Source organism: Zosterops lateralis, assembly GCF_965231275.1.
Source record: "Zosterops lateralis genome assembly, chromosome: 13".
Classification (NCBI taxonomy): domain Eukaryota; kingdom Metazoa; phylum Chordata; class Aves; order Passeriformes; family Zosteropidae; genus Zosterops; species Zosterops lateralis.
In genome coordinates, this window is record NC_139773.1 from 5,404,648 (window position 1) to 5,693,005 (window position 288,358).

Genomic DNA, 288,358 nt, shown 5'->3' on the forward strand with positions numbered 1-288,358 from the left:
GTACACACTGAATCCCACATTTTTAAACGTTAGGGGTGGATCTATGTATTATTTGCACAAGGACATAGAAGTCACGATTTGTTCTCATAAATCTGGCCGAATGATGGAACCTGACCGAGTCCAGTGCTGTCCCTGCTGTGATGTGCAAACTTTCGGTGTTTGGGTTTTTGTTGCACCGGAGCACCTGAAGCAGCAGGGAAAGGTGAGTCATTACCTAGCAGGATTCCATGGCATTCGGGAGTATAATCCGCAGAGAGATGCTGTGGGGACTCACAGAGAACACCCTCAGCTCCGGCCCTGGGCCACAGCCAGTCCCCGGGGACCCGGAGCGGCCCTGCCGGGTGTCCCAGCGGGATGCGGCGTCCAGCGAACACCGCTGTGGGCAGCGGCTGCTCCAGGGGCTCGGGAGGAGCTGGGGCCGCGTCCTGCTGTTCCCAGGGCCACCATCCCCGGTCACGGAGCTGTCCGGGCCGGGAGGCTCCGGGTCACCGGAGACGCGTCCAGGTGGGCTCGGAATGTCCCCAGAGGGGGACACGCCACACCCTCCCCGGGCAGCCCTTCCAGTGCTCTGCCACCCTCAATGAGAGGAAGTTCTCCCTCATGCTGAGGTGAAACTTGTGTTTCAGTTTATGGCCATTGCTCCTCGTCCTGTCGCTGGGCACCCCCGAGGAGTGTGGCACGGCGGGGTGGCACGGAGCCCGGCCCCCGCTCCGGAGCGGATAGCGGACGGGTCAGTGCGGGCCCCGCTCTGTGGGGCCGGGCCGCCCCCGCTCCGGAGCGGATAGCGGACAGGTCAGCGCGGGCCCCGCTCTGTGGGGCCGGGCCGCCCCCGCTCCGGAGCGGATAGCGGACAGGTCAGCGCGGGCCCCGCTCTGTGGGGCCGGGGCGGGCCGTGAGGCGGGCGCTATGCGCCATGCAGGTTCCCGGGCGGGCGGGCGCTGGCGCAGGCAGGTTCCCGGGCGGGCCCGCCGCGGTGTGCGGCGCTCGGCGGCCACACAAAAGAGCGGCTGCGGCTGCGGCTGCCCCGCTGCCCGGACCGGCCCCGCCGCGGCACCGCGGTAAGGACCGGGGGCGCAGGGCGGGGGGCTGACCGACCGACCCACCGACCGACTGACTGACCGGGGTCGTGGCGGGCAGCGGCGGCTCGGTCGGGGGTGGGGCGGCAGCATCCCGCGGGTCCCCTCAGGGGAGCGGGGAGCCCCGGGCGCGCCCTCACCCCGCACCAGCACGGACGGGGCTCCCCTCGGACCGGGGCTGGGGCTGCTCTCCCCGCGAGTGGCTGCCCCCAGCCCCATCCCATACTCATCTTCATCCCCATCCTCATCCCTGTCCTCATCCCCATCCCTATCCCCATCCTCTGGCAGCCGAGCTGCCCGCAGGCGGCCGGGAGCGGGGCTGCCGGGGCTGCCCTGCGGCATGGCGGAGCTCGGCGCTGCCGCGATCCGGGTGCTCCGGGGGCTGCCGCCGGTCCCCGCTGTACCCGGAGAGGCGCCGCCACCGCCCCGCGCCAGGCCAGGGAGAACCGGGCGATCCCCGGGCCGGGCTGCGGCTCCCCCCGGCTCCCCGGGCCGGGCTGCGGCTCCCCCCGGCTCCCCGGGCCGGGCTGCGGCTCCCCCCGGCTCCCCGCACGGTGCGAGCCCCCAGCCGGCCCGGGCGCCTCAGCCCCGCCGTGTGCCGGACGGCGCTCCGGGTAACGCGGGACCGGCCGTGCGGCATCCGCATCGTGCCGGCGGTCTGTGCGAGGGCGGGAGCCTTAAGTCCGTTTGTCTTAATAAGAGTGAAAAGAAATGCGAGAGCAGCCCTCCTGTAATGCGAGCCCTCCGCTCGGAGTTTGTATGTGGTTCTGATTTCATGCCTCCGCTGTGGCAAAGGGATGGAGCCTTTGATCTGCTCTTTTCCCGTTCCCTTCAGCGTGAGATCTGGAGGGAAAAGGGTGCTCAATTAGCAATACCTGATTTTTTGTTGGGATAAACAGCATGAGATATTATAGCATGGTCTGTTTGCCTCTTATTGAACAGTTTTTTTGAATATGTGTGTGTGGTGCCTTGTATTGCCATAACAAAAGGGATGGGGGTGGGGGAAAGGAAGGGAATACTGCATTTAGAGCTGCATCTTGGAAAGTCAAAGGCTGCCTTATTTTGCCTCAAGTAGCAATCCGTGCTTTCAGATTTACATACTTTGCATCCTCAGTGTCGTTTTGGTGGTTGTTGCATGTTAGTGAGGACATAGAAGAAAAGAAATTTAAATAAAGACAAGAGATCATACAACGTGCATAGTACAGAGATAATGTGCATTGCAGTGATGTTTAAGAAAAGTCTGAAATTATTGTGACCAGTTTGAAAAATGCAAGTAGTGTTTTCAGTTGCATTACCTGGCCAAGGCCACCGTATAATCTCCCAGGAGGAGCTGGGAAATCTGTTTGCAGAAAAGGTATTTATCTGTTATGCCTGTAGCCCAAGGCTCCCTCATTACTTGATGAGTAGAACTGGAAAAGAGAAACAACTACTGTCATAGTTTTTTTGTGGTTCTGTGTAAGCCACAGTGTTTCCAATATAACATAACTTTAAAGGGGAGGAATTCTAGTTTAAGTCCTTATTGTCACGTAAGATAAAATACAGTATGTGCAGGTTATGTGTTTGAGAAGCAAAAGATTGACATTTATGTTAAAGCTTAAGATGGCAATTTATCATTGTATCGTCACGGTTCTTCTCCATATGGGACAGACAAGAGGAAAGAGCTTTTCTTTGATATGTTGTTCTGCAAGAGCAGAACTGCTAAAGTCGAATCCACTGTCCTTAGTCCACTTGGGGCTCACAGGATTCATGCTGCAGAGCTGTCCTTAGAAACCGTGATTGTCAGAGTTTCTAAATTCTCTGATAGTTTAGCCCTTATCTGCGCTTGGAAATATCTGAAGCTATTTTTAAAAAATGTATCAGCAGCTACATTATTGCTCCCTCTTGATCCTCTGATAGTAAAGGAAAAGTGTTCTTGCAAATGCCATAGATGCTCAGCTCTTTTGGTCAAAGTATTACAGTTCTAAGGAGAAATCTCAAAAAGCGTGTTTTGTGCAGTTACTTGATTAATTCCAGTTCATGCTGGGGACTGGACATGAATTTAAATGAGCTAGGTCTTTAAAAAGTGACCTTTGCTTAAGGCTGTGAACACGAGAAACCACTTCAAGAAGCATAATTTTACCATCTCTCCAGCTGTTCTGATAAGAATATTTGCTAAGAAATAATTTGTGAAAATACCATGGTTTAACCATCTTTCAGTTAATATTCCTGTGCTGAGGGTGGAAAAATTAGAGAAAGTGACCTGTTCCAAGCTCACAGAGAGATATATGGAGGATTCTGGTTTTGTTCAGAACAAATCTTAATTGTAGCCTTTGAACACATCTGGGTTTAGGTGCTTCTGGAGACTTTTTACATCTGTTTTCCTTGTAATCTGTGTTTAAATAAACAAGGCAATTATTTCATGCTTTAAACACTGCAGTGGTAGAGGCTGAGGAGCAGCCCTGCCAAAAAAGCCCAGAGGTCCTGGTGAACAGCAAACTGGCCATGAACCAGCCACATCCCCTGGCAACAAAGATAGCCAGGAGCATCCTGGTCTGTGTGAACAGCAGTGCAGCCAGGACATTGAGGGAAGGGATAATTCCCTTCTGCTCAGCACCCAGGAGGTCACATTTATAACTCTGTGTCCAGTTTTGGTCTCCCCAGTTGAAGGAAGTTATTAAAGACCCGGGGTTCTGCAAGGCCACTGAAGTGGTTGGGGCTGGAGGCCGAGCTCTGAGCAGGGGCTGAGGGAGTGGGGCTTGCTCAGCCTGCAGAAAGGGAGGCCATGGGGGGACCTAAAGCAGCCTTCCAGTCCTTAGAGAGAGTTCCCCAGGGAACTGGAGCCGGATTCAACACAGTGGCATGTCCCAAAGAATGAGAGACAAAAGGCATATGTTGAAACAAGGGTTCAGACTGCATAGGAGCAAAATACTTTGCCCCACAAGGACAACCATACATGGAGACAGGTAGCCCAGAGAGATTGTTTGGTCTCTGTTCTTGACGGTTTTAAAGGCCAGACTGGATAATTCCCTCAGCAAACTGATCAGGGCTGACTGATGACCTTGGCTTGAGCAGAATGTTGGACAAGAGATCTCTGACATTCTTAACAACCTGAAGTGTTATAATCTTGTTAGTGCTTATCTGTACATGACACAAGAAGCAGACATGTTTCCAGATGTCAGATTTTTTTAAGCAAGATTTAGAGTTTTCATTCTAGGAGTAATCCACGCATCTCAGCAAAGATGGAATACAGTATCAGTATGATACATTAACCTCTATTACCTGTGAAACAGTACATTACATTAATACAAACTAATAACTTATTATAAACCTCCCAAAGAAGAGATACTTGCTTGAAATAAACCGAAAGAAATGCATACTACTTGCAAGCCAGAGCTTTTACTAGGACTTATCTTTTGGCACTACTATAAGGCAATTAAAGCCTTGCAACGTTTGTGCAAGAGATGTAATGGTAGTTGTTACATCTAGAGAAAATAAAGCACTGCAGTCACATGAGCTTCACAAGTTCAGAGGAAGCACTGAAAGCAGAATCAGAATGCATTGGTTTTTAGACACAAAATTTGCAGTTGCTCAGTCAAATGCTCATTATTGCAAATGCTTTTAGTCTACTGGTAAGAGTATTACATGCATGATTTTTTTTTTCCTGAGGACCCATGAGAGCTGCATGAAAAGCAGCTCAAGATAGCACCATGTGATTGGGGAAGTGTGTAGTGCTTTAGGCTTTTGCTGTCTGCAGGAGCTGAACATGCACCACTTAAGCTTTGTCGTGGGATCCATGAGAAGAGGACTTCCATTTGAATTCTCAGTTTTGTCTGAACTTAGGTCTTATCTTGGCTAACAATACTATATTTTGGAAGGAAGGCCTTGCACAACTGGTAAAAAATGTATGGATTGAGCTGTTTGTTTCTGATGCTGGTAGGTAAATGCACTGTCACTTGAGTACATGACATTCCTTTCCGTTTTTGTTGCAGTACTTACTGTGTTCATTCATATGCTGCAACAGAGGAAGGTGATTTTGGGCTTCAAGAGGAGTAAGTTAGAGCTGAGCAAAGACTGGTATGGAGAACTCTGGGATTAATAGGTACTTCCACCTAAATTAAAGAGGAAGAACTAGAAGCCCTGTAGGTAGGGATGACAAGGAAAAAAATGTCATTGTTCTCAGATAACAAGGTTATGTGAAATACTGCTGGAGATGCATACTCTGAAGTATACTGATGCATGAAGGGACCATTTTCTTTTGAAACAGAAGGAAATGAAGAGGAAAGGAAAGTTGGCAAAAAGGTATCCAAAAACTGTCAGTTATAACCAATATGAGGTTTGCAGTCTAGATGAGGATTTTCAAATAGTATTTCTGCAATGCAGACATCCACTGATACCAAACCAGGCTTCCAGTGGAAGTTTCATCAGGAGTATCTTGGGATAGTTGTCTGGTTTGAATTATTAAGATGAAGTTTCCTTCAGAAAATAGTCCTCCTAGTTACAGGCTTGATAATGAAGATTCAGCCACATAGAAATTTGTTATTGATTTATTACTTAAAAGGCAGATTGAATATTTCCATTCTATTAATTGAATGGAGTTTTTGAACTTTGTTTTGTGCATTGACATTAGGAATATTTTTGAGCATATCACCAATTTGCATTATTTCCAGATTGCTGACATTCCCTTTACTTTCTGAGAGATCCTCTGCACAGATGCACTTCTCAGCTACAGCCTTTGCCTAAGCTCCTCTTCCCAAGTCAATTGTTCAGAAACTCTGATCATTTTTGAGGAGTGAAATCCTTTTTATTTCTGAAGTATTCTCCAAGAGAGGCCTGACCTAGCAAGCTTTTCTTGTGTATGTATTCTACCTTTGTGTTAAGGGTTCACAGGATCTGACCCTTGAAGATTTAGTGTAAGATTTATTTTATTTATTAATTTAAAGAAGATTAAGTGTAAGACAGAAAGATTTAGAAGTCTTTCACCTGAATACAGAGGTCAGATTTAGCTAAGAATACATAATGTGGTCATAGGAGGCACGTTTACTTCTTTCTATCTCAAATATACAAAACCAGCAGCAAACAGCTCCCAAGCCAACTAACAGTTTTGTAACACTGGCCATGAGGGTTCTGGTGGGGGTGAAGGCTTAGATTTGACCACTGGAGTCCCAAATGCCAAGGGATGCAATGTAACATGGGAACATGTTCCATAGGGACAGCCCTGATCTAAGCAGGATTGTAAGAACCTCCCAGAAGGAGTGGCTGTGTTTGGCACTCAGTGTTCAGGTTCAGTGAAGTAGCTGATCTTTAGGTGAAGAATAATAAAGGAAATAATATTCCCACAATGCCATCCACATCTTTACTGCCTTCATCCACTATCCAGAATCAAAGGTGCTTGGGTGGACACTCTGTCACCCAGTGTGTCCTTCAAGATCAGAAGTGTTAGTTTACTTTGCCTTTCCCTGCTCCAGCAACATGGTAATATATGCCTGAGTTATTGGATGGACTGAGGAGAATGAGTGTTGCACAGACCAGATTCTGTTCTAGAATGACATAGGATTTTAATTTTTTTATCCCAATTGCCAAGAGTGAAATGGCATTAATAAATTGATGTTACTCTCAGGAATCACTGATACAAGCTATCACAAAAAATTATTTCAGTGCAAGGGCAAGTGCACCCTTTTTGGTTTCGTCAAATCTTAAAATAGGTCTCAAAACTCATACTCTGAAAGCTGAGAGATGCCTTTTCAACACATCAGGGGGAGTGAATGGAGATGGAATTGCTTGTTTCTCATGCAGAAGCAAGATTGGTTCAGAGCTTCAGAGCTGCTATTCTCCTCAAATCCATACCAAATCTCTCTCCTGGGAATGAAACCTTGCATTAAGCACTGTTACTAAACATATCTTTTCTTTTTTTCCTTTTTTTTTTTTTTTTTTTTTTTTTTTTTCTGTTGTTCTTCTAATCTGCAGCTTTTGTGTCTGGTAAGGATGCACATTCTGACTGGTGCCAGGTTTCACAGGGTTGCTGTGCTATCTTGAGTTTCAAAGACCACTACAGCTACTAAAAGATGAAAAATCATGCAGGCAGTTAAACAAAGAACAGAAATATTTCTGCTCTTATAAAATGATCCAGTATAGGAAAGAAGCAGACTTGCATGGTTCCAGATTCTTACTATGCAGCATAGCACGTTGTTGCCATGCTACCAGATTGCTTGCCTTGATATTTAAATTTGCCCTTAGATTTGTATTTTAAAAGAATGAACTGTTAACAGTATGTTAAAATATAAAATAACCTGACAAGACATAAGCCTCATCACCAATTTGTTCATGGTCTTTTGGCCTCTACATGTTTTAATTTTCTTTCCAAAAATAAAGCACCACCATCACAACAAATCTAAGATATGCATGAACCAATGAAATATGGAAAAATTTTGTTTGGGAGTGTGATAAAGGTTTATATCAAAGGAGGAATATTGATTATAGTTTCCATACTGAAAAAAACATGCATCTTGCCTGCCTTACTAAGTGCCTCTGGCCATCTTCTGTCCTCTCCAATTTAACATGACAAAGGGAAATCAGAGTATGATGATGTTTTCTTGTTATTGATGTATTATGGAGGAAAAAGGAACATTATTCCTATATATGTGTGAGTGCAGATATATATAAAATGTCCTTTAGGCACAAAATCTTGTGCTACTGGAAGACAACTCTTGATTAGAGATAATGCAGCTTTAAAAAGAAACTTATCCCTGTGATATTCTTAGCCAGTCAATCAGTGTGGCTTTAATTATGTAGAAGTATTTGACATGTTATGGCCCAGGAGATAAGAGCTGTTGCATACTAGATGAATGAAAGGGAAGGAATTCTGTTGGTGACTAGAAATTCCATGCTCAGTGCTGCATTAGGGACATAAAATGAGCACTGGAAGGGAATGCTTCCTAGTTAATAGTGATCCGCATTGTATTGCTGATTCCAGGATTATGAAGGTTGTTGGTGGCAGAATTTTTCATTTCTGGTTAATGACTACTTGCTTTATTGATGGAAGAGTTGCCATGAAAATGTGTAGTTTCAGGAATCTGCCTTTAAGTCAGTTGTGTTGGTGGGAATTGTTTTGTTTGCTTGGGGTTTAGTTTGGTTGTTTGGCTTTTGTGTGGTTTTTAAAAAATAATTAAGGGGTTTTCTTTATATTTTCAGTGGTAGGTGGAAATCTCAGTTTTCAACAAGTAAAAAGTATCTGTCGTGATACTGGTTGTTTTCAGTACTTGGGAAGAGACCACCTTGAAGTTTTTCCACATTGATTCCACACCTATCTGCAGTGATAATAAGAGATCTGTCCAGCATGTGTTTAATTTGGTATTTGTCCTCCATTTATTATTCAATTTGTATGCATTATAACTGACCCACCAACTAACAGATAATGATTTGGAGGGAAAATGGAGGGGAATTATATATTACAGCACTACTATACCTTTGCAACAGTATTATTTTCCTTCCTGTGTGTATGTCTATATTTGTTTTTTAAACTTTTTAGTCACAATTCAGTAAAATGCCTGTCTTATTCTTGAGCCAACATTGATTAAACTTAAATCTGTTAACATTTTTTTAGTGTCAGGACTCTTATGATATTTCATGGTTTAGTTTAGGCTCCAGCTGTTGGTGTGTGAGAATCACAGCTTTGAGCTTATCCTCAGACAGGCTCCTGGAGTGAAGAAACTATGAGTGTGTACTTTAAACATTTGTGGACTATATGACACCTTTAATTCAGGAGTTCTTGTGATTTGCAGTGCTACAGCAATTGTAGTAGAAACAAGTTCTTTAATATTAACCAGCATCTGTTTGAATGAACTAAGCTCAAGTTACCAGTTTTCTTTCTGGTACTTAACATTGTTATAACCACTCATGATAAATACAAACAAGCCAAATGTCATCCAGAATTTCTGAACCAGCTGTTTTATCAGTGAACAGTCCATGGTGTTACATACTTTCCTCTAGTCAATGATATTCCTATTTAAAGTAGTAATTAAGTAGTGTAGTAACCTGCTACAGTATTGGTAAATCCCACTGGAAGGTTAGGAGGCAAAAGCTGTTTATTACTGCTCCAAGTTTCCCACCCTCCCCATGCCTTGGCACAGTGAGTCTTGTTCCTTGCCAGGGTGAAATCCACATTGTCTTTAAGGCGTTGTCTCTGTCCTCAGCAGGTAAAGTCATGACTAACTGTGGCTGCCAGCTGAGGCTGACCCTCACTGAGTGGTTGTTGCAGCACGTTGATGACACTGACACACTGACTGTCACCTCCCCAGGCTGACCCTGTGGCAGTCCTTGCCCCTCCTTCCTCCAGCCTGGGAGGCTCAGCAGGATGATTCCTGTGCCTGAGCTGCATGCCAGGCTCCTTGTCCAGGGTCATCCCGAGGGACCCTCAAGCATTGTAAGGACAAGAAATAGGGGAAATTCAAACAGACATTCCTAAATAGTAAAGTTTGAAGTTTACCATACATGTGGAACTTAACCAAACACCATAGTAGCATCCTGAATGAAATGGAGGTGATTGGAAAATAAAGATAAAAATCTGTTGTAGTGGAGCCTAGTCCTAGTGTCTAGGACCCCTTGGTGGAAGGCATTTAGAAGACAGCAATAGACTGTCTTTGCTCAAAAGACTGACCTGTCTAAATAGACTTCCCAGTTTGGTGTCTTCTGTTTAAATTAATCTGACAGAGGAAAAGAATAGTGTCAAAAAGTGGTACCAGGCCAATATGACCTTATATTATGGTAGTAAAAGATTGTGAAACACTGGATTTAATCAATAACACACAGGCCAAACATTTACTGAAAACCTGAATTATAGGTGTCTGTAATTATCAGCGAATATAACTTAAATGTACCTAACTGGAAAAATCTTAATTTGGTGCTGCTATTTAGTTGAAATTTGCTGTTAACCTTCTTTCTGGGTTAAACTATAGAGATAAAAATAATTACCTTTGTAGATTAACATAGTAAGTATTTTCCCTATGTAAATATGAATAGCATGTGGATAAAAAGTTCTCTGCTCTGGAGACTATAAAAGGATGGCTTTGCAGTTATTACACAATTTTCATTGCTGTTTTCTTTACTAGTACTGTGTCACTGGGGGTGGGAGTGGGGGTGTGTTTGATTTTTAAGCAAACTCCCCAAAGTCTGCTTTATTCATTTTTGCTTTATTCAGCTGCAGACTTACGGATTTTTAAGCTCTTTGTGTCAGGAATGTCTGCAGAATACTTAACATGATGAAATCTTGGTTAATGGACTTTTCCACAATACACATAATTTAGGATTTATTTGCCCCCAGTTTAAAGTTGTTGCTGTAGCAAATACAAGATGAAGAATTAAATGGAAAAGAATATATAATGTGGCTGTTCAGGGTTTGCATCTGGTAACTGGGCTGATATCAGGAGGCACAAAAGTTGATTATACCCTTGCAATGCTAGACTACATAGGATGGTACAAATTTGGATCCTGCAGGGAAGCCTTCTAGGAGCCTGTCAATCCATGGGGAGAGCCCAGGAGAGGTGCACACAGTGTTAGGTAGTTGTTATTTTACAGTGTGGACAATTTCTGTTATTAAGGCACTGTGACATATCTTTAAGTGGCTGGAGGTTGACCTTTGATTTGAACTGGGTGCAGCTCAAGCATCTTTCAGGACTTCAGTTTCAGTAGGAGCTGGAGCCTTCCCTGCAGTGCTCCTGTCCCTGGGAATGTCCCACAGCCCCAGCAGGACTGTGGCTGCCTTTGCTGCAACACGGGAACTTCTGCTTGCCACCAGGACACTGCCATGGCGTGGTTGTTCAGTTAATTCCGTTGTTGTTGATGATAATTAAGCTCAGAAAGGTGGAACAGAGTTGACCTAATAATAGAAAAATAGAATTAGTCTATGTTTGAATTTCCCAATGAGCACAACAGTTCTATAATTAATAGTTTCTAAGGATCGTATTCTGCCAGCCATTACACTTTGTCATATTACCTATGTATTTATGCAACTGTAGACATTACTTTAAACCAGATATCAAAATTTATATACCTATTGCCTTGAGCATCAGTTGAAGACAAACCAGTCTATTTATGAACAATGAAATTACTGAATAAATCAGCAAGACTTGTACTGCCATTTACATCTTGCCTCAGTAGCTACTTAGTGCGTGTTTAGTGATGAGAGAGGCAGAGTTCTGAATTGGAAAATTCATGGATAACTACAAAATAGACTGGACCACAATGTACCAATGTGATGCCTCAGTGATTTTTCAACTGTTTCATCTTTAAAGGAAAAATGTTAATTCTTGAAAGTCTTAGCCAAGTGTATAGGTACATTTACTGAGGACCTAGGAAATGCATGTTTATTTAAATACATTATGCAAAATTTTCTCTTATAACAAATGAAATAAAATGCTGGGGAAATTCTTGTTTTCACACTAGCTTTTTAATATATCTATTTCTAAAGATATTAGAACATTAGAGAATATTATTTCATTAATATTCCCCTAGTCTTTTGCTAGTCAATGTGTCAGGTGTGGAGCATGAGGCTTCTTGTGTGTAGTGTCTTCCATACTGCTGCCCAGCTATAACCTTGGGCTACAGCAACCTTGCACTGCAGGATTAGTGCCTTTTCTCCAACAGATCTGCTCCATAGAGGTTTTTTTTCTGTGTAATGCCATTATTTTACATGCTGCAGTTAAGCCAGCTGCAGTCAAAACTTAATCTCTTGTTTAGGCCAAATGTAGATCTAATTAACCCTGCTGACACTGCATCTTGTTCAATCACAGAGTACACTCCCTCCAAGAGAATGGCTGAAGTTGTATTAATAATTTTTAGAATATTGTCTAACACTGAGTTTTCCGTGTTCTCCCAGTTCTGTGCTGCACTTTTGTCTGCTTAGTCTGTCAGTTACTGATAGGGAAACTCTATGTACCTGTGTGTGAAGAAAAGGGAAAAAAATCAGCTCCAAATGCATGCCAAGCTCTCCACATGGTTGGGATTTTGACAGGCCACTAGAACTCTCAATGTTCCCATCTCTGGCAGAGCACAGGATGGCAGAGAAGACAAAGAAGAGATAGGCAGCTATCATCTCCTGTGCTTTCATGAAGTTAATGAGCATGGAGGAGTGACATGCACACAGTCCAAGATTATTCAAGGGACTAAAAAAATACAAATAGCATAGGATCAGCTGCCAAAAGCTCGTGCCCATCTCTTTTATCATTTCTGCTGGAATATTTCTGTTTACTCTAATTTTCATAATGACAATATTTCAGCTTTATCAGACACATGTAGAGAGTAGCATCTCCTGTCTTATTTAAAACAGTTGTTCTTCCCTGTAATGACTTGGCAAAAATGAGATGAACATTCAGTTACCATCATGAAGGTCCAATGGAAAATGAATGCTTCCTAAGACCTTCAGCAGGCTGATATGCAAGGGAAATTATGCTCAGAAGTGATTAATTTATGGGGTATCATCTCCCAGAATCAGGCTTGTATCCTACAGATTCTGTTGGGGTTACAAAATCACATAAAATCAAGATGCTTTTTTCCCAAATGTGGTCAGAGACTTTAAGAAATTTTCAGTCCCTTGATTTTGTTACCAGACCCACTCAAGATAGGGAATAAACTTAAGGGGTGAACAAAGGGATTGCTTTGTTCCCCTGCTTTGTCTGGTGAAGCTCAGTTCTTCAGTTTTCAACAACTTCTCCAACTAGACAAGATCCACACGCCTCTCTTCTCCTTTACAAGCCATTAGGATCTAATGGGATAAGACTTGTGCATCAGAGCCTAGGCAGCTAATGATGCCTCACTTCCTGGCTGAAGTGGAGCTCCATTAAAGTGGAGCAATTTAAACAACACAGTTAATACCTAAGCACAGAAAAGTCTGTTAAATCAAGAATTTCACTTGAATTTTGCCTGCAGATTTCTTGAAAAGGGTTTTTCCACCTTTACTGAAAAACTTTTTCAAAGTAGAGGGTAGACAGTTGAGATAGCCAAAGTCACATTTTTTTCAAAGAATCCTTTAGCTGCTAGCTAATTGCATATTTTATTTAATCTCAGATGAATGTTGTTTGTACTTTATGTAGCATCAGAAAAGAAATGAAACTTTGAAATCTTCTGTTTAGGCAATGAAGATATTGAGGGGGAAAAGAAGGAAAAAAATCAGCTCAGTTCTCCAAAATAAAAGGACACTGTCTTTGGTATTGCAATTTCACAGATAGAAATCTGCATAGACTAGTCTGTTTATCTGCTCAAAGCTCTTTACATAACTGGCACTTTGTCATCTTCTGTCTATAAATTATAGGCAGTCATTGCTGGAGTGTCTGAGTAACCAAGCATAGGGTTTGCTGCTTTGCATATAAATGGAGCTACAGTCCTGGATCTGTGTGAACATAAATCCAGACATGAAGACATTCTTGCTCTTCAACTGGATACCAGAAAACCCCCACCCTTAATGCCACACGTCTGTGGGTGCAGATAACCTCTTTGGTTCCTTTAAAATGGAAGGATGGAAATTGATTTGGGAGAAAGATGTGAGTGCATAAATCACATCAAACCAAATAGGGATTGTTACATGAAATGGGCAAATCAAGTAACAAATTTTATGTCAAGTGTTTTTCACTGACCTGGTGAAGAGAAGACTTTTTTCAAATGTTATTCTTTGCATTAGTAATACAATAGTAAAGACAGTTTAACATCTCAGAAAACTCAGTCTGGATCAACCCAATTTACATCTTTCCTGGCATGACACTACAGTAACATCTGGAAATGATCCTTAAATAGAACAGGAAATAGGTTTTATCTAAATACTCACCTTACTAATTAACTCTTCCTGATAGAGTTATAAGATCCTAATCTTTCAGTATACAGAGCATGTTACAGCTGGAAGATTTAAACATCTGTGTAAGGCTTGGTACTTTTTTGGAAAACAAAATATCTGTCTGTACAACCAAAAAACCAAGCTGCAGAGAACAAGACTTCAAAGGAATCACATAATTCTAAATGTAAAACTCCACCTACCCCAACTGAGGATAAACAATGATATCATTACTTAAATTATACTGGTTACTGTGGATGATCCATCCATAGCTGATTGCTTCTTTTTAAATTAAATAATTTGCATTGCAAACTGTAGGATGGTAGGCTATTTTTTTCAACCAAATCAGGTCAATTCCACCCAGGTCCTCTATATCCAACAATCCGATAGTGAAGAGCATTTTGAATACCCTGTTTTTTATCTTTTGTTTGCTTAAATTATTTTCTATTGAGCATAAAGGACAGATATTTTTGTAAGTTCACTGTTGGGTTTCACAGATGTATGTTTAAGGAGATTATTTATGCTTTAGGATTTAGCATCTACCAACATGCTGTTCATTTGCCTGATATCATTGGGGACTAGTTCTTTCATTTGCAATTTATAAATCCTCATCTTCAGACTTTGGTTTTCAGATTGCTGGATGTTTGGAACATCCAGCAGTTTTTAATTTAATGAATTTTATCTCAAATGAACTAACAATGTTTATTCAACCGACATGATATATAGTAGTTCCAGGATTTTGTTTTGAAATTTAAGTAGAATAGGTAATGCTAACCTGGTACATTGTTGGGGAGTCACCTTGGGAGCCCTCCCTTAGTTTGATGCATGTTTGATGAAGAATGCTGTTTTCTTGTGTCCTTTACTGATAAATTTGGTGATTAACTTTCCAAAAGGACAACAGCAGAAGCTCAAAGCCCATATCCTATGTTTTTTTCCTTCCAAAACCATTGCATCTGGAATAAAGAAGTCAAACTTTTGCTCTGTGTGCCTTATAAGACCCTCGGTCTTTGCAAAGGTGGTAAACAAAGATGTGGCTGAGTCTCATGTCAGGTTTGTCTCATGATACCTCAGACAAATGCCTGTAAATGTGTCTGCAGTGGCTCATATAGAGTCTTACACTCCATGCAGACCAACTATTCATATTCCTGCAGGAGCAGCTCCATACACTATGTTTGATAAATAAGTCCTTTATTCCCAATAGAAGTCTAGATCTTGAGATTGTACCAGTTTCCAATCCTGTTGTACCAGGGACAGAACTGCTGGGTCCAGGGAGAGCAGGAGCTCTCGGGCATTTGCTGTGCAGTAAATGATAACCTGCTCATAAAGCAGGATGCTTGAAACATTAAAATGTGAGAACAGAAGGTGACATCAAAATGAGAGCCTTGCTCGAAATGCCTGAGTTAGCTGAATCTCTATGCTGCTTTCCAATATGTTGCCTATTCTTTTATAATTAAAGCTTGAAATTATTTTTATATGGTGCAGTGATTGACTTCAGAATGAGGAATTTAAAAAATCCCTATGAGAGAAAGCTTCATAATAATTAATATTATTATGCTAGAAATTTGAAAATAATCCTTTTTCTTTCTCAGTGGTTTTCATCCTGTTCTTGGCAAGCATTTTCCTATGCTGTGTTTCTTTTGCTATGAGAGCCATTCTGGATTGCTGGTAGGCTCACAACTCAGGCAGTTTGTGTTCAAATGACCAAATGCCTTGATTTGATAATTCTGAGCTGGGATGCTGTGAGCTTTCAAAATGCAGTCTAGCATTTTACAGAGGCCTGCAGGCCCCACTATAGTCTTACCAAGAGCTCATCCTGTATTCAGTTTTCTTTGGACTGTGTAAAACCAACAGAGGACAGAATTTCCCCATTGAACTTTTATTATGTTTTTAGAGCTACTAAATAAAAACTGAATATCCAGTTATACTGTAATTTTGTAATATAATGCATCTTAAGCATGTTTTGGTACTACTAAGTACCACCAGATTATTAGTACTTTATGGAACTTTCTTCTGCCATTTAAAAATTAATACTTTGTCTTCTCTGATATTCAAAGACTAGAAAAAATGCAGATAAACCAGGAAGAAGACTATGGAAGAGGCAAACAGTTGTGTATCAATTCCGCACCTGTGCAAAGGTCATTTTCATGCACTAGAAAGCTGAAAAGCCCTGCAAGATAAAGCCTGCAGCATGTAAGGAATGTTGAAACAGGAAAGGCCAGAAGCAGAACCTCTGGATCCATCTGCTGTCCTCATGCGTGTAAGGGGAAGCTTGAGCAGATAATGCAGAGTAACTGGGGAAAAAATCACTTCACTTCCAGAACTGGCAAATTTCCCCATTACACAACACACGTACAGTGCTATACTCTGACAACATCATCTGACCTTCAAAAAGTCAGTGTTCTTCACAAACCCCCAAAAAGTCTTCTTTGCATGGAAAGGATCTTGATTTTTTTTCATTTAAAACAATAATTCATTATTCCATGCAATGTCCATGTTTAATTTTTTATATCTCAGTGGTGTTTGCTACAATTGCTGATGCAGATTTCTATTGTTTTCATATAGTTGCAGCTGATTCTGACTAGATTTACTCTTGTTTTGTTTCATACTAAAGCTTTCAATGGGATCTGTTCATGAGGCATCTTGTACTACACACAGAAGTACCCCAGGGCATTGTATAAATTAATATTCCAGCCATGAATGTAGCTAGTAGTTAATTTATCATTTGGCAGTGAGAAACAAGAGACTGGATTACTGATTAATTGTAATGAAGCTGAACAGGATGCTCACGTGTATGCTGAAGCAGACTATTATTGTGCTAGTGACAGCCTTTGCAACAGGCAACCTGTTTTAGTAGTGTTAAGTCTAGCAGTTTAAGAAATAAATAAGAACAGTGGTAAAGAGTAGCAGTATTTTTAGTTTAGCTAATTAAAATTTTATGACTGGCCTAGAGGATTTGAGTTTATGGTGTCTTCAGATTTGGCGTGGGGAAATAAGAGAATTCTCAAGAGTTGACTTCTGCTATAACCTGTCATATCTTATTATGCTGTTTCCAACTCTGTCTGATTTAAAACAGACTTAATATTTATTATTCACTAAAAAGAAGAGAAAAGAGAGCCCAGTCACTGCAGCCAGGAAGTACATCTGAAATAATGCTGTGGCTGCCGTGGCTGTGAGGAGCAATTGCATCCAATGATCATCCTACGAATTATTGTGTCTTGCCTCCTAGGAAGAAGCTTCAGAAAAATACCATGGGGAAATATTCATGGATTTCAATAATTACCTGATATGTAGTTATCATATGCAGTCTAGATAAACACAAGAATGTGCTCTCTTAAGCACACAGACAAAAAATGAATGTGCTCTCCTGTTGGAGAGCGTGTGTGTGTGTTCCATGGGAAGAGAGACTCTTGAGCCTTTTCACCTGGGTTTCAAACATCTCTGCCCCAACTGGAATATCTCCAGTTGGGTTTGTGAAAACATGGCTGCTCTGTATTAAAACTCCTTTAAGTTTTAGATTTTATTTTAAACCAATCATAATTTTAAAATAAAAATATAAGACTTTCCTTCCTAATGAATTCTTGTGCAGTGTCACAGGGCCATACATAGCCTGGTGTAAATGTGTCATCCTTAATTGATGTCTGCAGCAAAGACATACAGTTGTGTGAAGGACAGTGTGGCTTAGGACTGACTCTTAGCTTTGGGATGATGCATGGACATGGCCAGTAGTTAATTCTGTAAACCTCTGTCAGACATTGTGGATCTAATAGAGATGATGGCAGAAAAAACCTGACAGTCCTTTAATCCAGTTTCACTACCACCATCTTTAGCCAAGACTGTTCTTGGGGTTTTCTATCTGTGGGAGAAATATGATGAAAAATAGTGATAAAAACAGTGTATCAAATGATTTATGAATTCAGTGATTTAGGACTACTAAAGTGTAACCCTATCCAGATCAGTGCTTGGGAAAGGAGGCAGCTCTGGGCATGCACCCTGTAATCTCAGAAGGGATAAAATGCCACAGTTGATTCACAAAGCACTGTGCACATTTGGCTTATGTTTTGTCATTGTTCCACCAGTTGAGATTTACTGTGTTGATGAGTGGATTCAGACAAGGTAATTCTGCAGCCTTTAGTGTTGCTACTGCAGAAGCACCTTTGCATTTAAATGGAAAAAGTCCTTTAATGCTTCTCAGAGAGATGAGACTGGACTCCCCTGCATGACTTTGCATCTTCCTTTAAATAAACAGCTCATATATCTTTGGAGCAGGAACATTATCCATGAAGGAGTGACCATATGTCACTTCCTGCTCTTCTGACTAGCTTTCATTTACTGTAGTTTCATAGAAGACACTATTAATTACAGATTTCCTTAATGTACACTTGGATTTTACAGTAAGAATAGGAGTTAGGTACCTGCAGTGTGTGCTCCTGCTTTGGAACTTTTTTCATTTGATTTGCACATTGGTACTTTGTACTGCTGTCTTTTTGTATCCTATAATTTTCTAGTCAGTCATCCTCCTATATTAGCTTCCTAATTCCACAAAAAAAAAAAAAAAAAAAAAAAAAAAAAAAAAAAAAAAAAAAAAAAAAAAAAAGCTTTCAGACCTTAATTGACCTGTTACAAATAGATTTTAAAGACATAGCCACCTGTGTTGCTTGTTCCTGATATGGTGCTTTATACATATGCTCCATTTCTGCCTCTCTGTATTGAATTGCTCTGAGCCTCCTTCCTTAACTTCACTCAGACCTCAGCACTCCTGACAGGTGTAAAATACAGCAGTCATGTTGAGTAGAGCCTTTACCGGGTTGTTCAGCTAATTCCTCTGCATCATGTCATCATTTCAGTGCTAAAGAATTTTGAGGAAAAGGCTTAAATTCACCTGAGCTTAAATGAAAGGTGAAGAAGCACAGAAAAACAAATCTCAGATCAGGCTTGTCCTGAACAAACAAAATATGCTGCCTTGGGGCTGCAGGAGTGCAGTTGTAGTCTATCAGGCTGCCTGAAATTGGAAATAGCATTCGCATTTGCCATGCACTATAATCAAATTGGATGCAGATTTGCAGACCTGGACAACAATGACTGGATCTCATCGGTTATTTTTTCACTGCATGGAGTGTAAACAGTAGTGGTTTGGGGTATAATGCAGTGGATTTTTGCCAGTCTTTCCTTTATTATCTCTAACTAGTGACAGGCAGTGATTTTCTATGCAGAGCAGCTGCTGGTTTATTTTCTTCTAACTGCTTGCCATACCTGTGTTTCTGGATGCAAAGAAAATATTTCTCAAGATGGCAACTAGCAATTCAAGAATAGAAAATATTGGTTTTGATAGTCTGAAACCTACCTAGGTGGTAATCATCAGCCCTTTGAGCAACTTTAGAGCCTTCAAGTTTCACTGCTCATGTAGTAAAGGTGACACTATTGATACAATTAAGGGCTTTTTTTTATTACTGAAGCACTAGCATTTATTTTAAATAAGATGCTCTAGTCCTTTTTTGCAGACCTGTGAACTGTTTGTTCCCCAGACTCCTGCTTCACAGTTTATGGTGATGTATTTGGGCTGCAGCTGGAGCTGAACAGGAAGATGGAAATAAATAAGAATAGATGGCTTGTCACTATGCTTTGAAGTTGAACTGATGAAACTGAATTATCTTTGTCTAGCTTTTTAAAATTTGCAGTGACCACAGTAATATGTATCAGAGGCGAATCAGAACTTTGGAAGGGATTTTGAGAGACATCTCATAATCCTAACAGGCTAAAAAGAACTGATGATTTATGAAAATTACAGGTATTTGAGATGCTCCAGTTTAATATCTGTTCTTCTACCTAATGTTCACAGGCATCATTTACTTACTAATACTTTCATGTTGTATAGGAAGGTTTATTTCTTATTTCAGTTTATTTCTAAGAGCCCTTTGGATCACTTTGAATCCATACCCCCGGCATCACTGATATAATTGACTTTTGGAAAATATTAAGAAGACTAATTAATCTATTTTTGAATTTAATCTAAGATTAATTATATGTTGACTTTAAGTATTCTTTTCTGTACAAATTTGTGTGTGTTTTCAGCAATTCTGTTCTAAAACTGATGATGAAGGATGGATGAATTGCCCTAGGAAAAATGAATCAGGAGATCTCTAGTGCAGACAAGGCTTTGTCCACTAGACTGCTGCACTAACTCTAGGGAGGTGGAGTCCACGATTTTGAATGAAAAATACTAAGGTGAGAGTAGAATAAAGCTGGCAGGAAGTGTGACTAGCTCACTAAATGTGATGCCTAAAGAGTTAGAATAATACTGTATGTTCCAACTATGTCACTTTTAACTTCAGAGTATTTTGATTCTAAAATTAGAAATGTTCAAGTAAGAAAAGAGTTAATGGCAAAATACATACTCACCCAAATGTTTTTATGCTACTGGTATTTTTATGAATCCTCCTAGCTAATATAATAGTTATGTTATTATAAAAGCATGATATTCTTGAGAGCTTCCAGAGATTGTCTTAATGTTTTGTGTAGTGGAAAATAGCAGCTCTGTTGAGGAAATGCAACTCACTACTAGATGTGTTCTCCAGCAGTGTAACAAATATTCAAGTGTAGTAATCAGAGAAAGTAAGAGATTGATCAGGATTTGTGTACAGTTAAAAATATACATTAATTTACCATTTAGAATGGACTAAGTCAAATCAGACATTGATTTTCCTAACAATGGGCAGAATACCTATTAGGTGTTAGGAAAAGATTATTATCCCCAGCATATAATCTAGTAGACAATGTTTACTAGGGTATACAGTGTCTGCTATGGTAAAGTTCATTTCTGTTTCTTTTGTTCCTGTGTGTGTCTTACTTGGCCATACAGTGTTTTATGGCTGAGTCCCTGCTGAAATGTATCTCAAAATAATCATGGTGAAATTAAAGAAAAGACCCAACTAGGAACTGAAATTCATAAGATCTTAAAAGTATACTTTGTTTTTGTGCTCCATCTTTCAACTCCAGCAGAGTAACTGATCAAAATGAAATGTCTGCTCCTTCTGTAGGATAACTAAACGATGAGTTATCTCTTCCTGAAGCCCTCTGCTCCCCAAATTAATCATGCTAATAAACCCGTAATTTATTACCCATGATCAAATCGAGATATATTTGCACATGTGTGAGTTCCAGGTTACTCAGGACAGCTGTATAACCTCTGAAGGTGTTGGATGGTTTTTAAAGAACAATTACCACATCTTCATTATCGTTATTATCCAGTAGGCAGAGGTTTTTTTAGTCTTTTTGAGGAGTATATCCTTTGTGCATCATCTCAGCATGGCAGCATCTGTTTGTCCACTATTAATCTCCTGTTTGTAGGAGTATTTGTCCTCTGGTTTGTGGTTCCTTCGTAACTTCATGCCTCAACATGAGGATGAACAGTTCTGCCAAAATAGAGTATGGCACAGGCCCTTCTTATTCCAAAAAGGAAGTTACTCCCACCTTGACCTTTAAAATACATACTTGCTAAAGCTTTACTTGACTGTAAATGTGTGGGGTTGTTCCTCAGATCAGACCTGCTGGGAAGCCTGAAGTATTTCTGTAAATGCTTGCGTTGGAAGGCTGCTTATTCATTCAGAGTGCATCCATGGGTTTGTGGGTTAGCCTAGGAAAATTGCTGCAGTGTGGTGCAGTGGTACAGCAGCTCACTGCCACCTCTTGGCATTAATCCCAAGGGTTGACTCTTATCACAGCCAAGTTTTGCAGCACTTTTAAGCCCTACTGTGTGAAGGTCTTGAGAAAATTAACTGATCTCTAACTGTAGGTCTCAAGGACATTATAATAAAATAATGTAATAATATAAAAATGTACAGTGAAGTATAAATGGCAGCTTGTATAATTCCTATTGTACAAGAAATGCATCCCAATAAGCAGACAGAATGTGTTTGGAATGCTATGGAACCAAGTTATCACAACAAGATCAATTAGAGGTGATTGAACTCAGAAGCCCATTTAAATTACTTTAGTAATATCTTGAGTACAGCTTCTAGGAAATGTGCTTTATTAGCTGTAACTTTCTTTCACAGACTTCTAATAACTGAACAGATAATTTACTGTGTTATAAAAGACTGCATATCTTAAAGCAAAATAATTAAATAGAATATTAACTGTTGAAAAAATTCCATTTTTAACACAGCACTAGAAATTCTTTCATGTCTAACCCAAGCCACTTCTTCTTAAATTTTTAGAAGACTTCAATTTCTTATTTTAGTTGCTTAAAAACTCTTTATTTGCATGACTGCAGCAGCAATTGTAGAAGAACAGGAGGGAGACCAATATTACAAAACTTGCTGATAGATATAACTGACTTACTGAAATACAAAGAACTTTTCTTTCCTTGCTTGCTGCTGCAATAATTTCAGCTATTTTTGTCATAGAAAGTTCAGAGTTAACATCAAGTTTCTTGTAGTGTGTGATAAGAGAGAGAAGTATTTTGCTTGTAGGTGTCCTACATAACACCTTTGTAGCCCAGTTTCACCATTTTTTGAGGAGTTCTACCTCTTTGCAAGACTAGCAAGGGAAGAAAAAGAAAGAAAGAAAAAGTGTGGGTTTTTTCTCTGCAGAGATGAAGGGTTAAACAGAGCTACAAAACAAGTTGGAAAAGTTTTCTGGTCATTAGTGAGAATTTCCATCTCAGCCACGTAGGCTTGGGGCAAGTCACCTCAGACACGTTCAAACACACCTGCAGGTCCTGAAAAGTGGCTGTGACTACACCCTGTCACTGCTCAGTCCCTTCTAGCCAGGCAAGGCAGCACCCAAACACTGAAACAGCTTCAGCTCAGCATCCCTCAAGGCTGGGAGGAATCCCAGCTGGAGGTTCTGGAAGCACTCTGTGCACTGCTGTACCTCAGGGCTGGGAGGAACCCCAACAGGGAGTTCTGAAAGCACTCTGTGCACTGCTGTACCTCAGGGCTGGGAGGAATCCCAGCAGAGAGTTCTGGAGGCACTCTGTGCACTGCTGTACCTCAGGGTTGGGAGGAACCCCAGCAGGGAGTTCTGGAGGCACTCTGTCCCTCTGTGCACTGCTGTACCTCCAGCCCTGGAGCAGCTCAGAGGGTGCAGGAGGCCTGGCCAAGCTGAGATTCTGAGAACCCACTTGTGTCACTGTGGAGAGCTCCACACGGGGAGGTTATTAAACAATGGCATGGTGGTAGTTGCATGATTATTCACAAAGCACTTAGAATTTTAATGATGTCACTTACTGCAGGTGAAGTTTCTTCATGATCTTATCCAGCTTGTGCAGAAATATTTTCTGTGTTCCCCGGAACTGCGGTGCTTCCACCACCCCTCAGCAGAGATATTTTAAGAGTCTGGACTAAATCCTAAAAAAGAGGGGAAAAAATATCCAAATTGTGACATAATTCCTGATATAAGATATTAAGCTGCTAACCAAAAAGGGAACTATGCATGGAAAACTTAGATTAAAAGTACCTAATTTAATCTGCCAAAACACTTTGTCACATCAGTTTATTTTTTGTGTCATGGGGCTTTGAGCAGCCTGTTCTAGTGGAAGGTGTCCTTGTCAATGGCAGTGGGGTTGGAACAAGATGATCTTTAAAGTCCCTTCCAACCCAGGTCTATTCCTCTCTTCTTTGAGCTATGAGACCAAAATGCAGTCTTCAGATGACAGTGCTTTAGAACTGCTTTTTGATTTGAGACTTTTCATTCTGGTGGTCAAAGATCAAAACCATTGCTCTGTTCTCAAGGGTCTTTGACACTGCCAGCATGATTTTCTTCTTGAAATTGTGCTCTCTGCTCTCAGTCTTTCATGGCTGTATTGTCTTCTATGGTCCTGAATATTTTTTCAAGATGCTTTCCCAAGGAGTCTTTCTTTTCCTGTAGAAGTCTGTACAACAATGTCCATTGTTCTGTCTTATTTCCATCCATACCCTTTGTCTCAGTAATCTCATATTTAGTTGAGGGATGATTTATACTTGCACCTCTATTCCAGACATTGCCTTTGTTCAGGATTTTAGATGTTCTCTCAGTGTTCCTAAAACTGAAATATCTGACCAATACAGCTCTAAACCAGAAGTCTTTATACCCTATTTATATCCTTTCACAGCCATTGTACAAAAGAACATTTTTTTTGCCTGTCCTTCAGGCCTGCAATTAGCATCTACCTTTTCATATGCCTTCTTAAGAGTAACATACTTTTCTGTATCATATCCAAGGAAGTAATTTTCTTTTACAATTCTAATTAAGTTTTGTCTAATTTCTGTAATGCTTTCTCTGACCTTAGTGAATGCAATGTCTCTTTTCTTCTAGCCACTCAGGCTACCACTACAAAGATCATATTCTTACACCTCTCGTGTGACCACATCATCAAAGCACTGCATCCTTTTCCATTAACAGTAGTAGTAATAATAATAAATTTAAAAATGTGGTTTTTAAAGTGAAAACCTCAAAAGTTCTTTGTCTCCTATTTTATTTATTATCCAGCAACCAGCTAGAGATACAGGACTTTCATCATCCATTTTTTATTGTATCTAGTAAGCAGGTTAGGCCTCTTCCCATGCTGGTTCTTGCATGTAGGAGAAGGTGTTAAGAAACTCTCTATATCCTTCATATAAATTCAGGAAATTTTATTTTCCTCTACTACCTACCCACCCCCTGCCCCTCAAAATAAAAAGGAAAAGGCAACTGAAGTGCTAATACTGGTGCTCATTGGATTGACCTTGTATCAGTGTCTTAATGTTCTCCTTTGCAGCGGAGGCTGTTTGGCTTTTACTTGGGAGCTGAACCAAGAGCTTGGCCATGGCAAACCTGACTGTTCTGTGTTTGACTCTCCACTGCAGCTATTCTGTCTTGTACTGCATAATATGAATAGTAAACCATAGTAGACTCAGCTAATTTCCTCTGACTTGGCAAACTACCAGCACAGGGAGGAGGAATGCATAGATTCCCTATCCTTCTCTTGAGAGAGAAGAGAAGGAAGTATGATATAGCTCTTCAAATCTGGTTCAGGTCATTCTTCTCAGTTCTTATTATACTAATAATTTCTTTTGTCCAATGCAATAATGTCATTAAAACTAAATTTCTATCTTTCTCCAGTAGGAATTAGTAAAAATATTTATGGAGTATAGGAAATGATCCCACTTTCTCTAGAAGCAGCACAAATTAATTACTTTCAGGTAATACCATAGAAAAGCTATGAAATAAAAAATATATTAAAAGCAGATTCTACTCAAATTTTCAGCTTCTGTATGTACATCACGTCCATTGCCTTAAACTATTTAAATTACTTTGGAGGTATGACTGTAAGGTCTCTAGGGAGATGAATGAGAACTTCAGGAGTTAGTTAAGGCTTTTATTAGAAACATGGAAAAGAAGTAAGTTGGGCATAGAGAGTACCCGTGTTTCCTGGTGCAGGATACCCTGCTTGTTTGAAGTTTTAACACCACTGGAGAGCAGGTGAGATATCCTGAAACTGTTCTAAACTCCCAAGCAGTTTTACTACCTTCTTTCCTCCTTTCTAATTTTCCCCCCTTGAAGAGTTCAAATTTTCCCCCATATATTACTCCAAAATTATTTATTACATTCCCATCTACCTTGCTTATAGGCCTAAGTGATTTCTTGCCATTGCTCAGAAAAGGTAAGTTTCTGCTTCTATAGGGCTTCAATATAAGGACTTCAGTGTATTCACCAGTGACACAGCCATGTCAAAAGTGAGCAATTTAATATCAAATTACAAGAATTTTGTATTGTCTGTACTTGAACAGATGGTGCCCTTACTCATTTTGTGAGCATGATTTACTACCAAGCTTAAAATCATTTATTCACTCTTAGAACTGCAGCCAATATCTTACTATCTAGCTACAAGAGTTTTCACATCCATCAGCTCAACCAGTGATCCAGCTCTTGGAACATTATGTTCCTTTTGTGATGCTCCTGGGAGGACTTAAGGCCTCAGAACCAATGGATGAGTACACATTTCTTTCATTTGTGAAATAATACTATAGAGAATCATCTTAGAAAAACTCCAGGCATGATTCAACACATTAAAATGGAGCTACGTTGTAAAAAAACAGTGTAATAGAAATTACTTAAGGCCCCTTCCTATGTATATTGTAATTTCAAGTTATGTCTTCCTAGTTTATGGTTTTCTGTGATGGTGAAGTTCCTGTAAAGCTTTGGGGACATTTGAAGGAAATTACTGTGTACTTGGGGTTTTCCTGTTCTTGGGTACATTTTGTGCTCAGCTGTTTGGTCAAATTTCAGCTGAGGTGTGAAAACAAAGTTGAAGAATGAGAAAACACTGTCGAAGAATGACTGTAAAATAATACTAAAGCCTTTAAAATCTTACAGGTGGGGATTTGATAAGCATACAGTGAGAGAGGTGCCCTGAGGCAAATACATAGACAAGAGAGGCATGAAAAGTCAGCAGCTACTAATTCTACAAGCCCTGTGAATGAAGCAGGATGCTGATACTGTCTTGCACCCTCTCCCTTGCCTATACTGGCTTATCCCAATACACTCATTTTCTTTAGGATAAGGGGGCCAAAGCTGGTGGACAGGACATGCAAGTGACAGAGCACATTTCTGAAATATATCAATTTACCACTTTTAAGATACTGTAGATTCATAGAGGCCTGCAATTCAGAAGCTGTCATGATTTCTGAAGTAGATTTCGCTGTCCCAGAGAAAGTAATAGTAGCTTAAGCACTGCACTGATGTTTTTTGGTTTTTTTTGAGACACAGAACTGAAAAACTGAACTTGATTCAAAATACCTGCTTGGTTTTCATTTATTAGTTGTATTCACCTTAAAATTGTTGTGGATTTGTTTGGTTGATTATTTTGGTTTGGTCTTTTTAAGTATTTCACCTTAAAGGACTTATTACTAGCATTTCACTTTTGTTGAAATTCAAAGACATGGAAAACAGTATCATACTTCTCTATAACTCTTCTGAAAGGTTCGGGTCCTGCTTAAACAGAGGGATCTGAGAACATTTTCTTGTCTCATTTTCTGCCTGCTTGCAGTGCATCTTCCCAAAGCACATATCCTGTTGCCTTTATCTGAAATACGAGCATAGAATGGAAGCAGTTAGATACTGTTATGTTAATAGGTTGATGGAGAAGGGGAAGGATATTCTTCTTAATAAATGCTGCTTTATGAAATATGCTGAGATTAAAATTTGCCACACTAATTGGCTTGCTTTGTGAACCCATGCTTTTCTCTAATTAAGTAATGGTTTCCCAGCTGCAGTGGCTGCTTGGGGATACCAAACTGATGGGAATTTCACTGTCTGCAGTGAAATGTTGTACTACTGAAAAAAATTTGTTTGCATAGTGTAATACTGCAGCCTAGAACCGAAGCTAAAGCAGCATGGATACTTTGATCTGCAGCTATGAGATTCATTCAAATTTTATTGTGCAGAAATTTTTACTGAAGTAACACTTTGAATAAGTGTCTTTACCTCTGAGTGATCCTACTGAAGGGCCTTGTACTGAAGTTGTTTATAATTGTGGGATAATGTATAATACAAATATAGTTCTGGCTTCCCACTGCTCCTTTCTCCTCCCACCTCTGTGAAAAGGGTTCAATTTGTGGTACTTCTGCCTTGGTTTCTCTGTTGCAGTTTTCCACTTAGCAGTATTATAAAAATTAATGGGCCTATCAAAGAGATAGTAAAAACTTTATCAAGATCCACCTTCCTGTGCTATTTCACATAAATTTGTATAAAACTGCTTGCTCTTTTTTTGAAAAGCACTACCTCTGTATATCTGAAGAGTATTAATAGGCAGACTTGGTCAAGAGTGTAAAGGAAGTCTACGCTGGAGAGGAAAGCTGAGTCCTTTTCAGTTTGGTGTCCAAGATAGAGCCCTTAAGTACTAAAATGTTCTTAATCTTTAAAGCAACACCAAAAGATGCACGAACTCTCATCACGTGCAGTGCTAATGGACTATATCCCCTCTTCTCACTCTTACAGATAATGTGCTCTCATTTTCCCATTTTCCCCATTAGTATCATTTCATCTCCCAGAGTCAACAGTAGATTAAATTTTGAAATTCCAACTTCCTAGTAAAAGTCACACTGTCTACCTGTTGTTGCCTTATTGAAGAATTTGCTTTGAATAAAAATTTTAATAAGGCTTAACAACAAGGTTTGATAAAGAGTTTTGAAAGGTGTTACAGTTTCTAATTAGTTGATTTTTTGCCCCCTAACAGAGAAATCTCTTTGGAGTCCATTTTGCAGTGATGGAGCTATGAGGGAAATTCTATGGAGATTCTAGTACAAAAAAGGGTTGTTGCTCATAAAAATCAAATAGCTGCTCTTGAGGATTTTATTCCAATGCTTCTGATGGCACAGAGTCTTTCCAAATGCAACCACTTTGTTTTGTTTTGTTTTTATTTAGAATGGTTTATTTACTCTTTTTATTATATATCTAGCTATGGTGTTTCAGTTTTGAATATGTAATATAATTTAGTGAGGTTTAGTTCATTTTTTTAAATGTATCCTAAGATATTCATATGATGTCTATAGAAGTATTTTCCCTAGTTGATCTTTTTGGGAAAGGTTATTTTAGAATGTAGTTAGCAGTGATGGCTTCTATTAATGCAAGGAGTGAACTAATCTGCACTTCACAAAGCAGAATCTTTTATCAGGCACAACACAGGCATGCAAAGAGATAAGAGGAGCAGCAGGTCTCCAGGCAGAAAGAAGGTACAGATGGCAAAGACTGAGGGAAGGTTTTTAATGGTAGAAATGGCAGTTGACACATCTAATGTCATATATGCATTTAAAGTGAACCCCATCTTCTCTAAATCTGACATGCCTGCTGTTTATATTCCACATAACAGAAACCCACCAAAAATAAAATTACAGATTTTTTTCCAAAGATATGGGAGTCAGCTTGAAGAATGGTGTTAATGATCCTGTGGTGAAGCTTTGCTAATTTGTGACTTTCACACTTTTATTCTACTTTTAGAAGTTTCTCCTAATCTGTGACTGTCCACTCATCTTACCTAAAAGGTTCTGTTGAAAATCAAGAATGAATCAAATGTAGTAGCAATGTCTCTTTCCTTAAGCCTCCTCTCCTTGCCCTGTTTGGTGCAGGGGCAGCAAAACAGGAGGTGCTGCAGCTTAGCTGTCCCTGGATCCCACTGCTCAGGGGAGCCCTGAGCTTGGCAATTAAGTGGCTTTCCAGCTGCCAGGCACCAACTGGCTCAGGTTTCAAAGCCATTTCCACTCCCTACTTGTTTCTTACTTGTCAAATATTTAATTGCATATCCCAACAGTGCTCTAAACTCTTAAAAGGTATTTCCAGATACAGAAAGGAGTTAGTTGCATCCTCATATTCTGATATTGCTCTCATTTTATTTCCGAATATTATCTAAAAATACTCTAAATAATACAGCATGTGCTTATTTTATATAACCTCTTGTTGGTTTTTGATGAATAAGTAAATATATTTTAGATCTTGCAAATAGTGGCCTAGACAATGCACGTGCTGTACCTCAGAGATGCAACTCAGCAGTACATAAAACAGACCTTGGGTTTTACTGATCATTTAAAGAGGGAAAACAAAGGAACATGCACTGTTTCCAAGCCTTTGACATGCTGAAAGTGAGAGAGTAAGGAGAATGCAACTAGGCCTTCTTTTAGTGAGGAACAGGATTGTAAGGGAGGGAGGAGAAAATTAAATCAGAGTTCTCTCATTTAAAAGTGTTGTTAGTCTTAGACAGAATTCCCCATCAAATTTCTTTTTGTCCCCCCCCCTTCTGCTGCAGTTACAATACAAAACATTCTCCAGCATATGCACAGGAACCATTCCAAGGAGAACAAAAAATACCAATCTGAAATAGCCAACCCAATCAAAGTTTTATAGACTAAGGAAACACTGGCAACATAATTTATTTTAATGGACATATTAAGCTTTCACCATCTGTTCTGCCCCTAATTATGAATGCCAAAAGAACATATTTCACAGTTAAATCAGTAAGATGTTATTCATGCACTTATATGTTACTTCTACACTAACACTTCTGCAGTGTTCTCGTGCTGCCTACGCAATTCAGAGCAAGCTGCTCACATCTGAAATTGAATTTCTTGGTTAAAAGTATTTTTCAATAACTGTTTCAGTGGGAGAGTACTTAGTGTAAAGCATATTTTTAAAGAATAATTGGGAGAATCAAAGCCTTTTGTTTTGGTAATGACTTGCTAAAAATTTAAGACTGTGGACAAGTCTGTTTTTCTCTGCTTTCTTGCATTTTATTCCCTTTTGTCTGTCTCGATGCTGTGCATGCTGTATGTGTGTACAGTGCTTGCTGCAACTCTTGTTCCAAGCAGTGTATCCTCACTGGAGAAGGTAAAAGGGAGCAGCTATTTTTGAGAAAGAAAAAAAAAAATTGAGTAATTTATAATGCTCACACAGTCAAGTCAAAGATCACCTAAAACAACAACAACAAAAAAATACTACAAGTGACACTTATTAGTGTTTATGTAGGAGAAGCAAAGGATGAGTTGAGTGTGCAGTACAACAAAACCCCTGAATTCTTCTCCCTGCATGAGACATCTCTGTTCCTTCCTTGGTCAGCTGCAAGGCTGTGCCAGCTGGAGCTGTGTCCAACACATGAGATGAGTGTTAGCATTAACTGCTCTGGTACCACCTGCCATTTAGCGGTGCAGTCTGTACCATCCTTTAGCCTGCCCTTAAGGAAAATAAAGTAGATAAGTACTCTCTTTTACTCGCCATACACCATGTCTTATTTTGATTTAGCAATTTAGCCCTTAAGATTTGCTTGGCCTTGGAAGTGATGAGTGTGGTCGTTGTGTGATGCAGAAGAATCTTACTGTGAAAGAGGGGAATCATCAGAGTGTTAGTCTTGGGTCCAAGGAGCACAGCTATCATCCAAGTAGTCTGAAAAGTACAGGATATCTTTAGCACAGAAAATAATTTTAGTACAGAAAGATAGAGAGATATTTTAGTACTGAAAACAGTAAAATGGAGTGGAAAAAATGTAATTGATATTATATGGTTTGCTGAGGCTGAACAAGAACCAAACTTGGCAGAGCACTGGAGTCTTACAAAGAAGGATCTGAATTTTCTGCTGCAATATTGCTTATGTTCCTGTAAAGGGTCACCATTTTCACTTGTTTCTTTTGCAACAATTCAACTGGTTACAGACTTTTTTTTTAATGCAACTGTGTGGAGATTGACCCTGTACTAGCAACCACTAGCTAATTTTTTGTAACAGTATAAAATTTATAGGACAAACTAATCAAGATATGTAGATTATGAAGTGCTGCCTAGAGACAGGAAGAATCAAAGGGATTACCAGCCTTTTAGAGAATTTTCTAAATGAAAGGAGGTAGGAGATACCAAGAAGTAGATTTTTTTAATAGAATCAGAAAGGGAACAGAAATCCTTTGTTATTCTGACCTGGGGGAGAATTCTTCCTTTATCTGCACAGGCATAAAAATAGAATGCCCCAATATCCCTTAGAAACATCAGCTTGACAGAAAATGTCAGGATATGTCCTTAAAAATAATTCTGATTTAAAATAAATGCACCTATTTGTCTCTGCAAATGGTTAGAATTTAGTTCTGCTACAATCTGACATGACATCCTAACATGCTGAAGTTTTAGTTTACTTTCATTCTAGAATTCCATTTTGCAGACTCAGTTTTTTAAATTGTGGTCCTTGAGCTGATTGAATGTAATTTTTTTTTTCTTTTTGTTGAATCCAGAGCTATTCAGAAGCTGAAACTTCATGTCCTATAGCTGTCGACAATGGACATACGCTCACTAAAAAGAAAGGATAAAGCACGCATTCATTTTTCACTTTCACTTATGCTTATGCATGGATATATGTGTGTAGGGACTTTGTCTCTGTGGACATATAGGAGACTATCCAAAAGGGCTCCTATGTATGTGAGGACATCTGACAGTAAAAAGTGTGATGGCAAAGGAATCCAGTGTCAATTGAAGGTATTTTCTTAAAACACCATTTAAAATATCCTTGTTTCAAAAGAAAAAGTTTCTTTTTATCCTTAGAGTCACTAGGTATTAATTACATTAAATTCTATCCATTTCTTATTTTTAAAAAGGGGAAAAGAGATTGGTAGATGAAAAGTAGAAGAAGAAATTTAAAGGTAAAATTTTGTGCACGGTCTGAAGTTTTTAAATAGAGACCATGTTTGTTCATTTATGCGAGTACATGTGGAAATATGTCCTTGAGCCATTGATACAAAATTACAGGAATGCTGAGAAAATGAATAATATTCACTTTTCTGAAGTATGTTTCAATTTATACTGGCAATTAGGAAACTGTGTGAGACCTGTAATATAAAGGCTTGGAGAAAATACATATTTAAATATATCCAGTACAACTATGAAGCAAAATCCCTCCTAATACGAGACAATACTCGGAACATCTTTAATTTCCAGCTTTTAATTTACCTCAGTGATCTGGAGCTCCTTAATACTCTTGGAGTCCCTGTGCAGTATCCTTTCTTGTACAGACTCCTTTAATTACAGCAGCCAGCAGCAGCAAGGCAGTGCTGGTGTTCTGTGTTAGCAGGTCACCCTGGCAGGCTCCTGATACCAAACTGAGGGTTGTTCACACATACCCTGATCCACACTGTGTGCTTGTGTCCCTGCCTCAGCTCATAACACTGAAGTTGTGTGATGCAGATTGTTAGTGAAGATAAAAACATTGTGCTGAGAAGGAGGCCTTTTGTGCCTTCATTACCTTGGAATAATCAATAAGGACAGGCTTTTCCTTGGTGTGTTTTTATGATGCATGTCTGAAGTCAAGGATAGCACATTCTGTCGTGCCTCCTGAAGATATGGCAGAGGTTTTCAGGCAGCAGGTGATGTGGAGATGCTCTGTTTGCTGTTCCTCAGGTTATTCAGGACAGCTTGTTACTGACAGCAAATCTGCAGGCATTCAAAGCCCGCATTACTTGGGTTTGTCTGAGACACAGACAGCATTGATTACTGTAGCATGTTGTCAGCTTTGCTGTGTCAGCAGGAAAAAATTCTTTTGATGTGGAAAAATAGAAATAGAAGGCATTCAGTGTGTGCTTAGCTCCATTTGTGACTGCAACATTAAAGTGATACCATGCCAGCCTACAAATGGAAGAAAATATTTTTCCCTTTTCTCCTCCAAAGAATATTTTCTCAGTAGGACTATACAATATTTATGGATTACTGCATTAAATAGAGTAAAAAAAAACTTCAGTTTTTTTTAAAGCCAAAGGTTCTCTTTTAACAAGTTCTTGATTGTCAGCATGCATTTGTGTAGTTTGTATTAACCAGCCCCACAGATGCAACTTCATGAGCTAGATGAGAACGAGTCCTTTCTCCTACCTGCTACACTGGGAACATTCATCTCCAATTCTGCTTGCACTTGTTCTTTGCAAGAAGCCCTTGCAAATAATTAAAATTTAAAAACTGCTACTCTCAGAAATAACTGTGGCTGCTAGCCAGCATGTGCAAGACCAAGGGTCATGACTACAGGTGGTTTAAACTGGCCAGGAAGAATGGCAGAATCTTCTATTAGAACACATATGGATTAGTAAAGTGCCTTCTTCCTACCTGTCAATGTTGTCTCTGGGTTGGCATTGCAGAATTAAGACTCAATTAAGCCACGTACTAATTGCAAATACTACCAAAGCTTTTAAAGATCTTACTCATGATCTTAAAATAATAAAATGTTTGTGCTTTGGAGATGGATAAATTAATTTTCACCAGCCCTTTCAGTGATTATTCAAGGAGGGTCACAGTAGTAGTCTGTTCTTACGGATATATTCTATACCCAAAAACATGGAAATTTGCTTCGGTGGCAAAAATTTCAAACTGAAAATTTGGTTGAATTATAACTAATTTTTTCCAATTTTATATGTATTTCCAACTTCTTTTTAGTCCACTTTTTTAGATGTGTATGTGAATTTCATTCAGCAGTACCTGCTCTGAGAGTATTTCCATGTATTGTGTTTAGCTAGTGAAATTTTAATCTTTCCTCAGCAGATGTTTAGTGTTTGACTGAGCAGGACTGACATTCTGAACAAGGTTACTACTGAAAGTAGATTTAGAAAATTTTGGATACATGTTTGAAAAATATTTAGAAAAACAGTAAAACGAAAAAGCTTGATAGTGAATTAAAAAAATTAAAATAACCTGAAAGCTACCAAATTGATTGTTACTTTCCTCTGTCAGTCTCGTAGTTTTGAACACGCAACTGCCTCCCCACCACCTCCAGTGATACTCTGCTCTTAACGACTCTAGGAAAGGCCAAGCAGAAATTGCATGTGCTTTGGAAATAATAAAATTGAATAGACCCAAGGCTGCGAAGATAAACCAAACACACTGGAGAAGTAATTTTTGTCAATCCATTTTGGTGACAATATTCTTACAGGGTGGCACTTGTAATAGCCACAAAATTGAGGGGTTTTATTTAACTGAAATCCTTCTAAATAGCATGATAAAAATAAAGACAGCTCTTTGGTAAAAGGTGAATTGTACCATCTCTTTCAGACATCCCTATCTCTCAGCAGCAGACAGCATACCCTAAACACATTTGCTGCTTTGCCACTTCATATGCATGAATTAGTAAACACATATTTAAGTGAGTCAGGAAGAAATTTTATCCATTGGTACAACATTCTAAACATTTATAGATGCATTCTAGATTAATGGTTTTGATCCCTAAAGTTAAGTATCCAGGCACAAAATTGTCAAGATATGCAACAGCTATGATTTACTTTGAGCCAGAAAATCTCATTATCTTTGTGTTACCAAATGTTAAATCACTGCCTTGAGGCCTGTTTTGAATAGCTTAATCATGTGAAAAGGAAAAAAAAATGATGGTCCTTACTTTGGAGATAGTACTTACGTTTGGAGACAGAGACATAACTTTAAACAATTTGAAATTATAAAAAACAGAAGTAGAGAAAAAGAAAACATAATAGAATAAGATGTGAAAATCTAAAATCTGAAAGTGAAAAACATGTAGTCCATAATTTAGATTATCAGCAGGTACTCTTATGCAAGAAAACTGTGATACAATATTCATAATGCAAACATTCACAATTCAACACAATTCAGAGTTCAATTATTTTACAGTAAGACCCACTTTACATGGCATGATAATGAATTTGACATTGAGAGGAATGTAATGAAGGATGGAAGAGGATTCAAATATGCCAGTAAAAAACCCAATATAGATGTGGCACTCACTTTTTATCTTTACAAAGTGAAATCAAAATACTCCCTTTTCCAGTCACTAATTCAGAGTAGAAATTATGAATATGAGAAAGGATTTGCACTGAACTTGATTAGATTTGGGTATCATCTGCTGATGGAATGGAATTGCAGAGCTTTTGGAAGGCTCCTGGTGCAGTATCTGGAGACTGAAATACTCAGACATCCACAACAGATTCAGTACAAGGACTTGAAATAAGCCTTTATCTTTTAGACAGTCTTCATACACAATCTTCGTAAGTCTTTATCTTTTAGCAGTGTTCATACACAGAGATAATTGTTTGAAGGTGCAAGACAACTGTATGGTCATTGTGTGGCAATCCAACAGTCTCTAGGTTTTCTTCAGAAACTTTCTTCAAAGATTCCTAATCACTCCTACATACCAATGAAATTGCTCCAGACATGAAATTAGGTCTCTGGAAGCTGGCAAATGGTACTTCTGGGAAACTCTTGAAAAGTAAGTTTGGTTTTTTAAAAAAGTTAAATCTGCTTATTTTTCTGGTTACGTAGTCAATCCTAGTTAGAAAGGAAAAGATGGTTTAGCTGTAACTATGGTAGTAGATGCAGGACTTCTCCCTGAGAAGCATTTAATTTGTCCTTGGTAAGTGTTTCTTGGAGAGAAGGCATGTTAATGAAATACCTCTTGTGAAAAGGGACATGAGATCCCAAATCAGTATTAAGATCTCTCCTGTGTTGTGCTTTATTGAGCAATAACAAAGAGTTGCTGTAGCTGATGTTACCTTCTGTGGGGCCTTAATATTTGGTAACCAGATCCCACAGTACTCTGCAATTGCAGTGCAACACTGCATTCAGTGTTTTTTCCTAAGGTACTAATGTAGAGAGAACACTACTTTAACCTGTTTTAAGAAACTAAATTGCATTTCAGAAAGATTTCTTTCAGTGGCTTGGCTCTGTGAACACCTATTACATGTCTCTTTAGAGATATCAGAATTTTGTGGAATGTTTCTTTGCTCAGAAGTGCCTCAGGTTAAGAATTTTGTCTTTGATTACTAATTTTCATCTCAATAATTTGACCTTCTGACAGATGAGGTGATTTTCTGCAGTGAGTTTGTCTGGTATGCCCTAATGACAGCAGTAAAAGTTTTGATATTTGCTTTTTTTAAAATTTTAACAAATATTTTGAGTGATAATTAACTATCCTCCATGGGCAAAATTCTTTTTAGTCTAAATTGCCTATCTCTGCAGATAAGAGAATAGACTGTCTTGTAGTGTTGATTAAAAGGGGGGGTTTTGACCTAGATGTTTAGAAAACTAGTATGCATTAATTTTATATAAATTAAAATTCAAATTTATACAAATAATTATTAAAAATAGTCCTGGTAATAATTCTTGAATTTTTGTGAATAAAAATAGAAAGTTAGAATAAATACCTGCCTCCACATGTATCAGCTTACTTGGAAGGGTAGGAACTATCTTAGAGCTATTCACTGGCAGAATTTGAGTTAGGTGAAATGCTGTGCTGGCTTAGAGGAAAAATGATCATCAGGCCCAGAATCCCGTCTCTCAGTGTGGCCAAAAGCTGATGTGGGAAGGTAAGAACAGAGTAATAGCTAGTGAGGCTTCTCCAGAACTGTCAGCCAGTCTTTTTTGAATGTAAGTGTTCTGCCTAAGACTTTTTTTTTTCCCTGAGGAAAGGGGCACTGCTATCAAATTCTTCACTTTTAAAATATTTTAATTGAGCCTCAGAAGTAAACGAGATGTTTTTGTAAGAAGAAAGATGCAATTATATTTGGTTTGTCAGGGACATTTTGAAGCCAGGTGTTGCTCACCCAGTATACTCTGCCTCCCTTAAGGTCAAGTCTGGTCTGCATTTTTAGATGTTTACTAACCTAATGGAAAGAGGATGTTTGTGGCTAAAGTGCTGATTTGGGAATTGGGAAATAGAGGAGCAGTTCACACAGTTTGGGTACTTTAGTCTGGGTCCTCAGTGGGTGGTAAATATGCACTTATGAGATCAGACACGTGGCTCCATATTACAAGGATATGGGGTTTGCACACCGATGAGCTGCTCCCATGCTCAAAGCTAAATGATTCTGCAGCTTCTTTGCTGTCCAGCACCTGAAACAGCCTTTCAGACCAGCTGTGCTGTACAGATACAAGGCTTAGTTCTGCCAGATCCACCAGTGTGGCTGTGCATGCTGCTTCTTGGGCAGGCTTCAAAGCAATGAGTGTGGGATTTGATTTAATATTGGCCTTATAGGTGGCCCTGCTGGACCTGTAGTAACTTAGTGAAAATCAATTCAAGTACAGATGCTGAAGCATCATTTGTTTTCCCTTTATGCAGCACGTCCTAGTCCCCATAGCCATGGGGAACAGCAGACAACAGGAAGGACCAATAATCCATTTGTCAATACCCATTGAAACTGCAGACTGAGTTCAGAGCACATCCTTCACTGCTCACATGGCATTGAGCACAGACAGCATCCTCTGTCAGGTCACTGCGTGGCTCTAATACCAAATAAAGGTTTAAGGCATTGTGGTTAGTGCTTTGTTTTCAGTGACTATTTACATGTTAACCTGTAAGTGTGTCATTCAGAGCACAGTTAAATAACTTTGCATTCAGAATTCTTATTTAGAAGGAAAGGTCTCATTTCCATAAGGTATATATATACAAATCAGAGCTGGTGGGTGTAAGGTTTCAAGCCATCCTGAGGATCTGCTACAGTGATTGACAGGGTCTTTATCTTCTACCCAGTTTTTTATAAATTGGAGAGGATTTTACTGATGTGCAATTTGTGCCTTAGAAACTGAGAGGAAAAATCTTTCTAATCTTGCTTTTCAAATGAGGTGATCATCTACTAAGGAGCAGTGTGCCTGAAATACAAACAGCTGCAAGCTACAGATATTTTTCAAAGGTGGAAAATGCAAAATCCCACAATAGAATTCACAGTTAAAGTCTCTGATTATCTTCATTATCTACTACTCTTTATATAAAATCTTTATTTTTTAAAAGGTCTCATAAATTAACCCTGCAATTTGCTAATTCTGCTGAACAAAGGCAGATATTTTGTCTTGAAAAGACCTAACATAATAGTCTTTACCCTCGTTTTATTCTTTCAAAAGATTTTTTTTATTTATTTACTAAATCTACTAAGTATTTGTGTGAGTTTAAAAACTACAATGTTCTGTTAAGGAGTAAAATGCAACCTAATCCTCTTATACTAATTAAATGGGAAGAGTGTTAATTGAGGGACATGTCAATTGTCAATGCCTGAAAAATCTAATTAGATTGACTCATTAAAATGATGCTGTCAGTCCTTTTCCTATAACATTTAAAGAAAATATCATTTTTTCCCTGTGGTTATCATACGTGAGTCCCTGAAACCATTCACACGACTTCAAGGTCAATAGTGATAAAAGGAAACCTTTCTGAGGAGTTATTACACTCAGGATCAAGAAGCTGTAAAATTTGAGTGTAAATGGTTGGGTGTGAACCTCTAACCCAGCACTTAAACCCTGAGTTATGGGAAAGTTAAGCATCTCCATTTTCTGCTATAAATGAGGCCTTTGCAGTGACCTCCCTCCACAGCTCTTCTGAATTGCCCATCTCAGTATTCCACCCGCCCTCCTCCAGCCCTCTTACCATTCACTCAGTGGATGCTCCTGGAGAAGGGTTGAAAATTTATGCCTTAAATGGTACAGTTTGAAATGTTTTCTTGAATATCCAGGCTTTATTTAAGGTGACCTATACTTCATTATTCCCTTCTGCATTATTATTCAAATGGTATACATAATTTACCTCTACCTAAACTGAAATTAGTATTTATTGAAGGAAAGCCATATTTTTTTTTTTCCTCACAAGGCTGGAGAAGCACATACATGAAATCATTTCACAATGATTAATTAATTGCCTGTGGTAAGCATTTCCAATTTTATTGTGTTAAAATTTTGAACAGATGCATAAAAACAAACAAAAAACCCCCCAAAGGATCTTTTCTTGGTAAATGGTAAACTGAAGTATAAAATAAGTAACTTTTGAAATGTTAATTGCTTGTACACCATGCATTTTTAAGTAAGTATCAAGTTTAAGAATTTCTTCTTCTTTTGAATGGAAAAAAATGACAAAATTTTAAAATAATGGCATTCTAAAATATACCTTTTTTTCCAGTGCCATTATGCTTTACTTTGATATGACATCACCTCTTTGCATGAAGGGATACTCTAAAATACAGACTTTGCTGATGACATTTATTTCAATGGACAAATTTGATGGCAGTAAAAGCTAACAGTTAAAAATGTATTAAAAAGCATAATTCTATAGTATTAAAATAATAAAGCAGCCTCTCTGTAAATTAAATTGAGCTAGGATGAGAGTTGGCAGTATTTCTGTGAAACCACAACAAAGAATAATGGGACTAGAATAGAGCTGTATTGGTGAGAATAATGTTTTGTGGAGTTCAGGTGCACCGAGTCTGTGTGGTTTCCTTGTGTGTGTGGAAATACAAATGAGAGATCTTAAAACCCATATGCCTGGCTTTCAAAAGATAGGAAGATGATAAAAAGGGTTGTCAGAAATGCTTTTGGGATATTTGCATCCACCTTGAAGGGCTAATTCTTAAACAGCCATAGCTTTCTGAAAAAACTGATTTGAAAACCACAAATAAGAAGAATATATGAGGTCGCTGAATTTTAGGTGGAACTGGATGTGACCAAAGTGCAGCATTTTCATGATGTCTATTTAATGGTGATGTTGAATTAAATAACTCTGCCTTATAGTTATCTGATATTGCTAATGGATAAATTTATCCCATGATATAAATCCTCAAAGTATTTAAACGATGATGTTTAAATGGCAAGATCACTGTCCCAACCCATATTATTGTCTTGGCATTCCTCAAATATTCTTTGATTAGCTAACTCATCTTTCAGACTTATTTTAATATTAGAATAGCACCATAACTTTTCTAGAGAGATTCCTGGGTTTTTTTTCATGGGGGAAGGAACTGAAGGAGATGAAGTTATAGATTTACTACTTGTACCTATTATATGTAGTTATTATATTATTCTTATGTAAATGTCTATAAGGGATATACTTGCTTGTGTATTTGTTGTGTAACATGCATGACCTGCTAGAGAAGCCTTACTTCCATCTGCACCAAGTGGGAGTGTGTGTGTCTGACACACAGCTCCAAAAATTAAAGGTTTCAAATTCGTGATGAGCTAAAATTATTCTTGCGTGTGTGTAACCCTATTTAGCCAACACCCATCGAGTGTTTTTATAGCTGTGTGATAGCAACAGAGTGCAAAGCTTGCTCAAACAGCTTAAATTTAACCAATTTCCCTTCCCTTCTAACTGCATGTCAGGTTCAATAAAACCTGTTTTTGTTGTAGCCAGCAATAATCTCAGGTGCAGCCTCGGATTGCTGAGGCTCACAGCAGTCACAGTGTGGCTGCACCACAGCAACAGGGACTCTTCTGCTAAAGGGAAATTTACAGCTTAGACTTGTATTTTTGTGGAAGAGAATCTCAAGGAAACAAGAGATGTTATATTTCTTCTTACTGTGAAGATATTTTTATTGCAGTTTTATTTTTTTCCTCTAGTAGCATTGAAATTTGGATTTTGCACATTTTGTCAAAAGTACCGATCCCTCACCTTGGATGAAGTCCCCAAATCCTGCCTCACCTCTCACCTCTACCCCCAAGTCACCCATCACTGTATAAATTTGGTGGCTTGAAAGGCTCTTCTAGGAATTTGCAGACTATTATTTTTTCCATAGTCTAGACAAGGTAGATTTTGTTGGACTCTTATAGAACATTTCTGATTGCACAATACACTTGACAGTCAAAATTCAAAACACTGAATTATTATAGACAAAAAGGAATAATTCCATATATTGTCATTTTAGGTGGAATCAGTTTTATTCCTAAAATAGTATTTAAATTGACATTAGTGGGCAAATACATAAGTTTGTCTTTAGTGGTTTTCCAGTGAATAATCTTTTCCAAAGTATACCAGTAAATAGAGATAAGAAGGAAATTTATTTCAGTTGGCTGTTTTTTATGAACATTTTGACCAAAAAAAATGCTGTGTTAGACTTGGAGAACTTGCAGTAGGTGATGGTTTTGCATGTCAGTCATGCAAGGCCAGGTTGTGCTGATACAGCTGTGACCTCAGGAGGTTTCCCACAGCTGCCTCCAGCTGCAGTGTCTGTTCCATTGTTGAGTTGCAGCCACATGGCTCCCCATTGTTACACCAGCCTCATGTTATGCTTAGAGGGATCTGTTATCATTTAGTGCAAGTCAGTATAGAAACCAGCCTTGTTATAGAGATAGAAGTGTTACTCAGGAAGTGGCAAGATGACAAGAAGCATACAAATTAGCAAGAGATGAAAAGATCTTAAGACTTCAGAGTAGCCTCCACAGTTAGCAGAAACTTAGTCTGCAAAGCATTGGAAAAACTTTGTATAATCCATTCTAAGACAGACTGAAAATTCTACCAGAATGGATTGCAGATTGTCTCAGAGTGGCTGAATGTGTTTTAATTGAATGGTATGTATTATTTATACATTATAACATTATATATAAATAGAATATACTTTTCCCTTACGCGTGTGTCTCCTTCCCTTATTCCTATACATCCTATACTTCTCGCTTGTTCCCAGTAAAGTAGGAGATACAATAATCATAAGATACTAAAATTTGTATTTATTATGGAATAAAATTCAAAGTTGATGCCTCTGCATAGCTATCACTGTAACTTTGTGTGCTTGAGGGGTACTTTTTCATTATTTGAAACTGATTTCTTGGAGCACAGCAGTCACAAGAATAAGCCATAAAATCTCATTGCCTTAATTTCGGAGTCTCATCTTATTCTGTTGAATATAAATATTCTGCTTCTGTGCTTCCCTGTTTATGGGGCCTTAAATAAGGTTCTGCTTTTGGTGGCTTTTTCTCTATAGCAGGCTCAACATTGCAAAACTGGTATTTATCCTAACTCTCACAACTGTATGGATACAGCTCTTTGAGCTGGGGAATTAAACCCTAAAGAATGATTAAACCACATCCACAATAAATGATAATTAAATATGTGATCACACATTTTTATTGCTGCTGCAGGAAATAGCTAATCTTTTTAACTATAAAAGCTACACTCAGCTGGGATATATGCTCAAGAATACCATCTCTGCAGTGCCATTGAATTTTGCACTGTCTTTAGCATTTCTTTGTCTGTTCTACTTTTAATTTCTATTGGTGGGTGCCAGTTATAGAGCATTTTTAGAATGGCTTTTACAAGGTAATTATTGAATTTAAAAACTTATTAGATTAAACTGAACAGAACAAATACTATATAACATGAAAAGAAATGCAAGAACGCAATTCAAAATGTAAAATCTTTTAAAAAGAGGAAAAAATAGTTAAATCATCTGAAAAAACTCTCAATATCACCTGGTGAATAGCACAAAAAAGATTTTCAAACTCATGGAAAAGTGATTTTAAAGATTTCACTCTCAGGTGGGGTAATCAAGCATCTTAAATGTTCTTGTTCATGTTGACGTGGTTTAACAGATGCCATTGCCCATCATCTCCTGTCTGTTGGTGGTTCCAGGGTGAGGAAAGGTGTGTTGGGTATGGCTGGTCAATAGATGCTGTTCATGTCTTCAGCGCATTCACAGTTCATATTCTACTGAGAATGCAACCTGCACACTGAACATTTTGTTATGGCTCAGTGGTAACTCAGGACAAGCTGCTCCATTTTAAAAGCATTGCCTGTGGATACAGGGATGTGGATTTGCAGTATCTAATTCACTGCAGCCATTGTGGCTTTAGGCAGAATTTCTGCAAAACTGCAAATGAAACAAACCTGACATACAGAAATGAGCATTTGTTATCTCACAACTTTAATTTCTCAGTCTGCTGTCAGTTGTTAAACTAATAAAATAAGCATAATGATGATTAATAATGGACATAATATTTTCTTTGTTTGCCTATTCAATGTGGGGTTTTTTTGGGGTTTTTTTGGGGGTTTTTTTGGTAACTACCTCAAGTTCACAGTAGACACATTAGAGGAAACAGAGGATGATGAGAGAATTTTTTTTTTTTTGTCTTAGCTACACAGGAAGACCCTAGTGGCTACTCTTGAGATAACTGGCAAGTCATGTATTTTAATGCCATCTATTTTTAGATGCTGCTCGTTTTCACTTCCCCCACACATTTCCCTCACTTCTTTAAGAATTATTCTTGCTCTGCTTCCCATGCAAATCTCTTGCTGTTTTCTAAGTCTCTATTTCAATTATGTTAAGCACATTGAAATAATATTTAGATGATTAATTGAAGCTCTGAAACAGTGAGGAGCACCAAATCTGGAGTTGTCTTTAGATATTTTCTCCTGGCCTATCCCAACAGTGTTTTTAAAAAATCAGAGGTAGGTGGTATAAAATAATGTGTAGTCAAAAAATTGTAACACAGATGTACACTGTGTGAGAAGGGGGAGTTTAGGTTAAAAGGAAGATCATGAATCTGGACTTTACCATGTTGTTGCTACAATTAACAAATCTAAATAACTTCTATTGATAATTTAAATTTGTAACTTCTGGCTTTGTTTTTGCCCTTACTGAAAACAAGGGATGTGTACAACCAGACACAGGGTCAGAGTTAGATGAACCCCAGCTGCTCTGCAGGTGAGCTATAAACCTCACAGCATTCACTGTGTGAGCCAGAGGCGCTGGGGGAACACAGAGCATCTCTTTCTTCCCTCCTCAAATCACAGAAGGTGTGTTTGGTGGTTTTCTGTTTTGGCTATTCAGAGTGTGTAAAGTGCTGTGTTTTCTTTTGGACCTGAGGCGGCCCCAGCCTGGCACCAGCCCAGCAGGGAGATGGGAAAGTGGGTCTTGGTAGAAGACACTAAGAAAATAAAGAAATACTGAAAGGCATCTAACTACAGTGTTGATTTTATAAAGTTTTTTGACAAATTGTCATCATTTTCTAAAGTCACTCATGGAAAAGAGAAAGTCAGATTAAAACAGGCTAATTTTGAATGGAGTTTAACAGGACAAAAAAAAATGCATTTCTGAATCCCAAGAGGTTTCTGCCTGGTGCAGAGAACAGTGTTTTAAAATGTATTTCGTTACTTGTTTTTGGTTGGATTTGAATGAAGGAAATGTGAAGGAAAAATGAAAGATAAACATGGAAATCCTAGATCACAAGTTGCTGTTAATTCTATCCACATTTTATGTTTGCTATTCTTATTTTTATAACGCTATCCAGAAGAGGTCAAGTACGTGAGTGTAGAAATACCTAAAACAAATAGCAAGAGAGCTCATTTAAGACTTGTCTTCTCTCAGCCCTCTAATTCTTGTTGCGGGTTGAGAAGAAAATTCTCTTGGATGAAAGAAGAAATGAAAGGATTATTTAGATCATTTTGCAAGAACCAAGACAAACTAGAAGTTCCTAGTTTTAAAGTTAAGCTTTAAACTTCCTGGAAATGTCCTGAGTTAGCAGCAGCCAGACAGAACACTTCAGGTTGATTTAATACATAATATCTATTTGTCAAAGCTAATTTTCTAAATGGCTTCTGACTATTTTCAGTCCCTTCCCACAAAAATTAAACTTAGCAACTTAAAAGTTCTTCATCAAATGTATGGTTTCTGCACAAAAAAATCATAGAAAGAATCATAGTCCCCATAAATTCAGTGTCCTCTCTAATTCTCTTTGAGTTTGCCTGTTTGGTTTTTTTTTCAGTGTCAATGGCACCACTGAAATGTCATCTATGTGCACAGCTGCTTTAGTGTGGCTTACCTAAATACTTATTGTATTCATGCAGGTTTTAGTAAAGCATGTAGGAAGCTTTCTGAGCAAAGATAACTCCCATACATTGTAAAAGGCAGAATTGGCATTCCCAAGACCAACTCCACTGCTGTCTGTACTCATACTTGAGTTCTGCACACAAGGAAAACCTAGACCTTAGCCCAGTTTTCAGGCTCAAGTTTCACAGTAAAAAAATCAGATCTCAGCAGCCAACTTTTCTACTCAGGCATTTACTTCAAAATATTCTTTATGGTATATTTTTATAAATAGGTGAATAAAGCTATTTTATAATTTTATAAATATCAAACCATCTCCAGGTGAGGCATCAAATCACAAAGGCTGGAGTTTAGTGCTACCATTGTCTGGATTTCTCAGGTGTCCTTTCCAGTTTTTCCCCCTGCTCCTTAAAGGATTTTTGAAGGGAACTTAGGAAATTGGCCATCTCTGAGACCTGCAGTTCAAGCAGCACCCTTGAATTGTATATGGCCACAGAAATCCCGAAGAAACAGTTGTTTTGGGCTATGCTGGACCTGCTGAGCTTGCATTGAGGAAGAGATATGCATACAGGTGACTGTGTTTGTAGGTATTTACTGCCATGCAGATCTAACATCCTGGACATGAAAGGACCGGTTTAATTATGTCCTAATAACAAGTTACTGTTCTAGGCCTTTTCCCTCTCTGAAACAATGTGTTAGTGTTTCATAGAGTGTTTTTGTTTCAAATTTAAAAACCTCAGAGAAAAGCAATAGGCATTTTTAACAGGCCTGGCTAATAAGTCCTATGTCAGGCTGTGCCAGCCTGAGTGAGAGAACTTCAGTAACATTGAGATGGCACTTGGAGGGTCATGACATGACCCTGATTTAATTATGTTGTGGTAGTCCTCATTGTGGGAGACTCCTTCCATCCCCAGCACTGAAATGTCAGTGTTACCCAGGCTCACTCTGTGCAAGGAGGACCAGCATGCCCCTTCCTCCTGTGCTGTGTCCCCACCTCCCTTCCCTTTGTTAGAGACTGTGCTCCTTCCAAAATCCCATGTCACACGCTCCGTCTGCTGTCACTGACACTGCCAGATTAGGGCTCCAGGGAGAGTCAGGATCTCAGTTCCACCTGCTTTTAGAGGAGCTGGCAGTCACGCTGCACTCTGCTTCTGGAGCTCTGCAGAATCAATTCTCGTGGTCTGGAGAGTCAGCACCACTGAAAAATGAAGTTAATGCAGGGTGGCCTTGGGGAATCAAATGGCTGCAGACTCTGACAGAGTCACAGCAGGCTCATGCTCTGTTATCAGCTTATTAAAAATTCCAGTTCTCAGTATAGGATCAGTCATAATTCCTCTGGACCAATTTAGCAGATGGGAGCCTATTAAGTCTTCTGTAATGAAAGCCTACTGAGAAATGCTATTAGTTTAATATTAAAAATTGTTTTGAATGAAGTTCGATTCTTTTCCACTTTAACTTATCTCTTTATTGAAGAAGAGACTGGTATAATTAGCATAAAGCCCTGCAATCATGAATTTTCTGATGCAGTTCTGTTGAAAAATACTGTTATCTCAGTTACAGATGCATTAAGTAAGTGGATGAATGTAGCAGATCTAAACATATGTCCGTGTTGAGAGAGGGTTGGGTGTTGTTTTTTCTTTTTTGCAGCATTTCTGGAATATGAATGTATAGGGCTAACATATGGAATAGCTTCAGTGAGCAGCATCCACAGCACAGCTCAGCAGAGAGAAGCAGGGCTGTGAGCTGTGTGTGCTGTGGGCTTGCCTGGCAGTAAATTGTGTGGCAGTGCTTATAACTTACGTCTGAAGATGGCTTATAAAGAGTAGAACCAGTTTAATAGCAGTGAGATTGCAGAGGATGTCTGCGGAAAATAGGAGGTATTGAACAATTCCAGGGAAGCAAAACTTGAGCGTCAATTTTGTCAAAACTGACAAAGGGTGCAGATATCTGAAGTGTGGGAGAAAGACTGAGGAGTAGATGGAAAAACAAACCTGAGGAGGAGAAGGCACAGGAAAGAGGCCTTGCAAAATAAAGTGAAGATATCAAATTCAGGCCAGTAAAATTCTTAGGTTCACCTGTAAATTGCAACAGTAGAGCTCAAAAATAATTTGGCTGTAGATATAAGCATACATCAGAATATTTGTTGCCAAAAGAACCTAACAGTGCTCCTCTGCCCCCTCAGATCACTGTGCATGTTAAATGTAAATAACTTGTTTTGCTCCCACTAAAGTGCTATTCAGTTTGTGAATCAAGTATAGATGCAATGCAATTCTTTAACCACAGCCAGCAGTATGATAGTGGCTATTTCACCCCGTTTATAATTGTGTACCATTTCCCACTTTCAATGCTAATTTAATTGGTCTCTTTTACTGTGAAGACAGTAAAGAGATCTTTCTACACAGGTGAAAAGATGTAGAAGTGTTAAGGTTGATAAACCCCACACTACAGCTGTCTGGAATTAGGTGCAGCAAACTCAGGAGAAAGCTAATGAGTATAATGAGCACTGATTAGAATGAATTCCAGCTGTAACCCAGTAGTCCTGTTTCTGGGAGCAGAAGAAATTGGTTCCTCTATGCATATTCCTTTTTACTCTCACATGGAAATGCAGCATGTGTTTCCTGGAGATTGATTTTCCTTTCAACATTGAGCTGAGCCAGGGAAAATTAAGAAAAATAAAGTAAAACCATTATTGAAAGAAAAGCATTTTTACTGAGAACCTTGTGTAACTGGTCCCTTATTCACTGATGCTGACAACACTGATGGAGAGTCAGCGATGCACTGTACAACTGAAGTCGGGGTTTGATTGTCTCAGCAAGATAAAATTACTGAATCCACAGGAAGGTAAACAGGGAACCAGCACTGATCCATGTTCCCAGCAACTCTTCATCCCAACTGCAGCCAGAAGTGGAAAAATGTGCTTGGAGTGATGCAGGAGTTTGACCTAACTCTGCTGTCAAGGAGGGAGGTGAGATATAAGTAGGAGGCAGTCTTACACCAAGCAGAGGAAGTGATCTGTAGGCTCAACTGGAGCTTTTATTGAACAAGTGCCTCTGGATCCAGCAAATCATTACTCCTCTCTTCAACATTGAGTAATATAAGATAGAAATCCAGGATTTTCTCCAATTTCTAATTTTCTCAAGATACCTGTGATGTTAGAAGGTTACAGTAACTGGTGTGAATATTAGCTAAAGTACTAATCCATGCAGGCAGGGACTCAGAAGGCTTTGTGCAGTTGTCTGAATTCTGATTTTTTACTTTTAAAACTTGGAAGATTAACATCTCTATAAGTGAGAAGACAGAAGAGTTCAGACCTGTGGCCCTCATGTGTGACATGAAACAGCTTAAAATATTCAGGGTATGCTAAACCTAATCACTGACTAAAGCATTTTGCTAGGAAGCTTGAGAGATATTTTGATAGAGGGAAGGAAAACTAGGCTGCTCTGACTGTTTTAATATTTGAGTTAAAATACAGCTGTGTGTTTCCTTGACAGCAATATATGTACAGCACCACAGAGCAGTTCTCAGACTGGTGTTTGAAAACTTAGCTCAATAATTCTGATGTGTTGGTACAGTTGGAGAAGTTACATTTTGTACTTGAAGATGCTGTAATCAGCGCACATTCAGTCTGCAGTTCATGGGCTGAAAATAATAAATTCTGCCTTTTTATTTCAGTACTTTGCTACCTTAAGAGTAGTGCCTGAGAAGATTGCAAAGGAGGCCAGCTAGAATTGTAATGGTGCAGAAATTGCTTTGTAACTTCAGTTCCCATAGCATTAAGATCAGCATTGCCTCTCACCAAAAAATCCGGCTTATTTTGCCTCAATTCCAGCATACAGGGGTAAAGCACTGTCCTCAATCATTGCTCAGGCTGAATTAACTGAAAACCCATTTCCCATGTCCCAGTGCATCAGTGCTAGACGTGCTTGAGAGGAATTATTTTCTCTATTTCTTAGCACCTATGCTGTAAAAAACTTCCAGTCTGCCACTGTTTTCTTGGAAGTTCTTCCCAGCACAGTGCAGGTGCTGCACATTAACAGGCCCCTGGTGGGGCAGGGCTGCAGTGCCCAGCTGAGAACCCTGACCCTGGCAGTTCCCCACAGCTGATGGAGATCCACTCATCAGCCACCCCACCTTCCCTCGGCTCCTCCCCTGCCTTTTGGCTCTCAGATCACATTCAGGTGCCTCCCTGCAATCTGTTCTAGAATATCTAGATTGCACTGGGTTTTCCTGCAGGTAAGTAACATCTTTGAGCTTTCACTACTGGAATTTATAAAAGGCTATCACTGCAGAGATACCACTTATGGCAGTTTTAGGGCCTGGATACTAAATGAAGAGTCTTAGATGTGGGTGGAAAAACTCCATTACAGTGGCTAAAAAAAGGGTTCTCATCTCCATATGCTTTAGGAAAATCTGAGTCATGGGTTTCAAACTGTGCTTGTTACAGGCTCTGTGTTCTGTATCTTCAGCTACACTGTAGTGACTTATGTGCGGGGTCAACTGCACTGTAAATATTTAAGTATTGTTTAATATGGATAATGTTTCCACGAGAAGATTGAGGCCATTGTGGATGAGAACTTTTCTTTCAATAAGAGGTACTTAATTTGTTCTGCTGTCGACAAAAAAAATCCCCTTGGTTAAACCTGATGGTATTTCTGTAGTTTTCTTGCAATGCCATTCAAAATTATTATAGCACTCCATCTTAACTCATTTTAGACATGCTTCTGTAGTCAGGTGCTCATACCTGAAATAGTCATACAAGCAATTTGTCTTGCTTGTTGGCAGTTTTTTGCAGCCTGTGCAGAGCATTGCAGTGTTGTGATTTACATTACTAATTTAATCCAATGTAAAATAAATTTTGCTTCTACTGCAGTCCCAGTATAGAAACACCCTTAGTTTGCAGTAAGAGCTGACTAAATCAGAGGTAACCCTAGTGGATGGATGGCTTGGTGTTCTGAATTTCTTATAACTGACTCCAAAGTAGAAAAGCATCATTACTAAAGGGTTAGTGGGCATACAGGTTGCATTGAGAAAACCTTCCAAGTCTGCTAGTTCTTCTAATAGTAAGAAGGGGCAAGTAATCATTCAAAGTTTTGCCTTCTTTGATCTTCTGCTCTAAAACTTCACTTCAGATATGCTAATTACTTTAATGCTTTATTCTGTCAAGACTAATTCTGCAAGGTAACAATAACTAAAAAAGGCTCCATGTGCTGGGTTCCTTTCATACCTCCTCCTGTGAACAACATCATTTGTACCTCAGAATCTAGAACCCATGTTTCAGGGTTAGATTTGCCACATGGTATCTTTGCAATAATCCAGAGACACATCAGATCTCTGGATTTGTCATAAACTAAGGATTGGGTGTTTTCTTGTGGTATCCGAAGTTCTACAGGGATATCTATAAGGTTTTTGGTGACAGAATTTTTTTTCCCTAAGTTCATAAGGCTTAAGAAATGACTCCCTGTATAGCTCCTCTAATCCTCTAGCTCCATGGTAGTGTTATTGCTCAGGCCTTGGGAAACGGGTTAAATCAAAATGTTCTTGCAGTTGTGTGGTGCAGTTGAGGAGCCTGAGCTCACTTCACACCAATGAAATAACTGCACAGGTCAAGTTTATCCTAAGGATACAATGATGAAATATAGAGAAACACAGATTCTAAAAGTATATTATTTCTCCCTTCCAAATGCTGCCGATCACACTTGTCAAGCCAGTCTAGAATTAGCTATTTTCTTTAACTATTTTTATAAAGTTCATATAACCCCTGCTTAGATTTAGAATCCATTATTTATTAAAAAAAAAAAAAAGGTAATTTAAAGTAGCATGAGTGTTTAGAAGGAAGAATTAGTGAGCTTTTACCGTAAATAAATACGTCTTTTACCTGGAATATAGATTAGACTTTGAAAAACAGGGGGATCTGTTGCAGAGGGATCTGGATAGATTGGGGCATTGGGCCATGATTAATTTAATAAGTTTAAATTCCTGGTGCTGGTCCAGGGCACTGGTTGACAGTTCAGGAATCAGCAATGTGCTCTGGCAGCCCAGAGGGCAAGGCATGTCCTGGGCTTTGTCAAATGCTGTGACCAGCTGCTCAGAAGAGAGGATTATCCTGCTGCATTCTGCACTCATGCCTCCTCACCTGGCTGGTGTGTGCACTTCTGGACCCCATCATTTAAGAAAGGTCCTTGTATGTGTGCACAGAAAGGCAGCAGAGCTGGTGAAAGGCCTGGAAAGAGGTGTCCTCTGAGGGGTGGCGAAGGGCTTTGGATTTGTCTGGTTTGTAGAAAGGAGGCTGAGGTGACCTCATTGCCCTCTACAGCATCCTCCAGAGGGGACATGGGCAGGGAGGTGCTGAAGTTCTCCCCAGAGAAGGTGTCTAGGGACAAGATCCTTGGGAATGGTTCAAAGCTGTATCACAATGAGTTCAGATTGGACATTAGGAAGCATTTCTTTACCAGGAGCATGGTCAGCACAGGCTTCCAGTGGCAGTCAATGCCCAAGCCTGTCAGTGTTTTAAGAGGCATTTGGACCAAGCCCTTAAAGCATGCTTTACCTTGGTCAGCATTGGGTGATTGTTGTAGGTCCCTTCCAACTGAAATAATCTATTCTAAAAGCAATATTTGGTTCAACAATAGGAGATACTTCACAGCATCCAGCTAGAAAGGGCTAATAAACCAGCAAGTGCTTTTTTAAAAATAACGCTTTCAATATCAATGCATTATCTTTTAGTGCACTATGTGACTGCCAAGTTAATAGAATTATTTTCCTTTAGTTTTGGTGAGAGCAGGTCAGATTCTAAATGTTTGCTTTCAGTACACGTTAAAGAAATGCCTAAGCTGAAAATTGAAAAGAGGCCCCGTTTACTGCATAGCGATCAAAGCATGACCCCTTACTGGCAAGAAAGAGAAATTGAAAACTAATTTCAAGGTTCAGGATTAATTCTCTGTCAAATTGACAGAAGAGAGCCTACACTAGAATACATTTAGCATAAATGTAGAACCTTCTTTTTATCTGTTCCTTTCAGAGTGCAACTTATTACTTTGATTTCATGGTTCCACAGCATAAGCATTTTAAAAGTTAGCTGTCTGAATTTGGTCAAATATCTACAAACACAGGCTTTTTACCAAATGAATCTATCATTTTGCTTCCTATTAACATCACTGTTCTCTGCTGATGACCTTTTCCTGAATGTGTGTTTCTCCATCTTCCCTGCAGTAATTGCTGGAAATGATTGTCATGTAAGGAGCTGGCTATGGCAAACAGGAAACATCAAAGCACTACAGCCAGCATGCTGGATCACAGAGCCAGAGCTTGCCCGACTTCATCTCACAACAGGGAGCCTGAAAATGAAGAAAGTGACCTTCCCATTGAAGATTATGCAGCAAAGGAGGCAGAACTAGCAGCTGTCAGACCAGGCAGTCCTACCCCTGTGGAACATGAGTGCAATGACCATAGTGGAGATGGTGACTCCAGCTCTGACTATGTAAACAACACTTCTGAGGAGGAGGACTACGATGAAGGCTTGCCAGAGGAAGAGGAGGGGATCACATACTACATCAGATACTGTCCAGAGGATGACAGTTATCTGGAAGGAATGGACTGCAATGGGGAGGAGTATGCTCCCCATGAGGAACACCATGTTGAAACAGATGAATGTCAGGAAGCTGTAGAAGAATGGGCTGAAGGTAAAATTCAGCACCAAGATGAAAATGAGGTGATGGACAGGCAAGAATGGCAGGAAGGTCAAGATAATGGCATTCAGATTTTGGAGGATGAAGCATCATCTTTGGAGATCCAAGACCAAGAAGAAAACATCCAGTACTGTCCAAGTGAAGGTGACTATCCGGACTATTACCCAGCAGAGGCTAATGGAAATTCACAGGGAATATCACCATACCATTCTAGAAAAGAGGATGCAGAGCTGGAAGAGCAGGAAGAGGACATTGACCAGATTGTAGCAGAAATCAAAATGAGTATGAGCATGAGCAGTATTAACAGTACAACAGAAATGAGTCCAGAGCACACTGGGACTGAAAACATGGCACATGACTACAAAGAGACTTGTTCAAAGGGAGAAGCTGTTCACAGTGCTAACAGGCATGAGGGGAGGCCCAAATCACTGAATATCCCATCTGCCTCTAAGCACAGTGGAGATGTGCATCGAGGTTTTAAAGCAAAGTCAAGATCCCCAGAGGACAGACAGAAGTGGCCACAGGAGCAGGTATGAGGTGCCTTTTTTAACCAGACTGTCAGAGGCATTATGCAAGTGTTATGTTAGTTATTCCGAACAAAATTAGCAATATCTTAACATGTATTAATATGTAAATGTATTAGCAATACTTTAAATCTTACTGTAACTCACATAATCACATAATGCTAAATGTAATCAGCATATGTAGAGATCTAGCAAAGAGGTATTGCACAGAGAAGAGACACAAATTCAAAGAAAGATATTCCAGTTGCATGGGGCAAAACCAGTTTCTTTACACTATTTTCATTCTGCAGTGACAGTCTGGAGAAACTTAAAACTGGGGTTTGCATTGAAATAGTTAAATTTTTTTTCCATTAATGGCTCCTGTACCGTTGACTTAGTGGTTGACAAATTTCTGGTTTTGCTAGAATGTATGTTGAATCTTGATACTGTATATGTTGAAAAAGCCTTTAAGACGTGCCTGCATATTGCTGTGGTTTTTTTATTAGCTGGACATATCTTGACCTTGACAAAGAGTCAGAAATAGAAGCTTTAGTCTTACCAAAAATGCTGTTAAGCAGTTTTATCACAAGAATGATGTAGAAGTTAATTTAAACTGTGCATGATCTTTTCTTATTCTAATGCTGAGTGCCAGAAGAAGAGTCTAAGAACAAACCTCAAGCTTTTCTAAAGGAAAAGACGTGTGACTCTTTTCCCTGACGTTTCCAATTGAATGTGGTTACTTCTTAGAGAGACATACCTCATTCCCTAATGTCAATTTAAAGCCTTGACTTGGCAGCTCTAAAATTATATGCAGTTGAATATTAGTTATCTTCTGCAATGAACAGATCTACCTAAAAGTTAAAACATAACATGTGCTTGGATAACAAACTAGTAACGATAAATGAATTATTCTGCCTTATCTTTAACTTAAATGTTTTATTAAACTTCGCATGCATAAGTTTCCTGTTTCAGCTTTATCAACTCTGTAAATAGGATTTTCTATAATTAAGTGCCCAACAGTTAAACAATTTAGTCTAGGTGATTCCATTAAAATACATTAATTCCTCTGAAAAACACTAAAAGGAAATCAAATGTTTAAGTATATGCTGATGAAACAGGTCGACCTTCATTATAATTGTGAACAAAAAGAAGTCTTAGGGGGATGTTTTCAGATTTCCCATATCTGCAGCAGTTTTTTAATATTCATTACTACATCCTATTTCCAGAAATATAATTAGAACCAAATTGTGCAACTTACAATATTCAGTGCCCTACTGCCAGCATGAAAGTCCCTTAGTGAATAAGTTTGCTGATGTTGAGAGGTTTGAGCAGCTACTAGGTGTTGGCTGGGAGCACAGAGGTTGAGGTACCGTGTTTTAGACTTTAGTGATGGTCTTTCTCCCAGCAGCTGCTACTGGGAATGTTGTTCCTTGCAAGTTCTTAAAATATTTGCAGAACAAAAGACAAGAGGGTTTCCTGAATAAGAAATAAGAAATTCCTTAATGCTTGACTAAATAATTGTTGGGGTTCCCCCTCACCCCACTGAATGATTACCCATTCAAAACAATATTTGAAACAGACTTTTATTTCAACAACTTTTTGTTGTTTTGAAGTTTATTTATCAGAAGCTGAGCTGAACTGCGCTGAACCTTTGTCATTCTTAAAGACTCCTTACAGCTGAGGGTTGTGTAACACCTGGGTATTGGTATAACTGCCCCAGTGTGAAAAAACCAAAAGCACCTAAGGATTCCTGAACTGCCTGTCTGAGGCTTTGTTTGTTATTTCCTGTCAGTCTTGGACCAATGCCTTCATCTTATTTAATAATGAGGAAGCACTACTGTGATGGGTAACCCCAGGCTGGATGAAGCCTGAGCTTAGACCATCACTTTTAATAGCAACCACAAGCTCCTGTCTTAATGAATAGAGAGCACTGGACAGTACACAGTGTTTCATTCCTTCAAACATAGAGACAGGGAATTAGAGATACAGCAGTACAGGTATCTGCTCCAGATCAGGCTAAACAAACTGGGAGACAAGGCAGACATTTCATTTAGAAGAAAGGTGACAAGGCACAGCTGCTGTGGGCACTTCACTGAAGAGAAGAACACAAAGCTCCAAGGCAAAAAGCTGGGAAGTGGTATTTGAGGCTCTCAGTTGGAGACAGGAGGTAATTCTCCCTCTACCCACCCAAGCCTTCAGTGGTGTAAAAGAAAGAGTGAAAACCAAGTTCAATAACTTTTGGCAAGCATTACTTGAATGTGTGTCATGGCAAGACTGGTCTTACCTTGCTGTGTTCTTACCTACTGCGGGTCATCATTCTCAGCTTTACCCAAAATCAGGCTCATGGTGAGGGCGTTACAATGAGTTCAGTACCCATTTCTGCCCAACTTTACTTAATAGCTCCTTAAAAGTCCTTAGCACAAGGTGTGGTTGGATGTTTAGCATTAATATTGGACCTCATAGAATTTAGATAAAGTGCAGAGGATTTTGTTTTTCTTTTGGGACATTCAATTCTTTTAATATTTACTATGAACCATCAAAGGGATGGATGGAATTAGAGTATTGCCTAAATGAATCTGTGTCTCATTTGTGAAACCAAGACAGCCATAATTTTAACTACAATATTTAAATCAAATACAATAATTCAATTTCTTCCATAGTGAAAGGGAAATAACCCAAGGCTAGAGTACATTTGCATTCTAAACTTACTGTTTGCAGAGAAACTGCTTAGAAGAGCCTTGGTTTTGTCACCTTGCTAAAAGATTTGTTATTATAAGTGTGCATCTCACAGTACAAAATATCAGGCTGAAAGGGATGACAGAGGCAGACATATTGCATATAGAGCAGTTTTTTTGCCTCAGTTATCTTTAGATAAATGTAGATTTGAATGCTTCTAGGTTAAATCAAGATATACTATGTCTATGTCAGTTTTTGTAAACAATGAGCAAGCAGGAAGGTGCATTTGTTATTTTATGCACATAGTATGCTCCCCTTAGCTTTTTCACGTTTATTTATTTCCTTCTCTCAGCATGGGGACAGTGCTCTGCTGCTGCAGAGTCCAAATCCAGGAGCCTTTTGTCTGTAAAGGATTTCATCTTTAGAACAGTGTGAAGAAACTAAGATAATAGTTTAGAAAATGTGTATTCTTAGGAATGTCTTGCTGGAAGTCAGTCTGCATATTATGGGATGCATTTGAGACCAGATTGTAGAAAACACAAATGGGTATAAATGAAGACTATTAAAGAAGGTTTCTGCATTCTCCTGTGTGTTCTAGGCAGCTGTGGGGCAGAACTAATAAACAGCTGTTACCAAGTGACAGTTCCCAAACTTACCAAATACTTACTAGAAAGTGCTAAACAGTCCAAAGGGTCTCAAACAAAACCGGTTTCTCTGTGCTAATTGGCCAAGCCACAGACTTTTAGCCTCAGCTCCTGACAGCAGCTGACAGCAAAATCAATATCTGTTGCCTAAAGATGCATTAGTGACAAAGTCTTCTCTGGAAGTTTAAATCAGAAGGCAGCATGTGCTCCTAATTACAACTCCCTAAGAATTCAGCAGAGCTGTTTCTCTGAAACGCATCATGGCTGGGTCTCAATTTTAAATATATGCGAGGACAAAAGAAAAAAAAAAGGCTCTTTGAGGTGGTAAAAATAAATTGGCAATTATTTTAATGTCTATTGAAATTCGATAGAGCATTGAAATAATTTTGTGGAATGCTTAGATCTCTCAACTTACTCTGACTCCCCTTTTCCTAAACTTGATTTGCTTACTCGGAATTACTTGTCAGAATTTTTTTCTCTTCACTCCTGAGGCATACTAGCACCACTACTAAATTAACACATAAGTAATGGAATATTCGTGAGAGAAGAGTGTGAAGTCTGACCTTTTTTCCTGTGATCACAATCAGAAAACCTTCATCTAGTCAAGAGGTGCCTCATTCAGAGTCTGTCTTGGTGAGAGGATCCTGCTGGGCCAAACTGCAGCTCCTGACAATGTTACCAGTGCTGAGGATAACTAATGCAGTGCTCAGGGAGGTGCATTAGCCCATTCCATTACACATCAGCAGCCTTCAGCAGGGAGCTTATTTCACTTGTGCAATTTCATAGGAACAGAACTGCCACAAGAGACTTGATACTAGGCTACCACATCTTCTTTTAAAGGATGTTTTAGATGTAGCTTGAGGTAAGGACACATCACCCAATGATAAACTGTCAACAGAAAACAACACATCACAGAATATAGTAATGAAAATTTTGTCCTTAAGTGGCAAACATAAGATCCGTCTGTTTTGCTTTTGTTCTAGAGAGAGGCAACAAACCTGGCTGGAAGGCCAGTCAGGTCTATGGGTTTACTTGTTCAACGAGTAACAACAATTCTGTCAATTCACCACAAAACGACTCTTTCCCAAGAAGACTAGTATTTTTCTCCTTAGAGCCTACCACAAGGAACCTTTTTCAGCTGGAACCCACCACAAAACATCTCTTTTCCAAAAAGCTTAGCCATCTTCAAGATGAGTTTCAGAATATATAAGCCAGTACACTGGTCTCTGAACACATTATTTGCTAATGAAAGCAGCATTGCTGCTTAAGAGATGGGCAGGTGTGGAACATAAGGCTCATTATTTTCATGTTTAAACACACTAACAAAGCCCTTCTCCCTGTATTTCCTTCTGCAGGCAGTTGTTGGGCACAGAAAGTGTGAGAGAGGCACAGCTCCCCTTACATGGGCTGCTGCTGAAGGCTGTGCTACCTCCAAAGCTGGGAAGAGCGCAGTAATGTGATGTTACAGTCAGTTTTGTTTGCAGGAAGTGCTCACAGTGACACCCTTCCCTCTCCATCACAACCTCTTTAAATAGCAAAGTGTTAATAGATCAGCCAGAGGCAGACCATTTGTTTGGACAGATATGCCTAAAAGGAATGGATGAGTCCTTTATACCTGAGATTCTGACTAATTACTCTGGGGCTGCTAAACACATAGGCAAAACTCTGGGGCAAAAATAATGGCCCTATTTTTGGACACCAAATAATAAGAAAAAACATTGGTTATGTTCTTTGTGGAGGCGGTGTGATTGATCCAAACTTATTGTGAATTCTGCTTTGGCTTCTCTTTGGAACCAGGAAGCACACGATAATGACATAGAGTACAGATGTGACTGGGAACAAGTAAGCTTTGTTCATGTTCCTGAAATCCTGAAAATTGGAGTTCCAGTAAATCACACCTCTGGATAAATCAAAACTGAGAAGCTATACAAATGTTTAGTCAGGTTTTTTTTTTAGGACTGTGTAGAACTGCATATGCAACAATTACCACAGAGCATGATTGATATTACAATCCCCAGGGCTGACTGAGATGGCAGATTTGAGGCAGAGACCTGTTTCAATGTTACAGCACCCAGGTGATGCTTACAAAAACAGACAATTCTTTCTTTACATGCAGGTGCATTTTTAGTTCAGTCAAGTGTATGATAATGAGAACTGACAGAGCTTTAAAAACACTGGCATTCTGTTGTACATATTAGAGTTAATGTATTTGCTGCCAGTGTTTACAGTTTAATGTGTCTTCATTGTGGCCATGTCATAATCCCTGCTTAAAGGATACTTGATCTAAATCCTGCTACTTTAGGGAATAATGTATGATTATTATGCTTGCTTTATTTAAGTCCCCTAGATATTTGCTTACCTCATTAATATATTTCACTGCACATCAATACAGATGGCTCCCTATTAGTTTAGCCATGCAATATAATTAGATTTGTCTTGTCTCAAACAGAATAGTGTTTATAAGCAGGGATATGGTGAGTTTCCCAAGTCTGGGTATAGCTCAGTATATCTCAGACAGTTGTTTCTTTATTAAAGTCCTACTTACTACTTGGGTGAATCTTTGCTTTGTGTATATTGTCTTACCTGAAAATTGTCATTACTGAGCTCAAATGTGCCTGCTTTGTTAGCATATTTCATTCCTCTGACTAAATATTAGTCGTAGGGAATAATTTGTCTAGAGGTGAACATAAAGACTTGCTTTGCCTACAGCTACATACTGTGTTTGAAGGTCAGAAGCCAAGGAGTCATATTCCCATTTAACGTTCAGGCTGACCCTTTCAAATAATCCTCAGTGGTTTCCATTTGCACAACTGTCAATACAAGTTTTTATTTCTGAAGCTTTACAATGGCAGTGGCATTTTGGTCCTCAGTTCTACACATTATGGGGAAACTAAGAAAAAAGGGAAAAATTAAATATCCTAAACCATAAAAATTTGTTCCAGAAAGCACCTTAGTTTTCCAGATTTGTAACACTGAAAATCTGAGCCATGAAAACTTCATTTTCTTGGCACTCACCAGACATGGGCACTCTCCATGTTGGGTGCTGGTGTTGTGTGACTTGGGTCAGATCTGAAAAGAAATTCTGTCCCTGAGACTACTGGAACAGGAAAAAAGTGTTCTGTAGTTTAATATAATGTTAGTTTAGTGTTTTCTTTGTGTATGATTTTATATTTTCTCTTTCACATTTCTTCTGGAGCCTGAGGTTGTACTGCCAGCATCCTGTAGATTTGCTTGGCCCATGAGGAAGGAGATGAAATACCTCCTACAAACACAGGATCCTACATTCAGTGCTAGAATTCTGTTTTTCAGATCAGAGATGGCTATTAGAGCTGTTTTGATTTTGTACAGTAATGAGAATAAACACATTTAAAAATTCTGACTTTGCCTCCTGATTTATTTGGACATGATAGCATTTGACTTAATTTCATATGAAAAATTTGCATTGACATAAAATAATTTAAATTTAAATCAGTACTGTAACTTCTACTTAATGATAATTGAAATGTACTATTATTTACATCAAAGTAGATACTTTATTATAATTAAACAGCTGAACATTTTTATGTGAAACTGATATTTCCTAAATTACAGTAGGAAATTCCAACTGCCATATCCCATTATGATATTTTGGTACCAGTAATGAATATTCATTGTACATAAATAACTTCAGATAAGTAATGGAGAACATGATAAATAGAGGTAATGTTCTGTGAATTTTTATTTAATTTAATCTGGTCAAAATTTTCTGATCCTCTTTGCATCATTGACTTCCACTGAAATCTCTGCTTTATTTTGAAACCTTCTAGAAAACAAAAGGATATGAAATCCTTTCTTTTTTCTTGCAGATGTGCAACGGTTTAGAGCAGCCCAGGAAGCAGCAGCGTTCAGACCTCAATGGCCCCGTTGACAATAACAATCCCCCCGAGGTAGGTACCTGGGGCTGCCAGTTGTGCTGCCTGGCTTCCTGCAGCCCTCACCCTGGCAGCCTTCTCCCTCTCACACACACAAACCTCGGCTCCCTTTCTTTTCCTGAACTGACAGTAAATACCATATCTGCCTACTCTGAAAAGGCTTTAAACTATACCCATGAATTTTTGCTGCCTCACTCATTTTATGTAACTGTCTATGGTGTGTGTTCAAGCCTAAAATTTTCTGATGACATGCAGAGTAGGGAGAACACTCCAGAAGTTCTCTTTTTGGGTTATTGGAGTGCAAAAGTGGCATCCAAAAGAAATTGTGTTCTGCTTCCATTCCTCTCCCACCCCCTCCCAAAGTCAGTCCTGGCTTAGTCAGCTGTGGAGAGACACAGTGATAGACAGACCTGCTCTTGTCACTGAAGACTGGAGCAAAGAAGACAGAGAATGCAGAATGAGTTATGCTTGGGGCTAGACACAGTGAAATGAAATTGAGACTTAAAAGCAGGAGTCTCTTATCTCAAAACCATAACATATTTAGCCTGTAGCCTGTTATATTAACGAAGAGACACTTTCTAAAGCCTTTTCCCGTAATGGAGAAATCAGCCTCTTTCCTGGAAATTTGAATGACTGAGGAGGCTTGCAAAAGACAAGGAATGGAAGGGCTGTATCTGTTCACTGAGACTAAGGAGAGTAGCCTAGGAAGAGCACTTTTATGGACCCTGCTAAGATAAGTGTAATTCCATGTACTGAGCAGTCAGGGACAGTTCTTCTCATTCACTGACTAGAATCTTGCTTTGTAAAACATTGTTAAATGTTCTTTATTGGAAATTTGGGATATCACTAATAGGCAATGTGATTTAGTAGGCAACTGATTGTATTGGGAATTGCTGGTTTGTATTGTTCATTTGAAATCTGACTTCCTAGGCCATTTTCATGGTCTTCCCCATGTGTCCCTTATTTTTTTGTCTGGTGGGACCTTGAAATACTTTGAGACTCCCAAGTACAGAGCACTGAGTAACAGTTAGGTTGGGTTAATGACTATGTAATGTATTCAGTGTGCTAAACAGAGCCTGTGTGACAGTGGTCAGCTGTTTAAATATAGTAACAATTCATTTCAATGTGTGAAAGTTATTTTGTTACAGCTATACCATTTTTATTTCTCAACAGACAAAGAAAGTGTCTTCCTTTCCAAGTTTTGTTGATGGTAAGTTTGACATCATCCATAGTTAAAGTAGGATAAAGTGGAAGCAAACACTTTAATATATATAAAAGATCACAGTTTTAAAACCGAGTCAAACCCAAGAGAACACAGCTGAGAAGTTCAAGTATGGAAGTATTTAACATTTTCACTCTCCTTATGGCAGTGGGGGCCTAGTGGTGATAAAAAGGAGGAGCAGGTAGAGCTCCCAGAAGGATTCAGGTGAAAATGAAGAACAGCTACAAATCTGGAAGGGGTTAAAAAGGGTGTAACAGTGGGCCCACCAGGAGGTTTACAAATGTGTAAGAGCACTGTGTTCTTCAGAGCCCATTGTTGCACTCTGGGAACCTCAGTTGTCAGCACAAATGGAAAGGTTCTCCTGACCTGACCAAACAATGGTAATCCAATCCTCTGTTCAGGAGAGCAAAGCTTTCATGTGTTTCTTCAATCTCTTCAGCAGTGCTATTACATATATTCTGTTAGAAGAAAAACAAGTCAATTTATTAATGCAAGCAGGTGGACAGAAATAAAACAGGATTGTGCTGAAAAACATCACCATTCTCTGATTCACAGACAGCTGAAGAACTTTTTGTAGGGAAAATGCACACAGCTCTTCCTGCAAAGAAAATGACTACACTGTAAAGTGAGAAAAGACAGTAGGACACTTTCAAGAATCTGATACCTTAGATCTGCCATGAATACGCACAATAGAAGCCTTAAAAGAATGTGAAAAACTTAATTCCTAATGCCATTCTCAACTCAGGGAAAACTTAATGCAATTTAGAATAATATTAGGATGTCCAAGACATTTTTCTTTTATTCTCTGATCTTACCATCTTGACAAGCATTTTCTGTTTCAGTAATTTACTTAAAGAAGTAGAATAAATGGGAAGTTCAAAGATTGTCCCTTCAGGTTGACATCTGAGGGATATTACATGGAACACTTGGCATGTACTGGCTAACGGGCTCTAAATAGAGGTACATTTCAATGCATTCCCCAAGGGTGGCAGAGACAAGAAAGCAAGCTGATGCTTTGTAATAAGCATCTGCTGATTGTGTAGTGGGCAAACATAAAGCAAGGCCAGCATGCACAGAACTTTAAAGCAGGCGAGACAATTCCCCCTCACGGTGCTACAGATACAACTGCACGTTTTAATTTTACTGGGATAAAAAGGTTATGTCTTTTTCTTTACATACCAGTCAGCTCACTACTCTGCTGAAAAGGGGTCAGGATACCCTTTACATAATATAATACCTTTTTTTAGTTCAATCATTTTGCTTGCTCTGATTTTTTCTGTAGTGGCACAGTATGTGAGGATAAGCTGTCTATTAGGCTTTTTCTATTGCAGGTATTGTATGGCATTGTCTAATACAAATAAATACATGTCTCACTAGGAGCTTATGATAGCTTACATGAACTGCTCTCTGAACTCAGAGAAAAACACAGGTTTTATTATTAATTTGTACGTAGAGTCCCAAAAAAAGCACAAGACCCTTCTGCACATGAGAAAAGGTTCTTCCAGCTAACACTGCTATTGTTCCCTGAGCTTTGACAGCAATACCACAACCATATTCTGGTTATGTTCCTATTCAATTTTAAAGCACTTACAGCATGACTCCTTAACTACAGTAGCTATATCTGTGTTTCTATTGGTACATAATATTTTTCATATGCCACGTGAACATAAGAAATATCTTTTAATCTATCATACCAAAATGCCCTTTGCTGTTAGAATTGTTTCAATAGTAGTACCACTACATGCTCATAGGAGTAATTAGTTCTATGTTCAGTGGTTCAGGCTTTTCTGCACTGTCCTACCACCATAGATCTTATTCCCTTACACAGTAACAAGCATGATGAAGTAAAGAAGTCAGTCAGAAAATGGGAGTTGTAGATAGACATTCTGGAAGGTGACTGATGCCCTGGGTCCCTTTACTCCTTATGAATAATCTGCTGCAGTGCCACATGTCCCAAGGTCTCAGTGACTTCATGGAGTCTGATAGTTCAGCAGGAAACTGAACTTCTGTGCTCAGAGTGCAGTCTCTAAATGCTATCTGAATCCTTGGCTTACATGATGATAAGGAGAAATAAAAATGCCTTCCTAACAGATTAATGAATTCAATAATGCTAAATTATTGGGGTTTTTTGTTATTCTTGAGTTTTCTTTTTTTTTTTTTCTTTTTTTTTTATGAATACAAACGTTAATTTAAAAAATGTTTGGACCTAGTCTACTTAGTCTAGAAATATCTTTAAACTTGTTACAGTAGTAAATCAGCAGAAAACCAAGTAATCCTTATTGCCTTGACAAGTGCAGAAATTTGCAATTTGATTTTTCAGAAATAGTTATCTAATGTTTAAGCATCAATATTCAACATAAAATTCCAATCTTTGCTCACATTAAACTGCCCTTCACATTTGAAACCTGTTCCTTCTTCCTTTCCTCATCAGTAAGCCTTTACACATGCTTGCAGTCAAGGGCATGCTTAAGTGCTCTGATGAGCTGGGACCTCAGCCAAGTCTGCATTTTTGCATTATTTAAAGCAGACAGAAATAAGGGGAGAAAACACCCAGGTGACCCAATTTGACCCTGGCAATTTTCAGCATCATTCCATCCTTCCAATACATCTCTTGTTTACCTGACAATTGCTTACATTGCCTTCATGATGGGAAATGTATGTTGGAAATGTTTTCTGCCCAACATGTCTTTTTTTTTTGGTCTTTTTTTCTGTATTATCTATTCCTGTAAGCATTTTCTGCATGCTGTTGATTTATATATGATGTAGCTGACTTTGTTTCTAGTACAATGATTCTGCAAAACATCATTTTCTAAAGCTATGAAGAGACAATGCAATGACATCCAACCAAAAGCCCAGTCTTTAAAGAATCCAAATAAGTAACATTAGGATTATAAAATTGCTTAACACCCTAGATTATTTCCATGCTCAAGAATTTTTTTCATACAGATTAGTTATAAACACCATTGCTGTCACAAACAGCCAAGATATGAGGAGAAGCGGTTGTTTCCTTTGTAGCATCCATAGGTTGCACGAGACCCCAAAGATACCCTGGGCATTTTGCTCAAGGTAGTAATGATTGTATGAGAATTTGCACAAAGAATTGCAGTTTTACTTGTCCTCAGACACAAACATTTCAAGAAAATTAATCTAAATTACCTACTAAGGGAGTTTACTTAAACTGATTTAAACATGTGGGTAAGCCTATTTCAGAGTTAAAGTAATCTTGATTCAATTTAGCCTCATTTACTTAGCCCGAAGTGAATGAAAGAAAACAAAATTAAAGCTACTTTAATTTTGAGTGAGCCTGTTGATGCAGATTTCTAATGAAGTTTTGCTACCTTAACATTAAATTCACGTTATTAATTAATTTCCTTCTCTGCTGCCCTTGAAACAAGATGTCAATATCATGCAACATTAGTATTTTGTTGCATGCTGCAAGAAGTACAGATGTATGAGACTGTGTTTTAGACTTGAAAAGACAAATGAATAACACCATCATACAAAATACACCATTCACCTGCTGAAAAACATAATGGTACAGAGAAGCGGTGATACAGGAATAGTTCTTGTGGAATTTTAATTTTCTTTGATTTCTTTTAGTGAATTAAGGCTGCAAGAACAAGGATTGTTTTTTGAGATATTGAAAGATTTGGCCTTTTTGAAGAGTTTCAGTGACTTCTAAATTACTGGCTTCTCAAGGGTTTCTTTGAGGGTTTTCATACTTCTAGTGGAGATTGTCAAGATATTTTTTTATGCTTTTCCAGTAGTTCAAAAATTTTAAATTCCACAGAATTTTATTCTGAGTTATAATGAAGGTCTAAACCCTTACTGGATTTGTACAGATGTGAGCTAAATCAAATGTGTTCTGTGGTATATAATTATCCTTTTGAAGATTAAATCTGTGGTGTTTGATAGCAAACCAAGTAACTCCAATTTGTGTGAGCATTGTTAGTTAATCTCAGGTCTCTGAAGAGTACAGGGCTGGTATAAATATATATCTACATGTTTATATACCTTGAGTACTGAATTACAAAGATTCTGGGTTTTTCAGGGGGGTGAGATTTCTGGCAGGTGGATTTGAGATCTGCAGGGATGAATAAATGTCAGCAACACTGCCTAAAGAGGAAAGTCACTCCTTTTAATCATGTTTATATTCTGTTGGAAGACTTTTGCTAGATTAGAATGGAATAGGAAGGATATTAAACTCACTAAAAATGTATGTGTAAATCACTATTTCAGTAAATTTAATCAGCATAGCATGCCATATATTTTTTTCTTTTCCACATAATAATCTTCCACATCGACTTGATTATAAATAAATTCAACACTGAACAATAAACCTTTTTTTTTTTAAATTAACATTCCCCTTCAGTGTCATTTTTCTCCTCACACAAGATTTTTATGCAAAAAAAAAATGGATTAGAAGGTCATCAAGTGGATCTAGCTCAAAGCACATTTGTTTTATAAAACTGTTGAGGAATAAAAAAATGTTCACTATCAAGAGATTTCAGCCAAGCTCTGGAATGACTGTTCTTTACTGTCAATCTAATCGAGTTGGATGTAAAGCTTAACAGCTGACTAAAGAGGATGGTGAGCATAGTCCCAGTACTAGAAAGGTTGTTCAAGCCTCAATATCCTTTATTCAATTTCTCACCTCCCCACTCCTCAGAAAGGCAGTAACTGACTGCCTCCTGTCAGTTCCAGGACCTTGTGAGCCCGAGGACCTCATTGATGGAATCATCTTTGCCGCCAATTACCTGGGCTCCACCCAGCTGCTGTCCGAGCGCAACCCCTCCAAAAACATCCGGATGATGCAGGCCCAGGAGGCCGTGAGTCGTGTCAAGGTAGGGCACCTTCATGGGCTCTAGAGCACTCTCTGATCCTTTCACAGCTGATCCCTGACTGGTGCAGGATCTGCAGCCTCACACCCCTCCTGAGCTGCAGTTAGGTAAGTATAGATCAGGATTGTAAATGCCATTAGTTTACAGTGCTTGCTGTAAAAATATATAGAGCAAAATATAAACTATTCTGGAGTCTGTTCAAAATTCTTTGGAAGCTGTTTAACAAATTCAGGTATGAGAGACAAATTGCAGATTGCAATTAGAAAATATTCCAGTGGGAAAGCACTGGGATATTTGTTTGACTGTGGTTTTACTCTTCTGTTATTACTTCCTTTAACTTACTACAAATTGAGAAAATGTCTCAATATTATTACTTATATTATGACTTTTTAAGGACAAGAATATTAATTGCTATTGTGTTTGGATTTGGTGTTATTTACAGTGAACAATTTCTTCATAAATAATGTATCATAGACTGCTTCATACAGCTGTGTAAAGAAAATAGTTTTATGGTTAAGAATATAAGTAGGAGATTTTTATTTTAGACGTTATTTTACCTCTGCTGTAAATACCCCATCTGAATAAACACAATGTTAGAGGCAGATTTAAATGCTAGGAGAAAAAGTATGTGCATAATCAAGGAAATATTAAATTGCTAAAATTTGCATGGTTTTGAAGGAAACAAGTTTGGAAAGGCCACTTACAAGAGATTGTCATGACTGATGATTCTTTAGCATTTAGAAAGAAATTGAATGCAAGAAAGGTCCAGTTCTTTAAACTTTCCAAACTTTTCTGTTTCTATTTAGCATATTGTGATATCTCAAGCTACAGTAAGTAATTGTTGATTGCAATTAACTCCCTAAAAACTGTTTTATGCATTAATACCAACCGAAATCTGTCAGGGGTACTTGAGTACTCTAGACAGCCATGGCAGGGAGCTTGAGCTGTGTTTTGTTCAACAGTTACATGTAGATGTGTGATGAACATGGAGACAAAACCTTGGGTTTAAGATGCATGTGCTGCCATTTTTGACTGCTGTAAATTTGGCAGGATAAGTGTTGGGAGCAGCTGATAACAGACAACGCTTTGGTACCAATTCTTTTGTAATTGATGGAAAATGATCATGCCATGAAATCCAATTATGCTTGAGAACTGCATAAGGTATAAACAAATCTTTCTTGCACATCCTTCCCCCACTGCTCCCAGTTTTTTAATTTTCAGCAGTCTGGATTCACAGTCAAATTTTCCCTGACTTCCCACACTGTCTTTTCTCTTTCCCTGTGTGTACATCTGTCTGCATTCTTTTTTTTATGCTACTCCTCAGAGGATGCAAAAGGCGGCTAAAATCAAGAAAAAAGCGGTGTGTAAACTGTTTTTCTTGAATGCTAATGTTTACTTACATTTTTGTTGTCCTTGTTTTCCATGGAGTGTCATGTCTTTCATTACAGATCCTCATAAAGTTGTCATTTTGGTTTCTTCTTTGGTCGGCATTAGAATAGTGAATGGAGTAAAATGAACTCATTTTCTTCATTGTTCATTTGCTGGAGTGCCTGTCTGCTGCCCTTCTCCTGTTGAATACCTGTGATTTGTTTACTCCAGATGTACAGCCATTGTTATCTGGGAGATGTTTCTGAATGAAATGTTTATTTTGATTTTACTAACCAAAGCAGTAAGACGTACTTCCTGTGCCTGTGACTTGCTATATATTTATTAAATTATTGTTGATATTTAAAACCAAAATAAATTCGCCACATAGTAGCTGGAACAATTCATACAGGAAACATTGCACTCAGTTAAAAACAATACTTCAAATAACTAAATACAGTTGACAAAACTATCACCATAAGGATGGAAGCAATACAAGCAGCCTCTGCCAAAGTATGTGCTTGCTTTGTATTTCGCTGGAAGATAATTTGAATAAAATTAATCTAAATGAATTATAGGCATAGCTAAGCCTTTATAACTCCAAGAAAGATTAGCAAATACATCATTCTCATCATGAGCCCGTGTTTGACCTGGAGACTGGTGCCTGCCTTTTGCCCAGGCTGAGACAATCTGTGGCTATTTTATTCTGAGGCCGCTGCCACGGGTGCTGCTCCATACCAGCTGCAGTGGTGCCCTGTGGCCAAACAGCTTGGAGGAATCCATATGTTCCTACTGGACTAGAGAATTAGGGAAGCTCTTGGACAATGCTTCAGTGAGAGGCAGCAGCTGCTTTGCCACTTCTCCTGTTTTCTCAAGTGGACAGAGCCAGGACTCCCATTGGAGCGTGGCATCACATTGTAATCCCTCTTGCTCTGTGACCATGCCTCCTGATAGGGTATGGAAGTGTTTCCCTAGTGAGCAGTGCTCAGAAGAAGTTGTGGTCTAAAAGTCCCCTGATGGCCTTCTGTGATATGAGACAAACATTAGTTCAGTGCTTGGTTCTTTATTTTCTAGGAAAATATCAAAAAGCTGAAAAAACTGTCCTAACTCCCACCACAGTACTGAGCATCAGTTTGCACTTCTTTTGGTGAGCTCACTGAAGGTGGCAAGGGCTAAACAGCTGATAGGGACTAAGTCACCTTCTCAGTTCTACTACTTTATTGAGTCTGGTGCCTCAAGTACTGAAGTGCATCAGTGAGAAAGTGAGGAAAAAACAGCCATACTTTTTCTCCTGTTTTGGCTATAAATAGAAAATTTTGATACTTGAGCTGTCAATCCCACAGGCTCCAAACATTCCCTCTTACCTAGAAGATCAGAGTAGGCCTCACTCTGTCTATGCAATAAATGTACTCTTTGCATGTCTTTGGAAACACCTTTGAATAGCCAGCTCTGTAATGGTTTAAAGTGCAGTTGCCTCACATCACATTATGCTTGAAGCAGTCAGTGAATTTGTCATTTTGAAAATTAAAAATCTCTTGTAACAAAGCATCTATCTTTTAGACTTCAGAGGGAGATTCCCAGGCCTTGACTGAAGTGGATTTGTTCATCTCCACACAGAGAATCAAAGTTCTAAATGCAGACACACAGGTAAGTTGGATTTAAACTCTTGGAGAATAATGTTGAGTTAGACTGTGCTCTTATACAGTTAATGGGACACTTTATTGAACCTGGATAAATTCAGGTATTCAGAGTATTCAAAAAGAGCTCCTATTTTTCTAACACTTGTCAGTATAGTAACATTGACACCTGTTTTGCTTTTTTGATATATTGGAAGATATGTTGCTATAATTGAGCTACAATTCAATTCAATGAAAAAAAAGATTCAAAAGCCTTTCAGAATGCATGAACAACACTCCTCTGGAACAGCTTCAGAACCCAGATTTACAGTCCAACAGGGAAGTCATTTGCTGCTTTGACTAAGCCATTCATATCGTGCCATTTTTAACATTTAATCTCAATTTTTTTCCATAAATCACACTGAGCCACAGTCCTCTTGCCTAAGGTAAATTATTAATCATTCATATAAAAGCTGCATCTGGAGCCCACAGCAATGATCAGCCTCATCTTCTAGGAATGCTTGCATATTCAACAAGAGGTGATCCTCATAAAAAGGTATTTTTGAGGAATTTGCAACTAAATACAAATAATTTATACATGGATCCCAATATTTAGTAATCTTGTGAGATTACTTCTATCATACTTACAGGAAATCTTCAGATTTTCATTCTTATGAGAGTTATTGAAAAAGGTGATTTTAGCAACTTTTGTCAGAAGTAAATCATGTCAAATAAATAGTTTTCCTTTGTTTAGGGAATATATTTGTCCTTGACACAGAAGCAGCATGTTATCTCTTTACTTAGATAAGGCTTTAATATCATGTAATATTTTCTAGATTATATGATCTAGATATATATCTAGAGATAGAAGCATGCTTATAAAACCTTCAGAGTGTAGTTATGTCTGATATATTGCCTTCTGTGTGGCAGTATAAAGAGAAAGAGGGCAGAGTGAGACTCACAAGTATGTTTCTCTAATGTAGTACTGTTCAGTATTTTCATAAACAACTTGGAAAATAGAAAGAGAAAATGGTTGTTGAACTTTTAACTTGGTGTATCAGTTCAGAGTTCAAAAATATGGCTAAGTGAAGAAATGAACTGAAACTCTAGGAGACACTTGAATATAGATAAATTTAGCACTCTACATTTAGAGTTTTGGTTTTAATTAAAATCATTAACAATGGAAACTATGAAGCACCTTCTTCCTGAAATTTAGGAGACGATTACTATCCTGTAATGTGAGGGTAATGATAGTATCTCCAGGAAAATGATTATTTTTCTTTAATATAAACAAATATCCTTAACATGCCACTAGAACTCCCATGAGATGAGCCAGATGAGCCCATCTAACATGGGCAGCAGTATTTACAACCTGCCAACCATAAATCATCCTGAAACTGCATTTTATCCACCATAAGCAATACCACTATTGGTTGTGGCTCAGCCTTTCCTTGACCTCATGGTAAACATGCATCATCCAGAGATTATATTATCAAAGCTGATAACTACTTTTTGCATTAGCAGAAAATAACATGCCCATAATTATCAGTGTAAAAATGATTACAGACAGTTACTGATAAATGAACAGCTCCAGTTTATAGTTGGAATGTATGGCAGTTAACAGGTACAGTGTCTTTGCTGAATAAGGATTAGTCTTAGTGGAAGTCATTCTTCTTACATCTTTAAATAGTTCAGCATTTCAGCTGAACACCAATCTTTTTAAAAATAAAAATGGAGGGTCCTTTGAAGTAGCCCATAAACACTGTCAAAAAGCCTGGCATCTTACTCTTTTGATCCCCTGAGATTTGTAGTGATGCAAAATGCAATGCTCCATCTTGAGTGATGTCTAATATCTGAGCTGTTCAACCAGATGCAAATAGTAATAGTGGAAATTGTTCTGGAAATTGTTCTAATTCCAAGCTCTCTAGTGTTTGCCCTGGGGTTTTGGTTGGGTTTTTTGTTGGTTTGATTTTTTGTTGGGTTTTTTTACAGTGTGTCTTTCAGAGAGCTATAACAGAATTATTCCCATGACTTTTTAGAATTTTTGGCTTGGTAACACTTTTCAGTGCTAGTGAAGTTCCTGGCTGGTGTAATTACCATGGGTCTCTTTCAGCTGGAGTGGCAGCTGGCAGAAACAATCTGTACTTTCATGGCTTTATCAATTCCATAAACCCTATTACTGCAGTATGCCATGTGTTTTAATCTATCTGTAGTGTTGTACAGCTCACGTGAAGTAACAGCTGAGTGAAAATGTAAAATTCCCATTAAGAAAATGACATGCAGCAGGGTTCAAAATGCTGAGCAGTACGTCAGGTGCATTCCCAGGCTGGAAGAGAGCCAGCAGTGGTGATTCTATTGCCCTGAACAGCACTTGGAGATGGCACCCCTGCCACTCTCTGGTTGCTTATGCATTTAGTTGCTGAATACATTCAGCCCCAGTCGAGCACCTGTTTAGGGATGAAGTAGGAGCAGCCTTATGTATGGCCACGTGCCTTGTTGATAGAAGGGGAATTCTGCCCTGTGCCACAGCTTTGTGGGCTTGCACTCAGTGCCCCAAATCAGCAGAAGCCACAGCAGCTTCTCCCAGCTTCTTGCTCAGTCAGTGAAGAGAAGCTGGGGCTGAAGCAACTGGGGAAATGAAGAAAGAGGAATAAAGATGCAGAGCTCACAAATGTGTATGTGCAGATCTCTGGTGCATGATTGGCTCCATAAAATCGTCTGACTCATTAGGCTGTCTAATTCACACTCCCACAGGACTACAGCACTTTAAAGCTTGGAGGAATGCTTAGGGTTTTTTCCTTCAACTGTTCTTTGGGGTTTCAACTGAAACAACAAACAAGATTCTAAAAGAATTCCATGGAAAAGAAGGGAGAATGTGAGAAAGGGCAGTCTAGACAGAAGAAAACAATGGTTTCAGAAAAGCCTGAAAGAGGCTGAATTTCTATGGACAAATGTAAGGGCAACAAGGATGGAATGGATGGGACTAGAAAAGGGATAAGAACAGAGAGGCAAACAGACTTGCAGAGATGGAGGGATTTATGGGAAAGTAATAAAGGAGAGGGGTGAAAGAGATATTGGTAATGGAAAATTGAGTACAATGGAATATGGAGAGAGAAAGGAAAAAGTCGAGACACAAGTGAGTCAAAAGTAAACTCATGTTTACAGTCACTAGATAGTATCTGCCTTATTCTTTACAGGAAAAATGTGGGAGGGATGGGGGAAATGATTGTTTTCACCCCTACAAGGGGAAAATAAAAAAACTCAAACCCTTTGAATAACCTCTGTGTGACGATATGGGCAGAAAGCCTTTCTTGGCAGGTGAGATGAAATGCCTTCATTTTCCCAATGCACTCACTCTTGTGCACACTGCATGTATGATTACACCCTTACACAATACTTTGTGCACACTGCTGCAAAGCAATTATCTCTGCAGTGCTCCCAACATCCTGCTGAGAGATGTCCATTATAAACCATTTCTCCATTCTGACAGAAGTGCTGTAAATCCTCCTGAGCCCCCACAGCCCTTAGAGACACCTCCCAAACCACCTCTTAACCATCATTACTTTTCATAGGTTAGGGATAAGCATTATTTCAAGCCTGAGAAGAATCATTACAATAATTTTATGGGTAGTGATTAGCTTCAGCAAGACAAGTTGTTCTAAGAAACAATGATAATTTATATTTTGTCTGTCAAGTTAAATTGTACTGAAATTCTTAAAACAATTACTTTTGTTGACTTGAAGAACAATCCTTCTTCCTTAGGCCTTAGAAAATTATTCAACTAATGGTAAACTAGTGCCAAGCTGTTTACATAAAGAATGCTGCTGCTTATATAAATTATTAAAATTGTGAAATATCTTGTACCACATTTTTTTGTTCCAATTAAGATGGAGTTTGGTGGAGATGCTTTTAGCTGTTCAGGGCGAGGGACAGGGCTGGTCAGGACACAGCCTCAGCTAGTTTGATCAGTACAACTATTCTGCTTCTGATTGTTTATAGTTTGAGCAATAGATAAAAGCCTGGAAAAACTCTCCAAACTGACCCATGGCCCCAGCCAGAAGCAGTTTTCAGATGTGTCCTTTCTATTTCTTTAAGAACAGTTCATCCTAACAATGTCAAAATATGTAAAGAAATACCATAATTTTCCAACACATGAAAATCAATGCAAAACAGCAGCACAGCTCTTCATTCTTGCTTTACAATAGCAACCATGCTGAATTTGTTCAGGCAACACTTCCATTGAAGCCAATGTCCTCAACAGCCGCTGTGGTTCCCTTGGGAATTGGGGCCCATCGACTGCAGAGGGAATATCTGGTCTGGGCCCATGGGAAGTGTTTCTGTAGCCTTTGTGTTTCTCAAGCAGCAGCCTGTCAAGGAGAGGGCAGGTGCAGTATTTGTAGGAGAGCAGCAGGCATGGAGAAGTGCCTTGTTTGTCCTTGCTGTGTGCAGGAAACAATGATGGACCACGCGCTGCGCACCATCTCCTACATCGCCGACATCGGGAACATCGTGGTGCTGATGGCGCGGCGCCGCATGCCCCGATCCGCCTCCCAGGACTGCATTGAAACCACGCCCGGGGCCCAGGAGGGAAAGAAGCAGTACAAAATGATCTGCCACGTCTTTGAATCAGAGGATGTGAGTACATGGAGTTGATTTATTTAACCAACAGAGGGTTGTGTAGAGAGCTCTGAAGTCAGTGGCCATCCATGGGCAAAATTAACCTGTGGGGTATCAAACTGATCATTCATCCTGGATTATATCCTTTAGTCCAGTGGGTTGGCACAAAATGACACATATGTGCCTCCAGGCACTTGGAGTGAGGTGGAACCATTCTGGACTTCTTTTTAACTGAAGCCAAATTGCCTCTACTGCCTTGGCAGGGCTGCACCAAGGCTGCCTGCTGCCCACTCCTGGTTCCCTGTGGCTACTGACCTGTAGCTGTATGTACTCTCAAACATGCCACTTGATCCTTTGGTGTTTAGGAACACATTCAGTGTTTATTTATCAGTTCTCTTCTTTCATCTCTAGCAAAGATTAAGAATTAGAATTTTTATATAGAATCTTAGAGTTCTGTCCATATCTGCTGTACAGCCTGTTTCACTGTTGTGAAAAGTGCTGATGTGCCATCCCATGCCTCTTGTGACAAAAGAAGATCACCTTGCTTTACTGCTGTTGTATATCCAGGTTTGGGATTGTAGTGAATTAGGTACTTGTGTCTGAAGGGGCAGAGCAAGGGACTTCAACCTAAAGCATTTATGGAAAAATATACCAAGCCAGTAAAACAGAAATAGCAAAATTTGTTGTATGTTTCTAACTTGACAGTAAGAGGCAGTACTGCATATTTCTCATCACTGTTATTAAAGGAACAGCTATAGATATAATTCCTAGGTATTTAGACATAATACCAATTAAAAAATAATGGAGTTCTTTGGGTCAGACAGTCATAACTCAGAGGTTGCATATATTTTGAGCTAAGCAATCCCCTTCCATAATTTTAAAGCAATTAAGCCTGTGAAGGAGAGATGGCATTGTCTAAAGGTTAAGAGTGCTACACTGGGGTTGTTCTGAGACCCAGTTAGCTCAGCTCTGTCACAGCTTTGCTTGGGTGACCTTTTCAAGCAACTTAATTACATTATCTGTAAGTTGTGCATAATACTGAAGACTTTCATAAACACTCACAAGACCTCAGAGACAGAGATGAAATTAAGATGTGAGAACCGGCTGTTACTGGCAGCAATAGAATAGAGCATGACATCTGGAGATATTGGTTTTGGGAATGTAGAATGAAGGCAAAAGCAGAGGATGAACTACAGAGAAAGCAGTGGCAATGGAGATCAGAAGGACTCAGTAAGGACTACTGATCAACTTTAATAATGGAATGATGAAATGTCCTGAGTGACTTCAGTACTACCATACTGCCCAGGGCAGTGGTCAGAGCACCAAGCCTGACCCAGCTCAAGAAGCATTCAGACAACTCTCTCAGGTGCACTGGGTGGAATTTTGGGGATGTCCTGTGCAGAGCCAGGAGCTGGACTTGGTGATCCTGATGGATCCCTTCCAACTCAGCATATTCTGTGAATCTGTACAAACCTCTTGGTGTAGAGTGAAGGCTTGAAAATACACTTTAAGATATGAAGAAACTGGCTAGGCTACTTCTGTCCTTAATTTTCTAAAGTAGTTTTCCAGCCAAGCAGACGGGTGCTTTCGTGTCCAGCAGCACAAATGAAATAAGGAAACAACCTTTTAGCATCAAAGAAAACACTTGATCAGTAGATTGTAAGGAGATACAGATTTATAATGTCCAGAAGACCCTATGCATTCAAAACGCATTTAAAATGTACTGACTGTCTAAGAATTTGTGTTGCAGTTCCAGAATACAGGTTTGATTAGTAATATTTTTAGGGAGTGTAAGGTGCAATTAACATTTCGTATCATCAGGAGTTACTCATATGCCCCAGTGACCCCACAAATGATGACCCAAAAATATACAAAACTCAACATAGCATTCTCCTATGAGCTGCAGTAAACTCAGAGTAGGGAAAAAATAATTCAAATGTAGAAAAATTGAACTACATGTTCCTTTTAGAGATTTCTGTTTTTCTGTGTTCCCTTGCCATCTAGTGGAATGTGCAGATAAGTGCTTCAAAATTTAAGAAAGACAGGGGTTTTTGAACAGGTGTTCTCAACATTAGCGAGCTTTAATCGTGGCTCTGGCTGCATTCCAGAAATGATCCCTGACATTGCTAGTGGAGGTGTTAATGGGAATAGCTGTCCTAGACATGCAGTGGGTGAGCAGGGGTTTCACTGCTTTGCTGGGAATGTGGGACAGGCGACATGGCAGCAATAGGGGAGCAGATGGCTGTGTTGAAGCAGTGTTTTCAGTCCTGGAAAAGCAGGGTGGAGAAGCAGCAGGTGACACCACAACCAGAATCCTCAGTGCATACACGGCTGTGCAGGCATGTGCAAGCAGAGCATCCCTCCTCTCCTCAACCCTGCACACAGACTGTGTTCAGAGGCAGGGCTTGTGGCACTCTTCCATCAGCTCTGCTTCATGTTGGGCTGAAGCCAGGACTCTCCAGTGTTTATTGGAACGGGTACATGAGCAGCATATGGCTTCTTGCTACTGAAACCTACTGAGGGGAGAGCAGCAGGAGATTTTAATGGAGTTTGCAATTTGATTTTGGAAGTAATGGGTTCTTTCTGTCCAACAGACCTTAAAGTGACTTTATATCCATGTTAATGCAGAAACTTTGCAGGATCCTTATTTTGATTCTGTCTTAAAATCCAATCTCTCTCCTAGTTTCTTGTGGTTTCATTGGTAAACTGTTAATCTGTCCATTCTCTGAGCTGTTTTTTTCTACATTTTAGGCACAGCTCATAGCTCAGTCAATTGGTCAGGCTTTCAGTGTGGCTTATCAAGAGTTTTTAAGAGCCAATGGAATCAACCCAGAGGATCTCAGTCAGAAAGAATACAGTGACATCATCAATACCCAAGAGATGTACAATGATGATCTTATACACTTCTCCAATTCAGAAAACTGCAAAGAGGTAAACTAGTTTTGGATTTTCATTTCAAATTGATTCATTTTTTTTCAGAGTAATGTAGTTCCCAGAAATACCTTTTGACATTTATAAGGATGATGTTACAATTTCAAGATGTGTCCTTCATCAGTCCTGTGTACTAAAACCAGCTTTATGGGTTATGTTCAGGGTCTTTCTGTTTCCATTGATCAGAACAGTAATAAAGTACATTTACATCTGAGCTAGACAAGCTCTGTGCTACTTACAGTACACAGTGTGAGGTGATTTCACCTAACCACTGACACAGGAAGAGCTGACAGAGTTGTGGCTTTCTGCAATAGATAAGCTCAGCAGAAGTCAGCTGGCTATCAGCATTCCCTGTCCTTCCACATCTGAGAGAAAATAATTCCCTGTATTTGCCTCAAGAGCATGTTCTCTGCTTAAATTCTTGCTCCACTTCACAGATGTTGGCTGTGCTGTGGTTACTGACAGTTCAGGAGAAAGCATCACTTATGTTACATCAGAAATATTACATGAACATGCTAGGCATGAGTATATTCAATAATTAACAGTAATATAATAATAACGCTAATAATCATTAAGAGATCCTTGTCTGAAAAGAAGGACATCCAAGCCCTGAGATCAAGAGACAACCTCTGCAGTACTGGAGGAGTGGGGCTGAACAAAGCCTGGGTGGCAGGCACTGCCTGAGCCATAAAATGTTAGAGCCTCCCCCTGTGGCTGCCAGGTTCTATGGACAGAGAATTCCTTAGCATTCACTCCCGTGGCAGCCAGTCCCACCACTTCCTACAGAGGTAACCATGTGCTGGTGTTTTGCTTATTAAACCTCGATGACCTTCAGCAAACAAGTGGAGGCTGCCCCTAAGAACAAATAGCTGTGTGTTCCACTGTTAACACTGAAGCCATGCTACCACCCAATGGCAAAGAACAGAATTTGGTTTGTGATTTGTAGATTTATTCAGGAACAAGTGAGATACTCGTGCTCAAAGTCAGACAAATCAAAGAAAAAAAAAAGTTTTTCCTTTTTAATTGCAGCTCCAGCTAGAGAAACAGAAGGGAGAAATTCTTGGGGTAGTGATTGTGGAATCTGGATGGGGATCCATTCTACCCACCGTTATCCTGGCCAACATGATGAACGGAGGCCCTGCAGCACGTTCAGGAAAACTGAGCATTGGAGACCAAATTATGTCCATTAATGGTACCAGTTTAGTTGGTCTACCTCTTGCAACATGCCAAGGGATCATAAAGGTACCCCAAACTTACAACTCTATGCTGTAGATTGTAAGCCAAACAGAGGTGTAATCTTCTGACAAGTGATCCTGTAGATTTCCAGCAGATACAATTTTTCATAGCACTGCAAAAAACCCAGTAATCTGTCATTAACAAAAAGCAGAATCAGAGATTCAGGAGTGATAATGCACAGAAATTTAGGGCTGGAGAACATGACTGCAGTTTTATTACTGGGCTATAACAAATGAGGCCAGGTCTGTAAAACCTGCCTAAAATTAAGTTTGCTGTCTTCAAAATTTTGAGCTTCCTCACAGCCTCCAGAATAAAAAATAAGGATTAAAATCTTCTGTGCCTTTTTGGGCTCCATGCAGATAGAATGGCTGGAGGCTGGTAGACTGCAGGACAGAGCAAGTGAGCAGATGAAGAATCTGCAGACACGATGGAATCTCAGAATACATTATCTTTAGATCTGATGTCTGTGCAGATTTAACAAGAGCAGCAGAAGCAAATTAATTAGCTAGATGCTGGAAAAGGGCAAGCACTAGTAAGTTTTGGTTTTTATTGAAAGATTTGTTTAAATTTCTGTAGTAATTAAAGGCAAAATGTTAATGTTTTGTTGAGCCAAATGTCTTGGGAAATAAATAAGGGAAATGTATCTCTAAGTTAACCAATTTCTGTTAACTCTCACTGTTCTTTCTCAGATCAGCTGCTTAATGCTCTCACAATTAGGCAATCACAGATGAGGGCACAGTAAGATTCATTTCAGAAATACTGACTTTGGGAATATCTTACAGGGACTCAAGAATCAGACACAAGTCAAACTGAACATTGTCAGCTGTCCTCCTGTTACTACTGTCCTCATAAAACGGCCAGACTTAAAATACCAGCTGGGCTTCAGTGTACAGAATGGAATTGTAAGTTCTCTGTTCTTTAATTGTTTTGGGGTTTTTCCTTTCACTTTTTTCCTTTTTCAAAAAACATATGGAAGTACTGAAAGAATCTTGCATGACCTCACATTTTCTACTGTTTATTAAAACCTTATAGTCTCTGAGTAATATAATGCAAGTAGATGACACTGGGAGAAATTCTTGAGGGGTTTTCCCACATAATACAGCAACAAGGTTTATAGCCCAGATTATTTGGTGCAATAGCCTGATCATGTAAAACTGTCATTAGTGCCAGAGTTGCAAGGAAAGTTATGCTGAAAAAGGTTTTTACAATTATAGCACTTCTATCTTAGACCTGATTCTGTTTCTACTTCTAAAATTTCATTACATACTCACTAAGACTTAATTTTTCTTCTGCTGTGCATAATTTATGTGGATCATGTGGCAGTAGGCAAGGGAATATAATTGTGACCTCCTCTTATTAAAAATAAACTCTCACAAAAACTAAACCTTCCATCACAAAGTAATTGTATAGGCTGTGGCCCAGGTACCCCTTCTCTGTGTGCTGCAGCTTCCCTGAAATAACAACAGCAAAGAGGAGAACAAATGTGGCAGGGAAGACTTACCTCAGGCAGCTCAGAGTCCTCCTCTTGCAGTTCTTCCTTCCCAAGCAGTTCTCTGACACCTTTCCAAAGCCAACTCCCCACACAACTAGCTCAGGTAGTCACTGGCCTTTCTGGGGGCTGACACTAGCATTAGACACTGGCTGTAGTGCAGGACCATCACCACTTCCTCTTCCTCCAGTCTAGGAAAAAAAAATAATCAGGCTGCTCACACAGGAAACCACATCAGGAAGGTGGTCCTCTGCTCTGTGAAATGCATCGATTGAAGTTGCCAGATCTCTGTTTGCCACCCTTTGAAGAGGTGGAAGAGAAGCAGGTGACTGTAGGACCATGGTTCATGGACCTTTAGCAAACAGATGGCTCAGCAGTGGCTTTGCAGCTCTCCTGGCCACCTCTCAGTTACTACTCCACCCCAGTTTAGTGTGTTCCACCCAAGATCCCATATAAAGGACACTGCTGCAGCCCTGCTCCAGCTGGGTGCACTCTGAAGTGATTCCTACCCCAGGACTTGGGGTGATCTCACAGAGGGTGCCCTGTCTGAGACACTGATCACTTTCCTCATTGCCTGCCGTAGTAAATCTTGTATGTTCAAATCTTGATGATCAAAAGAAGGAGATACATTTAAGGACCTGTAAGCATCACTGTGATAATCAAGTTTTCAGGAGCCCATTCACAGGTTTGGTGAGGGTGGGATCAGGGCTGGGCAAAAGAATCAGGCCGAGGTGGATTAGGAGCATCCTATGCCCTCACATGGACAGGGAGTCTGTGTGCCAATCTATTCATCTTGTCCCTGCTAATCATCTTCTACAGGACTGGAGCATCAGTTTAGTAATTTCTGCAGGCTCTGCTTGTTTTCTGTCACAGTGTGCTCTCTCCATCTACTGGCCATTTGTCACCACACTGGTGGATCATCATTCCTTCCAGTTAAATGAACAACATTCACATGACATCCAATATAAAGTTCACCAAATTCAGCAAAAAAATCCTTTTCATATAGGGAAAAAAAAAAAAAAAGCCTTGCAGTGCATTTCATTTATGAAAAGTCTGAATATGAAAGCCAGTGAACAAAAAGATGAGATTAACATCTTTTGTTAGGCTGCTATGGAGACAAACCTCTGGGCCTGTAAAATCCTTTCCTCTGAAAAACTCTCTCAACATTTGAAAATATGACTGCAAAATAGATCTCTCTAGTAGTTTGACACTGTACTCTTTAAAAGTAGTTTTGTAATTGTCAGCAATTATTACAAATTATGATAGGATCCAGAAGTAATATTGTTATTCTTTGTTGGCTCAGCATTAGCAGAGCACAGAAATAAATGGCTTGTCAGAAGAGATATAATTAAATGTCTCTTTCTGGTAGGCCATTACCTCATTACCTCCCATGCAGCTGGGACTTATTTCTGTGCATCCTCTGCCAGCAGCTTTGCAGAGGTTCCTTTTCACCCTGCCTGTGTCATCAGTGCAGAATGCAGAGCCATTATAGTGGGAGTAGCCCATGAACACACAGAGCAGCTTCTGGCCACACAGAAATGTGAGCTGGGTTTGCCTGCACAGGGTGAGGGACAGATGCAGACACTGCACTGCTGCAGCTGAAAAAAGGGATGTTGAGCATACAAATGTAACAAGTATGAATGTTGTGTGGTGGGGAGGTGAGCATTGGCTCACCTATCAGCCACCTTCTGAAAGTCATTATCTACAGTTCTTTTAAAATGATGTTATTTAAATACAAAAGGTCCGTACAGATCACATTATTGATTTCTAGATTTGATCCTTGTGTATCACATTGGGTTTTTTTCTAGATTATGAAAAAATCTGTCTATTACCAGTTATATTTTTACTGTTGATGAAACACCACTTCGCAGACTAGGTCTCACTTTCTCTGAGAACTCTATCTACCCTGTCCTTAGCCTAGCACAAGATATCTAAAAATTCTTAAAACTTTACAGAACATTTTATTCTTTCTTCCCTGCCTTTCTTTACTGTCATTTAAACTGGCAAAAAATTTACAGTGTTTCAACAGTGTCATATAAAAGTGAGATGAGGAGAAATCTGGTTTTAATAGGTTATGATTAAGGCATTCACACAGAATAAAGTTTGTCTAGCACTATTTTATCCTTAATGCTTTGCTACTCTGTGGACAATTGCAATAAAACTGATTGTGAAGCTACTGAAGCTTCACATCTGATGTGCTTGTCTAAGGCATTGCAAACCTGTCACAGCTGAGTGGATTGAACCAGTGTGGCTTACACCTTTTGTTTTCTTTTTTTCCCCTTCAGTTTAGAGAGTCAATAGAATATAGACTCTTGCTTACAAGAAGCAGATCTGTCTTGCTTTATTTAATAATATTATAGCTGTTGCCATGTTCAACAAATACAACAGGTTAAAGAGTCCTGGCTGAATAAAATCATATTTACTTAGAGTTCTGCTCAGTTTAAACTTGCCAGCTTCAGCTGTCACAGCTCCACTGGCTGGAGACAAAGCCTTTGCAAATACAGGAGTCATTAAATATGTACTGTAAATGCAGAATATTTTTTTCTCTGTGTGTTCTGTCTCTGGCTTAGGAAGGTCTGGGAGCCTGGGCAGAGCCACTCAGCCTCTGTGTCTGCTTCTCTTTCTACCTCATTAAAGCACTTAATGCTCACAAAAGGAAGCTGCCTTCCTTCCCTGGAGAGGGATTCCTGAATGAAGAACACTTTCTATGTCTGGGGCTGTTAGAATAAAGAAACTCACTGATGGTATTAAAAGTGCTAAAAGTGCTTTGAGAGCCACAGTGAAAAGGGCTCTGGATAGATATGCAAGCCATTATCTTTTCCTTTATGCGAGTGGGGTGAGGGATCACATTTCCATTTGCTCCAAAAGCTTTTATTTCAGCTGTACTGTCTCTCTATTTTCCTTTACACCACGAAAAATATACTTACAGGGTTTCTTTCGGTACATGCTGCTCTTTGTCCTTTCTGATTACTGCTCTCCCAAAGCAAGGAGCAAGCTTATTCTAACAGTGAGTTGAATTGAGAAGCTTTCTGTAAAAGAGATCTGTGTAATACAGCTTATCATGTGAGTGTGTGATTAGAAGGTAGACTACCTGCAAAACAATATATTGTATGTGACTGAAATTCACAACACAATTAAGTGATAGTGCTTCTTTCCATTGAAGCCCATCAGAAATACTTTAAGGACCACAGGAGGTAACACAGCCACTGGAGAGAGCATGGTGGAAGAAAAATCTCACTGCAGGAGGAATGTGTTGGGGTGGTTTTTTTTGTTTGTTTGTTTGTTGTTTTTTTGTTTGTTTGTTTGTTTTTTCCTGAAGGCTGAGAAAGCCCTTTTATAAACAAAGAATAACAATATATTCTTATTCCTCATATCAAACAGTCTGAACTTATAGTCAGAAGAGAGTTCTTTTTTTATTGCATTGTTATTTGTGGACAGGAGTTTAAAAGGAAGCTGCTAGTGCCCTACAGGAGAAGATTTCAGTCAACCATAGACAATGTTTTACCTTTAACACATTCCAGACTGGCCATCTCCCCACGTACTGTGCTTCCTAATTAGATAACAAACTCACTGGGGCACAAGCCACATCTTATCATACTTGTATTTAGCTATGAGCTAATGACCAGATCACAGCAAATAATGATTCTTGGTGTATCATTCTAACCACTGACAGTACCTGCAGAAACAGGCAGTGGCTGATGCTCCAGCACTCATTTCTTGTCCTCCAAGAATTGTTTTTTCTCAGTAAACAAAAGGTAAATCCCAATGCTGCTGAAGTCTGCTTAGTTTCAGAGATTTGAGCTGTACATTATCTGCCTTGTGTGATTCATGGGCTTAGTCTTTTGAAATAATTGACCAGCAATTTCTCTCTAATGCACAGCGGTCTGGTCTGCCAGGGAGGATTCCCTTGCAGCACAGATACTGTTGCTAAGGAGGAAACATTCTCAATCCACACTGGATTGAGATTTCTCTTTCTGCCTGGACTCTCAGCATGTTGCAATCTCAGGATACTTCAGGTAGCAAAGGCTGCTGGGACTGTCTGCTGAATGTAGTTCTTCCTGTAGAATTATTACTCTGTTGTAGGGGGTAAGCTTTCAAAACTTGTGCCTAGTTCTTTACTGGAATCTCAGCTGCCTTGTTAGGACCTTGTTAAAGGTCGAGTGGCCTAACTTGCTTTCTTCATCCTGAGCTCCCTGTGCCAGCAGCTCTGAACAAGGTGGAGGGAAGCTGTGACCCTGGAGAGCAGAGCCCTCTCCTCTTCTGCAGGGGCATTGGAAATTGTGTCCCAACACTGGACAAAAATCTCTTCCCTGACTCCACTTCCGTATGGCTAACACTTGTATTGCTGTGAAAAGTATTTTTATGTTCCCAGTTAGAGACTGAAAATGAAAATTATAATAGGCAGAAATCTCAGAAAAAAACCCTCCCTCTAACAAACCACTAACACAACATTTAAGAACTCATTAATTAATACTTTTGACAGCATCTTCTGGAATCCTCACAGTGTCACCATTCATTATTCCACATTAAATCCCAGTAAGTGCTGCATTATGGTATTTCTGAACTTCACTGAACATTGTTTTTCTCTTGGCAGATTTGCAGCTTGATGAGAGGTGGAATAGCAGAGAGGGGAGGGGTGAGAGTGGGACACAGGATTATTGAGATCAACGGGCAGAGTGTTGTGGCTACTGCTCATGAGAAGATTGTACAAGCATTGTCAAATTCAGTGGGAGAGGTAAGGAAACAAAGTCTTTATCAAGGAAGTAAAATTTCAGTTTCAGTTTGAAAAGAATGTCAACACAGCATTAAAACCACCAATTCAGTAAACTGAGTTTGGCACTAATACAAAATAACAGATTTATTTTTTTTAGCAACTAATGATGCACATTCACTGCATTTTTCCATTCATATTTAAGAGTTCCTGGCATAATTTTGTACCTTCAACCTACTGTCTGAATTAAATCAAGTGATTAAAGGAAGAAATCACTCAGGTGTGTTGGCTGTGAAAATGTCTTTCAGCTTATCACCACAGCATCTGCCACAGAAATGACTTACTATGTCTGAGAGATACAAATTGATACACATTTTAATAATTCAATTTCCAACTTACCTTGGGAATAAGTTAAGACACCTCTCTCCAGTACTTCTAGTGAGATCAGTAATGAATAAGCAAGATTTGCCCAGTTTTTCAAAATGCCTCCTGAATTTAATGTGAATTTAACACAGAGCCCTGGCCAGAGCTCCCACTGGTTCCTCTGACAAAAATCAAAGACAGTTGCTTTCCTTTGGAAAATGACACTTGACAAATCCTAATAGAATATGTGCACTTTGTCAGGAGCAAAATTCTAGATTCTGGCAGCCCCTCCATGCCTTCATGGTCCCTTCTTTGCTGTGTCAGTTCTCACCTAACATAGGAATACAGCATGAAACTTTTCTTTACAGCACGGAGAGAAGACACCAAGGCAGCTGGTGAGGGTCTGTATTATCAGTTAGTAAAATTTCTCTTCCTTCCTCTCGTGTTGTCCAATAGGTACTTAGAGCTGTCGGTACAGTTCTGGTTGAGCCCTGATTACCTGAGCCTTGGACTCTGTCAGACTGTCAAATCCCTCTGGCACTGGGGACTGCACTCCCAGTACTCCTTGGGGAAGGAATTTAAGTACATCAGCCATTAAAGAAACTGTTCTACCAAACTCTTGATTGGCATTTAAACATCAGGTGGCAAAGTCCAAGTTTTGTGTTCAGAGGATCACACTGTAATTAGGTGAAAATATGAAATTACATTCTCACAGAGAAGACAGAATACAAATCCAAGTTTCGTTAGTACCAGAACAGCAGAATGAATTCTTAAAGATGTTTGTGCTACTTCTTATTTAATGTCTGTGAATTTTACTGTAATTGGAATAGGGTGTATCAACAGAAAGTGTTTAGGTGGCTTTTAAAATTATATGATGTCACATAATGTAGTTGTCACTAATAAATAATAAAAAAAACCAAAGCAAAACAACCCAAACCACACAAAAAAACCCCAAAGACAGCAAACCAACATCTTAAAACCAGTGAACTTTGAACTAGAAACTCCAGTAACAAATCTATAGAAGCCAGGACAAAAAATGCACTTTGACCACAGGGAGAGACACACGGGGCCTTCTGGATTATTTTAAACTACTACCAGCTCTATTAATGTCTGTGTAAATCAATTGACAGATTCACATGAAGACTATGCCAGCTGCCATGTTCAGGCTTCTAACAGGTCAGGAGACTCCCCTGTACATCTAACATCTTCCATCCAAGCTGAAGCTGCCACAGCTGAAGAGAATTTTGTATTTTGTATGAATGGAAGGCTTGGAAGCTGACCTGAGGACTCCAGAACAAGGAACAGACAGGTGTCTCTGCCTTTTCTCTCCTTCCTTTCTATTTCTTTGACAAAAAGTGTTGAGAAGGATGGTCAAGGACAATAATCACTGACAAAAATCTTTGTAAACATTTAAGTATTTTGAACATCTTCTAAACTTTTCTCATAGAACTTAAAACGTATTTATTTGTAACCTTTATGTGGAGTGATGTATGTCTGTCTTGTTTGATAACACAGTGAATGTGAATATTTGATGAATGAGACTGCAGGAAATGGCAAAGAGAAGCAATTAGAGAGAGTTCTGGCTGCCTCAAGTAAAAAAAAAAAAAAAAAATCCCAGTCCCATAAAGTGGTCCAATACTGATGACTTTGCATAATTTTAAAACTGGTGCTGAATCGATGGTATTTCAGTGGAAAGGAATGTGTGCAGTTCAAACTTTTAGATTCTACTGTAAAGAAAACCACTGTAGTACTTGGTATTGTTATGACAAGTGTAACCTGTTTGGCAAGGTGTGAACATAAACATGTAACAAGTGTTTCATATGCTAAATAAAGAATAATTGCCACAAGATTAAAATCAAAATATTTATTTAGATACATATTTATTTTTAATGCTTGTGATTTTTATGATTTAACAGAGTTACTTCATGGATAACTTATTGCACAGGTTGTGTAATGTATGTGTTGGGCTGGGGTTTTTTTTCCTTTAATTTTTGCATAATACCTTTTTGTTCATATTAGCTCAAAATGGGAAAGCCATGCTTACCTGTTTCTGTCTTTTATAAAGCATTCTTATTCCTAAGGCAATGTGTTCTGAATGTAAATTGTTTTGACAAATAACCTAGCACCATCAGCAGTATTAGAATGTGTGTAGATAAAAAACATAGTAGTAAAGTTGTATTCCTTATGAGATAAATGTTAATTGGTGTAACTTTGTCTATTTTTTTTCTTTTGGCCAAGGCCTTGAAGAAAATACACTGTGACTTAAGAAGCCTTACCATGCAGTAACTAAAGAGCTTTAGATGACTGTACTTCAAGGAGTAGTGTGTTGCATGCAACTGACCTTAGGAAAGAATTAACCTATCACTAATAAATCTGAACTAAGAAAGGAAGCTTGCTTATTTTGTTTGTTGTGTAACTTTACATAGTAAAAAATTCCAAGTAGAAGTTCATTTAATTCTTCATCTAAGTGCAGTTGCAAAGGTCACAGATTATTTTTTAAAAAGGAAATATTCTCTTGAATTAGGAATTTGTGTATCATTATGATCTCAAGAGTAGCAGCTTTCAATTAGCATACCTTGTTGCCACTGGATGTCACTGTAACTTCACATCAATACAGAAGCATGCTATAATTAAAATACATTAAAATGGATGAATCTGTAAAACTTAAACTACCCATCTTCAGCTACATTCCTTTGTGACCTTTTCACAGGATGTCTGCCCAGCTCAGAGTGACACAAATGAAACCAGTGTATGATTAAAGCTCAAATGGAAACTAAGGCTACTGACAAGCACTGCTGCAAAAAAACTAAAACCCCGAAACATCAACCTGTGGTAGGTTCTTTATGAGAACCTTCTGTTTAAGGCCTTTCCAATTTCCTCTGAAAGAGCCAGGATGAAGCTTGCACTGGAAGATGTTGCTGGCAGACCTGTTGTTTATGCTGGTAATGAAATCAGTGTCAATATTTACTTATTGATATTTTTTTAAAGATCATAATAAATCATAAACACAGCAGAACCACACTAACATGTTTTAGTAATAAAATTGTCAAAACTATGAATTGGAGTAACAATTCTTTATGAAAATATTCAAGGCTCTGCTAGATAAAAATTCTTCTAACTTCCTGTCAGTTGGTGTTGGTAAAAAGTTTGTAAAAGATGCTTTTTGGAAATGCAGAATTTCAGTCTTCTTCCCTAATGCATCTTTTGGTCATACACACACTGCAGAGGATTAAACATCACTGGTTGCTCACACCAGTGCAGGACTGAACTCGTGAACATTCAGAACAAAGCAAGAATAAACCACACTGCAGCCAGTACTGGAGTTTAAAAGGGCAGCACTGGGAGGGGGGAGCAGTTTTAATTGGACAAATCAGTTAATCTGGAATGAAAGACACTGGAAGAATGGATTAGAAGCAGCACTGTATGTGTGTATAAATCACCTTTATGTTTGTATCCAAATCAGTTGTTGAAAAGGTGAAGTCCAGAAATACTTTTTTATTAAAACACTGACGATAGTTAAAACACTTTTGAGGTACATTAAATAAATACAACTTTTAAGTTGTACAGCCAGTCTCTGGTGGGTTTGCAATGATTTTCAAGAAATGCTGGGCAGCATCAGTAGCATTTCTGTAAGTACAGTGAAATAAATGCATTTCCGGTTGGGAAAACACTTGTTATGACTTAACTAATAAATCGATTAAAAGTCTGCAAAAAAATCAAGGCTGAAATTTACATTCAGAAAAACAGCTGTTCTCATCCTGCTGTGGGGGGAAAAAAGTGGAGTTCCAAAGGAAGACACTTTTTCCTTTTAAAGTCATCCACTAGTGGTATTTGTCCCAGTCCTGGTTTCTTCCATGAGCGTGCCAGCCGGAATGACATGACATACCTGTGGGCTCTAAAGGATGGTCTCCCGGCACACGCCGATCAAGCTGTGCGGCCTCTCCCGCTCCAGGGCGCGGCGGAGCCGGGCAGGGGCGGCGGGCGAGCTCAGGGCCCCGCAGCTCTGCAGGTGCAGATCCTCCCGCAGCCGCTTCCTGCAGCCGCTCACGTTCTGCTGGGAACTCGTCATCACCTGCGGGAAAAGGCAGGAGGGGAGAGGGGGAAATGGGGAAAACGGGGTAAGGAAAGTTCTCGTTTAAAAAAGCTGTTTAACACTGAAACTCTTCCAAAGAAAGGAGGGACAGCCCTCCAGAACTCCTCCTGCTCCTGTCCTTGCAGCTGGTCAGGGCTGGACACCTGGAAAGCACAGCCAGGCTTTCTGTCTGAACTGCATTGTAAAATGTATTGCTGCCCAAATACAAATTATTTCTTACTAATGCCATGTTACTATAAAAGAGCTTCTGTAGGGATTGCCTGAAGAACTTAAAACTGTAAAAGCATTTAAATAAGGTATTTATCTATGGAAACTGGACACACCTTTAGAACATCAGTAGCCTACCTGGTCTATGATATTGGCACTGAAGATGGCTTCTTCCATGTGTCTCTCATCAGATTTAATGACTGACCGTATGCTGTTCACTACGTGACGCACTTCTGGAGGGAGATTACAGTTTGAATGTTCCAAAAATTTTGCCACTAAAATTTTTGTGTCTTTATAGGCCTTAAGGTCCACTAAGGAGTGTGGCCGCTCTTTTGAGACTGTGTGAAAAGCCTTTGGCTTTAGGTGCAGATCAATTTTCCTTGTATCCCTCTGTTTTCCAGTTGGTAGGAAACTGCTCAAAGAATGCTGGCAAGCAGAGGCAGCCATATGAGAACCAGAGACAGGAACTAAAAAAGGGGGGGAAGAATATCTTTAAAGTAATAGTTTAAAAAAAGAAAAGGAGAAAAGAAAAAAAAGGCAAAACAAATATTGTCACAAAGTTTTTACTTTGTCATAAAATGTCTGTTTTGTTTGAAGAGCAGCACAAACATGCAGTCAAGGAAACATTACAAAATTGGTAATTTTAACCAAGGTCAGGAGTAAGACCTTCCCATGGCCAAGGAGGGCTGCCTTGAGAATGAGTGGGAAGGTAATTAAAGAACTTCACAAACCAGACATTTTTGTTACCTCCATCTTCAAGGACTTCAGTTGACATTAATGGTAAGGAAACCCACCAGATGCTCTATGTTACATGTAACTTGTAAAGTTTTGGGCCCAGCCCCTCACCCCAACTTTAAGACTTATGTTCTGCCTATTTCTAGGCCTTGGAAATTATATGCAAGAGAGATTAGTGAGAAACACAGAGAAAGCAAAAATGCTGATCTAAACCAGAGGACCTAATTTCACAGCATTTCTTTTCAATCAAGGCAGGTTCCATCAGCATTGTACACCATACATGCATGCTGTTAACTGACTTTTCTGCCCCAGATTTTTTAAAGCTCATTTATCTCTCAGAAACTTCTCATTATATTTAAAAGAAAATAAAGAAACCCATCTTCTGCTTTAGAAAACCAATTCTCACCTGTTTCTCCTGTAGCTGGAGATAATCCTGCATCTTGGCACTGCCTGCACACAGGAGTCCAGGCACAATTATCACCTTTAACCAAAGGCAGACAGAAAGAGCAAAGTCAACCCCTGCTGTCCTCTGCCCAAAGCAAGGAAAAACACACTGGAACCTTTTATTATCTCCTTTACAAAATGAAACTATTCAGAAATACTGCTTTCACTATGTCCATTCATAAAGAAGCTACTACACTCAGAAATGCTCTATGAGTTGTGACACAGATACAGGAGACAGAGCTCATGTTTTATGGTTTCCTCTGTAACCCTAAATATTTCAGGCCTAAGTGCTGAAACTATGGAAAGCTCCCTACAGAGGCAGACCTCAGACCTTTTCTGTATTTCTTGGGTGAACAGAGTTTATATTGGAAAATGGGAAAAAAGAGAAAATTAATCCCTCTCATTTCTACAAATCCGGTATTTTATTCAATATTTCTTCTCCTTTTAAAAAATATATTCTCATTATTTTTGGTAAAAATGTAATACACTGCTGTTTAAATTAATGGTAGGTGAGCAGGGTGGTACCTGATGAGCCAGTCAATAAGAAGTGGTTATGCAGCATCTACAGACAGATTTAGGTGCCATCTAATGACAGTTTCTGAGATTTCAGCACAAGGATCAATGATGATGAGATCACACTGTACAGTAACTACCACTGCAGTATTTTCCATTTGTGACAAGATGGAATAAACCCTCACATTTGGTTATTTATCTGTTTCCAAGACTGAAAATTAACAATTGGTTCTGAACTTCCAGGTAGCTTAGGAGAGGTTTTCTTCCATATCTCCAGGGACATAATGAAATGCTCATAATGTTCATAATGAAAAGCTGGCATAATCCTCTCTGGTAGCGTGAATAATTAAATGAAGGAAACAAATGTAAGATGCTACAAACGTAGAAAATCTGTAGGAAATTAAGAGAGACAGCTTCTATTTTGTCTTTAATTTGTTCTATTATGCTTAAGTACAACAGCACATGAATCATGGCATGGTTATTAAGAGGAGATACTTCAGAGGTTCTGTCTTCCCATCCATTACTAAACTGTTTAACTGTTGTACTTGCAGCAAGTCAAAACTGCATCACTGGACATGACCCTGAATTATCTGGAACACAAACACTACAATAATGACTCAGGCACTTAACTGATACAGCTACATGGTCTATCATAGCTGATTATAAATGAAGTTTATTGTAATAAACATCTGTGCTAGGAGTTGATTTATTCCACCTTTGCCGTGACAAACTTTACAGGAAAAAGGCAGAAAAAATGTGCAAACTATTAAGTAATTTTTTTAAAGAACTATGACAGTAGTATGTGAACCCACCATTTTTATGTTGTTCAGGAAGTCCACAGTGAGTATAAAGGTACCCATAAACGTTCATTTATAATTTCTCAAGTGGGAGTGACAGGTATTTCAAAATAAGTTCACTTTCAGCATAAAAGGTTTAATGGGAAAATTATTTGACTAAACCATATAGAGCCCATCAGATCAAGATGTGCTTGAAGCAAATGCATTGTGATTTCTTAGCCTAAAAGACTTGTAATTCATTAGATCTCATTGCTGTTGTGTCACTGTCCTGTTGCACACATGCACCATCCCCATGTCAAATAATTTATGTTCCAAACTATAGGCAGTGCAAGCACAGTAAGATTCAAAACCAATTTCACAAAAATCTACACAGTAAATGTCAAGGCTGTGCCTATAAACTCTTTCACATTGGCTTGTACAGGGCAGAAGATAAATTAGTATTTTTTTCTTATAGTAGAAAGGCAGTGTCTTAAGAAAAACCCAAGCCCCAGCTACAATCTGACCACTGTGTTTTCCCTTTTGTGAACATGGCTAAAGCTCCTCCAGCCTCAGTTCTCCAAAATCCACAGTTATTAGTATTAACAACGTGTAGTTACAGCTGTCTTTCATAAAGTCAAGTCCACTTGACCAGTTCTTTTGCTCCAGGACAATTTTTAAAAGTAGGTGTATGTTACTGAAAAAAACCCAAAGCCCTTTTTCATGTGTGTTGGTTGAGGGAACTCAGTTGGTTCCCTTTATCTTTGCCTATTATTCAATTCCATGGGTATATTTGAAAATTCTGCAGTGAATATCAAGTCAGTCATGAAAAATCCAGATCAAATGCCTTTTTAAAGTTACAAAGACTGTAAAGAGCTTCAGCTGTTTGTCACAGCTAGGAAAAATATGCTTCAGGGCTGCTACAAACAGCCAGAATGTGTTACTAGAATTGGGCTCCTTCTAACCTACTACAATTTCCAAATCAGGTTCAATAAAAATAGAGGAAGGGGATGCAGTGTAAACCTTCACAGAGTAAAATTTTGCAAACTAGTTTGCCAAACATATGCATGAAGAAATACATCTAGGCTTAACTAGAGACTCAATTCAATGCTTCCCTTAAGGATTTCATTAGGAAGTGTCTCCTGCAGGCAGCAAAAAATGGCAAAGTAGCATCCAGCCCCTCTGAGTCACTGCTCTTGTTCCCCCTCCCCTGTGTGTCAGTATCTCTACAACTTTCTCCCCCTCTTTACTCCAGTATTTGCTAAGCCCAGTTACATCTCAGCAATGTCCAACTCGTGTCCCTCCACGCCACATTTCCAGGAGAGATGATGAATGTATTTAGGACAGGTTAAAAAAGAAGGCAGAGCATCTGTTCCACCAGGTGTCCAGAGCCAGCTGGAACACGTGGCTGCGGCTGCCCATGGCAAACCAGCTCAACCAGCATATGGAGCACAGCTCTGGAAAGTTGCAGAGCCTCATCCAGAAGAGAAAGGGTTGTTCTTGACTTTCACACAGCAGAAAGGATTCAGAAACTCCTACTTACTGTCTGCATGGCAGCTTCATAGCACATATGTCCTAGCAGAGTAAATGTCATAAAATGAGGGCAGACTTCTAGATTTAAAGATTCACTTTTCCTGGCCCAAATGCAGAGGTTACACTACTAAAGGTAAAAGACATTCAATTATCGAGCTAAGTATCAAGCCTGTGAAATAAAGATGCAAGAAGTGTAATAGAACCAAAACATCATTCTAAATGAAACCAGTTATTTCAATGTTTTGTCTCCTTTTCCTTGGAGCTACTCACACGATTCCTCCTCTGGATCCCTTAGAAAGCCTCGGAACAGATCTTGTAGCAACACAACCCATGACATCTTAAAAAGCTTTTAATCTTTACTTTCAAGCCACTTCTCCAGGTTACCCTTCTGAATGTCCCCAAACAGCTCAGATCCCTTTCAAATGGTTGAAACAGTTCTACATTCCTGCTCTTATTCTCTACTAAATCAACCCTTTCTTTTTCAGTAACAAGCAGACTTCTATGAAGATACACTGTTCAGCTAACATCTCCTCTTCCCTACTTTTCTAAAAGGAGACTTACAGCAGAAGACACTGATCCACAACAGCCAAAAGCTTTCCTTTTCCTTTATCATCTTGTCATGTGCCTCATGTTCATTTCTTTGTCCTTCAAAACTTTTCACCATACACCCCAAGCTGCCACTAGTCACAGTGATTGCCTCTGACATGCCCCATTACTGCCAATGTCAGTGTCACCTTGAGGAAACACATCCTGCTGTACAACAAGCGTGACAGCTTCAGTAATAGTTTCCTAAATAAACCCCAGCTGCCATGGCACTTCTTAGTTTAGCCTCTCAGTAGAACAGTAATAGAGAGGTGGAAACAGCTCCTCAACACATGGTTTTCTGAGCAGTGCAGAAAGAATGGTGAAATTTAGAAAAGCCAAAATTAACCTCACTCTGTCAATTTCTCCATTTCCATTCTTAAAATTTTTCAAATTTAGAAAATACGCACGGAGCTGAAGCCTTCACACCTCAGACAACCCTCTTTGGAACGCTGCATATAATCCCCAGCAGCACCAATTCCTGCACAGATCAGCACTAGTGATTTGCTGCACGTTTGCTGCCCTGTGTCCCACACCCACCTACCTTCAGTGGCAGAGGAACAGGACACTGGGGCACTGCTGGAGCGGACGATGTTTGAGGCTGGGTGTTTTGTACCGTGGACAGCAGCCTCGTGGCCCCTTGCACGTGGTGAAGTGTTTGCAGGCCCCAAACAGGGAGAGGTCTGGAAAGGGGCAGGAGGCTGGCTAAAGTCCACACAGCAGGTTTTCTTTTGCTTCAAAGGCGGCGTGGCACTGCTCTCTTGAGCAGAGCTCTGCAGTTCTCTTTCTGAGGGGCTGTAATTCCCTGAGGAGCAGTCCAAGGACCTGCTGTGGGCACAGCTCTTTTCCTGTCCTTGAGACCTGTCTGTAGAGGCTCGGCTGTGGGAACTGTCACCCTCATCAGGAAAGCCCTCAGAGCGAGTTCTGTGAAACCTGCAGTGAGTGTGGCAATCCAGGGCACTGCAGCTCTGCTCTGCAGCCCCCTTGCGGGTTAGGCAGTAGGGAGAAAGATCCACAGAGTGGAGAGATCCTTGAACTTCCAGCGAACAAAGATCTTCAGAGGAGTAGCTACGGTCTGGGATATCAACAGCCTCAGAGACCATCAAAGAGGTGCTCTCAACAGAAACTGCAAAACAAGAGATTCAGAGAAAAATAAAAACTTCTTGACCACTCTCCCAATCTTCTCCCTCCCCATGTTCTGTAGAGTGATTTAAATTTAGTGATCTGTAAGCTCTTTTATCAATAAGAACTCAAAAGCTCTCAGAATAAGAATGCCAAACACTGAAGTGATTTACTTTTTTTACTGTCCTTCAGCAAAGATATTTTTGTGCTGTTCTTGATACTGACTTTTCACCTTTAAATGAACAGGCTCCATACTGTTACTCATCTACTTGCACCCCCAACATCTGTGCTTCAGGCAGCAAGCTTCCTATTCAGGCTCCTGGAAATCATGGAGTAAACTGCTCTTTGGAGGAGTGTGGGGATCAGGAAGCCACCCACAGTTGCTGACAATGAGACACAACCTGCAAGGAATGTGCAGGACTCTTCAAAGAGAAACAACAGTTGACAGATCCACCTCAAAGGGCTTAACTAGAGCTTGCTTTGTCTAGCAAAACACTCCTCTGCATTTCCAGCCCCAGCCTCTGACTGTGAAAAGGTCCTTCTTGCAATGAATAACCTGAAAGCAAATCCATCCTTCTCTATTAAGAAGGGCAGAAGAGAAAGTCTGCTTAAAACTCTCACTCCATCTTAAGGAGACAAATGCAAAGCCATGATCACCTTGAGTGCTGAAGTCCGGGGTCGCGTTCCTCTCCCCCAGGCTCGATTCAGACACTTGCTGAGCAGCAGCACCAGGGACCTAAATGAACATTTGAAATGAAAGAGCTCATTAACCTGCAACTTACCACACAAAGTGGATCTGAAGGACACACCTGACAATGCTGAGTCACTTTCATATGAGCTGCTATTCAGACTGAAAGCTATTAAAAGTATTTTACATCTTTGGGTCAGGAGCAAATGCAGGGCAAAGGCACATGCTTAATGCACTTTTTCATTTTTCCAGAATCTACAAGGTAAATTCATCTTGAATTCACAGGCACTTGGGGCTGCAGGCTCACACCACTAAACTTAATGTCTGCAATGCTTAACACCAATGGGTTTAGCAAAAGCAATCTCTCTTTCTACAGTCTGCGTTTCTCATATTGCGCTTGTTTTTTTGTTCACATCATATCACCCTAAAATAGGAGGGAGAAACACAGAAACCACAAAAACAAGGCACAAAAGCAGTATTTTCCTTTAGTTATTTGTGAGGATGTGTTTTGAAGCCCTATAACATCTTATGTGTTTATTGTGTTTTGAAGCCCTGCAACATCATTGCCACCCAGGTGCTCTCCAGCCTGTTGGAGATTGCTGAATGGAGATACTATTACCACTCACCTTTTGTCTGAAGGAGCGCATCTAAAGGGGTAACCTCCCTTCACTTTTGAGGATCATGTGAACAAAACATAAAATCATTCCTGCTGGAAAGACTGGATCCATAAATACCTGAAATTTAGGAAATTTTCTTTCTGTTGATTTGAATAGACTTTGGATTGGACCTTGTTGCCAATATTGGTAGATTTTTAGCAGTTCTTTGGGAACGTGATTATAAAAAAACTGGTTTCAATAAATAGCAGGTAACAACAAATGAGAAAAAGTACAAAAAGGGTTGAAAGGAATGAGACTGATACCATCTTGAGCAAAAAGCATCTCATCTACTTCTGTCTGTAGGGCCACAATTAACTAGTAGAGCTTATTCTGGTTAGTGACAGTCTAGAAATCAGCATCAGTCACCTCTGTGCAAACCTTTTTGTCAAGCACTTAATCTGTGTCTGGCCTCCTAAAAATTGGATGTGACACAATTAATCTGATGCTGCAAGGGAAAGAGCTTCCATTTCACATGCCAGTGTAGATTAAAGCACACGTATTTGTGCATAACTTACTGTGCTCACCATTTTTATCTATCTGTCTGTCTATCTGTCTGTCTAATCTATCACTATGATCAAGTGACCAAGAAACTTCTTTAGATACAAATTTAGTTTTAAAAACTATTTTAAGGGCTAGTAAATCCAACTCCAAACAAAGAACAGGACCAGAAATACTTTAACTCAGCAAGAGGTGGATAGAGGACTGGGAAGCAAGAGTGAAATCACTCATATTTTTAAACAATTCCCTTGGAAACTTCTTAATGGATCTTTCTTGATTGTAGCAGAGTATCACATCTGTGGTAAAAAGTAAAATGTGTTGTCATTCGAAGTCACAGATTGTTCCTGGGATCTAACTGTGGAAGTTCTGGGAACTAACTAGAAAAATAAGAAATGTTCGCAAATGCTCTTTGTTGTAGAAAATTCAGACTGACTACCTTTTGGAAGAAACTGTATAATGTTTTAAAGGTGTTTGTTTATTTTTAAAAATCTAGGGATTCTAGGGGCTTTCATAAATTCTTAATCTAGGGGCTTTCATAACCACTGACTTAATTTCTTAATCACTGACTGGAAAATATCTGCTGAAAATTTGTGCTGAAACATTTATTGACACTTTACATTGTCTCTGAAAAATTGCTGAATGTATGTTATACACATTTGGAATTGATTAACCTTCTTGCTTGGGGGAAGGAGAACCAGGGTTTTAATTGCAGGAGTTAACACTGACAATTTTGAAGCCAGGTCAGAGTTTTGGTTCACACAGGGACAGCACATGGTTTTGTGCAGGTTCCTGCACAGCCAAGGGAGCAAAACCTTATTGAATTCCACATCCTCAGACAGTCACTAGGCCATCAATAGAAAAAAAAGAAGAAAAAGTTGTGCTTTTAACAAGTCTGCACAGCCTATAGGTTAGAAAACCTTATAAAACACTGTCATTGATTTAGTTCACCCAGAACCCTGATCTGTTTGTTCTCATCTTTTCTATATCCCAGTCAATACTTTGCATGGAAAACAGCGTGAAAACCATTTTTTGTTACAGTCATGAAATGGGAATTCCTAATCAGTAAAGATGACAACAGTAATTTTTACATGGATGCAACTACTTAAATTAGCACTGACATTTGTTGCCCATAAATGCATGAAATATCAAGTCTAATTTGGTACAATTTAATAAAATTCTAAGGACCTCAATCCATTTAAAAACAAATAAAACCTATTGCTTGATGCACAGTAAAAGGTTTTACAATTATGACATTATTACATAATGGTTCCCAGAAGCACTTTTGTAGCTAAATCCCTGCCATGATTTCCATTGCCAAGCCTGCCTTTGAGGGATTTATAAATCTCATTATTTCAGTTCCTACTGTACTGTGCTCTATGGGAGCATTTGCAGCATGTAAGAACTCAGGTCTCCATTTTATTCTTCCTGTAGACCCAAAACTGTTTTGGTCTTTGGTTCCCTTCTCCATTTACAGCTCAGCTGGGACACTAATTGCAAAAAATACATGAAGGCTTTTGTTGTCAAGAAGAATCTGAGGCTACAGTGTCACTGTAGGCTTTGGTTATCCCTGCCAGTGAACTCCAGTGCTGAGACACAGAGCCTGGCACAAGTTCTCTGAACAGCAACTACCAAGTTCATATAAACTCAGTCCTGGTAAGAAACTATATAATTATCACTATTAGAAATGACTATCACTCATCTTCCCTGGAGATCAGAACAAACACCTCTGGAGCTCAGGTGGCCAGAAGTGAACAGGCAAGGTGCTGAAACTGACCCCAGATGCCAAAAATTAATGGTAAATACTTATTAAAGCCAATCTCTTCTTGCAAGAACATGAGTTTGCAGCTTTAAGTCACATCTTGTTCAATTATATTTTTGTTACATGCTGGTGCTATTATGCTGCTGCATGCTGACAGTCACACCAACAGTGGTACCAGTTACAAGAGTGCTCAAAATCCTTTTGTGCTTTACTAAACATAGACACTTTACCAATCTTTTCTTAGTACCACATGAATTCTTAAGGACCCTTCTCTTTCTCCCCAAACCATGCATGATTCATATCACTTTTGTCCATGTTTTCTATCACTGAAAAATATTGACTTCTCCAAGGCCTGCAGGTTCATCTGAGTTACTGCCAAGGAAAAAGGATGGGACTGGGATAAAGAATATTCTAGAAGGAGATGGCCTTGAAAACTCCAATTTTGCTGTTCAGCAAGGAACTTCACTCACAAGCAGTTTATACAGATTCATTTTATAATAGCCAAACAAATCAAAAGTAATGCACTATTTGGTCCTTTTGTGGTCTTGGGTGGAGGGTATAGTACCAGGCAAGGATCAGAAGACCTGTCAGAAGCTGCAAAGTTGGGCATATCTTGGAGAGATTTAACAGCATTTTTGTTGGAGGTTTCACATTTCAATGCTCTTTTTTTCTCAGACACTTGTTTTATTAATTATCTTAAGAATCTTCTTGTGTAAAATAGTGAAAATTTGTATCATTTCTTTAGGTTTGTGGTTCCAGTCCCCTCAGTGGGGGAATAAGTCACTAGGAAATATTTCAGTGTTGTACTTTGGGGAAAGGCAAAGTAGTCTCCTCTGAAATGTGGGTGGAACTTGACAACCTGAACACAGGTGTTTCCTCAGTGTGCTATTAACAACTGATAAAGAATACCTGGAACGTTTGACTCCTGGAGTTTTTACTGAAGCCTGAAAGAAATTAGAGCTCCTAAAAGCAATTGTAAGTATTTTCCCTTTGTGACAGCTGATTCAATTACCACAAATCCCTTCAAGAAAATGCTTCAATCAGCTCTGGCTGTACATGCAGACACATTACAATTTTGGTTTCAGCTCTGTATATAATAAAGCAAAAGGTGTAATGTAAATATTTGTCTCAAGTACACTGGATCCTTTCTGTAAGTTCAGGGTAAAGGTGTTCTGCACTCTCAGGAGGAGCAGTTTCTTGCCACATAACAGCAGAAGCTGATTATTGAAGACTGTAACAATCAGAAGGTTAAGCAATGGAGAACTATCACTGCTGCTGCATAGGAAGTAAAATTTGTTAGCTAAACCCTTATAAAGGAAATGGTCTGGAAAATGTTTTTAAAGAATGTAAGTATTTTTTAATGGTTGCTCTTTAAAGTTTATCTAGAATTGTTTTACACCATGAAAATTTGAAAACCACACAAAGAATTTCCTTTGTTTCTCCTCACCTGACTGGCAGGCATCTCTCCAATCACTGCCTCATAAGGAGGGGGCAGCTCACTTGGATACAGCATTCCTGGGCTGTTAATGGTTACTTCATATAAAGCACCAAATGGGGAATGAGGGAAGTCCAAATGGAGACTTCTACGTAAAAACATAAACAAGCAAACAATTAATAAATGGCATTGGATCTATTACCTACACCACAGTGATATAAAGACTTCTCTGAATTCAAAGCCAATACACTACAAAGAATTATATTCAAGAAATTTATTAGACATCCAAAATGAAGCCCTTGTTCACAGGGTACCTTTAACAACTGTTTTTATTTAGGATGCCAGCCATCTTTACCAGCCTGATTTGCCATCATTAATGTCCTTCACTACTCCAAATAAATACATGTTAATTGCAATGATTTCCTTAAAAAATTACATCTCATACTCAACTTCAAATGCATAATGTTAATAACTGGAAGGATCACTTCCAAAGGGATCTTTTTGCTCAAAGCTCAGGCATTGTTATCCTTGTCTTAGCTAAGTTCAGTCACTCCTCTACTGCAGCAGTTCTTTAACACAAATATTTCCAGATGCAGCCTAACAAGTTTGCAAAAAACCATTATGTGATCTCTCTGGAAAAGAAGAGCCTCATGTCAGTGGAGAACATTGCTTGGCTTTGTATTCTTTGAAAGAGCTCCTTAGCCCACAGAACCCAGTGCTGGGTGGAACAGGGAAGGAGAATCACCTCTGTGCCTCGCCCACGGGTGTGCAGGTGTACTCCGGGGGGTAGTAGGGAGGTGGGGGGATTGGTGGGATGAACTCATCAAAATCCAAGGTCTGGTGCAGGACAGTTCCATGTGGAGTCATGCAGTCAGGATTGCCTGAGTGTGGCCTCTGTGGCAGAAACTGAAAATGAACAGGTAAAGTTCCTTCAGATGGTAGAAACATCATCACCAATATCAACAATTTTAATAAAAAAGTCAATATTTGCGACCCTGACCAATACCAAATTCATGAATACTCAAGCTGAAATGAAAAAGGCACTTCTGGGAACATAATAATACTTGTGATCAGAGAGGAGGGTGAGCCAGATTGCCAAAATACAGCACAAGGTTCTACTAAAGACAGAGAGGCCATGGGCAGCCACTCAGTCACTCTTAGGATGCAGGACACAGACATTTACCATTTAATGGCTTTTCAAGAAATATCTCTACATTGTATATTGTTTTATTGTAGCCCCACATAATCAATTCTATTTTAACAACTGATGAAAAATAGATATAACTACTAAAATAACTGTTTCACGTTTTTGTTTCTAATCTGAACTGCCTTGCACTTACAGAGGAAAAAAACCCCAGTGCCAACCCCCAAAAAAACCCCAAGTAAAACTAACTAGAAACAGGCTATATTACACAGACATCATGTTCTGAATAAAACAACTGGAAATATCCCACCCATTTTTCACTTCCAATGAAGGGGCCATTTATAACTATTCTTTATTATTCTTGTAAAATGAAATATCCTTAATAGCTGCTTGTGGTTTGGTGATACAGACACTGCACACTTAAATGCAGTATAAAGCTTATAAGTACTGGTATGAAAGTAAGAAAAACATTTATTCCATATACACATCTCAAAAGCCAAAAGAAAATAACTACACTGCACAATAAAAAGTAATAATACTGAGAACCACATCAACATTTATGACAGGAACCTCATCAGCTTCCACCAGAGCAGGGATTTAAAGAAACCATTCCAATATCATAGATAACAGGAACACTCAAGTGTTCTGGGAAAGGCTTGAACTAATTCAAGATCAAATATGGGTCATCCTCAAGATCCCACAACCCACACCTCTATTTGGTCCCCATGGATCAAAGAGGACTAAAAGACAATAATCCAAAACCACAAATTTTTTTCTTCTCCAGGCGAACTTCTGCTGTCATATCACTTTTCTTGGATCAGCAGATGACTTGATCTTTAGCTCCTGCCTTCTAAAACAAGCCAGCTAAGAAACTTTGCTGAAGGCACATTTCTTTTTTAGACTGGAACAAGACAACATATGTTTTTGTACTGTTGGCACATTACGTCACTGTTTAAATCCATGATAAAGATTTGGGAAACAGTAAAATAAAAGGGAAAATGTTTATGCTTAGGAGACCCAGCAAACAGAAAGTCAATTACTTTCATTTTTAATATCACAGTTCTATATTTTTCACTTTTTGAAATTTAACTTTGTGTAGTTCTGCTGAATTTATATTACCACAGAAATTATACTGGTCCTTTGTATTTTAATGCTTGAGTTACATCTTAGTTCTATTAAACTCACCCTATGTATGTTGTTTCAAAGGTCAGAGCTGTAATAATACAGCACAGCAGAGGGTCAAGAGGACCAATATCAACTGTTTGTGAAAATGAAGTATTAGCTGCTCACTGATCAGCTCTCCAGAGATATTTCCACATATAACTATTAATAAAGAACTTCCTCTGCAGAATGTGTTATTTCCTTACACCCTACAGCCCACCAAGGACTTTCAGCCATTGTGTTCTACTCACAGCATAGAAACAAAGACATGGCTTCAGATTGATTTACTTAGTTATGGGAACTGTCTGATGCTCTTTCATCCTCCATGTGAGGTGGGATTATCCCAGGTACTGTTATCCCAGGTACTATCAGACATTTCTCTATGTGGCTTACAGAAAAAAACCAACAACAACAACTTTCCTGCAGTCATTTGGTCTAAATGCACCTGATTTTCCAACAGCCATTTCCCAAAGTGTAACATTACATTAATATCAACCATTAAACTCCAATATTCTGCCCTAAGCAATCATTGGTCTGCTACCATCTCAAATACATGGAAGAATCTTTTAGGAAAAAAATGAAGGAAGCGAGACAGACTTCAACATTATTATCTAAAACCTGTAAACATTTATCATAATGGAAACAAATATCTGAATACTCTGGGTCACATTTTGTACATATTTGACTCCACCAAACTCAGGACTGCCCTCATTTTCTTAAAAGAATTTATAATTTGGGTCATTTTTACAGTTTGGAAACAAAACAATTTTAATTTACAGTTTCCTTGTCCTTCTCCCAGACTGTTTCCATACTGCCATGGACCCCAAGCTTTGGTTTGCAGCAGAGAATTTGTAACTCCATTCCCTCAGTCCTGGAGTTCCCTGGAGCTGGATCAATTCAGCCTCATATTGGGAGTGATCCTCTCACCACTGTCAGCACAGGGCAATTAAACACAGGGCACTTTGACAGCAGCTGAACCATCAACACACACTTTGTGGAACATGACAGAAAGGAGAGGTTTCACACAGGGCAGGAGGGGCTGTGGTTCCACGAGGAGAAGACCTAATGCTTGGATGCAGCTCAGCTGAACAGCAGAATTATCTGCATCCCTTTCCAGATCCAGCAATACAAACCATGGCAACGAACTGTGACCAACACTTGACAACGAGCAGCAGAATGGACATGGAAATACACAACTTTGGGGGGTGTTCATAAACAACAGTTTACCTGTGTGATATCATCCTGCTGGAAGGCACAGAAATTAAAGTGAAAAAGGCTGTAAGAGGGAAACTAGCAGGAAATGAAACAATAGCAAATATAAGGGATTACCACAAAGAACAGACATCCTTGAGAAAACAATTGAAAGCTGGTAAGTGGGAATTAAGTCATATATTATTCCATACTACATTATCTACTGATCTCTGCTAGCCTGCAAAAGCTCATTCTCTCTACAAGAAAATGTATTTTAAAAATCTTCAAGAGTTGGCCTCAAACAGTGAAGTCTGGCAGGGTTTCAGCAAAGGCTTAATACAAATTTCATAGCTTAAAAAAAAGACAGTAATAAAATACAAAGAGCTGAGAAAGCTGAAGAAACACTGACAAATACTTTCACACAGAAACACACATTTCTGGTATTAGAACACAGCTGTTATCAAATAATCAGTCTCAAGATACTGATGGCAAGTGGGACAGGCAACAACAAGAACTGTCAAGCAGAAAATGGGGGTGGCCTGTTCAGTCACCAGGATAAACAGAATCAAGATGTACTCAATATCACATCAAAAACTACAGCTCACACTATGGAACAACTCACACAGTGGGTCTCCCAGCCAGCCTTGGGATTAAACTAGTGGCCACTGCAGAAGCAATGGATAGAAAATGGTTGCAGACAAACATAAACAGCATATAGCATCTCTGGAAAATGCTAAATACCCAACTGCATTAAAAGTTTAGCAAAAATTCATAGCTATCAACACATACTTCAAATATATTTACTAGAAAGAAAGAGAAAGCCCATAGAAATCCAAAAGCTCCATTTCTGGAGCTGTTGGATGCTGGGGGCTTTCAGAAATCTGACAGGCAATGAAATACAGATCTGGAGTTCATGCTCTTCTTTTAGGAAACAGCTGACCTTATGTTTGAGGCTTGGCATTCAAACTGACACTAACACAGGTGTTTCCTCATTCTGGGCCCTACTTTAGTGTGTGAATGTGTCTGATACCAGATGGGCATTGCACAGAGCAGTGCATGTGCTAAAGGGATGTGCAACACAGAGCACACAGTGACCACAGACCTTGGGGTGTTTTTACTGGGCACGTCTGACTTGGACAGAGTTGAACAGCCTGATTTAAACAGCCCTCATAGTAAGGACTACTTAATTTTCTTATTTTGTCTGCATTTATGAGGGAGAAGTAAAACATGCTTTCTGTGTGGTTGCAGCCGGGTAAACAAGAAAGCTGTAAAACACTGTAAACCCACTGCTTGGACTTGCATTCAATGCAGAAGTTTGCCATGGCAGCAGCAGCAAGTTGTTAGGAAGCAGAGAATTAGAAGAACAAGTGCTAGAAGTACCCCACTTCCAGAAGAAGTAAAAGTTTTTGAAAATGCAGTTATGCTCAAGGGTCCACTGCCATAGTACTGAGAATTCCACGCAGCCAACAATGGGGCTGGACACCAGTGACCTCCTCTGCCAGCTCACAGGCTGCAGCCAGACATGTCAGCTATCCCTGCCCAGTGAGGAATAACACCTCTTCTCTCAGTGTTTAACTTTTCCAGGTGAAATAAACACCATTACATAGACATTGTAAAATTGTGAAACTCTCTCTTTTTGTCAGACTGAATTTCCAGCTCTTCACTGAAAGGTTGTCTCTAAGTTGGTCACTGAAGTGATCAGAAGGTATTATCATGTTCTGAATATTCTGAGTACACTGAGGTAAAAGGTGATGGAGGAGACCCAGTTAAGGAACTGAAGAAACAGCAGGTAAGACCTGTCAAAATAATTCTCTATTGAAACAGTTCCTCGTGTGATACCATGTGGTCCCACCTTCTGCCCAAGGTATGTGAGACCGACAGCCCTGCACCAGGACTCCCAGCTGTGGGACCTCCCCACAAAACATCAGCAAAGACATCTTGTGCTCTGTACATCCTGCAGCTGCTCAGCACCACTGAGCCACGGAAATGCCAGTGCTGGGAGTCACTGCTCAGCAATTCCAGCTTATCTAAGCCACAACTGCCATATAGCAGTTTGTGCCTGGTGCTCTAAGGGAAACTTATCTGGAGTTTTTCCTATATCTGCATGTAATTACATCTGCCTTCCATATCACATTTATTAATTTGACTGTATAACTTCAAAATCAGCCCTTTAGAGACTCCAGAGTTCGTTATTCTCATTTCAGTAATTTATAAAAATCTGTTGATTTTTGTGAATGGGAAGTAAAAATTTCTAATTGCATATAATTAAATACTGGCATGTTAACCTGAGTAAAAGCTATGTGCAATACACTCAGGTCTATAATTCTGTCTTCAATTAACTGTCCTCCTGGACCAGCTGCTGTTTTCCTTTTTGAAACACTGGAATCAGTATCTGCTGAAGGGAAATACAGTAATTGTCTACAAGAACAGAAGGACCATGAGTAACTCTTCTAATTTGTCCCTGATATTAAAGGGAAATTATGAGACAGAAGATATTTTGATAAGGAAAATGCATTCAGATTTTTCTGCTCAGTTGTTTCCAGTTGTTGCTCCAACAACCACCACAAGCCATTAGCTCTGTAGCCTCATGGGCATTGCTCAGTGATATTTTTTTTGGAGCACTGCAAAAAACATATTTTTGTCTTATATATTAAATATTCTTATTCTACCAATAAAATTTTTGATGAAAAATGGTGCATTTGCATTCCTGGTGGGTGTGAGGGGAGTATTTATGCAACCATATTTACATTTAGGATCTTTCTGTGGATGTACATCATTCCCAATGCATATTTCTAAAGGGATTGTCATCTGGGTTTTACAGTACCTGTAAGTGAACTTTGTGACCAAAAAAAGAATATTTAGGTTTTGATGTAATTAGATTAAATAATAAATGATATGTAATAACATAAGATCAATTCTCACTTAAGCTTCATCCTGCAGGGTTTTTTTTTTAATTACTATTTCTCCAGAATATGGGGGTTAAACAATGCCAGCAAGATACTACCCTCAAACAGAGATGCTTTCTGTGAGGTGTTTGATTAGAAATATTAACTACAGCCTATTAAGATAATGACATGCTGAATTATCATTAGGATTGATGAAAATAGTAATTAAATGTTACAGCTTGCATGTGTCATCATTACCTTATTTTCTTTACAAAATAACAGATGGTTTTAGGTATCACACAACATGAACAGTTACTAACAGTGATGGTGATAAAATCAGAGCACACTCAATGGTATCAGTGCCAGCACTTCTAAGATAAGAACTGTATAGACATATCTGGAGTGGAAGGAGGACTGGAATAGGTGTAATTCATGCTTTAGCTCAGCCACAGTGGGTGTAATACCTTGTATTTCTTACTTTAATCCAGGCAGCCACCTTTTGAAGAAAACAGGGTGCATTTTTGCAGTAGCCATTCAACAGAAAAGATGCAAACTGAAACTGCCTCAGGCAACAAATGAAATATCATGGAAGTGACAGTTTGGTTATTAAGAGAGGCTTCTTCACATTACAGAGCCTTGATATGATCTGATTTGATTCACATTTATCTCCTGGAGGGGTGTGTACACAGAAAGGACAACTCTGGGAAGCCCTGTAATGGAGTGCAGCCTTAAACTCTCTAGTGAAACACAACAAATGCCTTTTCAGTCTTTAGCTTTCTCTTTCTCACTTTCTCTTGCAGCTTTAGTACAATTGGTAGGGTTTCTTTGCCTGAGCAAATGGATACACTTAACACAGTGAGAAAGGTTAAAGTGAAATGAAAATTTTGCGTCAACCCAAATAAGGAACAATCTAGAAAAAGATATAAAATAAAATATAAAGCAGTAAAACCACTTTGAAGTATTTTGCAGTTTGGTTTTTTTTTTTTTCCCTTAGGACTTGAAATAAAATATTTGTTAGGTGGACTGTTTTTAAACCAAAAAAAAACTCTCTTCAAATTCACTGGAAAATTTAAACTGGTTACTACTGGACAGCTTGTGTTTGTGTTTTTAGGATTTTTTCCTAAAGGTTGGGATGTCAGAAGACAGCAGTTTCCAGTAAAATACATCAGTGTGCCTATAAGAATCAAGACACTTGCTGTATGCAAAATTCATCAGCAAAGCACAAAATCACAGAATCATTGCGGCAGATTTTCTTGAGACTGTTACACCTGCTTTATGTTGCTAAGCAATAAATTGGAATTCTTTGAATTTGCAAAAATTACCATTCCAACAGATTAATTTCTGACACAAGAACACTAACACAGCACAGGAATCACAGAACTGATTGCTCTAAGGATGACATAATGACATGCAAGGAGGGTGCTCCCTACTGCCTCCCCTTGCCACAGAAGAGCCTACAGAGCTCTTGAATACTGTAGAACAGAGTAAAACTATCAGCACAATAATGAAAACCTTTTCAGCTATGAGGAGTGGTATCTCTTGCTGCTGCTGTCAAATTTCCAACATGGTACAACCCAGCTAAGAGAAGGTGCATGCATCAGTGGAAAGTAAAAGGAAAAAGCACAAATCTGCATTAACAAGCAAGAGAAAAGGAAGTTAATCAGATTTCTGGGTGTAGTAGAGCAGAGGGGAACTGCGGATCATGGGGCAATAGGCTGAAAGTAGTGAAAGAAAAAGAAATCCTCAGGTGAGAGTTCAGCTGGTCTAAGTCAGCGTAGCCCCAGGGAAGTTACGCTCACTTAGGCCTGGCAGGAATCTGGCTCAGCAACCTGAAAAAAGAAAGGGAAAAACTGATAAACAAGAAAAGACTGGGATTGAGCAGAAATATATATATATATTTCCCTTCTTCTGGGGAGAGGGAAGAAATTTCTTGTCGATGGAGCTGAAGGGGTGGGAGAACGGACAACTAAGCAGAAAGACAGAAAGCTGGAAACACAAAGCATAGGAAGCAAAAAGAAATTAACATAATAGCAGCATTGCCAGGTGGGAAAGAAAGAATCTTAAAGACATCAAGAATGAGGTGGCAGAGAGAAAAATTACGTGTTTTAAGAAATTTGACTTCCTTTTGAGGTTACTGCTTCTTGCATATGCCCATCAGAAGCACTTTAATATTGTTCTTGGTTCATTGTTATCTATTAATTTTTATTCCTCTGACAGTGCTAAATACCAGTAAGTGTAGATCAAGATTCCTGGAATATACACTTCTGGGCCACTGCTACCATTTTTCCACTAGACAGATGATAAAGTCTTCATCTCCCCATCATCACTGCAAGGTGAAAAAGTTCTTTAGACAATGGGCATTCTTGTAGCAAATATGGACAGGGAGAGTGCGTGAAAAGAAAGAGTACCCAAAATATGATAAAAACCCTTTAATGTTTAAAATATGTGTCATCAGCTGAAATTATTATTTCTGTTAATTGCTTTGCATCCATACCAGTGTTATTAAATAAGCACTGTTTACAAGCCTCTACAAGTCTGCACAATATGCAAACACAGAGCCCTGTAGCAAAAATGCATTTATGTACTATTTGTAGTAATTACCTAAACATACGAGTCTAACTAATTATACCCATTACTATGTGAAGCAAACACCAGATCCCAGACTGAAGATATGCTTTAACTGGGTTTGAAACCCAGTGACTGGAATACTTGTCTAGAAAGGACAGCCTTATCTCTGTAATTCATGCACTTAAATCAATATCCATGGCACCCAGTGTATTTCTAATTATTTATTTATTTTGAAAACAACCAAAAGCCTGCATGGCAGGCTAGACAACATTTCTGTATTGTATAAATGGTTTGCAGCTAACTTGCTGGGCCAGTCTTCCATCCATGCAAACTTTTCCAGTCCAAGATGTACAAAAGGCTAGTACTGGATTTACGTGCTTGCCCTTACTTATTAAACAGGACATTTCCTAAATTAATCAGCAATAGAGCAAGGTTACAAGCACTGTAGCTGGCCTGAAAAATACAAAGGTTTTTAGTTGTTTGGTTTTTTTACATTGGAACCTTGTGAATCCCAACACTGGTTTGGAATAGGAAAGCTCCCTTTGTCCAACCAAAACAAGACAGCATCCTGTGATGCAGCTGACTATGCAGAAGACTAATGATCCTTTTCCCTCTTGTTTTGAATACAAATGCTACTCTGAGGCTGAACATATGCGTTTTCCTAACGAAAACACAGTTATTGGCACAGGGCTGTGAAAAGTTCCAGTTTTGAGCTTATACTTCTCATATTCTGTAGCTCTCATACCAATCTAGTAGTGAAAACCGGGGCTCTTAAAGCCAAGAAATTGCTCTGGGGACTGTGGAAACTGGAGATTATATACAAGTGATGACAGCAAATATAAGGTGCATCTGTAACTGAACCTTGTTCATAACCTTGTTAACAAAAATATAACTCCCAATTGCAAAATCCTGATCATAACACTCCACTCTAATACATAAACATTAAAACACAGCAGCTCCTCATGCTGCATACATCTCTATGCTATATTTATATAGATGTATGCAGACTAAAAAATACACCCATGTACACACACATTCTAACACCACACAGAGACACACAAATAGGCTTAAGTTTATAAGCAAAGAGTAGGTGCAAATGAATACCCACAGAGAAGGACACTGTGTTATTAAGCTGGACAAGCCCTGTGTTGTCACTGAAACGTACTCACCATTTGCAGAAGATCAGAAGAAACCATCTGCATGCAACACATTGCTGTTGCCAAAGCACAGACAATGGTGGAGATGATATTGAGAGCGCACACACTGAACAACAGGTCCTGGAAGAGACATCAGCAGAATATCATCTCTTACCTCAGGGACACAAAGGACAGGAAATGCTTGAGCAATTTGATAACAAACACTGTCAGCTGCTATTGATTAATAGGGTCTCAAATCACTGGGTAGAACTCATTTAGCTTGTAATCTTTTTCAGGTAGCAATCCACAAAGGCAGCAATTACAGAAACAAACATCATCCCCTTCCCACTTCTTACAACACATTTGCCATTAGATATTTCCTCAGAAATACTGATATTCAGATTTCCTAGTTCCCCAAAAAGACAAATTACTCTTTCACAGTCAACTCCAAGCTGCAGCTATCACAAGAAAGATACCATGAAATACACTTCTGATTAGAAATGACATACAGAAATATTATTGCTTTGAGTAGTTGAAATCTACAACTTAGGGTTGTGTGTTAAAAAAATTCTAGTATGAAATAAACTTATCCTGTGTCAGAAATGCGATGCATCTGAAATATTTTTATATGTGAGAGAAAAGCAGTGATTACACACCCAGACATTTCATCTTCTACTGATGAACTGAGTGCCTATGGTCATATTGTTGGCTTGGTTTTTTTAGAAGAAAAAGAAGTTTAAAATAGAACACAGAGTGTTGGTTTAACAAGGAGAATAAAAGAAAAGAAACATTTGAATTAAAATGGAACATCTTTGTATCAATGGTGTCATTAAAAATAAAGCATCCATCTCTCTTCCAATCACTGGATTTGTATTTACTTTATCCACAGCCAGTGAAAAGAAAAGAATCTCATGTGCTGGCAACATTTCAGAACTACTACAATCCTTGTACAGCAACTGTGTGGCTGCTGGGGCTGTTGTGTGGCTCAGTTCTCTGAACAGCCAGTAAAAGCATTTGAGAAAAAGCAGCAGAGAGAACAGATGAAAAACTAAATAAAAATTGCTACAATACCATGAGTAAAAAAACACTCACTGTGTAAAGAACCTTCCATAGGATCTAAGCTTAAACGAGTATTTCATTCACTGCCAGTGCATGAAATAACTTCCATGCTATAAATCGCTTTGTTTTCCCCAACAGTTCTGAAACCAAAGATAGAAAGGTGCAGATTTACTCCTGCCACTGCAATTTCTTGCTCCTCAAGTGACCTTCAGTTGAAGATGGAAATGCCAGCCATGGGGACCAGGCAGACAATAAATGGGCCAACAAGTTTTAGTCATTTAATAACTTACACTGAGCCAGATTTGCTCTTGCTGATCTGGTCAGTAGTTTTCTGTCTTCTTGGCCAGCCCCTCAGCCAGGGGAACAACGAACCTTCAGCATTAACAGCAAAATACTGGAAGGGCCAACCCCTAACTCACTCACAGAAGGGGATACAGGGGACTCACTCCAACTCATACAGACCCACTTAAAGCATTCAAATGGAGGTAAACAGGCAAAGTGATCCCTGGAGATTCAATTAGTTAACAGTGGCAAAAAACCAGAGATTAAGATCCTTCATGTTCTGCTTTTCATATGCAAACCTGGGTAAAGAACACCGAGGCAGAGACAAGATCTAGGGTAGAAAATAGGACAATTTCCTAGCAGGAAGAAGCTTCATTCATTGCCTACTACAGCCATTTAAATACAAAAAAAACCTTAGCCAATCTGAGTGCATAATTTAATACCATTTATGCTAAATAATAAAATCAAAGTTCTAAATTAGGATGCAAAGTGTCTTTAAGACCCTCATACAACTTTACACATCCCAGGACAGACTTAACTGTGCCTCTAAGTCTCATGACAGATGTTTCTTTGATCTGTTCCTAAAGATCCCACAGCTTCATCCCACTATTCCAGTGTTTATTTTTACCATCAGTGTCCTGGTTATGTCCATCCCACAGATGAAACCCACGGCTTCTTTTCTTCCACAGCTCTTGAGAACAGGCTGTTACACAGCAGACTTTTATACCTTTGAACTCTATTTTCACTCCTGAAACCTTTTCCACCTTTCCTGCATGACATATTAACACCATTTTCTCCAATTCTCGACAGAAATCAACTTTCTAGGCCTCTGATCATTTTCATTAATTTAATTTGTTTCACCTCATCTGGGTCCACATTTTTCCTTAAATGCAGAATCCTGAACAAGGCACAGCTGAAGGCCTTGCAAACACTGACTCTGGTGTGAGGATTACTTCTTGTGCCTTGCAGGCTACACTCATCCTTACCCACACCCTGAGACGTTCTTTGGCACACTGGGACAGCTGGGCTGTGTTTGTTATTCACCATTATGGTTTTGATGTCAGGCAGGGATTACTGCCCACAGGGACAGCAGCCTCTTTCCACACACTCCTTCCCAGGCTAAGCACACAACAATTCCTGTTCCCGCTTCAATCTCTTTGAAGATGAAGGTACAGCTAGCAAATTCCACATGCAGGGATGCAGAGTTTTAATGTCTTTCATAAAGCTCAATAAGGAGCAGACATCTAGCTGCCAGAAAACGTAAAAAGGCAGCAAAGTTAAACGAGATGGAAAATATTGTAAGTTTAAAATTTTAACAGGGACAGTAATAACTGAGCAATGATTGTGGAATCCTCACCACCACTAGATATTTCTTAAAGCAAGACTGCTTCCTTATTTGCTTTGGCTTTTTTATCCTAAAGTCTGTTTCAACTCAAACAGGAATCAAGCCACAACCCACCCTTCTCCTCTGCTCCTCACTCCCCCCAAACATTAATCAGCCTCAGGCAATTTACCATTTTCAGGAAATTCACTCCCTGTGCCCTGGAGAAAAAATAATTAGGTGATCTATGACACTAATTTATTCAGCTATAGATAAAAAGTGAGCAGGAACTAAAGCCCTCCATGGCCAAAGATGCTGCCAGAAGGACAGGGTAGGTGCTCACAGATGGCAGCTGGAACAAGCAGTGACAATTAAGATGTCCTTTAGGAAATGTCTGTGAAAAAGCAGTAACCACAACAGGGCCAGTCATAACTCCCCACTGCCCCAGCCAGCTATATTTATAGGTGTCTAAAGGAGCAGGAAATCTGCATTAAATACCAAATCAGGGAGCTTTAGTAACAGATCTTTAGTTGACATCTACCAGAACACTAATCAGAACACAAACATGTGAATCTCTAATGGCATGAAATACAATTCTCTGCTCCTCAGGAATGGCTGAACCAATTTTCTCTTGGCTGCTGTCTTTGTTTTTTTAAGACAAAAGTCTGATTCTTCAGCATGTTTATATGATAATTAATTTGATAAGTACAACGTACTAGGTAGAATTATTCTTCTACAGGTTACATATACAATTTTCTTGCTGCACCTTAGCTCAGTAACTGCAGAGGACACAAATCCCCTTCAGAGTGGAATGAACAGTCAGAATTGCCTGGAACCATGCCCAGTCCAGAGCTACACCCACAGGAGTCAGACAGCATTGTGAGCTGCTTCTCTGAGGCCACTGATTTTCCCAAGTAGGTCCTTCACTAAATCTTAGAAATAGAACTAAAATCTAGTACTGACAGTGAAAAAAAACAATATTTCATGGTTGCAGTATTCCATTTATATTACAATTTGAACAATTACAAAAGTAATGGTGCCAGCACCTGCTTTACTGTTCATCATGCTTTCTCTTCATAATAACAGACACCTTCACTTATGCTGTGGTCTCAAAGGATATCTCTGCACTCCCCCAGGATACCTGTGCATTCTCAAATCTTCTCCATATTATTGTTTTCCATGTGTCTAACTTAAGGACAGAACATCTATTTTTTCTTTTTCCTAATTCAAGCCGTTTTCACTATTATTCTTTTGATACTGTTTTTGTGCTACTGCATTTCAGTCCTTCCTTTACTAGCACAATTAAAGTAATAGATAATTGTACAAAAATGCATGTTCTATAAATGTGTAGTCCAAAACCCTACAGAGCACATTGTAATAGGAGATGTATTACAAAGCCTGATTATTATTTAAAATCTGAATGTTTAATTGCAATATTTTTTATATTCTGTATTCAAAATATGTAATTTTAAGATATAATTGAGAATGTAATATAAAAAACTCATACTGCAATATGCTCAAAAAGCAATTTATCCTAAAAACTGATTTTCCTTGTTTTCCATCAAACTGCTGAGTGATAAAGCAGTCAGATGGTATCAAACTGGAATAAGTAAAAAATTGGTGATTGTCACATTGATAACTCAACTGTAGAAACAATCATTTAACAAAGCAATTTAGAACAGCTGTTAGCACATGCAATTACCTGACAGAAGCAAAGAGAAGAGATAGAATCTAAAATGAAAAATGACAATGGCACAAATCCCATCACCCAGTGATGGGGGCACTGGCAGACCTGGATCCTTTATAACCAGTGAATATTCACTGCGTGTGTGTTCACCCTCCTGAAATTTTGTCCTTCAGAACATCATTTGTACCTCCTATCACAGTAGATATAAAGCAAAACTGGAATAGTATCACTTCACTCTAATGGAGGGCCATACCCATAGAGCTCCTTCAGCTTAGAAACCAATTTGTAACTGAGTTAGTCTCTAATATCAGTTATATTTCAAAACCATCAAGCAAGCCAGACTTAAACAGGAACATTCAAAACCCAACTCAAATGCAGACTTTGGTTAATATTTAGTCACTCTCTTCAGCCTCTTCCTATCACAGCAATAAACTGTACTGTGAATTAAGTTACACGCATGAACATCAAAGCAGAGAATTTGTGGCTCAGTATAGACCATCCCATACAGATGAAGCACTATTACCTCAAAATATTCACTCTGCCAAGTGTGATACAGAAAATTAATCAGCTGTGCTGCTTACACAGAATTGAGAAACTGTATTTAAACCTGTTTTTCTCTAGAAGGAAACAAAGTACATTCATTTCATTTTATGAGTTCCAGTCTGCTCAACAGTATTGAACTGACAGCTCTCTTTACAACACACTCACATCTTGCTGGCTGAATAGATTACTTTCCTGTGGAAATAAAAGATTTGTAGTCTTTGAGGTTCTTAAGTTCTTGGCACTTTTGAGATCTCAGTCAATATACGATGAAAGAAGCAAAATTAGCTTGCTGATGTGTAAAAAGAACACTCTGTAAGCAGCAACCTGAACACACAGATCTCAACATCCCCAGCGATCAATGGCTGAAAGCAGCTCCACGGCCACAACGCTGTGGAGATGATTTCTTTTCTCCTTGATTGACTTCAATTATAGTGCTTCATTTCTTAAACTACTGTATCCTGAAAAGAGATAATGAGCAGCAAAGCTTTTTCACCCATGAAATTAGTGCCAATGTGCCTCTTTTATTTAAGAATTCAAGGACAACAATCCTTTTAACTCAAAATATAACTTCAGGTGTTCTCACTGGATACATCTGAGAAAACACTGGGAAAAATATCTGCTCTAATACAAGGAAGGCTCAAGAATTAATGCTGAGCCAAATGGGTCTCAAACATACATTACATGGTAAAAAAAGAGATGGTCAACATTCATAAAATAGATTTAAGGTTTGAAAGTACAGTATAATTCACTGTTTTGTTATATTTTTAAGAAGCACCACAAAGCTGCTACTTAAAAATAAACTCAAAAAGGTCTTCTCTGCCTGCACGCAAGTTTGCATACCTCCCAACCCAGGTGTCTACATTAAATTTAGTACTGGGGATATGACAGTTACAGGCTCCTGAAAGGCCAAGGTTCCATTTCATAACTGGACATGGATGGAATAAACAGATTCCAGTCATTCAAAGAGGCACCTTTAGGCACCTTTTCAGCCATGAGAGAAGTTTACAACTATATTCACTCATTGTCCATGCTAGGAGCAGAAAAAAGTATGAGGAAAGAAAAGCAGTTCAACTGTTCAGACTACAAAGCCCACCCTGACCTGCCCTATTTTTGATGGTCTTGGTGTGGTAAATACACTCTGAATGTAGGGAATATTTTCAGGTGCCTGTAAAGGAATCTGAAACAAGTCCAGCATTTAAAAATCTGATCCGGAATTACTTATTCTGTGCTGAGCTTTATCCAATTTTAAGTAGCTTATGAAGCCTTTCAGGTAAGTCATTCAATAAAATTAATAATATTGCATTTGGTCTTAAGAGTAAACCTGAGGAAAGACTGTTCTCATAACTCAAAAGAACATGTTAGGAGCCACCCTCCTCTGTTTTGCAAGTGAGAGAATCTTCTTCTGAATGAAAAAAAAATTAAACATATGAGTATCAGGAAACTCAATAACAATAAATATGGATTCAAAGGAAAGGAAAGGAAAGAAAGTATTCACACATAAGACTGCAAGAGCCAAGCTACATAAATCTCTACTAGAGATACCTAAGTAATGAATGGAATCAGAAACCTGAAATAGCCATTTACTATTTATATTGTACTTGAACTTTAGCAGCTCCAAACCAAATACTTATGCTGAAGACAGAGGAGGGAATCAGCTTCTCTCCTTGCCTGACAGTCACAAAAGCATTCTACAGATGCACGTTAAGTAAAGTAGGAAGCAATAATGTAAATAGCAAATCTATAAATTCACATACATGTCTGCAGGTATTCTGGATTGTGTAAGCTGTTAAAAGTAATTAAAAATATTGGATCATTACTAAACCAAAACAGCATAATATTCTGCTCTTGCTTATCATTATCAGAAAGCAATAATATGTTATAAAATAATTCAAACTCCTAAATACCTCACTTCATCCTCTCAAAATGTTGCATGTGCATCTTCAGTCAGTTCAGAATACTCTGAGTTTAGAGAGAACACAGGATTTTCACAGATGAAAGATGTCAGGAAAATTTAGTCTTTATACTTTAATTAACATTACAAGGAAAAACTCAGTTCCTTAAAATTTCATCCGCAAACCAACACACTTCCTGTGGTAAAACAGATGAAGTTGATGTTATTGAAACTTCATCCTAAATCCATCCCATCTGTGGCCATCATCTCATTTTTGGATGCCTGATTCTTAATAAATCTTTTAAACTCTTTAACTAATTTTGTAAATAGGTAGGATATGCTTGTGCCTTCATTTGGCTTTAATTAAGCCAAGTAACTTCCTAATAGAGAATAAAGCTGTTCCAGAAGCGCAGTTATTGTTAAAAAAAATGAAGATACTGGGACACTAACATCCTTTTGAAGCACAGATTATTGACCCTGAGTATCCAGAGGAAAGCCAGGAACTTTATTTTCAGGGGAAGAATGCAGGAAACAAAAAAACCCCCACATCTTCTGGCGAAATACAGAAACCAGGAAGTCCCTCCATTGTAAAACAGGGCAGGTGGATCACACTTGGGTGCCTGCAATTCATCACATCATGCAAGTGTGCTATTTTCACTGACATGTGCAGACAAGACTACAAGTATGATATTTTATAAATATAATTCTATCTCTACCAATTCACCCTCCCTGAATGGTCTGAGACCCATTACAGCAGTGAAATGGCACAGTATCTTCATCCATCTTACTGTACCACACAGTTTTGTGCTGAAACCCCACTATTCAACTAATCTCAGAAATCAGCACTTATAGATCAGTCAGCATTTGCAATCAATACTCACATCTATAAATGCACAAATGTGTGAGCACACATACTGCAGTGGTGGTTCTTTTATACCCATTAAAATGTTTGAGTAGTTTATTCAGGGCTTGAAATGAAAAAGGAAAGAGGACTGATTTACAAAAAAAGCACATAGAGATGGCTCATTGCAGAAACAAGAATAACAACTTTAGAGACTTTTCAAAGCAATTCTAAACCCCCCAGCTGATATCATGCAGGGCACAGTTAACACACACAGGACCAGGAGCCACTGCTGGTTTTTCTTTTCCTGTTTTACTGCCTAGGAACAAGATCAGATAGCTGACAGGTGCTGGACTGCTCTGTTCACAGTGGAGCTCCACAGCTGCTCCCACCAAAACCCCACAGGTGACTTAGTGGAAACACCAGCTTTTTACCCCACTTGCAATAAAGAGGAGCATGAAACCTACGTAGTGTTATACGTGAAGGTGTATAATCTTAACTCTGCATCTCTACATTTTCTCTCCCTCTGGATCTTCAAACAATGAATACAATTGAGCTTTTGGTACTAAAACATCTGTTTCTTTAAAATCACATTGTAGTTAATTGTAATTAAAGAGGATGAGCCTTATCAGTCAGCTGGAATCTAATGAGCTGTAACTTTTTTTCTTATGAGCTTAGTAGAATGCTGTTCTTAAATTTACAGCCAGGAATCAGAGCTAAGTCAAATAGCAAGAAAATATAGAATTAAAACTGTAAAGGATGTAAAAAACTTTCTGAAATAGTTATTTTCCTAACTACCCTTTCTTAGATGAAAAGATCTGAACATAATTAAAATTGCACTCAGACTATCCTCATGGGAACTCCTGTGTTTAAATCCATTTTCTTGCAGTGTGAGTTGATATGTCAATTCCTTTTATAAATGATTGAGTTATATCGAAGAAAAAATTATATTCAGTGGTTGTATTCTGATTGCTGTATTGGTTAGAATCCTTGTCTTGATTTTCAGCATATGTCACTTCTACTCACTTCATATGCTGACAATGTCCTCCAAAGATAAACAGTTGTTTTCCCTCTCATTAAAGTTTACCTTACTGACATATTTACAGGGAGCAAACATATGCTCCCTCAATCTTTATTTTTATGGGATTAGCAAGTCAGCTTTTCCTGAATGACAGGTTCACGTCTCTGCATCTGTCACACTTTGAGGAATGTCCTTCTCTAATATATTTCACTGAAGATTGTTACATTTTGACCAGCAATGTCAAGTTACACTTCTTTTCCACTTACTAAACTCCTGTGACCCAGTATGTTTTTCCTCTGTTACCTTTATCACCATTAAAACCTGAGGCAGAGTTCTTACCTAATTTTAGGACCATAAAATATTTTAACTTCTACCTCATCCTTATTACTTGGTGGTAGCATTTTTGCTTTTTCTTAACAAGGCTGAAGAACATTTATGTATTTACTACATACCTTGAACAGGATTTCTACCCATTCTGATTTTTAAAATATATCTTCAAATATCAATAAAACATCTATAGCTTTCTCAGGAGCCATCCTATAATCTACCTCCCTGAGATCCTTCTCACAATTAATTTCTCTACTTTACTCCATTATTTTCTATTTATTAAAATACAGACTTTGAGAGTCACAGATGCAGAGTTCTGCTGATCATGAAATTAAACCTAGAATGAATCAATATCTGCCTCTCAGCCTAGGGTTTATTTTTCTGAGAAGTTCTTTCATTGATTCCTTATTATTTTTCAAAACAACATAGCATCAATGCCTTTCCATTTGGTGATAATGAAGTCAAGCAATGATGGGAGCAATTACACTGAGCTCTAACTCATATAATATTCTTAGTATTTGCTCTCAATTTTTCATCTGGGTAGTTGTAACACAAAATGCTACAACATTCAAACTTCTTACAATGTTGCAGGGTGGTTTACAAGCAGGTTTCCAGCATTACCCAGAAAGAACACTCACTCTTCTCTCCCCCACCTCCATGGCAGCAGCACATCAGGAAACACCTCCTCATTCTGCAATACTTTGTGTTTCTTTGTAGTTCACCACATCAATAACCACCACCCCAGAACAGCAACGTGAAAGATACCTGTGCTTGCACCTTCCAGCATCTGTCACAGCCTGTTTTACCTTCTGTTTTGTGAATAATCTTTAACAAAACAGTTACTCACACAAATGCTGATTTTGGGATGAAGATGTTTTTAGCACTTAAGTGTGGATGAAGGCAAAGAACAGCAGATGCTGCTCCTTTCATCACACACTTTGTCTTGCTAAGTTAAAACTGCAATAAACAGTAAATTCCTTTCTAACACACCTTTAGGGTGAGCCTCACTGCATTGCACTCCTGCAGAGGGTTCAGTTTCAGGGTTTCTCCCAGGTTACTGCAGCCCGACGTTTGATGCTGCATTTCACAGCAAACACAGACACCATCACTGTCGAATTTAATCTGTGGAGAAAAGAAAAGGTCAGAAAAAGTACAAATCAACAGAAGTACACTTCCCAAAAATGGTGTTTACAGTTACAGTAATGACTACTAAATGCAAAATGAAAATCTCTGGGCAGAATCCTTGGAGGAGAATGTTTTCCATTGGTTAATAAAAACTATAAAAACAGGTGAAATACAGAAAGAGGATTCAATGTCAAAGAATGTTACCTTTTGTGCCTCTTTTTGAAAAAAAATTGCTTTCCAGGGGCAGGTGAAACCAGAGTAACTCAACTGAATCAACATAAAATCATACTCAACGTGGGAAAACCAAAAATAACAGCAAAAGGTCAGAAAATACGTGAAGGAGTCACGATCACAAATCAGTCCTTTATTCCCCAAAGTAAAGATGGATGGCTGGGTGGTGAGATCTGAATCACCCTGTTACTTACTCGTTTGCATTAAAAAAACCCCAAAATTTCCAGACACGAATTCACAAAAAAAATTCCTAATGCAAATACACGTCTGCTATTTTTAATTCAAATTCTCCCTAGGATGCTGCCAATTTCCTGAACAAAAACAAGTACCAGCATTCCTTGTGGAATTTCCTTGCACAGCCTTATACATAGAATCATTTCAACAGAATATTTACTTACTTCCTAAACCTCAAAGAATGTTTGAATTGTTCATATGATCTTGAAAGTCATATGTTTAAGTATATGTATTTTTTAGTGCTACCCCTACCAGGCATATGTAGCACTCTCTCCTTACATGCTGGTGACCAGGACAGCAGATGGAAGAGCAAAAATAAGAGTCAATTAAAAGAACATAATAAACTTCTCCAGATGAGGTACAGATGACTGAATGCTTGCTTACTGTGATGAAAGCATGCTCAGGGCAGGAGCTGTCTCAGAGGACCCCAGCTCCTGAGACTCCAGATTGCCCTCTAGCCAGCACAATTTGTAAAAGGCTTTGGAAAAAATTGGGAATGTAAATTACACCATTTCCCATATTCTCCAAGGCAACACTGGAAATAATTGTCTGTGGCAACTCACAGACTGGTCATACCCTATGCCATAGACACTGCAAAGAAATAAAGAAAAAACAGTTTGCTCACCTCTATGACAGTTGTGGGGTTTATTTCTCATTAGCACACAATTTAACTACAAAGCAGCTTGAACAATTTCAGACTAGTTCTTTTCCAATTCCTGTAATTTTTATTACTTTCTTTTAAAAAGTGAAAGATCTGAGAAAAAAAACAACTAAATGGTTTATGATCAGCTGACCTCAGCTCTTCAAGCTGATGTAAAATCAAAGCATTGGATCTCACTAGGGAAGTCTTGCTCCCAAAGCTCTCTGGAAATGGTTCAGGGATTGAGAAATGCTGCTGAGGAAGTTTGGAACTCACACTTTGAGTTTAGAGCTGTGCCAAGGCCAGGGGCCAGAAGGCTACACCTGGCAAATCAATACAGGCTTCAGCTGCTAAAAAGTTTCTGCAGTGAGGAAAATGGACTTCAGACAAAGCTTTCTACTGCAAGATCATCTATTCTGATTCTTGCTGCCCCTGTTTAATAAAGGACAGGCACTGACTCATGCCATGTATCTGGCATTTCTAATGTGAAATACAGATCCCAGGGCTACCTGTGTCACATGTAATGAACAGCTGTCACAAAGAGAAGGCTCAAAAGGCTGGGTCAAGATTCCCCATTTATGAGAGACTCTTAATTCATTCTGAAAGTTGTTCCACAACTTTGCACTGCCCAGTAGCTCTTCTTCTAATTTAATTCTTTAAATGAGCTAAAAGTAAATTGTTTACATGGCAGTTGGTGCAAAATTCAGGGCCATCTTTAAAATCACAGCATATTCAAAATCACCCAAGATTCACAACCAGATTGGAAGCATATTATTTTTGGAGAATTTTTATCAATTTGCCTTGTTGTGCACCTTTTCCTTTGTGTTCTCAGCAACACAGCAGCTGAAAGCACTCCCGAGCCCCCTGCTCCAAAATGCCCTTCCCTGCCCTGCTGCAGTCTCACACTTGTGCAGACAGGATCAAGAGCTCATGCAGCTATTCTATGACCTGAACAGTGCCAAAATGAACTGTTCTTTCATTTGGGAAGGAAGGAGAAGTGTTTCATTGTTAGCCCAAATCACATCTCAAACGCCATTCACTGTGTGACTCCATAAACAGAGACAGTAGCACTGACAATAAATCTGCACTGGTACAGGGAGAAGGGGTTGGGATCACTCCTTCCAGCTGCTGGGCTGGTGTTTGCCAACCTCAGACACAATTACATCAGCACTGCCTCCAAAACTGTCTGTGTTTGAATCTCTTTTCGGCTGGCAGAGCTCAAGAATAAAGCATCATTCACTTCATCCCCTGCACATACCCCCACCATCCTGTGCATATTTGTGTCCCACTTCGTGATTCTTACTCACAGTACAGTTTGTGTGCTCTCATATTTATGACAGTTGCACAGTACACCCTCATCCAAACCATATTTAAGATTTCAAACTTCAGCCAGAGCTGCCTATATGCATAAATTCTCTTGCAAGTTCATTTTGTTTTGTCAAACAGCAGTGCTGTTACTTCAAGAGTCATAAAACCATTAAAACCTGCCTTTTATATAGCAGAGAATCAAAAAAGGAAAGGACCTTTTGGATTTATTACAAATACACACCCTCTCATAGGCCTTATGTTACACTTCACCTGTACCAATTCATCAAATTCTGTCAATGCTGCTGAAAAGAAGCTTCTTTGGCTGCTAAAATGCACACTCATTCTCCCTTAACAGGGCAAATTAGGAATTAGTTAACACTGTCACTTTGCATTCTACCATCTCCTCAACACAAATGTAAGTCTCCTTACATTTAGTAATAGATTTTACTTCTTCTTACTTTAGTAATAGACTTTACTTCTTCTTCTCCTAAATTCATCTTCGGGGTTTTTTATAGGGAACATAAAAAAGGGAAGGAAAAATTTCAAAATGAAGGATGAGAGTTCCAAAGTTGATAACAAGGCAGTGAAGTCCAAGAGAGCTCCAGTGGTGTACTCAGGGGAAGGAACTTCACTCAATTCTAGGACCTTATGCAGAGGGGAAGACAGGAGGATCCAGTAAGGATAAAGTTTCATTGTAGGGAAATATCAAGATTAAAAACAGACAGATGAATAAGAACAAAACAGAGTATATTATTTTTCCTGGAATTTTAAAAATTGTTTTTCAATATGCACAGACCTGGGTTCAGCTCCAGTGCAAAATGGAAAACAAATTAACCTCAGTTCTGGACCTGGGCTCTGCCATTCAGCTCTTTGTGAACCTGCACCTGCTTCACTTTTCCTTGCTTTGTCTATTCCAGCTAAAGATAATTCAGGGGAAAGAAGAGTCTTCCTTTCAGTGTTACTGTAATCACTGGCCAATTTCAGCTGTACAACCAAAAAAAAAAAAAATTATAAGTAATCTTTCAATAGAGAGATTGACACTATCACTACTTTTCTGAATAATAATCACCTGTAAATTTGATTAAAACCACAGCATTTATTTTAAAATCAATAAGTGACTTACAAGACAGGTAAAATCAATAAAAACGAATATAGATGAAGAAATAAAACCTATTGTGTCTCGTGCAGGAATAGAATATAAATTAAAATATATCAATTTTTCTCACAATGTATTTTAAAAACAATTTTTAGAGAATCATTATTTGAAAAAGAAATTCCTACACAGAAATGTTTCTCCTATACACATTAATGAACAGCTTGAGTGTGTAACTTCTCTGTACACATCCCACTCACACTGATTTAAAGCAATATCTTGAAGTTTTGGCTACAGAATCTGCAGCTAATTATGTGAAAAAAAAATCCAATTAATTTTTTGTAAAAAGGCGTTAAAACTACTGCCCTTTTTTCCCCTCAGTGTTGTGTGTTGCTAAGCTGCAGGATAAAGGGCACAAATACCAACTTCACAAATTACACATTCAAAATGCTAACATATGGCAAGCACATTTCTCATATTCACACAAAAATCCATATTATGGAATCTACAATAAATCCCCAGTGTTTAAAGCAAAATAAGACCACTGTGCCTTGTTCTTTTTCCTTGAATAAAAACCCTACATGTGAAACACTGCTGAATTTAGACTCCATAATACAGTAGATGCTATTATCACTTTTAAAGCCATGCACTCACCGTGAATGAGTTTGACAGAAATACCAGAACTAAAACAGAATTTATTTTGAATTTGACTTTTTTACTATACTGTGCTTGGAAATTTACTGGTTCAGTTATATAGGATGTTACTATATTTCAAACCACGTGCCTGCAAAGGCTGGATTTTGACTCCTTGAGCTGCATCCCCAGAGTGCATTTGCATCCTAGGAGGCAAGTAGAGGATTTAGATTTGATAATGTACACCAGTCACATAGTGCAGGATTGCACAGATCTACAGCACTAAAGAGAGCCATCTAAGGAATTAAATTTAAATACACACTTGGAGCAAGCTGTTAAGAAACTGGGATTTTTCCTTTTTGAGTGAAAAATGGTAATAAAGTAATTAAATATGCTCAGCATAATACATCATCACCTTCTCAGCCAAATCCTGTGCTTAATCATAAAGCAGGGCTGTTACTACAGTGCATCCCTCCCAGAGGGTGGTCTATGAGAACAGAACTCTACAATTCCAAATATATGAGCCCTGCAGCATGGAAATGCAATATATCCATGTGTAAGTCCCCAGTCTGACTGAAATGGGATTTTGAGCAAGGAAAACCTAAAGAATGAGGTCTGAGCAGAAAACCTGTTGCTTTTTTGGGGTTTTTTTTTGGAAACAGCTACAATATGATAAACAGCCATAATGAAATTAATTTGCCCTTACAGACTACAACACACTGTGGCAAAGCTACTTAACATTTCCCCATGCTCTGAAAATCAAAACTACAGTTTGAACACTTATTATTTAAACTCAAACATTTCAGTCATGAGTCTACTTCTGTAGACATCTTCACAAGCTGAAGTCAGAAAACATGCTAGAATTCAATGTGTATGTACTTTTTTCCTGAGATAAAAACACAAAGGCTTTAGGTAAATTGTACCTTATAATTAAGAGCATGCCACATCATGATAATTTGTATTATTCTTTATTTAACACAAGTAACATTAATTTACTTTGGAAATTAAAAAGACAGACAACTCAGGTTGGCAAAATATCAGCATACACATACCAAAACCAAAGCATTACTACTGTGAGATCCACTGCCTGGACAAGTACTGGATGGAAGGAATCCTGATCCTGCTGACATCAAATGGTGACCACCACCCTGCTCTGATGTGGCCTGTATTCCATCTATTCTGCTGAAGCATCATTTTTACCATGACAGTAAGAAGTCAGTCTTTATGATATTAAAAGTTACATTTTGAGGTGGCAAAACATTAAATCCAGTAGCGTTTAAACTTTTCCCAAAATGCTTTTGAAGGTTGTAACACATATAGATTGCTCTACTAAATACCTACTGCTTTGGAAATTAAAGGAATGTGTGTATAAAACCCCAACAGATGAAGAATAGAATCCTTGCCCTTGGTCAGAAAGGTGTTTTCCATCACTCACCAGCTGACATCCTTCCAGGGACTTCACCAGCTGAGCATTCTGACAGGAGAGAATGGACCCGGCCAAGTTCAGCATCACACACACTGCAGAGAGCAGCATGAAAAAGGTGATCTGGAAAAAAACCCCAAGCACCCTATTATTACTCACTTCAAGAGGCAAACAAGGAAAAAATATCATTTAGATGTTCGAGAACTTCCAGCCTGTCACACAATTACATGGATGGCAACATTTTACGTATTTTAAAGAGAGTAGGGCACCTAATCTGACAGCATCCTCGGTCTTGCACTGTAAGAGAAAGCTAAATCAAAACTAGACATGACTATTATATGTTTTCCTCCAGCCATTTCAAAATAATCCATTTATCTCCCACTTTTATCACACACTCTGAAAATTTAATGGGTTTTATTACCAAGCATTACTAAAAAGTAAGATTTGAAAAATGTTTTATTATAAACAGATGTAGTCTTGAAACAATTTAAATCCTTTTGATGGGGAAATGGGTGTCTTAGACAGGAAAATTATTTGTGAATATCACGTATCATGAGCACCTATAAGTTGGGAAAAAGGAGTGAATAAAATTCTGGATATATGTAACTATTTAGTTTCTAAACAACAATTACAATTTAAGCAACATCCTCCATATCAATTAACACTCATGGTGTTAATTACTCCTTTTTTCTCATCTCAAAATGTGTCAAAACAATCATTAACCTGATTCCATCAGTTTAATTATCAATTTATTGCTTTAAATGTAAAAAACCCTGGTCCAGTCAGGGCAGGCAGACAAATCTCAACACACAAGGAATGGCATAGACAGCAAGAGGCCAAGAACAAATGTGTGCCTGATGTGTGGCCACCTTAAATATTCAGTGTTGACATTGCCATAACTCAACAGGAGTGTGAGTGTATTATATGAAATTAGAAAGAAATTCTGTTGCATCTCTTTTCCATATGCATGCTCACAGTTTACAGTCCTTCACTGTTCTCACAAGATGTTATCTTTTGTCAGTGCATGTGCTAGGAGTATTTTTGAAAGCTTTACATCCAAAAGGGCTGTGTATTTTTTTCTAGTGTTTTTGGACAAACCTCTGCCCCATAACCTCCACAGCATGAACCAAAGACAGAAGCTGTATTACAAATTTTAGTTGCCAGCTTCAGATTCTTCCAAGCATCACAGCTGACAACAAGGGCTATAACCTACATCAGGTTTATCTATCTTTGCAGTACATTCTCCATATCAGCATTCATTAATGAAGAAAACCTCTATTGGTGTTTCCAAGGTAACCTCTTCCTCTTGTCACTGACAAAGACAAGAGGGAAGGACCCAGCACTGTCAAAATCATGAAACAGGCTCCTAGAATTCCTGTTCATCTCAGTGGGTCTAAGTCTCCACATTCTGTTTGGGAGTTCCCTTTCAAAGTGGCAGCCACCACACGATACCAAACACTGAAGTTCTCTGTCACACTTGTCCTCCTAATTTTGCTGTTTTATGCCTCACTTCCTAATGTCCCAGGCAAAGAACTACCTTAGCTGGACATGGAGCTAAAGGAGAAAATTCATGTCCTTTGCAAGTCTTTTGAAACTACCTTGCCTCTTGCAGAACACAAAGATCCTAAAGAAAGGAACTGAAGATTTTCCACCCTCATTCCTTAATGCTTCCCAGCTAAATACCAAAAGAAGGCTTCTACTGATGGAGTAGGACACACCTGGTACTCTTATCACAACTTCAGAGGTAAAGTTTACCACCATGCTGGAAGCCACAACAGAGAAAAGGAGGCACAAAAGTATTAATTACTACATTTACAGACATGAAAAAACATGTTCAGTATGTTTAATTTTTGTAATCACAAATCAGTCTTTTCTAACACTGGTACAGGTGCAGCAGTTAAAATAAACACATCTGCAAACCTTCGAAAGAGTGGCCTTGTGGATTTTGATGGAGACCCAACATTACACTGTGAAACACTGTAGATGAAGTTAGATATACATTATTTATGAAGTCAAGTATGCCTAATTTCCACATTAAAATTTTCCTCAGAAAGAGAGCTACCAAATATTTGCTCAGAGAGCTCAATGTGACACACTTGAAGGAGCAGTATGAAACTATAAGGAAAGAAAATAAGACACAGTCAACCCAACAATCAAGGGCAAAAACTTACACTAAAGTAAATACAGAATTGTCAGACACTGAAGGGTTATGACATCTTAATGCTGATTTAAAACTATAATATTATATTCTTCACCTTTCTAGTTACAACATATAAACAAGACAAAATATTCCTAGAAACCAGCAAGAAGCATTATTGCCACAAAGCTCCAAAAGTCACCAAGAACTAATGCATGAACAAAAAGCAAAGCAATGGATTTATTATGAACATGGTGGTAGCAGAACTAATTGGAGAAGTCAAAGCTTATATTCTATACAAAGGAATCTGTGGAAGAAATGTTAACAGCACTTCCTATGTAAATGTTACCATGATCCTAAACTAATTCTACAAAATAAACAGTTTGGACCCAAAGAATTAAAATTACGTAACAACCCACTGTGTGAGATGTCATCTTGCACAAGTACCCACACAAGGCTCCCCTTTTTACTCCATTTCTGGGAAGTACTTTAAGTACAAATACTCAGAGCATATCAAGAGGGAGTTTGAATCTTTGCACTCCCAAGAGATCACACCACACACATCTACACAGAATTAAAATATCAGTACCCTCCATGCCTTGCAAGGGAGAGGCCAGAAAAGTGCCCTTCTGTACTGAAAGAAAAACCAAAATCAAAAAACTTAAGCAGTAACAGGTTATATTATCTTTCCACTAGAAAGGAAGTTTGTAGTTCTCTCTTGAGTATAAGCTGACCTTTTAGAAAATTCTTAGTATTCTCATATTATTTGTGAACATTTTTTCTTTCATATTTCTTAACTGTAGATACAATCATGTAGATACAACCATACACCTGCCTTCAGAATGTCCCAAAGTGGATCATCTTAATTTTATGGATACCACCAAAAAAATCAAAGGGATTTACAGAAGCTGATGTATTCTCCACCCTCCATTCTTTTTCATCCCTTTCATTTCTTCCTCTTAATATTTCTCTTTTCTTCGCAACTGGCCTCAAGTAATTTATTCTCTTTTGTTTTTACCATAAGCTTTAGATTTCCTTTCATCTTCTTTCCCAAAGGCACTGTTAAAACTGTATTACCTGAAAACATGAAAACTTTAATCCTTAAGATAGCTGGCTCAGAGCACCTTCTCACCCTTACTGTGCCTTTCACAATTTGTTCTTGAATTGATAGGAGGTAAAAAGGGGAAAAACAAATGAACTTTAGCACACATTGCAGTTTGTGACTTGCAACAAAAGACATTAACAATTTAGATTTTATATCCATATAAAGCTTTCTACCAGAAAAAAAAGGAGTGAGGGCAGCTCTGAGGAGGAGGACTTGGGGGTGTTGGTGGGTGTGAAGCACAACATGACCTGACAATGTGTCTGCAGCCCCGAAAGCCAGCAGTGTCCGGGGCTGCATCATGAGCAGAGGGGCCAGGAGGGCGAGGGAGGGGATTGTCCCTGTCTACCCCACTCCTGTGGGAGACCTGGAATGCTGTGCCCAGCTCTGGGGCTCCCAGGGCAGGATGGATGTGAATCTGTTGGAGCAAGTCCAGAGGAGGCCACAAAGATGCCCAGAGAGCTGGAGCACCTCTGCTCTGGAGACTGGCTGGGAGAGCTGGGACTGTTCAGCCTGGACAAGAGAAGGCTCCAGGGAGAACTCAGAGCACCTTCCAGTGCCTGAGGAGAGCTGGAGAGAGACTTGGGATGAGGGCTTGGAACGTGAGGATGAGGGGAAACGGGTTCAAAATGCAGAAGGCAGGGTCAGGAATTTGGAAGAAATTCATCCCTGTGAGGGTGGTGAGGCCCTGGCACAGGCTGCCCAGGGAAGGTGTGCCCACCCCACCCCTGGAAGTGTCCAAGGCCAGGCTGGATGGGACTCTGAGCAATCTGCTCCAATGGGAGCTGTCCCTGCCCATGGCAGGGGGTGGAACAAGGTGACCTCTCTCCCAACCCATTCTAAGTTTCTGTGACTTTCATAAATTTATTTAAACTCTGCTTTGCCAATTCTTTTGATGGGGATTCTTTAAGTGACCCAAACCATCCACTCACTACTGCACATATACACATCAGAGAACAGTAAAAAGGAACAGCATGTATTATAGTTTGAAGAGATACTTACTACTACAAGCAGGCAAAAAATTCTACATGCAAAATAATTAAAGTCCTTCAAAAGAGATGTAAATATTGTATCACATGAAACCATATTTCTGAAAGCAACATTTTATTTCATTCCTCACACTTTCATTTTGGAGATATATGAAACAGAACTGCTTTTTCATTGCTGGCATTTCTACTTCCCCTGGTGGTCTGCAGTGGTTTGATAGTCAGGACATGAACACTTAGACAAAATGTTACCCTCTGTGCTGATAAATTTATATTTATATTACTCAAGTAATATAAATTCATATGTATATTACTCAAGTTTCCTGTGCAGGGTGCTTTGAATAAAACCAGCCATTCCCATGGTAAACTGGCTTCTGTAAATCTGCCAATCCTCTGTACCCCTAATACTGTGTCTACATGTTTTTTCCTGTTAATTCCTGTCCTGCAGCTTCTGAAAGGTCAGAAAATATCCTTGAATGAACTTTGGTTTACACTGAAATCATTTGCAGAAAGCAATTTTTGTGAGACACTCTAGTTTGACATGAGGCACTACAGGCTTCTTTCCAAACATATGTGTGGGTGTATTCAATGGGATTTCAAATATATTCCTTTTAACACACATATTTCTCATTTGTGAAGCAGCAGGAATAGCCAGAGGTAAATGTGCTTGCCTCTGTAAACCACTGTATAAGTAGATTAAAAACTTGCCCCAAGGTATTTTGCTCACAGAACTTTGTCTTACATGAACTGTAGACAGTAAAATTTTGTTATTTGTGCTATAGGATTTAGAGTTTCTCTGACAGAGGTGCAGAAGGTTAAGCACCAGAAGCAAACCTGAAAATTTATCATCACCAAGAGCTATGAAGCAGTGAGATCAGCAACTGTGTCAGGACTAAGTTAATGCAAGATTATCTGGGGTACAGCCAGAAGTTACCTGTTGGATCAGCCAGAAGCTGAATGCTCATCACATATTATAGGTTTAAATAGATAAAACACGTAATTTTTAAATGAGCCCATTTTAGAAACCTACTAAACAGAAATGGCATTCAAACCAACACACCTGACTCAAGATTTGCAAATGTACAAGAAGCAACAAAATTTATCTTCCCATTATTTGCCTCATAATTGATTTCTTTTTCATGATTTCTCAATGCTTGCCAAGAAGAGACAGGATGAAAAGAGTTGGCATTTCAGATCTGTTTAATTCGGCATTCCATGTCGTTTGCCTAAATTAAAATAAAGATTTGGACAAAAATATTTTCTCTAGGTCTAAAGCAACGTTCTATATTAAATAGGCAGAAATATTCCCTGTAATATGGCACAGCATCAGGCTAAAGATTTTAATGTTTTTATGTTAGGAACCATAAATTATATCCTGTTTTATCCTAAATTATATCAGCCTGTTCAATTCCAGTCATTATTAAATTAAATTACATTTTCTCCAGATTAAATTCCTTTTGACTCCAATGAGGCTATTTAACTTTGTAAAGGAAAGCTGAAACCTCAGTATAAATACTAAAATCCATGCAACTATTTCTAATTTCAAAGCTAAATAGTTCAGATGAAAACTTCTGAACTTGATGTATGTGATTTTACTGATCCTGTTATGGCCCTATTAACTTGTTTTCATTCTGCTAGATCTTGGAATTTAATTAATTTATTATTTGTTGCTTGGTTGTGTCTTCATTTCTATATTTTTATTAAAATATTCTGTGGAAAAATTCTAACTTCAAATATTATTCTATATAAGTTTATACACAAAGCTACTGGTTTTGATCTACAAGAAGAAAGGATGCCTCCCTCTGACTGTATTTTATTTATGGCCAGAGCAGCAATCAGCTTCCAGCAAGAGTCAGCACTCTGTACCTTTGGAGAATGATGTGAGTGTTGGTAACAGCCCCTGTGCAACAGAGAGGGGCTCTGGGTGGTGGCAGCAGAATTTGCATCACACAAAATAACACCTATTTAAAGGCCAGGAGAAGTATTCTGGTTTCCTCCTGTTTCACTGTGCAGCAAACAATAACAACACCAATTGAGGGATTTGGGAGTTGCTGCCAAGGCTTTTCAAGAACCCTGGAATCCAAAATGCAACTTTGGCTCTGTACACAGGAGCAGAGTGAGAGACAAAGGCAAAGATGCATTTATATCAAAACAAATCTCCTAGTATCTCATAAAAAGAGTTATTCAATACCTCCAAGAAATTCCCTGTCAGTAAAAGCAATGGCCACACAATTTCCTCAAGTGTGATGAGATTAAAAGAGTAAAACAGTGAGTGCAGCATTGTCACAGTCTGCACACAGCAACAGCTGTTTGTTGTTTCTCTAATGCTGTTACAGCTCCAGCAACTACACTATGTATTGTGGCATTTTTAGGGAAGAATAAGAGGGCACTTGATTTAGTAATAAAGACTTTGTGCTCTCAGCTCAGAAACATTAACCAGAAATTTGTTAAAAGTAGATATTTCAGCATCTACGAATTTTCTGCTCTTCTGATTCAAATTCACTCTTTCAGCATCTACTCCTCTCTGAATCACAGAATATTCTGAGTTGGAGGGGACCCAGAAGGACCATCAAGTGGCTTGCAGGCTACTGCCATATAAAAGAGAAACAAGAGGAGTTATGCCCCTTCTTTTTTCAGATAAAATTCAAGCTCTCTCTTGAAATATTCAAACAATACGACACACTTCTAACAGTAATTGTAACAAAAAAAGTTTGCAGGCAATTAGTTTTGTAGCAGAGAACAAACTTAAGTTTTATCTTGCAATCTATTACAAGGATAATGGAGAGTAGCCAGCTAATATGCTAAAGAGACTCATTCAAAATTTGCTACAGGAAAATAAGCACTCAAAGGAACCCTTCAATAATCTGCAGCTAATATTGCAACAAAACTAAATCATATAATTTTTACTGTATGTGCAGGCAGTCAAAAGTCATTTGGACAATTTTTTTAATAGTAGGTTGTATTGTCTAATTTTTATCACTTAACTTTTCCATTTCTACACCACTGCTCCCCTAAATAAAAAAATCCATGCACACAAAACTTAACTTAGTGTTATTTTGAAAAAGAAAGAAATTAAACAGCACTAACCTATTTTAATGCTACTCAAAATGTTGTCAATTTAAAATGCTTCAAAAACAACTGCTTTAGCTTTACAGTCAGGTGGGAAAAGAGTTGATATACAGTGGGATAATAAAAACTTCAAATATAATGCTTTCTGAAAGTTCTGACCACATAAGCCAGATCTAAAATTTGCAACTACCTCAGCCATATTAGTTTAATTTTCCTTCCAATATACTCTCCAAGCAAGTAAAAACTGAAACTTTTAAAATATTAACAACTAAGACACTCTGTCTCAAAAACGTTCTGCAACAACAGCAGAACAGGAAAAGAAAGCTGATGTTTAAAGGTCTTTAGATATTTAAGATGTTAGGAAAGACAACATTTTTCTAAATTAGTTTTGTATACAATGATCTATGTTTGAATGAAACAGATGAATCAGTATGAATATATTTTTTCAACAATGTGAGTAGTCCAATAACTTTTAAGAAAATCTACATAAGACTGAATTTATACTTCCATAGCAACTGCCTAATGGGTTCATCCAGCTAAACAATACATTACTTTTTGCAAGTGTCACATTGCAGGAAGGATTCACCTCCAAGCACGTGTCAGTGAAATGCTATTCCACATAAATTAACCTTCCATAACATCTGTAGCAGCATTCCCTGAGGAAATAAAGGCTCGTGTTGTCCTGCTGACAAGGACAGGCATCAAAAGCTCTGTGAGCAGCCCTTCCTGGCAGAAGTGTAATGAGACACAAGCAGGATGTAAAGGTCACACACACACAGATATTTTGCATCTGTCTTTCCCAACATATTAATAGCAATTAACTACTCACTTGCAATTATTCTCATTAATTAACAACTGCAGGGTCTCTCTGAGCCCTCCCACACCAGAACTCTGATCCCTGAGGAGGAAAATTCTGCCACTTGGGCAGGGCCAGCAGCCACAACTGCTGATCTCCATCAAGAGCACTTGAGCATTTTCAGTATCAGTTTCTGAGGCAAGGCTTCAACGTGGACAGCAGTTCTTTCCAATCTGACTATAATGTCAACTCACTGTTGTTTCGGCCATTTAAAGAAAAATTGCACACACATCTCCAGGGAAGACTCACATGAATAATTTGATGGAGATCCAGCAGTAAATGAACTTTAAGATTTCAAAGACCTTTCCTCATATATGTGAAATAGTACTTAATCCATAATGCTGTTGGAGGTTTTACAGTATCTGTAGTAAGGAAACCCAAACACTCAATCACACACATGTCTAGCTCAGGATCTGAACTGATTCACCTGGCAAGCAAATCCCACTGAAATAAAAGTATTTTTCTTCAACAAACACAGGATAATTAGATTCTCTTTGGGTAACAGTGCGTTTCCTTCCATCTGTCACACAAATAAAACTAAAATCACATGAGTTTTGATTGAGTACATGAGTACACAGAGTGAGGTATCCATTCCCAACTCCATCATGCCTCAAAATACTTTATATTAGTTTGTACAAATACTTATGCTACTTTTTTAAACTTCTGAAATGCAGCTCATCTTGTCTCAAATAAATTTTTGAAGCTAGTATTTCCTCACCATTTGAAAACAAAACACCAAGTTTAACAAGTAGTTCCAATGTTGCCCAACTAGCCAGCCCCAGTGATATGTGGCACGAGATTAATTCACCAGGGAGGAAGAAGAAATGCTGAAGCAAATCAGACTCACACCAAGAAAGAGCTGAAGACATTAGACCATGCAAAGGCTGCCAAGAACTCCCTGAGCAGATGGGATGCAGCCTGCATTCCTAAAAGAAGGAGCAGATGAGATGAAAGAACCACCAGCAGATATATTTAGAAAGCGTGTGAGAACAAGGGGATTACTGATGGGCTGGAGAGAGGTGAATGTAGCACCCACAGCACACTCTTCATTCCAAGCAGCAGCAGCAGCGCTGGGACTGGAATTGAGAAGTTTCCTGCAGCAGGAATGTGCCAGCAGGAGCTGCTGCCATGGCAACACGATGTGATGGCAGCAGACAGGGAGGACTAGGGGCTCTTTAAGGGTAATTATGAAGTGCTTGTTTAGGAAGGGGCAAGTGTGATGCCCCAGCAGGGTTTGTCTGCTCTTCAGGAAAAACTGCTCGTGGTCTTTCTAAACCCTGCCACTGGGGATAACTAATTAGCACATGGATGCTCAGCACTGGAGTCTGGATTCTCACTTGAGTGACAGTTGGTGGCAGCTGGGGCTGGAAGGCAGCCCTGTCAAAGGGCCATCAGAGAGATGCACACAGACCTAGGCAAGAGAAAGCTTCAAGAGGTGTTAAGCTGTAAAAGACGACTTAGAATGTTCATTTTAAAGAGATGCTTCACCCTATGACATCTTTTCTCCACTACTGCCAAGATTTCCCTGATTCACTTCTGTTTCCATCTCAAGTGCTGTTTCTTTCTCACCCAGTTCACTGCTTTACTGGGTCATTCTCCATTTTTTCCCCTCTTCCTCTTCTGTCCAGTCTAATCTACTGAAAGGGCACTGGGGTTAGGTTTTTCTGTCAGTTGTTTCATGATATTAAAGAAGAAAGAAGGGAATCAGCAGTCTAAGTTTAAAAAATAGAAACAGCAACAGGCAGTACACATCTTAAAAACTTAAATAGATGCATTAACTTACCTGCAAAATAAATATATGGAACATGAATGTAACTACAGTTTACACAAACTCAAATTGCAAGTTTTGAAGACCACACTTTTTGGATCCCCTACTCCTTCCAACAAGAGACATTACTTCATGGCCTAAACCAACAGTTCATGCATTGGGAAAAGACCTCTGAGGGATTAGTTTGAAATAAAGATAAAAGAGAAGCAGCTTCAATGAAACATAAATATATTTTAAATCGATTTTCAAACTGATGTAACCTGGAATACAGTTATCACTAAATACATTAACCTCATCTCTATATCCTGTCTCACAGACCTTTAGCACAACCCCAGCCATGCTGCAAAAGTGTGCAGAGACAGATGATGCAGTTTGGTGACCAGAGCAGTGCAGCCCCAGTAGTGCTTTATACAACTAACCCTCAGTGAAGCGAGAACAGGAAGGCAAGAGGCAAAGAAAACTTAATTATGTCCCAAGTATAGAACAATACTATTTACAGCCTACACTTTCTTCATTGAAATAATTCAGAAGTAAGATACAAATCTATTGCAATTCAGTTATTTATGGTGCTTGGGGCACTGAATTTCTGAAACATCAGAGATGCCACTGTATGATTTCTTATTGAAATGGTTTTTGTTCACTTCTTTCTGGTCATCTAGGTCCTGTTCTTCTCAAATCTTCTGATGTCTATCCTTCCTCGTGTTGCCAGACTCACATTACAATTTCTCCTTCCTGTCCCAGTCCTCTACAATTCTCTTCCCCCTGATTTAGCATTCAGCTCCTCTGAATTTGGGTTAGTTTCCTTCCATGCTCCCAGAAAAGAGGTCAAAGAAAAACACTCTGCTCTCAGTGCCAAAGCCTGGGTTCACATCAGCTCTGAGCAAAATTTACAGCTTTACATCTGAAGAGCTACTTTTTGAACCAACACTGGATTTGCTTTCCAAACAGAAGTTATGCAGCCTCCCAAGCTCCTTTTTGAAAGCAGCAATACTCAGCATTGAAGCCCTGGCCAGTTCAATAGAAACTGAAAAACATGTAAGATGTTTGGGTATGGGTAATGTAAGGGTATGTGAGATGCACTTGTTTTCACCCAGTGTTTTGTTCACCTTTAAGCAAACACTTCAGCCTCAAAGACAAGTGTTTGTCTAATAGCAGGGTTCCTAATGAACATTTTGATCAAGGAATTCAAAGAATACTCATGCTGAAGTGATACTGCAGAGTGATCAAGGGATCTGTGCAGGCACTGGGATGTGCTGCAGCTCCTCTCAACATCACACAGGTATCAAAGCCAGCAGTGACACATGAGGTGATGGGTGCCTCACTCTGCTGTTCTCACACACTGTGCATTCCTGCACTGCTTTTCTCCTGCAGTCCTGACCTGTTTATACTGACATTGTCTCTCCACTACATAGATCATCTTTTCTTTCCAAACCAAACACCAAATCTCTGCTTCAGAGTGGGTATTGGAGGGAGGACAACCACTTGTTTTTGTTGTTGTTGTTGTTGGGTTTTTTTTAATTAAAAGATTTCTCTCAGCTTTCATGTGAAAAGAAGCAAAGAAGCTGTAAATTCTCTTACAAGAGTTTTAAAAGACTTGTCTCATCCCTTAAGCTACTCTACAACCTCAGGTTAAGCAGCATAGCCAGGAACATGTCAACACTTCATCTCACTGAGCAGAATATAGAAACTTACTACTATATAATACACTCTATATATAATACTAATACACTATTTCTATACATTTTATGTCTCATGTTTCCTGAAGTTTGGTTATTCCTGCTGTACTCTGCAATGGTATTTAGTGAGAGGAGATAATCAATGAGGAAAAACATTTGGACCAGTTTTATATATTCATGCTTCTTATGGGGCAAGAGTATATATTGATATATTGATTTAAAATTATTAGCAATTTCCTTTTTCAATGCAGATCTTTTTCTAATGATTTTTACAGAAAAAAAAAAGAAAAATATTCAAGTCTGAATTTCAAATAATTCAAGTTTTTACTGTAATTCTAGAAAGAAAATTTCTCATTTTGCAACAAACTACCAAGCAGGCCCAAGATGAATAGTTTCTTAAAAAGACAATTTTTGTATTTAACTGAGTCTTACCATGGGTGCAGCCTGAAACTTTGCACAGAAGTTCATCCTTTTGCCTGATATGCAGGTTGAACTGCAGCTATTTAGAGTGGCTTCTCTTATCTTTCTTAAATGAAGAAAATCCTATCCTATCAAAACCAAAAAAGGCTTGAAATAATGGTTCATTTGAAGGGACAAACACAGAGTTATACATGCAGTCATTTGCATGTTCATTGGTGCACAGAACTGGATCTGGAATGCACATTTCATAGTAAATGCTTTTAAGTAGCTATTCTGAGTAATCAAGATAATTTATTAATAAGCAGTATTATCTTGTGCTCACAGACACTCACAGACTTTAAGAAACCCCACATTTCTGTTCATTGAAAAAAAAATTAAATCTATCAGTTTATTGTAAAAGCTTTCAGTTAGAAATGTAGAAATATTTTTCTGGGGTCACTCAAAAGCCAGATGGCAACAGAGAAGCTTTCAACTCAATTCAGAGCCTGAATTAATCTCCTTAGCACAAATAGATTTGCAATTACCATAGATTAGATTGTAACAGAAAAATAATCTGACTGCACAATTTAAAGTTCCTTTCCAAGTTAACTCAGCCTCAGGAGCCCCACAAGCTCTCTCCCAATTTTCAGACACTTCCATAAACCACGAGGAAACAAATTCCTACTTTAACACTGCATTTTAACACTGAGCAGTGGTAGTGACACAGCCAACACTTGGTTTCCAAAAAAGGGATTCTTGAGAGATTTTCCCAAAGCACTACCAGTACTCTGAGATTTCAAAATGAAAATAGAGAAAGCTTAATGGGGAAACACCTGAAATATACAGAAAGTACTCTTCAAAAATCAATGTGTGAGCAATTTAAATATCTCCTTTGCCCGAGTGTTTCCTCTGGTTCCTTGCATGTATAAAGCATTTTGGCAACATAAGCAACTGATGGCTAGGAGGTGACCCAGGAAATTCAGATAAACTAACAAAAAAATCTGGTGAACTTTCCAGATAATTAATATTCGCAAAGACACTTTAGCAGGAGAATGTCTAAATTCCTGTACATTAATATTGCAGTAAAATGTTCTTAGGACATACACATTTGTAAATCTTTGACTGAAGGCAGAATAGAAAACAGCATTCATACTAATAGCTTATAAATACACAACTACTCTCAGTTTTGACTTTGGATCCAAAGTCTGAAACTATACAACAACACACTTATTTCTACACCAACAGTACAGAACACACTTCTAGTATGATACAGTCAGAAATTAATGGTTGATGAACTATCTCTGTTAATTGCTTCTTCAACTTCCTCTGTTTGCCTGCAGAAAATAATACATTTCCAAAGAAAAGACACTGCATCCATGGAAAAACCCTGATTACAGTGCGGAGTGAGGTGCATCCAGCAGTGAGGGGGGACGACCCTGGCCAGCAGGAAAGCCCCACACAGCCACCTACTTACTGCCCCTTGCAGCAGGACTGCAAGAGAATTGGAAAAGCCCAAATGAAAAAAAAAACTTGTGGATGAGGATAAACAGGAAGCAAATAAGCAAATAATAAGCAAAGGAAAGAGGAAGGAAAAAGCCAAAGCAAGTGATGCTGTGTGGAAAAACCAAGAAGCCTCGATACTGCACAAGTGCTGCTCAGCAATAGTCAAAACACTGGTCATTATCAACCAGTTTTAGTCACAAATCCAAGATATGTAGAAAACTGCCACCTTAAAATATTATCACAGTTTCACCAGTTTTCAGGACGTCACAGATGGTGCATGGTTTAATTTTATATAAGTTTATTCATAGCTTCAAATGATAAAAGCTATCTTTCTGCTGTCACTCTTGGCAATGCTACATTTGGTAACACACTGCAACAAAAAGGCACCTATTGTAATCAATTATCTAGCTGCTTATAATACTATAAAATAGGTTAAAAGGTAATTATTGACCATATGTATTTGGCATATGTGTTGTATAAGCAGATCAGCAGAAATGTGGCTCATTAGCATGTTGGTGGCACTTTGTGCTGGGAAGTTGTAAAGTTGTACATTGATTACTAATCAGAATAGTCACCCTGCACACGTGGAGCCCAACTGCTCAAAGGTATTGACAACTCAGCAAGGAAAGCAGGACATTATGTAGCCAGTGTAAAACCACTACACAGCTTAATCACACACAGCAGTGAAAATCACCATCCCTGTCCCCACTCCTCAGCTGAGTATTGCATCACCACCAAGGGTCAAGGAGAAGATCAGGATCTAACTCAAGAGCATTAAGCTTACCCTTGGAAATAAATAATTTCCTAGAGCAGATTTTAGGAAGATGAGCTGTTCTGCAAGCAGTAATATTCCCATTACTGTTTCCTCCCTTTTGTCTTTATTTCTCTGAATTACAGTGACCATGGCTGCCTATTTACATTTCACTGAATGAGTGGATAATAGAAAGCCCAGCTGAATTTACAACATGCAGGTGAGTGTTCAGGAATCAGCAAAGCCAAGTCTCAAGAGGCCTGGATAACATTTCTGATGTGTGAATATTATTTATTCCAATAATGTGAGCTCTGTGCCTACTGTCCAAGTTCATAATACTGAAAGATATACCTGAACTTCTAATTAAGCTTATTATTATTACTACAAGACTTTTAATTTCATACTGTCCATTATATTCTTTATTCCAAGGACTATATTTAGTACTATGTTACAAATGCACATTGTCTCAAAGACAATGTTTATCTGCTAATACATCCTTATTGACACAGTCATCACATGTTTTTAATAAGATTGATTTCCACCTAATACTGCTTTACATTAATAAGCTAACTGAAACTCCATTAGCATGCACACACAGAGAATGGATTACTGTTCATTATTAAGTAACTACATGAATCTCACAACAGAAATAATGATGTAGCTGAAAATCTTTCTGCAGATGAAAACAAACAACCACTAATTTGGAATGGGCTTATTTCCATCTAGATACCTGCTAGAAATGTTGCTCTGCAATGAATTTTTAGGCAAATTAAGTTAAATGCAAAGGTACAAGCAGATCAGTAGTTTGTGAGACAGCAGAAAAATATTATCTTCACCCAGGTAGTTTATACATTTCAACTTCAAAGCCCTTTCACTTTTTGTACTGTGTGTTTATAAATACCAGGATACACAACAGCAATGCAAATCATCCCCACAGACTATCAGGCTTCTCCATAAAGACAAAAGCACTGGGAGTTGCTCACCACAAGGGACAGGGGCCTCTTCCATGAAACAACACCAATCAATCCTGACAGCAGCACCTGGAACAGAGAGCAGAGTCACTGAGAGAGGCATGAGGGTTACACCACTGTCATTAAAAACACAGTAGGTAATAAGATGAAGTTAATACACAGTCATGATGTGTATTTCCAGAATGCCAGAGAACAAATGCTAAAAATAAAATGCTTTCCTTTTATTCTGAAAAGAAAAAAAAAAAACAACAAACAAACCAACAACCCAAAACAAAACAAAAAAAACCACCAACAAATAACAGAACTAGTACTAAGCTGTTTTTAAATGAATTTCAATCCAGCAGCCAGATTCACTCAGTTCTGATCAGATCACAAGAAGTCACTAAAACATTTCTTTTCTCTCAGCCCCAAATGTTTTCAACACAAAAGAGAATAAATGTTTAGGGCAAATTTTCTTATGGTCTCTGAGCACAATTGAAAATTAGCAAAAAAAAAGGGAGAAATGACAGAACAATCCCAAAATCATCCAGGTATCCTGATAAATTAGCAAAAGGGGTTTTTGTTCTGTATCACCCACCCGAAGAACCTCCCCACTTGATCTTACATTTGAGAGAGGACCCATACACTTACTAAAACTTGAATCTCACATACAGACACATTACTCCCTACACTACAAACAAAAAGCAAGCAGGATTCAGACCTTTATACAGCTAAGCTAATCTTAGGTATTTTAAAATAACATACAAGGTACAGTTGAGACACCATAAGATTTACATGTAGTTAAAAATGGAGAAAGAAACAAGAAATGAGGTGAGACCTCATTTCTCACCTGATGAGAGAAACCCTGATGTAAGAAGGAAAAAAAAGGGGGAGAGGAACTTTTTTCATTAGAACATTGACTTACAAAAATAGTAAAGTAGAACTCAAATAAAATGCAGAGAAAATAATGCACGATGTACTTATTTCAAGAGTCCACGGTGTCATTTTTTCACCTCAGCTTGTGCAAAGTCTGTGAAACAATAACTTACATACTTAGCTAGTCACCATTCCCCCTCCACCCTGCTTTCCTAACAATCTTCTGGGAGTAAAAATAGTAGAGCATAATAAACAAAAATGCATCTTCATCCAGCTACTGCAGAAGTGATGTACACTGCACTGGGAGCCAGGCTGGAAACAATCCAGCCCAGTGATGCTTGGTGTGAATGTGGGAGAAGGAGCTGCTGGTTACTGGAGCAGCTGCACTGAGAAGTGCCCAGTTTTCGCTTTCACAAAGTCTAGTCTGTGGACACTCATACTGTGAGCATGTTTAAGCATATTTTACAATCTGACAATATCCAGAGCTGCAGCAACTGTTGACAACATTATTCAGAAAGACAACACGTGGAAAATGCAGCTTTTGGCATTTTCTTTAGTAGCTATGGCATTTTAAAAAGACCCCTCAAATGACGTTTTTCAGTAAAATCTCAGTGTTAGTGTGTAAGTGAAGAACAAATGCAACATTGCATTTGCAATGCTGAGAGATAAATGCACAGGAAAATTGAACCAAGACGAGGATATGGATATCAAAGACTGTCCAGATAATGTCTACATGCAAATGTGCATAGTTTGTATTCTACAGTGTTCCCTACAGCAGAGAAGTTACACACTTCTGGATATTGGCCAAGTGAAGGAAAAGCCGAGAATTCCATCTTTGCAGTTAATTAAATGTGCTCACACAGCTATGTTAGCTTATTATTACTGTATGATAACTTGGCTCTGGGCTGATAATCCTGTAATGTGAAACTGCACTCAGAAGGTAAAATGACAAGGTTAGCTAGTTTATCTGCTGGCTAGACAGCAACATGCTCTCAATTAAATAAATGGGCTGGCTGAAATTGGGAGATTATTAAAGAAAACCCTTTAGGAAAAGCAAGCAATTGCATTCCACACCAGAGCATGTATTGATACATAAAATATTTGTACATAAATCAGTATTTCTCAGTCACCAAGTCATATGGTCAGAGCCAAGATACTGTAGTGCACTACCTATGAGTAACAAATCTTTACTTTCATTAACTGTGTGACCTCCCTTCCATGAATCAAACCTCCACCCCTCTTGTCTTACTTGTGGCATTGCACAGGGTGCAAGAAGGGAGCTGATCCCTTTGTTCAGCTGAACTATAACTGTGTTTGACCTTTACAGAGGCCTTGTAAGATGAAAGAGGTACATGTGTTTTGGTTTGGAAAAGGAGAGCTTCCTGGCACTCACTGTACTGGTTCTCCATGCAAAAGGTCAAGCACAGCCAGGCCACTTGATAAATTTACACTGATAATGGACACAAGAACTCAGTGTTCCACCTGTGTCTTTAATACTGGCATTATAAGAGGTCACCTCAACAATGCTGTCATTTAATTTTCCAGCCCCTATTAGTCCCCTGTGTCAGTCACAGATTATCCAAATTCACTTTGCTTTGAGATGCAGCTACTTCCAGTGCCAAGCACCTCACATTACCCCACAATGTGTACACCTATGTAACTAGGAAAAAAGCACACAGAGGACAGCACATACCAACATTTAGTTAGAATACAGAAAATTACTATCAAAATAGAAATCTACAGATTTCTCTTGATATTGAAGGTGCAATTTAAGAACAAAACCAAATCAAACAAGCCTCCCACAAACTCAAACGAAAAAACCCCAAACCCCAACCAACCAACACCCAAAAAGCCCCCAGCCTTAAGGTTTTGTTTTCTCTTCAGCATATACTTCATATAAAACAACACTAATGTTAAATACAGTGAGTAGAAACCCCACTTTATTTCTATACAAAAGCAGCAATTATTTGAAAAGTAGTATGTAATTTACAGGTCCAAAATATCTTACAATAATCACTCAGATTATTCAATAACTAAACATTGCAATCCATACGGCTTGTTACGCTTTTCAAAAATCACTATATCACATGTATTCTGTGCACAGGTTTCTTCTTTCTTAAATGAAAAACAAATTGGAGTTTGAGGATTTTAACAATCTCTTAACCTTAGGAATGTGTTTAGATTTCAGAACCTGCAGAGTACATTTATCTGCTACCTTGGACCCAACTCCCATCTGCTGAATTGTAGTGAACCTCCCCATCACATAATAGAAAGAAATGACAGCTACTAAAAACGTTCCAAAAAGTAGCTTTGCCTGATTCCTTAAGGAGAATTCCCTTAAGGGAATATGTGGATACATATATCTGTGGATATATGTATATGTGGATACATGTATCTGCTGATGACACAGAGGAGAAAACAGAGTACACCAGTGCTGACTCGTGCAGCATTAGGAATGCAGGAACTCAACATGCATATGAAAACTCCATTAGCATTAATGCAAGTGGTGCTCATGCATGACAAAGATGCATTTACTTTAACAGGCACATACTGAGGCAGGACAAAACCAGAAGGTAAAATTACTTTCCAGTACAGGGACTGCAAACAAAGGATTAGCCCTTGATGGTGTCTCATCCAGCATTTTACCTCCACAGTCTGGTGAATCCCTAGAAATTTAGAGGGCTCTGACTTTGAATACGGGACAGATCAGATGATGCAGTCTCTTGATGTATCTTAAATCATCTGCTTTCCAAGTCTCCAACCCCAAAGAGCCAAAATGGCTCTTGTATGTAATAGAATTCTCTAGTGTGGTTCCTTTAAACTTCTTTTCTGAACTACCCTATATTAAAATAAATATTTAAATAAACCCTAATAAATATATAAATAAATAGACTCTATATTTATATAAATACTAATTAAAGCCACATTAAGTATGGTGAAACACTATCAAGATACAAAAAAACTATAGAAATTTAAAGCTACTGACATGTATGTATTAATTTGCTTAATAAAATTATTTTTTCCCCTTAGTTTGACTTGGGATCTAAAAATGGTTTCCTAGTCTAATATAGAGCATAAATTATAGAAAACTCCAAGTTTTATCCTCTATTCTTATTCCTGCTTTCTTGCTCAGCCTGGTACAACATATATCAAGTAATTTGGTTATTTTCTACCAATTTAGGGATTAGTCACATTTTCAGCTTGTAAACACAAGACAAATTCTCTAGTCAATAGATTCATTCACATGAAAATAAGCATACAAGTTCTTTACAGTAATTGCAGAAATTCCTTCTCAAGCTTCTTGTAAGAGTCTAATGTATGTGTTTACAGGTATCTCTGTCCATGTTTCCAAAAACATGTGTTGTGAATGCAGGTAGATAAGCCAGAAACCAAAGAGCCTGTTTGTGACAACACATCAGAAAACACCAACAGGGTGGGCCAGGCAGAACAGGCAGCTGAGGCAGCTGAGTGCAGAGGGCAGGGCAGTAACTGGGCTGCCAAAGGGAAATCCCAGCACCACCAGTGCTCTCTGCCAGCCAACCACAGCAGCAGCTGTGCCCCTGCACAGGGGCCAGAACCACTGACACTTTCCAAGGCTCCCCTCCCTGGGCTACAGGAGCACAGGCTACTGCAAGGATTAGTTCTGTCAACCCAAATGTTCCTGGAAGGGTGAAGTTCAATTGCACCTCAATAAACAACATCCTCAATTGTCTTTAGGTCTAGATGTACCTCAGGGAGCCTAAAACAATGGCCGAAATATCTTCCAGGATGATGTTTCTGTGAAATCTACCACAGCCCTTGTAAAAGGTAGATAATTATTAAACAAAATGCAAGTATTAAACACTGTGAATAATGTCACAACTATCACATACTCAGAGACTATAAAAGCATGACACATTACTACCAGAGCATGAAATCTTCTTATAATAACACTCTCTGCAGCATCTGCAGTCCATTAGTGCAAAATGCTGGTAAAGTTAAACACACACTATAGGAAAAAGAACTATGTTGCATGGGAGCTAGCTCAAAAGGGACTGAAAAGAGTCTACTACTAATATTACCCTCCATTCCAATTCCTGGAATAACAGGAAGGATAAAAATCTCTTGGGGTGAGGGTGGTATGAATTTATCAACAAGTATCAATTTATCATCAAGTACCAGAAGAAGAAGAGAAAGGTTTATATATTTCTATATGCATACACACACACGCACGTGAAAACTGTATGGACAAATACAAATACAGAGGCTTGGTTTTAGAATGGTCTTCCAAGAAAGTCATCCTAAAGAGTGGGTGCTGACAAAAATCATACCATTACACCATATTCAAAACACTGCAAAAAATCAGTCATGGGCTAAAGTTAATATAAAAATAATTAATATAAATAGTTATAAAAATAGTTAATATAAATATTTATTAGCAAATATGCAAACTGACTGTTCAACATGCAGCTATCACTAGAATCCAGGGACTGGTTCTCATTTAAAGGCTACATAAACATCCCTATAAACATAAAAAGCACAAGTGCCACCGGACTGCAACCACAAGCAAAAGATCCAGATGCTGAAAGATAAATATAAGCAAGTCAACAGCAACCAGAAAACCACAATGATTTAAGCACAGTTTTGGGCTACTTTATAAAAAGACTCAGTGTGTTCCTGACTCACAAGCACTACATCATAGCTCAGTCGCTCTCATTTATCCACTGTGAACCTAAAACTAATCTAATTCTAATTGCCATGGAAACAGGAGCAGAGAAACAAAATCCCTCGGTGCCCCCACAAGAACAGGACAGCAAAATTACCTATATATTGACACAGCTACCAGAATGTATTAAGAGCACACAGTTTTGATCTTGTTTTAAGCTCTAGGGTGAGCTTTTTTTGGTTTTGTCTTCATATTCCTATCAAATATTCTCCACACCCATCAGAAATCTGTTCATTACACATCTGTAATTTGTTTCCAGAAGGAAACAATTTGACATACAGAAAAAACCAAGAACTGATGGAGCACATATCCATCAGAATAATACATTTTTCAATTATAAAAGCTTCATATGTTCTGTATTTGTTACTCTTCCGAGTGGTTCAGAACTGTTATGCTCAACTTCACTAAAATATGCAAACTGTATTAAAAGCTATGGACAGGGATTTAGATAAGATATTAAGCACAGAGCTGATATGCCAGTGACTCACAATACAGTCTTAATTCTAATCTGGTTTTTATTAAACATATTCACAGAACACACTATTACATTATCTTCTATGCCCCATAATTTGATCCATGAGCACTAATAAGGCACACAGCCATTAGCATAAGAGTATTTAAACAGAAAGGCAACTAAGCAGTTTGGAACCAAACCTCCAGGCTTTCAAAGGTATTAGATTATTTATGAACAAACCTGAAATAAACAGATGACTGAAGTGTGAGCTCAATACATGCTGTTTCATAGGGGAAGCGTTTCAACTCAGAATAAAGCCTACTGAGATATTGTAAGGGACAACATAAGATTTTGTAGCTCTTGGACAATTCTCTGAAATAAAAATGAAGCTCCCTCACAACCCAAGCAACTTCCCTTCCCCAGAATGACCCATGAATGAACCAAAAGAACACCAGTGCTTTGAGTAACACCAGCAGCAACACTGCTGCAGAACCAGCTGCTGTGTTCCACAATATCCAAAATGAAAGCCAGACCAAGCAATTCTTCCACAAATAATTGACTGAAGAAATGTGCTGCCCATACATGATATTCAGCATCTCTACAGCAGCTCAGATCAAGTGTGGATAGCTGATCAATTCTGTGAAGCAGGAAGGGTTTACTGAGGCAGCAGTCAAAAGCTTAATTAAAATGCAGTGAACCAAAGAAATCAGTGAAATTAGAAGCCATTTGTCCAATAAGATAGATCTGTATGCAGGTGTTGTAAACTCCAGTGTCAATTCTTTGCTCATCTGAATATTTATTTTCTTGGTCTTTATGTGCATTCCATACAATAGATTTACAAAGATGATTTCTAACAGGGATGAAACCTCCATAACTAAAACTATACTGAATTTCTTTTCCAAAACCACTGACACATTTTTAATTGTTTGTAATGAAACAAATAATGCACTTGAAATCATTTGAAAGCTATTATGAGTCTATAAAACAAATAATGCTTTATTTCTTTCATAATAGTTACATTCCTTCAAGGGCTGAAAATGTGAAAACTTCATCTTAACTCTAGTATTTAAGGATTTCATATTTTTCCATTACTAAGGAAAAGGTATCACCCAGCTATCAGAATTTCACTTCCAGAATTTTCATTTTATGTTTCATTGTATTTTTTTAAAAAGTTATATCCATAATGTTATTGTGACAAAAACCCAAAAGTGATAAATTTCTTTAGACATTCCCTAATCTGTTTTCACACCAATCTTGACTTGTATCATTAACTCAGTACAGAAAATTATTCTAGAAATATTGTTTCCCAGTAGCATTAGGAAATCACTAATAAGATTTTTGCTGCTGGGCTCTTCCAATAATTATAAGAATGAAGACTGAGATTGTTTAGATAACTGGAATGAGACAATGGCTCTTTCAATTACTGACACAATTTCTCAGGGGATGAAAGCTGAGGTGTATTATAAAGTGATCTAAGTATCAATAACAAGAGCATTTTCTTCGCCTCAAACTCAGAAGGGCTCCCAAATGCACAGAAAATACACATCAATAGTACAGAGTAAGCTCCACTCCTCCAGTTCCATGGATCTTTTGGAGCTGTATTTCAAACTGCAGTGCCATAGGGCACATGGAGAGAGATTAATCAAAAAGCAATAGACCTCATACTCTAATGATCATGATTAGTGATTTGCCTCCAGGCCATGCTTCCAGATAAAGGAAAAGGTTAAAGATGCATAGGCGGCCATGAGAGAGAGAACGGAACAGAGTAAATATTAAATATGGTCAGATCAGATAAACACTGTCCTCAGCCCACTGACTTCTGTCACCACACTCCTGGTGAAAGCCACCTACACCACTGCAGTCACCACTTTTTCTGAGACAACCCTTCCCAGGCAGCTGCAACCACTACAGACTGCTGCTCACCACAGCCAAAACAGCACTTCAGAGGGAAAGGAAAAATGAGTTTGGATAAACACAGGTTTAATTTAAGGATGGATGCTTTCCAAACATGCCAACAAATCAGGGCTTCAGAAGATGAATTTCATGGCAAGCTGAACATGGGCCAGGCATGTCCTGGGGGGCATCAGGCCCAGCATCACCAGCTGGGTAAGGGAGGGGATTGCTCTGCTCTGCTCTGGGCTGGGGTGGCCTCACCTCCAGTGCTGGGGGCAGTTCTGGGCACCACAATATTAAAAAAAAAAAAAAATTAAGCTGTTAGAGTGTGTCCAAAAGAGGGCAAGGAAGATGGTGAAGGGTCTGGAGGGGAAGCCACACCAGGAGTGGCTGAAATCACTTGCTCTCTTCAGCTGAGAGAAAAAGAGACTGAGGAGACACCTTGTCACAGTCCACAACATCCTCAAGAGAGGAAGAGGAGGGGCAGGCACTGATCTCTGCACCACAGAGGGACTTGAGGGAACAGCATGAGGCTGAGTCCAGGGAGGTTTAGGTTAGAGACTGGGAAAGTTTTTCCCCCAGAAGGTGGTTGGGCACTGGAACAGGCTCCCCAGGGCAGTGGTCACAGCTCCAGAAGTGTTTGGACAATGGTCTCAGGCACATGGTGTGATCTCAGCAGTGTCCTGCACAGGGCCAGGAGTTGGACTTGATGATCCTGATGGTCCCTTCTCAGCACCTGTTCCCCAGTACCAAATCCATTTGAAGCATTTTCCTACTGGAGACAAGACCAAGGGAAAAATACCTACACCTGTTCCTCTCCAGCCTCAACGGCACAGAATGGAAATCCAGGTGCCATCAGCAGCCACATTTCAGCCTTGTCCCTGCTCAGGATCCCCACAGGATCCCTGAACTCCAGACACTTAAAGCCTGCAAGATGCAAAAATGAAATTGTGCTGATACAGAGTCAAAATAGACTGAAGACCGTGATGCGTTCAGAATAATTTAGAGCATTACCTCTGTTGTTAATTATAATAATCTCATTAGTTACTGTTAAAGACTTGAAATACATTATTTAAGACATGCTGCATATAAGGTGTAAGATACCTGTTTTTGATAACTCTTGAGAATAACTTATAAACATCTCCAACTGGTTTGGAAAGAAAGAGCAAAGGACTTGGGCAAGTAGAAAAGAGTGTATCACTCCAGCACCACAAACCAACCACGAAGTTTTACAAAGCACCCACAAGAAAATGAGTATTTAATGCCATCCCATGGAGCAATGAAAGCCACCAAGCTTTACAGAAGAGAAGGCACAAATTGGACTTATCTAGGGAACAGGCAGGAGCTGTTCTCACACCAAGCTCTTGGGGCAGCACAGTGACATGGACTTGCAGCTTAAGACTGCAGAAATACTTGGCAAAAGCAGAGCTGTTTTCTATTGAAATCTGATATATGACATGTCCCCAAAATTCAACCAAACACTAGGCAAGAAGTAAAAGCACCAAAATCTCTGTAATCAAAGTCTAATTCTACTGTAGAGGCTTCTTAACCTGTCAGCATGCAATAGGTGTGGGGAGCACACAACATGCTCTTTCAGTAATTTTAATACAATTGATTATTTGGGCAATAATAGCCCAAACTATGAATTAATCAAAGTATAACCTTAGTTCCAAAATCAAAGCCCAGAGCTATTTTAAGTGCAAGGAGAATGTGACAGAGAGAATCCTATAAACATTATAGAGCAGCTAAAATGTTGTCTATTTTCTCTTCATAAGAGATTCAAGGAGATTATGATGTATAACACTAAACTCATTTGCACAGCAAGTTGTAATTTATAATAAACGTGGTCAAAATACATGAGCTCTGAAGCACTGCAGACAGATAAACACCCTGTATAATTCTGGTTACAAAACCAAGATGGATCATCAAATTGAAATGTTTTCCATATTGATTTGAAAATAAAGTGAGAATAAAACACCAATCTTCATGTGAGACCTGATCTCACACCAGACCCATTTGCCAGACCCTGCTAACCTGCTTTCTAGGATTATTTAATGGCCATTCAACCACAAACCACACTCACTCTACAGAAACCCTTTTCCCACAGGAAAATTAAGCTCAAGGAGTCCAAAGGCTTATTCCACCTGACTCTAAGGTCAGGACTTCTGGTAAATATAATGGGAACTTTGTGTCAAGATTAAGAGGAAAAACATCTTATAGTCTCAAAAGAACACTTTTGCATTTTTACGTTACTGCTAAAACACTTCACTCTAAAAAATTGTTCCTGGGGTTTTGCAGAATCATTCATCATCAGAAGAACTCAGAAAGTGGTTCCTTACTACATCAAATAAAACCTGCATTGTACAAGATACAACTGTATTGTCACCCCTGGAGGTAATAAAAATCCACAAAAACTGATTCCCACTGCCGTGTGAAGCATGCTTGTTTAACAAGGATTACACATTAACCAGCATTATGTCTGACCCTTAGAGGTGGATCCATCATGACCAAAATTAATAAAATGTTCATTTCATAAGGTACAGCCATTCACATACAGGCATTAGACTGAGTGTTTCATTATCTTTAAAAGACCTTCTTAAATACCTCCTAAGAATCAAGAAAACTTCATCTAATATTAAATGGCTACGTTCAAATATGACCATTTTCCCACTTCATCACACAGTCAGATGTCTTCATTTAAAAAAATTCCGCAGAGTCAAAGGCAAAGAAAACTGAGTAAGCAGTACATCAAACTCAATTATATTTCAAAGACAGGGCCTCTTTGGTTTGTTCTACTTGTCTCTGATTGCCTGCAAAAAGCTCACAAAGAAGCTTTGAAATTACCATCCCAGTAAGATTCCCACACTCTCAGTGTTTGTGTTACTGCAGCCTGGCTGACCACAGACTCAACAAAAGCCTAACATATTGACTTTCATAAAAGCAGCTATAGCCCTACTTCAGCTGGAGATACTTTATTCATTAAGACAGGATAAACTAAAAACAAGACAGAGAGACTAATACTTACTTCCAAATGATTTAAGGCTATTACATTTTATGCACACTAACACAGCCTAAAAAGTTTTAACTTGTAACTTTGGCATTTAGAGTCCATGTTAATTAAATAATTTTGAAAAGCAGTTCTCAAAACCTGAGACAGTGGGACGGTATTCCAGAAAATGAGGTGTCACTTCGTCTTTTCAAAAAACATGCTTGATTTTACTGAACATGGGCTTATAACAGAATGGGATAGTGACTTTGCACAAAAAATCGGGTTTTGGAACCATCTTCTCTCTATCTTTCCACATTAACTTTTCAGAATCACCATCTGAGAAGCAGAAGTTTTATTTTTAAGCTAAAGAATGCAGAGACAGATAGACCTCTTCTACTCTGGCCAGCAGCTTTCATTTTGGACACATGGAGAAAGCTGACAGGAAAACAATGACAACAATGGTTGTTCGGACACAACTATCAAAAGCACTTAACAGAGAAACTTGCCTTTCTAGCAGTATGGAACAGACCAAGGACCACACTGAAGCTTCCTGATTAATGGATAGGAGAAATTCAAATTGAGTTCACCTCAAACCTCACCAAGCTGGTGGCTGATGTGAAGAAAATCAGCCTCAGTACTTCAGAGCTGTCAAGGAAGACTCTCTCAAGTTATTGCTATTGATTTGTAGGAACATGATGACCTGTGTCGTGTTCCAGGGAGTCTCTGGTTAGGGGGTGTATCAGACACTGGTGACTGAACTGGGAAATATTCTCTACAGGACAATCTGTAGTAGTAATTACACCACAGAAAACCCATCACAACTGAACATAAAGGCCACAGAACTGTGGCAATCCACTACAAAATCAGCAGAACAACGTTGAGAGGTTGGGAAGAGGGGGTTGATTTCCTTATTTGGGGTTGTGTTATCTTTATTTGTTGTTGTAGTGGTTTTTGTTTTTTTCCTTCTCTTTTAATAGGAAAAAAAATCAATGCAAGTATCAAGAAAGCTGAAAGAAAAGACAAGGGAACAGAAAATAGTATAGCAATAAAAAGAATAGCTCTACACACATTAAAAAAGGCACTGAAAAATGTGAAAGTCACATTAATAGAAACTACATTATGCAAATAGTCTGCTATTCCTGTTCCATTCATCAGCTTGGGAAACGTAGATATTAGAAAGCATCTAGAATACTACTGATTTTCATTAGACAAAAAGATCTTGCTAAATTGGATTCAGTTTTCCTACAGCATCCATAGCTTTTCCATACACAGGTATCTAAGAGATCCCAGCTCAAACCAGCCTCAGGTACCTGAGGTAGCTCACACCTACCAGCTGGATAAGGAATCCAGAGCTGGAACTCCCCTGCTGTCCTCACCCAGATCCCAGCAGGTGAGTCCCAGACTCAGGGACCTGCAGGAGCAAGAGTATGTGCAGGCACTCAGCTGAGGTGACAGTGGGCACTGTGCAGGCACCCAGCTGAGGTGACAGTAGGCACTGTGCAGGGACCCACTGAGGTGACAGTGGGCACTGTGCAGGCACCCAGCTGAAGTGACAAGGGGCACTGTGCAGGGACCCACTGAGGTGACAAGGGGCACTGTGTGTCCCCACAGCTCAGGGGACTGCATGGCCACAGGTCAGACACCAAAGAGATGCAGCCACATCATTCAGATCACACGGGCACCAGAAATGAAAGGTCTGTGCAGCCAGTACATCTTGTCTTCTCTCTCCTCTCCTCCCTTGGATGATTGCTGGATCAAGCAGTTCAAAGAAGATAGGAAATATTTAATTATAACACTAAAAAAAATGCTTTAACTTCTTTTATGTAAACTTTAACAAAGGAAAAAGCAATCTTCTATTTGACTGATTTTAGGGTAACTCAATAGTCTCAATAGAATGAATCTTTCAGAAGTCTTTTTCTCTTGGTAACACAGGTGAGGACAATGCTCTCACTGTGAAAATAAACTCATTCACAACTACAATATTCTTTTCATAAGGAAGTTAAAAACCAAAAGAAGGAACTTAACTCGTACTTCCAGGAAAAAAAATTCTACACCGAAAGAAAAAGTTATGACCAAATCTAAAAACTAGAAAAATTTAGAAGTGAGAGGTACTTCTGAGTTCAGGTCAGTAAAATTAAGTTCTTCATCTTATTGAAAACTTTTGCTGACTTTTTGCCAAGTTACATACAACTGCTGCTACATTCTTTTCCAATCCAAACCAGAAACACAGATCTGATCTACAGAAAGGAGAGCAGAGATCCTAACAAACAGCATTTGTCAACATCATCCTAGAGCCAGAAAATGAGTAACTTGTCCAGAACATTTCTATGAGCTATTTCCCCTTTAAAACTCACCTTTATTTATATAGCACACTGTATAGTTTCCCAGGGAAGTTATCTTGGTGCAAGAATGAAACATAGCAACTGTAAAGCAATCTGTAAACCAGTTTTTAAAAAACTCATCCAGCTCCTGTAAAGAATCAAAGTGAGCCTACAGAAAATTCCAGTAATTGAGCCTCAAAGCAGTCCATGGGTGCACATGCATAATTTGGCATTTGTATTTAGTTTTTGTTAAGTGCATTTTGCAAAGCTGACAAGTGCTAAATTGGCCTGAATACAAGACAGTCCTGAATATCAAGTGACTCATTTGCAAGAACAAATAACGGGAAAAAAAAGATGAGTGAATTGCACCAGAGCATCTAAACCTGGCATATGTCAGTCTTGCTGAAACACACCAGCAGAGTGCCAGTGGAACATCAGGAAATTTTAAATGTCTCAGTGCAAAGTCACTTTAAGGACCCAGCACAATCCACAGCAACCCAAACTGCAGTGCCTTGAGGTCCCAGCTGAGGAGCTAAGCCAGAGCTGGACAGCACCTGCATGGATTCAGAGCCTGGTTATCCTAAACCACTCCAGCAACACTAGCTCATCCCAGCTGCAGGACTAAGATTAACCCAGATACAAGATTAACCCAGAAAATGAGATCAGAATATCAAAGACTAAACAAAACACACTTTTGCTGATTCTGGAGTCAAAGGGATCAGGAGATGAGACCCTGGACACAGAGAAACTGGTAATTATAACAGAAATTCACTTTGATCTCAAAGGTGGCACGGACATCATCAATTAATCACAGCTTCTGCTTCACTAAATAGTCCTTAAAGAAAGAGGAAGAAAGAAACTGAATAGGAAGGAATGATGAGGGCTGTCAAAAACAAAAGACAATAATATCCAGCATTCAGTAAGTATTAATGTGGACTGGGAATCTTTTTCATTTTAACAATTCTCTCGATAAATAATTCTTGCAAAAAAACTTCAATTACTCTCTTAAAATGACACTGATTTTGTTCCCTGGGATAGAAAGAAATCATCATATTCTCAGTCATTTTTGTGTTTCAGCATATAAAGGAACTTTCATCTATAAAGGAACTTTCATCTACATCTTCTCATCCCACTTCCTTCAGAATTTTTTTCCTACTCATTGTAAAACTGTTCCCAGACATTACAGATCCTTCATAACACCACAGAGCATTAAACCTTGTTTTAGACCAGTACCACACACCACAGCACCATGTATGCTTTTTCATAGGGTTACAAACAATCAGACACTCAATGGCTAAAGACATTAGACTTCACCTAAGGGAAGTCTAATGACATGAAGAGAAAAAAACCAAACAAACGAACAAAAAAAACCACATAGGAAAAAGCTGGAAAGCTTGGGTCTTTTTGCAAAGAGTAGGTTTCCTGATTCTGGAAAGCACAAATCTTTGTTACTTAAGTAGGTCATCTCAGCTTCCCATGCTTCAGACTCTCTGCAAATTAAGACAGCTCTTTAATTCACTGAAATGTTGAAAAGTTTAATGAACTTAGAACATCTTATACAGCATGCCAGATTTTGCTTATAATATGTTGGAATAAACAAGTTCTACTGTACTTTTTCAAAATAATTTCAGAAAAGACACCTTTAGAGATCCATAATTCATCCCTGCTGTAGTTCCCTCAGAAGGTTCTTAATCTCTCTCCTGACATCCCCCCTACGGAAACTGCCACAGAAATTTGGTGGTGATAGAGGGTCCTTCACTCACATTTTAATTGTTTTCATTAGCTTCTTACATTGCTAATAACTGCTTTGAAGGACACAGGACTTCTTTATCCACAAAAAGTGCAAGATGCATCCTTCAGTTTCTCAGTCTTTATTCTACAGAAAGACCTCAAACCCAACTCGTTCCAGAATTCCAGTACAACTTCACAAGAAACAGTACCAAGAAATATTATTGATCATTTTGCAGAAGTGTTGTGCCAGAGCACAAAAAAACTGCAGGAGAGGCAGCAAAATTGTTACAGCTGTTCATAACAAGAAGGAAAAAAGACAAAATCTGTCCTTTCTCTTCCCTCTAGATTTCCTATCCTACTTCCCATCTTGAGAGATGGAAATCAGTAGCAACATCAAGGGCATTATCAAGACAGGAGGTAGAGAGCATTGTCAGTTCTCAGTGGGGTTTGTTTCAGTAGTTTTTTGTTTGTTTGATTTTAAATTCACACACACACACACACACACAAAGAGTAAAAGCAGATAACTGCTAAACAGGGAGCTGTGCAGCAGACAGGCACTGGGGAAATGGGATGTGAAAAAGAAAGGGCCAGAGAAGTGAAGTCAGAAAACTGTCAGAAGTCAGTAGTAAAGTCAGAAAAATGTAATGAAAACCAAATTTTAAAACATCATTAAAGCTAAAAGCAATACTGTTACTATTAATATAAGTGCAAACAAGTGTATAATTTTTTTCTAGCAAGCAGCCAAAAAAGAAATAAAGCACTTGAGATATAAAAATATGATAGTGAAATTAAAAATATTGTTGTGTAGCTGATAATTTATCCCCTTTAAAGTTTAATATTCAACGTGAAAGCTAAGGTATGTCTTTTGCAGATATATTCTGTAAACTTCTGAAAATGTCTGAAGGATCAGTGAAATTATGGAGAAGCAACAGAGAAACTGCATGACAAATGCACAATTCACAGAGGAGTAACTGATGCCAAGTGCTGCAGACTGCAAAACTTTCTCATTCCTGCTCCAGCAGTTTTACAGACCATGCTCAGTGAAACGTTGCACTGCTGCCTGCCCAATTAACATCTTATTTTATTGTCTCAGCAGAGAAAAAAAATCCCTACATTGCTGCTGTTAAAACACAGAAATAATCCCCTGCTATATCTCAAAATATGATAGAAGTGAACAGTTTGTTACTCAGGTTATTACTAAATATAATAAATATACTAAATATAATAAATGAACCTTTATTTTACACATCAAAACACTGAACCACAGCATATTCAAAGATAATGAGCCATTTCTTAATTTTTAGGATGCCTTTGGACCTTCCACTAACTACAGACACCATAGGTTTATACAATGGTTATCAAAATTAAATCCCCAAACTGACAGAGAGCAAGCTCAGGTTTGGTGTTAGGTAAAAAATGTTCCTTGTGAGGGTGGGGAGGCCCTGGCAAGGTGCCCAGAGCAGCTGTGGCTGCCCCATCCCTGGAGTGTCCAAGGCCAGGCTGGATGGGGCTTGGAGGAGCCTGGGACAGTGGAAGGGGTCCCTGCCCATGGAGGAGCATGGAATGAGATGAGCTTTAAGGTCCCTTCCAGCCCAGGCCATTCTATAATTCCACTGTATACACTGTGCTTCAGAATCCATGATTCTTGCTATCCCACTCATAGCAAACTCATATAAAAAGTCATTAATTTATTTAAAATTTCTTCCTGAAATATAAGAGTTAAAAGTTAGGATCCAGCCCTCTTGTTCCCATATCACAGTTACTCTTGTATTCACTGAAGTTCTTGTTTCCTTTCCTGCCAGAAAGGTTATGAGTACTCAAAAAAATTAATAAAATCATTTGTACAATTTTGAAATGGGCAATAAGTTCCCTATTTAACAGTTATAACCCAGGAACACAAAAATGTAGTGGTGCTGGTTTCCAAATACTCAAAGAAAAAGCAGTTTGCCACAATCTTAAGTACTCTCTAATCCATCAACCAACTCTGTAAGTAGTAGTAACAACAGAAATGTGGTCTGAAAAGCTCCTCCAAATTGATTTACGCCTTGGGTAAGCCAAAGAAACCCACTCTTTTTCTACCTCAAGATCTCCAAGAGAGGTGATCAGCAAGAGGAGCTTTCTCCAGTCACTTGCGTGATTTTATTTTCCTCAAATATATAAGCTCTCAATTGTATTTCCCCCCAATTTCTCACCTTTTCTTACTTCCTTGCAGTCTGCAGGATGTACTTTTAACAGTAAAGAAATCCTGAGCTCTAGGTAAGCCTTCATACTGAGCATTTCAGTGAGTCAGTCTGTGCAGGACATCACAGTGCTTTCCTAGAACTCACTGTCAGTATTTGGAAAGGAAAACAATGTTTTCTATTGTGCATTTAGTGATTCTACAGGAAGGCAGTAAACTATCTTTCTGTATGCTGTAATGGTTTGTCATTTTTAAGCTATAAAATCCATCTCCACTTTACACATGAAAAGAAATCACCAACATATCAAACCTTCATATTAGTTGGAATACAGTCCTAGCCTAGAATTTTCAAAGCAAATGAAGTAAATAAGATTCAACAGTGAAAGGAAATCATAGTAATTAATACTTCTAAACTACCCTGAAAATTTGAATCTTCATTTTTTGTTCTCCTGAAAATGACAAACTATATACATTTATGATTTTACAATACCACTTACCTGTCAGTAAAAAGCTATAATTTGTTCTCTGTTGCACACCAAATACCTTTAAAATCAAAGCAGAAGACTTTTAACTAGAAAACTATTAAATATTCAAAGGAATTTTCTGCTATAGCTCGAGTCAAACATGACTTGAGTTGCATAGTGCTGGCTTCCAATTTATAAATCCTTTTAGCAGTGTTATATAAACACAACAGAAAGTCATTTTCTCCAAGTATTTGTACAGTAATTCCTCTGAGGAACAATAAGAGAGAGAACAGAACCAGAAAACACGTGCAAGTGTTAATAACTGGCAGATTTACAAACATGAAACATCCTACATACTTATTAAAAAATCATTTCAATGACAGCTATTACACCTACTACCAAAAGCAGCTCTAATGAACCAGACACTGGCAGATTATTACAGCGTGGCAAGAGGATCATACAGGGGCTAAACCAGAAAGACAAAACGGGCTGAAGCCAAAGAGGGACATGAAAAGCTTGTTCTAGCAAAACAAAATCATAGGACTTTCCATTAGCTGTCAGGAAATCTCCTTTCACGAAAAATTCTCCAATCTTCTCCACAGAAAATATCTTTTGGGCTTTTTCAAGAAGTGGTACTTATGACCAGTCATTCAATACTTTTAAAAGTTCCAGGGCATGAATGCAAATCAGAATAAAAAAAAAAACAAACCTGAGATGAATTTGAGTCCTTCAATTGAAACACACAGCACCACAAAGTAGCACCAAACCCACCCAAATCTCCAGCAATCACCCAAGAGTTTCTACCCCTCAAAGAGCTTGTAACGTGGGATTAGCACAGGGAGTGTATGTAGTTTACCAAAACATGTTTGTAACAACAGTGTCTACACCCACAGGCAGTGCAGGCCAGAGCTGCTGGGGGAACAGATGCTGTAGGGAAGGTGACATCCACACCATCCACGGCTGCTTTGGCAAGCTTTGTTTGGGCTGGGTGCTTGTGGGGGTTGCTTTGTTTGTTTGTGTTTTTCATTTGCTTGTTACACTTTGTTTGGGGTTTTGTTGTGGTAGGGTGTGGAGGTCTGGTATTTTTGTTGTTATTTGGAGTGTATTTTGGTTGTTTTGTTGAGCCTTTAGAAACAAGATCTAGCTCTGATCTGAGCCCGTGGATTTAAATGCCCATCCCGAGCCAGACAGCATCAGCAATGCTGTGGAAGCACACCTTCCAGTTTAGTGTGATCCAGTCTGCAAGCTCACAGAGCTCCAGAAGATGAATCAAAACCCACTGTGCACAATTTATTCTGCAAATGCACATCTGAACCCTTGCAGTTCTGTGGGGACACACAGAGATAACCATCCACACATCACCTGAAGCTGGGAGACATGTGGGTACCACAACCAACCAAAGAACCTTGAAAGATGAAAAACAAGGATTTCAAACAGGAAATTAAAAGATGTTTGCAAATGAGGATGCTCTAATGCTGCTGAAAAATAACAAATTTGGGAGAAATAAGGTATTGATACTTCAGTACATAAGGGGTCCTAACTGTCAGAAAATGGGAAAACTACAGAAAAGGACTTGAGGATCAGTTTAATCAGGAAACAAAATATAAATAAGACTGTGACAGAGGAACACAGGGACACAGACAGCATGTGGGAACAAATTAGCAGGAGTGTCATACATGCAGACTGCACATACATCCATTCTGCTGCAGTAAGCACTGGTGAAGATTCTCAGCAAGAATGCTCTGCCCAGCTTGCCCACATTTCATTAAATATACCAAACTACTGTAGAGAATCTAGGTCAGAAACAAAGAGATTTAGAAAACTACTCATAAGTGAAGTTAGAAAGTTCTGTATGGTTTACCCAGGCTAAAGAACAGTGCCATTTTTCCAGTAGGTTAAAAAACCTCCACAAATGAACAGCAACAAAATCATTTGCCCTTGTGTCCACCACATGTGCATCAAAAAATATCAGAAGCTTAACTTGTGGAAAAAAATTACATTCCATATTAGGATATATAGATTTAATGTAAGAGATTCATACTAGCACAGGAGTAGTTCAGTGCTGGAAGATGTAATAAAGGTTACACAGTTTCCTTTATTACCTAACTTTAGGAACATCTAAAACACTCAGCTGGGGATGCTGCTGTTTATAGATGGATTTCACAGTGAAAATAGAGTAGATGAGCTGTTGAGACCCATGGCAGGTGAACATTTCTATAATTTTATGATTTCTGTAAAAGAACACATTCTTGATGTTTTATTTTAATGTGTGCACATATAAGCACAGAATCAGAATATGTTTGTAATACTAACTTATTTTCTGATTTACTTACATTAAAAATGTGTATATATTTATTGGACATTACTATTTATTAGGAGAACCTCATAATTCTCAGACAATGCAGTTTACCACTCCTTTGGTACATTTAGGCAGCTTTGCTTGTGCACTTACAGTGAATTGGAAGCAAGAAAGGTTTCTGTGTACTCTCCATCACCAAGTATTTAACTCAGGGATTTAGTTATTACCATGTGCTTCCTAAATCTTATATCAATGCCTACAGTTAAAACTTCTGAGACTCCCAAATTCCTTATCAAACAATTTAATGGTAAAATCCGGCCTAGGCCTACAAGTTAAAACACAATTATCAATTAATCTCTAAATATAGAAAGACTATTAAAGGACCAGCTGGCATTTTAAAGGGATGAAAGCCAAGACTGTTCTTTGGCACCAGCACTAGCTGATGTTGCTAAGCTACTGCTGCTGCCCAGTTAGTTACACACCATCAGGTATTAAATTCATGCAGGCCACCAGGCTGCAGGGAAAGGAAAAAAAAAAATAAAAAAGAGGAGGAAAAAACCCCACTCAAAATGTAGTCTTATATCAGTAAAACTTGCAGGTCAAGTCTCACCATCTGAGTCTATGAAGTGCAGTACAGTTTGTGTCCATGATGAAATCATATACAGAGAAAAACAATCAGCCTTTGGTGCTATTTTAGAGTCCATGTCATCTTTACTTACCCTATTAATTTACTTCAACCTCCTTTTGCTATAACACAGAGAAGTTTTGGTTGTTTTGCTATAATGTAGATAAGTTTCTGTTATATACCTGCATTTTGATGAGTGAATTTTTATTTTTGTCAAATAAATTTCTTGATACAAATCAGGATATTCTGTTTCTGTGGGTCAACAGGGGGAAATGGAAAAAACTGTCAGAAAGGACAATTTTTTCTGGCAGTTAATTAGAGCCTATGAAGATAATTATTAGTTATTTAGTATGTGATCACTGTTCAAAAAATTTCTTTTGAGTTTCTGGCAGTTTCTATGAGATTATAGTAGCAGCCTTTTCCTAATTCTTTCATCCCTGGGCACACTTGAGATTTCAAATCCAAACTTGCACTTAAGCAGCCTAGGCAGCCCAGGTAGCACCATTACACTATTTAACAAACTTGGAGAAGACTCCAAGTATCTTCCTATTCACAAACATCATCTCCACAGTGCTTTTTCTTGAGTCTGATTCCATTTTTATTTAGGACATTACTTTCACACCCTCAGCAAATCTGTGTCATTTGGAAGTCAGCCTGTGTACCTGTGCTGGCGCAGGAGGAGATATCAATAGAAGGCCACTAAATAATCCCGTCCTTTCCATCATACAGTGTAAGCACTAACTTTATGACTGTGCTATTTCTTCCCCTCCTCATACAATTAAACTGGGAGGAATGTTATTAAAATCAATTAGAAATTTAATTCTTTCTGGTTTAGGGTTTTTTTGGTGGGTTGAGTTTTGGTTGTTTCCCCATGGGGACTGCATAACCAGTTAAAAAACTACACAGAATCACATTTAACCATTTTTTACTCTCAGACAAAAATCAACTGGATTTTGCAAACTTTTCTCTGGCCAACACTTTCTATGAAGGAGCAAAATGAGGGAGAGCAGTGGAAGAGATCCCAGGCCTGCAGAACACAACAGAAAGGCAGGAGGTGTTTAATTTACTGATGAAGGGACACACAGCAGCTGCATTCAAGCACAAAGGTGAGCAGGGAGCCAAGGAAACCTGACAAAACCACTGGGGCACAGCTCCCAGCGGCTCAGTACAGGAATTGGAGACCCTCAGTCCACAGACAGAAAGGTTACTGTCAAAACTGTCATATTATTACCTCATCAAGCAAAATCATTTTCTGGCTCTCACTTTTTTTTTTCCTCCTGAATAATTGATCTCTATTTTGTAGCAAAGCAAACAAACAAACCAACCCCTACAGGCAGTACATCCTTGAAATATCAGCTGTCAGCTTACTCTGTTCTAGTTTGTTTCAATACCATATTATGAAATCCCCGCATTATATATTAAAAAAAACCTACTCAAATAACAAAACATAAAATTCCAGGGGGAAAAAAAAAAAAAAAAAAAACACCAAGGACAAAAAGTAAATATCTGTGCAGAATTTCCAGAATTTCCATTTATATTTAAGAGGATTAATTCTATATGTTTGCTATTCCACAAGATTATAAACTGTGACTCGACTATACCTCAACTAATGCTACTATTATAATCCTAGATTTCTAGGAAATATTCCTTGCATTATCTGCTGGCACTTTCCTTAAAGCCTTGCTACACACTACTGGGCCAGTGAACTACAGAATTCATTGCCCCTGCAACATGCTCTAATTATTTTTTAAGAGCAGGGGTAGGTTAAGCTTAGAAAAGTTTTAATTTCTCAGGGAAAGAAGGGCAAGAACTATTCATCACTATTACGTTTATTAGAGTTCCCTCAGTGTGTTTGTACAACCTTGTTATCCAATGGTAGGGCATATTTAGAGCTTACTAAAGTAACAGATCATCACTTGTCAGATGTGGAAACACAGAGGGAACAGATAGCACATTTCTTAAGAAAGCTCTTTGGGGATTGAGGAGGTGTGAATCCTGTCTGGGAACACACTATTTGCTTATTCTCATCTTCCCACTCCTCAGGCATTTCAAGTGGCAACTGGGGAAGCAAACATTTCTCCCAGTTAAATGACCAAGGTATTCTTTAACAGACACCAAATATATTGATTTTTAATACATTTTATTGCCTTACACTGAAGTTAGTGCCTGCTTCTGAGAAATCCAGTAAACCATACCCCATCCAACTATAAGTTTCCTAATTAAAATAGCTATACAAGGTATCTTTTTCCATGCTAGAGAAACCACCTTCTTTAATGTACAAGCCTATCTTTTCTTTCTCAATCTATTCACTGCCAATTTAATTGGAAAAGAAAGGAATTCTTTTTTGCAGATCTGTTTGTAAAATTATAATTTTTCATCTTCTTCAGGATGATCTCCTCAGAAAGTGTTTTTTACTTCATCCAAAATATCATTATATGTATTTATACCATTAAACCTCTCATTTCCACAAGAGTCTACTGATTAATGTAATCACTGTGCATTATTGTTAATCCACAGGCTTCTTGTGGGCTTCTAACAAATATAATTACACTGACTGTTGAATTTTCTGCTTTCAGAAAACAGAACACTCCACAAAGCCTCGTATTATTTAAGTATAAGCTCTTCCCATCCAATCCACCTTTGGCACATTCCATGGTCTGTGTCTAAGTCAGAACTTCTGACCCATGAGCTCCGTTTGGTGCTGCTGAAGTGAGGCAGGGTTTGATTATTGTAACTCACACAGAGCCCAGCTCTGGCTGCTCCTGCAGGGTCCCAAGGGAACAGGGACAAGGCTGGACGTGCTCCTGGTGGCAGGTGAAGCTGTGGGACACCTCAGAGCAGCTGGGACCTCCTGAGATGTTCCCTTGTACTCCTGACTTACAGATATGGAACTCACTGGCCCATGGGCTGAAACAGATCACAGCTTCAGTGGTGCCTGCTGTAATGTTTCACACAAAAAAACTAAAAAAAGCTGCAAAAACGCTGCTCCTAACATTGGTCTCATTCCCCTTCTTGAACTCTACACAAGAATTACTGCAGTAACAGCTAAAGTGCCTAAAACACTGACTCCTAAGGCACTTGGGCTGGAGGCAAAGGAGGTCAAAAGGAGGTCTAACGTTTCTGTTGTTATATGGTTAACAGACAGACACAAGACACCAGAAGTATTTTTAGACCTTTCTGAACCAGGGAAATACTGTTTAAAACATTGCTCTAATTTCTAAATTATCTAGTTCTCAAGAATTTGGGCTACAGCTCATTACTAGAGCATTCAATCTGGCATCAGATTCTTTCTCTTGATTAGGTCAAATATAGTACATCCAAGGAAATATATTGTTTGGGGACTCCCACATAGTTCCTAAATATAATATACCTAACTATAAACAAAAAAATTAAATTGATTTTTACTTCCCAGGAGCTCTAAATGTTAGTGCATATAGAATTACTTTTCCGTGGGTAAAATTCTTCACAGACCTCTCGTTTCATCATCATCTTGTTTCATCTTATTTCATACTATATAAATCAAATCAGACGCTGATGAACGGAAGAAATCTTCAGAAGCTCAAAATAACCAACCTCCAAAAAAAAAAAAAATTTAAAAATTGCCTGTCGCAGAAATATTCAAGATTGAAAAGTAACTGTAACTCTCAATTTGACTCTTTCCCCCCCATTATTTCTTATCTTATCTAATTTTTCAAAATAGGTTAATTAACAGATAATTACTTCTATAGATCTGAACCAAAACAGCTGATTGAGACAAAAGCTCAAGCTAACCCTAAACAATTCATACTGGAAGACAAGTTTTTAAACTGTCAGGATGTACGAAGGAACTATCAAGTGGAAGGACATTACAATTTGCCTCGTGATGAATTCTAGTCCCACGAGCAAAAAGGGCATTGCTGCAGGGGAAGGTACACAGGCAGAAGTTGAAAATGGTTTTGCTTCCTTCTGCCTTACTGCCAATTACTTTAGGTTCACAGACCAATGATGGGTAAGGCTGAACCCTTCAGACAATCCTCACCCAGGATTGACAGCTATTGTCACTGGGGACCTCTTTTCCTAATAGCTGGTTTGATATTTGGTCTTCCAAACACTTGATTCACAGGAAGGTTAGTGAGGGAAGGTGAGCACATGGTCTCTGGTGGACACTAAATGGTATCAGATATTGGTTATTCTTACTATCTCTACAACACTTTACTGTTTGTACTGTCATTATTGCTTTTACAATAAAGGTTCTTCGTCACTCAAAAGGCAAATATTCCATATCAAGAGAAATGAGTCTGTCAAACCACAGCGTGAGTATTTGAAAAGCTCAAAGGAAAAGCTCATTGAAGATTTAAACTACTTAGATAGGAAAGAAAATAGTTACTGAATTAACATGAACTTCAAAACCAGCAATGTTTCAGTATTGTTGCTAGTTACTCTTATTGTAATGATATTTTACCTGTAAAAGTATGGTCTGACTGTGAAGCTTCACTCCAAATTCATAAGCAATGAAGGAAAAATTTTAAGGGAGGAAAAGGAGTAATTCTAAATTATTATAAATTCCCTGGGCCCAGAACAATATACATCACACAAGAATAAACAGGACAAGAGGTGCACCTGTTAGGAACTCCTTAAAAAGGCTGATGTCTCCTCTTGTACCAGAGCAAATGTGAAGAAGTGGTTATGTGAAGGGCTTAAGTCTCTACATTCAATCTGACTCCTACTCACTGCTTCTGTCCTTCTGAAAGGACAATCATTGCTGGTTGATGGATAAAAGGCAGCATGGACAAGTTGTTAACATCCTACCCAAGGTGTGCAGCACTATCAGGCAGACAAAGTGCACCTGCCACCCTGCCTGTCCTGACCTCACTACTCTCCCTGGTCCCACAGCAGGTTCTGTGGGAGGAGTGGCAGAGATGCATCAGAGGGATCATGTGGTGCAGCTGGAAGGGAGCACTGCAATTACAGACACAATGATAATGTGCCTCAAGGGCATGAGCCATTATCCTGCATGTATTTTCCTTCCTTCACCGCCCCCCCACTCCAGTGGTGTTTTGTGGCTTGCTTTGTTGTGGTTTTAATGTTATTTTGAACATAAAAATTATTTATAAAATTCTGATGTATCTAAATAAATCTCTGCTCCCTAAGTCAACATTTTTCAAGTATCCTTTAGAACCAAATATTTGTGACAAACTCACAATTATTCTTTTTGACGCTCCCTTTTACCCTTTACATGCAATGAAAATTTATTTCACATGAAAACTCTATTATGTTTAAAACCACTGCAACATGAAAACTCAAATCTACCACTTCTTGAATTAACACTGCTCTTTGGAAAGCAATTTTCAAGGCAGAAGGGACTACAACAGCATCCATTTGGTTTATTTCCATTTGCAATAGACACAATAACCTTCCAGATACAAGTCACATCTGTATAGGCAAGTAAGAGGAAGGTCATCTGTTGTTCATCTAAAGATCCCACACTTTCATTAGGAGCTTTCTAAATGCATTTTTTACTTTCAGCTCACGAACATAAAACTGAAACTTGCCACAAGAATGTGTAAGTGGTCTTACATTCCCCAGAAAATCTCTGTTTAAGTGGGAACATGTAAAGAGTCAAGTCTATATTTGATACTCTGGATGACCTGAGACACATAAAACAGATTGAGTCCCCCTCACATCAACACAAACACAGGACAGAAGCCTTTGCACTGCAGAGTGTAATTTTTTTTTAGCCATATATTTCACAAGTTTTCAAAAGGTTTTGTATTTAGCCTCCGGAAAGATAAAATTTGTTTGAACTACAGCTGCTTTCAAGATATGACAAAACCACTTTCTACCAATGTTATTTTCAGAATGACATTGCAGTGTCACACATGTTCACAGCACCATCAAAGTTCTTGATGAATGTTTACAGAGTCACAACTTGAAAACCTCTTATTTTAGTAGCATTAGTCAACAAATGCTTTCACTGCTCTAACAAAAGAAAACCATGGAGTTTAACTGCTCTGATAGAACCAGACTCACTGGAATGCATAATAGTGATACAATGACTTATGTTTATTATTGATAAATTATGTTGTCCCATGGCTCTTTACATTGAATGCTCAATGCTTGTTTGGGTTTTTTTTTTAACTAGAGAGTAGTTTAAACCTTAATTTTTTTAGCAGACAATAAAATCTGTCACAAATCTGAAAAATAGCAGCAAACAATTTCCCACACGGATGAAAAAAAGTTTCTTCTCTGAAGAGAGTGAACACAAAAGAGACAGCATAAAGCTGCATGTTTATTACCTCTCAGTGCCTCTGGATTAAGTGTGTTCAGTTTAAAACCACCTGTTTTTATCTTGCCTGGCACTGAAGGCTTATCTAAAATCTTCAGATTAAGCCATGCTCTTTTCTGCTAAAACAGTAGCAAACCCCCCCATAAGTACATTACACCCCAGACATGAAAATAATTTTGCTGAGATTCACTCTCTGTGACAGAAACAACAAACCTGTAGAGTTATCACTGAGGACATGATTTGCTGGTTCTGCAGAACAGAAATTACTCATGATGATGGCTTCTGGAAAGGAGGAAAATTCATATTCGAAACTGAAAGCAATTTTACAGAGTAGAGTAACTTCAACTTAATAAATTAAACCCAGAAGTTTAATACTGTGCTGTTGTTCCAACTATCCATATTTAAATCAAGCTGTTATAAAGATCAGAAATCCAAGAGTTAAATTCAGTTTGCCTCCTTTAATAAAAAAATACATATTCTTCAAAGCACTCACATTTTCTCATTTTTATCAGAATGTGAAAATATTGTGAAATTATTCCTTTGGTTTTTTAATCACAGTCTATTGGAAAACAATGTCTCATTATAAGTGATGCAGCAGTAATTCAACTAAGTATTTCTCATTTACTGCAAATTAGCTCAGAAGTACTCCACCTACTCAAGGCCCTTAAAAGTAGCACACCAAGCACTGGCATCTGCTCCTCAGAACTGGCTATTTTAATCTGCAGACCTGCATCAAATTACCAATGTAGATGTAACCAGGATGGAGGAAAATTCTGCCCAGCACAAAGCATTTCTAGTAATTGGTAGGGAGTTCACATCCTCTGCACAATACAGGAGCTTTCAGATTGGCCTTACAGGTTTTACCTGAATTACCAAAGAGCAAATGGAACGTGAGCAAATCTGTTTGCAAAAGAATCTGGTGTTGAGAGCATCCCCACCACGCACTGCATGGATGAGTGACTATTCAGGCAGGCTCTAGGCTGGCCCAGGGACTCCATTCCTCCCAGCAGTGAGATTCCATTTACTGTGTTCTCACAGCTCAGCTCCTGGCCTCATCTGATCCCCCAGGAGTGGAGTCTGTGCTCTGAGAACACTCCCTGGGGCACAGGAACACTGAGCAGGAGCACACACATGACCACAACTAGAACACTGACATGGACACATCCACAGACCACCAAAAATAGCAGTGATAAAATACACTGGAACTGAAGTTTCAAACAGAACAAGTAAGAACTTTTGAAGGAATTATCAACACAGCGTCCTTATAACCAGAGAGTAGCTCTGTTTATGGGGTAGACAACAGTGATTCTGTGATTTTGCCAAAGATGGAAGACTAAGCTTTAGGGCATTTTCATCTTAAAATGTGCCTGCACGTAAGCTAGGATGCTCTGAATGTATAAATATTCCTCAATTATAAATTCCCGTGGTTTGTCACATTTGCATAACACTCCTCTAAAGCAATGTGGTTGCTCCTAAAGAGATGAGGTAATGACCACACCACCTGCTTCAGTAAGAGTAGCTTTCTCTAAATGCACCACTGAAATCATTATACTCTTATAAGTTACATATTTTCAGGCAGTTCACACCTTACAGAGTCCCATTATCTGTTCTGCCCTTGGATCCCAGAAGAGACAGGAGTGAGCAGAAAAATGAATTGTGAAAGAATAGCTAATTAAACATGATAATTCACAACTCATTCCTTTAGTAAGTCACAACACGCAACTAAAATGAAGGTGTAATAAGTTCACCAGCTGCAAATAACTAGATCATTGACCTTAGAAATTCCCACTTCCACCAAGATACTCAGCTCTGCCCAAGTTTCTCAGCAGACTTTACCTGTTCCTCACAGCTAGTTCTCCTAAGTTCCTGAGAAGTATTTGTTGTGTTTTACAGCAAGTGCTCCTACATTTCCAGCATTAAAAAAAATGGCTGGAAAAGACAACCAGCATCCAGTAAAAGTATTTAATTCCTAAAGAGACTGGGACATACACCTGTCTTTCTGCTACAGACAGAAACAAAAACAAACCCACAACAAACTAACTAAAAATTGCATGCTGACAACAGTAAGAGACTTACTCAAAATAACATTTTTATTCTGCAGTCTGGCTGCCTGCAGAAAAATAAAATACTTCAGACTACAGGTCACTTATAATAATATAGAATTAAGAAAAATGATGCTATTTCTTCCCTGCAGACAGGACACCTCCTGCTTCTTATCATAATTATTTTGCTTTCTTCCACTACTCCTTCCTGTAGCACAGGAAGTTTTTAAATTAAATTGCTCTTAAGGCTAAGGCAACAGAACCTACTCAGAAGCAATAAAAGCTGATGTGCCTCATGAAACCAATAATGTTGCCTTCCATGAGTCTGCTATTCTCTAGTGCACTGGAGACAAAAATCTCAAGGCTGTACTTAGCCCCAAATCCTCAGGAAGTTACAAACAGTTATTTTATCATGCACAGTTCAAAGAATTAAAAAGGAACACTGTCATCTTTCTAACTGTTCCTCTACCCAGCTGTCTGATTTGCCATCATTCCATCAGGCTATGGAAACATTTTCACCCATTAATGCCTGTTCCAAAGCCCTGGCTGGACCCTAAAGCACAGAGGATGCACCCAAGGCTTCTCAGTTCTCATGTTGTATCGTGTGTATGACCTTTCCTTGTGCACCAAGGCCACAGGTTTTAACTGGCATCTATCAACAGCCTCAGGTTTTCTGGGTTGGATGGTTTTAGGTTTTTTGTCTGTCACAAAATATTCAGGATGTACAAACCAAGAATGTTAATAAAATTATTAATGATCCATCACCTAGACAGGACACGTTGCAATCCTCATGCATTTTATGAAGGTGAGAAGCAAGGCTGGGCAGGTGACATTGATATTTTTTTACCAACACCATGTACCAGCAACACACACCCCTCGCAGGCTTCCTGAGACACAAAGTTCCAGACAGCTGACTTCCTTCCACAGACTGCTCACATTTCAAAGCCCTGACAAACTTGCAAAGGAAAAGAAAGATGTGCCTGAGGTGTTAGCAAACCCAAAAAAAATTCAGAAAAAAACCAGGGATGGAAGTTAAAAAAGGATACAGCAGCAGACAGATAACGTCTCAAAGAATCAAAGTTAGTGTAATTCTTTTGCAAGTATGTATAACTGAAAGTTCCACTATTTGTAACTAAAACTGTGACTGCATCTTACAATTCCTAACTGAGGAGTTACCAGTGATCAGTCAAATTTGCCAGTACTACTTTCCCAAAAGTATCATCCATTGAGCTGCTTTTAGTTTGTGACTATCACACTGGCAAAAACCTGCCATGACCTATTAGCCAGACCGTGAAGAGGCAAAAGATTTACCAAGTCATTTGTAGGATTTTTGAAGTGATCCATTTCCTGGTCTTTTCATCAAATTGAAGCAAGGAATATCAAAGTAATGTCCTGGTGTGTGGTGCATTGTCGTTCAGGAATTATATAAGATCTTCAACAGCCACCAGACAAATCAGTTTCATTTGTTCCCTGGACCTGACTACTTGATAATCTGCATTAGAGGTCGGATAAGTCTCCCAAGAAGTTTTTCTGTCTGGAAATTTACCTACCCAATTCCCAAACCAGCAACACAAACTCCTCCAAAAGAAGCCTGAAAGTGAATATTTAGATATATAGAACATTGTCTGAACCAGCAGCAAACTTCACAGAATAACAAATTATCCACGATAAACTAATCATCATGCCCACGAGTCCATAGATTTGAAATCTGCTATTAGAGCAATCCACTGCAGAGAAGGGATCTGGTCACATACTCTCACCAAACAGTGCTTCCTCCAAGGAAGTTCCAGGCTGAGCTCTCAGGCTGTGTGTGTTAACCAGGAGTACTCAACCAAACAACCCATACTATGGGTTCTCACACTCTCAGAGAGTCTCTAGAGTTCTCACAGAGAACACTCAGAAGTACAGTGAACATTTTGTGAAAAACGACCTGATAACCATAGAGTTGGAGTATACCTACAGCAGGTGGACAAGAAAGCTGCCCTTTGAGTCCTAGACATGAAATTATTGTCTCCAAGACAAAGTAATGACTGTGTTCCAGGCTGTCCCAGTTCAGTGAACACTGTGTCACACAACAGGAGCTGTAAGGTTACTTTCTCTCAAGGAGCTTTGCTTTCACAGTCACACTGTTGGCAAGAGGTTCCTCATGCAAACTAAAGTTCCTTGCCCCAAGCTACAGCTATCACTGTTCCTCCTGACTATCCACAGGAAATAATGGAAAAATACCAAAAGAGGACAGTACAGGGGAAAGAAGGAAGGGAAAAAAAACCCCTTCAGCTGAAACGGAGAAGAGAAAAACACGGTTTCTAACAAACCATTGTCATCTCCCCTTCATGTCCACAATGATTCGGTATAGGAATGTGCCAGGACAACCTGGTGCGTGCAAGGAACACGTACAAGTCACAGACAAGTGGGAGTTTTTGAAAGTCAACTACTTTAAGCATCGCTTGAAGTTTTAAAACCTATTTTGAATCATGTCATAGAAGAATACAGAAAAAGCTCCTACATTCAGCTTTCTCAGTTAATAACGTAGACAAGTATACAACATATTTCCCATTTTCCATAAAAGCAAAGTTGAGTTTGAGTTCACACCAACAGTCTCCCTATACATCTTTGCTCAAAGAACAAAAAAAGCATGTATGTCATGAACCTCGAGAACATTCCACATTAAAGATGCTTTTAAGCCAGAAGAATTGATCTGCTCTGAACATGGGATATGGATGAAAACAGGCACAATTGAGAAGAAACTTCATAAAAAGGAAAGGCAGCACAAGATCTTCCAGCAACACACTTCTACACAAGAACGTGACTGTCAAGTAACTATACATAAAAAAGGAGATAGAAGAATACACAGCAAGTACATGCTAAGATTTCTAAAGCCAGAATAGTTTTAGAAACCTGGCTAATCTTATGATTTAATTTACTATTTTATTAATACTTTTCTCTACTAGAGAGAACTCCGGTCTCTAACTAAGACTGGAAATTATCTTAAATTGCTGGGATCAAGATGGGGGTAGCAGGATAAACATCTTTCTGCAAACTTCTAAATAATTTCATGAAATGACTTCACACAGCGGGTTTTGCTTTTGCAGTCACACAGCCACAGCTCCATCAGCCTGTGGTTTGCTACTGTCCCAACACTGACAGGAACCATCAACACCAGACACACTGAGCAGAAGCACTTCCTTCCATCTGGGCAGGTACAGAACCAGCACACTACAGACTGGCATGTGGTTTGCATTCTAAAGGGCAAAGAGGGTACAAATATTTTCTCACATTCAAGCAACTATGGACCTACAAGAAAGACAAATAACCTCGTCACTGCTTATACTTTCAGTGACCTATCAGAACAGCCTAATTTTGAGACCAACCTTTCCATGATTAAAATGAGACTGGTACTCTGTTCTTGATGCTCTTAACAGGATCAAAGACACTAATGCTCATCCCCCTCATATGAAAAAAATATTTTCTTTTACCCATGTGAGAGAATGTGAAGAAAAAAATCACCATTTTCTCAGGAAACTGCAATGGGAACAAGCTGCCAAGCATTTCAGCACACAGATTGCAAGGTCTTGCCAATGACTATGCAGAGAATTAACCAGTACCTGTTTATCTGAGCCTCAAATTTCCTTCTGCTCAGTGTGAGGTTGACTCTGATTAATTACCTTAAAATGTCTTAATACAAGATATATGAAGATAAAAAGTATCTTCCTAATAGGATGCCATGAAAGATAAACTGTTTAAGGAATGGGATGATACTTAAATAAGCTCTGAACTCTTCAAAGTTCTATGGAAATTATCGTGCCTTGTTCTTTAAATAAGCTCTCACTTATATGGTCAGGTGATTTGATTTCAAAAACAAAGTGAGAAATCAGAACTTCTCCTTGCATTTGATTACAGAACTTTCTCTGAGTCTAATATGCAGCCTGATTTTTTTTCAACCAGCTAGACTATTACAAACACTAGGAAATTATTTTCAGAAACATTTGAAAGGCTCTTAAACAAAATTTTGCAGCCTTCATTTATATTGACAGGGCATTTAGTGTTGAAAACTGCTGAAAAGTACCAATTCCAAGACTACTCTCTTTTAGGATCTGCATTTCTAATGACTAAAAACTACAGTATACCACATAAACACAGCAAAAAAATAGATTCAGAATTGCTACCTTAATATCAAATGACTCAGTTATTTACTTCCAAGAAGTGAGGGGGAAATTGCATGAAGGCAGTGAATATCTATGTCTGATTTTGGCACCAAATAAACAGGGGAAGGATAGTTCCATTATTTTTCTCTCATGTCACTTAAACCACCTGTAGTTACCTCTTTAACTATATTTTACAGAAGCAAGCTAAAGACTGTTACTCTTCCACAGAAGCATTTTTCAGCTGTGAGTGATGATATATCCAGTGTTTGTTAAATTCACTAAATACCTCAAATGGCTTTTAGAAAAGGCTGTGTAATTAACTAATTTCAAGAAGTTCTTTAGAGCACATCATGCTTCAAACACTGCTCTATTTTATATTAGTTCTTGAGACTTAGGGTTAAGGGTAATAGGAGGAAACTGAGTTTATTCTAATGCTCAGACAGATCATTTATAAGGCAGAATGAGTTTTTCAAAAAGTAAACTCTTAGTTTAGGAAACAATGTACACCTGCCTCATTCTAACAACACATAAGGCCTTCCAGTCAACAGTCTTGCAATTTTCTGAGCCTTCCACCCCTCCTACCACAGGCTGGAATCATGGGTTTGGTGTCTCTAACATGCATGAAATCCCAGTGGGAAACACATTTTCTGTGAAATACACAGCACAGAGAGAAGAGTAGAAGGTACCCACAGTAAGAAAAGCAGCCTGCCTATCTTGGAGCACAACCATGAGCACCAGAAGTGTCTTTGCACACAGAACACAGGGGGTAGGGGAGAAGGCACCAGTGAAAAAGTTGTGCTTAGTGGAATCCACAAGCAGTTATGTATATTCCTGCTCACTCTGTCAATGTAAGAAACAAAGGTTATGTTGGTTTAGCAGCACATTAATATGTTAGCAAATTCTGAACCTAAAATTCACACCTCATCGCAACAAATAATTGCATATTCTCTTGCAGAGGATCAAACTCAATAGAATTACTATTACAACATCAATGCAATTCGTGTAAACTCATATTTCTTTTCAAGACTAGAATAAAACACAACAAAATCAAGAAAGATATCCAGATAATTAATCCAGAATGAGTCTTCTGCTCTGAAGGACTCAGGAAAAAAAAAATTCATATTCAGTATAAGAGCATGTTAAATAGTTTAATTTTTTTTTTAAATTACACTATTTCCACCACATGCTCAGAACTAAATAACCCCAAATATTTTATCTAACTGTTCTGGTTTCAAACAAGCAAGTTTGAAGTTGAAAACTCTCTGGTCCGTTAAAAGAGCTGAAGAGACATAATTGAAACCAGTAACGCATTAAATTAAATAGAGCAAATCTTCACCAATAACACAGAGTCTGCTACCAGTGCCCTCAGAAACGCCTAATTCTTCATAAATGTCAAGCCCCATTTCACAGCTTATGAGAAAAGCTTTCATGAAGCAGTATTATCCTGATGTGTGCACTGCACCCACACACAGACGCAGCACCAAATGAGACCACCTGAATCAGACCATCAACTCTTTTTTTGTGTGTGTTTGTTTGGTTTTTTTGTTGTTGTTGTTGGTTTTGTTTGTTTGTTTTAAATTTGCGCTAGCAGGACACAATGAAAGCGAACACGGATATCACAAAGGAATCAGGAGGACCCCGATTTAGGCTCAGAAGAAGCTTTTCCCTCAGAGCAGCAGCTTCCCCTGGGGCGAGCCCCAGCCTCCCTCAGGGCCGCGCTCTCTGTGCCCCAAACCCGGCGCTCTCCCCGGCAGAACTCTCCTTAAACCCCACTGCTGCTGTGCCCGTCTCCTCTGGTCACCTCCAGCATCACCCGCCCGAATCCGCAGCCGCGCCGGCCCCGAGCGGCGGCCGCATCTCAAGGCGAGCCCGAGTCAGCGCCGGTGGAACCGGCACCGGCGGCTGAGGCGACGCCACGGGCTCGTTTGTCATCCCAACTTTCACCCGGCGCTGGTGATAAAACCCGATCCGCCTGGGCCAGCCCTTCCGAAGGGGAGGTGGAAGCGCCACCGGGCTGTGCCGGGCCGGGGAAGCGCCGCAGCCGCGCAGAACGCGGGCGAGGGGCTCACCTGCCCGGCCCCGGCACGGGAGGGCGCCAGGCCCGGCCCCGCCGCCCGGTCCCACCTGTCGGTGCCGCCCGCCCCTCCCGCGGCCCCGACTCACCGAGAAGCCGGCCCAGAAGGGGCAGGAGTGGCGGACGCGGGCCGAGGTGGTGAGCGCCAGGGCGGCGAAGCTGACGGCCACGATGAGGCAGCCGAGCACCATCTGCGTGACCCCCAGGGCCAGCATGGCCCGCGAGCGGGCGCGCTGCTGGCGCAGGCGGGACAGGCTGCGGGACAGCGCGGTGGGGCTGAGGGAGCGCGCCCCGCCGGGGGCCCCGCCGCCCGCCGGCATCCTCCGCGCTCCGCGGGGCGGCGGGGCGCCGCATGGAGGAGGAGCCGCCCTGCGCCCGGGGCCACCCGCGCGGCGCCGGCCGGGGCTCGGGGCGGTCCCCGCCGGTCCCCGGTGCGGGCTCGGGGCGGTCCCCGCCGGTCCCCGGTGCGGGCTCGGGGCGGTCCCCGCCGGTCCCCGGTGCGGGCGCGGGGCGGGGGAGGCTGCGGGGCTGCGGCGCGCGGGCGCGGCTCAACCTCAGCCGCCGGCGGGGGCGGCCCCGCTCCGGCCCAGCCCCGGGAGCGCCCCAGCCCCGCCGCTCGGCTCGCCGCCGCTGCCGCTACCGGGGGAGAGCCCGAGCCCCGCCGCCCCGGGAGGGGAGGGGAGCGGGGGAGGGCTGCGCGCGGCCAATGGCGGGCGGCGGCAGCGGCCGGAGCATCCGCGGACACCGGCGGCCCTGCGGGCTCGGCCCGTGTGCCGGGCGGGCGCGGGGCGAGGGCCCGGCCAGAGGCCCCCGCACACGGACAGTGCCCGGGCAGCGCCCCCGGGCCCGCCCCGCTCCTCCCGCCGGGGCCCGGGGGGCGAAACCGCTCCCGCCTGGGCTTTGAGCGGCACCTGGCAGCCTCCGCTTTGCTCCGTGCGCTCCCGGCCAGCGCGGAGGAAGGGCAGGGCTGGTCCCAGTTCTGTGCAAAAGACATCTTGAACGCTTTCAAATTTTTAGGTGTTTTTTGTGGTTTTTTTTTCCTCACAGCAAACCATAGCCAAGTCTCAAGTACAGCACCCCCAGTAGCAGAAACATATCAAGCTTCTAATTATAAAACTTCCCAGCTCTGCTGCTGCTGCCAACAGGGTCTAGCATGGTAAGGCTGCCCACAGCATCTGAAGGCACTTATCTGCAGAAGGAAAATCACAGTGATTAGGTATCAACTGCAAACAGCTTGGCCTACTCATGGAAAACACACAAACAGAACCCAAACCCCAGATAATCATCTCACTGTACTGCAGGATAGTTTGGGTAATAAACTGTGCCAAGATTAACATATTTATAACACCATAATCTGCTAAACCAGTATTTTTTTAATAGAGGAATTGGTACATGTAGTCTACCTATCTGTAATTCTATGATATTCAAAAATAAACCCAACCCGACCCAAACATCACACGTACACCAGGCTTAAACCTTTATACGTGAGGCTCTTTTTCTCTTATTCCAAGGACTTTTCTTAGCATTAAATAGTTTCCTGGGGAGGTAGTAGTGAGGAAGTGTGCTTTGACAGGAAAGTGTCAGAGAGTAGGTCCCCTCTTTTCATACAACATCCAGATGTAAGAACACAAAAAAAGTTTGCTGCTTTCAGCTTAGGTCTGTGTCACCAAACATCAGAGGATAACAGCTGCTGCCACCCCAGCATGGCTGGAATACTGCTCCAGCACATGTGAAAGCCATATTTTAATGAGAGACAAAAGCCCCTGACAAAACTCTGGGTGACTGGGCCTTGTAGCAAATGGGAGTCAGCTAGGAACAACACACTAGGACACATTCCCAAATTAACTGCTGGCACAGGTGTGCTACCTCCCACCTGAAAGCCCAGGCAGAAGAGATAAATGAAGGCAGGTGGGAATGTATGGTTATAGATCACACTGGATTTTTGCTTATACCAGTTCACACTAAAACTAACTCCCACTTGTATTGATTTAAGTAGAACTATTTGCTGTCCAACATTGGAAATATTACTTCAATATACCCTTTCAAAGTCAAGGGAGAGTCTGTGCTCCAATCTTCTGCCAAATAGAGTGAAAGGTTCTAGCAAAAAGAAACAAAACCAAAGCCCAGATGCAAACTGAACCTGTGCAGTCTCCATGATTAAGTAGCTCATTCTTCAACAAGGCAGAAATGCTTTAGGTTATTCAACAGCAGGACAATTAGAAACCTTAATAAATGCATTTAAACCTCTATGTGGGTGCTCTCATTCAGGAACAAGATGGCCCTAGGGCTTGGAGAAATTAGGACACATTACACTGGGGTGTGAATTTACATCTCACTAATTCCCTGTGCTGACACTACTGTATGCATTACATACAAAGCAATTTACCTTCATTTCCAAGGACTTTCTAACTTGTATGTAAAAAAAAAAAAAAAAAAAAAAAAAAATATATATATATATATATATAATTTGTGGGTAATCCAGAGGAGGATCTGGCACTGCAAATCCACAGGCTCATTTGCTGTCCATGAGCCTCACATGTGGATAAGCTCTCAGGTAATCAATACTTCCACTCCTTCCAATATGGCCAAATAAGGCTACCAGAAAACAATTATTTTGGCTTCCAGTAAGAACCCACAGGACTTTGGATCACATTTTGCCACCCCACTATTCGTGAGCATTCAGATGTAGATGGATACTGTTCAAGATCTGAATTAGCTCTAGGTACACTTCTTAGTTTTCTATGAAGAGTCTCAGTTGCTGGATTTGTTTGAGAAGTACTTGAGAGCAGTTTGGGGAGTATTGTCCCTAACTTAGTTATTTTTACAATACTTCCATTGGTATTTTCAATGCCAGATCACTGTGTGTAACTGTAAGTGGGATGTGGTACTGAAATTTCTTCCAGAACTGTGGCCACAAAAGCTTTGGAATAGCCATGTTTCTGTGGGAACACTATAAACAACTAATTTTTAATTTACCAAACTGTTTCCCAAAGGCAGCACAAAGGGCACTACATGTCAGACCTTATTATTAGCCTAATAATAATTATTATTATTAAAACCCATCAAAACTCAGAAGCCACTTCTATGGTAACTGTGTCAGTACTGTCAGCTTTACTGGTCCCCACCAGCTCAGGAAACAGCTTCATACCCAGGACTGTATTAGTGGATAGAAGTTTGTACTTATTCTACCTCACTTTGCACTGCAGTGAATTTCATGCATCTGTCTCTTCAACTGTTATTTGAGATGAAGCAAATGGCATTTTCAAGTCTGACAGAATTGGAAAAGGAGCAAAGAGAAGTAAATTCGCAGTTACAGTAAAGCCTCTCTTGCCATTATGAAGGTGCCCTACAGGGTACAGATATTGAGAGCATGTCCAAGGGCCCTGTCACTGCCACTTACAGCATGGCTCAAATCTGCATCCCTTACATGAGCTCCTCATTTGAAGCAGCTCCTCTCTAGCTATGCAGCTTTAAGGACTCGGTAAGCACTAACAAATCAGGCTGTGTCACGCAATGTACATCCTAAAGATGCAGTTGGTCAAATGTAGTATCAGTCTTGAAAAAAAAAATGTAAACTTTATCTACACATAGACACACAATGTATCTCCTTCCATATCCGACCTTCATCATTCATCTTGATGTCTTGACTTAAAATAATTATTCTAATATTTAATAAGAAATTTCTCAGCCATTCAGTTGTTGTTGCATCCCTGTAACACCAGCAGTAAGTAATTCCACTTTGCCTACCCTGTTGATTCCTCAAAAAGAATTAAGTATCCAGACCACAACATCCAGGATAAGTTCAATTGAAGCATATAATAATTTCTTGGCATATATATTAAAAAAAAAAAAAAAAAATCTTTTTCCATGGCTACACTTTGCCCTGTTCTAAAAATAACTTGTAAGGCACTCCAACATACTTTATCTCAGTTTACCAGGAACCATCCCCAATATATCTAATTTTTACAGAAGTAATGAAGTGTGTTTATGAATATAATAACCTAAATTTAAAGTCTGTATCATTGGCAGAACTGAAGAGAAACTTATTCTCACATGCCAACTTCTAAGCATATAAGGATATTTGATTTCGAAGGCAACAGAAGCTGGTATTGCAGTACATTTTAAAAGAAATTTACATTTTCTCACACTTGACAGTCAATCTTCCTTATCTTCCAAAACATTGTACTGGGCAGGGACAGAAAGGAGGGCAAGACAGCAAATAATAAAGACTTCCTTATCTATACACCACATCCAATTGTAATCAGCATCTTGCAGGAAGTTTCCTGCTTTACTAGCCTTAGGCTTTGAAAATTTAAAAACCCCCTCGTAGTAGCAGATACCAAAATGTGTCAAAGACAACAAGACAATACATGCCAGTGCCCACCAGTATAAGAAGGGATCATAGAGTTAAATCTGTAGATTTAAAACCTTATGGTAGCACTGCTATCTTTGGTATTATTTTGCTTCCTGATGATTCAACAATATTCTCAAAATAGGATAACTGCCTCTGACAGACTTGTAGTTAATCAATGAACCTCAAAAATAAAAATCCTCTTCCCACCTCCCTACTTTTATACTAATAAAAGTATCCGCTGTGTTTTCACTTGGCAAATCAGATGTACGATGACACTCCCAGTCCCATCCTTTACAGCAATTTTTCTGTGGAAATGAATGAAGAGCTCACAAAGTACACCAATAATGTATATGACAATATTACTAATAAAAACCTTAAAAATTACTGTGAAGATCAGCAGACTTTGACTAAGCCCTGCTTCTGTGCTTGAAACCTAAGTGCCTATTTATGAAAGCTTTTAAAAAGATATATTAAAAACAAGAGCATCTGCCTTACAATCATCAAGAGCCCTGCAATGAACCAATCCCTGGACAAAGTCTGCTTAACACAAATAAGGGGAACTGTCACCTCTCCACTGTAGGCTGAAAAAACATCCTTGGTGGGCTGACTGTGCACAGAGGAACCATTCTGTCACTTTTCTCTTTAAGGACTTGGAGTTATATGTGGATCCCTGAATATCTCAGCTTTTCTGCACCATCTACTACCTATGAATTGGTCTGTAACCCCAACCAGTCATCAACCTGAAGGAGACAAAGAAAAATACCTGCCATTACTTTACAGCCATTATTCTGGTTCCTGTTTTTACACAGAGGATAATCACAGATTAGTTGGTTTCACAAAAATAGCATCCTTTAACAACATAATCTAAGCATATATAAAACCACAGGATTTACTTCTGTATGTAAGCCAAAAGGGTTTTAAACAAGAAAGCTTTGCAGATAAAAAATGAAAGAAACCTCAATGTTCATGCTTTAATCCGAAAACAGTGTGTGTCTGTTCTTCAGAAATACCTACCTTGGAATGACTTCCTCCACCTGAGTGTCCTGGAGTGCCACAGACACCACCGAAATCAAGATAATTGCTCTGCATTTTATGACTGCTTGAAAGTTCACATTGGGTACACGTGATTGGATCCGAAAAGCAGATTGCCCTGTGGTTTTACAAAAGGCAAGCTAGAACTCAGATTTTTTAAAATGAGATAGATTTCTTTCCCAGATGATCACCCTTGGCCTGGCAGAAAATATGATCCCTGGAAAAAAAATCCCCCAAAAGCATAAACCAAAGAAGTACCTGGTATTTTCTGTCCAACCCTTAGCAAAAATAAACCTATTTTTATCAGGACTTCAGCCTAAGAAACTAAAACATAGAAAATATATATCCAATATTATGCAAGAAGTTTTAGACAGCAGTTTTTGAGCGCATTAAATCATATCACTTTTCTTCTGTAAAACTATAAAACGTGCAACACTTCTGCATATAAAGTAACGGTGATCAGGTTTCTTATTGATGCCATTGCCAGGAGTAAAAAAATGTGGTAAAATTAGCCAGTTCATACTGTCTTTTAAAATGACTACACTTTACAGGGCCAGAATCTACTAGATAAACATTTTCTACTGTAGAAATTAAGTAGCTGAAATTCCCAAATAAAACTTAAGAGAATCACTTTTAATAGTGCACAAAATCAACCTTTTAGCTAAGCCACTAAAAAAAACACCTTCAGGGAGAGATGACTTCTGCATAATTATTTTTTATATATTTATGATTCAGGTACAGTCAATATATGGAAAAGCCTTTATAAACTTGTTATCCATGTGTACCAAGAATCTTTATTGTTGTAAGTCTAAGTGGCTCATTCATGCACAAAACTGTAACTTCGCTTTCAGCATAGAAAAATATGGAGCAAGTCAAGAAATTACATTTGTTCTGTGAAAAGCTACTCTTAACTGTCTACTTAAATCGGTATAAAAATGCAATATTCCCTTTTTGACAGTGTTCTGAACATTAGGTGTGCTTTTAACAGCATGCAAAGCTTTCTTTGCTCTTCAAAGTGCTTTTAAAATAGGGCATTCATTCAATATAGGCAGCACTCCCTAAAACAATTTTCACCTGGTCAGAAAATATATAGCCAAGTTTCTATCAGAATTAAAACTCTTGTGTTGGAAGGCGAAAAAACAATCATGAGACCTATGATGCAGCAGATCTCCAGTCCAGAAGGAACAGATCACTCCAAGCAGGATACCCAAAACACACAGGCTGGTTGGGGCCAAGGCAATGGGACAGACACTGGCTGATTATTTGTGCATTTAGAAGGTTCTGTCACTGTTCTACAAACAGTAAATCTTACCCATGCAAATGACTGCACCCAGTGACACTTCTGGAAGATGGTTCCCTCAAAAGGAAAATAAATCTTTTCTGTAATTTCCCATAGTGTTTCTTCTGAAAGACAGGCACTCTTTCTTTCTAAAGGAATACTGCCTATGTATTTTCCAAAGTAGCTTACTGCTGGCCTGAGGGGAAATAAAAAACATCCCTGTGGAATATCAGTGCATAATGAGCAGTGTACTTCGGTGGCTGCCTAGGGAACAGTGCTGGCAGCATCACTCACCACAGTGGCCTGAGGTCTGTAGAAATGACAGCTGGAATGAAAGTCTCTCTCTGGCTTTGGCAATACCAAGGTGAGAAGGATTTATTGTGATGAAGAAATGTATTCCAATGCCAATCTGTATTTTTTGGGTTTTTTATGTCCCTAAATGGAATACTTTTGGTGATAATTAAAAAAACTAACAAACAAAAAGAGATCTTACACATCCCTCTTATATCATGGTGGTTGACAGAGATTAATACAGGGAAATCTGGCAAAAACAATATAGGTGGAATGTAAGCCAAGGATATAAAATGTTTTGGCAGACAGAAAAATTCCCTGCAGGATTTATAATAAAAACAATACAAAAGCACTGAATAGAGAGGTGTACATACAGAAAAAGCAATTACTCTAACAGAATATTAGTTACTATGACAAGTGTTTGAAAAACAGACTTATCTCAACTGCCAAAAATAATTAAGCAGATTGTCTCACTACCCTTCAAACAAAAGAATTAGTGAGAAATTTCATTCAGGCTTTGTGCTTCTTTCTCTAAGAACCAGGAAAATTAACAAGGTCAGCTTGAGTACAGCTAGGATTACTCTTCAGCCAGTATTTTAGCACAACTCTTAATACCTTTTTTTAAAAAAAATCTCCCTCTTGTTAAAGCATTTCTTCCCAAGGGGCCATTTGATGGTTTGCCAGCCTGTGCAGTGCCCTCTTGTTCACCCTGCAGCAAAAAGCATTGCTCCCCCTGGCACCAGAGTCACCCCTTGCTCAAACTGGTACCACTTCACACACAGCCCCTGCAGTAAAGTGATGCTGCTGAAAGGGCACTGGGGCCTGAGTTAGCAAGAGCAATTTGGAGGCAATTGCTCCATTACACAGAATATGAGACAGTTGGATTATTATTTCAAGTTTTTCTCTGAGTATTTCAGGCCCCTGGGTAGGAATCTATGTTGTACTGTGGAACTGAATAATTCAGAAGGGAGTCCCTTAGGGAGAACAGATGTTAGGTAAACACTTCAGGAAAAACCAAGTTGAGTAAAGGCCTTTAAATTATATTTTTCTTTCCCCACTGAAAGCCTAATTATCTCTTAGTAGTTCAGAAGATTTTGTTTCAACCTAACAACCACTTAATGCTCCCTGTTCTCCTCACATTACTGTCTGAACAGTTTCTGAGTAGTATCACACAGTCTCTAATCATTACCAGGGTGAAATGTTCCTGGGGTTGGAAAAGTAACTTTCTAAGCTTTAAAAAACTGAGAAACAATGGGAGGAAATCTGCTATTCTGCTTGTGTATTCTTACCCTGATGAATTCTTAAAGCCATTCAAGCAGAGTTCAGAAGGCTACAGGTACTTCTCAATCCTTTTCCTTTAGTGATCTGCATTAGCAGCTGGGGAGGTTGGCACCTGTTGGAAAGTCATCCCTTGGAGTCACACTGGACCTGCAGATCCTGTCAATAAAGTTCATCCCCAGGCATTTTGCCGCTCTGGGTCACCACACTTGGTGTCCTCAGAAAACTGTGTCTGCTGTGCTTCCTGCCAGGGGAGGCTATGGTTATGCTCAAGTTTTAGGGTTGGTTGTTTTTAAGAAAAGCATTACTGTAAGTGTTCTGCTGCTATTAAAGATAAGGCACATTTTTACTTTAAATGCAGAGATAGAAGCTGATAAAATAGCATATTGTTCACATAAGGCAGGACTGAAATAAAAGCATTCTGGCATATAAATATTAAATAATATTTCCAATATGATCCGTGCAACAGAAGGACAATTAGAGCCCCCCATTCCCTCTCCCAGATAAAGCTACTGGAAAAATATATCATTTTTAATGAGATTTTATAGCATTCTGTAATTTCTTCTTACCTGTGTATATTACAAGCTACTTTGCTTTCTGCTGTGTGTGTATACAATCCTATTTTTTATATTTATATTTTCAGTTGATTGTTGGAAAGTATAGTATTAAATATGTAGCCTAGACCACTGTGGAAATTGCTTATAAACCTCAGGTGCTACCCTGAAGGAAAATAAACTCTAAATTTAACTAAAATCTACAATAGAGTCACACGTTTGGGGAGACAAAAGTAATCCAAAACAGATACCTACTCTGTGTAATTCAGAACTTGGGTAAATTCCAAGTCTTCCCTTTGGTTCTCAGACTGCAAAGGGAAGGATGTCTGTCAGGGTACTCTCAAAGAGTCTACCAAGTATTTTTTCTTCAGAAACCCATTAAAATTGCTTCTTTGATCAAACTCTCAGGAAACATTCTAATTTAAAGAACTAGAGAACTGTGACTTAACAAGTTTTGCGCTCTTTTAAGAATTACTTCACCTTGCCCACTTCCTCTTGCCATTTTCCTCTACGAAAATTATTCTAACCTCATTCTTTCTTCTCTGTCTCATATCAGCTCAATGATAAATAGACTTAATAGGCCTTGCAAATCACAAATAGACAGGTGGTGCAGTGATGGACTTGCCATTAGCTGCATTAGCACAATGTGTTTTGGGAATTTCAAGAAGGTATAAGCACACTGAGCTATTACAGGCTATTTCAATAAATCACAGAGCATTTTATTTAATTAAGTCCCTTTTAATAGCAGTATTAAAGATACAGATAGAAGTGCCATTAGTACAAACAGGTTTGATATACTGAACAACCTGGGGTTTTTATCATTTTTATCCCATAAAAATATCATTTTATAATCCAACAAAAGTAGGACTTGGTTCTTTGATTGACAATGTAAAATGTTATGGTTGGCAGCCTTTACATTACTGGGCTCATGGCCTGACAGCTTCCATTCCCTCACCTGCCATGATCCTTTTTCCAAATCTTAGGACATTACACCATTGAGGAGCAATAGTAATTAGCACAGCACAGGCAGCACTACAGGCATCAGATGCTTCTGTGCAAGAGGAAATGCTCTAACTGAAGAGAACAGCTTTGAAGGAAGGAGGATAATTTTGCTTTACCAAAATAGAGATATAGAAGAGGATAGAGTATGTATTATTGATCAGCAATGAATATATGACCTTCTCAGTATTTCTTTCCAATTTTTTGGTTTTACTATGAGAGTAGTCAACCACTGGAACAGGTTCCCTGAAGTGGTGATATCCATTCCATAACAGGAGATGGACTGAGCATTGTTTTAATTATTTAGAGAAAGACTACAAGGGATCAAGAAAAATACAGGTGAAAGATTCAAGCTGTTGTATGGAGTGGGAACAATTATGAGGCTGAATCCAGAGCACATCTGCAGCCTTCATCTCAGGACACACAAAAGAGAAGAGGAGCTGTGTCTACCACAGCCAGAGATCATGGCACTGGGATTTGACATCCAGGGAGCTGGGAAGGGTGGTGCTGGGGGCTTGAAAATAAGCCTGGATATTTAAACTCTGGAATTAAATATACTCACAAATGAACAATACTCCATTCAAAACAACGAACAAATGAATGATTACCCCATACAGAATGGCACTGTGTGGGGTAAAAAAACATAGTTAACACAGTGGATCAAAGCCATATATATTGAAATGACTCAACTCACCCGTTTCCTGGGTTTTGAGAAGATATTCCCTGATATTAGTGAAAGGTGGAAGGAAGATAAGCAACCTTAACCCCACAATGAAGCCTTGGGCTGCCACTAACCAAAACACAGTGCAAACCAGTATTTTTAATATCCTAGGAACTGATCTTATTATGGTAACCAGTAAGTTACCCCTCCTTAATTTGAACTGTTCCTAACTATATTTAGTCTGTCAGTAGGTCGCAGCTTGCTCACAAACTACACTGCCTGCTGAAGACCACGTATACAAAAGCTGCCATATACAAGAACTTACCCAACTGCACAAGCTATTTGAGCAAATCCTCTTGGCCTGCATCAGAGAGCAATTTCAGTACAGCACAGCCACTCCAGCCCTCCTTAACCCGAGTTCAGGGCCTCTTATGAATTCTTCCTCACAGATGAGAAGGTTTCCAACACAGCAGTTTCCTGATGGCCACATGAAAGGGTATATTCAAAGATACTCTAATGAAGGACTTGAAACCAAATTAATCACTACCACAAAGTGCAGATTTGCTGGTGTTTGTTACTGAGCTGTGTTTCCTTTATGTGCCCTTCAGATACAGCAGTTATTAGACACAGCAGGTGTGCAGAGTTCATGGGCTCTACACAGTCTGCTGGACATTGGAGGTCCTTGACAAACAGTTTGAAGAATTTCCTGTTTATCATCTTTACATTTGTTAATGAAGTAATTATCCTTTTGAGAGTCAGCTGCTGACATTCCTACACATAATAAATGGAACATAAAAAACATTAGTCTCTCCCAGAAGTTGCTATTTTCAGATTTGGGTATCTTCATGACTCTGTGTGGAAGGGCAGACTCATAACTGGGGAAGATTCAGCAAAAAATGTTGTTTGAAAGCCTTTTGAAGCAATGCCTAAAACAAACAATAAATAAAAGTGCTTCACTTTTGGCTGATATCTGCCATAGTCATTTATAGCTCGTTTTTCCCCTCCTGTGGTGTCCTACAGCAAACTGAAGTTCTAAGCATGATTTGCTGTTTCCCACAGCATTCCTCAGTGAGTAGCCAGAGCAGCAGGAAGAGAAGGAGGGAGGTGGGGCTGTGTGTGCCAGGCACAAGTCAGAGCAACACAAGTCCTTCAACAACTGCATGGATTATTAGGCAATAGCTTATTTGCAACCATCCATCATTCCTCTCCTAAGCAATCTCTACCCAGGCATAACAACTTGATTACACAGCTCCCACCATATGTGCCCATAGCACAGCGTTTCAGAACTGCTTAACTCACACATGCAATGTATGATAATACTTTTATCCACGTCACTCTGGCATTTTACAGTCTGTTGCCTTCGCTGTCCTTGTCTTTGGAGTAAGTGTGGCTCATCTGTGGTATTCTCAAAAAAGCCTGTAAGTTTAAAATGGCTGAAAATTTCACCAACTGCAATGTCAAATTAAGAGCAGATTTTAAGAAGTCGAAGTAGACAAGTAAGAAGTTGCTACATTCAGGTGATACAGCTATTGTTTCCCACCTGTTCCTAATGTATATTCCAGGTTCACAATAGGCTTTTTTATGATCTCTAAGTGAAGTAAAGCTAGTTCCTGCTGTAGGTTTTGGACACCTGTTGGAAACCTGAGGCTGGAAAGGGTAGAAGAGAAGTATGGTTTGGTTTTGGTTATTTTTTTGCATGTCCAGCTGATAAAGAACTATTTTGACTTCTTATGTTGATATTTCTATTACTTCCAGTCTTCTACTGTAGTCACTTCTGATAGCATCCCAATGTCTGTATCATGTTCATAACAAGACCCTCCTGCTGTGAGCACTAGGAAAAAAACCCAAAGCCTGCTTTTCCTTTCTTTTACTGAAAACCATGACTCCTTACACATAATGTAAATTTTACACCACTCAACACTAGTACATACACAAAGGCTGGATTAGCAGTATGTGCACACACATTTCAAACTGCTGGCTGCAGCTCTTCTCTGCTTCAACAGAGGATCACATTAACAATTATTAGTCAGACACAGTGGGCAGCCTATTACATGTTAGGAAGGATCTGTCATTTAAATGGAGTGATGGCTACAAACGCACATCTAGAGCATTTATTAGCTCTGAGCTGCCATCCCAAGTGCTGGGAAACAGTTGAAATGAAAACACAAGTCACTTCTTAAATCAGAATGAAAACTATTTCCTAAAGAAATGCAAATAAAACCCAACTTCAGTCATCACTTGAAGCTGAACAGTCCACAGTTGTGATCCCACACAAAAACTGACAAGGCAAATTAAATCTTAACTGTGTACAAATGGGAAAAGTTTCTGCTCTGGAGGTCTGTGGATAAATAGGTTGCTTCAGCATCCAGCAGCTGGCCTGGCAGCTTTTGCACTGCGAGCAAAGTGCAAATTAACGTCCTGACAGGGACAGTTCATAAATAAAGCAATATTCTAGAAGCTAAAATAATTTCTGTCATGTGCTGAATCTTAGAAGTACTACAGCAAAACATTCGAATGCCTGAATTCTCTAACCTTTTCCTGTTGAATTATAGAACATGGGCTGTAAATATTTAACTGAGACAAAAGAGGCTCTTGATTGTAGTAAGAATGAAGTGTTACCTCCTCCGTTAGCCTCATGCTATCAAAGATATTCCAAGGTTCATTGGGTGGCAAGAACAGATTTTATTGTCAAACATGAAACCTTCCTGGGAATGTTCAGTGAGAAACTGTTCAGGTGAGAAAAGAACAATGGAACAGAGAACACAGCTGTAGCTTAAACCCTGAAGTCTCACAGACCAGAGCAGCTGAAGACCTGCATGACCTACAGTGTTCTGTTTGTGCCTCTCCCTCCATCCACAACGTGTCACAGTGCCCTTGCTGCCTGCAGGCACCAAACCAGTGATTGCCAAGGCAGCTACAGCATTACCCACCTGAAAACAACTGACTAGGCAGCAGGGCTACTACTGCTGCAGATCACTTCTAGTATTGGAAGCTTTTAATACTTCCTGACATTGGGCACAAAATACAGGTGAGTTACTTTACCTTCTAAATATGGCAAATACTGTGTAAATAATGAAAACTTTACAGCATTAATGTCTGCAGAGTGAAAATTTTAAAATATTACATGATAAGATCACATTATAGGATAAAACTACTAGCAGCAACATCCATTCTATACTGTGGCAACTTTGCAGTCATTTCATTCAGGAAGCCTCACTGAACACAATGCAGCTAGATTAATGTAGAGCTATGGACAGCTACAAGTACAAGTACGTCTTGTTCAATTAACAGCAAAAATACGTAACCCACTCATAGGGATTTTGAGCTAGAACTGTTATGTTTATTTGCTTCCAGTCTTCCACAAACAGTATGACAGCAGAGCAGAGAAGGAGAAACAGCAACTGAGCCATTTTCCTAGCCAATTTTTAAACCACACTGGTGTCTTAAAGAAGGGTCTTTGTGAAGTATGGTATTTTTGTCACCACTTCTCTTGGACACAATCAGATGCTCCATAAACTAGCAGGCCAGAGCAGTTCATAGATTAGAACTCACCTAGACTTAAAAATGAGGGAACAGCTTCACTGGGGTTGGCACAAAGTTATGCTACCTGGTCAGAAGAATCGTAGGATGGGGTGGAAGGAATATCCAGAGGTTACCCTTGTCCAGTCCTCACAGTTCAAGCAGGGTTACCCAGAGCCAGGTGGCTTTTGAATAACTCCAAGGATGGAGAGTCCATGATCTCCAGGGGCAATTTCATAGCAAATAAGTGGTCTGTGATGTTCAGAAGGGACCACCTGGGTTCCATTCTGTGCCCACTGTCTCTCTAGTTGTGCCTCTGGACATCACTGAAAAGAGCCTGGTTCCACCTTATTTGCACCCTGCTTTGTGGTAGTTGGTTTCTGCATATATTAAAAATAAAAGATCTCCCCAAACCTTCAGTCCTGCAGGCTAAACTGCCCCAGCTTTCTCAGCCTTTGCTCAGAGCAGAGTTGCCCCATGCCCTCCACCATCTCTGTGGCTCCTGGCTCCACTTTCTCCAACACATCCACATCTCTTCTGTACTGAGGAGCCAGGACTGAACCGACACCTCCAGGCCTGGCTGCAGCAGTGCTGAGCCAGGGGGAAGGATCCCCTCCTGGAGCATCTGGCAATGCTTTGCCTAATGCAGCCCAGGAGAGCACTGCAGATGCCTTTGCTGCAAGGGCACACTGCCAGAATGGGAGCTGAATCCCAGTGAAGCTTCCTGCCAAGACCTTCACAAGGTGCTCTCATGCAAAGGCAACACACAGCAGAGCAGGGAGGCTTCCACATGTCCCACTACAGCACCACAGTAAAAGACACAAAGCATTTCATGAGGTCATGTACCCACAGTGCAACTTTTTCTTACCACAGCAACTTCCTTTCTGTTAGTGCTGAGGAAAATGTTTCTACCAGAATCACAATGTGCACTAAAGAAAAAAATTAAGATGTTGAATAAAGGTATGTATTGCAACTCCTATTTACTGAGATTATAAACTAACCTGGTTTCACCTCTGCACTTAACTCCATTAGCTCTGCATTCAGCTACACTGCAGCTGAGCAGCACTGCTGCTCCACAGGAGTTATGTACAAGATACACTTTTTTTGCTTTTCCTTTCCCAAATACATTGAGGATATTCCTGGAAGCATATTTGAACTCACACTGAAGAAGAAAATCCTGAGCAGCTACTACATGCAAGACCTGGACTGTTGTGGAGGTTTTGGAGGTAACTGTTGTGAAATTATTTTTCCCTTCTCCTTAATTACCTTCAGTGACATGTCAGGTGAGTCACCTAAAAAACTTGTCCAGAAATTTAAAGTTTTACTATGAAGAGTCACTTTGTATTAAAGTTCATTATTTATCAGGACATACAGAATGAAAAATGACTTACACCATCTTTCTTTTGGTCTCTCTCCTTAGTCACTGATCCCAAAATGGCTGTTCTTAATGCAAAATAAACATCCAAACAAAACTACTTAGCAAATGCCCTGCCCACAAACACAGGGGCACAACATTCTCGAATTTTGCACATGTCATAAGCAAATACTATTCGACATTGTTATATTTATCCTTACATAACTCTGCACCAGAGCCCCAGCATCCTTTCCTATGTATTTTTAGAACTTAACGTTTGCTAAGAATAAAATGATGCACAGATGGATCCCTGGATTTCATTGCCTCACTAAACCCTTAAAATATCTGTTCATTCTAGTCAAAAGCAGAAGCATTTTTGGAACATCAATTTTTTGCTTAACAGAAAGCGATTTCTTACTCAGCTGTGATTGCTGCAAGAAATGTCTGATGTCACCATCCAAAATTAGTACATTTTGACAGAAAACTAGAGATAAGTAAATCTTTGATCTTCTTGGATTAAAATATTTTTTAAAAATTTAATGCAGATTTTCCAAAGACTATGAAGTTACATGAAGGTATTTATAGAACATTTGGCATTTAACTTCTATTTTGTTAATAGAAAAATTATCATCTCTACTCCAAATTACTATTTCCTTACAACAATTAAGAAAGCAAGGAGTTAAAAAAGGCTTAATAATGAATCATCCATTTAAAGCTAAAGTCTCAAATGCTGGGAAGGCCTTTAAAAATTTAATTTTCCTAGCTCCATATAAATAATTACCCAACAGTCTAAACATGAATTTTGTTATATATTCCCATGGCACTAAGGTCATGTCCTTCTCCTGAAGAAAAAAGGTTTGGGAAAAAACCTCAAGACCTAGAAAATCCTTTTATTTCAGAATTTGATCCAGATTACACCATCCAGACTGTTATACACACATCACACTGCTATGAAAAAAACATTCTGAGATAGTAAAAAAACCTCTAGCAGTACAGCTTACATAGACTGTTCTTTAGGAAATTACTCTGTACTACACTGAATTCTTTCCTAAGGCTTGTTTGCAATTTGGTTTGAAAGAGATAACAGTTTATGCAAAGAGAACATGAAAAATGAATTAACTGCAGACTAAAAAAATCTATTAAAGTTCATAATCTCTTGCTGGGTACATTACATCAGAGCATCCTTCAGACATTTCCCCTTTCACTTTATTAGTCCATAAAGAAAACCCACAGTCCTGGAAAAATGACAAGGCAGAAAATACTGTGCTGTAGCCAAGTGAGATGGCACAAAGGCAGCTGGCCACAGTGAGTTTGAGATTCCTGATGCACTGTCTCTTTGCTTTCATAGCTTTCTAAATGAGAACATCTGGTTTGTAACTACGAAAGCAGCCTTCAAACAACCACTGTTTGCTGAAAGCAGCAGCAAGTCTCAAAAAACTGAAGCCAACTTGCTTTGCAGAAGGAACATGATAAAGGACTATTTCTGCAAGTGTCCTTTACACTGTAGGGAACATGGACATCCTTTAGCTGTAGGAACAGCTCTGGGCTCCCTATTGCCACAGCACTGAGGGCCATGCCAGGCTTTCTGATCACTGAATTAATACTCTGAACTTCTTCCCCTTGGCTCCCTTCTGCAAGAACATGTCCCTTGTTTACAAGCTCTGACAGTAGTTTTAAATGACAGCTGGGGCACCTGAGGTTCTGTATTGATGTCACTTTCCCTGTAAATCAGAAGCAATTCCATGGAGCTCCCCTGGAGCAGGGCTATGGCTGTGCAGGGCACAGCTGCCACACATCTGTGCACAGCTGGAACCACAGCCCAGACCCAGGCTGGCACAGTCAGTGCTTGACACCCTACCTCTAACAGATTCCTGAGGTTTAGAGAAGGTAAATTTGGGCAGGACTGCAGCATTCCAAGTGGCCACATAAATTTGAAAAGACCAATTATACAATTAACTCGTTAGTAAGTTTGAATACATGACACTGGGACAGTCTGACATGAAAATACCTGAAGAATGAATAAAAAGGAAGGGCCACCACCCTTAAGCATCCTCTTTTGGCACTCAGTAAGAACCTGCTGCCTTCTCACATCTCCCCTCGCTAAAGCTGTTTGCTGTTTCCTAGGTAAGACTCCCCCCCAGTGGTTGTTTTCACTCACATTTGAGCTCAAAGGCTGCCACAGCTCTTCAGCCTGCAGAAAAATAAACAGTAGCACTTGCCAGTATTAAGCCTGATAAATCAAAACGAGTGGCAAGAGGCTGTCAGAAGCAAAGTGTGATTTTCTATTAACTAATCTGTGTTACATATACACTGCACAGGAGCTCTGATGGAGCTCTCACTGTGCAAAAGCCTGCACAAAGGCAATCTAACACAAATTACTGATCTGAATTAGTCCCTTTTAACTGAAGCGTTTGTAATTATGTATTCATTTTCTTTCATGGTATGAGAAAGCAAACTTCTTATTTTAAGAAGTGCTTTTTTGTTCACAAAGAAGTGATTACCTTTGTTTTTCCTGTTAGCCAAGAATACTCCAATGACATACACATTATTATTATTATGTGATCATCTGCAGAAAGGCAAATTCTGAGCTCCTTGCCCCCAGAGCAATGCCAGCCTCCCTCACCTTCACTGGGAATAATTTTGCATCCTATACACAAACTCACCAGAAAACACATCCTCAGGGAACTTTGCTAGTGTTTTTTGGATTGAGGGTGTTGTTAAACAGAACACTGCAGCACATCAGCTTTATGGGCTTTTAGGAAACTCTTCCTGCTCAGTGAGAGTTTTCAGCATTTGTGAAAAACTTCTCTCCTTTAAACTGGCATGGTTTAAAACTGGGAAGCTGTTACTATCACAGGCCAAGACTCCATACCATTTATGCCCATTAAATAATGGAAATTACATTTATGGAAATTATATTTAAATGCCACTAAAACAGAAAACAAAAGTCTCCAGTCTCTTGAAACTAAACCAACCCCACAGGCTTCTACACCAGCAAGTTCCACATCAGGATGAGAGACTGGGGGACAAGTGAGCTTTATTTCAGTGAGACTGACACAGCTGCATAGATATTACTGCAATAGCTTATGTCTGAATTGTCTTTCCAAAACTGCCTAGAACCATGAAGATGTCAATTATTAAGAAAAAATGAAAGTCTGTATATGAAATGTATCTGAAAGATACACAAGCCCGCTCTCATCACTCCTGCATTCTCAGCAGACATGTGAAGGTCTATAAAAACCTTCAGTGTGCTGCTGGTAGAAATAAAAAATGTGTGCCCATACTGGCAGCATCAGTGGGACCACCACTGCTGTACAGGGAAAAGGGCTGCAACTCTTCCTTCTGCCACAGGCTCTGGCTGTTCTACAGGGGCAGCAGGTTATTGTTTACGTAGCTCATTTCACAGAATTATTACAGTAACATTTGCATCTGCATGTATCTTGTGCCTTTACACTGCTTTTAGACAAGACAAGTTGAAAACAATTTTAAGCAACTATTTCCTGAGCACTAAGCTGATTTCCCTGATGTACTGCTTTACTAACATGCTACTTCAGTAAACAAACATGTAAACTTCTGTATCAACAATGTAGTTAATTCTACCTTACCTTTTTATTTTGCAATGTGAAATATTTGGTCATTTATTCAGGAAGGACAAGAAATATAATTAGGAGGGAAATCACTGCAGTGTCACTGTTACACCACCTACACTGGAAGTTCTCTGTCGGGCTCTGTATTATGAATGATCCTTCTAGCAAAGATGTTTCTTCTTGTCTTCTTTTTCCAAGGAATAATTTCCAACGCCAGGTTTCACTCCGGCAAGATCATCTAAATCTTTGGCAAGGGTTTTAAACGTGTGCAATTTAGTATCAACATTAGTATGCAAAGATATAAAAGAACTTATCAGACTGAATACCTGATCTCATTTTCCTTAAATTCTACAGTCTCCTTCTCTTAGATCTTCCCCCAAATTCTAAGCCCCAAAGCTGAAGGGGAATCAGACCATAATTTTTCTGAGAAAATATTGATTATTTTTAATATAATTTAGAAACCAATATCTTAACCAATGTGTTTTCAACCAGCACTTACCTTAACAGGCTGTAATTTATTTTCACAGCCCATCTACTGTGCTCATCAACTTTCACATAAAACAGAAGTGGCGCAGAGTATTGTAAAGGCAATGTAATACTAAAGTGTATTTATTCTCAGATCCTTGCTGAATGTAAGGCACAAGATCACAAGATCAAAAGGCACAATTTGGAGACAATGAAAACTATTTTTACCCAATCATTTGATATTGCCAATGGATGGAGCCAGTAGCCAGAAAAGTCCATACGTACCCAGACTACCACAGCACTCAGCAAGGCTTCTACAGATGCCTTCCTCAAGTGACTTAGATACTAAGAACACGTTTTTCAGAGATGCTTACCAACATCTATTCTCCAAAACTATATGGCTTCAGTTTCCATCACCTGTTCCAGGTTACATTGCAGCAGAGAATCTTCAACCATCCCCTACACCATTGCTGATGTGCTTCACCTACCCCAGGCTAGTAGGAATGGATTACTTTTACAGATGTAACTGTTTGTATGTGTATCACTGAATATGTATTGCTACTTTTCTTGAAAAAATAAAAATAAAAAAGATTTTTACCAAAAATCTGAATCAGAGAGAAATTCTGTATCCCCTGTCTGTTTCCAACACTGAAGACCCTTGTTAAAAATGGTTACAAGACCTGAGATTTAAATTTTTAACACTGCTGTACAATTTGCAGGGCCAAAGTTGACCAGGACATCACTGAGACAAATAGGAAGAATTGAGAGATGCAGTTTTTGAACTTGACATCAAACAGTATATAGAAACAATATTACAATTTACAGGTGAACTTACCTCCTGCAGAGCCTAGCCTATATAAAATACATAAGGACTGCAACCACTTGCAAGGATAAAGATTTCAAAACCACTGTTATTTTAAAATAAAATGTGTTCTTTTAGCCTAGTTATTTGCACTGGCCATGTTTTAACCCAAATTAATGGGATTTAACAAGAAAGAATGCATGCACATGGCTCACATCAGACACTTTTACAGACATTTCTACAGGCAGATAGCAAAAGACAATCTCTCCAACAGGCTGCTTTGCAGTAGAGAATTGCCACATTTTTGAACAGCATCAGTTTCCCACCTCACTTATGAAACAAGAGCAGAGCAAAAGCTGGTATTTTTTTGTTTGCTTTTTTTTTTTTCATTTTGCTAGAAAGGCATAACCCTATGCTCTTTAAAAAGTGAAGAGCAGCAAGATGTTCCCTGGATCACTACAGTAAAATCAACACAGAACAGTTACACCTTACAGCATGCTGGACTCAGGATGCCCAAGACACAAAATAACACCACTGGAAAAAGTCCATGCAGTGTAAAGCCAGGGTGCCCCAAGTGTGATTGTCTGACTCATTTGTGGTGTTTCACATGGTCCTGGGTTTGGCTGGGATAGACCTGATGTTCTCCTCAGTAGGTGGTGCTGTGCTTTGAACTTCATTACACCACTGTTGATAACACTGATGTTTTAGTTTTGTCGAGTAGTGCCTACCCTAGGCCAAGGACTTTCCAGTGTCTCATGCTCTGCTAGTGAGTGAGATAAGCCTTGAGGAGGAACAGTAACAATACTAAATAAAGTGCATCTTCTGGGCTAAGTCATGCCTGAGAAACAAAACTTCCTTGTAAGCAGAAGTACAGAAAGGAAACATCAGGGTTATGCACTGTTTCCCAGCATTTAAATTTTTTCCAGCATTTAAAAATATCTTTTAGAACTTATTTTCCCTGAGAAGACTAATAGTAGTTAGCCATGGAATACTCCAGTCAAGTAATAGGACTCTGTAGGAATAACTTGAAAATAAATAGAGCTAAACTGTGTGTAAATCTACATGCAAGAACATTACCAAGGTTTTTGGAAGATTGGGCGTCACAGCTAAATTAGCCCAACATAATGAGCCAAGAGAGAAGTCTACCACTCCTACTTGTATTGATAATTCCAATGGATCCACACTGGAGTTCATCATTTCAGCAGCAACTGACTCCACAAAGGAGATCTGCTACAGCTATGAACATATGGCAGAATCCAGCTGTTTACTTACACAGAAAAAATAAAATCAAAACTCTGTTATGTACACATAAATGCATTTCAGAAACAATAAGGTACTACAATCATCTTTATTATTTTAAAAACAGTTTTATTCTGTATATTTAGAAACGTGTAATTTTTAATAACTGCAGAGAAAAAAAAAATCAGCCACACCTGAATAGCTAATAACTCATTAACAGAATGCAGTGGTATATTATCTAAACAGTAGTAGTGCCATTGTGCCGTAATAAATTGTCTATTAGTAAAAAAATACATTTCAGGGCACATAGTACAGCATCCTTATGACAAATTACAGTAGGGATACTTTTCAAGAATTTAATCAAAGTAGAGAATTCCGAGTTATATTCTTTAAATGCAGCACTTTAAAAGGTAACAACTTTGTGCATTTTTAAAAAATGTCCTCGTTCGTATATTGTAGAAATGCTGCTTTATTGCTGCAGATGTCAAAGTTCAAGGCTCAAAAGGTATGAGAATACAAAGATATCCTTAAGAAACTTTGTTTGTTTTTATATATATTTATATATATAAAAAGGTAAAGCTTATAAAAGTTAATTTACAAACCAAAAACAAAAGTGGTATGCACGCATTATATACAAGCAGTCTATAACATCTATAAATTTTCAAATGCATAGCAGAAAACATACCATCATTTTCTTCTGGTTCTCTTCTGGCTGATGAACACAAACAATGCTCGTTCTCTAAACCAAACTCACAATTTTTTGTGGTTGTTGTTCCCCCCCACCCCAGTCTCTCATGATATAATATCTACGTAAGCACAAAAGCCATACAAACTTAATACAGAGAACTATGAGAGCTAAGACTATTAAAAACATGAGGGTAAGGCATCCCTGCTGGTTAATAGGTCTGTAATAATGTGGTTAATTTACAAATCCACAGAGGCATCTGAACCATAGTCATCCCACATGCTTTTCCCCCTCCCCCCTGTTCTCAGGACAATGTTTCCATATACAGCAAGTAGATGTGTTTGCATTACCTCTCAGCAGAGGAAAACATCTAAACTGTGCTACCCCAAGCTGACTGCCATTTCATTGGACATATACACCAAAAGTCATTTAAAAACCAGACCAAAAGGTAGTCTCGTGAGTTAAAAACACACAGTTGCAAAAACGCAGGCCAAAATCTGTGTTTTCGACACTGGAGTAGGAAAAAAATTTAGTTCCTCTGTGTATAGTTTCATTGGTACTTTCAGATAACAACAAAATACTAGTAGTGTCCTTTAACAGAGAAAAAAAAAAAACCTCAAAAAAAACAAAACAAAAAAAAAACCAGCAACAGAAAAAAAGAAACAAAAAACCCAACACACAAGAACAACCAAACCAAAGCATACAGAACCTGCAAACGCCTTGTTCCCCCTGTACACTCCCTGCTTGTGGCATGTATTGTGACCATGGTTCAAAGAATGTACTTGCTAATTCATTGTTAGTTAAAGCAAGATGCTTAAACACTAAGATCCATTATCACTTATAGAACAGTTAATACTTGATAGAGTGGTTCAGTTTATATGTAAGGTCCATCTCAGTTTCATATTATTTACTCAGTCAGCTAACTTAATATTTAGAAGTGGTCAATTAGGACTGAGACACAGTTTGCTCCAACAAGATAGTTTGGATCCCCGGGAAGAGACTTGTTCTGCCAGGTTTTGGGGTCACCTGTGGGAGGAAAACACAATGCTGGTGTTTAGTATCTGCTGTCACACAGTGTACATCTTGAAACAACCAAGCTTTTGGACAGGAGCTTTTAAGTTCTGAAGCAACACCTCTTTTGTTTTTTCTTTTTTTTTTCCTTTGTTGCTGTTTTGTTTGATGGTTTAAAAAAACCCTGCAGTTTGCATGTTATTAAAAAAAATCCCTTAATTTTCATATAACATAGGTCAGTTATTCAAAACAGATGCTGTGGCACTCAGGAACTGGTAAACGTAACTCATACTACTCTACTGCACCAACACAGTGCTTTCCATTTGAGACTTGTTAACAGTGAATCAGGTGTTCACTGGCTCCTTCCTAAACTGCCATTAAAAAAAAAAAAAAAAAAAAGAAATTTTAGAAGCCAATGCGGGTAAGATGCATTTGAAGTGTCTTGGAACAGTTCTGAGCACAGATGAGGCAAATCAGAAGTTATGTTGTAACTAAGCACTATGACACATTGGTAGTTTTATTTTCTATGATGAAAATAATTGTAGACAGGATTGTAGTCATTTTGCAGCTACATCCAGTGTAAGTGTTTAAAAGCCTGAAATACTGAAAGGTATTCCAGTTAACTGGTACATAAAAATCTTTACAACACATCTTATCTACTCCTGGTCAAAGGTTCTGGGTAACAATCTGTTACAACAGAATGCCATCAGCTGCCATCTCACCAGACCAAAGGTTACATTCCCTCTACACAGTCAATTGTCTCTTAAGTGGAGACAGTATTCTTCATTTACCCACCTAAAATCACTACCAAGAGTTGCTACTACACAAAAGGTGTCATCATCCTACTATGGTAGAAAGTGAAAAATGCACTGAACTTCTCTTAAGCCTTTCAGATAAATGACATTAAGTAGCTTGGCCAAATAAATCTGCCTTGAGGAGAAACATGTAACAAGCTAAAGAACCCAGTCACACACCTGAGGCCTTGGTATTAAGCGAGAATGATACAAATTCCACATAATTTTCTTGAACTCATGAAAACAAAATGAAGTACACAATGCACTGAGTGATGGCAACATCTAACGCAGTGACAAAGAATAGAAGTGGCCGGTGTATAGTCAGAGGACACAAACAAATTTACTCCAACCAGCTGAGACTGCTTATTTCAATCAAAAACCTCAACAATGCTGGAGAATTTTTCCTTTTATAGATTCAGGAATTTCCATTCCCAACTCTTATGTCCAAACGTATTAAAAGAGTAGAGCAGGACTGTAAGACGGTCGGGTCCTAGTCTTGCACATGGGACAGGCAGACTTGTTTCCAACCTTTCCTTCTAAATACATAGCTATGGAGGATGGTTTTCCCATATTTTCCCATAAAACTGCTTTGAAAAGGAAAATAAAGAGATCACTCAGTATTTCTTATGTTCTAATCAGTGTGGCCATAAAAGGCAACTTTGTTTCCCAGTCAGCTTTAATACCAGAATCAGTTAAGCTTTTGCAGGGTTTAAGAGTAAAATACCAATGTATGAGGCTTAAATGTGGCAGAAAGGATGTTAGTAAGTGCAAATGAATGTCACTTTTAGGACAGAACATGGATACATTGAGAAAAGATGAGGTAGAGCAGACGACTGAAGAGAGAAAAACCCCAGAATTGCATAAATTGTTATAATAGAGCCACCCCAAGAATCAGAGTCCCATAACCAACTAATTTAGAAAGAGAGAAAACAATTATTTATTTAAGACACAGTATGGTCTACTTACATATCATAAGACAGAATTGCCTAATCTTTAAGTTTGTCTCAAAAGAGCAATGTTATGATATACATCCCATTTCAGATTAACAGAATGTGGTGTTATATTTACAGTACAGAAAGTGTTAGGGTTTAAATATACACGCTCTTGCTTTCACCCACACATGCGCGCACACACACATCCCACTTTGGAAAGGGAGGAGAATGTCTCAGTGACTTCAGTTATTGTTTAGGTCATTTGAGTCCTCTCCCTTCACTTCAAGTAAGTTCATGAACAGGTGCTATTAGTTACAAAGGAAGTGCTCTGTTGGTTTTGTACATAGTTGTCATATCTTTTGGGACTCTATCGTTTCTGAGCCCGTGTTTTAACACTGCCATGTATACACACATTGTTAAATAGATGCATGCAACACATGCATAGAATAGCTTATAAAAAACAACTAAAAATTATTGCCATTAATACCTCTAGATTATTGATTCCCCATGAAGGGGATTGATGCTTCAATCTTTCAAAGCATCAGTGCTTTGGTGTTGACAGTGATAGATACATTGGTGAGAGAAGATATGCATACATGGTGGCTTAAATGCTGTATAGAGAAATACATTTTTCACTCAGTACTCAGATCACATGTGCACATAAATGGCTTGAATCTTCCACCATAAATTTTGAAAGTAGCTGAATAAAACCTTAAGACTCTTTTCCTCAGATGTGCAAACATTCCTTTTTAAATCTCTGTAACCTCACAGCCGTTTCATGAAATTGCTTGAAACTTGCCCAGAATTCTCAATTAGGCTCCTCACTGACAATTTCAGCCAATACATTCTCTCCCTCATCCCAGAAAGCCACAGTGAGGTAAAAATGAACAGGTAAATAAAATTGCAACCTAGTTGCAACTTTTACTATCAACCAGAGACTTCTGGATAAAGGCAGTAGAGGAGAGATAGGTAGGAGCAAGCAAGAAAAGTCTTTTGGAGAAACCAGCTACATTAGAATAAATTGTAAATGCTTTTACTGAACACTATAGTTTTCTTAAATGACCCAATTGTTAGCATCAACTTGCACACATGGAAACAGTTAACAAGCGTTAAATCATGATTTATGAGCATGCAGATTGTTAAGATTTGCCAGAGTCCTATATGGTTAATTAAGCAACAGACAAACACCAGTTATGTTACAAAGGCCAATCAGAGGTACATATTCATTTCCTCTCAATTTTAGTGCGACTATCATTTCAAGTGTATTCAGCTGTAGCAGTCCTCAAGAAAGAAGACAGAATAGAAAAATATGGTAATATTTAATAGACTAGAGATATTACTCTTTTTCTGCTATCATGGTTCTAGCTATGAATTTGCACCATGAGTAAATGTAAGAAAGACATTTGTAATGAAAGTGAAATGGGAGAGTTTGACACAAATACAATGATTGAGATTTTGTATTACACAGCATCACCTTTAGCCAAAATAACTTAAATTATTCGATAGCACCCAAAAGCCCCAAAAGGACAGAGGGAGGACAGCATACCCGACGAGGAGTCGGAGGATTTTAGAGCAAAAGACCAACCATCAGGGGTCATAGACGCACAGTGTGGCAGGCGCAGCTCCACTGGCTTCAGGAATTTCAGTCCATGAGGCCCACACATTACCAAGGGGCTGAGAAGTGTTTCACCTACAGTTAAGAGAAAGAAAAGTCTGTTACTCACTTTTTGTGGAATACATTCTAAGTATTACACAATTACGCTGTAGAGCTACTCAGTAACTCAATTTGGAAAAAATATGAACATTTAGACCTGTCAGTAAAGCACAAGATTGCTTCTCACTTAAGTGACTTTCCAATAGAACACACTACAATCTCAAAATGAAAGCCATTGAAGCACATTAAGGTTGTTTTCATATTCTGTTTTGTTCCTGTTAGAAAATAATTGTATTAAATAACAGAACAGTGTACAGTGCCAGCTGTTACCTTTCTCTTTATCCAAAGGTGGAAGTATACTGTTGTCTCTGCAGACTTTGAAATATATTTCTTGCTCTATTCCCTCTGGAATGGCTCCTTGTGGTATAATAATACTAACTCCAGTCTCTATGGAGCTCAATACACCACCATTGCTGTTAAATACACCTCTTGCTGTGGCTACAACAGTGTGTCCATCTTCCTCCTCCTCATCCTCAAGTGCTGTAGGGCTGAAAAGACAGAAAGCCTAGCAGTTTTATCAATATTTCCTTCCTGAAACTGTGTCAAAAAAACCAATTCCACCCAAGAAAAGCCCCAAAACAAAGAAAGAAACCCTCAACAAAGAAAAACCCACCAAATCTCACAAACTCTGAAAACATTCAGCAAGAAGTTAAAGCAAGAATTCACACCACCTGAATCTTGTGTTTCCAACTGCCTGCTTCTGGCATTATAGAGAAAGAGCTTATCTCAGCTACACATTCAGCTTCAGAAAAGTAAATACAACTAACATTGGAAAGTTTGGTTTTTTTCCAAAACCCCATTCTGACTTTAATACCAGAATAACTAATAATTCTTACTCAAATGACACTGGACCCTTCTACTTACACATATATAGAAAACAAAGCTTGTAAAAAAAAACCAACAAAAACAACAACAACAACAAATAATAATAATAATAATAATCTATATAAAAAAAAATTTACACACTTTTTCCAGGTTGCCAGGCTACAACTAAAGAGAAACTTGTAACTTTCAGGAAACTTGATGAAGTTTTCAGAAAAGTTTCAAAAGAATTTCACTCAAAGAACCAGTAACTCCAAAATGCAGCAGTCTACAGAACTACCTAGCATAAAACATTTCTCAGGTGCTTAAGAGCATATAGGACAAACAGCAAAATTTTAAGTCTGGTTCATGCGTTGTTATTATCTTGAAATAAAATATTAATAAAACACTGTTCTGCAAAAGCAAATAGTTTAAGGTTGTAACAGCATTTGTAAGCTCTTGACATAGTTCTTATACGTATTAAAGCATATTAGGCAAGCATGAGCTGTAATTAAGCAGCTGCTGGTTTGTCCCACAGTAAAGAACATCTATATGAAATTACAGAAATTACTTTCTCTTTTCACAAGTATTTTTAAAGTATCCCTTATCCACATGTCCCATGAGGTCTCTCTAAGCACACAATAAATACAATTCAGTGCAATAGCTATCTTTAGAAATTAATTCCATCTTCTGGAAATAGATTGCAAGGACAAATTATTACTATTTACCAGAAAATTTGTAATTTAGTATGAGAAATAGGAAGTAAAAGCCATGCCACTTTCTAATAACAGAATGCAAGTCAGTACAGAGACATAAAACACATTTTAAGTATCTATCCTTTTGCAGAATTTATAATCTTAACATCCATCTTTCAACCATATCATCAACAGAAATTGGAAGCAGAATTTAAAAAGCTGTATTTTTCACAGATGACCTATGGATGTACAAGGGGAAAGAGAAGGAGTAGCAGCTCACCTTACAGGAATGGCTTTAGGCACAGCATTAACATTATTTGGTTGATATTTAGGCTTGTCGACCTGTACAGCATAGGTGTCCATTCCACTCTCAAAGTCGGGAGGCTGCGATGAGCTGTGTGCTTTCAAAATTGGTTGAGGAGAATTTGAAGATTTTGATGGCAACTCTGGTTTATGCTGAGCTTCATTTGGCAAGAGATTGTGGTTGAATTTGGGACTCTCAAACTTGCGCTCAAAGGGCCGTGCAGCGCTTGTGTAAGGTTTGGTTGAGAAGCGGTTGTAGGAAGGAGTGACTGTTTTCTGAATCTGCTCAGTTCCATTAACAGGGCCTTTGTCAGGGAAGCTTTTCTGAGGGTAAAAAGTGGACTGCACAGTGTCCTCTCTAGAGGATCTGAAAATTGCTGACTTATTCTGAGGTGGAGGAGGGTCGGACACAGAGTTAACTGCAATGAAAATGAAAATACCCGAACTTGTCAGTAACCACCAGAAATGCCTAGTCACATTCACTGAGGCATAAGAACACATTTTAGTCAATTCTTAATCTTTGGTATAAAAAATATACAGGTTCAGCTTAGCTCTCTTAGATCATCTGTCCTATTGCATTTTGTAGATCTAGGCAAGTTATCTAACATTTCATTAAACATGTTGGAGACAATGGTATGACCTTTCAATAGAAAGGTTAGAATAATTTATATAATGATCAAACCCTCAGAAAAACAGTACTGAAATACCATTGAGTGCTTGCACAAACCAGATAATTCAATTGAACTGGGCAATCCCTTCAATGTGAAAGTGATAACGTTTTCTTTCATGTTTAGAAGCCTACAACTATTACTCATGTCAAAAGAATGCTGGTCCAAAGCACCGGGAGTTTTACTTCACCTTTGCTGAGACAACTGAGACAGTTACAGGTACTATTAATACCTGGAAGCTACCTGGTTTCAGATAGAATCACAAAATAATTTCATAAAACTCAATCTCACTACAGTAAAAAACTATTTTCAACAATAATTATTCCATGTTTCAGTTAGAGAACAAGAGAGTTACTCATGTAGACATGCTGAAGCAGCCCCACAAGCACCTGACAAGCAATAGCTGTTCCCACAAAGGTCAGCTTTGTAACTGCTCACCTTCAGAAAGTGCAGGCTTGTGGTGTGCTGGGAGAGACAGGACAGGACTGTTAATTGACTGTGGCTGTGTGTACTGGACTGAAGAAGCAGGAGGAGGAGTTGTAACTTGAGGGATTGGCTCATAGCGTTTTTCACCAACAGGTCTGTCCATTGATTCAGTATCAGGTTTCCCCCTGTTGAAATAGAATTAAAAACCAAACATTTGACTGTTCAGTTTCCTCACAGCTCCTGCACTCACTGCTATTTTTTGTCTTCTATGATCACCTGATTTCCATCTCTTCCTATAAACATTAAAACATTATTTTCTTGAATAGCCTGTCTCAAGTATAGAAACATTTATTGATAAGCACAAGAGATTCAGACAACATTGACCTTTAGAAGATTAGTAACACAAACCAAGGCAAACAAAAGGCAGATGACATTTCAGGTGTATTTGCATAATTGCCTACTAGATATTAATTTTTCATTTGGAGCAATTTCAATGAAAGAGTGTTCTCTAATTTCATGGGTCTTTGAAAGAAAAATGCAGATCCACTTCTTTTTGGAGTTGTTTTTGAAAAGCATAATTAGCCAAGAGGACAATGGATTCTAATATAACTTCTTTAAATACACCTAGTATTTGAGCAATGCCATCTTAATTAGAAATGTAATCAGCTTAAGCTTCACTAGCTTTATGTGCATAGTGTATGTAAGTTTAAAATCTTATTTTCAAAACATTTTTCTTTCATTAGAAATGTTTTTCCACAGATTTACTTCAGAAAAGGACCGATTTCACAAACACCTGTAATTTTGGATTGCAAAATATTTATTGCGCTTACTTCCAGATTTTGTGTGTTTCAAATTTTAAGTGCACATAATGCCTGTGATGAAATGTAACAGTGAGAGGACACCTGAAAACATCCTCACATCAACAACAGTCTTACCACTTGATGTTCCTTTTCAAGTAGTCATAGCTAGTGTAAGAGCCAAGAAATCTAGGTGATGGCAAAGCAAACAGCAATAGAAGAATGAAAGAAAACAGTCATTCTATCTTGAGCATATTATTTCTTCACACTTTTTATGTTAGTCCTAGCAGCTGTCATATGACAAGGTTGTTGAAACAGAGACACTATCACAGATGTTTCTGACAAAACCTTTACCATATGCATGTGTACAGTGATCACATACTATACTCCATATGACATTTGGTCAGTGAATTAGGAGGTAATCAAGATCTTGTACTGGCAGATATTAAAAGTAAGAATGAGATTACACTAAGCCATTTGTTACAATCTGTATAAACAAAGTTATTCAATACACTGAAAGAAATTAACAACCTCTCACATGGTCCAATTTGAAACAACTTCTTCACCATAACATTCACAGAATGACAGTAGTTTTGTACTGTACTGCAGAACGTGTACTGAGGGCACATTCATAGCAACTGAGAGCCCACACCATAAAATGATTTTGGTTGTGTTCAATACTACCTAAAAGGACACCCTAGAACTGTTTATGAATACTAGGAGAGAGAATCATAAGTATACTGATGGCTTCCTTTGATTTTTAACACTTACCTTGCTTACATGTAGCAAGAAAATATATTGTACATGAGGACAGCTTTCCCTCATCCCTTCCCTTTCTGTACGTTCATAAACATTCAACAGGCAACAATTCTAGACACCAACCACCTTGGTGCTTCAGAGGAGTATGCTATGAAACTAAGAAAAGGCTGGTAACTTTTGAAAGTCTGCCTGATCACCACATGAATGAGAAGATCAGTGATCTAAACAGCATTTATATGAACATGTCTCCAAAACGAGGGCTGCAAAAAAAATCTCAAAGCTTCCATTCCCACTGATTTTATCCAAAGCCATTTATGCAGCAGCAGGAGTCATTACTGTATGCTCACAGTACAGGTGTGAGCCTTTATTCCAGGTGGGTAGTAGCTGCTCTCTCAGGAAAGTGCCCATCTGAAATCACTGCTTCCCAGAGGGAGATAGAAACCAGGGGAGGGCAGCTCTGCAAAAGCCCACAGAAAAACCCAACTCATTCCATACTGATCAGAACTGAATGCCAGTGTCCCAGGGAACAAAAAAATGGGGAAGGCCAGTATCTTCTAATGAAGGGAGGAGAGCACAAATTTGTGTCTTAGTATGAAGCACACTGTGCCACAGGCTCCTGCCCAAGGGTCAGACACAATCTCATCCACACTGCTCAGAACCTGTGTGCAGCCAAAGTGATCCTCTCCAGCTTCTAAGGGTATAAATGAAGTTCCCCTAATTATTGATAGGCTGTTTCCTAACCTGTTTCCCACTTCATCTTCACTACAAAATTGTTACTTTAACTTGAAATGAAGCAGAAATGAACCCATAGAATGAACCAGCAGGACCCAAGTTATAAGGCCATGGGTGTGACAGCAGCTCTTTGCTGATGTTCAGTGGACTCCAGTTAACAGACACTCAGCAGTCTGGATGCTGCTCCTCACTGCCTCCTCAGCTGAGGCTGCAGCTGCTTGTGTGAGTACTCTAAACCCCACTCAGCTAAGAAATCTCCACTTACCTCACTCTGCAGCAGGTCAAGCTAAAGCAGGTAACTACACTGAACCAAGCAGCAACAAATGCACTACTCTCAACAGGGTTTTCTGCCTCAAATTGCTTCACCTAGATCCACTGAAACACACCCATTTACAAGTTCTACTATTTTCTCACATCAAGAGGAACTGTGCCTTATTCTACAGTTCTTGACAACTGTAACATGCAGATGTGGCATTATCCCTACAAAGCAGCTTTAGCAATGGCATAAATTTCCTAAATTATGAAAATAACTCCCATACAAAATAAAAGAATAAAATAATTTGTAATGAGAAAAATACGTACTGTCACCATACTTACTCAGTGGCAAAGAACTTTACATAATTTGATGTTTCACATTAATATTTAACACTAAGAAAGTTGTAGCTATTGCTCATGAATAAATAAAATCTGTCCTCTGTACCCAGAATACATTATACAGATTATTCAGAAGCAAGAGATTGCATAATCAACAGTTCCTGTATAATCCAAATTTAGTCCTGTTTATTTTTAGAAGAGTTTATTCACAGAATAGCAATTACCATAGAAATTCACTGGGAAAAATTATTAATACTGAGCAAGTAACAGGAACAATGTGGAAACTGGTGAAAGGAGAGTCCTAAACATTAATGTTTCCTCAAGAGAGCAGTTGGTTTGTGTTTCCACACAAGGACACTGCAGTGTACTAAAGGCAGTACTGTCCAAGTGAGCAGCATTCTTGTTTATCTCTTCCCGCTTACATTAATATTTTAGTATTTGTCTATTTGCACTGGACTACCCTGGGTAAATTTTCTTTCCCATGTCTGTCCCTTCCTGTTAAGGGTTACATTCTTTCACAAAGCAAAAACACAACACATGTTTGTCCCACATGATACGTGCAATTGTCAGCCTTAAAACCAGTATTATCTTACTCCTCTGTGGCAGCAAGAGTCACCTACCCATATACAAGCCCTGAAGTTAAAAACTCACAATCAAAACACAACCACAACCGAGCAGCCAATGAATACAAGTGTCACAGCAGACAGACATAGCAGGTAAAAATATGGAACAATCTCTCTCAACCATGAGCTGTTTTGCACCAAGAATTAATAGTTGTTTCTGTCTCTCATGCTTTTCACCATGACAACACTGCAGAAAATAACGAATGTACAATGAAAGCTTTTGACACTCTCCATCTGAAGGATTTTCCAATCCTCAAAATTACTTGATGAAAGCTCACAATACTTCTCCCAAAGCATGACTTGCATTTTCAATGGCAACACAGTCCATGCCTACAGACCAAGATGGATCATCTGTAGGCAACACTGGGTTTTGTATGTGAGAGAGGAATTTTGAAAATTAGTGCTATGAGGCCAGTCAGGACAGTTTTCTTAGGTCTGTGCCTATGATGCCCAGAGAGCAGAACAGCTAAGCTCTCATCCTTCCACCAGAAGACACTGGGCAAATGAAAAGGAAGGATAAGAAGCATCCTTGCCTCAGAATCAGAACTGGTTTCAGACACCCAATATAGACATCATTATGAAAAAAAAAGTGAAACCTTTAAAACCTGTCAAGCTTTTTTGGAGTATTCCAACATTCTTAAGTCACAAAGACAGACAGTGGAAGATCACAAACAATGACCAAACAAGTAAGAACTGTATTCCCAAGTCCCAGCTCAAATTCTTTAAGACAACCACTGGAACATGGTGTTTCAAGTACATGAAAGATCACTTGCACGTACACTCAACATTATAAAACTTCAGCTAGCTAGTTTATTATTTGATTCTAAAGATCTCATTTACATTAAGGCTGCCAGATTTTCAGCTTGACCTGAATAGTCCGTGTTTCAAGCAGGAATACAACCAATACAACCAAATCCTTCAAAACCACCCCATTTTCAGGCTGCATGCAGCAAGCCAAGGTAGCTTTTCACAGTAACAGCTACAGATCTTGTTACAGTTTCAAAACAAATTTAGGTAACTGTGGAGAGTATTCAAAAAGTTTGTGTAAGTATCCTCCAAAATAGCCAGCTCTTTACCTGAACTAAATCTGTGTACCAGCTTTCACACAATTTCTGTATCAAAATGTTCCAAATCAAGGAAGCAAAACAATACAGGAAACAGATGTTTCCATCAACAGATTAAATTCTGGCCTCAGCAATATTCCCCAAAGGCTCAGTTTCCTAATGTCAAACATGGCTAACGTGCACAAGAACAAATGCATTCAGAACTGGAATAAATCAAAACCTTTGCTTTAAAATATGTAAGCACTACTGTATTAGACTAAGAAAATACTTTGTTATGTCCTGCTTATGATCATAGACAGAACACAACCAATGATCTTGATGAGGGGATTGAGAGAACTCCCCCAGTGGGTTCAGGGGTGACTCCAAATGAAGTGGGGGTGTTTGCAGGAGGGTAGGAAAGCTCTGCTGAAGCATCTGGGACAGGCTGGATCAGTGGGCTGAGGCTGAGGCCAGCTCTGTGAGGTTCAGAACAGCCCAGGCTCGGTCCTGCCCTTGGCTCTCACCAACCCCTGCAGTGCCACAGGCTGGGGTACAGGGGCTGCAAAGCTGCAAAAGGCCCTGGGAGTGCTGGTCAACAGCAGCTGAACAGGAGCCAGCTGTGCCCAGGTGGCCAAGAAGGCCGATGGCACCTGGCCTGTCCCAGCCATGGTGTGTCCAACAGGGCCAGGGCAGTGACCATCCATCCCCCTGTGCTGGGCACTGCTGAGGCCACACCTCCAGTGCTGTGTCCAGTTCTGGGCCCCTCACTGCAAAGGAGAACATTGAGCAGGTCCAGAAAATGGCAACGGGGCTGGGGAAAGGTCTGGAGCACAAGTCTTGTGAATTGCAGCTGAGGGAGCTTGGGGGGCTCAGCCCGGAGGAGGCTCAGGAGAGACATTATCAGTCTATAACTCATTAAAAGGAGTTTAGCCAGGTGGGGGTCAGTGTCCTCTCCTGGTAAGAAGTGACAGGACAAGAGGAAGTGACTTCAAATTGTACTTTACGTTGGATATTGGGAACTATTTCTTCATTGAAAGGGTTATCAGACATTGGAACAGGCTGCCCAGGGAAGTCGTGGAGTCACCATCCCTGGAGGTGAAAAGATGTATAGATGTGGCCCTTAAGGACTGATTTAAGCAGTGGACCTGGCAGTGCTAGGTTATGGTTGGACTTGATTTTAGTGGTCTTTTCCAACCTAAACAATTTTATGATTGTATGCTAATAAGTAGTAAGTAAAAGTACCATGTTGAAGGCCCTAATACCTGCCAAAAATGATTAATTTAGAAAAAAAAAAAAGTTAGAAGTATGTGTTTTTAAACTAAAGCTACATCTAAACAGAAAGTTCAGACTTTGTGAATACAAAATCTCATTTCAGTACAAGTCCCTAAACTCCACTGAACAAAGGCAGAATTTCTGCTTTAGTCCTAGATGCCCCCCTCCTTTTTCAAATTAAAAAAGCCAAATAACCCAAACTTACTTAGAATAATTGCTGAAGTTCAGCTGATTCTGTGAATGTATTGGTTTGGTGGGCTCAGAGTGATGGCTGGCAGGAACCTGAGCTGATGGCTTATTTTCAAAACTCCTGCGATCAAAGTAGGAGAGCTGCTTCCTGTAATACTCCTCATCCTCCTCAGGATCATAGTGATTGGAGCGCACAATATCTTCAGGAGGCTTCACTTGAGGTCTCTGTGGTTCTGGGGCCCTAACCAAGAAAAACAATATACAGTTGTCTGGCCCAGTTTAACAAGAATAGGTGCTCAAATTACAACTCTATTTTATAACCTAGCTAGTAATAGAGCAATGAACGTGTAATTCTTATAATTGCACACCTTGCCTTTTTACCTTTATTGCATAGAAATTAGACAGTTGTGACATACCTAAGAAAACCCTTATTTCCCTTATACCTTACCTTTTCCCTTTCATTTTGCTTTCTAATTAGCTCAATTAAAGATAGAAAAGAGCAGAACAGAGATACTTCATAAGTTTCTTCCTCAAAAAAGCTAAGAAATCACTGTATATTTCCCCCACCTCCCAGCAATCACACCCATGAGAACTGACTTCATGCTGCGCTTTACTATTGATACACAAACCATACTGACACATTGCAACTCCCCTCTGCAGTTTCAGATTTGAAGCACTAAGATGTGTTTCTGAATACTCTAAACTTATATTGAAAACTATATTTAATCAGTTGTGCATCTACCTGTAGGTTGTCTTCTCGTGCTCATACTGGCTTTGAGAAGTTGGTTTTGGACCACTCACATTTGTGAGTGCAGGCTTAGGTGCTAGTTCTGGAGGCTGTAAAAAAAAAAAAAAGCACAGCATATTCTCTTAAATTCTACCATTTAGAAAGATAAAGCACTTTATGATTAAGAAAACTAAAACTCTACCTTCCCTTCCTCCAAAAGTAAAAACAAGTACTAGCAAAGGAAGAATTAGAGGAGTTTCCAGTATAGCAAGACTCTGGCAGGTGTTTTCACAAGAAGTGTTTCAGTTCTGCTTTTAAAACATACCACATTTAGATTGCTAAAAGGCAACGTTTAACAAGCAGTAAAGCTTTGTTTCTGAGACAATATTTTACTTCTTGCAGTGCAATCTCATTAGCAAAAAAGCAGGAACTAAAAATCTTAAATTACTTACCTTGACAGTTGATGTATCACTTGTATCCTTCATTTTTTCCAAAGATGGGGATCTTCTCCTCTCAAATATCTTAACCCTACTTCGCACAGACTGTGGTTTCATGGCTGGATCTTCTTCTTCCTCAGCTAGAGATGGTGGTGTAGGCAGTGGTTTACTGTTGGAAGGCAAAACTTCTGGTTTGGTTTGTGATGAAGGGGGAGGAGGAAGAGAAACACCTGAAGTGCTATGAGAAGGCTCATATTGTCCAGCTTTAGCATTATAAGCTTGAGGAGGACCTTGTTCATAGCCCCTTATGTGTGGATCAAAGTACTGCTTGGGTTCAGGAGACCGAGATATGGCTGACTGGTATGGCTGAGCTTCTGGTTTGTATCGGCCGTGGGCGTCGTATCCAACCGTGTGTTGATCCTCGTATCGCACTTGTGGTAAGCTGAAGTTTTTGGGTGCATGCTCATAGCGAGGTCTGCTGTCATAGCTCATTGCAGGGGGTTCCTCAAAACGAGGTTGTGCTGGGTAATAGCTGCGTTCTGTGCTCTCTTCTAGATTTTGTCTGGAATCAAGATCCCTAGGAGGAGGCTGGTTTTCATAAGCTGTTCTTGTTTGGTTATAGGGTTGTTTCTCCTCGTAATATGTCCAGTGCTCCTCATAGGGAGGCACACGGTCATCGTAATGTAGGCGAGGGTCATAACCACGAGAAAATTGATCTACATAGTTTGTAGAGTCATACCTATATGTTGACTGCTCATAATCCCTACTCGGCTGTTTTTCTGCGTACTGAGCCTGGGATTCGTAGATCAGATTTGGGTCTCTCTCCTGTCTCTGTACTGGATGATTAATTGCTGGCTGTTTTAAGACGTAGCTTTGTCTGGATGCTTCTTCATTAATGTATGGATCCTTTCGGTACACCTGTTAGAGAGAGACACTTCTCAGCTAAAATGAAGAGTAACTTCAGTTGCAGTTGAAAGGCAGTATTTGAGGCAAACCCAAGTTTTAAATATTGGCTTTAATTTTGTTTAAAAGCAGAATAATTTGATGCAGATGTTTGCAACCAGAGGAAGCGGAACTTGGTGATTCAAGAGATCTCTTTTAGTCATGTTTAAGAAAAAACATGTAAGCAGATTAGAAGAGAAAGACAAAGGTAGTAGCCTCATGTATGGGGTTTGGTGTTCAGGGGGGCACACACACTTTTTTTCAGAATGTGGAAAGGATGGAAGTGAAATATATAAATACACTAAGATAATTCTAGTATTGCTGAAGAAGTATATAAAGTCATTCAACAAACTGGACTCAACTTCATCATCAATGATTTGGCATGATTTAAATTTTAGGGAAATCAGATTTTTCTTGAGGCCTCATTAACAGGAGAACATTGACAATAAGCTAAGGAAGTCATGTAAAGTAAAATCAAAATACAGAATGCAGCCTTGTTTAAAAAAGTCATGTTTTTGAGAAGTGAAAAGGATAGAATTTGAAGCCATGCACACAAAACATTACATGATGCTTAGCAATTCAGATGGACTGTTTTTTGTAACCTCCATGATTCTCTTAGAAGAAAAAAAATCAGAAGAAATTCTTCAAATAAGGGCAAAACAAAGCTCATGTGCTAGCTTGATGTACAGCAGGAAATCAGCACAACAACGTGGCACAGGTACCTTTGCTGGATCTATATGCGGCGATAAGGATGATGGCTCTTGGTCTCTTAGTACTACATGAGCTCCCTCAGTACTCGGTGTTCTTAAGGGGCCCGCTTGTGGTTGGTAAGAGTTGTAAGGAGCAGCAGTAGGCTCCTCCAGTCTGACATTACTTAGGTTTACATTAGCATTTACTGCAGAGGCTGATGAGGTTGCAGGGTTTGATTCAGGCGACGGGGAAAGGTAAGGGACTGCAGGTGAGGCTTCTGCTTTCTGTGAAGTGTTTAAAATATTTTAAATATACTGCTATTGAATCAATGTATGACTTTTTGCTTTATATTAAAATAATTTAAGTGATGCTCTGACCAATGCAGCTAGATGTAGAATGAAATGTACTGATAGTATCATGCACTAGCACTTCCAGAAATTCATTAGGTTGAGGATTATAAAAGCAAAACATTTAATTAAAGTAGAATGGTACTTCAATCCCCCTCCTGTCAATGAGTCACTAAAACAGGCAGGACAAGCTGATTCTCCAATTCACTGTAATGTATTGTTGCTGATGACAGATTCTTGTATGCACACACAACACTGGTAAGCAAAATATAAGTGAACATTTCTTATTCGAGAGAACTTGCAACCTGAAGCAAGTGTATAGCAATCAGTGTATAAAATGACTTTCTTACCGGCTGAGTAGTAGTTGGTTTAAATCCTGAAGAGTCTATTCTGAGATTTGGCTGTGGCTGAGCTTGAGATGCATAAGCAGGGTAAGTCTGAGTCTCATGATGCATTCCAGAAGAATCCTCTCGAACAGGTTCAGAGGAGCGTGTAATAGCAGATTCAGGAGGAGTCCCAACCTCATCATTCAGAGTTTCATCCAGTTCTTGATCGGTGTAAGCACCCCCTTCTGTGTCTGTGTCCTCATAGTCAGACGTGTGTCTGCTGTCTGTGCTGTACATGGAATACTCACTGCCGGGAGCGGAGAGGTAAGAAAGGCGGTCATCGTGTAAATCAAGATCATCACTTGTAGCACCATCTGCCTGCGGCAAACAAAATTAGGGTACATGTTTATTGAAATACCTTTCAAAGAACACCCTTTTTCTTGCAATGGGGTAGTTTTATCAAATTCAGTATCAATTATCATCATAGGGGACAAGAAATCAAGTTTCCACCACTGGGTACATTAAGCTTAGACCTTAAAGATTTATCTGCAGCCTAGCTCTTTGAATTATTTTACTAAGGGACCAGATGACTGTCAGTCTATGGGAGGCGGGGGACAGTAGTGTCCACAGATATCAAAGTGCTTGGAAAAATACAGAGCTGCACTTTAAAATGGTATCTGATCTTGGAATCATTACTTTGCAGGTACCTATAAGGAGCCAAGCTCTAATCCAAATGTAATTAAGAAATCCATAGCAATAGCTGATTCATCATTTGCTTACATTTAGTTGGCACTTCACTTGACAATAGTTCTTCAAGAGGATGGATCTAATGTACATAGAGTAACATGCAGCTCAAGAAGGTAAGTGGAGTTTTAGTGGGGAACACAGAATACTAACTTGTGAATTCACACGTGTTTTCTCACAACTGTTCTCAGAAAGGTCAGAAAGAACATGAGTATGCCACTTGCTTTTATAATAACAAAAAATACATTCTACCATCAGGCAGTACCAGCCCTGAGCACCCATGCAGTGAAATCCCCAGAAGTTCTTTGAAAACCCATTCAATCCTCACAGCAACCCACAAAAATCTTCACAACATTAATACATCCTCCAGTTAACAATGCCAGTGAGCAAATGCTCCCCTGTTATACTGCTACATGCATAAGGACAACTGTACAGCTCTCATTAACAGAGTAAGTGCTCTAATGTACAGACAAATCAGTTTCAAGCAGCTCACAAAAGCCAGGAGGCATTACTGCTTTAGATCTTCACAGAAAACTTCTCATGAATATTGTTTTGCCGTTTCCCCCCCAAACATTATTTCTTACCTTTCCTTCTGAAACCCACACTAGTTGGTTTTGTTGTTGCTGAATTGCTTCCTTAAGAGCTCCATACCATCCTTCATTCATTGAATTCAAGTTAATGGTAGCTAGAAGTACAGCAGATTAGTTTGACTTATGATTTCTGCAGAACTACAAGAAGGATCTGTACCATGAGTAATAAAAGCAATATAAACTGGTAGGTTAAAACGATGAGATTTAAATAGTAATGTAAACATTAGTATCCAAATCAATCTTAAGGCCTAATGTGGTTTGTGATGTTTTATCCCACAGGAAACACTGAATTAACAGTAGCCTAGAATAAAGAGAGGCTTGAATTCAGCTTGACTGAAGCAATGAAGTTACATCATTTTCCTATTTATTCAAGTTTTGATTTTGGCTGGTGATCCTGCAAAGCCACGAGATCTATTAGAAATGTCATTCTGATGTTTCAGATTGCTTTACATTTGTGCACTCATGTGCAAATGATGCACACACCAATTAACTACTGGTTATTGAATGGGGAAGCCTGAGCAAGTCCATCACTGCTTGACCTGTTCCATTTGCAGAAAATTCTAGAGGTAGAAGCTTCTCATCTTGCCTCCCCTTCCCGCTCAGAAATTCTAATCCAGTCTGTCTAATGACTTACTTGTGAAGAGATGGTGATTATTTTTGCGGAGCTTGTGAGCTCTTTCATACAGCTTTCTGGCACTTTTTCGTGATTCTGGGCACAACCTCATTCTCATGGTCTTTACTCCCTGCTTAGAATCAGGATTTAGGAACACTACAATTGGATACCACTGGGCATAATTCAGACGGTCCACTGCATTGGGAGTGACATCTAATAAAGCATGTTTGTCCTGTAGTGACAAAAAGGACAGAGGCAAGAAAGTAAATCATTTATGTCCAACATGAAATTTTTTTACAGAATTCATTGTTTCAAAATATTGATTTAAATCCTTCTCCTTATTTGAATTAACAGAATAATAAAAACCAAACCAATTCTAATACCAGCCTAAATAGGCATATACATTTTGAACTGCAGGATCACTGTATAAGTCTAGGACTTTTTACATTTAATTCTATTTTTAAAAAAATTCCTCAAAGTAAGGAGATACTGAAATAAAAATAAGTAGTTTCCTAACAGCATTCTGTAAATAAGGAAAAAAAAAAAAAGAGAAACACAAGAAATAGTCCCATTACACCCTTCTTCTATCTTCCTTTTTACAAAGAAAACCCACTGTGAATGCAGAACTTGGCCACCTTTCATTCAATGCAATCAGGCACACAGCATGAAGCACACTGACTTTGCTGCTGTAATAGCTTTTTTCCCTCTCATACTTCAGCATCTGAAAATCTTCCAGTTTCTTTTTAAGTAAGGAAATAAATAGGTGAGCTTCCTATAACGCACTAACGGTAGAGGTTTTAAGGAAATTAAGGAAGGGAGATGGAAGAACCCTTTCTTAGTCCTCACACAAATAATTATGTCAAGTGATCAATTTGTACATTGCAGTGGGGCAAAACTAACAGCTCCAAAAATAAAGTAACCATTGCTAGCTATAATGTCACACCATGGCTTTAAATGAAAGAGGAAACAGCTTAAAAGAGCCTTAATGGAGAGAGGACAACAGCCTCTGGAACAAAGCCTAGAAATACATCCAGGCTGTAGTTATTAATGTGGAGAAGGGTGATGGGGATTTTCTTATTAACCAATAGAAAGATGAGAAAGATATCTTTAAAGCAAACACAGTGAGCTACCATTCTACATTTAAAACACCCAACACTTCATGTTATCAGTTTTACTTTTCTTGTGTTACAAGTCCAGTGACAATAGAAGACTTAGACTTACTCTATCAATTATCTGCTTTATAGTGTGGAGACGAATAATGCCAGAACTGCGTTGGTCAGAACCAGCATCTCTTGGTTCACTTTCTGGTAAAGAGGACACAGTAAAAATCTATTGTAAGTTTACAACATTCCACATTCCCTTCTTAGGATAAAACGAATCATTTCATAGCTCAAGCTATCAATTCAGCTTGAAGACACTTCTGATTACATAACATACATGAAAGTCTACCCACCATTATGGCCATAAAAATCACATCTTTACAAAAACACTTAGAAACAGAATAAGGTACAGAATTAAAATGAAATTTGAGATGGCTACAAATAGAACTAATATTTCTTCAGAGAATTATCAGCAGCAATGTAGTAGAAGAACTTAAATTTAGTCCGTTCCTTCGAATTATCACTGTCTTGTTAAATATGTTAACTAAAGAAATAATGTAGAAACAATGTAGCCAAAGAAAGCTGACTATTTCCTAACAGCAGAAAAACCTGATCTCACACTTACTTGCAATTTGAAAGATATCTGGTTCTTCTCTAGCAAGTTTCTCCCGTGCAACATCAGCGATTGGACCAAAAATGGTGACAGGTCTGAGAAACCCAGCTAGAATTGAAGGAAAAAGACAAGTCAAGATATATCAATTGCTTAAACCAAATGCAAGATACACTTAACTGCATTGGATTTTCCAAACCAAACCACACAAACCTGCAATGTGTGGTCAGAGTAAAGCCATACCTTCCCGAAGAACAACTCTTTCATAGGCAGGAAACTTTGTCTGAACAGGTTGGGCAGAAAGATCTTCTCTGCTTTTCCGGAGATTTCTTTTTGAGCTCCGCAAGCCTCGGAATCTCCAGAAGTCTGCTCGGTCTCCTCCTGCTGTCTTTGGAAGCGTGTACTGAACACTAGCCAGCTGCTCAGCTCTAAGGTGACAACAAATCCCAATCACTAAGGAGTCAGCTTCTGAAGTAATGCCTCACTAGCAAGCTTACATTCTCAAAAAATCACTGCCACCGGCTGAACCAAGCTTTTATTGTATTACGAACTACAAGACAACTACTGAGCCTGGTATCACATTTGTAAAACTCATTTTATCCTTGTCTCTTGTATTGAAAAGAAAGATTATTCATGGACTGTGCAAAGTCAAAAGCAAAGCCACAGATACTTTACTTCAGTATGCTTTACACTTTGTCACTTTTTCTTACTGAATCAATTCTAGAAACTTGTGTCGTGCAAGGTCTAGTCATTCATTATACAAATACCATTTAGAACAGTGGGCTTGAATCAGCAATTTAACTATTGCAAGATCGTACCTGTTTTTGTTAGGTATGATACCTCTTTCCACTTCCTTATGATTCTTCCCAATTCGAATGGCTAGCCATGAACCCAGTTTGCCATTGTACAGAGTGTCCACCACCCGGAACACTTCACCTTTATTGAAACTTAGTCCATAAGGAGATTCCTTCTCATATTCAAAATGAGTTCTGATATAGAAAGAATCCCCTACATCAGACTCAACAATGCGACGATAAACTGAAAGAAGGAAAAGAAACCCCAAAATATCAAGTGTTACATAAGTTCAAGTGGTGTTACAATGCTCACAAGAATTACACAAAGCAATGCTTCACCTTAATTCTCCTTGTTCTAAATGTACATTACTTCAAGGAGCCTTAATGTCTCAGAGCTGTTCTATTTTAAGCAGCATAACTATTTATAGTAAACTCTCCTAACATAAATTCAACTTTCATAGTCAAAAATTTGATTGAACTGCAAGCTTACTTCACTCGCACTGGAAGGAATTAATCTTGAGAAAAGAAGTTTGCATGTACAAACACATCAGCCTAATCACTCATTTTCAATGGCATAACTACAATTGACTCTTCTACTTCCTCCAAGGATAATGCCAAGACATTACTTAGGTGGTAAAGGTTATTTCTGAAGAGGAATTTTGTGCTTGGGATTCTGTTTGTTTAGGGGGGTGTACTGGCACCTTATCAGTCTCTACTCCATTTGTAGTGGCCACCTATCCCAAAGACAAAAGGACTTAATAGTCTAAGGTGCCAATCTCTTGCAAGCCAGCATTTAGTTATTTTTCACTAGACTTTTTAATGCTGTTCTAGGTAATCTACTACATCACTTCAATATACAAATATTTACCATCTTTTTTCTTCTGTGCCAAAATGGTTACTTCTTCGCCTTTAGGAAGATCAAGCAAAAAAAGGACAGCTTCTTCTCTGATGATATTTGTGAAATCTACATTATTTACCTGGTATCAATGAAGCAATCAGTTTGATTTAGCATATGACATTATTACAGACATTTAATTATACAACAGGAAAACAATCTACAGCTATGATTTTTTTCCTTACTCAATTTCATACATAACAAGTGCATACATCTCAAGATGCCTCTTGTACCTCTGAAGAGCCCCCCTTTATTTCTCAATAAAAGCACAGCTTCCAGGATAGTAGGTAGCTGTTCATTTTATAGTAATTAAGGAGCACCTATATATATCAGTAGCCCACAGAGCATTCTGACAACTTAGTCACACAGCATGAAATCAAACAACTTTATCAACTGAATTAGTCTACAAAATTCAATATAAAAAACTTACTAACCTTCCTAGCAACAGTACAAAGATTTTGCTCCTAATAAGTAATCTAATAAATACATACAGAAAAAAAAATGTGTATGAACTACAAAGGCAAAATACTCAATCCTACAGAAAGAAAACCTTCTTTGGTACAACAAAGCATTTGTATTGTTAATGGTTTTGACATACCCTGAGAATCTGGTCCCCTTCCTCTAATCCTTCTTTTGCTGCAGGGCTGTCTTCCAGAACACCAGCTACAAATATGCCAACATCATTGCCACCTGCTAGTCGCAAGCCCACGCTATCTCCTTTTCTGAATTTTACCAGTTTCATGCTTGGCCTAGAAATTTAGAAAATAACCTACTTATTGGTGTAATAGCATAAAATATCCTGGTAAATTTGAAACATGCAAAGAAGTGATCTGCTCATTAGTCAACTAGTGGATATTCTGCTATAACATCCCATTAACTGCTTATCAACTGCAGCATTACAACATGCTCAACAGCAGCACTCCAATAAACCCACGTGCATGTACATGTTTATTATGGCTTGTTTGTCTTACACTCATAGTGTTTATGTGAGACACTGACACTCTCTTCCAAAAACATTCTTCCTTTTAAAGAGCTGTGCTGGCATACAGATCTATTTTGGCTCTGAAGAGATCAAGATGAAATTTGAGGTCAAACCAAACTAGAATCTATTCTCATGTACACTAATGTCTATAATGGAGATCCCAGCTGAAGCAGACTTATTTCCATGCTGGGACACTGCATATTTCTGCAGTAACCTTTGTTCACTGCTCTCCAAGTGCTATAAAAGGTAAAGAATATACTACAGTAACTTTCCTCTCTTTGGAGATGGGGACAGGAAAGGAGGAGTGAGAGTGCCCAGGGAGAGACAAACCAAACAAATCCTTTTCACCTGTTGATTATCCTAAGAGCTAATTTCCATGGAAATGAATAAACTTTAAAAGGGTATATTACACAGTGTAAGTGCCAACAAGGCTCAGGAATAAATCTCATGGCTTCATCCTATTATTTGTGAATAGAAGGGTCAGGACAGGATACTGAACATGATATCAGAGCACAGAGAGGTTATTTACCACACTGGATAAAGGCTTGGTTTGCTTAGAACCAGGCAGGTTCAAACAGAGTTCAGAGATACATTACCGAAGCATTCCATCTTCATGGGTTGAGTTGGGTAAAGGACCATCAGATGGACTGACTGGTAAATCCACATCTGGCTGACCTCCTTGTGCATACACTGGCTTTGGTTCTATCAAAATACCAAAGATTTTCAATGTCCATTTGGTCATTTAAAGATGAAAATGTAAAGTTTAACTTATTAACATTATGTACTGGGCTAGAACTCCTCCCACCTGAACAAATTATTTCCATGTACCTCTTCCCATTCATGCAAGAATAGAACATTTCTCGTTCCCCACCAAACAACAAAATCCCCACTCTATTTTATCACTTGCTTGCTATTGGCCCCTCAGACCAATTATCAGTACATCACCTTGGATTAAGGGTCACCTATCTGGCTGGACTGGTATTACACCAATTAGTAATCTTCAGTATTTTACAGAAATGCAGAATTCATCTTTCTAACCTCACTACCACACCCTTTTCCATCTTGGCAAATATAAATTACTTAATTTGCCTCTCTTCATAACACTGCTGTAAAAGGTGACCTCTTATGAGCATCTTTTTAATAATGGCTGCTGTATCATAAAAACTACTGTTCCTATTTTTAAGATCTTTCAGAGTCTATCAACATCATAACCCTTCCAGTTCTTCACTAAGCTACTGACTACTACACACACAAGTGTCACTGCTCATCTCTTAGGTCCTCAAATATTTTCAAGCTTGAATGTGCTTTCTCTCATTGCACCCAGCCTTTCAGTAACAGCTCCCTCTAAACCATCTGCACAGCTCCTTTCTCCACTTGTAATTTCATTGAAGTGCCTCATTCTGTAAACAAAAATCTTGTAAGTGCCAGCCTGCCCGGAACAGTGTCCCGTATCATCTTTTGTTTGGTTTTGTTGTTTGTTTTTTTTTTCTTTTTTACACCATCTGGCTTTTATCTGCTGCCATTTAGCTTATCCTTCCCTTTTGGGAAAAAGGAATGAGATTTTGTTCTGGTTTGATTAGCTGTACTGCATTTGTTAACCTGCCTTCTTGGTCCATGACTGCAGTTAAGTGCTACATGAACAAAGCATTTTGGAGTGTTTTGAGTTGTATCTTGGGAACAGTAGCTCTAAACAGGCTTAACTACATCATTGCTATAAATACAGTCTGCTACAGTAACCTCTAAAAACACCTTTACTGCTGAACACTCAGAAAAGAAATGATAGACTTTAACCTTGCCTGAGAAATCAGTACAAAACTCTTTACAACCATCACTTATAACTACAATCCTAAACACTGAAATCTGACCCCTACATAATAACAGACCCCACAACTTAGGTTTTCACGACCAAAACTCTTAAGATATAAATGGGATTATGGTTACAAAGACTGTTTGTATTCAGAAATAAAAATAACTAGGACTTGGTCTGTTTTAAGACTTGAAAGTCATCCCACAAATATGCAAGAACATTAAGTCTTTACTGGTCATCCATTCTCAACAACATGCATAATTAATATATTTTAATAGGTTTACCTGGGAGTGGTGGAGTTTGTTTTTCAGTTCTTTCAACTGTCACCTCTTCCACAGTTTTAGAAATATCATCTGCATTCTTTAGAGGTGTAGACACAGCTCCTGGTTTAGTTACTCTCTCATCTTCTCTGCTTCGATGACTATATTAGAGAAAAATATAGTTCTGCATACAGAACTGCTTCTATGATCTCAGTCTACTAAGACTAAAGAATAAATACTTTCATTCATCAAGTTGAGGATGAGATATCATTATTACTATTTAGGAAGGTTTTGTTCTTAGACTATCACATTATTAATAGTTTTTACGATTTCTATTAGTAATAGTCTTTATCATTTCTAAATCCTACTGTTTGTCCCTAATAGCACATTAACAAAGGACTTCCCTAGACATGGCAGTTAAGAGAGCAGCACAGGGTGACAGACTGCTGCTCTCTGCTTCATGTACATAGCTCACACACAAATGCTGTATATTCATAGATACATAAGGAATTGAGAAGCAAAGGGAAAAAAGGAAGAAAATCCACTACAATGGTCTTTTCATCACCCCTTCCTATAGAAATCATGGATTTTTAGACTTAATTCTTAGGCTTTGCTGTAACCAAGCTAATTCGTCTGGTCCTTTGTGTGTCAGCTGCCCTGAAACACAAGTGCTGCTGGGTGTGGCACCTTTTACCTTTGCAAAGCCCTGCCAAGGCCCATGTAAATACGTTCCTTATTTCTCATCATCTCAGAGAGGATAAAGCCTTCAATTCACAGCTATGACAAGAGGGGAGTGCTTCCTATCCACGCATTTTACTCAAAAGACAATTTGTTGCTCCCATTTCTTACGCACACTTGGAGTGCAAACTGAAGTAATTTAGGACAAGTTAAAGTTCTTGTTTTTAAATGATGCAAGCAAGGAAAATCCCAGAGAATGCAATTTCTATTCCTTGAGTTCCAAAGATCAGGTATTCCTTATTCTGTTGTATTGAGCTACAGCTACCAGCTGTACCACAGCAGAACTGAACAAGTGCTGCATGTTGAAATGTTAACCACTACACTGCTATCTGATGAACACTAAATAATTTAATAGGGTTGGAACAGATGAATATTAAGAATGAGCTAGAAAAATAAAGTTTTCTTCCTGGGAATTGGCAAATAAGCAAGGATTTGAAGAACATTTGAAGTAAGACAGACACAAATTGCAGTCTTTCATGCAACACCAGACTGACTTGCCAAGAAGAGGAGAAAAAAGGTATTTTCTCAAGGATAACAATGGCTTGGTCAGTAGGTACAAACCCATCTGCTCTCATAAAGGAGAGATCTGTACTGGAAGGAAAAAGAGAGAAGTTCTGCACATCTACCAACAGCTAGATGGTGCTACTGGGCAATAATGAGCATCACTGCCCATAAAAATGGATCAAACCCCATCATACAGAGTTAACACTGTTAAGATCCTAATCAGAAATAATGCTTCAAGAGTTGGAAATACGACTTCAAAAAACAGATTCCAGCCAGTCTTCTCATCCAAGATATGTAAAGAGAAAAAGAAATTCCAAAAATGGAAACACAAGTATAATGTGCTTTCCTGAAGCAAAATGAAATTTAAAATATAAGAAACAAAATTAAGCTATTCAGCCAAGACATACTACAATTTCTCAGTGCACTCCTCTGCCAGTTTTAAAACCACGTGCCCGAAGGCAGATGAATAGAATACAGAAAAGTACTCCAATCACCACAACAAACTGTGAAGAGAAGCACTCTTGAATGACTTACATCTTGTTGTAAGTCATTGATAAAAATAAGCACAGTAGTTTAATTTTTTAAATCTCTAATTGTGCCTCTTTTTATCCAGATAAAGACCCTTTTGGAGACTCCCAAGTTGATTAAAAGGACATTAAAACCACTATGTGGAACAAAACGAAAAGTACTCATTTATCCTTCTACTTTATTCCCAAACATCACTGATAGATATCTTCTTATCCCTCTTTTGGATTTCCAGTTTAGGTGCATAAGCTAGGCAGTACCAGACTAAAACATGACTGGACTGGTCATTGGCTTGAAAATAGTTCCTGGCTTGTTAAAAACATATACATATATTTAGCTATTTAAATGCATGCTAAGTGTCCTAGAAACAAAAAAGTTCTGTACTGTTGTAAGCTGCAACTAATTCCATTTCCCAGAGATTTCTGGATAATGAGCACTAGTTAATAAGATATTACAGTAAATTTTCCCATGAGCCCTCTCTACCTCTTTCCAAGCATCTCCTAACATTTCAAAGGAGGATTATTCCAAAGTAAGAATATCTGTTTTGCTTTAAAAATAAGGCAAAAAATACTAGAATTACTACACAAAGACAAAATTCATTTGACATTCCCTCTAAGCAGTCCAAATCCAGTGTAATTTTATGATGCTTTGATTCCTGCACACATCAAGAGAATGCAAATGTGGAAGTTCTCAAGAACAGTAACTAGAATACAGACACTTAAGGCCCAGCACAAAATAATCAGGTGAGTATGTGAAGTAACAGGCTCCTGGGCTGCTGCTATGTGTGCAGGCAAATCCACCCTGCCCAACTCAAAAGCCAGGTCTACTCTACCTAAGACATGAAAGTTCAAATGGGAAAAAGCTGATAGAACCAAAAGGAAACATCAGAAAAGCAGGGGAGATTTTTTTCTTGACTTTGCTGAAACTGTCCAGTAAGCTGTGAATATTTCACATTACAAGATGATACAGGAAACAACTTGATGCACCACTGGTTCCAGGTGAGGGAAACTTGTTAAAAACTGACAGCTGCACTTCCCAAGAGACAACAGTGTTGTTCCCTGTGTGCACTGTGACACTATTGTTTAACATCTGTGCTGCATCAGGGCCCCCTTTACCTCACTTCCTCTCCCCAACGTTTTTTCAAAGTGTGCCTAACAGAAATATTTTTAAATTACAAAATACAATCAGCTACATGTTAGTGCTATTACTGAAGAACAAGAGATGACCTACAACACACAATGTTTGTCTCTAGACATAATTATGGAAAATATGAACTTGCAGGCTCTTCCCAAATGTGTTTTTATCACCTCAAACCCTTTAGAATACAAAGAGTAAGAGCAAAGTGGCATCTTCCTAAAGACATTCAAAATAGGGCTGATTTTTATCTTCCAGTTTTCCAGCTTGTTTTGTAAAGGGACAGAACAACCAATCTCTCATGCTACATATAAATTTACAATGGTATTACAGAAGTCAGTCTCATCCTTCCATAAATAATTATGATCTCTACAGTAATTTCTTCAAGCTATCAGATCTTTCTTGCTGAGGCTGAAGTGTGAAACAATCAGAAGATATTTTTGCTATTCCAATACCTAGGTGAGGAAGTCAGCATAGAAGACAGAGTTCCCAAGCAGAAGTTCTTTCAATTAGTGAAGGGCAGCCCAGAGATATCATCTGAAAGGTTTGGCAGCACCTGGCTTTAAATGCCAGTCTTTAGGATGGGTCACATCAAAAGCTCATCCAGCTCAACAGCCCCTTAGTGCCAGCAGTAAGACCAGACAGCTGAGAAAGGATACATGATACTTGTCCTGAGGTACTCTACAGCTTAGGTGCAGAGACCTCTTTTGTTCATCCTAACTTTTTAAATACAACTCTTCATGGGTTATACAAAGCACAATTAGCCCTGTCAGTAAGTTAAGACAAATGTTTTAGAATTTGAGTTTTTAAAAGACTCTTTGAGAGTTATCTGTGAACTTTCTTTAGATTAAACAAAACTGAAGTGCTAGTTAATGCTTTGACAGAATGATCTAACAGCAATTGTTGTGGAAACCCTATATCCAGGAACATTGCAAGCAGCCTAATGTACATACCAGTGAGGAATACTGAAAGGTGGACAACATTGAAGACCCTGCCAGAACCCAAAGTAATGCTGAGGCAGATCTGTTAGCAGATTTCTGTACTCTGGTGCACACACAGAAATGTCAGTCTGTACTTAAGCTTGTATGAAAGGACTAAGAGGATTCCCCTGGAATTCCCCTCCTCATTACCATACAAACACTTGGCAGAACAGTGTCTAAATAAAGACTCATTATCTATAATACATTTCTAATATCCTCCTTAAGCTTAGTTGGAAGACTTTTTGCACATTTCTTCCTCAGCCCTTTCTCAAGCTTTTTTCTTCCTCTTGATTTTCCACCAAATCCAAAAAAGAGTAAGTAGTTAACAACTAATTAGATCTTACAGTAGATTTAAACGTGCACAAACAACCATTACAAAGAGAAGTCGCTCTCAGCATGTTTTTCTTTACATGGCTCAGGGCCCAGATTTTCTGATCTTGAAAGGGACATGTCGCACAGGAAGTCAAGCAATGCCAAAGCAGTTCTTGCTCATAAAGAAGATATAACGGATGCATTCAGAGCTGAGATAACTTCAAAGTTCCCTCTCGAAGAGGATTTGATTCTTCCAACAGTTTGGTCTACAGGGAGGAAGTGACCACCTACCTAAACCACTGCAGTAGGACAGGAAAGAACTAACACTAGGCTAAGTCAGTCATAGTTCCAGTTCTGATAGATTATTTTTTTGTTCCTCCCTCCACAAGCCCTATCAGACTGCACTAGAAATGCATGTCAAGACATACAGTTTTGAAATATGACAGAAGTCTCACAACCTTCACAATCAAAGCCCTGCCTCTGGGACCCTGCTTTTAAGATTTTTCCATTATTGTGGTTCCTGCTTGAAAACAACTTTCATGCCTTGTGGTCCCTCTGAACAATGTACACAAAAGAAGTAAAAACGTCTGTAACCCATAACCCTAAGCAGGTGTACATGCAGGTACAATCTCTCTTGCAGTTGTACTGATCTTTAAAAGACTCTAAAAACCTGGAGGATGTGTTATTTTCCCCTTGGGCAAACCAATTTTATTAATAACAAATCAGGCGTATCTTTAATCAAACAGCCAGATGCAATTTGGTTTTTTCAGAGTTTTTGAACAACTCCTAAAAATCTTCAGATAGAGGCTCTGAATTTGGAATTTCACAGATCAATTCTAATTTCTGCTCTATTATATTATGAGCAGTCAGAAGAAAAGCATTTCTCTTTCAAATATTGAGTAGATTTTGAAATCCAACATTGAAATGCTATTTCAATAAATTAGAGTGTCTATTTCCAAACTGTGGAAATGCAAAACTGAGCAGATTTTTTATTCAGGACTGAAGTTTCATATGGCAGGAGATAAAATTCCAAACCACATTACTTGTCTCTGAATTCATCTAAGATTAGACTTGTGTACAGAAGAATTATAATCAATGTTCCATTACCAAATTGAAATATTAAAAAGTAGAAGGCAATAGTTAAACCTGCTGTGTAACACACCTTGTTTTGTGGAACTAAATGTATTCAGAAACATATCATATGATTGATTATGTGTCATAAGATAATCCCTATGCCTAAACAAAGCAAGAGTTCAACAAGTTTACCCAGGCTGGACATGCAACAGGAACTGTGCTACAGGTCATCTCAAACTTCCTCACAGCTAACTGCCTTCTAAAACCAAAATATAGCCACACATTATTCAGTAACATATATTGCTATCAAACTTGCATTGTCATTCATACAAACATGCTTTATGATTATGTTTTAAAAAAGATGTAACACTAAAGAAAGGTTCAGTTTCTCCTCAAGTCTAAAATATTTGGATCATTATCATCTACATCTCGAGACAAGGAACATCATATTGCTGCTTCCATAGTTCTGCTTCACATTTGTTACACCACATAAATCCAAGCACTCCTACAACTTATATGTTACATTAAAAATTTGATTTAAAAATAATACAATGCTGCCATCACCTGCCGTTGCTGGGCTGCTGTGGAGAATGTCTGGAATGGTCTGAAGGCTCTGACCTCTGGTCAGGAGATCGTGAACGACTGCGGCGGGGCCTGTCATGTGATCGGTTGGAATGATCTGATGCCAGCGACTGAATTTCTGAAATGTCTGTTAAATAAAAGTTGTTTTTTCATGAAATGATTGTAATTTAAATGGTGGCATGACCTGCTTAAATGGGAATAAGCTTTTGCAGAGAATTTTTATGAAGATGTTAAATCTATGCTTATTATTACACAAAAAACAAACTTAATATTCCTGAAAGAAGCCACAAGAGTAGGGACTGTATCTTTTTGTTAACTTTTTTGAAGTGTGGTTTTTGAAGGTGTGGATTTTAATCACATTCAAAAAAAATTTACCCATATTACAATCTTACTCCTAACTCTTCTCCTCCCCACCCTCTCATCCCACTTAGGTATTTCTCATCTTGACAACACAGGGAGTTTTTTCCTGTATAGAAATCAAGTTTTTATACTCACCATCTCTTTCTGAAGCATTAGCAGAATGAATACTGTCAGAAAGATCAGGGACATTCAACAGCGTGGCTCGTTCATCTCGCTGAACAACCATCTTCAATTTGCCTTTTGACCTTTCTATTAATGTTTTGGCATCTGCTAAGGACATATTTTCCGTCACCGTGCCATTTATCTGGAATACAGCAGGAAAAAAGAACACATATACACTTACTAAAAAAAACCCAGTGAATTTCCAGCAAAAGGAGTGGTGTTCTGTCTGATGATATTTAGAAATAGTTAAAATATTTATCAAATTACCATAATACAATGGAAGACTATTGGGCTCATTCAAAATACTGCATAATGTAGAAAATTCTTTTCAACTTTCAAAGTCAAAGCCTCTAACACTAACAAAATATGTAAACCATTAGTTACATTTTTTTGAACCAGCACTGCTCTACTCAACAGAGCAAAGACTGGCCTGTTTTTCTGCACCAATATATCCACAGCATTATCTTGAATAAAAATCGTTAGGGTAAATTAAAAATCATAGAATGGCCTCAGCTGGAAGGGACCTCAAAGACCATCCAGTTCCAACCACCTCGCCTTGGCCAGGGACACCTCCCAGTAGACCAGGAAACTTAAAAGGCCCATCCACTTGCCCTGGACACTGCCAGGGATGGGGCACAAAAAATTAACCCTGGATATATTTAGTTATAAAAAAACCCAACCAAACAAAAAAAAGTTACCTGAAGGCAAGTTTTGGTGCTGCACAATAGTTCCACAAAATTTTACTTATAACTAAGCAAAGCTTCATATTTTTTCAAACAGTCTTTTTATTATGTATTTACAGCAGGAATTATTTGTCTGAGTAACACTTCGGGAATAATACCAAAAAGGCTTAGTAATTTTCCTTTCCTTAGAGAAGTTGATTCACATTAAATTTGATCTTTGAAATAATTTGATGAAAAGTGACACACCTTCTATTAGCTATAATCATGTTACTGACATGGCCAATTCTAGGCAGAGTTGTATCAGTGATTTTTGCCTTTAAACAACCACCACCACCCCATACTGTACCTTCAGTACAACATCTCCTTCCTGGATATTGCCATCTCTTGCTGCCAGGCTATCCTGTGATATTTCTTTCACAAATATGTGACTTGCCAACCGCAGACCATACTCTTTATAATAAAAGAAAAAAGAAAACTGATGAAGTTATGGTAGAAAAGAGGGAGGTGTCTGGAGATTTACAACAATGTTTTTTACAGCATTTACACAGGCAACACAGAAAAGAGAGTGAACAATGGGTTGTAGGAGAACATAATATAGCTTTACCATTATATCAATCTATCTTTCCAACACTGCCTATCATCAGAGCTGTTGTTCAATAGCATAATTTAGATGCTACCTACAATTTTTCCTCTTCCAAACAAGACACCCACTAAAGACTCAGCTAAAGTGTAGGTATGTAGCTGCTGACTACCAGATGTTGGCTGCAGTTGGGATTTGTTTACACTACATAATATTTGACCCATAACTAAGCACACAGATTTTGGAATATGAAAAACAGCACCAGAAATACAATAGCCCTTTTTCAGTTTTGAGCCAGCTACTGGTAAAATGGGCAAACTGGCAACAGCACTGTTCATTCAGCCCACACAGCCTTGAACACAACATTGAGTGAAGCAGCTGGCCTTTAAAAACCAGCAGAAGTTTCAGCAAGAGATGTCCCCGCAAATTACCTTCATTTTTCCTGGATTTCACCAGTGTGACTTTGGTGGGTTTTGCAGGCTGGCTGGAGGTGACAGACCTCCTGTCTGACCTGGGAGACAGGCTCCTCTCCCTGCTGGCGCTGCGATCCCTGACCCAGCTCTTCTCGTGCCTCCTGCTGGCGCTGGGCCCACCGCGGCTGCTCCTCGGATCCCGGATTTCCTCGTCATAGCTGTCGTCCTCGTTCTCAGACACCGGGTCAGGGTCTGGGCGAGTCACTGGAATCTGAATTTTCTTCATCCTTCGGATGGTCTACAACCCAACAGCAGATATCAGCCTCTGGCTGTGGAATGCTAATGGTGTGACTAAATGTCAAGAGCCAAGCTAACCACAGCATTCAAAACATGCAGATGTATTTGTGAATGCTCTGAATTGCTGCATCCTCATTATAAAATTATATCCAATTAATACAGGAGACTTAGAAGCACAGATTACTAGAAACTTGCTTTTACAGTTCTTTTAGTCCTTCTTGATGTTTTTGCACAAGTGGCAAAAGGGTAACAATCAACCGCCTTCGTAGCATAACACAATATTCTGCCTTCAGAGCTGCATATTTGAATGACCTCTGCTTAAAACCACAAAATCAGTTACTGGCACTGCTAAAACCCCCTTTTTGCTAACATGTAATCTAGTGTATACTCAGTATGCTATTGACAGTAATTCTCCTCAGCTTTGAAGTCTCCCAGTCTTCCAGAGAAACGTTTATGCAAGATGGAGGAAGGGGAGCAGTCGTTCTGGAAGTTCAAAGTTGGTTTGTACAACTTTAGTTGGTTCCAGAATATGAGCCAGGTCTTGTTCAGAGATTTGTTTGCTATGTAGTAGAGAACCAAACCAAGTTCTACCATAAAGTTTTCATTGCTTACTTTTTTTTTTTTCACATGTATCTATACACCAAATGTTCAAGATACTGAAAGCCCTGCACAGTTTGCCACACATTGCTTTCTGTAAGCTTTAAAGAACCGTTGCCAAATCTACAAATGCAAAACATTACACTTTCTTTTGCAACTGCATTAAAGCACACAAATGCACTGAAAATCTGTCAGCAGAAAAGCTTTTCTCCAAGCCCTAGAAGTCTGTTTTCATTAATTAAGAAATTTCTAAACATTGTGCATTTTTTGTCCTATTTTTTTGTAACATAACCCCCAAACTTCTACAGAAAACTGGCTTACTACCCTTTGGTGATGACCTGTTCTGTTTTGTAAAAGTTCAAAAACCAACCACTTAGAATAAGCCTACAAAATTACAGGAATTAAGGTAATTATACTTTATTTTGGCAAACTGTTTACTGTGCACAAAAAGAACTGTGTTAGTGCCCGAACAACTTGTCCTTTAGCATACACCAGCTTTTAAAAACTGAGTAAAAGTGCATCCAACAAAGTAAATAAATATTAAACAAAGCTGACTCGCCACCATTTGGCAATCTGAGAAGAATTTTACCATAAAGAAAAGGAGTCGGAATTATCCTGTGGCACTTCTCAATCATCATCACTGACATTTCAAAAACATTTTGAGTGACCCAGTTGTTAGACATGCCATGATTATCACTTAATCCTGAAACATCACACAGGTGTTACTCAAGTACCTTGCATCATGCCTGTATTTTACAGCAGGCATCACACTATTTCACTTTTGCTCAATAACTATGGAACTTTAAATCTTCAAGACATTCACTTACGATTTTGGCATTCTTCCCGCTTTTCCTCAGCTGCTGAACAGCAAAGGCATGCTCGACATTATCCATTGAAACTCCATTAACCATTGCAACACGGTCATTTTCTCTACATGAAAAACATCACAATGTACAGTATAAATGCTTTATGCCAAGAAGAAAGTGTTGGTGAATAGGTGTCCCTGAGCAAACTGCCTGTATTACAAACTTACGACACCAACAGTTACAGGCAGACAGCTTGAGACCAAAACAATTAGAAGGTTAAGCTACTGCTGACAAAGATGAATGCCCCCGAACCAGAACCCAGGTATAGATTGGCACTTACTGTAGCAGTCCTTCTGCTGGGCCTCCTTTCAGCACATCAGAAATAACTATTGATGTCTCACCACTCTGAAAGTGAGGATTATCTCTTCCTCCAGATATTGCAATACCAAATCCAAATCCAGGGGCCTAATAATGTAACAACAGAAATATTTTCACTTTCTGATATCTAATGGTCACAGTCTGCATTCCCATGCCAAACACAAAAAGGTCCCATGAGATGAATACAAGTTTTTGAAAGAAAGCAGGATCAATGAACCAATCAATGCTATGCAATCCAGTAACTGGAGATAGATTAAAAAGAAACACTTTTAGAAGGCAGAGTTTTGGAGTAACTACCCAGTCTCCTCCAAGAGATTAGAGTTCTCATTTGCATTTTTATGGCCTAGACCTCAGGTGATCACCAGCAAGACCTCAATCTTCAGTAAGCACTAAGCTGCAACTCTGACTCAAACCCCTATATCATTTCCTGCAACACTTTCTTTGCGTTTTCCCATGGTGGTATTTACCCAGCTCGACCTCACTTAGCTCAGGAACTGACAGGATTGCTGCACACAGTAGTATGACTGCAGGCTCAGTTCTTACGAATAATACCAAGATCACTTGTACCATTAAATACATCAAAACCTTGTCAGCACTTGCAAATCATCTGCATCTTAACAAAAGTAATTTACTTCAATCTTTTCCCTCTAGGGTGACCTGCCACTACAGCAAGGTCAATGCCTCTGAAAAGTTATTCCTGTTAGATATTTCAAGATACAACAATGATGCTTACATTTCTGCCTGGAAGCAGCAAGGGTGGGAAATAAGCTTTCTAAATATAACTGATCTGCAAACCAGAAAGCTCTTTCATCATTGCCCAGGAAATATTTTGAGGATATTACCATTTAAATGCTGTATTTCACTCAAGAATTTATTCTGCAATTTTCAGCCATGCAAAATGCAGTCACTGGATGGAAAATATCAGCTTTGGGTCAATCTCAGCCCTCTATTTCACAGAGCACACACTTCATGCTGGCAGACTTTACCTTCTCTTTTTCAGACTTTTTAACAAACATGACCCAGCTTTAGCCAGGAGTTTCATAACCTTACAGTGACAGCAGAGGCAACATGGCAGTCTGCATGTGGCTGCAAGATACATGACGTTCAGTTTTTTGGACATTAATTGCTGCCCAAAACCAACCTGTTTCCTATTTCCTCCCAAAAAAGATGGGAGGACATCATAAAAAGATGTTTCAGATCTGCCTGTAAACAGTGAATAGGAACAGCATTAAAATACAGCTTTGGAGATTCACTGTTCAGAAGTGGAGTTGAGCAGTTAGTCCACACTGTAGCCAAGAAGGAAGTTGGTCTAAGTGTGGGGGACTGGGGAAGGGCACACCTTACTGCTCCTTTAATATCTGTTTTAATTCACTGGAGGATGAATGAACTTCTTTCCAAAATACACCCCAGACAGATCAACCAGAAATCATGGCTGAGATGCAAGAATTAAGTGAAATTTGGTGTCACAAAGGAGGATCTTAAAATGTCAACTCATGACCAGAGCAGAGGGGTTTTTTTCAGTTTTTAAAGTCAGAGAGAGTAACAGCCTACACAAATATGTTACTAAAACCCCTTTCAATAATATTTCCCCTCTCATGACACTCCTGCTTTTAATTTTCCATTATTTTAACAACCAGAACTTAGTTTGCACTGTGTTTGGGTGGGGAAGGAAAGGGAGAAAAGAGATAATAACAAAGACATTTATGTCAAACCTCATTTAAATATTCTCTGTCTTTCCTTCACCGTAAACAAAAATATTTTTTAAATTCTCCACCCATGGTAAGAAACACAAACATCAGGTTGAGGGCTGCAGAAGCTCACTGTAAACCTTATCTTGCTGCTTGCCATACTACTTTTAAAAAGTAGATTTGCAAATCAAATCACCAGTATGGAGATGGCTACGCTTCATACTTTGATGTTCTCCTCCGGAAGGCCTGAAACAATGCAGTCTCATATACAGACAGCAGTTAAAAGGGACTACAAGTCAGATAGAGTTTCTAGTAAGATAAATCAAGGTCTTCAGAAGCACTACCAATTCAAGAATCAAATTCTAAATCCTGAAAATTTAAGAGGTCACATAAAAAATCCTCCAGTAAAAAACAGCCTACCTACTTTCTATTTTATCCTGCTGCCTACCATCATCTTGAGAGACAACTGATTATCAGAACTGCTGAGAACTCTCTGAAAACTGAGCCTAGCTCCTAGACATGTCTGGGAATAGCAAGATGTTGATCACTACAGATTATACAAAATACTAACATACACCTTAAGTAAAACTGCATAAAAAAATCCTTGTACCAGAACTTCACCTGTCAGATGTTGTAGAAAAAAACACAAAAAAGAGCTGCACTACTCTACTTTCCCACAGCCATGCAGTGTGGGACAGCTAAAAAGGTAGGTACATACCTCATTTCTGTGCTTTGGGGGAAGGACAAACATCTACCACAGACACAGAGCTTAGCTCCAAGTAGGAAAAAAAGTGCATGGTTCCTCCTTCAAATAACTTTGCAATTAAGTATATAAACCCAGAAGATCTCTGAATAAAAGATAAACTGTAGCTACCTGATAAGCTTTAACTGAATTTGAGACTGTTAAGATTAAGTCTCAATTAAGAGTTAAGTAGCAGTTTCTTAAGAGTTAAGTAACATTTCAGTCCAGGAAGCTGGAAGGGTGGTAAAGGCAACAAAAACTCTCGGTGAGAAATTCCAGCCTCTACTTCCCAAACAACTTTCTAATGAGTCATTTGACAGTAGTGCTGGAATTCACCAGTAAACCCTCTTCCCAGCGTTAAGGATAATTCTAAGCACATATTTGTTTCATATTAGCATAAGGGGGTTGGTTTTGTTATCCAGCAGATGGAAATCACTGTTTGTTTTTAACTGACTAAATTAATGCTATTGATGTTATTAATGGTACATATCATAAGCTTTCAACACCTAAGTAAGAGCTACTTAATCAGGTAATAAAACAGTCATACCACAAGAGTTGGCAGAATTTTGGCACATAAAAGATCATAACCAAAATTATGATCAAATCATCCTTTCAAATCAATGCTATAAAAGAACTTCTGACTATGCTGCAAGTGCAACCAAAAATGAGATCTTTGGTTCCTACCAGTTATTTGAAGTTCTGTTCAAGGTAACACCACAATGCAGCATTTCATTATTTCATTGTTCACAGACTAAACATCTCAGTTCTGGTGTCACTGAAATTACTGCTCCAACTGACCAGGAAAAGGTCCCTTTCAAGAGAAAATGAGCTATCACCAAGCCTATGAGCCAACCTTGTATTACTATGGCATTTTTTGTTTGGTTTTGACTATAAAGCAGTATTATTTAATCAGTAATATGAGAAAAAACCCTGAAGTTTACAGAGATTACAGGGATGACTGGACAGCTTCAAGATGAAAAAACATAAAGGGCAATTAATTATATATAGAAATAACACCTCTTGCTTAAAAACTTGTTGACCTAAAAACTGTTGGAAGCTTAAAGAGTAGCCTAGATAAACATCACTACACATTTTCATTTTTACTTCTTTTTCCTTTCAACATGTAGCTGCAGTCGGAAGGTGAGATACTTTGTCAGCCTTCTGGTCGAACTGAGTGTAACTGTTCCCTTCAGTGAAGGGCACCTACCCAAACAGTTACTTTGAATCAACAACATTAAAGCCTTTAGAATCATCAGCTAACAGGTCTGACAGAGAATGAACATTTATCTGACCAGCTGACCTACACACACACGTTTTTGTTCAAGGTCCATTCATCCCACCAACACTACAATTTTAAAATGCTTTTATTCTATGATGAACTGAAGGCAAATTGTATAACTTGCTCCCTTGAGACAACACTTCCACATCTCCCTGCTTTGGGGATGGTATTTGGACCATGATTCTGTGGTTGCTTTAATGCTAAGTTGCTGCCAGAAATGGCATCCCACCCTGCTCTGACTCCTAAGCAATTAATTCCTTTCTGACTCTCTTGTACAGCTTCATGATAGCTGCATCAGAGCTCAAATTAATTTAGGAGTAACTCAAACAAAAGAAGTGAGTCTAAATGCAAAAGCAGTCTCTCTATTCACTGGTTCCCAGCACACATTCATTCCTTTGTGCAGGGTTCCCATTCTTACAGCCCAGAACCACTACCTCCAGCCAGTGATTCAGGAAAGTGGCAAGCAAATAAGACAGTTTTGAATAAATTTATTTTTAAGCAATTACATTGCTTAATGTCCCTGCAAATTAAGCTTAAAACTTTCAAGCACAGTTACAGCACTACCATGAATGAACAGAGATTTCTACCTCCCTTCAGTTAGGTACAGATGTAATCTAAAGCTTTGTTTCTACATGGTTATTTGTCACATGAAGCTTTTACAACACTTCTAAATTTAAACAAGGGAATATGACAGTTTCCTTTCCTTTTACTTCCTGACATCTGGCTTTTTCCTATTGTTTTCAAAAACTACCAGTATCCTGCATCAGGCAGACACAGCCAATTGTATGAACTCACCCTGTGAAGAGTCACTGTGTGTTGTTCCCATATAGCTGTTTCTTCCATTGTTGTGCTCTAAGAAGAAAAAAAAAAAAACCAAAAACAACCCAAAGATTAGACTTCACTTTCAATAGTTGTATAATACCACAAACTTACATTCAAAAGTAATATTAACATTCATATAGAATAGCTACAGGAGAAGTGGCCTGGCTCATTCATTACACATTTCCTGCCTTTATATGTCACAGCTGAACTTCCTGTGCTCCTGTGGAAGGGAGCAGGGGGAAGAATAGGCAAAACAGATTACAGAGCTTGAAGTTATAAAGAACTTTCAAGGAAGGACTACAAGCAGCATTTGAGATATAGGCTCTCTTGGTTGCTCACTATGTAGCTAGTCCAACCAGTTGCATTTATATTCTAACATTTCTATTTACACTCTCCTTTTGCTTGTTTTAACTGTATGCAGACTACCACTAATTCATGAACACCCAGCCACAGATTACAGTACCTATTGCTACTGTACTATGCACACAGGTCACATTTAATGGACTGCAGTTCAGGCTAATTATTTTGGTGAACAGTAGGACTGCAGAAATTACAAGGTCCTCTCTAAGGTAACTAGATTAAACAGTAACATTGTGACAATATTGACATACCTGCATTTCTGCCTAAAAGAGCAACTACTCAGTGTACCAGGACAAGCAAACATTTGGAAAGGGGAAAAAAGCATGAGGGAGGAAAACCCAGCAGAGCCCAAGGCCTGAAAACAGGCAGGAAGGCAGCAGGAAATGCATAGTGAACATCCTGCTGCTACATTTTCTACCTTTCCAGAGGGAGTGTTTTGTTCCATACCCACCCCCCTTGTAAGCATGCAATCCACTAATTAAAGAACAGAATCAGAATACAAACATCTCTGCAACTTGGCTGTGCTGGTTTTTTGAAAATCTGCTTTGCTCTCAGTTTGCTTCAGTCACTACAACAGAAAGTACCCAGAACTTTCAATCCAGTCCTGTATCACAAGGAACAGCAGTAGGAGTGTTTACTCTCACAAACAACACCTCTGAAAACTTTATCCAATTTCAGAACATCAGCATTTGGAACTGGGTTCAAAATGTGAGCTCTTCCCATGATGCCAAAAAGCTCTGCATTTTTCCCTCTGCCTGGATTTCAAGAGTTAGGATGTGTCACATTACTGCTCCTTTCTCTTTCAGGGTTCACTTCCCTTCAAAGTGCTGTTGCAACTTAATTGGGACGCATTTCATGCAAACAGCTGTAATTCTCCTCAATTCAGTACCAAATGTTGCTCCTTTGCATTACGAATTGATTCAACCCTACCCCAGAATTAGATTATTTCTCTCCAGCTTTTTAAAATCAGACCAAATATGTACTAAAACAGTAACAATTCACACACACAAAGCCATCTTTGAAACAAAACAGAATGTTTTGCTTGCTAAACGGTCAAGGAATACTGATTTTCTTCCTTATTTCTGATGTTCTCATTCTGTCTTAGTTTTGGCAAGAGCTTCTTAGGCTAAACATCTCATCAACAAGTGAAGACTTACCTCTACAAGTAAACTTCTAAAGTAAAAAGCTCTAAGTAGCTCCTGTTCTGAAGAAGGTGCAACAGGAATCCAAAAAAGGACTGCAAAAGTTGTAATTTATGTTGTAGTTGAAATAGGCTGCCTCATTTCTACCTGCAATTATCCAGAAGTTAACTCTGCTCATTTACTGCGCTTGTCCTGGCAGTGCTCTGAAGGTCCAGCCCTGTGTCAGCAGCACAGTGTGAGCTCCTTGGCTGACAGTGCCTGATTTCCATGGCTGAGTCCTTGTGCCTCCCTGCTGGAGCTCGGTGCACACAGCAAACACCACCAGTAGCTCTGGATCTGGCACCAACTGATAAAACCCAGTTTAACCAGCTCAGCACTGCTCCCACTGGATCTGGGAGAACTGGCAAACCCAGAGCTGGAGCAGGGCAAGACAACAGCTAAGCCATGAATAAGAAAAAAAGGAATTCCCTATGTAAAATGCTTCTGAGAACTGTGAGAAGACTTAATTGCTTCACAGAAAAAAAAAAAAAAAAAAAAAAAAAAAAAAAAAAAAAAAAAAAACACCCACACCAAAACCAAAACAAGCCAAGTGTAAAAAAAACCAAACCAATCCCACAAACTCATTAGCCTTTCTGAACCTGGACAGGACACTCACTGTTCAGTCAAATTGGGGCTGCCATTTTTAAAGCCTTTCTCCTCTCTGCAGAAGCTCAGTCTTTCCACTTTGTTCTCCATTTTTTTGCTCACACTATTGCTATCACCTCCCCTAGATTTTACTAATACATCAATTTCAAATGCACAAGAGTAGGAAACATCAAATGTCCATTAGTTACACAGCAAAGCAAGTAATATGTTATTTTCATTCTTTCTGCATGCCCAAACAGTCCAATCAAGAACAGTGAAAACAGTTCAAAGGCAGTCTGAGGTGAGTGTTGGCTTTGACACAAACTGCTTACTTGAGTTAGTTTCTGATCTGTAAAGAACTGCATTCACTCACAAAAGACCAAGGGAAGTTTGAAGACGACCTGTGAAGGTACTCACCCTACTTAGCACTGACAACTGAGGCAGAACGATGAGCCTGTGCTACCATCAGCTGAGGTCCCTGTTGTGATGCTGCTCTTAGACCATACTCAAAGTGTTCTATTTTTCATGCTATCCACCACTAATTTAAGGGAAATCAAGGTGACTCAGCAGGAACTGAGAAATATGTAAAGCCTAACACCCAGAAACTAGGAATATAGGAGAATACTAAGATGCCCCAGTCTAGAGTTATAATAATTTAATAGAGACCCTTTAATACCTTGGAAATGCAAGTGGACAATGTTGCAAACTCCTATGTCTGTATTACCAATGGCTTTGCATCACAGAATCACACAGAAGCACATAAATTTAAGGCTGGAAGGGGCTTCTGGAGATCATCCAGTCCACCCCCCCTGTCCAGGCAGGGTCACCTGGAGCAGGTGACATGGAACATGTCCCGGTGGGTTTGGAATGTCTCCAGAGAGGGAGGGAGACTCCATGAGCACCCCGGGCACCTGTCTCAGGGCTCTGCCACCCTCAACATGAAGTTCTTCCTCATGCTGAGGTGAAACTTCTTGTGTTTTAGCTTATGGCCATTGCTCCTCAGCCTGTGGCTCGGCACCACTGAGGAGTCTGGCACCATCAACTGGCACCTGCCTGGGAGATTATTTATATGCATTAATGAGATTCCCTCTCAGTCTTCTCTTCTCCGGGCTAAACAGGTGTGGTTTTTCCTTAGTGAGAGATGCTCCAGACCCTTCATCATCTTTGTAGCCAATGCTAGACCCTCTCCAGCAGCTCCTTGTCTTTCTTGTACTGAGGAACCCATAACTGAGCATATAAACTAAGAATAAAAAGAATAGAAAGAATGATAGTATCATGACTTCAGTGATTCATTTTATGCTTTTGCTTTATTAAAGTGAAAAGTTTCCTTAAGCTCATCCCAAACACCTTTTTAGAGACAATCAGTATTCCCAGCTCTGTATATGGAAAATGTATGTGTTTGTGGGGTGGGTGATTTATTACTATTTAAAGGATAGAGTCATACGTGCAATTCATCAATATGGGAGTTATGAAACTTATCGCTTGCTCAAAATCTTCGAAACATCAGATCTTATTCAACTCTTTCATCTTTAGAATTGCCCTGAGAAATAAACATTTCAAAGTAAACATCTTTTCAGAAGGCTCCCTTTGCGGGCTTATAAGAGTCCTTCAAAAAACAACAAACTTTTTTTTTCCTCCCCTTCTCAATATATTTCTTTCCTTCTTCTCAAAGGCTGCTTTTTTGGTTTTTTTTTTTTTTTATACCATGCATTTTCTCATTCAACTTTTACCTTCTCACACATATCTGGGTATGTGTGCACATGCACACATATGTTTTCCTTTCAAGCATCCTGAAGGAAAAAAAAAAAACCTAACACTGGCTACTGAACTGAGCAGTGCAGTGATGTTGCAAACAGCACAGCTCAGTTTACCTGCACTGCAGGTGAAAAAGCTGCTGCCAGCAGCAGCACTGAACCACCCACAGGCTTGAGAAGATATTCCAGTTCACATTTGGAAAGCTTCGAACAACAGTCACAGAAATTAGGATTCTACCTTGAAGTAAGGCAAGTTCCCTAGGGCAGTTTTGCTGCAGATTAACACTTTTTAGATATCTACACCTCAGCTCAGACTAAGGCCAGAGCTCGTACACATTCTTGAAATCCAAGCCAGAATAGTTTTCCCAATTTGTCTTTCCAAGTCTAGGGAGACTTACTGGAGGAATTATTGCTCCTTTTTAACTCAACTGCTTTTCATAGGAAGTGAATTGTATTTCAAATGACAAGATAGATTTTAAGGAACTGTTTTCTCAGTTGTGACCAAATTTTGACGCATGAAGTCAAATGAGTTTTTAACCATGTTAATTCTTAGTAAATATAAGTGTTAAATATCTACAGCTGCCATCCATTTCCATACATTCCTCATTAAGGTCAGGGAGATTATTATATTTTCAGAGAAAATAATATCTAGATATCTACCTAATAAACAGATTTTCCTCTGGACTACACAAGAGCAACCCCCTGTGGGAAGCAGTAAGTTGCATTTAGCATCTTTACCAGCCTGGTTTTGCAGATCAGCATTGACAGCTGTCCTACAGACAATAAAATGAAGCAACTGCTTCTGCTACCTCAGGGGGCATATTGGTCTTATTCTCCACAGAACACAGTGGGGAGAGGAAAGGTGTCTGACAGCTGTGAGCTCTTTCAACCACAGCAAGCAAACCACAGGAAGGGAATGGCCAGATCACAAACTCAGCCATGTAAAGAACACCAGCTTTGCTTCAAGCTTGTAGTCTCATGTTGTGTACACCAAACTTACAATAAACTGCTCATGTCAGAAAACATTCCTATGTATCCTGGAAAAACCATAACAACTGTGACAGTGTTCTTATTCAACACACAAAAAACAAGAAGGGAGAACTAGTATTAGGCTGTGTCAAAAAAGGGAAAAATACTGTATTTACTCTATATATACTATAGAATACTGCATTACATATAGTATTATCTGTAATATACTTAGAGAGTTCCTTTTCAGAATGACACACCAGACGTACATACACCTCACCCATCTTACTGCATTTCTATTTGGCTTCTAAAATTAATTTTCCATTATTCTTGGGGAAGACCAGTTCAGCAGTAGGATGTTATTGAACTTCCAAGTTCTAAAGGTTAAATGCAGAATCAATACACTTTGACTGCACTTTGGGAACAAGAATTAAAAGTGCTTATCAGAACGATCAGAATTTGAAGCTCTTATAAGAATTTCTGCAGTTTGTTATGTATCTAGGGGGTGATATTTATCCCTCACTTAAAAAAATCAACATAATCAAAGTCAATATCCAAAACACACAGCTTCCTGAGGAAGTATAAGAAAAGAAAACAGAATCTTCCTCAGCCAGCCCAGAACAAGGAATGAAGAGGTCATTTCCCTACACACAGCATCTTTCAGCACTCAGCTGCAGCACAGTGCTGTTTCCAACACTGACCAGGATGACTTCCTACAGATGCTCACCTTTGTCCTTGCCTAGTTAAGCTACAGCCACCTTAAATTCCAACAGATTCCCTCCAATTGTCTTATCATAAAAGCCTTCAGCTGACTGGGGGCAGGGGACCCATTTTTTAACAGTTGTTCCCCAGCAATTAGTGCAATGAGGTCAGAATCCCATTATCTGACTGATTTTATCAACTGAAAGGAGAGCTTTGTCTTCCATAGTCTAACACATACACAATGCACCACAGCCTCTCTACAGGAAGCCTTAGAGTTACTTGAGGTATTTCAAATACTGGCAGCCAACTCCTGGAGCAAGTGCAGGCAGTCAGGAGGAGGAGAGCACTGAGGCAGGGTCACCACAGCAAACTGCACATTGCTACAGCTGCATTCCCACCCACAGCCCTGTTATGTCTGTCCTACACTCTGCAAACAGCTTGTACCTTCAACGTTTCACTTGATCATCATTGCTTCCAAGGAGGACTGTTGCCCTGAATGTATTTTTGACAGAAGAGTCAAGAGATGAGACTAAGGACTCAGGGACTGCCACAGGGAATTAGGTGCATATTGCTTGTATATTTGATTATCTCTTTTACACAGCAGTGGGAAATGCAGGAGAAAACACCCACTAAAGGACTCTTGAGAGATGTGTATAAAAAAACTTCACAGGATCACTGACGCTGAGAAGCCAGTCTTTAGTCTCACCTTCTGTCTGAGCGTACATCCACAGAAGTGACAGCAACCATCTCTTGAAAGAGAAATAATAACCTTATTCTCTGCAGCATATGTACTAACAACTGAAAAGTAAAGCAGCACTCACTGTAATTCTTTTCCATTTGATATCTTGGGTTCCAAGCTCTAGTGGAGAGTTCCACTCCCCCTAGGCACTCACCTATATTAAACAGCCCATCTCTTGAAAAGTTCTGTATGAGGAAAACCACGATTAAAGTTGCTCTTCAGATGACAATCGATAATCCAAGTTAAAAAAAATACAGAATTTTCAACACTGCATGTCAGTAAAATGATCCTACTTTATTTAGATCATTCTGGAAATACAAAGTCTCTACTACCATAGTACATATGGACAGTTTGAACAGTACAAGTCATCTCTACATCATATAGAACAACCTTGAGGAAAAACTAGAACTGAATATATACATACACATTTTAACAATAACTAGGCTGTTTAACTGTTCCATTCAATACTCCCTGTGCATCCAAAACCACATGCCAGTCTGCAAGACACTACCTTACTAAATACAATTTCCACTGCCTCCTGATCTAGAATTCCAAAGGTTAGTGGCTACCTTTTGAACATTAAGATACTGCATGTATCTAAAAATATTCCCTAATCACTAGTTTTCTTGATGAATTTTTCTATGAGAGACATTTTTGTTCTGACTTCTAGGCACTGTTCCCTCCAAGCTAAAAAAGTAGCTCAGTATTTAACTCACCACATCCATGTACTACCCAGCTTGTTTAGCATGACTCACTTTTCCAGAATAGCCTCTCAAGTCCAAGCTTCACACATCACAGACAGGATCACAAAACCTTTCTCTTGGTGGTACTGCTGCTCAGTGCAAACATGTTAGACCTCTCTCCCAAAAAAGCCTTAATCAAGAACAGTATGCACAAATTTGGAGGGATGTTGCATTTTAGTCAAATAATTAAACACTGGATTACAGATCCAGTTAAATCTGGGTATTTATAGAAGTGTTTATGACACAGGCCTAGTAAATCACATTATCCATGAAAGGCAGAAGGCTGACACACAGGAATAAGGCAAAACAAACCAGAGTGCAAGACCCACATGCTGATACATCTCAAATGATATCAGGTCAAGTTACTTCAGATGAAGAATACCACTCAAACACCCTGGTAACGGTATCAGCAGCTAAGCAAAGCTTACTAGCTCCTGATGGCTAAGGCGTGGGCAAAGTGTGCTTCAGAGTTTGGGATCCTTGTCTGTTTTGCTTCTTTCCATTTTGCTTTCCAGCTGGCAGTGAAACCACACAGGATCACAAACTCCAAATGCTGGCAGTCGTGTTTCACAGATCACTACTCCAGGCCAGTACACTAGCAAAAGACAGCAAAATCACACAGAACAGAGATGCTAAAAAAGCAAAGTGGAAAGCCATGTTTCTCCCCCCAGCAAGGGTTGTTGCCACAGAGAAGCACAGACAACTTGCACTTTGCTTTTGCTTTAAGTCACTTCTCTACCATACTGACCTAGGTCAGTATTATTAAGAACTAAAGACTCCTAATTTGGAGTATAAATTTTAACATGGAATTGAAAGGATTTATCCTCTCATTTACCTCAAATTTGAATTTTTTTTTTTTGTATAATTTCAAAACGAAGATCTTCAAGGAACTCATGTAAGATTTCAATTGTTTAAATCTCAGTATGTAACTTGAAAAGCAATTACTCTACCAGAATAAAAGCAGCTTAAGTAGCACACACTGCCCTCCATCCTCAAAAATATCCCCTCCCTCATATCCTGTGCAAGTGTTAACACACATTTATGTGGTCATTGTTACCTGCATCCCTACCAATTCATCTCAACTTCAACAACAGCAACTGCTCCTGGTACAGTCTGAAAAGCAGTCCTGGCTAGGAATGTAAAAGCTCAAACTACAGCCTCCCACCAAAGCCAAATAAGCCCTATTGAAGTGAACCAGTGGAGCTCACAAGTGCACACAGCTGGGACCAGTTTATCAGCAACTGATACAGCTTAGAGCAGCAAATTCCAGCCACATACCATATACCTGGTGAGTTGTTTGAAAACCACAGGGGTGGTCAAATGGTGCTGCAGACTGCTCAGGAAGGCCGTGGAATATCCTTGGAGGTGCTCAGAACTGATCTGGACAAGATCCTGGGCAGCCCTGTAGCTGACCCTGCTCTGAGAATGGGGCCAGATTAGATGATCTCCAGAGCTCTGCTGAGCAATAGATGATCTCACCTCACTGTTCTGCAATTATTCTATAAATCAGATTTGGTGAGAACTGCTTTGAGCACAGACTTGGACTAGCTGATCCCTAGAGTCCCTTCCAACCTTAATTATTGTGTGATTCTATGTGGTCACATTTCCAGCACATTTCTGAATCCAAATCAAATCATCCAACTGCAGACACAGCCTCCATCTCTTTTCTTGTACACAGCTTGGCATCAGTGTTTTATCACTCAGAGAACACCAGCTGGAGTTATTCCAGTTTGGTTTTCCCCTTGGAGAAGAACACAGTATAAGAAGCCTAAATAAATCTCCTCTATCTGACTATGGCTTCTTATTTAAAAAATACAAAGCCAAAACACACACACCAACATGAATGCAGACATCAGAGCAGCAATCAAAGCATTCAAGCACTTTACCTGATGATAGAATGCTTCTCACCTTGTTTTTAATCAAGAGAATCATAATCCAGTTACCAAGCACTGCACCATATAAATTTTAGATCATTATACTCTGAAGATCTGTCAAACGAGAGCCTCAGGATAGGCAACAGTATCCCACTAAGACAGAGCTGGTTGATTTTCCAAGATCAGACCTTACAAGTATGAATAAATGTTTAAGAAGCTTGCATTACAATTCCAGTTACAGGTGCACAATAACAGCCTTGACATCTTCCAATGTGACAATAGAAGAGTAGCCTATATAGGTTAATTTTTCTTTAAAAACGTGTGTGTATGGGGGGGGGGGGGGGTTGCTTGTTTTGTTTTTGCTTTTTACAGCCAACATAGCCACAGCAAAACTATACAGTCTATAGTTAATTTACCAAATTTTTCTAAAATTAACAGTTGAAATGCAGGTGTTCTGAACATGCACACACACACACACACACACTACATTTTGCCTCATGGAAGCAGTTGACAACTATTTTTGTAGTAGCAGGATCAGCAGGGTGGGAGTGTGTTTTCCTGGTATTCTACCCCTTGAATCTCAGTATGAAGAAATATGTCACTGGAAAGTAAGACTTTCACCCCTGCCCTGCTTGTAGGTTCAGAATTTCTTCCTCTGAATCTCAACCAGCCACTCTCAGTAAGAAATTTCAGGAAAAGTGTCCTTCCCTACCCTGAACAACCACACACCCAGATGGCATCTTCCCACCCTCAACCTGGGGAACTGTCAGTTAAGAAGATTCAATTTTAGCACTCACATGGCTACTAGAGCATCTTCAGAACACAGCACAGCTCTGAGCTCGCATTAACTTCACACTTCCAAAGAAAGCAAGTCTCAAATCAAGGACACACAAATACAGGAGTTCAAAAAGGAAGAGAGGGTAAATAATGTTAAGTCTAACAGCTCCTTGAAAAAAAGTAACTTCTTGTGTTAGAAGTTGTTAGTGACTTTGCAGTAAGGACACAATGGTAACAAATAGTTTGGTTTAAAAAGCACGTTGCAGGGAACACAGTGGGGTTCTGTTTTACTTTCAAATGCAGTGCTTGTGAATTGAGAGAGGAAGAGAAACAAGTCCAGGAAGTCACTGGGAGAGAAGAGAATGAGAACTAGAGCAGTCATACCCTCCTGGCAGGAGATGGACATGAGACTTGGATTGGAAGGACAAGGTAACAAACACCACTACAGGATTCAAAAGGCTTTTTCAGCCATCAGCAAGGTAAACATTCCAAAACCTTCTTATCAGGCAAGTGTGGAAAGTGGAAAACACCTCATTTTTTCCTCAGCAAAAAGGACTATCTCCATTCTATTAACATCTAGCTTCTATGTTACTTCACCATGAAATGGATTCTCCTATTTTTTTGAAAACCCCTACCTTGAAGAAGTATCTTGAAGAAGATCGTCGGTTTAAGCAGACAATGTACTACACTTTGAGAGACAGTAGTGAAGTGTCAGTCTCACCCAGCTTATATGCACATCAGTCTGTTCCAGGATTTTCCTGCTGAAAAAATCTTTTTCTAAACCTAGCTCATTAATGATTAGTAGGTGTTACAGAAAAAAAATAGCATGCTACAATTGTCCTTGCATTCGATCTCAAAACTGAGTAACATAGCTCTGACAGAACTCAAAACCAGGTAATAAAGTTGACGGTGTAGAAAGAAAAAAACATTAAGGTGTATTAGTTAGTAAAACCAGTATTTAAATTATTAACAATATAGCGCAGGAGAAGAGATGGGGGGGAAAAAAAGTCCTTTTTTTAAGCTAAATTGTTCCATTGCATTCAGCAGCCTACAGACCTGCAAATGAACTCACACATCCCAAGGAACATCTTCCTACAGCTCAATCAACATCTTCATTTTCATCAGTTCTTTATACCCTTCTTGTTTAGTGTCTATGTAATATAAATTAAACTTATCCACTACTACTATGAAAAATCAAAGTGATTGTGAAGGTTCAGTTTCCAAAGACTGGTGCAAAGGGGTGAATGGGATCTAATAAAAAGCAATTCAGTTGTGTGAACCAAGTGAAGAGGTGTCCTTCAACATTTCCAAGGCAAGGCAGAGCAGCCAGAGGCCTCAGAGCAAAGTCTGCTGTCAGAGTACATGGAGTACATCAAACAGCACCTGGAGGCCACTGCTCCGCAATACAAAGGGTTAAGGAGCAGCAACAGCCTAAAGCTTCAGGGTACCTCCATTCTCAGCACAGAGGAGCTCCTTTATTCAAAAAGCTGCTCTGAGCTGAAACAAGGCATCAGCCTGGCACTGATGATGGCTTTCTCAGGATGGAAAAGGACCAGCCAAGAGGAGAAGCTAGCAAACTAAAAGCAGGAAACTTCTCAGGTGGATTATTCATTGACTATGAAAGTAGAAACGCTGCCCATATAACAACATACCTGCAGACACTTTGATAACCCTCTCTGCTGCTTTCATGGGTAACACAATTGCTTATTCACAGCCAGAGTAGGATTCTTTTAACTCTTAATCCTGGCTATACTATTAGATATTTGCAAAACATGGATGTTTCATTTCAGAAAGCAAAAGAAACCTCATTTTTACCAAAGACTTACAAACATGTTTTATAGAAAACACATACACTTTTTCTTAGTATTTTCCCTTTTTTTTAAAGCTATCTATTCCCTTCTTTTTAGAAGCCAAGTCCACGAACAAGCACAAGAGAATACAACAGCAGCTCCAGAAGAATCAGCAAGCAGAAGAACCAGTAAGACACGTCCACGCTTCTTTCCCTTTCCTTAAAAGGACACGGAGCAGCAACAGGGGTGACCCTGCCACCCAAAACATCTTTTTATTTCAATCATAACTCCTCGTGTTCTTAAAGAGCAGCGATGAAACCAGCTCCATGAGGGAGCCAAGGCTGGACAAGAGGCACTAAACGCAGGCCTGAGATACTGCCCAGCACCATCAGCTGCCCTGATCACAATTCTCCCCTTTGATTTACTACTGACAGCAGTCCCACCACTGCCTTTCACCATACCAATGGTTCACAATCAGATCTCTTCAGAAAAGCTGGAAACAAACCACTATATATTTAAGAAAAGCACTTTTTAAAAACACCACGTTCTTGTTTTTTGGGGTTAGATTTTCTCTTTTGTAGATTACATCCCTACCCCACTCCAAACAGCTGAATTCCCATGAACCCAGGCTGAAGAACTACCCCAGCCATTTCTCACTGACTGAGTCAGGAGCCAACACCCGGTCTCCTTCCCTCCCCTCACAAAGCCAGGGCAGAAGAGACATTGGCTACAGTCACCGGAAAAAAATGACAGAGTAATTACTGGGCAAGAGGCTGCACAGAGGCCTCAAACTGGCCTCTGTAGGTATTCAGATTTACATAACCATCACATCATTTCCCATCCCACCCTACACACATACAGCTAAGATTTCATTCTTTCCTGTTTGCACATCAAAGTAGAGGGATGGAACAAGGGAATTCACTAACATGCTCAAGAGCAGTAATTGTTGACCAGATTAGAACTTCCTAGCAGCAAGTTGCCTTATGCATACCAGGCAAAACAGAACACTTCAAAAGAAATTCTTCTCATGAAAATCCATTTGGTAGACTTACTATTTCCACCACTATAGATGAACTAACACTGCATTTTACATAAAACCCAGTATGCAAATCCAGAAAGCTTAAATTAGCTGAAATTACAATATTTGAGATCAAATAGCTTCAAGGCCTGCCTTTTGCAGTTTCAACTTAACCTTCCACTTCCCCAATTCAGTTTTAAGGTGACAAAAAGCCCAATTAGACCTAAAAACACAGTCTCTTCAAAGGGGAGAAAGAAGCCACACCCCAAAAGCCAAAGGTTAACTGTAAAAATGGTCACAAAGCTACTTCTGTATGTACATCAGCAATTACAAATCAACTCATTTCAGTTTCAAACTGCCTCACCATCAGCTTTAACCACACGACACTAACTTCTATTCCCACAACTTCTGGTACATCGATGATACAGGATTATGTTCTTGACCAAAACTGAATCATGTCCATTCATCACCACTCTGGAATGCAAATTCCCAAGTATACAAGAAAACTATGGGAGCAGAGATGATCAAAGCTATTTTAAAATATGCACTGGGCTTCTACAGAACTGCATCTTCTGGCTACCTCGAACTGTATTTAAAAATGGAGTTGGCAAACCCAAAGCCCTTAAACAAGAACAAATTTCTCTGTTTTTTAAAGTTGTTCTGATTATACTTCACATTAAAACTGAAAGAAGGAAAATCCGCAGAACTATAACCTGACACTCCAGTTTGCAACCTGAAAACACACCCAAGTTTCCACAGCCTTTACTTCACCCCTGGATTGCCTCAGCACTCCTTGTGCTACAGAAAGCAGCTCAATTGAACTTCAACATTCTGAATGCAATAAACTCTAAGAAAATAACAAAAAGGTTACAGACCAGGGGAAATAACTAGTGTAGATGTTTAAAGCTTGCCCCATCTGTTACTTTAAGTTTCACATTCTAGAGAAAGTTAAGACTTTAACTGACAAAAGAGAACAAATTCACCTCAAGGGTGACAATGTTCAAAAAGAAGCAAAGAAAAAGGGTAACAGAAATCCCACTTAGCTGTATTTTCCCCCTCTGCAAATATTTGTTCACATTGTTGGGCATTAACTCCAATCGGTTCCACCAAAAAAAAAAAAAAAAAAGAATCAATGGCAGAAGAGCTTCCACACTCTTGCCTGATGTGAGTCAGCACCTTGACTCTTGAGGGAAGCTGCACATAAAACGCTGTCATTTAATTCCACAGCTCAACAAATTCTTTCAAGGGCAGAACTTTCAAGTGTAGCACACTCTTGCCCTAGAATCTTATCACCAACAGCCCAATGATAAAATGTACATTGGCATCTGCAAGTAAAGGATGCAAAAGGCCAATTTTGTGACAACATGGGCTTTGGATAAATCAGCAACGTATTTTTAGGATTGCTTCATGACTTTTTTTTTTTTTTTTTAGGAACTAAGTTATTACAAGGCAATATAGGAAAAAAAAGAAGTACTTAAAAATCTCTTTTCCCATTCCACCTCTGCTCTACATCTTGCAACTACACAGTAAACAGGATTTTAGCTGCCCAGTCCTGACAAATTGAACACACTAAGGTTCCACGAGCATGTACCAATTATCAGTTTGCATCCATTTATCAGACTGGTAACGTTTTCCTTGACAGTGTATTGTCAGCTTAGGAGTCAGTGCTCCCAAGCCATGTTTACCCTTAAAAGATCAAAGACAACGTGTGCTTTACCATAACAATAGTGTGGGTTATTGACACACATTCTTCACACACTTCAGTATTGAGACCAGCGGCAGTGACAGTTCACAGGAAGTGTAAAGTTTCTGCTCCTCTCTCCAAACTGGAGAGAAGGCTGTTAGTAAAGCATTAGGTATAAAATTGATTAACATCACTATTTCAAGTAACTACAGCCCCACATGCCTACATAGAACACGGCTGCATCTGTACAATTAAATGCAAACATCAGCAGTACTTTGAAATAATTTTCAAAAGCATTATTTTAGGTTTTCTTTATTTTTAGGATATAATACAAGCGTATTTTCAGTTTGGTTTTTCTTTTGCTACTGCTATTAGCACTGGGTACACACTTTTACACAGATTTCAATGAAATCTGAGCTTCTCATGCAAGCAAGTGATAAGCATCAAAACACAGAATTGTAGTATCTGAAGCAGTTGGAACTCAGCCTAAACAGGGCTAATAGAATGGTAAAAATAAATTGCAAAATACTTCTACTTTTTAGGGGGTTTACTTTACATTTGTCCCATAATACATTTTAGAGGCTCTTTTCCCTACCACCAAAAAAGTTAATCTACTCTAGTGCAAGTTAAAAGAACATTTAGCCTAAACCATTTACAGTAGTCCACAAAACCCATCATCCAACATGGCCAAAACCAATGCTCTTATTTAAAAATGTGTGTCCGTTACTTTCATAAATTTGTTTTCAATATTGAAAAGAGGAAAAAGAAAGTTGTATACCCTACAAGCACTCACTAAGAAAAAAATAAAAATTGTTGAGTTATCACAGAAAGCTACAAATAAACCCCAGTAAATAATGGCAGAAGTTTGACAGCCATCATGTATGTCTGACAATGAAAATCTATAGACACCATCACTGTAAGCAATACCAAAAGCTTTCTGTTGGCAGGTAGAAGGAGAATGTTGTGGCATTTTTAGAATTGCTTTTACAGTCAAACTGCTGGTGGTCTCCCTGTCTGTACAGGCCTGAAGAACTACCTTTACTCTCAGCCATAGTATCTAATACAGAGACACATCACAAATTATTTTCTGTGACAGAGTTTGGCACCTTTTAGAAACAGAAAAATGAATTATGTTCAAATACATTGCTCTGACTGTGCACAGATAGGACACACCAAGTGAAGAATCCCAAACTCATCACTACACCAAGACGTGTCCACAGTGTAATAGTGGATGTCATGGATTCAATTCAATTTTGAAATAAATCAACTATGCAGTAACTCAAGCAGAGCCAGACCTATGAGAAGCTGCTCTCTCCCTCAGTCATCATTTCATCAAGATTAATCCCTGATTGCAAGCCAAGCTATGGTGAAGATGAGAAGCACGTAGGGTATTTCAGAAGAGGAACTCTGAACACAAAGACTAAAAATAAAAGTCTATACATAATTACTGAGAGATGCTACCCATCAAATCCACCTCTTAGCAAGTATTTCCCATCTGTGCTTAATGGGCAGATGTCTTTTTCATTTACTCAGCACATTTTTTGAAATGGAAAAGTATGAATGACATTCTAGATGTTTATCCAACCAGCTGGAGAAGAAACTGGGTAAGCACTTGGTTAACAGCTGAAAAGCCTGTACAATATTGGTGAATTACCTGTTTATCCCAGATTGCTTCAGTTCATTCAACTGTTGCCCAAAAAAACTATCAAATTATCTGTCCCTGAGAATGAGGTATTGGGGAAGAAAGCAACTCAGTTATCTACAAACCTGCAAATTCAGCAAGCCACAGTTTTTTCAAAGGAACATCCTCCTAAATGAGTAAGAAGCCACAAGAGTTTATCTTCAGGACACCAGACAAATCTGTTTGATGAGTCAGTTCAATGGAAAAACCTATCAGGAGACAACAGCTTGCAGAGAGACCATTCAATCCAGAGTATTCTTTGAAAAAAAAAAAAAATCCTAAAGACTAAATAAGTGAGGATAAAAAACAGTGAAAAACTTCATCAGAAAGGTGAGACATGAAAAAGTAGTTCCAGCCAAGATACCTGCAGTACAGTTTTATCATTAAAGCGAGAATTGAACAGCAAAATAAAACTTACTGCCAGAATGCTTTCAAAGCTTGACTGATAATAGTCATATCTCCAGAGTTATGCAACTTCTAATGATTTGCAGGATAAAATTCAGTGCAGTGACAATATCTAAATCTGTACCTCTTGTATCAATGTATTGATTTAGTTGCATCTTTTCCACTCATTTTTGTAGGTTCACCTTCAGAAGTCACTTCTGAAATGTAATCCTCTCAAATATACTGTAATGTTATCAACACATGTAAGTTATGCATTATTTTTGCCTCACTGTGCCATTTAAATTGATCCACTTAACACATGTTGCACTGAGCTGTGGAAAATGTTTTCTTCTATGAAAGTTAAGGTGCTACTATGATGTACATATGAAAATATATATAAAACCCAAACAATTTTGTCCTACCAATCACCACAAGCAGTACAGAGTTCATATCCAAAACAGACAACACTCACTATGTAACTACATTGTTCAATTAGTTTCCTGTTGTAAAATCATTACTCATTCTATTCTCTTCACTGCATTGTTACGGAAGGAAAAATATATTACATTCTTTTACGACTTGAAATTTATGTTTTAGTGCATTGTCACTGTATAGTATGTGGTCAAAGAGCAAAGGCAGTTTTAAGTACAGCAGTGCTTATCCTTGCATACACAACACTACTGCTTCAAGAGATTTTAGGCACAGGTTGTGCGTATTTTGCAGTTACTGGAATTGCAGTAAAGAGGTGAATTCCTGATGTCACACTTCCCCCAAACAAGGAGACAGTGATGTCACGCTGTACAACAGAAGCTCAGAATATGGCATATACAAAATGCCATACATGATACATACAGTATCAGATGTTACCTCTTTATTTTCCACCTCTCAGCAGAATAGAACAGAGATGTTTAGTTTTTGATCCAAATGCACTGAACTCTAACAGACTTAGAATCTGAGATACAGACAACCAATACAATATATTAAATATAAACATATTCCCTAGAAACGAAGACTAAATAGTGAATTGCTAAACTTGCCCTTCACAGGTAATAGGCTATCGTGCTTCTTACGTAGAGTCTTACTTGAAATAGATGTCTACTTCCCCCAAACATCCAGCACCTCATCTTCACAGAGAATATGGATTCTCTGTGTTTTGTGGAAGAAAAAAAACCCCAATTTATCCATATAATAGTCTCACCAGGCTACTGGAATTGTAGATTTTATTCTTTCGTACTCATTTCATCTCTTCCCACTATCTCTGCAATTCAGGCACTACCTGATTTAACAACTATTAATAAAACTAAATAAAATAAAGACAGTAAATAAAAAAAAATCAGGTCAGCTTAATCTCTATTTATGTTCTAGTCCTGTGTCTAATACCAAAGAAGGTACTGGCATAATTACCATGTATGAGGCCCGTTAAGCCTCAGACTCTAAAAGGAAACATTTGTCAAATTCTTTTTATTCTTCACTCCAATTCAAGAAAAGACACTGGAGCTCAAACTATAGAATATATGCTACATTGCAGTAAACTGTTTTCCACTGTACTCGTCATCAATAAAGGCCCATTGTTTTTTAATCCCTTCTCTCCCCGGTCACACACACTTTCTTCTCCCTAATCCACCCACTCTTTATGGCCACCGCTGAACTTTTCAAGGCTGTTTGTTTGCAGCAGCTCTGGATAAACCACACAAACCGCATCTCTCTCACACACATGACTATTTTTGAAGTGAAAATTAACACAAATACAATTTAAATGGAGACGAGTCAACAATTGGGCCCAGATAAGAACTGTGTGTGTAGTCAGCAGGGAAGAAGTGTTGTTATAGAAAATGGGGGCTAAAAGCATGGAATGAGAGCTGGCTTTGTTCACAGGCCGTAGCCTAAGTGCCTATCAGTCAGCAAAAGCATTTTTAAAACAGCTGCATCAAAGCTTTCTGCAAGTTAGTCAGCATGTGACAGGCCAGCACATTACAACAGTGCCACAGCAATCTCTGCATAATAGGAGTGCTCTGAGTGACCTGAAAGGTCAGTGTTTTCAAGCATTCCAGTAATCTGTAAATTGCCTTGGCTTATCACTTGGAAGCAACATAATTACATTGCTTGAAGGGCTAGGACAGTAAAGACAGATTTTAGGTATTATGTTTTGGTCAGCTACGTACTAACCTCTACACTGTAAGCATATCCAGGAAACTCAGAATGATGTACAAACTAAAGAAAGGAACATAAAACATAAAAGTCTGCTCTTCTGATAGAGGGAAAACTATTGACAAAGTTTTGTAACCGTCCACAGTAGTTTATGAAGTAGAAATATCTTTGAAGGGGGTTTTTATTTCTTAAAAAGTGTTCCAAAATGTTTAAAATTACTTCCTACAAAACTAATTTTTAAAATACAGCAAGACTGCAACTACTACTGAGTAAGTTAAAAGGTCCTATTCTGGAAGTTAAAAGGTGGAGCAAGCAAAATGCAATTTTCCTATTAAGGGTTTAGTTCCAGTTGAAAACCAGTACTTTCTATCAGAGAAAAGAAAAATTATTGTTGCCAGCTATAAACAACCCAAGCAATTTATTCTCAGCCAAGCAACACCATTCATCAACTTTAACAACAGATTTTTCTAGAAATAGAAAAGCAAAATTAGATCTATCAGTCAATCTACCTCACAAGATTAAAAATGTAGCATTTAGTTGCCAACAGCCTAATCAGGCACAGCCAAAACTATTTGATTCACATGTTTGCATGGTGCCCCAAAGCAGAGAATGCAGTCACCAAGCCACCCCAAGGCTCCCTGCACAGGATCTGCCCTGGCAGCTCCACAGTTTCCCTGTCCTGTGCAGTCCTTTTGCTGCACCACTAACAAATCTAGTTCTACTTCACTAGAGGTGATTCAGGCATTCATCATTCACACAGGAGGGAGAGAAAACAAATACAAAGAACAAGGAAAAAATTCTCAATTTTAATTCCATCATAAAGAAGAAAGAAAAAAGCCTGTGCAATATTTCTCTAACTGCTTGCTTTTGTTTCAAGTACTTTTAAGGCATGGTTGATTTTTATTTTTTTAAAGGGAGATAATAAATGCAGTCAGAAGTCCAGGCTAGCAAAACACAAGATGCAGAAACATCACATTTATATCTGAAAGGCAGCCTGTTTAAACTACAATGCTAGCACAACTTCAAGTGCAGGACATAAATCTCACCTTACTGTAAACCAAACTAAATTAACAGTCAGAAAGACAATCCTAGTTTTACCAATAATGCAACTGACTTCAAAGGTGCCCTCATCATGCAGGATGGGAAAAAACCCAAAAAAAACCCCAAAAAAACCCCAACACCACTGGTCATTTTAAAAGAGAAACTATCTCAGCAACTCTCACTCACTGGCTCCTTGCAATTCCTTACACACCTTCCCAAGACAGAGACATTTACTGATTACAAATAAACAAAACAAGTAAGAAAACCTTTCATGTTAGCCCTGGTATTCAAACAATTTAAATGACAGATTCCCCTCATTTGAAACTCAGCACTTTCCCGGGCAGTTCTAGGGTGGATTTACCATTGAGCTACCAACAATAAACAAACCACAATAAACTACATGAGCATTGTAAAAAATAACCCCACAGTGCTTCCACAGCACTGTATCTGATTCAGATGAAACATGCTCTTCATTCAAGCCATCAACATTGTTTCTGTAAACCTGCATACCTTTCTTGTACTTCCTAGCTAAATGCTCCCTGCTTTAGGAATATTAATCCAGCCCACATTATCCATAGAGAGCAAAATCCAATCAAAATGCAAGTGCATTTAGTTCTCTCATATGGATTACGCTCCAGGAATTTCCATTCTTGCATAGCTGGGTTATTAACAGAGAGGTTTATCCTGTATGCAATGACCAATCACTTTCCACAACTTAATTTCAATTCTGGAGGAAACACAAGTTCTTTTGTCAGAAAGCCATGCCTTTAAGCTTGGCTTCAAGATCTTAATACCCACTGAAAAAATTATTTCAGGAGTGTAGGTTTATTGGAAAAGCCATTATTCCTGTCACCTAACACTGTGCTGAGAAACTAATTCATATGAAGGCATTCATGGGCAAAGGAGCACTTTTTCCAAATAACATGTAGGAACAATGCTGGGCCAAGTGACATGAAAAAGTTTTTAAACAAGCATCCTGTGATGAGAGGGTTAACACTATCTGGCCTTCTCCCAGATTTAATTCTGGAGAAGCCAGTCAGCCAAAATGAACATGAACCACGTATTTATTACAAGTCTTGGAATTTGTTCAGATAAACAATAATTGGCAGTGTTAGCCCCAGGTACTATCCTGATTCCATGCAAATTACAACCAAGTAATTAATTGATACCACATTGTCAAGTATCACCTCAAAGTTACTTCTAGAGCTTTACAGCTACAGTCATTCCAACTGTTACTTTCTATTAAAACCAATAAAATCCTTAGATTACATAATTTACATCTATTATATTTTCAGTGAAGCTGAGAGTATCTGTCTACACATTCTTTGTTTTGGTTATTTAATTTATTTTTTAATACATTTTTATTCCCTTTTTTAATAGCAACATATGCCAGGTCAGTCCTTTGTCAAAGTCATGTCACCACCGCTGTAATTTAAGCAATAGAAAAACTGACATCATTGTTCAAGTTTCACAATCTGTCCTGTTTCATTACACTACTGCTTCTGGTTATAATTTAAGGTTATTACTTCCTTTTAATTAACTTGAAAAATTGAGCAGTGTCTCTTCAGCCACAAGTTACTTCGTAGTAATTTTTGTGCTATTGAATTCCTGGTGAATGCAACTAAGTCATTAATGCTGCTGCAAGAGCACTATGGCTGGCGAAAGAAAGAGCCCCAAGAAGGTTTGCAGGAAAGGACAGTGGATGTTATTTCAGCCGAACAAACTCACCTCCCAGAGCCGTGTCCAAAGGCTCGACCATATGTTCTGAAGTGTATTAACAAGTCTCCGAGCACCTTGCTCATTCTATCTCCCATCTGGATACATCCTAAGAAACAGTCACCAGCCCAGAGTGTAAATAGCTGGAACGGGTCCATTTAATATTTACAAGAAAAATTTTAAGCTGGATACAGAGAAGGGGGCCATCTGTTAAAGTGATTGCTGACCCAGTGGGGCAGAGGGGAAGACACTGTTACTGGACCCCATTCAAACCAGGCAAGGAACTGCCCATACAGTCCCAAGGGATCACAAGTTGAAAACTAATTACTGCCTTTTTAGGAGGGGTGGGGAAATATTTCATAATTAAGTTCCTAAGAAGAAGTTAAATGTAAAAGGCAAATGTGAGGAAGACAGAAGGCTGCTCTGCAGTGCAGTATGTACTGGGAAAAGCCTTGGGAACTACAAATCAAACAAACTGCCTACTTTTGCTCCATTTCTATTTTCAGCATATCAGAACTTTGTATATGTGGGGGTGGGGAGACAAAAAGGCCATCAGAGCCATACCAAGTTCTGTTGTTGCTTCTCTGCTATGGGAAGTTAACCACACACCTTATGATGAGTTATGTAGGCCAAAAAGGTCACATTTAACTACTTCTCCTAAGAATGTGAACTTCTTCAATGCAACACTCCCTACTCCTCTCATCTTACTGAATTTAGGCTGCCCTCCCCCACCACAAAATGGTAGAACATCTGTTTATAATGGATTAGGAAACAAGAATCCTATTAGAGATTACCAAATACTCTTGAGAAAATAAATACTTTTTTAATGTACAGCCAATATTTAAATTTTTAGCACCAACAATACAGTTCATTTTTCCAAGCGTCTAAACAAATCCTGATGTGTAAATGCAGGGAAGATCTCTAAAGAGCTACTGAAGACCCCACAGAGTCAGGAATAGTAAATAAAAGCCAAGTGCCCAGTCCTGCACACACTGGGGCATTTCTCCAATCCTGCAGTAGCCCATCTACATAACCCAAACACAGAGCTTGGGGCTTAAGGAGCTGCCGAAGGGCACATCACAGCAGGAAAATCCCATGGATAACCAAGCAGACACCACTGTCCCTGGACAAGTCTCCACACTTGGGGCCTCAGCAAGACTTGCTGCTCTTCAGCCTCCAAGGGATCCACGCTGGACCTTGACTGTTCAGCTGAACGTGTCCCTCCATTTCCTCAGATCCTTCACCCAAGCACGTCACAGCCCCTTCAAACAAGAGCACCCCTACTATTTATGACTGTACAGTGCATATTTGAATAATCTGTCCCTAAAATAGCATAATTATAAGACAAGACAGTGTTTTCATTTCAGGACTTTTTGGACTCAGCATAAATACACTGCACAGACTCATGGAATTCATTTTAAGACTTCCCTACGGCTGTTTGCTTAATCAGTACATTCAGTGAAGAAGTCATTAGTAATATATTTGCCTGAGAAAGCACTGGGCATAGTTTGATAATTATTTCTGCTGTATTTATACCATGATAACGTGGAAATATGTGTGGGGATATAAATGATGAATGTCTTTCTTAATCCATAACAAAAACAATAAAAGCATTTGCTTCAAATACTATCCCTTAACTCAAACTGACACCTAGAATTTGACAGTGTTACAAACCAAATATTGGGACTATTAATTTTGAAATGGACGCGTACATGGCTTTACTCCCCCCCACACTGTGACTAATCAGATTTTCCCCCACCACTCCAGTGTGTACACAAGACATGGCCTTTCCGCTGGGCATAGAGGACAGGAGAAGAAAACAGAAAGGAGGATCCTATTTCACACTGAAAGCTTACTGGCAAAAAATGGGTGAACACTTCAGTCCTTGGTGAGAACTTCAACATTGATACAAAGCTTTTGGATGAGTGCTTTGACCTGAGATAGACAATGCTTTTGCAGAGCACTTCAAGTAATAAACCCAACATATTTAGCACAATTCAGAGCTTCAGTGGTCAACTAGTTTAGTTTCCAACTCAGTACCTTACACTGAGTAGTTAAAAAACAAGTATTTTCACGAGTACCTGGAAGGTTTTGACAACAATGGGACACTGCAGTGTCAACAGACATATAACCACTCAATAACCACTCTTGACTTAAAGCAAAAATTCAAAATACTATATTTGAGCTTTTTTTAGCACAGATAGAAGTCTCTATTCTCATAAGCAGTAGCACAATGTGCATGTTGGAATACCTATGATGTACAATAACCCATTTCTAGAGGTTTTACTTGACACAGAGATTAGCTAGCTGGTCACTGATAAGGTCTGACTGATTTTCCACTCTATAAAGGTGGAGCCAGTTGCCAGGCACCGTCAGATTTCAAGCTCTGTTTACATTACAGTAATCTTTTTGCTGCACGTTGAACCAGAAGCAAACTCCAGAATACACTTCATAATGACCTACAGAGTGTGGAGCTGGCAGCTTTTCTCACACTGCAGGCCAAGTCATACTGAAAAATGCACCTCAAGTATCATCTGGTAGTTGAAGTTGCTGATAGTCCTAACTGGAACAATGAATTCAAGAAAATCCAAGCCTGAAACACAAATTACTCATATAAACTACTATTTGAAAAATACCTACCAGAACATTAAAATTAGTATTTTGCAGGGTCCAAATACAACTTACAGAAACACTAGCAAAATTAAATGCAGTATTTTAAAGGCTCTTTTTCCCATATAGGAAGTAGATTCTTAACTTAAACTGCATTCTCAGCTACTTTCCCATATACGTCTTCTATGTATTTCTTTGTTGTTCCAGTTAAAGAATCTCATGAACAACCAAAGAACTGATCCAACTTTACAGTGCCCATATACAGACTTACATAGGAAAAATAAAATACTGCTCCAAATTTAGCTATCTCACAGACTGAATTAGAAATCACTTTAAAAAAAACTTGCACATATATGCTCTACAAGAAACAAATTCATTGGTGTTTCCAAGTAAGATTTTGTGTACAACACTGACCCATACTTATGGAAAGCACAGGTCATTGACTATAAAACAGAAAACCAAGGAGTCCTTGCTATCAGCATGTCTTGAACCATTAACAGAGTCCTGTTCTCAGCTCCTGATTCAAGGGGTAGTTAACAGATACATGCCTGGAGCTAGAAAGCCAGCTACAATAACCAAAATTCAATTAGTTACACGACTGAGGTGAAAGACTGAAATACTCTTCATGAATGTATTTAAAAATAGAAACAAGTCTCAAGAACTCAGGTTCAGCATTCAAAAAGGCTCAGGGATTCAGGATGTTCTGTCCCATTCACAATTTAAAAGCTTTTTGGGGGTGGTTTTTTTTGTTTGGTTGCTTTTTTTTACCAGTGTGGACTATATCTGACTCTCCAACTTACAGGGAGAAAGAAAGTTTACATCTCATTACCAAGACTCTGGCAGAGTCATTCCCATAGCATCCATTAGTACTGTTCAAAAAGACATCAGAAGAGATTAGGCTCCTTAAAATTTCACAGTAACAGCCACAACCAGATTAAACTTCCAGCAAGTCTTCATTTCTCCACCATTTTCCACAGTATATTACCAACAGCTAGGCCAAGAACGTAACACCTTAATAAAACCACATTCTTTTACAGCATGGGAGGGGAAAAAGCTAAGCAATCAAAACTGAAGGGCAGTGAAACTGTTTGTTAAAGACTGTTGATAGTATGGTGTAACACAATCAATCACAGCAACCAAGATTATCTCATGTACAAATAAGAATTAGTCACCTAATAAAAACTTTTTTGGTTGTTTTTTCTTTATTTTTTTTTTAGGTTTTGTCTGGTCAAGTGTGGAAAGGTAACACAAAGCTCAAAAGTATAAGTAAATGTTAAGAGAAAACCATTCACAGAGGCTTTTTTAATGCACAACAACCCCAAAAATGAGAAACCAGATACCATGTCCAAAGGGGTAACTAAAGGAAACAAGATCTGGAATGTGAACACAGAAACCCCCCAATATTCTAGTATTTCCAAAAACTTTTTAATCTCCTTGTCTATAACTATTAAAACTACACAGACAGCGGCCCAGGAACTAATGGTTGAAACAAGTAACATTAACATTATCCATCTACTGAAAACACCTCTGTTTTGACAACAAAACTCATATAAAACAGTATGCATCAGATTCTAGTCTCTGAAGACATTTCTGTGATGAAAATAAAAAGGTTAAAAATAATTTTGATAAAAAGCTCTTACAGATTAAGAATTTACACTGACAGTCACAGGACTTACGAAATGAGGGTTTTTCCCAAGAAAGATATACTATTTCAATTACATGACTTCCATAAATCTGAAAGCATCCCAGTAAAGAGTTAAACCCCAGTGAGACTATATTTTGCAACATTCTTAAATTAACATACCTTTCAGTATAATTAGTTTGGCTGATACTGTATGCATGTATGCAAGCTCCAAGGGCCAATGTGATATGACCATGAGCAGGAGGAGTTTCAAATAACTGCTATGGCAAGATACAACTCCCAATTAACACAGTCTGTACACCAGTCAACAGCCAAAACAGATACACTTTCTGTACACTTCTGCAACTTTAAACACACTTCTGTATTTAAAAATAGAAAAACACTTCAAGACAGTACATGCATGTGTGGAAAGCAATATTTGTCTGCAGCCTCACAAAATAGCTGTATTTTAAGAGAGTGTTTTGAACCACAAATGAGAACTTCACACCTCAATTTTACATTAAAAAAAAAAAAATCTGAAAATTTTGATGCAATTTCTCACAATCCCTCACACAGTGGAATTCTAACACAACACTATTCAAGACAACCTTTATCTTCAACTCCTACTTGTTGTTAATATAAATGCATTTGGAAAGGGCTAAAAAGTATGTTTTGTCTGTCTCCATAGCTAGCTGATAGCAGAGTGAAATATTACCCAAAATAAGTCAAATTCATTGTTGAAATGTGTTTGTGTATATGTTAAAATGTAACACAATACCTCCGGAAGGATACTGAAAATGAGGCATGAAACTCAGTAGCCAACATTAGCTTTTACGTGTTCTAAATTCCACTCTGGAAGCTGAGGTTGCCCTCCTCGAACACACCTCGAAAGTAAGACTGGAGTTGGTAAAGTCGCCAGCAAACAGTATCTTACAACAATAGTAAGTTTGTTACTCAGTATCTCAAGTACCGAGGTTTTTGGGCGGTAATGCAGCAAGGTGCACATTTCCCTCTAGCCCGTAGAACACCACTCCTGAGTAAGCGCGTACCAGCAAGTGTCATCAGACCGAAACCACACAGTTTCACTCGAAAGCAAACACCACCGAGCCGGGCTCCGGGAACACCAGCTAACACACACGACGGGAACCCGCCGCGCTGAACCCGGAGCGACTACTCAGGGCGCCACAAGCTAAAAATTAGTTCGAAATTCAAATTCGGACTAGTTTCAAAGCGAAGCTTTAATTTTACGCGAAGGAGAAATAACCTGTTGAGCGTTCCTAGCCCCACCTCCCGCCCCGGGCCGCCGGCATTACTCACGGCCGGGGAGGTCAGAGTACACACCCCGCACCGTGCACCTGCACCGCCAACACCTACGGCTCAGCTGGAGGGAGGACCGCCACAAGTTTCTGACGGATTACTGCCGCCCCAAAGCTGTTTACCGTATGTCAGCAACAATCATCCCCGACTGATTCAGCGGCCACAGAAAAAAAAATAAAAAAATCCTGCAGTACTGGACTCTCCCGGTTGAGCCTTTCCTAATTGCTACCCGGCTGCGGGCTGGAACAAAAGGGCACGGCCGGCGCGGGGGCTTCTCCCGGGGGCAGGGCCCGGGGCCGCCGCCGTCCCGTCCAACAGGTGGGTGGGTGGGCGAGCGGGGAGGGCGGCGGGGGCGGCCGGGGGCAGCGGGCCGGGCCGGGCCGGGGGTGCGGGCCACCTGCGCCCCTCCCGCCGGGCAGCGGGGACAGCTCTGCGGGAACGCGGCCGGGAGGGGAGGCTCCGGCCCGCCTGCCCGCCTCCCCGCTCCGCGCTAGCCCGTGCCCTCCACACGGGCGGGGGGAAAGCCGCGGTGAGGGCTCGGTGGGGCTCGGGGAAAACCGCGCCGGGGAACCGCAGGACCGGAGCGGCCGGCCCGGGGCCGAGTCTTACCTTCGTGGAAGCCGCCGCGGCCCTGGCAGACATTTTGTTTCCTTCTCTCCCCCGGAGCCGGGCGAGCGTGTGCGCGCCTGCAACTCCTCAGGCCGGGGGAGAGAAACTCGGCGCCGCCGCCCGCGCCTCACGCAGCCGCCCGAATAAACATCGCAGGGCGCGGGGGGGAGGAGGAAGAGGAGGCCGGCAGGGAAGGGGCGGGGACGGGGGAGGAGGGAGAAAGGAAGAAAGAGGAAGGGGAGCGGAGGTTTAAGTTTGATAAAAGTGCGGTGTCTCTCCCGGAGCGGGTTCGGCCGGCGGGGCCGGAGCGCGGGAGCGGCCGCGCTGCCCCCCCCACCCCGGGCCCGCCCGCTCAGCGGCCGCGCCGCCCGCCCGCCTCGTGCCGCCCCCCCCGCGCCGCCACCGCCATGTCCGACCGCCGGCACGGCCCATCCCGCCGCGGGGGGACCGCCCGCCCCGCCGCCGCCCGGCCCCGCTTTGCCGCGGCACCCGAAGCCCCGCACGGCGGCGGAGCGGCGGTGGGGAAGCGGCCGGTGCCGGCCCCGCGGGCTGTGCCGGGCGCGGCGCGGTGAGGGGCCGCCCGCGGGGCTCGCTGGCCGCCGGGCTCCCCCGCGCCATGGTCGGGGCGGCGGGGGCCGAGCGCGGCCGGGCCGGCGCAGCCTATGGGAGCGCGGGGGGCGTTTGAGCGGGGAGCGGAGCAGGCCGGGACCGCCACCGGCACCGGGACCGGGACCGCCCCTGGGCTGCGGGGCTCGGCACGGCCCGTACCCGTCCCCGCGGTCCCGCAGCGCTCACGGGCGGAATTCTCGCCCCCTGGAGCCGCCGCAGAACTGCCATGTCCATCAGCGCGGGCTCGGAGCGGCTCTCGCGTTTGCCCATTGTTTGAAGGGGCGGGACGTCAGCTTTCCCTAATTGTACATTTTGTTCTTGAGATAAAAGCAATAAAGGCACAAAAAGAAAACAACTTGGGAGATTTGCTTTGCTCTAAGGTGGTGACTGCATAGTCTTAGCATTTCCTATAGCACTGTGAGCTGCTGCCCGTGGCTTTGAAAAATAAACTTTTCCCAGTGTTTTAGACAAAGCGGTTTTAGTGTCTTTTACAAAGTAAGTATTTACTTAAGCACTAAGAGAAATACTGCAATTTTTTTTTTCTCCATGTAAAAGGAAAGGCTTTTAAAGATGTTATTTTGCTTTTGGGCGTTGGATGCCCAGCCCATGCAGGATGAGGCTGGAAAGGCAGCCGGAGCTGTGCCTTTGGGATGGCTCAGGCCACAGACAGCCCAGCACAGCCCGGGTTTGGTAGGGCCAAGCCATAAGTTGACCGAACCACTCCCAGCAGCATCACCCACCGGAGTGCCTCAAACCCGAGTGAAAAGCCGGCACAGTCTGTTAGTCAGTCACATCGCCATGGTCCATAGTTTATGATGTTGCTTAATTTACTCTTTAGAATTAGATAAGAGCCCAAGTGGCCTGACTAATCAGGTACAGAAGGTTCCAGCGAGAGGAAAGTAGGTGAGAAAAATCCCAAACCAAAACAGGAGTACTTTGCACTCACTTTGCAAACATTTCATGAGATATATGTGACAGTAAAAGCCGTGGTGTCAGGGCCACAGTTTTCTTGCAGTTGAACTATTTATGTGCCACCAGCTGCTTTTCTGCTCCACGCAATCTCCAGAAGCGCTTAAATTCTTAAAACGGCGCAACAATTCAACGATCCAAATCCCTCTTCCACCAAGAAACGCCCTACCCAGAGCTACTGTATGACTTTTACGTTTGTTCTCTTTTGAAAATAAACAAATTCATATTCCAGGAAATAGCTGGAGCAAATTCCCAAGGCAGCGGTCCGAAATCAGGGGGAAGGGCCAGCTCCTGCACCGTGGCGGGGAGAGCGGGCAGGGAGAGCCCCGGGACCTCTCACAGCGCACACCGGGCCAGCCCCGCAGCCCCGGGAGCTCTGCAGCACCGGGCCCGCTGTGTGACACCGGAGCCCTCCCGGAGTGCCCCAACACCCGCCTTCGCCCTTCCCTTCCCCGCTGGGAGAGCTCTGAAGGGACCCGGCCCCACGGCAGCTCTCCCGTGGCCTCCTGCCAGAGCCCCTTCCATGGAAACACTGCTGCGCATTTTGTATTTGCTGATTGATAGATGTAACTAAGCCTCAGATTGCTGGGGTTTTTTTATTTTTTTTTAATTTTTTTTTTTTTAAATTCTATCTGCACATGCAGAAGGCGGGATGTGACGGGTTTTGTGCCCACACGCTTCACTGCCAGAGCATTCAGCAGAGGAGGCAGGAAGGAAAAGGCTGAGATCACAACAGGAAGGAGGGGGAAGATTTCGAGGTGTGGAGACGCATGAAAAGAAACTCAGGGGAGGATGACCTGATAAACTGTAGGATGCAATAATCGTTCCCTTTCACCTTTCTCTCCTTGAATAGTTTTGGGAAGGGTGGACAAGACCTACAGGCTGGGGAAGAGTAAAGATGATCAACCGAGATGAGGCAAAGGAATGAAAGAGGACTGAAGGAATGCAAACAGAGGTGGAGATGGATTCCCTGAAATGAGGGAGAAGGACCATGGGAATGAAAAGCAGTTATTAAAGTATTGGGAGAAAGATGGGGAATAAATAAAAAGGTGAAGGAAAAAAAATATTGAGCAAAGAAAGTTCCAGCAAAGATGGAGGTGCCATTTTTGTATCATCTTACATCGGATGAGAAGATGCTATCAATCCATACACTGAATTTAACAAGGTGGGAGACCAGTTAACAAGGAAGAACTTCTGCTAGGGGTTTAAAACAGCTGGATATACATAACTTTAGTCCACAGAGACTAAAGAGATCCCTTCCCTTCCCTTCCCTTCCCTTCCCTTCCCTTCCCTTCCCTTCCCTTCCCTTCCCTTCCCTTCCCTTCCCTTCCCTTCCCTTCCCTTCCCTTCCCTTCCCTTCCCTTCCCTTCCCTTCCCTTCCCTTCCCTTCCCTTCCCTTCCCTTCCCTTCCCTTCCCTCCACCATCTTCCTTCTCTTTCCATCCAACAGTTATTTAAATCTTCATCTCTACTCTTGATACAAATTAGAGGAGCCAGAAATGCCATCTTATTCTATTAGCATTGGTAAAATGCATAAATTTTTTGGTAGATACAAATTATTTTTAATGAATGGTTTTGCTTGTTTTTATACAAAGCAATAGCAGAATCATGTTGCTGTCCTTTGAAATTCTTCCTTCAGGAGAATTTTTGCATCTCTTCATTAACAAATTGCTCACAAGCAAATCTACCATCAGCAGTACTGAAAATGCCAAATCAAATGTTGGTCAAGTCAACCTAGAATTATCTTAAGTACAAATCACTTTGAATTTTACAGTCCTATGTAACCTTGGGTGGGTTTTTTAATTTTTCAGTAAGTATTACAAAATTCATGTCTGAAGGAGCAAATTATATATTGTTAAGACTGCTAGGATTCCAGTGTATTCATGTGTTCCCTTTAAACACCTTTAATGAAACAGCAGATATCTATATATTTATCCACACATATTGATATATAGCAAGAGAGATGTATGTGTTAGTGTTTAGGTATATATATGCCTTATATATATATAGTACATTCAGTCAGATACAGATATATAGCAAGTCCCATCTGTTAGCTAAGGGACCAGAATTTTAAAAAATATTTCTGATTCTACCCTTATGGGTCCTGAGAACAGGATCATCTTTAACCCCTGTCTTTAGATAGAAAATTGTCTTGGAAGTCAAGTGCTTTATGCATTCTTTAAATAACTGCTACTGCGAGATGTCTAAAAAAAGTACTATTATATTTTTTTGGTAGGAAATCTAAAAATAAAACTACTATTTAATAAGTTCAAACCATGACCCTACATTGATTCAAAGGACGCAGAAGGACAGTCAGATGTGTGAATCCTTCTTTCTGAGGGCATGGCTGTCTGTTACACTGCAAGAACAGGAAGTCTATTCTCTACTTTGTGTTGACTTAACTTTTTAAGAAATGTTTTGACCACTTAAAGATGGGGAAGAAGGAAACTGCAGAACCGCAGCCACTACAGAGACAACTTCCTGTGGGTTTTGTGGTGTGTGTGGCTCAGGAAGAGAACAATTTATGTGAGATCTTTCAGAGATAGCAGACAGTTTTGCTGCCCTATGAGGTAGTCTTGGGATGCTCAGCTATAAATAGGCCAATATATTATCAATTATGTCATGCAGTTTAGTTGATATTGTACGTTCTTTACTTGTAGTTGTCACATGATTTCAGCATTTCAGGAACAAAGAAAAAAGGGGAAGAGAAAATTAGCGGTTATCATACAAACCACAAGAGAAGAAAGTATCTGCTTCTACCTCAAGGTGTAAAAAACAGGGTTTTAGAGAAAGCTGTGGGAAATCCATGTCCTTAAAATTACACAGAACTTCAGTGTCTTGAGGAATCAAGTCCCTAAGGAAAAAAATAATGTAGTGATGATGCCTAGTAATGACTCTTATCTTCCTCCCACTTCCATGGAACTAAACCTTGGTACCTATTGACTCTATAAAGGGCTGTATATCACTGCAGTGCCTCTTCTGAAAACACTGCAGACAATTGCTCAATACACCAGGAACAGAGTCTTCCAGTAATTCACAGCCACTCACATACTGGAATTGTTAGACAAAGACAAAATCCCAAAATCTGTACTTCACCTCTCACTGAGAGGTTAAAGCACATACCTCAAGTACACTCCAGAGGCTGGATATGCTCAGAACGGGAATAAACCCAAGATGTTCATACAGGTGGCTTGCCTCAATTCCAGCTATTTAAACTCATTGTTATTTCCTTTTTAACACCTTAAAAATAGTACAGGGTTTAACACAGTGCAAGGGCATTTTTTCTGTTTAGACTGAATATCACTTCAACTTGTAAGCAAATGGGAAATGTAGAAATAGAAGTAAAAGTAGGTTGCAGTGGCAATGCAACATTATTTTCAGCCTTAAAATACTTTAAGGATATATCACTGTAGAGCTGAAATCTAGTCTCTTTGGTTATCATTTTGGAATATCCTTATAAAAAGAAACTCATCTCCATGGTTTGGACCAGGTCTTGGAGAAACTTTGTCATCTGTATAATTGTGTAGTGACAAAGTCTGAGACTACTGTTGAAGAAAATATTATCTGTGAGTTTTAGTTGTGCTTCATGGCAGCAGAGCTCATTTATTACAGAAATTCATTACAGAAATGTTATGTAACTATTCTACTTCCCATTTCAGATGTTTTATGAACAGGACTGTAAACTTCAATGCACTGCAGCTGATCAAGGCTGATTTTACAAAATGCTTCACTGTTAAGTAGCCACTGGATGTCAAAATGTCAGATATTGGGAACTGTTACACTTTCTCCAGGTTTATTTGGTAGAGAGGGGACTGTTAAAATAACCAAAGACAGCTGTGAGACTTCAGCAGGCACAAACTCGGTGCTGATGTGATTCCAGCCCCAGAAACAGTCACTCTGCAGACAGCACCACACATGCTCCAGTGATCTAGAATTATTATTTATCATATTTACCTTCTAGAGAGCATGACTAGCAGTTCACCCTAAAAAGTGCTTGCCCAGACAATGAGCAACATGCACCAAAGATAAATCGAATGGGCAACTTTAGAAAGCAAAAGTGAAGACAATGCACACAGGCTTTGTCACCTACAAACACCCAGTGATTTGTAAAGGCAGTCCAGGGCCAGCTTAACAAAATTGATTCATTTAATTACCTTTCTGGCAAACGACTCTGTATTCAAACCCAGAAGTTTTCCAGGAACCCTTGCACAGGATACAAAGTGACAAACCTGTTCTCTGAAACCCAAACAGAATGACCACTACAAGGAAAAGAGAAGATGGAGAGGACAGGGGATTGCAGAGGTGTGGTTTTCTAAAAAAGATAGTTTTGAAAGGTGAGATCATTTCTACAGTTTCTTGAGCACAGATATCAGACTTGCAATGAGTACTACAGGAAATTATCATGACTCATTTTTGTTATTGATACTGAGAGGAGCATGCATACAGAAAATGAAAATATGTACTGAAAATTGTTACATTCAACACAAAAATATATACTAAAAATTGTTACACTGCTAAAAGTGTTTATAGATAATGATGCAAAATGTGAGCTCATCTGCTTCTTAATTCTTCATACCAAAAAGACTTTATTGCATAATTGCAGAAAATGTAGAAACTTAGATTACTGATCTTTATAACTTATAATTTAGAACCTATTTATGACCTTTATAACCTATTTTATTGCCACTCAGCTTTCACCTTTTAGAATCTCAAATTTATTTTTATCCTCTTGCCTTTCTTATTACAACTGGTACAAGACTCCATCTATTCTTTTAAAATTCACATGCACAAATCCATCAAGTCAAGGAACTAACAATGTGCTTAAAAGTAGGAAGACCAGATTACACCCAGTTAATTCCAGTGTAATCTTTACCTTAGTTGGTAGCTCTGTCCCAGTAGCACCTGCTTTACAAGAGCAACTTCAGTAAGGTTTAGAGGAGGTAAGTAAGGTGAGTAAGGTAAGGTGAGTAAGCTCCTGCTGGTCACGCCCATAGGGTTATGAACCCTTTCCATCTTGGTATTTGCTTTTGTTTCTACCTCCAAATATTAAAAACAATTTTTAAAAAAAGGCACTTAAAAAGATAGCTGTTTGTGTCACTAGAAGAAACTCAAATTACCTTGTTTGTACTCCCTACAGGTTTCTTAAATATATTATTGGATGATTATGTTATACAGGAGTGTCACCACTGGTCTGAGATGGTTTTGTTGGGGGTCTCTTTCAAAATCATTACCATTCTAAAATATATAAGCCTGAGACATGAGTGCTTAAAATATTATTTTGTTATAAAACACTAGAGCAGAACATAGTTTTGTGAGTTTTAACTCTGTATTTCAATAATTCAGACTACACCCTCAAGGAATCTTACTTAAGGCACGTTCATTGAACACCATATACTTTCCATCTTAAAGTTAAGAGTGCTTTTCAGTTACTTTTAGTCTGCAGCAACTAAGTAGACACCTGGTTATCTGTGATATTATATATTTTATTTTAGCTGTGTCTGCAATCAATAGCGAAATTTAGCTCCCAGGGACAACATGTTTTGCAGGATGCCATATTTCATCTGTAACTGCTACAGTTTGGTTAATATTAGTATTTTTAATTATATAAATGTCGCTACAAGTTTTTAAAATAAGTTTACAAGTTTTCAGTGTATGTAACAGTTTCAACATGGCAATTTACATGAGCGGCTACTAGAACAGAAAGTGCTTAGTGTGGAAGGATATTGCATTATTTCCTGACCTGCTGTTGTCAGGAAAGAAAAGCACGTCACAGGCTGGCTTTTAGGCTCTGGTGTGTCACAGCACATGAAATCAGTGGGCAGCAGTAATGATGAGAATCCCACATTCTGCTCATGTTCCTTGGGCACTCATTTCTGCTCTGGCACTGTCTCACTCCCTCCACAGCTGTGTCTTGCTACTCTGTCTGGGGATACCTGAAGTGATACTGGTTTAAAAACTATCCTTGGAGCACAGAGGGAGGAATAAGTAGCCAAAGATGGGACTTTTTAAGCTGACTTTACTGGCAAAGGTAACATGATTATGTATTTATACTCACACAGCATTTATTTACACTTCAAGCACAGGGATCACCTCAGCTGCAGATTTCTGAACCTCTGGGCAGAAGGAATCCTCTGCCTCACAGAGATTGGGCACCTGGACCTCATCTGAGACAGGAAGGCTTGCTTGGATAATTCACTCCTTGGATAATTCACTCCTTGGATAATTGCATGACAGTTTTCCAGTAGTCCTGTATGATATGTCATCATGCATGTGCAAGAAATTCTTAGATGCTCATTTTTTTTTAGTTTGGAGATTTATACAGTACTGGCTGTGTAAAGGCACAGTGAAACCAGTTGTCATTGAATCACTCAGAATCTTCGAAAAGCATACAGGCATTTTACACTTGGTCTCATTAATTACAACCTGTAATGCATTTTCAGTAAGACATTTTTCAGAAAAAAAATCTAGATATGATTTTGCTTTGAAATTTACAAAATCAGGCTTTGACCACAGAGTAGTACTGGGTATGCTTAAGACAGTAAACAAGAGGTTCAAAAAGATGTGAAGTACTAAATGAGATATTTTTATGAGTCATCACAGTGCCTATACTGATACAGAGTCCAAACTTCACTTATTTCTCTCAGCTGATTTGATTCAGTCCAGCTCTCTAGGCACTTATACTGCAAACAGATCTGTAATCTGATTTACATTTGCCAAAACAGAAGTTCTTCAGAGAAACTCACAGCTGGGATTTGTCTCCAGGACTGTCAGGGCTCAGCTCTGTTCTGCTAAAACTCGTTGTGCATTACCCAGGAAGCATTAGTATTTGATGAGATAAATATATATTCCCACAGGTGTATCTTTACTCAAACAGCAACTTCAAATTTAAGAAAAACACAGTCAGAAATTCTCCTGACTGCCTCAGAACCAGAGAGACAATCACTTTAGTATAGGACCACACATTCCACAACCTATATAATAGTGAAGCCCAGAGGCTCTAACCAGAACAATGCTTTAATCTAGCTAAACTTATACAGTCAGGACAGAAGGATTCAAAGCAAAAATATTTACAGTGCAAAGCTCAAAGCTAACAGGGCAAATGCTCTATTTACCACACTTGGATGCCTGTTTCTCATGCAAGTGTTTAGCCCTCACAGAATCCACATTATATCAATATCATTAGCTGAATCTTTTCTTTACACATCTGTCAGTTCAACTCGATGTGCCAGCTGAAAAACTGTAACTGTCACATCCTTTTTTAAATGTGTGAGATTGTAATACTTGTAAAAAGTGCTAAAGCAAGGGCCTAGGGACTGAAATTCTTGTTTTCCAAGCAGGTAAAGCAAGGACAAGCATTAAAGCAAGTTTCCCAGTGAAGTCCAGTCGGTGTGGCTGTTTTCAGTCTTCAATCCCTTTGTGTGAAAGCTTGTTGAGTATTTCCAATGTTATGCTTTAGTCTAATAAAAGATACAGCTTCTCACCATAAAACTTGCTCCCCAACTAGCAAACATTTCTGAAAGCCTCTTCAAACCTGGAGAAACCACTTTTTGCCAAGTGTGCAAACTTCCATGAGTCACATAGTATTCTGACTTCTGTTTTAAGATGAGTAAATATGATAATTGACAACAAGATGCTGAAGTGAATTACACAGTTTCTTACGATAAATGTAAGAAGTGTTTTAAAGAAGGTCTTCCATAGAAAGTTCATTTATTTTCCCATATTTTTCCAAAGCTTCTCATTAAAAGCAGCAGCCTTCAACACAGACCTTTTTTTTTTTTTTTTTTTTTTTTTTTTCCTCGCTAAGACCCAATTTTAAATACAGAGTTTGAAATCAACCCTATGACTCTTTCCTGGCTGTGTGTCATACTGACATTTAACATCAAATACATGCACTGCTGCTTTTTAGACATGCACTGCTGGACAAATAGATTGCATACTACTTCTAAATATTTCTCTCAGGGTACCCATATGCTATTTTCACAAATGGTCATCTCTTTGGTTTCTGAATAATGTATGTCAAGACCAGGAGAAAGAAAGAAAGAAAGAAAGAAAGAAAGAAAGAAAGAAAGAAAGAAAGAAAGAAAGAAAGAAAGAAAGAAAGAAAGAAAGAGCAAGCCTAGCCCCTAGGTCACCACAGAAAATATCCAAAACTACTTTACTAGAACACCTTTTTTGTACACTTGTCTTACAGTATGGACTAATTTCTTTCCAGCCTACTCTTTTTATTTCTCTAACTGTATCACTGCCCTGGCTGCACTAATAGGCCTTAATAGCCTTGGCAAATTGATTATGAAGCTAATTAATTATTTCTCTTTAAAAGCCCTGTAATCTGGAAGCAGTAGCAGGGGTTGACAGAGATTTACACAGAGGAGGAAAGAAGGTGGAGGCATTTTCCCCCATGAACACTATAGTATTGCCATAACTCACATGAAACCTCCTCTCCCTGCTCCCCAGCCAGAGCTGCATCATGAGCAGTTAACACACTCATTATTCTTGGCACAGAAATAAATTAGAGAGGTAATCACTGAATGCTTAGATCATTTGGGAAAATCAGTGAAACTATCTTTACCTACATAAGCACATTGGAGAAGGATTACAAATCATGTACAGTGTTTATTATATCTGCAAATGCACAAGATAATACAGTAGCTGTTGCCCTCATTATATTAAAGCCAACAAATAAAATGTGAGCTTTGCAAAACCTTTGCTCATATACATGCAGGGTCAGCTTTACCCGTGCATGGTCACGAAAGGCCCAGAGACAAGGGTGTGAACAATGATGCTTCCCTGCAGCAGCACAAGCCCCATCTTGTACAACCTGTACAACCTGAGAGCCAGGAGAGCAGTAAGGTGAATGAGCCTTCAGAACATATCAATGTCTTGGTACTTTATAAAACTACAACACAGGTAATGAGATCTTATCAAAACATTATTTAATGTCATGACTCGAGCACAGGAACATTGCTATTTGAATTTAAATTAAAATTTCATTAGGTATCATATTACATTTTAAAATTAGTATTTTGTTTCTAAGCCAACAGAGTCAATTGTGTAACTGAAGGCTATCTACATCACAGCCTTTTCCATGCCACTGCAAAAAATAATTCTCTCAAGGATAAGTTGACTGAGGTCTCTCAAATGTATGTGTTATATATGCAGATAAATTTCATGTTGTTTTTAAATCAAAATTATTATTTTCCATCTTCCTGCCTGCAGTGAAAAGGCAAATACAGTCCTTACATGACCCTCCTCCAAGTCTCCTTCCAAAAGGAGTGTCATGTGTCACCAGTGAGGATGGCCAGTGCCCCACCGATCCACTATTGTGTGGCAGTCAGGGACAGAGGAAGGAACAGACTCAGTGAGAAGTACACCTGGGGACATCCTGCTCTACCAGGATTCTATTATTCTCTAGACAGAATGAAAAATAGCACTCTAAAGCACCAGCATGTTCCCTGTTTTCAAAAAGTTGGTGCTTGCATTTGAAACTGAAATTAATTCAGCCAAGGTATGCAGTCCTTTAAGGGGCTCTTTGAAGGAAGGAAACAGAGACACTTGCAGAAGTCACACATCTGAAGTTGTTTGGGAGAGATTTCTGGTTCATTCAGAGGTGCATTCAGCTGTGGGCTGCACCCCTTGAGCAAACAGTCCCTCTCACTGTCCAGGGAGGCACCTGAAGACACTTGTGGGGTTCTCCAGTCTGTGCTGACTGAGGAAAAGGCACCTTCCACCCTCTGTCGAAGGACTCCACCAAAAACCTCCCAAAGGAGCTGCAGTGAGTCAGGGCAGCGCCTCTGGAGCCCCCTGGGCACTGCTCTGCCCTGCCCTGCACACCTGGCCGTGCTCCATCTGCCCTGCTCCCCTGCAGCTCCTGCCAGGGAAACCTTCTCCAGGCTTGCAGCCTCACTCCCTGCACTGCTAATATTTTTAGCAATGACCCTGTTGCTGCAGTGTATTGCAAATGAAACAAATGCACCCTTATATAACATTGTTACAATTATATTGCAGCGTTTGCCTCTGAGAGACAGCAGCACCTCAGCTCCCAAGGTTGTGCCACATTAGGGGCAGAAGACACCACACACCTGGACACTGAGTGCTTTGTATCCTGCACAAAACCAGAGGTGTAATGGGATGCTTGGATTGAGGAGATCCCCTTACCCCATCAAAAAGTTATGCTTATATAAATCTTAAATGACTTGCAGCATGAAAACAAATTGCTAGGCCGCCAGCTGAGATTTCAACTCATTTTGAGTCTCTAATTATGCCTGAACAGCTCTTGAAAACACTGAAATCTGTTTTTGACTGCATAGCAAAGCATGGAATGGGCAAGACAAATATTGTAGTAACCTTCATAAGCAACCTGATAGTTATTGTGGAATCTGTCCTCTCCCCTTTATCTTCTCTAGGGAAGTTGATGCTGATTATGAAAACATCCTCAATAATAAGATGTTCCAGAAATTGATAATTTTGTTTAACTATTTTTAACATTTATTTTAATACTTTAAGCAAATGCTTAATTTTCTGATGTTCTTTCCATTTCCATTCTCTGCTACATGGAAGAAGTACTTATAGACACACTTTGATGTCAGTACAGATCCACAGACAGATAATTTTCTTCTGAACAAACTTGTTTCTGTAAATACAAATGCAATGCAAACCTAACTGGCACAGTCCTGTGGTAACAGCTGTTATTAAATCATACCTGCTTCTATTGTCAGGGATTTTAATAACCTCCACTTTGTAAGGAAAGGGCAAGCAACTGTGACTACACCCATATTTTAGCAGCAGCAGGATACAGATGTTAAATTCTGGACTGTACTAGCCTCACATTCCTCCAGCTTTGTAAATGGCCTCAAAGCCAGTCTTTTTTGGTTTTATTTTTTTAGTTTTTTGTGTTTCTTTATATGGAGATAATTTACTAGGCTCTTAAACTTTACTATGTCACATACCTGAGGAAAAAAACAGTGCAAAATACAAAGCACAAAGCATATTCTTTTTCAGCATTTCTTCTTCTAGCACTTTCTGGACCTTTTCAGGAGAAAATATTCAACGCTCACAGAGAATCCTCTTGTGTGACCTTATTACTGACACCTCTCCCTTGCAGAGAAGGATCACTGAGGTACAAATAGCATAAAACCTGTGTTTTTCCACCCAGCTGCCTCCTGCACTCTCAGGTACCTTGGGTTAATCACTTCTCTGTACATCAGTAAAATATCAATAGGGGATATATGGCCAAATAAATACAATGAAGAAGTTTTTATGTGCTTTAAAAATTACCTGGTGGTACATTAATGCACAATCTAGCTGTAAACATGTAATTGCAAAAAACAAAATTAGGGCAAATATTGGTAGCTACCCTTAAGAATTCATGCAACTTGCACATTCAATCATTAATATTTTTATTCCAGTTTGTCTTCCCTGACTGAGTGCCTTAAAGGGCTTGTTACTTCAGCAAGGTACCTTATTGCAGCTCATTAAGTACTGGCAAAATATGGGAATTTGTTGCAACCTACGTTACTCTGCAAAAGACAAACTGATTTTTAATTTCTTCATTATTAAACCTCGATTCCTCCTTCAGCATTACAGTTGCATAATCTCTACCCTTGGAGGTTTTCAAGAGCAGACTGGTTACAGCCCTGAGCAACCTGGTCTGGCCCCAGAGCTGCCCCTGTTTGAGAAGAGGCTGGAGCCCTTGTTAGGTCCTTTCTAACGTGAATTATTCCATGATCCTTTCTGGCAGTTTCTTTCTGTCTTCTCTCTGCTGTTTTTCAGGATTTTCTTTCTAGGTTTGGGACTTTCATAAAGAGATTGTTGTCTTGATAGGAAACTCAGGTGCCCAATCTTTCTTGTTGTGATGAAAGATTCAGTAAACTGCAGGAAAACCAGTACTTCTGGCAGATCTGCATATTGTTCAGTTTTGATTAAAATGTTGGTTTTGCCAAATCTCCTGGAACTTTCACAGAATTGAAGGAATAAAAACTCTCACCCAAGCTGTTTATACTTTTCTGTTCTTCTACATAATCTCTGCTACTTTTTAATTAGTGTCTGTATGTTTCAAATTTTAGGTATTGCCCTGTTGTGCTGATCCATTGCTTTCTTGGCTTTCCAGAAACTGGTTTGTAGGAACTTGCAGCAAACCTTTTACATGATTAAAGCCCTGCAAAGGATGGTGAGTTACACGTGAAAATATCTCTTCTGAATTAGCTTTCTCCTAGTGAAAATTAGAATTTCTCGAGGTTTTCACCTGGGTATTAGCTTGTGTTTACAACAGAATACTAATTTTGTGTTCTGCACATTCTCAATGTCCCTAAACAGCTTCCTAAAGTATTTTCCAACTCCATTAGAGATCAGTTTTTCAAGCTCCTTAAGTAATAGCAGTGAGTTTTATTTTACCTTTTTCCCCCTCTCTCTACTGACAGGAGGCATTACTGCCATTTGGCAAACACTGTGCTTTTACTTTTTTTTCCTATTCCTTTCTCGAAGGGATTTTATAAGAGTTATAAAAAGCAGGTCAGCTCTGCAAGCACCTATATACAAGTTTCTGCTGTCTTCAAAAGGTAATGTGAAAAGAAAATAATTCAAAACTTATGAAAAAGATTGCTGAAGCCAGGAACCAGAAGAGAGAAGATGGAAAATGATCAGCTAAGATCCAGTTGTTTTTATTTCCACCTTATCTATACTTAGATTTTTCAGCAAATTTCAGCAGATTTTTCAGTTGTTGCTATTTTATCTCCTTTAAGCACCATCCAATATGCAAACATAATCACTTTCAGTATTTTTCTTTTATGGATTTAAGATCTGTAATGCAAAACCAAAATATCTTTCTTTTCCCCGTGCCTTGGAAATATAAGCTGGTATAAATGGCTCCAGTGAGTAATTTTCCTTAAGGGCCACTACATAAGTCTGGCATATTCTCTGACTCTCCACATTACTGAAGGTTGCTTACAGCTCTGAGCAAAACACTGAGCGTGCTGCCATCCTCATGATCAGGCATCCAAGGAGACAACTCTTGTGGTAAGTTACAGAAAAAAGGACTCCCTGTTTGCTCAAACACTTGCACACTTCAGCTTCCTGCTGAAGCCTGTTCACTTCAGGCTCCTGGTGGGTTCTGGATATGCAAGCCCAGCAATCTAGCCATGATTAGTGAGTCACTATGGCATGATTATCCTGTGATTAAACCACTTTTGCTTCCTTTTGCTGTGGCCACTCCACCTTGGAGCCTTTCCAGGTAAGTCCACATCCTTCTGCTCAGAGATCTGTTGATCTCTTCAGTACACCACGTTTGAGATTGCAACACCAAGGATTGCTGGATTGAGCACCACTGACAGGAAAAAAAAAAAATACAATTCCAGACTTAATAATTTCTATGATTGTCTGTCCATCCTCTTAGCCAGTTCATCCAGGACAATCAGCACCATTTTCCAGTTGTAGCAAGCCACGTGGAAAAAACACTGTTTAGATTTTTTGGTGCCACGATAATGACAACAAAGGAGCCACTGCAGAAATGAGTAGGGAATACAGGAGAATGAACTGAAAAGGTGATGCTAAAATAAGGAGCTGGGAGGTGGGTAACAGTTGTGTGGGGAGACTGGAATGTACTCAGATCTACTTTCATCTGTGTAAACTTAAATCTATAAATCAAACTGAATCCAGTGCAGTAATAAAAGTGACAGATAACCCTCAACAAAATAGGGGCATGGGATGGGTTTTCTGGAAAAAGCCTTGAACAACTGGAATAATCACATAAGCAGAATAAAACTCAGCCCAAGGCAGCCCCCTGTAGCAGTATGAAATGGTGGGCAGCAGAGGATGGACATGCACAGCAGCTCTGCCTTGGAACCCCACTCATGGAAATGGCCACAACTCTCTCTGGTTCCTTGTTTGAGATCTGAGGCTCTTTGTTATATCCCTCAAGGTTTTTGTGCCTTAAAGATAAATCTTGTCAGCCAGAGACAGTACCCCTCTGGTGTTTTATGGAATGTTTCTGCTCTCTTTTGTGATGTACTGAGAGGTGTTTTCTCTGTGTTTTGTAAGCTGGTAGCTAGTATAACCTAGGCAGTACAACAAGATCCCTGTTTCCAAAGACTGTATTTCAATTTTTTAGATGTTTGCAAAATGGTGGTGTCCTTAAAAGAACAACCCCATCATGCAGAGGACTGAAGGAAAACTCTAATTTAACTAAAGAGCCCTAAAGCTGCCTCAGTTCAGACTTGTTCCCAAGAGAACATTGCTGGGAGCCAACTACCGCCGCTTCCTTCTCTGCTTTCTGTTGCTGGCAAGACTGAATCTATTTTTTACTGACATGCCACTTATAATATGCTGTGAAATGCAGACAAAATGCAAAGAGAAATTGCAGGCTGTCTTGATAAACATTTGACATCAGTTTCCAAAACCTAGAAACAGTTCTGTGATGCTCTGAACTCAGGTAAGACAGCAAGGGTGTTACAGCAGTTCAGCATTTTTGGGGTGTAATTGCACAGAAATGTCAGCTGTGAGATGAACAGCTCCCTGTGTGAAAGAGCAAATTCTAGCAGCTTTATACTCAGACTACTGTACAGAGTGGCTCTTGTTCACTTACATGCCTGGGCTTCTCAGTAACTGCCCAAGTCACTTGTTGTTTGATCAGCTATGGAGTAAAAATAAAATCTGTAAGCACGCTGTAAACCTGTTCAAGATCTTGTAATGGATATATTATATAAATGCTATTTATTACGGTAAACATTTCTTTGCTACACTCACAATTTTCTTATCTAGGTCCAAACAGAATTGGAAACATATTGTTAATATTTCATTGACACCCTTTACTTAGCAACTTGGATTTTAAACATAGGTGCCCTCCCCTGCTCAATTGACTTTCAGCCTTGTTCTCTCCAACCTTTTTCCCAATTCCCTGACAGGAGCTGCTCTGTCATTTGTGCTGCTTCAGCAGTCTCAAACTCCAGACTGCCTTTAACCTACTGAATCACTTCCTGACTTTATGTGATGCCTGTAAACTCCTCTTCACCTGAATCTGAAGACGAGCATTTCAGTCCATTTCTCCACTCCAGCAAACTCACGTGCTGGAATGAATTTTATAAGATAGTAATTTTTTGCTGCATTTTAAATCCAGGTTTTCTTTTGCCATCTCTGTCATTTTCCTTTTGCCTTGCTAAGTAAACTGCCTGCACTTACTTTGATAGAATTTATACGTTTTTCCTTCTGTTTCTTTTTGTAAATAGTTTTGAACAACAACAAAAAAATAATGTTATCTAAGGATGCAGGTACATTTACAAAATGTCACAAAAACATATTTTTGGCAATAATCCCAGAGCAAAACAAAGATATTCTGGGAAGGCCTCCATTTAAAAATAAATTCTATTCTAAAGCAGGGATCCCTGTGCTTTGTCAGAGGAATGAGTTCTGTCATTCCTTACCCACAGCTACAGAACCTTACACACAGTAGGGTTCTCACTGAGATGAGTTAAGAGCCACAGAGTTACAACATTGCCCCATATCTACATATCTTTCCTCACATTGCCCTGAGTGAAGCCTCCCATCTGCTGCCAACATCCCTCCTCTCAGCTCACAGCAGCACAGTAACCACAGAAATTATCTGCAAGGGGAAAATTATAAGGGTACTATCTACCTCATTTTTGGTTGTCTTTTAAAGGAGTGAACAGCTAAAGGGAAGAAGCAGCAGCTGGTTATTTCTGCAATGTAATAATGAGGAGAGCATTACAGTAGCTCTGTGGAAAAACTTGTGCAGTTTGTTCACTGCGTGCAGGAGTAGAATCAAAGAATTTTAAAGATATCCTTCCATTCCAGTCCCATGCTCACCAAGTGACCCTGCAAATTTAAAATTAAGTTTTTACCTGTCTGTATTCTTTTGGGCAGATACAGCATTTAATTCATTCTGGAAGGTGCAGCCCAGGGGAAGGCAAGTCCTGTCTGTATTGCCTGGGCACTGCCCATGCCTGTGTAAATTAACAGCACGCAGTAATAAGCACACTTCCCCATCCTCAGTGGACGTCCTATGATGTCCTGGAGTGGGGAAAAAACAGACCTCCTAGCAGCAAGCATATGAGGGGAACTCTCTCCTGTACTCTCACAAGTGCTCTGAATTTCTCCATGTCACTGCAGCACAAGGGAGGAAACCAGATTCCCAGCTGAGCTAAAGGAAAAACAGGAGCCTTACTCAATAAGACAGTGTATTTCATTGACTGCTGACTGTCAGAAGTAAAAAGGGTTATAAAAATTACACTCACAGCCTGAAAAATAAAACCTTATGTAAGCTAAACCTGAACAGAGGCTAAAGCTCTAGAAAAGTGCTGGAGGACCAGGCTGGCAATGAGACACTTACTGTGAATGCCAGGCTTCCACATCCTTCTGCATGTCTGCTGCTTGTGACACTGCTGGGGCCTCAGGAAAAAAGAGAGCTGCAGCCCAGCCCATTGTAAATTCTGCTTTATTTTTGACTCCTTGTTATTTTCCTTAGAATAAACACTAATATTTTGCATGTTTCTATATCTGAAACAGATCATATAACATAATGATCTGGTACTGTACAGTTACCTTCAGACATGGACAGGAGACACTCCTGGAATCTATTTGCAACACCAGCCTCAAGTCATCTTAGAGCCAAAACTGCAGTTTTTCAGAGGGATTGCAGGGCCATGTGGGATGAATGGATGCTGTATATGGTATTACAGTGTTTCCAGATTTCCACTCTGCAGATGGTCATGGCATTTTCCACATGACTCCTACTGTAATACCAGAACCACATAAGTCATTTATAAGTAACTGATATGTCCCAGCACCTTATAATGCACTGTGCAGTATTCACAGCTGAACAGAAAATGCAAAAGGAAAATCAGCATGTCTCCTGGTCTTAATTTTATAAGAGAGCACATATGCATCCAGGAAAAGTAGAAAAGTAGAATAAATACTGACATATGCTCGCTAGCACATGAAAATGTCAGAATTCCATTAAATATGATAATCTAAAATACAACAGAACATGCCCAGAGAAAATAGAATATTATTTTGTGTTGTGGTCAAAGCCTCTGAAAATAATGTTACCATTGATCTGAATTGACTTGTATAATAGGCAATTACTTTGTTACTGGAGAAAGAGGTGTCTAATTGCTGAGAATGACCCTTCTGCCTTTGTTTTCCATTCTCTTTCTTGTTTCTTTGGGGTAAATAGATATAGACTTTATTTTTTGCATTTCTTAGGACAAGATGTAATATAATAGCTTCTAAAAAAGTTAGTAACAGGAGAAATTAGTTGAAAAATACCAAGGAATACAAAATAAATGGTATGGCTTTTGTTGGTAAGAAAATATGGGGTGAAGAATCCCACCAGCTTTTAACCTTCAAGTATTCAATGAGTTATGCAGAATTCTCACAAAAACCCCACAAACAAACAAACAAAAAAAACAACCAACAACCAATCACACTCCAAAACCCCAACATCCACCAACCAAACATTCAGGACACATGAATACCTATTTTCCTTAAATATTTTCTGTTAGCTTCTAAACATATTTCATTTCAATGCAAAGCCTCCTAATGATTTTTATTTTTTTTTCTTTAGACTCCTAACAAGGCAATTCAGGTGCTCATATTTCAGGTCTTGGGATCCTGGATATACCAAGAAACAACTGCAGTGCCCCCCACTCCTTCCAGCTACAGCTGAGTGTGGGCCCAGATCAATCTCAGTAGCAGCAATTTTGTACTTCCATCTCTGAAGAAAACTACTTAAACAATTTTCTGAGCCACCATAAGAAATCTGCTGCAGGTGCAGGGTGGAAAAGACAGAACTATTACAACACAGGAACTGGCTGTGAGTGTCTGACACCACTAAGATAATAAATGATAATCAAACTATAATTCAGATCCACTGGCTCCCTTTAAGGAGTCTGATTAATCTCCACTGTGCCTTGGTGCAAGAGCAACAGTCAGAAATCAGAATATTTGATCTTGTTCTGGAAATGTGCTTGCTTGTGAGTGCCAAACAACTCCAGTTCAGCCAGAACCTGGGCTCTGTGAATGGTGAGCAGTTTCAGAGTGGAACACAGTTCCTGGCAAGGCTGCAGTACTGCAAGGGATTCACTTAATAGTTGGAATGTCTTTGCTGCAACACAGCTCTCCTTTTGCAAAGCCAGTATCAAATTATCAACATTTTTTTTACAAATATAAAAGAAGGGCTCATTAAACAAATACAGATCACTGAAAAGGGATAGATTTCTTGTCCAGTATATGAGCAATAAGTTATAAAGAGTTGCTCTTACATTAGTCTAGTGATGAAGATTTTGCTTACGGAGCCCTGGGCATATGAAAATAAATCCAGAGCTGCAGTGTAGGTTTAGTGCCAACACACCAGTGATCACGAAGAAAGTGGATTTAAATTACCCATTTTTCCCCTGGAGTTTAGTCTCCAGCATAATTTGGAAATGGATCAGCACAACTTAAATTAACTGTATCAATAAGGACCTTAATGGAATTTCACAGGATCCACCAGAGCACAGACTCCAGAGAGCAGATCGGAGCTGGAATCTTGCTTTCTCCTTCCCACCTCCCTGATGTGAAGCCCAGCAGAGGCTGGAGATGACAACAGCAGCTGGGCTGATTGTATTTCAATGTGCCAGCTGGGGAATCCCTATGGAACTCGTCAGGCAGCTCTGAGACTGCAGTGTCACCAAAGCACCCTGAATTAGCCAGTCCAGTCGACTACAGCAACTGGATTAGGCTGTGAAATGTTCTCCTTTTTTTTTTTAATATGCTTATCAGTGAGGTCAACTAAGAATACAGCACTTCTGAATATTAATGACCATAGCTCAGTGAGGTAGACACCATGTCTTGAAAGAAAATTGGACATCCATTTAAATGATGGAGACAGGTTTGTAAAGAAACATGAAGAAGAGGGGAACATTCCTTTCTTATTATGTGAACTCCCACATGCGATGTCATGAGGAATTTGAGTGGGAATTTATTTACAAAACTGGGACTTACTGTCATTACACTGTGCTGAAGCAGGGGAAAAAACTACCATGCTGTAAGTCAAATGTCACAGTAGAATTTAATATGCTGGAATTCTTGGAAAGTCTTCTAATGCTTTCAGCTCAAAAGAAGCACATACTGCTTTTTATAGCGAGGAATTTTAATTATTATTAGTTTTTGGCAATCCCCATAGTCTGCTGGCATTTTCTAAGCCACAGAGATTAAAACCTGAAGAGAAACAGAAGGTGGTAGGAAAGGGAAGAATGCCTAATTGAAGTACTCAACATCTACTTATCCATGACATATTAATACAGATACGTGAGCAGGAGTGCAAGATCAAGACATTACTCTTGCCTTCCCCCCAAAATGTGCCATTATTAACCAACTGAATTCTCATAACAGCCAAAATAGGTCAGAGAAGTGGGTAAATGACTGTATCCCATAAGGGATGACAGTATAGTAGCTGGACTGAGCAAAGAGCAGCAGAACAGTTTTCCTGGAGAACAGAAGGCAATTCTGCAAAGGTTGTGTCTTCAACCAAATCACAGTGCTGGGCTCCATGGCACTCACATGCTATTCTTAGTGGATTTACGGGTAAACAAGTTCTGCCCTGCAGTGCTTTCAGCATGGAGACATGCTGACATGACCAGGTTTCCACAGTCCCCACCTCCCTTCCTCCTCTTTTAACATTTCTATCCATACTTTATCTTACAAGGCAAACACAGCCTCCATTCACCAGGTCCATCTGTGTCTGCATCTTCCCTGGACACGTCACTGTGGCTGCCACAGCCAGGAATGAAGGACATCAGGCTCAGACAGGGCAATCCACAGCTTCCCACTCCTTTGCTCCACACCCTGCACCCCCCACCGAGATGGTGAAAGCACTGCAGAGCCTCTGTCTACTCAGGAACCCTTTTCTCACGCTGCCCCAGACTCCAGCCTGTACCTTCTGGCTTCAGACTGTTGACTAACTCTTCCCCAGCCACTCCAAGGCTGTGACTCAGGTTTGCTGCTAGTGGCAAGAGCACACTCACATTGTGATGAACACCGGGAAGGAATATTTTGGACACTGTAATTTTGACCACGGCAGCAAGGGAATGATTGCAGTACCAGCTCAGGGCAGCTTGCTCACTGTGGAGGAGAGCTGTGTATGGAGAGGTGAAGCAACTCCATCACAAGCTCCACGTTTGTGTCTGATGATTTGTTCACTCTGAGCTTGAGAGAGAGTTTCCTCGGTGATGCCACTGACCAGAAGCCTTTTTTACTGGGGGAACAGGAAAAATAATTTTGGGAAAGCTCCTGTGATACAACACTGAGAGTGGTGCTTCTATCCCAAGCAAACCCTGAGCAACAAATTGTCCCTCTGAACATTCAGGGGAAATATTCTGGAAATCTGTTCAGCACCAGATTGATGGGATGCCCTATGCCCCCTCTTCTCACTCCAAAATGTACTTAAAAATGAAAGAAAAGAAGGACACAACACTAACAGCTAATTAGCACTCTCTATTCTACTTGCTATTGCTGATTTCAGATGAAGTATAAAGAGACAGCACTTTCCTACTGGGTAACCAACTTCACAGAATCCCCTGCACTTTGGCATTTAATGAACTGTGGCAATGCAGTATTGTCTGTAACAAAAGGATTTGCTCAGTACAGAGTACTCTCTGCACCACCTCTGCTTCCACCTTTACACTTTTCACAGTTTCCCTAAGGGGAAAAACATTTGCATGAAACAAACACCAAAAATGTCACAGTATAAAAATATCCTTTAAGGATTCATAATATGCTATATGCTGAAATGCTGTATGCTATATGAATAATAAAGCATTACACAACTTGTGAAACTGCTACATTCATAGATCTGCATCATGTAAGTTTTATATAAAATTAAAACTTTGATTTGTCATGGAAGCTTCTTCAATGATTAACATTTATCAACATCCAACAGTCAAAAGCTATCAGATGTCATCGTTGTCCTCGTTAATCCTTTTCCCCTGGGAAATGTCTTAAGGATTTGTAGGCTGCTATACTAAGCTCCCCTTCAGCACACAAAATTCATCCAGATATCTGCAATGACAAAGTTCATACCAGATAATTTTTGTTATTCTGGGAGGGACTGAACTTGCCACTGAAAGAGATTGCTTTGTAGTTAGCAGGCAAACAAGCACTCATAACCTCTTATCAGTATTTCTCTGGGCCTTCTCCTACTTTCACAAGTCTCCCTGTAAACTTAACGCTTGAAATTCAGTTATGCAACTTGAATTTTCACTGACTGATTAGGATAGCTGATAAGAGAAAGCACTGTTCTTGCACATCATTGTTTCTGCCACTTATTTTGCCATACTGCCATCACAGTACTTAAAATCTTCTTTGGAAAGGCTGAAGAAACTGCCTTCTGGACACAGAACAGCATCTCATTTACCCAGGAACTGTAAAATTCTCTCCAATGTGCTCTTCAAAGCAGTCATGAAACCCAAGATGGTAACATATGGTCAGCTAGGAATCACCTTGCCCTTCTCGAGTCTCAGCAGGCTAGGGCTATGTAAAAATCTCCATCTACTGAGAGTCATTAAACTTTAATACCAAAGAAAACTTGTTCGGGTGTTCTCAGCCTTAAATTTTCTATTTGTCACCTGCTACTCCTAGACAGATGAACTCACAGATGGGAGAGACTACAGATCAGAAATTATAAACCTTGCAAGCACTGGCGTACAGAAATAGCATTGCAGAAATTTATTGTTGCAATTTGTCCTGTTCCTGGGGAAAATGGAGACCATAATATCAATATTTATTGACTTTTTTTTACTTTGCAAGCA

The 288,358-nt window shown here is 39.3% G+C and overlaps 3 protein-coding genes across 10 annotated transcripts in view; 1 reads left to right on the plus strand and 2 right to left on the minus strand.

Moving 5' to 3' along the window:
• The first annotated feature begins 991 nt into the window (after window positions 1-991).
• On the plus strand, window positions 992-87,660 carry APBA2 (amyloid beta precursor protein binding family A member 2). Of its 2 annotated transcripts, XM_083870632.1 has the most exons (13): window positions 992-1,058; window positions 52,074-53,079; window positions 60,218-60,298; window positions 61,457-61,493; window positions 66,204-66,349; window positions 67,671-67,706; window positions 69,272-69,358; window positions 73,777-73,962; window positions 76,696-76,875; window positions 77,905-78,117; window positions 78,894-79,013; window positions 84,195-84,335; window positions 85,805-87,660. In XM_083870632.1, exons 2-13 carry the CDS (start codon window positions 52,111-52,113, stop codon window positions 85,874-85,876), a joined length of 2,268 nt encoding a protein of 755 aa, XP_083726758.1. In that variant the 5' UTR covers window positions 992-1,058; window positions 52,074-52,110; the 3' UTR covers window positions 85,877-87,660. The 2 variants fall into 2 exon arrangements, with proteins under 2 accessions (XP_083726758.1, XP_083726759.1); XM_083870633.1 differs by lacking the exon at window positions 67,671-67,706.
• A 909-nt stretch (window positions 87,661-88,569) lies between these two features.
• Window positions 88,570-176,035, minus strand: ENTREP2 (endosomal transmembrane epsin interactor 2; the record flags this gene model as incomplete). Its single annotated transcript, XM_083871210.1, has 12 exons — window positions 88,570-88,746; window positions 89,113-89,441; window positions 90,116-90,190; window positions 94,099-94,680; window positions 95,334-95,412; window positions 99,725-99,860; window positions 100,458-100,618; window positions 109,831-109,938; window positions 119,760-119,891; window positions 125,469-125,579; window positions 140,687-140,743; window positions 175,805-176,035. 12 exons carry the CDS (start codon window positions 176,033-176,035, stop codon window positions 88,570-88,572), a joined length of 2,178 nt encoding a protein of 725 aa, XP_083727336.1.
• Window positions 176,036-197,224: 21,189 nt separating this feature from the next.
• Window positions 197,225-288,358, minus strand: part of TJP1 (tight junction protein 1) — a gene marked incomplete at its 5' end in the record, with an annotated part of 157,411 nt that continues 66,277 nt past the window's right edge. The window contains 28 exons of one of the 7 annotated variants that reach the window (XM_083871032.1): window positions 197,225-198,840; window positions 202,098-202,241; window positions 202,536-202,753; window positions 204,042-204,483; window positions 205,171-205,343; window positions 211,184-211,408; window positions 211,910-212,004; window positions 212,347-212,500; window positions 213,071-213,249; window positions 213,996-214,247; window positions 214,661-215,014; window positions 215,965-216,065; window positions 216,605-216,815; window positions 217,805-217,887; window positions 218,309-218,404; window positions 218,537-218,721; window positions 219,112-219,331; window positions 219,956-220,064; window positions 220,581-220,731; window positions 221,561-221,666; window positions 223,056-223,192; window positions 228,863-229,007; window positions 229,376-229,544; window positions 230,432-230,535; window positions 231,097-231,376; window positions 232,800-232,902; window positions 233,119-233,243; window positions 237,661-237,717. In XM_083871032.1, coding sequence (XP_083727158.1) covers window positions 198,746-198,840; window positions 202,098-202,241; window positions 202,536-202,753; window positions 204,042-204,483; window positions 205,171-205,343; window positions 211,184-211,408; window positions 211,910-212,004; window positions 212,347-212,500; window positions 213,071-213,249; window positions 213,996-214,247; window positions 214,661-215,014; window positions 215,965-216,065; window positions 216,605-216,815; window positions 217,805-217,887; window positions 218,309-218,404; window positions 218,537-218,721; window positions 219,112-219,331; window positions 219,956-220,064; window positions 220,581-220,731; window positions 221,561-221,666; window positions 223,056-223,192; window positions 228,863-229,007; window positions 229,376-229,544; window positions 230,432-230,535; window positions 231,097-231,376; window positions 232,800-232,902; window positions 233,119-233,243; window positions 237,661-237,717 — 4,713 coding nt within the window. In that variant the 3' untranslated portion in view covers window positions 197,225-198,745. Of the gene's footprint in view, window positions 198,841-202,097; window positions 202,242-202,535; window positions 202,754-204,041; window positions 204,484-205,170; window positions 205,344-211,183; window positions 211,409-211,909; window positions 212,005-212,346; window positions 213,250-213,995; window positions 214,248-214,660; window positions 215,015-215,964; window positions 216,066-216,604; window positions 216,816-217,804; window positions 217,888-218,308; window positions 218,405-218,536; window positions 218,722-219,111; window positions 219,332-219,955; window positions 220,065-220,580; window positions 220,732-221,560; window positions 221,667-223,055; window positions 223,193-228,862; window positions 229,008-229,375; window positions 229,545-230,431; window positions 230,536-231,096; window positions 231,377-232,799; window positions 232,903-233,118; window positions 233,244-237,660; window positions 237,718-264,987; window positions 265,321-288,358 lie in introns of those variants that run through there. The other 6 variants (XM_083871030.1, XM_083871029.1, XM_083871028.1 and 3 more) reach the window with 6 other exon arrangements.

What these genes read in the sequence shown, in the direction of transcription:
- APBA2 (XM_083870632.1), top strand. Translation starts at nt 52,111, where the DNA reads ATGGCAAACAGGAAACATCAAAGCACTACAGCCAGCATGCTGGATCAC. An exon ending in AGGCCGTGAGTCGTGTCAAG is followed by an intron (nt 66,350 to 67,670) that starts GTAGGGCACCTT and finishes GCTACTCCTCAG; the next exon opens with AGGATGCAAAAGGCGGCTAA. An exon ending in TGTCAAATTCAGTGGGAGAG is followed by an intron (nt 84,336 to 85,804) that starts GTAAGGAAACAA and finishes ATCAATTGACAG; the next exon opens with ATTCACATGAAGACTATGCC.